The sequence below is a fragment of the Pithys albifrons genome, chromosome 4 (assembly GCF_047495875.1).
Source record: "Pithys albifrons albifrons isolate INPA30051 chromosome 4, PitAlb_v1, whole genome shotgun sequence".
In the NCBI taxonomy this organism is placed as follows: Eukaryota; Metazoa; Chordata; class Aves; order Passeriformes; family Thamnophilidae; genus Pithys; species Pithys albifrons.
The window spans coordinates 10,008,990-10,297,347 of record NC_092461.1 but is presented as its reverse complement, the minus strand read 5'-3'; the positions used below and the strand labels follow the sequence as shown (position 1 = coordinate 10,297,347).

At 38.8% G+C, this 288,358-nt stretch overlaps 1 protein-coding gene across 4 annotated transcripts; it reads right to left on the bottom strand.

Annotated features, from left to right (window-relative positions):
• Window positions 1-53,936: 53,936 nt before the first annotated feature.
• Window positions 53,937-255,565, bottom strand: TNS3 (tensin 3). 4 transcript variants are annotated; one of them, XM_071553418.1, is made up of 33 exons: window positions 255,110-255,564; window positions 211,460-211,504; window positions 198,937-199,048; window positions 185,532-185,569; window positions 169,610-169,648; window positions 161,588-161,629; window positions 152,436-152,488; window positions 151,467-151,638; window positions 147,411-147,461; window positions 145,735-145,857; window positions 144,290-144,354; window positions 140,931-141,014; window positions 137,571-137,683; window positions 135,949-136,009; window positions 135,721-135,793; window positions 131,656-131,785; window positions 130,611-130,676; window positions 127,306-127,410; window positions 108,126-109,385; window positions 98,187-98,365; window positions 97,738-97,855; window positions 97,555-97,638; window positions 74,802-74,973; window positions 71,869-72,512; window positions 71,152-71,238; window positions 68,321-68,449; window positions 65,899-65,994; window positions 62,799-62,876; window positions 61,416-61,493; window positions 59,509-59,677; window positions 58,427-58,495; window positions 58,177-58,203; window positions 53,937-57,260 (listed from the first exon to the last, which is right to left on the bottom strand). In XM_071553418.1, the coding sequence occupies exons 1-33, from the start codon at window positions 255,203-255,205 to the stop codon at window positions 57,116-57,118; spliced, it is 4,803 nt and encodes a 1,600-aa protein (XP_071409519.1). In that variant the 5' UTR covers window positions 255,206-255,564; the 3' UTR covers window positions 53,937-57,115. The 4 variants fall into 4 exon arrangements, with proteins under 4 accessions (XP_071409519.1, XP_071409522.1, XP_071409520.1 ...); XM_071553421.1 differs by lacking the exon at window positions 255,110-255,564 and adding an exon at window positions 225,194-225,329; XM_071553419.1 differs by lacking the exon at window positions 97,555-97,638 and having other exon boundaries at window positions 255,110-255,565.
• Between the last annotated feature and the right edge of the window lie 32,793 nt (window positions 255,566-288,358).

Sequence of the window (288,358 nt, the reverse complement as noted above, 5' to 3'; positions counted from 1 at the left end):
AACATTTCAAGAGACTCAGACAAGACAGATATCACCTCTGAAATAAAAACACCGAGTTTCTATTTGGTGCTGTTGCCACAGCTGACAGCATTCATTCAGAAATTCATTAAGTCTGACTAGTTTTATTGTATGCCAGGGTGCAGAAAACAGCAATAAACTCTAACAGACTTGGACACTTTGCTAAAAAAAATCTTCAAAATTTTTGAATACTCACAACAATTTTCTAGTGACACAAAAAGTAATTAACTTTAGAGTTGATGAGGTTTCTCAGTCATGCACAGCAGCATTTTAATTAAAAAATGAATTTAAAATCAAAAGGCTACAGAATAAACTGCGCTATAACCTGCTATCTCTAATCTACAGGAAGAAAACAGAATAAAAGAATGGGGAAGAAATGCAAAAAGTCTCTGTGTTCAGCACAGCTAGAGAGGTGCTGAGGAATGAAATTAAGACTTTTTCTGTCTTAAAATTCTAAACACTGAAAATGTGAAGTTAAACTGGTACTGTTTTGTCTCTTACACTGATGTCAAGAAGGAACGTAAAGCACAATGCTGCCTCTCAGTGGGAAAGCAACATTGATTCTGCACTGGCTGGTGAATTATAGCAGTGAACCAAAAATCTTACTCACTTCCTCTGTAGCCTTTCATCCCAATACAGCAGTGATATTTGCTAAAACATTTCAGAGCCTGAATATTTCCTTCTCTTTTCTCAAACTAGTGGCAGCACAGCTCCAGCTTGTTACTGTAGGGTACTTCTCCTTGACAAGGCTTTCATATGGAGTTAGTGTATTGAATTCTTTCTTCACCTATGCAAAAAATATTTTAAACCAGGACAAAACAGTACCATTTAAGTACTGCAAAAACAGTTGTCTGACAAATAACCATAGCATAACTGACTAGCAAACAAAATAACAGGCTGGAAATACTGCACTCATAAGAATCTTTTCCAATTCAAGCATCAATCTAAATGCCAGCTTACCTCTCTTCCATCCTCATTCTCTCCTGCTCAAAAAATAATCTGATTAAATACGGACTAGAAAATATAAATGTTTTATAGATGTACTGGGTCCATAACTGGTTTCTGCAGATAACTACGAAACCAGAAAATTGTTTCTGAAAACTTTTTGGCTGAACAACATAATCTTGAATCAAGAGTCATTTTATTTTTGTCTTATACTGGGTTAGTATCCAGTTTAGTCTTCTCCACAGCAAATGCTCATTTCCATGGTCATGCTAATACAGAATAAAAATACTAAGAACTTAGTGATGAGCCCTGCTGCATTGTCTGCTTAATACAAAATTATTTACTTCTCTTAATTTAAAAGGCCTTTTAGAAGAGGAACAACAAGCATACATGAAAGAAGGAATTAACAGTGTCTTTAGGAGATTATATAGAATCATAGAATAATTTAGGTTGAATAAGACCTTTAAGATCCTCAAGGACAACCACTAACCTGCCAAGTCTGACACTAAACCATGTCCCTTAGTGCCACATCTACACTTCCTTTAAATACCTCTAGTGATGGTAACTCAACAACTTCCCTGGGCAGTTTGTTCAAAGTTTGATAACCTGTTACATGAAGAATTTTTTTGTGTTATCCAATCTAAACCTCTTCTGGAGCAACTTGAGGCCTTTTCTTCTTGTCCTATCACTTGATATCTGTGAGGAGAGACAGATCCCCACATGTCTACAACCTGCTTCCCTGTAGTTGTAGAGAGCAATAAGGTCTTCTCTGAGCCTCCTTTACTCCAGGTGAAACAACCCCAAGGTTCCTCCTCCTAACACTTGTGCTCTAGACCCTTCACTAGCTTCAATTCTCTTCTATGGAGAATTTACAGCACCTCAACGTCTTTCTTGTAGTGAGGAGCCCCAAACTGAACACGGAATTCAAGGTGGGCACTCCCCAGTGCCAAATACAGACAGATAATCACTGCCCTGGTCCTGCTGCCCACTGTATTTCTGGTCCAGGCTGGGATGCCATTGGTCTTCTTGGCCTCCTGGGCACACACTGGCTCATGTTCTGCCAGTTGTCAAAGAATACCCATCAGTCCTTTTCTGACAGGAAGATTTCCAAACACTCTGTCCCCTAAGCCTGAAGCACTGCCTGGAGTTGTTGTGATCCAAATGCAGGTCCTGGATTTTTCCCTATACATAGGTCAAACCTTACTTCATACACTATACATTATACATACACAGCTTTTAGCTTGGACAGGTATACTCTAAAACCAGACCCATATCGTAGAATTTACACTCAAATGCCACATTTTCTAATTTGCATCCAGGGATTTGAGACTATCTTTACCCAGAAAACTGTGCCTTAATATGAAGCCACTTTTCAGATTAAATAAAAATCAAACACCCAAAAACAAAACAAAAAATTAATACAAACCAAACAAAAGGAAAGAAAAGAAAACAAAACAAAACTCCACCACCAACATTGCCACAGCAAGTCCAGATGATTTGCAACCAGTGACAGCCAAAAGAACCTTTGGGTCAGAAAATTGTTGCAAGCAGCCCCAAAGGCCAAGAGAAAGGTTCAAAACAGCTGAAAGAAATGGGAAGGTTAGCTGACAAGAGTTTTTTAAGAAATTCAGCAAGACCAAATTCTCAAAATACAAACAAAGTACTTTTGATTTAAAAGACAAATCTTGGAAGAAAACTGTATACAGACATTTGGGATCTACTATATCTTTTATAGTTCAATATATCATTCTGAAATTCTCCTAAAGGCAGAATTGATATTGCAGACTATACAAGATTTCCAACAGCATAACTAGCAAGACTCTCAAACTTTTCCTCCAGAAGCAAAAATGATCCGCACTATGCCCTGTGTTTTCATTAAATATAGGAAGAACATCAAAACTCTAAGACTAGTTCTTCCAGCCTCCTGAACTTAATCTTTTTTATTAGTATTATTTTTCTAAATGAATATTGTGAAGGAAAAAATCTTTATTCATCTTCTTCTGAAAGCAACAGTTTTGCAATGAGCTTTCATGTCACAGGATGAAACACCAGGAGGGCACCAGACAATTTTTATGTGTTGCTAGATAAAGTTTCACTCTCTCTCCATCTCTCCTCAATCCAGAATGGGCAATCAGTATATGGTCTGAGAAAAATGACAAACAGAAAAGCAGAGGCTGCAGGACAGGGCTGGTCCTTCTATTTTTCAACAAACTTTGAGTTTTGATATGTGTTCTCCACTGAAGCAGAAAAAAAGAAACTTTAGAATGTTTTCACAAAAGAGTATTGCATCAAATATTTATGTTATGACAAAATACAGTCTTTGATGAAAGTATATTTTGACAGAAATATTTCTATTGTCTCATATGAATTGGTATTGTCAGTAAGATAAAGTAAAAACATAAAGTGTTTCAGTTAAGGAAGGAGCAAGGAGCAGAGCAGAAACTATCACTATCTCAGATATTCAGTTCACCTCTCAGGGCTCCTTCTGGGAACTGTAACTAATAGAGGAAGTCAAGAATCAGTTTAATTCCACATGTGTACAACTTATACATTATCCAAATGAAAACAGCATCCCATCATTTGTGTCCTAAATGTTTACATTTGTAAGGTGTTGGTCTCACGGTCACCTACAACAAGACTTTCTTACATAAGTGAATCACTGAGTAAATTGAGGTTATTGAGGAGGTCAAAAATGTCAGCTGAATTTGCAGTTATCCCCTTAAAGTCTTTAAAAAATCTTTCTTTCAGTGTTGGAGCATACTATGATTTAATCCCCAAGTGTGAAAATATTCTTCACTTGAAAAACATGCCTTTACTTGAAAACAAAAATAAGAACTATTTAGTCTTGATGATCAGATTACATTGCCCACATGATGTTAAAGGACAAATGTGTTAAGCAATGTGATAGTATTTCATTAAAAAATATTTGTCCTTTCAACTTAAAATAAACAGGGTCAAACCTGGCACTTTATTACATACCTAAGTTTACTCAGCTTTCAGTGAGAAATGCACAGATAAACTGTCAGGCTCTCTAATATTCTCTATTTATTTCAATTTACACCTAAGAAAAGACAGAGAAATTACCCCACAGAAGGAAAAAGATGTATGAGAACTATCAAATAATTTGGGGAAAGTACATTCATTCAGAACTTAATAACATTTACATTAGAATAAGGAAAAAATTAACTCAAGTTTTCTATTATTTCCATTAATTCTATTCTATTCCATTACTTAATCTTCTACTTTGCCTTTGCTTCCATAAAATACAACAAATCCAAGTTATCTTTCTCATTCTACATTTCCAGCTTGAAATTGGGAGAATGCAGCCACAAAAAGAAAAGTTTACTAAACAAATTTCTGGCACCTTTGCAGTCATTTTAGTACTGATTTCATATGTCTCTGTTTAGGGTGCATACAATTTCTTTTTCCAGTTGAAAACTGTTCAGAGTCAACTATTTTTTTGTTGGTTTTCTCATTAGCTTTAACCTTCTTATGCAGAAGCAACACTCTCAAATAAGTTCTACTTTTAAATTTTTTTAATAGATATATGGTTTGGAAAAACATGCAGTTAATACTAAGCATTTCTTTACTTTATTTTCCAGTGCCATTAAACTAATTGTTACCACATTACAGAAATAGAAATATTTCTGCATCAAATGCTCAATTTTTTATCCCCCTAGAGCAATCAGCATGTATGTAGAAGAAAAAATAATGTTTACTTGTCATTTAGGTTGGATTGAGCTAAGTGTAACTACAATACAAGTGAGAGATAAGTCAGAGTTGAACCTTGCCATTGATCCAAGACAATCTAAGATCAGTACAGGCTGAAAAGAAGAAAAAAATATGAGAGAGATATCCAGAATGACTATTCCTGGAGCTTTGGGAGTGTTGCAGCAATGTCTCAAGTTGTGTTAAATATATTCACAATTTGATTTCAGTTAGCATGAGAGTAATTATTCTTATTCATAGACTGTTTATTGAACAGTGAGTAGATATGAAAATTTGTTACAGAAAGCCTTTCAGGTGAAGATCTTAATTTTTTGTTTGAAAGTGCTATCACAGTTCATTGAATCTCTCCAATTTACAGCACAGCCTACTCTGTAATTTAAACTTTATTTCATGAGTTCATTAAGAAATGCAACAACAAAACACAATAAACAGAGTCTCAATCCCCTCTTGCCCAGAGCAATCTATCATGTGAATCCACTTATTCAGCCTTCAGGTCATAGGGTTTCATAACTTATAACCTATAACTCTTAATTTCATGCATTTATGTGGAAAAAAATGAGTAATTACCTAGCCAAGGGTGAGAATGTTCATCCTTCCAGCTGGGTCACAGTGAAGATGTCCCCTGGGTCACATCAGGAAGAACAGAACCCTCAGCAGTCCAACTGCTTTTGGATCCACTTCCAAAGCTTTCTGAGCTAGATGGCATTTTATACCTTCCAGGTACCTTTAGAGGATTCACATTTACCATTTCTATGAGTTAGTGCATTGGAGGGGGAAGAGTAAGTCACCTAAAAATAACTTACAGACAGAGAGGAAACTTCTTACAAGGGGTAAAAGAAACCCACTTCTATAGTGGGGGGAGAAAGGGGTTAGAAGAGTATTTAATCTAGCTTTAGAGTCATTGCTTTTGTGAAACATAGAAGCTATAACTCTTCACAGAGTCCACAAAAGAACCTTTAGAAAGTACATTTACTTCCATATTTTCAGTTTTGCATTAGCAGTTTTAAAGTATAGATCAATAAGGTTTTCTTACAATTAAAAGTTGTAGTGGTTCTATTAAAAAAAAAAAAAAAGAAAGTTAAACTTTCCTAAAAAGTTAGTGTCTTTGTCTTTCACTTTCTCTGAAAGAGCAGGAATATTTTAGTCAGGCCTAGTAATTAGAGGAGAGTCAGGATGTCAAAATTAGAATGCTGTAACAGAGGAAATGAATTAAACACTATCTAGATATCTGGTGCAATACTTCTAAACAGAAACTAGAGTCAGTTGCTTCTGTGATAGCTATGGTTACTACTCTAATGGAATGTGATTCATTACAGCACCAAACAGAGAGTAAACCCCTTTTTTTGCTCTGTTCAAACCTACAAGAAATGTTTACCCAAACATCAAGTCCACTCGTAGACACGTACGTAGTAATTTGTCTAAGATGGGTGTACAGTAACCAGTTACAATCCTAATATCCCTGTCAAATATTGCACAGTAGTACATTTAAATTTGGGGCAATCCAGTTCAGCTGTAGCCAATTCTTGGCCATTCTACAGAAATACTCATAATTCAGTGAACTAATTCTCTTAGGCTTCCCTGAAGGTCAGGGTCTCAAACATGTTTTGATTATTTAAAAAAAAATAACAACAAATATGGTTTGTATTATTTTTTCATTAATGTCTGGTTTAAGTTAGAATCAACATCTTATGTATGGCAAAGTAATCAAGAAAATCTTTACATCTGCTGGGTTTTTTGCTTGTTTAAATATACTGTCCAAATAGCTCTAGCTTTGTCCACTTGGAATAACGCATTTGACCAAAGCTAATTTTTTCATGAATTGCAACTGCTCCAAACACAGATCTGTCTTTCAGTTATAAAATTAATTTGACATAAAACCAAACACCCAGAAAATATATAAACTGTTTGACCTCTATTCCCTGACTACTGTTCTACACACCCAGTATAGATACAGCTCCATGCTGTGGAGGCATTGGCCTTAACTACTTACACTTCATACAGCAATACAAGCAGTCACATGACATAACACTCTTAATGTAAAGGTTCAGTGCAGCAATTAAGCTGAAAACATGCTCAGTTAAATCTCTGGACATTGTGTGTGCAGTGTTTTCATTCACAGTATGAGAGAAAAACAGCACAGTAAAGCTTTAACTAAAAGTCAAAGCTAACTGGAGCCACAGAAAACCAACAACCACCAGAGCAGTTCTCCATTGAAGAGTGGTTATTAAACAATAGTGTTTTCTTGGCAAGTAAATGGAGCTGATGAGTGTATATGTGAAAGCATATTTGTTAATCTCTGTAGCAAAAAAAAATACATGAACACTTGTCAATTCTGCATATAGAGAGCATACATATCTTTGGCCCCTTTAAAAACAGAAGGAAAAACAAAAAGAAGGTGAATCAGGTAATGTGCTTGGAATAGTAAGTATTCAGGACAATACTGAAAATGAGTAAATTCCTTGTTCTTCCCCAGCTGCTCACTGTAACCTCCAAATGAGTTATCCAGATTATTACTACTTGTGAGATTAATAGTAGAACAAAGTACACTGCACATTGCATGAAAAGTTCATCTTCTGTCCATTCTGCTTGCTGTACTTTGCAAAAGCTGAGCTGAGCATGTCTGTGAGCACACAGCAGCACTACTGCCTCCACACTGCCCCTGCCCACCCTTTAGAGTGGGAGCAGGACTGCAAATATGTGCCTAAATTTGCAAAAGTACTCCTGAATGCAGTGCATGCCTGTGTGAGAATAAACCAAGGGACAGAACTGGCTGTCAAAATTTCTCATTTCATAGTTAATACTTGATAGGAAAATTCTTAGTGTGTAGAGAAGTCACAGACACAAATACCAGAAAAAAAAAAGAAAGAAAGAATAAATATGTCTTCAATAACTGGCATTTTCTTGAGAGCTGGAAGGTAATAGCATTATTAAGTCAGAAAATGAATATTATTAGCACCAGTATAGTCTAAAACTCAGCAATGTGGAGAAGAATCAATTCTTGTGAATCATTAAAAAGAATTATCTGAAATATTGGGCCATGATAACATTTTGATACATAAGTAAGGACAGTATATTTTGGCTTTGATTGATAAAATAATTCTCTCATGTCCAGACTAGAATAGACTGCAGTTCTTACAAGCTATTAAATTTTTCCTTAAGCTTGTCTATGCAGTAAGTTCTTGAATGTGATATTCAGAATATTTCTAACATGAGGAAGGTACAGCATGAGTATTCAGGAGCTCAGATTTATATTTCCTAGAATTCTTAAAGTCCAGCACAGAACAGTTATGCAATGACTCAGTGTGCTAGGAACTAAACCAGAGATAATACACAGCATTATACATCTGGGACTATATTTCAAACAGATGAAAGGCTAAGAAAATGTGCACATCCAGATACTAACATGGTAAGCAAGCAAACAGGGAGTAAATTGTGACATGGATAAAAATGCCCCTCCCCAGAATCTTGGCAGAATCTTGGATAATTTCCTTTTAGAATAATTCTGAGCATTAGAAGCCTCTTTCTATCACAAAGGATATCTACAACAGTGAATCAGACAAGTAAAGGAAGTCTCCTCAAAATTTTAACACTTTAAAAAAGAAATGTGCACATAATTAAAGTAATGTTGGTGAGATACTTTAGATGAGGTTATTTGCACATTTAAGTTTTACATGTATGGAAGATATCTCTATGATTCTAGGATTTTTAGAGTATTCAAATAATAATAATAATGTGAACTCTCTCATTTTGCAATGCAAAACTAAAGCACTAAAAGCTGTCAGCTGTGGTGTAATAAGTGACTTTCAATTCCATGCTGTCTCAATCAGTGGCTTTGAAAGTGTTCACAAATATGAAACCCAGGGATTAACTTCAATAAGTCACCTTTGCTTTGGTAAATCAAGTAAGGCAGCATTTTAAAAACTTCTTAAGGACACACAAATCCCTTAGATGCTTTTGAAATTCATACCTACAAGTCACCATACTCTTGTTTCTTCTGTCCTCCCTTCCCTTAGTGCATACAACAAAGCTAAAATTAACTTTTCCACAAAAGCTAAAATGAAGTTATAGCTAGTGTACTACAGGCTATTCCTGTATAAGCTTCCAGTTCAGTCATATCTAGGCTATACTGAGAAGCTCATGATAAACATTGTTCTTGATAAATTTCTTACCCAATTTCCATATTTAAAAAATTCTACTGGTTATGCTTTAACTTAGAAGTAATAACCCTACCTGTCTAAAGTGTATTTACCCTCCAGACAACTTGAAGGAACCAGAGTTTAAAGGTTAAACTTTCTATTTGCATTATCAGCTAATCAACAACTTTGCACACATCCTTGTTGGATGTTGCCTTCACAAATTAATACTTCTCTTTTTTTGTTGTTATTGGGGGGTGGAGGGGTGTGTGTGGGTTTTTTTTAATGGAAAGATTTCAGAAGTTAGCATTCTGTCTTATTTCCAAGTACCACTTTTGGGTGGTTTTCAAAGTAATGTGCTATTTGCTCTTTCTTTAAGTGTTTAACAAGGAGTTCCCCAACTGTCTCAGTAGCCAAACTTTCTGAACAGTGTAGTTTTAGCATTTTGCATTCCTGTGAGTAGAGCATAGAGGTGGACAGGGTTAAAAATCAAAAAATTGAAATAGCCAGTTAAATCTGAGGTGGATTAACAAAATTTTTAAAAGCTCTGCAGAAAGAATTGGTCAAATTACAGGAACAATAGAAATTATCTATTCCAAGTATAGAAAAAGTGTCCTGTAGAAGATTCAAACTGATTTGTTTAATAGGATTGATAGTGCTGGCAATTTATAGCACATAGCATATATTTCCTTATATTATGTATCACTTCTATGACATTTTCAATCACTGATAAAAGAACTAAGAAGGCAAAATGACAACAGATTGGAAAAGGAACCAGACATTTTACTGCCACTCAAAAAAAAGATCAGAAGGTTTTTAAAAGGTGTGTACCAATAGGCATATCCACTTTATTTTGCTGCCATTCTAGTTTAGAAAAAAAAGCTTGTTTCACAGTTTTATCAATTTGTCTCCTCTATTCAGAATGTAATTCTTGTAATTCTATAGCATCTAGTTATATGTGGCATGTGTTTATTAACTTTGCTGCTATACTATAAATTTGTTAGCTGGTCAGATTTTATTTTGTTTGGTGACTTTCACACCTCCAAGCTCTAATTCTAAAACATCCTATTGTCTAAACCCTCAAGATCACAATTTCTTTTGTTCCTGAAATAAAGAAAAATTTTAAAAACTTTAACAAAAGTCTAATTACCGAATCAGAAAGAAAATCTATATAAAAGTAGTGCAACTCCAACAAGTAGGACATAGTCATTCACTACAAAGAAATAAAAAAATATGACCAGCATCCTGAGAACAGAGGAGAGTACTGACAGGGGGAAGTGAGCAAGCAGCTGCTTGGTACTTATTTGCTAGCTGAGGTTGAACCACAACCCTGGATAGAGTTAATTTTTTCTTAGTAATTGGGACAGGGCTGTGCTTTTCAATTTAGTGTGAGAATAATGTTGAAATAGATGGGCACTTTAGATGTTGCTCAGCAGTGTTCACTCTAAATCAAGGAGTTTTCAGTTTCCCATGCTCTGTGAGTGAGGAGGTGCACAAGAATCTGGGAGGGAGCATGGCCAGGAAAACTGACCCAAACTGGTCCAAGGCATATTCTATCCCATCATCCAAGTCACTGATAAACAAGTTAAATAAGGTTGGACCCAGTACTGATCTCTGGGAAACACCACTCACTACAGGCCTCCAACTGTATTCTACTCCACTGATCATGACCATTTCGCTCTGCCATTCAGCCAGTTCTTGATTCACCTCACTGTCCATTCATCTTAGCCACATGTCCTGAGCTTACCTATGAGGATGTCATGGGAGACAGCATCAAAAGCCTTGCTGAAATCAAGGTACACACATCTAGTGCTGACTGCCCATTGACCCATCCTGACATGCCATCATAGAAGTCTATCAGGTTGGTCAAACAGGATTTCCCCTTGGTGAATCCATGCTGACTATTTCTGATGACCTGCTTTTCTTCTACATATTTGTTGATGACCTTCAGAATGACCTGTTCCATCACCCTTCCAAGGATGGAGGCGAGGCTCACTGGCCAGTCAGTTTCCTGGGTCCTCATTCTTCCCCTTTTTGAAGATGGGAGTAACATTGATCTTCCTCCAGCTGTCAGACACCTCTTCTCTTCTCCATGATTTTTCAAAGGTGATGGAGAATGGCAGAGCAACATCTGCCAGCACCCTTAGCTCCTGTGGGTGCCTTCTTCTCTTACCTCTGAGGTCTGGGACTCCTGAGGACCAACCTCAGGAGTAAAGACTGAGGCAAAGCAGGCATTCAGTAATTTTGTATTCTCTGTGCCTTTCATTACCAGGACACCCATCTGATTCTTATTTCTCATCTTAGTCTGATTGTTGGTAAATTAAATTAATCTCCCCAAGTGGATTCTGTTTTGTCCATGATGGTAATTTTAAAGTAATCTCCTAGTCCTTACCTCAACCCATGGGATTTTAATTGTATTTTCTGCCCCCGTCCTGTTGGAATGATAGAATGGCTTGGTGGGCTCATGGCAGCTAGCCAAGATCAGCCCCAAAAGAGCTTCCAGCCTGGTCCAACAAGCAGATTAAACACCAAACAAGGACTGCGAGCACATGCTTTTTACTGAACCTCTTAAAGCTGAATTTCTTAATTAGGTAAATTATATCCAGTAACTTTGTCTTCTACATCTCAGCCACACCTTTGATTTAGTAGGTGAACAAATAGGAGAAAACCAGCATGTTCTGCAAACCAATGGCAGTGAAGGAAAAATAGCAAAACATCAACTGAGAATCTCTACCTGGTATGAAGAGAGGCCAAGAGCTCTTACAATTTTGAATTTGGCAACAATGGCTGCATAAGGATTGCTGAGCTTCTGCATCAAATAGGTGTCATTACCAAATCACAATCTCTTATTGATAAATACTACTGAATATATTGTGACACTAGTTTTGAAGTATGAAATTAACCTCAGAGAAATGTATCGCCTCTCTTGAATTTATGGGAGTCAAATAAGCAGGGGTATTACTGCACTGGCACTATGTTGTGCCAGGAGTAACTTATTCATGAAGTGAATGGTAAAAGCCGGATGCTGCCATTTTGAGTGCAGATGGGCAATTACAAGAACTCACCCTTCATGAGGAAATCATAATACCTTCCTAATTACCAGTCAGAACATTTAATGAAAAACATTTTAAATGAGCTATTTATGCATAATTTGAGACATTCCTAGCAGTAAAAACCATGCTATATAAAGCATAATGAAAGTTCTCTCTACATATTTCAGGGGACACAAACTGAAAGCAACATTATTTCCTCCATCATTTTGGCCAATTAAAGTATATTATTCTAAGAAACAAGCCAAGTTCTCTCAAACTTTTATCTTTTAAGCATAAAAACATGAATAATTTTTTTCTTTTCTATTTTTTTTATCCTCTAAGTTTTAGTCTTCAAAAGGAAAAATCCTAACAAGTAATGAAAAGTCTTTCTCCTAAGGAAAAAAAATAAAGAAAGAATATAAAAGAGCATAACTTTGAAACACTTTTGCAGCCCTACTTGGTGATGCAGGAAACTGCTAAGATATGAGATATATATTTCCAATGTAGACCAATGACTTCTGTTCTTTTGACAGGTTCTTTTCAGTCTGTTTTCTGTACATCTCTGTCTGTACCATGGCAACAACAAAGTAGGTGTTCTCTGGTGCATGAAAGTCACACATGACAGTGCAGTATAAAATGTCCCAGCAGCCCCAGCTCAGAACATCTGCACAGGTCAATACAGGAAATTCAATCATTAAAGCTGGTTTACTGAGTTTGATTGTGCTGGAGTTAATATTCTTCACAGTAGCGCATATGATGCTATGTTTTGGATTTATGATCAAAACAGTGTTGATAAAACACCCATATTTTATTGCTAAGCAGTGGTTACACAGAGCTAAGGATAGAATTCTTTGTATTTAAAAGTATATTTAATTATTTAAAAGGATATTTAAACTTAAAAGAATAGAAATAAAACTGTCCCATCAACCAGCAGGCTGGAGATGCAGAAGGGGTTGGAAGGGGACACAGCTGGGACAACTGTCCCAAACTGACCAAAGGGATATTCCATATTATACAGTGTCAAGCTCTGCATATAAAGCAGGGGGGGAAAAAGGATGGAGGACTATTTGGAGTTATGAAGTCTGTCTTCTCATGTAACTGCTATGTGTGATGAAGTCCTGCTTTCCTAGCAATGATTTAATATCTACTGTTGTTGGAAAGTACTGAAATAACACCTTTTTTTTCTGTTCTGCTTGAGCACACAGCTTTTTCTTTACCTATTAAGATGTCTGTGATGGGTTTGATCTAGGTTTCCTAGAAAGCTGGGCTAAACCCAAGACAATGTCTTATTTTAAGCCATTAATTATCTTACTTTTACACTCCCGCTGTGGGGGAGGGAGGGAGTGCAAATTAGGGTTATCCCATAACAGCTGGGCTAGCAATGTGGCGCTCCTGAGCTAATGTATGTTGTGTCTCAGTCATGTGCTGTCACATGTATGTTATATACAGTCCTGAAACCACACACAATGTCTCTAGTTTTGATGTGCTAGGACTCCACTACCTTGCATAACTGTAAAAGTGCTTAAACAGATTAAACAAAACCATGAAGATGTAGATTTGCTCAGTCTCACAAGCTTAACACATTTTGACACTTAATTCTCATGCTTAACCCTCGGTGGGAGTTCCAAAGATCTAGATCTGGGCCTAGGGGATCATGAGCTATAAATTATGGCAAAACAGGTTTAACTCAGGTATGCTGGGGGAAAAGTACAAAATTAACGCTATATCTTTTACTGTATGGTAGTAAAGACTACTATAAAGTCTATAAATTAGCTTTCATGGTCACTGACTTCCTTAAAAATAAGCACATTAACATGTGCCTGTGAATAGATCATATTTCTCTGTTTCTATTCTTCTCAAATAATTAAAGCAGAGAAAAATCATGTGGAATCAGCATATAAACATTAATGACTAACTACCAAAAAGAATAACTGTAAGTTAAAAAGACCTGGATAAACTCTTTTCTTTCTGTTAGTTATTCTGCGGGAAGGCAAAGTCCTATTTCCTACCATATACCTCCCAAATACACAGTATACATAGTCTGAGTGAAAGGTACCTTGGCAGTGATGGCATTCTGTGAAATTCCAATGCAACACAAGGTTTTCCATTTCCAACTTAAGGCATCAGTTTTGTGCATTCCATTTTTGTGCATTTTGTGCTGTGCAATGAATCCTAATTTAATATATGTTCTCCTCTTCACTTTCTAAGAAATCTCATATAGTCTAAGGCTCTTACGGTCACATGGCATTAACATAACTTCACTACTCACCAAACCCTAGTAAAAGTGAAATGTCCAAAGGCAGGCAAAGTAGGAACAGAGGTCAGTAAATATGTTGTATAATTTCTCTTTTATTCTATATGTATCTTCTCTAATTGTTGAAGAAACCTGTGTACAATAACACTTCTCTTTCTGCTTCCTTCCTACTTGCCAGCTGACAGCTATCACACTCCTGTTCTGTGGGTCAGAATAAACAGATCAGCCAAGATTTATCCATTTTACCTTATCAGACACGCTACAGGATATCAAATATACAAAACTGTACTTGGTATAGACGGCAAGATGTTGGCAGCAGGAGTGCCTAGGTGCTGTCTTGAGCCAGTCATGGCAAGTTCCGGAAGACCCCTCACAGACCAGAGCTGAGTCCACCAGCAAAGCTTGAGGCACATTGGTAAAAATGTGTGTAAGAAAAGATAGAAAACACCATAAAGAGAGAGGAAGAGTGGACCAGAAAAAAAAAAAAGTGAGAAACAAGAGAGGGAATATCAGGGTCAGAGAAAGAAGAGAGGGAGGAGGAGGTGCTCCAGGTGCCAGAGAAGAGATTCCCTGCAGTCCATGGAGGACCTGTACCACATAGTCACTGCAATCCATGGACAACCTCATGCTGAAGGAGACTGATATTCCTGAAGGAATTGCAGCCAGTGCAGAGCTCACACCACAGTATATTTTCTTGACAGGAACTGCAGCCTAAAAGGGCCCTCACTATTGCAGAGGGAAAAGTGTGAGGAGGAAGGAGTAGCAGAGGTGGTACACACTGACTGCAGCACCCCATTCCCCATCTACCTGTGCCACCGTAGGTGAGGTCTTAGCAGGAAACTAGAGTGAGGGAATGATGTTGAGTCTGAGAAAGAGGTAAGGAAAGGTGTTATTTTAAAGTTTGTCTTTCTCTCCCACTGTTCAAACTCGTGATTACATTTTTATTTTAATTGGCAATCATTTAAATTGTTTTCCCTGGAGCAAGTCTTTCTTGTGCACAACAGTGACTGGTAAACAATATCCCTGTCTGCATCTCAACCCTCAAGCTTTCTCATTCCTGATCTTCCTATTTTCTGCTCCGCAACATGAAATCATAAGAATCCTTAACTTCCCTGCAATGTTTACAAAACATTTTCTTCTGTTTCTAGTAAGAGAAAGTCACACTGGGCTACTCTGTACATCAATTTTTTTCATCATTATAGTCATTTCTCTGAAATATAAAAAATATATATAATTAAATAGATACCACAACAAGAATGATCTATCCAGCCTGAACATGAGAGTCCTTTGCATGCTAATGTTGAAGAAACTTTCCTGTCTGACCATCCAGGAGCCACTCTAGCAGTCACAGTCACACCACCCAAGACCGTCACTCCTGGACCAAAGTCCCTTCTCAACAGGTGGCTCCAGTGATATAATGGGTGCCCCACCTGACTCCTTACACACCCCACTCACATGGCCAGAGAGGTTTCCCTCACTAGGTCTGCCCCAAGACTCATGTAGCAGAGTCACAGGTACCTGGTTTGCTGGAGCAACCACAGGCATCTGGTTTCCTTAAGTCAAGATCAAGCCTTTAATCGTGGTACAGCAACACAGCAACAGTAGCTCGAGCTGATGCCTCCAGGGAGAAACCCCAAACAAAGGAATCCTCTTAGGGATACAAAAGCCCATACAAAAATGGGCTTTTGTTCTCTTACAGTCTGTGTGCCTGTTCCAATGATGATTTTGGGTCTGGAGCCTTCTTGTCCTTCGCTGGCTGTTGCAGAGTTTCTCTGTGATCAGCCACTGGGCATCACAGGTCCACATGTACTCAGGGGTGCACAGGGTTGGAGCCTCAAGACACTTCCCTCCACACAGGGCACAACCTGCAGCTTGCACTGCAGCTGCTCACCAAGCTGCCTGCACTGGGTGTAGTTCTCAACACTGTGCAGATACAACAGGTCACAATCTTAAAGCTAAAAATTGTTAGCTAAAACAACTGAAAGATGCTTTCCCCCCTCTGTTTATCAGTTTAAAATCCAATACCTTTCCCACTCTGAACTGTATAAGTTGTAAAATTATTTTAGCCTAAATATTCTGTAATTCAACCCTGAGATTAAGTCAGTTGGTTAGACCATGGGGCAAATAACACCAGGGTTCCCTGGTTCAATCCTGTATGAGCCATTCACTTAAGAGCTGGACCAGGTGGCCCTTGTGGGTCCATTCCAACTCAGAATATTCTGTGAAACTCTATTTTTTCTCATGGCACCACAGTCATTGTCTTTATTAGGAAGCAATATAGCATGATAAGGGCAGGTTTGTACAGCACAGGAGTTAGTGCTGAGGACTGCATGTCCACAACACATGCATTTGGAAGCTTTGTTTTGGAGTAGCTTTAGTCTGTCCACTTAAAACTGAGCACCTGTTAGTCATTAAAGTGCATTAGGTGTACTTTTGGGGCACATTTTCTGATAGAACTTGGTGTGGAGGGTGGGGAGAGCAGAGAGAGAGAGGGAGAAAAGACAAGAGTTGTTCATACACTCCATGACTTTTGCAGGATATGAACCAAAATATTGTAAGTGGTAGCAATTGGGAGATAATGTGCATTCTTGATGCAGCCTGAAACGCTACTATGGATGTTAGTTATTCAAAGAAAGAAAAAGTAATTTCAAGGGGAAAAAAACTGAAGTAAAAGAGGAATGCTGTTCTATTTCTTTATATGCAATGCCACCAAAGTTAACTTCATTAATATGTCAGATAAGGTATATTAACAAATCCTTTCTCTTTTATTCTGTACCACATATGCTACATAATACCTGGTGCTTAAAGTTAGGAAACACAGTGTATTCTGTAGTTTGGATTCCTTCTATTTCCTGGCATATCCAAGTTCCCCATTAAAATTGGTATGCAGTTATTTGAGTGGCATTATGTCCAAAGTGAGATATTTTTCTCCAATAGGAAATTAAAGAAATTCCTACAACATAGTGTCTATTATTTAAATAATTATTATATATTCTAATAGAAATAAAAGTTTCTGGATAGCTTATTCCTACCATAACCTGGCATTACTGATTTCACCAAATATTTTCCAACCACAATCATTCAGGCAAAGAAAAAATAAATACCTATACTATGCAGTAAGCTGAAATAATGGACATTCTGTACTCAGAGTAAAGGGGACACTTAGGAGCATGGCTGTTTCTTCTTTCTTAAAAAATTACCACTTCATTGCTCACAGAAGTTGAGTATAGTCGTTGTACACCAAAATATACTATAGTATCCATAATTTGCATGTGTCAACAGATGTGTTACACAAAAGCCTGCTAAGATAATAACTCTATTTTCAAAAATATCTTACCTTGAATTCACTGGCAGGCCTGGGAACCATAGCTTTAAACAAACGTGAACTACATTTGTGGAGTTTAAAAAACAAATTGATTTATTTTTGGCTTTTGCAACATACCCACTAAGTAAAATTAGCATCTGTAAATGGCCTCTGTGTCCAAGTGAATGGACTCAAGTCTTAACTTGAGCAGAGCTTTATGGTTGGCCCCTCTCCAGAGTCTGAGGCTTCAGGCTACATTCCTGGGATTTGCTGTGCATGGACTCTTTTTTGCTGTGATTAGGTAGTTCTCTGTTAGAACTCATGGCAGCAAATCAATGTTCTTTTCATATTACTTGCTGTGCTTTCTTAACCTCTTAGAGTTCAAAACCAAGAGAGGCCATATTTCATTCCAGCTATATATCATACTGGCAATTTCCCGTTGATTAACAAATATGCTACTAATGTTTACTAGTGGTCTTACACTAATCCTTATATGCATTCACCACTTCCTGCCTGGCAGAGATAGTAGTGTGATCTGTCCAGGGAGTAGACAACACACGTGTTCCTGAGTCAGCTAACTTGGCAACTGTAAGACATAAATACAAGATGGTAAAAATAGCAGCATCATGTTGGGAGAACTCTAAGAAAAATGTTCTAACACACCTTCTTTAGAAACTGGTAGTAGAAAAGAAAAGATGAGGGCAGGGAACCTATGATCCTTTCTTCTTTTTCCTCCTCTGGTCTTTGAGTAGAAAATGAGATGTCCGCTACAAAGTCACTAAGAGGGTGATGCTGGTACCACCCCTGCTTTTCATCTTTTAAAATAACACATCATAAATTGATTGGACCCCCCAAACAACAAGCTGTATTACTGTTGGCAATGGTGCTTGATACTTGGTTAGGAAACTGCAGACTTTGAAAGTGTCCTGGCTGAATCCTAATGAGTTCTTTACAAATCCTCCACATCTTAGTCTAATAAGGGAGTGAGGTAGATATGATCCCTGCTAAAGAGGGCCACTCTGCAGGAGCTAATGTTTTTGTTTCAGAAAACCCAGTTCCTTGCAGATCAACCAAGGTGGCAGCCATGAACATTCATCTCTCTAAGCACCTATGTGCTGTTTCTTAGAACATAAAAATAGCTGAAGAATCAAGGGTTTAGGTGACCCGTAAGATTTAACCTCAGCTGGCAACTAAGTACCATGAAGCTACTCACTCACTCCTCACTGCAAACCCAACTGGGAGAAGAATCGAAGGGAAAAAGGTAACCCTCATGGGTTGAGATATGAACAGTTTAATGATTGAAATTAAATTAAATATAACAACAATAATTATAATTACAAATGAGGGGAATAAAAACCAAGAGAAACAAGTGATATTCCATACAATTGCTCACCACCTGCTCTCTGATACCCAGCCCATCCCTGAGAGGCAATCAGTGGCTTCCAGACATTTGCCCCCAGTTCATATGCTGAACATGATGTCCTATTGTATGAGATATCTCCTTGGCCAGTTTGGGGCAACTGCCCTGGTCTTGCTTCCAGCTTCTTGTGCACCTCCCCAGTGTCAGAGCATGGGAAACTGAAAAGTCCTTGAAAAAGGACTAAGCACTACTGAGCAACAACTAAAGCATAAGTGTGTTATGGTGCAAATAACACCAATGGCTGTGGGTTTAGAGCTGAACTCAATGATCCTTGTGGACCCCTTCCAAGTCTAATTAACTCCATCCCAGCCAAACCAGGACAGCTGCCTAAGCTGCTTGCAGAATTAGAAATATGAAGCCACAAAGGAACTTTTAAACATTTAAAACTAACTAAAAGCATGAATGGATAGCAGAGCAAAAAAACCAAAGCACCATTTAGATCATGATTCAGGATGGCTTCCTAAAAGTATGAGGTCAATCCAACTGAAATATTGATAGCTTCTGGTGGAAGACCAAAATCTGAAGCATGTAGTACCCAACTGTGATCTGCCATTCAGAGTAGCAATGTTTTGCCTAAAGGCACTTTCCAAAGCTAAAAAAAGGAATTTCAGGTATGTGCTGTTGTTCTAGTTATTTTGTCTTTCCCAAAACAATAAGCCATACGTTTGTATTGCTGTACTATGAAAATAGCTACAGGGAGAACAGATTGTTACCCCAATGGTTTTGTGAGGCCTTTGCAATCAGGTGCTCAATAAAGCTACAAGAAACAGAATGTCTTAAAGATTGCTTCCCTTTGACTCACTGAGGGTTTTTTTCTGTCCTGCCTAGCTGCTGTAGTGTGGTTTGCCAACATATGAAGTACAGTCACTTCTCCTGATTTCCTGGTTATTACTGAATGGGGGAGGGAGATGCACTTGGCACAGCTTCCAGATCAGAGCAAAAAGGCCTCCTTCTTCACTCTCTGCATTAGAAGTACAGACTTGGGCTCAGCCTGCAGAAAATTGCTGCTATTTATTCTGTTTAGCCACATATTCCTTACTCTCCAATGTAGGGATCAAAGTAGGAACTGAGAAGGTCTCTTGAGCACTTTCTAATTCCCAAAAGGCTGTGGGGGAAGAGAGACAAAGCAAGGAACTCTCATCACTATTACTTACTCTGCTGACAATCGTGACCAGCCAGGACAGGGCAAACAAGGTCTGAAAAGTTCCTGTATAGTGAAAACTGCTAAGGAATTGAGCATTATTTAACTCATTCTATCTAACATTATCTAGTCATTCTATCTATCCCATTTAACAAACAATCTATCTGTTTAGCTAGATAATTGCACAGTCCCATCTCTGTAGTAGCTGAGGACAACCAATATTTATAAGGAGAAATAACATGTTTTCTTTCTTCCCTTGCATTCCTGAGGTCTTCAAATCTTTTCTCTTCTGTAGGTAAGAGAAGCAGATTAATTCATAGGATATTAGTTCTTAAAAAAAAAAGTTAGTATATATATGAGCAACTACATGTGAGGAATAGGTATATACGGAACTGTATGTGAGAAACTCTATGTGTATTTTAAGTTTTATAACAATTAGTTCCACACTTGTTCTTGTTACTTTCCCTGTAATGATGGTGTTTTGTTTGTAATTAAAGTTGCATCTCTCATTAATCTGTCTTGGACATATTTATCCATAGACAACTACTAAGACAAGCACTGAAAGGGTGAGTGTGATTTTGGTCTGGAGGAAACAGAGCTCATTGCCCTCTACCTTCTCCATTGTCTCTACCCAATTTCTGCCCCTATACATCCCTATATTCCCCTAATGTTGAAGTGCTGAAAGCATAAGTTGTTTCAGATTCCAGATATGCAAATGATATTTGCACTGCAGTGATGTCCTACTTTGCTACCATCAGGGCATAGCAAGTCAACTCTTTCCAGGCACCCAGAAGCAAATGCTGAAGCATCACTGCACTGTGCTACCTGTGTTGTTATTGAAGACCTGTTATGGATTTGAGGATTCTTGAATCAAGCAGATCTAGGACAAGGAGATAAATGCTTCTTAATTACAAATAAAACATATTGCCCAAACATCACTATTCTTCCAGAAGTATTCCTAGAAACCACAGCTTCCTAGACTCTTTCCAGCTCAACAGAGTCATCATGGCATTTGTGGCTCATTCATGTTGTTTCAGTTCTTTTTCCTTCTCCTTGCACTTACAGTAAAAATGTAAAGCTTTTAACTTTTAAATTCTGAAAGAAAAAATAGTTGCAAAAGCAACAGAGTGCAATTAGCAAGCATGACTAATTCTTCCATCCTAAAAACATTAGTTTTTGACAGAAGCCCAGCTGTCAATAGCTAACCAAAGACACGGTGCTTCTGTTTCTTACACCATCAAGCATTCACCTGATTACTCCAACACCACCTGGACATGTTAAAGCTGGCTGAGGTAAAAGAAAGTTTTTCAATCAAGCCCTGAGCAGAAAAGGTTTTTGTTTTTAAAAAAAAAGAGGAAGTATATATTAAAAAAAAAAACAACCCAGCAACATTTTAAAAGGTGTTGTAGGTGACCATTCCTCAAAGAAGACTTCTCAAACCATGTCAAAATTACTTAATGGCTGTGAGTCACCATCATATCACTTCCAGGATAAAGAACTGCCTCTTTTTACTACAATGCTTTCCATTGTTTTTGTTCAGACTGAACTACAGTCAAAATGGGAGTTACTTCATCTGAAGTTTCCTTAACTTCAAAGTCCAGTAATATACGATATACTAATTTGTACTTTCTTCTAAATGGATGGGTGTAAGTGACAAGGCTTTGTCTTTCCTCATCTAAGAATTGGCAGTGGAAAATCCTTATAAGATTCTTTATGAATGAGTGACACCTGCTGGACAAAATAGGTTTTAAAATAAACATTTCCTCAGAGTTCTATAATCTTATTACTCCAAAATTATATTACTGTTTTCTATTAAATCATCAACGCTACAGTTAAAAACCATAAATCCAGCCATAGGGCCATTGTTCATACAACCAGACAACAACCCCTTTCTGAGATCTGCTGGTCTACAACCCTGAGAATTTACCACTGAAGACTATTTGCCAAAAACTGGACTGAACCAGAGCACTTGTTTTTAAAAAAAACCAAACTCCCCACATACTACATGAAGGAGGCAAGAACTTGTGAGGCAGAAGCTGAAGTGCCCTTTTGAGACCACCTACTTGGAGTGAGAACATATTCACTATACAGTGCAGAGAGAGAAGGCAAAAAACTTGCAATATTTTTGTGTTCAGGTCCAAAGTAAATAGGAAAGATACAGAAGGAACATCTGGAAAAATATAACATCCTACAGGCAGCATCTATTTTGATTAATCTATCTCCCATATGCAGTGCAGTCAAAAAATCTGTTCCTGAAATTATATATGATGTGGCAATAATCTAACTACGAGCTCTACCTCTGGAGCTGGAGCATCTTCGCCAAAGTACTATACAGGAGCAAATTCTTATTCAGATGTAAACCACAACTGATATTGAAGACATTGATTGTAACTATACTGTTAAAACAAATTAAATTATGCTCTAACTAATTGGAAATATAAAGCCTTCTCTCTGTACTTTGCATTTCTCAGTTGAGAGACATGCTGGAACTTACTTTGCCGCACTTTTCACCAACAAGACAGGTGGCCCTCAGGACAACTGGCCTTCAGAACTGATAGACAAAGACAGGAAGTTGAATAATCCCCCTAAATTCCAGGAGGATACAATTAGTGTCTTACTGCAACACTTGGATCCTCAGAAGTCAATGGGACGAGACAAGATCCATGCCAGGGTGATGAGGGAGCTGGCAGAAGAGCTTGCCAAGCCACTTTCCATCATCTACCAACAGTCCTGGCTCTCTGGGGAGGTCCCAGATGACTGGAAGTTGGCAAATGTCACACCAATCCACAAAAAGGGCTGCAAGGAGGATCCGGGCAATTACAGACCTGTCAGCCTGACCTCAGTGCCTGGCAGAGTTATGGAGTAGATCATCCTGAGTGCAATCACACAGCATCTACAGGATGGGCAAGGGCCCAGACCCAGCCAGCACAGATTTAGGAGGGGCAGGTCCTGTCTTACCAACATGATCTCCTTTTACAATCAGCTGACTCACCTGGTGGATGAGAGGCAGTCTGTGGATGTGGTCTATCTGGACCTCAGCAAAGACTTTGACACTGTCTCCCACAGCATACTGCTGGAAAAGCTGGCAGCCTGTGGCTTGTACAGGGGCACTCTGTGCTGGGGTTAGAGTTGGCTTGATGGCCAGGTCCAGAGAGTGCTGGTGAACGGGGCTGTATCCAGCTGGTGGTCAGTCACCAGTGGTGTCCCCCAGGGGTCAATGTTGGGTCTGGTTTTGTTCATCATTTTGTCTATCATTAGCAAAAATGCAGATTACACCAAGTTGGGAGGGAGTGTCGACCTGCTGGAAGGCAGGAGGGCTCTGCAGAGGGACCTTGATAGGCTGGAGAGATGGGCTGATTCCAATGGGATGAAGTTGAACAAAGCCAAGTGCCGGGTCCTGCACTTTGGCCACAACAACCCCATGCAGCACTACAGGCTGAGGACAGAGTGGCTGGAAAGCAGCCAGGTGGAAAGAGACCTGGGGGTGCTGATTGACAGGAGGCTGCACATGAACCACACTGTGCCCAGGTGTCCAAGAAGGCCAGTGGCATCCTGGCCTGTATCAGGAATAGTGTGGTCAGCAGGACCAGGGAAGTGATCCTTCCCCTGTACTCAGAACTGGTGAGGCCACAGTTTGAATATTGTGTTCAGTTCTGGGCTTCTCAGTTTAGGAAAGATATTGAGGTGCTGGAACAGGTCCAGAGAAGGGCAACAAGGCTGATGAAGGGACTTGAGCACAAGTCCTATGAGGGGAGGCTGAGGGAGCTGGGGTTGTTTAGCCTGGAGAAGAGGAGGCTCAGGGGAGATCTCATCACTCTCTACAACTACCTGAAACCCAGGTAGGGATTGGTCTCTTCTCTCAGGCAACCATCAGTAGAACAAGAGGGCACAGCCTTAAGCTCTGCCAGGGGAGGTTTAGGTTGGATATTAGAAAGAAATTCTTTACAGAGAAAGTAATCAGGCATTGGAATGGCCTGCCCAGAGAGGTGGTGGACTCACTATCCCTGAAGGTTTTAAGATGAGATTGGACATGGCACTTAGTGCCATGATCTAGTAATCAAAGTGGGGTTGGATCAAGGGTTGGACTTGATGATCTCAGAAGTCTCTTCCAACCCAGCTGACTCTACGATTCTATAAATCAGTTACAATCACAGAACAGTTCCCTTCTAGAGAGGATCAGTTCAGTTTTTCTCCTACCTTAAGGCAACTTGACATACTGCCATGTTACAGTGTTTGTTTCTTTGTCTTTTAGCAGAAAATAGTAATTTTAAAGTGTTTAAATTGTGTTGAGAGAATCTTTAATTCTAATGATATTATAGAAAGTAAAGGAGATACTTACATAAAAGTATTCTGTCTGTCCTTTGACATGGTCGCCCTTCTTTATAAATCAGAGGGAGATGGACTTGATGGGTGGACTCTGATGGATGAAGAATTGGTTGGATGGTCACCTTCAGAGGAAAAGCCTTGACACTGTTCAAGCACTACTCAACAGTGGCTGGTTTTGGCTGAGGTAGAGTTAATTTTCTTCACAGTGGATTTGTTTTGGATTTGTACTAAAACAATGTTGGTAATATAGAGATGTTTTTGTTATTACTGAACAGTGCTTACACAAGTCCAAGGCCTTTTCTTCTTCTCATACTGCCTCACCAGCAAGAGTGCTGGGACCTGGGAGGGAACACAGCCAGGACAGCTGACATCAACTGACCAAAGGGATATTCTATACCAGAACCTAACCATATGGTGTCATGCTCAGTATATAAAGTGATGGGAGAAGAAGGAGGAACTGGAAGGACATTTGGAGGGATAGTGTTTGTCTTCCCAGCTCCTTACTAGGTGTGATGGAGCCCCACTGTCCTGGAGAGGACTGAACACCTGCCTGCCCAAGGGGAGTGGTGAATGTATTCCGTGTTTTGCTTTGCTTGCGTGCACAGCTTTTGCTTTCCATGTTAAATTGGCTTTATCTCAATGCATGGAGTTTTCCACTTGGATTCTTCCAATTCCCTCCCCACTCCAATTTGTGGGGGAGTGAGAAAGCAGCTGTATGGCACTTAGTTTCCAACTGAGGTTGAACCATGACACTTACCAACACTGTCTTCAGCAGAAATCCAAAACACAGCCATATACAAAATACTACAAATAAAATTAACTCTATCCCAGCCAAAGCCAGGACATATGGTCAGTTCTTACTTCTCAGCCCTGGAGAATTCATTCTCAGAGATGAAAAGAGGAAATAAAGTTTGAGAATTACTGTCATCTGAAGTGTGTCCAACAGCATGAGGTAGCATACTGAAGCCAGTAAAAAGGCTTAAAAACACTTAAGATGTACTAACACAAATTTCTGAACAACTCAGTTTTTGAAGGCTGAAGCTTCCGAACTTGGCAGGGAGCAAATCTAACTCCCTGCTATTAAATGGGAGTGGGAAAGTCCTGTTCATAATATTCACTTTCAACTATCTCAATCATCAACACATTCCCAACTCCTTTCAATGCAACTCATTAGATCTCTCCCTACACTGATAACATAGCAAGGCTTTTCCCACCAATTACACAGGAAATTATCTGGTTAGATAGCAATATTGGAATCGAGACTTGTCAGCAGGAGAGAGCAATTAGATAGGCTTAGGATGTCTGAATCTGGATTCATAGTAGTAGCAGCAGCTTTGCATGCTGCTCTGGAAGCTATTTCTATTGCTACCCAGACTAACACAGGCTCACATAGCCCTGTCTACAAGGTTATTTCAAAGGGAAACAGAGGAAATGCCCCTAAGCATTTTTAAGAACCTTAAAAGATGAGCTGTATCTGGTAGAGAAATCAGAGATGAGAACTCCAAAAGGTAATAATTTCTACTCCCTAACTTTATTTGGATGAAGATGTGAGAGCCCAAGAGTTGTGTTCATCTCATCTCCACACTCTGCCTCAGAGGAACATGCTACAACCAACTGCCTGAGCAGCTTATGTTCCCTTCTTTCTCAAGCAAGCCACTGCCACCAGAATCAAAAATCTCCTTTCATTTACATTCACTTCAGATAAATTTCCCTAAATGTAAATGAAAAGAAGCTACATTGAAATAACTCTAGTTTGAGGTCAGAGCTAATACAAATGGTAAGAGCTACAAACAAAATAGAAAAAAAAAAGAGATTTCAGCTCCATAACATTTTACAACATGTCTGTAAGTCACAAAATATGTCCTGTGACTTGCTGTTCAGATTCCCTGCTTCAGTAGTACATTAAAGACAAGAACTGATGTTTTGGTGAAGATAAGTGATAAAGACTGAGAAGATGACTGTTTTCAAACCCTAAGTAAACTCTGGGCAAGTCATGTAACTTTGAAAAACTCCTACAGTAACAATTTTACATCAAGATATACTTACTGGAAAACAAAAATATTTTGTTCAGTGTTCTAATAAATCACTCATTTCAGTCTAATATTTCTTTATTGTGTACTTCTCAGAAACTCAGTCCTGTCCATGAATTTCAACCACATCAGAGGTCAGAACCCTAGACCGTGTGATCCTTCATATTAACTTTAAAAAATATCTTGTGTCAAACAGCATGTTCCAATGTCAAAACAATAACTATGTGAAAATCATTGGAAGTCCACTAGTGGCTATGTATAAGTAAACAACTTGTGAAGAAGAGAAGAAGAAAAGAAATGGAGGCACAGAGATTTTTCTTTGGCCAGAAAGTCAAACAAGGCCTGTATAGGAATGATGTGTGAATTTCCATCTGCTTTCATTCTGATTAAGATGCCTCTATCTGTCTCATGACTTGCAATTCAACTGAATGATACTGTTTCTCTGAAGAAAGCCCAAAGGAACATGCACAGAACAGAGCCAGAGGTCCAAAGCTTATTTTTCTGAATACTCCACACTAGTATGCAATTATTAACTTCCAAGATACTCTGAGATTAACTGTATCAATAGTTGCTTTGTAATACAACATCTGTTGGAGCTAGCACACACAAAATGACCTTGCAGTTTTAGGAATCTTTTTTATCTTTTCCACCTAACACTGGTGGCTTTCTAGGTTTATTTTGCACATTCCACAATAGGTTTCAACTAAGATTTGAAATGCAACTGGGAGAGGATATTTGCTCATCCTGATAGCTCAAATGAGATTTTCATGTACTAGATTTATCCCACCCCTCCATGCCATCTCTCTCCTGATGTGAGAAAATGGTTATTTTTTTTCAGCCATAGTTACTTTGCTTTGAAAACTTCCCATTCCTTGCTGCTCATCAGATTACCACCAAAAGATGGAAGCATCTCCATGTTTCATAATTGATTCCAGTCCTTGGTATTTCCATCCTTATCGACGCATTTGGTATTTCCATGTGTATTGTTACACTTAAAATCCAACAACACTGTATTGAGACTTCTGGACAAAGGCTCTAATTACTGACAGCCCTAAAATCATGGCAGACTCAATTCAGTGAAGTGAGACATTCTGAGAATTTAAACAAACAAACAAAAGAAAAAACCCAACAATCAACCAACCAAAAACTCAAAAAGAAACCCCACAAAATCAAAACAAAACAAACCCTCCATAAAAACAATCAAAAACTTGCAGTAGCATTTTTACATCTAACAATGACCTTAACTGCAATTCAGCATTTTCCCTGACCTTCACAGCCAATTAGTGACAACGTTTCTTTCTTCTGTCAGGTAGAGTTGGGCTTTTAAAACCTTGCAATAGAAAGTGTGCCACTGAAGAACAAGTTTTAAATATGTGGCATTGTTATGTCTACGAAGCTGTAATCACGAGGAAATACTCTTTTCTCCCCAGGAATACATAGTTTTTGGCAGTCATCAGTATGCCCTGGGGAAACAGAGGAGATATCAATCTGATGTAAGTAGGAACTTAAGCAGTGCTCTGGCATCACTAAAGCCATGTGCTGGTGTGTCTGTTCTTTATAAAAGAGATATTTACCCATGGGTAAAAGAAAACTACTAATAATGTAGCAAATCTTTTCAGTGGCAAGCAAGAAATATGTACTTCATTACTCTGTAGCTTCAGGAAGGAATACGTATTTCAAGCTACTTAACCCGGCCTTCTAATACAGCTGGATGCCTAGCTGCTCTTTAAATCAAGACAGAGCAATAAGACTCAGCTTTCTGTAACCTTTTTGTCTACACTAACCCTGCATGTCTCTTGTTTCAGCACCCTGCCAAGATTTCATAGTAAGAAAGAAAGCAGTCAGACACAATACAGTTATTCTGTCTCAGTGAGTCAAAAATAGGTCTGTACCTAAGACAATATGAATCAACTGACGTAACGTGAAACAAATCAGTGTGGGTACCAATACTAATTCACCCTCACATACAAGGTTATTTGCAACAGTCAGGCTTTTTTAATATTTAGAGTTAGCTTTAATTAAGCCAAATCAAATATATTTCTGCTAAGCTGTCATTTACATTACAACCATACACCCAGTTCTGCTTGGTGCTGGCACAAATCTGTCAGCAATACTTTCCCAGGTGCAAATGCCCAGGTGTGGTGCCTGGAGGAGGCTACCCCAGCCCAGGAATGACTGCTGTCAGCCCTAAGCCATGGATGCCACAGGGGAAGCACAACTGAGAATGGGCAGAGCACTGCCCAGAGGGGGTTGCTGAAGGGAAAACTGGAACAGCTCTTAAATTTACTTTCCCCAAGCCAAGTCTGTTTTGCCTGTAATGGTGATCAGTATGTGACCTTCTTGTCTTTGCCTTGACCCACAAGCTTTGTCATCATTTCATCCCCCTGTCCAGTTGAGGGGGGTGTGCAAAAAAGAGCAGCTGGATGAGAGTTTGGCAGCCAGCCAATGCCAACAAATATCTATTGGAAAGACTGAGCATCTAATAAAATGATTCTTTATTAAAAAGGCAGTGCTACATTAGTATGTACAAATAGAAGCAGATCACAAGTATAGATAATGCAATGACAGGGTTCCTAAAAGAACTATTTGGTTTTTAAATTATGGAGTTTTTAAAAAAATCAGTACTCAAAGAGTACCCAGAGAAAGAACCAAATGAAGTAAAAGGAAAGCAAAACACTTTATCAGATTTCAGATTAAGAAAAGGACTGACACCAACTAGTACCAAATCACAAGCCTACCTGGAGAATCAATATTAGAGAGGAAAGCCATTCTAGTCCACAAAGCCACATGTGCAATTATATTCACACTTAGTCAGAATAAAAGAAGAATGCCTCATGTGACACTAATGTCTTCCAGGTTTCTGACAACACAGTTATTAGGTCCATTCTTCAAGAGTTGTGATCAGCAAGAATATATGTATAAGACTGGAGAAAAGAGGTCATGTAACAAGGAATACTTGATTTCCTTTTAAAATTAAATATCAGAGGAAAGATCACATTGTGAAACTTGTATATCTAATTCAGATTGGCTTTGTTGTAAATATATAACTACCAAATACACTGCAAATAAACTGAAGCAAAAAAAAAAGAAAGCTCTCAATTTGAGGAATGAAGCACAATATACAGTTAGCTACCAGCAAGCCCTATTGCACTTGTTCTGTAATAAACAGGAGGAAGAATTAACTATTACATTCTTAAATGAAGCTGCTGTGCAGAAAGGCAAATGATGCAAAACTGGAATGAAAAAAAAATACCTGCAGCAAAAATGGACAAAATAATTTAAATATACAGAAGCATCAATTACTTCTTCTGGGAAGGGAAAATTAAACTGTTTGAATGGGAAAGAAGAACCATGGAAAGGCTTAAAAACCAAAACCACAACAAAAACAAAACAGAAGAACACAGATCTCAATTATGTGAGGAGCATTTCCTAAGCATCTGGTCAAAAGTGGCAAATGGAATGTCCTAGGCACCAGTGCAGATGAGTAGAGACACACAAATCCCAGCCTCAGGAGGTTTACAATTGCCTTGTCAGGCAGGCAGATGGGTTTAGGTTTAAAGAAGTGTGAGTTGGGTTAACAATAAAACAAGTGTTTAGCATAAAAGCAGCTGTATTCGATGTGTTTGGTAGAGAAGAAGTCAAGCACTAGCAATAGACAAACTATTCATTTTGACGATGCCCACTCTCCTTCAGGTCGAAGAGCAAGACAGCAGAGAGTCTCACTGTAATCTCAGCTGAAAATGTAATTTGTGGAACAATTGGAAAGGAAGAGTAAAACTCAATAGCTAAACTTTCATCTCCAAGTGTTGGGGAAGGAAACAATAAACATCCTCTTGCTTCAGACTTATAGCAAGACACTTCATACACTATTAAAAAAGAATTGTTATTCATTCTTTACTGAAAAACTGAAGAAATTTCTTCACAGTTCTGATCACTCTCAATGATTTATTTGGTCCTGATTTCACTAGGCCTGTTGGCACTTGCTGTTTTAATCTCTATAAATGAGGCTGCAAGGATTCTATACCAGAGATCATTAGCCTTTATATGTGCAGCTACTCACCCTTCAATGCAAGGTCAGGTCTCAGACTCATATATCGAAAACAAGCCAGTGTTGGCCTTGTCTCACCCCTATTTTTGCAACAGGAGATCACTGACTTCTGACTCATATATCAGCTGATGATGATTTGTTTGTTTGTTTTTTCCTTTTATTGTACCAAATGTTTCTTAGACGTCTCCAAACTTTGTTTTCCTTTTGTTTATGTTTTTTCTGGAAATTTGTACTCCTACAGAGGTTCCTGAAGCAGTCCTTATCTCTTCTTTCCCAGATCTTTGTGTTTTGAGACACAGAATTCAAGTAGCGACCTCTCTACTGCCAGATGTGGGATATCACATGTGTAGCACAAGGGAAAAATAGGCCCAGAACCACAGATTTCTAAGAACTTAAGTCACTTATTCCACGAATAATATTCCTGGTGTACACCATACTGAAGCCATGACTGCTGGGGTGCTGTGTTTGTTCACATATGTTCACAGCATGGACCAAAGTTCTTCAAGCTGTGCATTATTTGATCCAGCCAGTTTGTCCAGTTACTAAGTCATGTTTTATGGTTTGTGTCTGGCATAACTACTCCTTGAGAAGCCACTGACCTACATTTATTTCATGCCTGAAATCAATCAGACCCGTAGGCTGTTCGCTTTTGGTGACATCCATTATGCCGATCAGTACTAACAAAAGCTTAAGTCATTTCACCAGGCTTGTATAGGAGAAAAACAATGGTGGTTCAGTGGCAACAAAAAAGAGCTAAGTAGATAAAAAATAAAACACTCACCTGCTTAGTGTTACTAAAACAGTGTCTGAAAAACACGTCATTAACCCATGAGTCAACAATATCACTGTTCAAGATGAACTTGCTTGATAGATTAATTCAAAATGAATCTGATCCCAGAGATGAGGACAAGAAGAATCTCATCTTTCTAGCTTGTGAACACTCTTCCTCCCATCTATACCTTATACTCTGGGAACATCTGTATGATATAGCTATGTTTTTCCTAATTGCTAAATAATGTGATATCAATTTTACCTCCCTTAGGCTGAGCGCTGAAGTCAACCTCTTCAAAATTACATAGTCTCTGAAGTTACTGTATCTAATAACCACAGTCTTTTGAATAAAGCAGTAATCTTCTTTTTTATTTTAAAATAAACAAAATCTATTTATTTCTTACATACATGGTGAGGGAAAACAAACCCAAAGAGAGCACTGTGTTGCAGTGGAAGTTTATGGCAGACTTTAAAGCTTAAGCCCAGCTTTCTGCCAAGCAACTGTTGTGAGCCTGAACCTCTTAGACATTTTTTTCAGCTTCCCATTTATAGTCAAAAGGATAGTCTATTTACATACTTCACATTTATAATAGTTGAGCTTGATCCCAGCCACAGCTCTCCCCCTCGACCCCCTCCATGACCACACAAACAGAGACAAAATGTTTCTTTTAGATTAAATCAAAATAAGGAACACTTAAGCATAAGTGACTGTGCTTCTGACTTACTCCAGTAGACTGTCTATGTGGAAATGGGAAACCACATCTACTCTAAATTGCTTTGGCAAACAAACCCCTCCCCTTACCTGATTGGAGGGACCAAAAGGTGACACATCCTATTAGATATACTTTAGCTCTGGTGCCTTATTTTATTAGAGATTTCTTTAAAAATTGCCATGGTTCTTTTCCTGTCCTACTCATTTATTTACTCAGGATTGTAGATGATTCCTGCGGTAGAGCATTCTTCAAACACTAATTTAAAGTACCAGCATCCAGTTCTGTTCAGATATCTCATGTTTGAGTAAGAAAAAAGAAAGCATCAAGTAGTATTTTCTGAAGAAAATAAGGTTAAAAAGATAAGTGATTCAGGACTGGAATTTATACAACCAAAGCACAGCACTTCAGTAATCACAGCAATCTGCCACCAAGAACACACAACATGTAAGACCACATGGGAGTCAAAACTAAGCATTCCCATATGGTAGATTGGGAGCACCTAACCCTGACAAATATTTGAAGATTTCTACACTTTTGAACTTGCAGAATATCTCTGTAAAAGAGGACAAATGTAACCCACGTCTCAAAAGAATAAAATTGTCATTTCTCTGAAACTGGGAGCCTGCCCCCACATTGTATGAATAAACTTGAAAAGAAAAAACAATGAGAGAGAAAGTTTTCCGATATCAGGGGAAAAATCCCTCATTTCAAAATTGCCTTTCCCTTGTAATCAAATTCCACACAAAGGCTGTTATAGAAATAACATGACAACCAACTGCTCATATGAGAGAAGCCTTTGTAGGAGTTTTGCATGGACCCAAAAGCCCTCATGTGTCTCATGTTCTGCCATTGCTCTGATTACATGTTTCTTTAAATCCCAAATTCTGATGCTATCAAACTCCTGGAAGCAGGTAATAAAAAGGTATATAGGGGTTGCAAGGAGAGGGTTGTTCTCATGGGTTAATTTAAAATATTCTTTGTTGCTTTCATAATATTTTTATAATGGCAACTTGCTAGGGAATTGTCTGTGAAAAAACCCACTTCTGCTCTTCCAATTGCTTCAGACTGCTGACTGCCAAAAAAAGTAAGAGTGGAATGGAAGGAGTTCAGCTGGCAAAAATATGTCCCATGGAAAAACCTAATTTCAGTTAAACTCCTTTCTTTTTCTGTTTAGTTCCCTTTTAAACTTTTGGAAAAGCAGTTAGTGTCAATTTTCATTCTCTGGCTGTTATAATGTCTTAGAAGGATGTCTTCTGTGTGCTAGAGAATGAAGAAGTTGTTCCCTCAAATATCTGCCCCCAGTTGAGATTATTTATGTTCTAATATTACTTATATTCTAATAAAATACTTGGGATATTTTCAACCTATATGCAGGTAGCAGCCACATGCACAGCACAGGAGGGGTAGTCTAGAGCACAGTTCTGCACACACAGTCTAGAGGCAGTAAGTTTGTTTCCACCAAAACACTGTTACATAAAATTGGGAAAATTTAGGACTCAGTAACTGCTTGACCATAATGCCATGTGTGGATAACCACAGGTGTTTGACAGGTATTTGTCAGTGAATTAAAACGAGCTGGCTAAATCCCTTGCTGATGGCAGGTACCTGTCAGACCTGTTTGACTGTTGTCAAATCAGGGGGGAAAAAAAAGAATCAGCACAGATCATTAAGCTCAACCAGTAGCTAAAACATTAATCTGATATGCTACACTCTTCCAGTTCAGGAACTAGGCTGTGAAGGAGTTGGGTATCTGTGATTTTGAGGCAGTGAAGTATAGTGGAAGGTGGGACATGTGGGAGGTCATGAGCAGTGGCAACCTTCAGGGGAATAGCTACTTCATGCTGTTAGCTAATTAATTGATACTCTGACTTACTTCAGTAACTTTTCAGCACAGACAACAAAGACATTCAATTCCAGGTCCCACTTATGATAGAACTGAATCTGCTTCATGCCTCAGCTACCCCTCCATTAAACAGAGATTCTAACATTACCGGGATACTCCAAGGATAATTCCAGGAATGTTTCTCAGAGCTGTGATAAATTATCAAGAATCACTGGATAAATCTGGAAGGGACCTCAGGAAGTCATGCAGTTAAACTTAAGTGATGAGATAGACAATTTTGGTGCATAGTTAATGAATGACCTGACTTCCAGAGCAACTATGATCCTGAGCTGGCAATATGACAAACAACATCTCTAAATACTGAAACAGTCACTGAAAACTTCTCAAAACTCAGAAATATTTATTGCTTTCTAATTTTACACTTCATTTCAGCACCTGACAAAAGGCAGAGTGAAACACAGGCTATACACACAATAAAACTGGGAAATTCTTCTAACCTATTCGTAGTAAGCTTTAGGAAAGCATCTACAGATACCATATTTGAATAGAAAACTACATTCAAGACATACAGTTTTTAAGACCTATGGGAATACTCCAAGTCTCTGAAAGATCAAATGCCAAAAAAAAGATTCAGTGGAACTTGCTGGAGCAAGGTCAAAATAAAATACACACCTTCATCCTGTAACAACTGGATTTCAGTGACCTCAGTCAAGACCTTCTTTCTAAGGTTTTCCATTCAAGACCAGCTATACCACAAAGTCAAAAGTTACAGGTTTCATGCCATATATGCAATAACATAAGGTCTACATGAACCCATTATGTGGACACAGTAAGATATTTTATTGTACATAAGAATCTGAATTACTAGGGTCTTCTACATGCACCAGTGCAGGCTGCACTAAAAGAGAAACCTGTGAGCTGAAAAATAATTAAAAAAATAGATGGAAGAAAAAAAAAGGGAAGGTGAGGTCAACAGAACACAATGCATGAGAAAAAAAATTACATCAGATGGGAGAAAGACAACTATAGTCTGGTCTCATTGAAATAACATTAAAAGATACATTGTAAGGTTTTCGCATGAAACTGAAGCAGTTTTAACCCTATTTAATAATGGCAGATTGATTTTACATATGGAAGGACTGCTTTGCTTTTATGGTTTGTCAATATATGCAAGATCCGCAAATATTTAGATATCATTTGCAATTTTTACTACCGACTGGCTGATGAAGCTTAGCCAGAAACATCAAGATTTAAAATCTGTGTTCTTCCAAATACTCATCTGAATTATACAAAGCATAAAGACATAAACCAGCTGAAACATCTGAAGGGAGTTCAAGGTTCTCCAAAGGACACCTATTGCCTCCCATCAGCCTGCTGCTGAGAAGCATCAAATGTTTGACCTCATTCTAATGTTTTGTGGTAAAGATTTTATCTCTTTGACTCACTGACAGTATCTAGTTGGTGCTGTCATCTCCAGCCACAAGGGATTTAAATTAAAGAATAATTGTATGTATCTTACAACAGCTGTCTTGGATTTTTCTATAGGTTACAGATTTTTGTGTCTAGTCCTATGGTTTCATCTCTCTTATTTGGACAACTTGAACAGCTGTCTGGTCAGTTCAGTTTTGCATCTCTTCTTGGCTGTTCTCCATATTGCTCATCACAGCAGCTAAACAGTGAAATGTGCCATTTCACCCCTACCATATTTTGTTGAACATCACAGGTCATGAATTCAAGTGAAAGAAAAACACTGCTGACAGAAAGACAAAAGCTCAATTTTCTCACACTTCATGAAGGGATAGGTGAGGGTGAGTTCATTTTAGCCTTTTACAGCATACACAGGGTGCCAGTGATGAAATGTTTCTTTGGTTTGGCTTTGATGGAGTTCTTTTGCCCAGCTGAAGAAGCAAGCAGATGCACAAGATTTTGGTTACTGGTCTGGGAAAAACCAATACCTGCTGTGCCAAAATCACCTGAGGCAAGGAAAGAGTAGGCTGGTGGGATGGGGCTGAAAGCATCTTCACTAAGGACAGAGGCAGCCTTCTCCATCACAACAGAGAAATAATATCATTCTGCTCATGAGGGAAGGAGACTGGACAGGAAGGAGATTCAATTTTGATATCAGATCAGTTCAGCTTTCAGCACACATCAGACATGGGGATATGTAAACTTGGAAAAGATGCAGAAGGAAGTTCATGCCATTTTGTTTGAGCTGGACTACCTATCTTAAGAAACACTAGGGAGTCTTGTTTAGTATTTGTGTGTAAATCTAAAAGCATAGAAATGCTAACAAGGATGAGATTTTAAAAAGCCCAGGGCTACATGAGTGTCTCAAATAGGAAAGCTAATATTTCTATTGATATTGTAGAGCACTATCACTAAGATTTGATTCTCCTCCAGCAGTATTTAACTGTGCAACTGGAAACCTCCCCCATTACGCTTTAGCAAAGGGTGGTAAATACAGTGGTGCAAACTAGAGACATGGATGGAAGACAAAGGCAGGTATTAGGAAACTGGTGCATAAAAATGATAAACTGATTGGCTCACTGATTTGAAGCAAAACTTCAGAAATTAAGGCTCTTCTGAAAATCTAAAGCACAGCCCAAACCACATATCAGATTCCCACCTGGAGAGCTCTTGTTCAGCCTTTGATGTAAAAGCAAACCCACCAGTTCCACCATGACTGCAGCCAACCCTGAGAACTTAATGATTTCAGTTGGAAAATAATCACCATGTTTTGGAAGTGATCCTTGTCACAGACTTGTGCATGACACATAAGGAATCAGCAGTAGAATTTGTATCTGAGATGAAAGTTATTTGGGTCCTGGTATCCTTACTGGCTTTCAGGTCAACTCTCCATGAGTTCACCTCCTTCTTGATATTTACTTTGCAGTTTGAATGCAACTTTCAGACACTTGTTTGCTTTATTGTTTTCTTGTTTTAATATATATACAGGCCCTGCCAAAACCAAATATTTTTCAACATACAACAAAGAACAAATTTTATCTTTCTCAGGCCATTAAAGAAGAAACAATGAAAGGGACAATCTCCCCACTAGGAATTCTACTTAATTTATTATAATGACAAGAACCTTCTTCTTTAATTACAACATCCCATGTGCCATATCTGTCTCCTGTTTAATTCTTTCTTCCTGCAAATAATATGGAGAAGGAATATGATAAATTGTGAGAACAAGTACTTTCAAAAAGATTAAGTGGTTACTTTGCAACCAGGAAAAGAAAGGTGGTGATGGGAAATCCATCTTAAAAGTTTGTCAAGCAAAGGAAAAGCTCAGCAGCTTTAATTAAAATACCTTTTATCGACTTCCCTGTAGTAAGGCCTCAGATCCAAACTCATGGGCTGGTCTTCACCCTCCCTGAACTGCATTTGTTTCTAATGAGCTACTTACACACCAGAGTCCATGTTTTCACAGTTGCTTTCAAGGGAACGTAGAAAGAGGTGGAGAGTCACTATATTTTATATATATATATATATGTACATGTTTATATGGTCACTATACATAAAGCATCTGTTGCACATTATTCTTGCAAAAGCAAGGTTGTTTTATTAAAATAAATTATGGTAATGAAATTTTATTATTATGGTCAATCTAATCAGCTGCAAGATTATAAGGGCAGTAGAGGAGATTGGCATTGAAAAGGAATATAATAGGAAAAGGTGATTTGGTTGGGGGTGTTGTTTGTTTTCTTGTTTGTACTTTGGTTTTAGTACAAGCAGTTAATCTGTTATAATCCCACCAAATATGCAACCCTGGGGAAGGCCACCATTTGAGGAATGCATTTAGCACTACTTTAGCTTCATCTCATGCTCTAGGCCAAATCTGCATATTGGTAGATCTTCAGTGGACCTCAGCCAGTTTATATACAGCTGAATATTTGACTCATTGGAAAGTTTGATTAATACAATATTCAGTGTTCTCAATGCAAAGCACATTTGCATGGAATTATCTGGAGTAAAACAGTTTCTGAGGAAAAAAAAGGATATGAGTAAATTAATTTTAAGAATTTAGGGGCATTATACCTTCTGTTTACAAGTAAATAGCAAGATCAACTCTACTACTTACAATAAACATTTTACAATAATAATAATGGGCATAGACAAAGCTGACCCAGTTTATATTAAAAGATGAATGCTGCTATCCCCCAAAACTGCATTCTACTCACTGCTGTATAACTGAAAAATATTTTTACAGAATCATTAAATGTTTCTGTGAGTCCTCTAGATGCTTCACTTTATCACAGAGTTCTTCCCTTTGTATACAAGGGGATATTCAAGCATAAAAGCAAAAAATTATAAAGCATCACCTGTGCAATATTTTTTAAAATAAACCCACTCATTATTATTTAACCAAGTGAAGAGTGTTTATCTAAACCGTTACACTTTCCAAAATTTTTGTACAAATAAAGTCATTTTCTTATGACTTACACTCCCAATACATTTGCCTTCTATTCCCTTTTAAAAGAAAAAGTTTAATAAAAATTATACTCTCATGTTGATATCATTTATAAGCTGAAAAGGACAGTTGGTTTTGAGATTATTAAATCTCAGCTTTTAGGCAGAATAGGGAGAGAAACATACTTTATCCCCTATGAGGATCATTTCAGGCTGCTTTATGCAGCTTCTAATTTCAATCCTCACAAAGAAATGTCTCCATTGATGCAAAAACACTTAATAACTTTGAAGATATATTTTTTAAAAAAATATTTCTTTAGCTCTCAAGAAAAAGAACTATTAAGTTCAGTTTAGTCCAATTAGATTTTTTCATCCTTAAAACAAACTATAAATATACAACTCCTAAAAAGCAGTGCATCAGCTGTCACACCACTACCATATAGAAGAGTGAGCTACATAAAAGAATTTACTTAGTGCACCTGAAAGGAGAGAAGAGTGAAGTTCAGTAACAGTGTTAGAAATGTATCTATTGACGTAGCCTTTTCATTATTCTTTGTGGTCTGATCCACTGTTCCATGAAGTGAATGGAAATACTTTCACTACAGTCCTAACTGGAAAAAGCACCTGTAGCCACACTCGATGGGAAAAGCTGGAAAAGTCCCAGGAGCAATAATGTGCAGCCTGGTTGTCAAAGAAACATCCACTAATTCTACCAGTACCAGGCAAGTTTTCTGGGGCAGAAACAACAGGGCTATTTAATTAGGTGTACTTCTGCAGATATAGCTAGACAAGAAGAGATAAAAATCTCTGAGCTGCCAGCTTGCCAAATTGCCTTTTGGCTCCTAACACTTGTTCCTGTGTTTCTTCTGGAAGAAAAAGCAAAGGCATTTAGGGATGGGCCTATGCAGAATACAAAGATCTTTGGTTTCACTAAAGCAAGCATTACAATTGTACATTTTATCCTCAAAAGCACAAACATTAGCAAAGTTGGCCGTTGGTAGGTAAAAGTCTTTTTCTGGTCAGTAAGGCTGAACTGCATGTTGTGCAGGCAGCGATCGATGCAGTCTCCCAGAGGGCAAAGTATTTCCAGTGAAAGGCTCAACCCAGCACCCACAGACCTTTATCAAGCAGCAGAGCTGCTGCAGGCCAGAGGGTTCCAAACTCTACTGATCTCCATTCTAGAACAAAACCAACTCAGCCAAAATTTCCTGGTAGGAACACCAGCTGTAGGATGTCATCTAAACACACAGATGGGTATCTACAGCTTCATGTGGTCTTTTAGATAGTTTTGCTGGCATAAAAACTTCTAGTGACGGGTCTTTGGCCTGCCTAATTTTGCAAAATATTTATTAAAGTTACACAAAATACTATTTCTAACTCCTTGTAGCTAATGACATGATGTCACAACCCAGCTTCTATGCATGGCTGAGTGAGTGAGTAAGCACAGGAGAAAGTGATCTGGCTTCATGGAGCTTCCAGGCAGATGAATAACTCATCAAGCAAACAGCAATTCTCCTCCAACTAGAAGCAAAGTACAATACTAAGAAAACAAACTTTAAATCCAGGAGAGGATTAGGAAAATATTCTCTAACGACAGTGCCATGTATTTAATAGAAAAGAAGACCAAGATGAGGCAGCCTTGAAGTAGATCTCTAAGGGTCTATTACAAAGATTAATAGATGTTGAGTTATTTTAACCAAAAACATGTTTATGGCAGTGTAAAAGTATGAAAATCAATCCAGCTTATGAGGCACTCTTGGACAGCTGCAACCGAGGTTAGTTTTTTCATGTGAGGTGCGCAGTTATATTTTCAATAAACAGAGTAAATTCCCTCCCAGTGCAACTCCTCTGCTGTTTGGGCGAAGTGGAATCATGACTAAGCATCCTATACATTCTGATCTGCAGTGCATGAGTACAGGCAAAATTAAAGATGTGTAAGTACTGGCCTGCAAACAGGACTTTTGATAGTTTTTCAGCGACATTGATCATTCTGATTATCAAATCTGATTATCTTCTGGGTTTCATCATGGCCTTGCAGTATCTGCACAAGCAGTCTCTTGAAGCTTAGTAAAAAACCTTATATAGTAACTGCACTGGTTTTGATCTTATTATAAGCACAGACTTCTTCTGTGAGAGAAGCATAAAAATTGTAGGGACATGGCTCAGACTACATTGCTCTGCCAGAGTTTTTTAGATGTGACAAAGCTGGAAAAGCTCCACCTGTGGATCTACATTTACATTCTGAATCCATCTTCACAGATGAGAAGAGTCTCTGTTGAGAGAGCTCACCCTTTCCCTATTTCTTTTGAGAAAACCAACAAAAGGGAGATGTTGGATTCCTTACAGAGCAATTCTCTACTTTCCATAAGTTTGCTATATAGGGCATAGGTAAGGAAGAAAAATGTCTATGCTAGTCACAAGCAATTTTTTATATTTGTCACTCCACACTTAATATAAAGAAGCTCAAAATATTTTAAAAATCCAATTATTTACTCTAACCCATGTAAATAGCAAATACAAACATTAGAAGGGAGCAATCCAACCTAAAAAGCCTTTGACTGAATATCAGCTTCTCAAGTTTCCCACAGATCTCTATAATTGCCGCATTTGAATATCAATATACTCACTAGAACGAGTAACTGATAAAAATACAGATGTATACAAGCATACGCAAAGTTTTCAGTTTGAAGTGTAAGAACAGACAGCTCTAATACATGAGAGCTCAAATATGTGGTTAGAAAGGCCTTCCTGTACAATTAGGAGCAGGTGTTGCAGTTTCTTCATTTTGGTATCAATCTACTAAGAAGGTCTTCTATTTCTCTTCATAGTCCAAATGCCTTATAATTTCTGGATGCCCTCCTTAAAAAAAAAAAAAACAAAAAAAAAAAAAAAGAGAGAGAAAGAAAAACAACAAACTAAACCAAATAAATAAGCAAAAGAAAAACTCAAAACCACAAAATAATCCCAACAAATCATGCTACAAAATCTTTACCTGACTAAGCAAAAAAAGCTTGTCGTAGGGAACACTCATTAGGAGCATTTTTGACATATTTAATCTAAACCTTAGGATGCTTTTGTTTCAATCCTTCAAACAGCACTGAAAACCACATCATGCTTTTTTGGTGCTGACTACACATGGAATAGGCAGGTTCATAACAGGGACAACAGAATACAAGCATTATAAGTCATTTCAGAACAATACGATAGACAGATTTTGCTAGAAATTTACTTACAGGGTGTAATTTTTAAATAACTGTAAAATCCCTTTAGAAACGAGGTGTGCTAATGACTTAGAGGAACGAAACACCTGTGTGTCGGGCTCTACTGCTGCAGTCCAGAGTAGAGGTTAGTGACACAGCAGCAGAGTGTGATATCCTGTCTCACTCAAAAGTCTTTATATTTTCCTCTGGAAACTTCTAAGTTTAACCCTGAGCAGCTGGAAGGAGGTATAGTGAGCTAGCAGAGGGACCATGGTGGGGACATGGGGGTACAACTCCCAGGAGAGGGGCACTAAGAGCTCAGGGTTCACCTCAGTAGGTTTCTGGATCCCATTCAGATACTCCTCATTGCCCACATTCACCAAAACCACCTCCATCATTTCCTGCATTTTAGAAATGAAGTGGTACCATTCAGTTTAAACAGAATGGTTTCAACTTTATGCTGTTCCAAAGGACCACCTTCTCCTCCAAGGATACTGACAGATAAAACGTGCCCCCTGTTTGTGTGGGACAAAAAGCATACGTAGCACTGTGCAATCACTCTCTGTATTCCTAACAGGCTGAACAGCACTTAGGAAAGTTCAGCAGCAGAGAATTAGTTTTACATTCCCAAGCAGGTCTCACACGCTGTATTATCGTGCCATCTGCTGGGCAGAAACTTCCAGAGATCAGAAAAAATTCTGAGGAACCCAGAGATGAAAGGGTGACAGGAGGAAAAGGAAGCTAAGGGAACCCCAGTTAACCAGCTGGTCTCCACTGCGGAGACTTTCTTCATGTCTGCTTAATTTCACAGGCTAAGAGAGGGCCTTTAAGCAAGAATTGGTGTCTTTAAAATTCTTAAGTACAGTTCCAAACACAGTCAAACACAAATAGTAAATTAAATGAAGAAAAAAAAAGAACTCCCAAGAAAGTGTTCTGTTTCCATCCCAACCATTCTCTTCCAACTGTGTTCTCTCAAAAATAATAAAGGCAGATGCTCCCGAGGAAATGAGCCAAAATAAACTTAGGCACAGCAGTAATTCAATGGCAATTAGGAGTGTCAAGGGCTCTGCAATTAAGGTTTGCTGTTGGTTCTGTCATCACCTTGCATGGCCAGACTCCTTAAATTTTCCAGGCTTTCACTTTCCTCCATTTCATCGTATACAAAAATATAACGCAGTGCACATATACAAGTATATAAAAAATAGAACACACCAATCCCATGCATGACAACTTTGATTCTGGAAGTCTTTGATTAGCATCTTAGTTACATAAACAAAATCCAATTTTGCATACCAGTTAGGCAAAATGACTTCCACTTTCCTCACAGATCTAATTAAATGATGCCAAGATTTTATCCTTCTTTAGAAATCATCACATCAGTCAGCAAGAAACTAGTGGGAGGTAACAGCATCCAGTGTCTTTCCATTCTCCTGAACCACCTGGCCATTATTCCCCCTACCCAGACACTCTGCTGAACTCAAACACTCAGCACTTAACTCTCAGATCTCCATTTTCCTTGCTTTAAAATGCACTGCTTCTGAAACTTCAGTTCCTGTGAGGTAGTATCGATTCTGTAAGGGCAGGATCCTTCTCAGATAGGATAAATTCTAAAGAAAAGGAAGAAGAAAGTATGTAAAAATTCACAAACTGAGCTGGACTATCAGATACAGATGTGTTTTTGTCTTGTCTATGAGAATGCAGAACAAATTAATCATGTCCTCTAAGACCCCTTCTTTATAAAAAAGAGTTTAATGTCTGTCACGTGTCCCTGAAACAGTAGTCCTCTGTTCTCACCTCTTTTCTACCACCAAGTTGTAAAGAAAAATTCTCCATTCCTCTGGGTAACTTACAGCAGTCTCCCAACAGCTGTGTTGTCAGTGTCACATTGTTAATTACTGATGAGCACGCCACAATGGAGGATCTGAAACACAATCAACTGCTAATTACAGTAAGGAAGACCTTCAGTTTTAAGTGTAGTTTGGAATGAGACATTGGAATCCATGTCCACAGCAGAATTATGTACCCGTGCAAAGTCTAGTTAGCAGAACGGGTAAACATACAGACATACATATATGGATTTAATACTATTATGTGCATATAAGATTGCTGGCATGGCAGCAAAATAACATATTACAATTAATTCACTTGTGAAATTTATATAAAAGATATATACACATACATACACATATACATATAAACAAGGCATATGTTAATGTATATGCACATGTATTAAAGGTGTTCAGATGACTTAAAGTAAGTCATCAGTTAAGCCAACAATTATACCTTACCTCAAATTCTCCCTTTAGGATTATGTGCATCCCTCATCCCCTGGCAGCAGGTGGCTCTGGTGAGACAGTGGGTGCCCTACTGGACTCCCTGCACACAGCTCTCGCACATGGTCAGACAGGTTTCCCTGACCTCTGATGCCTGAGACCTTGTGACTGTATGCCCACATCACCATTGGTCTGTTTGCTGCACACACAACTTCACGATACCCCTTGCCTTCCACTTGCCAGGCAATGGCAAGACCCATTATCCTCACTGCCTCCTCATATACTGACCTAATGGGTGTGGGAAGACAGAGAAGGTCCTCTCACATTCTGCACAGTGGCTCCTTGGTGCACTGCTTGTATTTTACAGTGGCTGAGCCTGCAGTACCATCTGGCATACATGGATAATGATCTTGCTGTTTGTTGGACACCACCATAACCCTCTCCAAAAATGATCTGTCTTCCTGGCTAAGCTTTGCCTTCAAACAAGCACTGAAATGTTTATGATGCAAGGTTCTGCTTTGGGGGCTGCTTCCTGCTCAGCTGTTGCCCAGCATGCCTCACCATCACTGTCATTTGGTCAAGTGCTTGCATGATTCCTGCTGTTGAGGGACACCTGTCCAGTCCTCCCTTCCCCTTTGGTGCCAACACTAGTGCTGTGGGGTCCTTCCCTGAAATGCAAAGGTAAATGCTAGTAAACCTCCAAGGACAGAGCCCACAGCCCCCAGACGATCTCAGAAACACATGGTGTCACACACAGATCCCAGACTGATTCAAACACCATATTTATCCAAAGTATCCAAAACTGCATTGCAAAAAACCATGTGGACATCCCACAAATACATTTGCATTCAGTCAGACAAGAATGTCACATTGTGCTATGTTATCAGAACTACAATGATTGATCTATCTGGTATAATTAATTTTCTGCATACTTCCAAATATGTTCCATATAGATGTGCATTTGCCACTGACAATTTTTCCTGAGGGTAAAACACAGATTATTTTTTCAGTCATATCTAATACAGATATAAAACCTGACTCAGAGCAAAGCAATTAAGTTTGCTTATTATCTATGATTCTCTCTCCATATGGCAAAGCACTGAATCAGAAACTTCACAGCATTACCACTCCATACATGTGTCTTAACATGGAATAAGTGGTAGAATAGACTGTATTTTAGTGGAAAGCCCAGTCATGCATTTATGAAGAACTTCACTGGTTTAATTTTTACCCACCTAAGTGTATTTTCAGATTTCATAATGCTAATATTCAGAAGGCAAATGCATTTTTTTCACAGTATGAATATGTCATTGATCCTGTAGGGATTCTTTATGCCTCGTTGGTGCTGTGTGTTGTAGGGACGCAGCTGGCAACGATATGGTGATTCTCCTGGCCCTGGGGTTTAGCGCATAACCTAGGAGAAAATGTGCACCCTGTCCTCCCTTACCACATGGTCACTGAGAGCCCCAGAGAAAGGACACACAGAGACCACCAGAGAGGGAGAGGAACAAAGAGGAAGTTTATTCGTGGTCAAGGGTTTATATGGACTTTGGAGGAATTCAAACCCACCAATAAGAGACAAGAGTGGAGTCTGGCTTTGGGCCAATAAAAGTAAGGGGATTTACATTTAGTGGGAGTGGGTTTCAGGTAGCATGATGTCACAATCTTCCCCCAGCCCCCTGAGCTTGCAGGGTATTCTGGGAAGAAGGAACAGTGAATTGGCAAAAAAGACACTTCACCAGACCTCCTGTGCATTCAAACAACATTAAAAACATGAGTTGTTAAAGCATTGTCAGTGGCTGGTTGATTCTCTTCACCAGCGCATTTCTGGCAGGACTTGTTGTTATCAAGACTCAAATACTGATTAGTCTAAAAAAAATTCTATACAGAATACATTTAGATATGTTTTATGTATATACTATTGCTGGATCATGTAGTGTTTATAGTGAGAGGCTTTTCAATGAAAATTAGAAGGCTATAAGCTTTCTTTTGAACAAGAAAGAAAAGTAAATCACTCACTTGATACCAGGTCTTGAAGCCTTAACAAACCCACAACCAACAAATGATGGCCAGGTCCTCAGAGAAGTCCAAGAGGTTCAGCAGTACCGATGCTTCACTGTGAAGAAACTCGAGTTTTCAGTAGTGAAATATCATCTGTATTATTACCTGTGATAAACAGAGTCTAGTCCATTCTGACATTATATAGGTGGCAAAGTATTTAACAAGATAGACTGGATGTTTCACTAGCACTTAGGGTTTTGAGGGATTGGCATGGGGGAACGGTTGAGTCCTTTTTTTTGTTTGTGAGTTACACTGTGAAAAATAAAACAGTTTAATGGATAGTGAGTACAATACTGGTCCGATTCAAACTACACTAAACCCTCAAGTGTACAACTCAGGAACCAGCTACATGCTGTATTACAGGCTCACCAACAGATGGAAGTGAAGTTCACCTTTAGGATCTTTGCTTGCAGTGAAACTCCAAAGAGAACTGAAAGGTCTTTTATGCTGTTCTAGCAAAGTGAAGAGAAAAAAGAAATTCTTCCCATCATGATGGGAAATGCTCTGAATGAAGAAGTAAAATTTTCTCAGGGAAAATATGTACAAATATGAACCGTGAGGCCATCAAAATACTGCAAGCTCTAGTCACAGTGTTATGAGGATCACTAAGACAGTATTTAAGCCTGATAAGGCAAAATCTGATCGTGTTCTAGTTTGTTATTTGCATATATGGGAATAGAATGGAAGGGACCAACAATGATCATCCAATCCAACTGCCTGACTACTTTAGGGGTGACCAAAGGTTAAGGCATGCTATCAAGGACAGTGTCCAAATGACTCTTAATGCTGACAGGCAGGTCAGGCATGACCACCTGTAAAGTCCCGAAGCCTCAAGCTTTACCAGGAATTTTACTTTTATTTAGGCTCCAAGAGTTTACCCATGGAACTTTTGTAGAACCTTTAAGTTCCTTAATACCTTGACTTCACATAAAGAGAAAAAGTCACAGACCTTTTCCCAAGAGATGTCTTTTAATTTAGTGAGAAAATAAGTGTTTTGGCAAAAGGCTTTACAGGAGTAAAGTACAACCAAGGAGAAGTACTTAACCAAAGCACCTAGCACATGACAACCACAATTTTTAGTAAAACACAATCCATCGGTTTGAAGTTACCTACAAGACATTATAAAAGAAAAGAGTAAAGAAAGAGAGATTAAGAGAAGAAGGAGGTAAAGAAAGGTTAGAATAAGAAACTCATAGAGCTGCCAGGTGACACAGGTCATATGGTGGCAGGTCACAGGAGAGAAGGCAGATGTACCCAGAGGCCATGTCACCTCTATTGATGTGCCCCAGCCATGTAGCCACCCTTCCCAGGTGGGACATCTGGCTCACTGACCACTCACTGACCTCCTGGCTGGAGTGAGGGGTGGTGCAGCCACTCAGAGGCTCCTGGGATTGGTGTGGGTGAGCTCCCAGCCACATGTGCTCCATGAACTCATGTTGGCTGCCAGGCTTTCCATGTGGACATCAATACTGGAGGCCTGGCCACAACCCTGCCCCCACCCCAAGAATCAAATAAGCCAGTGAGATACAAATCCAGGCTCTACACCACCTGTCCAGGAAGCGTGTTCCAGGGTTTGACCACCCTCTTGGTAAAGAAATACTTCCTCGTGTCAAATCTGAACCTCCACTGACAGATGCAGCGCTCAGCCATCCCCAGAGTCCTGGCACTGGTTACCAGGTAGAACCGATCAGCACCTGCCTCTTCACTTCTCCTCCTGAAGAAGCTGTATAGAGCAGTGTAGTCACACCTTAGCCTCCTTTCCTCCAAACTACACAAGCCCAGTGTCCTTATCTGCTCCTCAGAGGAAATGCCTGCCAGTCCCTTTGCCAGCTTTGGTGCCCACCTCTGGATGCGTTCAAGAACCTTCACACCATTCTTAAATGGTGAATGTCAGACGATACTCAAGGTGAGGGTATAACAACACTGAATATAGAATGATAATCAAGTCTTTGGACAGATTGGTAAAGGTGTGTTCGATGTGCCCCAGAACACTGTTTGCCCTCTGGGCTGCCCAGACACACTCTGCTGAATGATATCGAGCCAGCTGCCAACCAGCACCCTCAGGCCCCTTTCTGCCAGCCACTCTCCACCTAATTTAGACTTCTACCTGGTGATACTCTGTTGCAGATGTCTTTGAACTCGTTAAATTGAGTCCCATTAGTAATTGCCCAATGGTTCAAGATATCCAGATCCCTCTACAAGACATCTCATGCCTCAAAAGAGTCAGCAGCACCTCCAAGTTTGGTATCATCAGAATATTTGGTGCATTCAACTCCTACATCCAGATCACTGAGAAATATATTGAACAGAACCGGCCCCAGAACTGATCCCTGAGGAAAGCCACTGATGACCTGTCACCAGCCAGATGTCCATTCACTGCAACACTTGAGCTCTGCCCTTCGGCCATTTCCTCACCCAGTGTACCATGAACCCACTCATCCCATGGCTGGACAACTTGTCCTGAAGGATGCTGGAAAGGACAATACCTAAAGCCTTACTAAAATCCAGAAAAAGTACATCCACCACCTTCCCTTCATCCACTAAGCAGGTGACCTCATCATAGTGAGCAAATTAAGCAGGACTTTCATTTTGTGGACAAATGTGAACCTGAGCATTTGTTAGTCTGCATTATTATCTGCAATAGATCCTTGTTTCCAAATGTCCATCTTCCTCTCATGGCCTTTGTTCACTGGAGTATATCAAGGTTAACTTTAACAAAACTTCCAGTTTTAGTACTCTTCCCGAGCCGTGTTCCCACAGAAGTTGCTTATGACAACTTTTTGCTGTATTCTGGCTAAAAGTTATTTAAGGCCTAACACACAACCTATGATTAATTAAAACAACTAATTAAAAGGTTAACTAGAACCATTTAAAAAAATTAGAAAAGTTGTATCATTTCCAACAGTGGGACTCCACCATCAAGAAGCATCCTGGGGAACTGACAGGTTCATGGTGCACCACTCGATCCACGTTGGTGACCGTCTTCTGTTTGCACTTGTTCTCTCCTTCCTCTCTCCCTCACTTCTCCTCTCTTCTCTTTCCCCTTTAAACTTCATGTTAGAAATAAAGTAGATGTTGAACTGGTATCTGGTCTCATTTCCACCTTAATTTGGGGAGAGGACTTTAACAGTGGATCGTAACAGGCTCTCACACAAGCCCAGCTTTAAATTTTAAAAATAACATGTTTCTAACCCTGAAATACTCCTGAAGGTCTAGAGCCCAAGAACCCCTAAAACCACAAAGCAACTCCTCATGATTTCTAGAGTATTCTTTGTAATTTTTCACTTCTCAAGCTTAGCATTTTTTGTCAACAATAAAAGTACTTTACATTTTCCTTAATGACCTGTTTATATCTGGATTTTCCACTTTTCAGTTTTTTCCTGTTATTGCTCTTATGTTAATCTAAATATAAGGCAAATCCAAGTCTTAACCACCTATACTTTTACTAGAGTGGAAATAAGAAAAAGCTATGTTGATGGTATTAAATAAAAAACTAAATCACCACGTAGTCTCCCTATTTACCACATCCCACTTTCCAAAAACCCTATGCTTAGCTCTGTAGTCTGCTTTCCAAGGCTCAAGCTTACATATTTTTTCACAGCATAACATGATGCTAGCTCCCTCTTTAGACATGCTGGTTTTTCTCTCTTAGTACAGCCTTGTGGATAGCAGGCAAGATTTTACACGAGTTTAAGGGCACATGGGTTTAAGGACACAAAGACTTTAAAAAAATCATCCTTAAACATTTCTGGAATCCACAAACAGAGATATAACCGGCTCCAGAAGGACTAGGTCACCCTCAGCTACTGCAATTAAATGTAGCAGGAATGTGTAAAGATAGGCCAAAGTCCTGATTATTTAGATGCACATCCCTACAACTTCCACCTCAGAATCACAATTCATAGATTTACCAGAGTATTAATGTTCAAATACACTTTCCAGCAACAACTTGTCTAGTTTAAAGACAAGAACTTCAGACCGGATTTTTCCATGCAAGCATCTACCATTTTATAAAAGATTAATCATTTCCCCAACAAAAAACCAACCAACCAAACAAAAAACCCAAATCAAGTCTTGCGAGTCATTTTACATTGTTTCACTTCCTCAATCATTCTATGATTTCAAATTCACATGGGGTTTTTTATCTCTCCAGTGCTTTGTAAAAATCTTAGATAACCTTCCTGAGAAAGCACTACTTTAGAAAAGCCTTTGTGTGACTACACACCCAGGAAAATGTATACTCAGGCTGGATGTCACTCACTGAATTGAACTGAGGTTCAGGCATGAATGTATTCCATATCTAACAAATGTATCAGAGGTGACAGTAAGGGAAATTGAGCTCTTCAACATGTCATTCCTATGAAATGAGACATACAAGTCCTAAGTTATAATGAAAGATGACTAAATATGACCACTGCAGAGATTCAAACCATGTTTGTGTCACTTTTTCTAAAGAGTAAGTATGAGTTGGTCCAAGAAATAACACAAAACAGTAAGTGTCACATCTGGACGTTCTCCAGTTAACTAGACGGTGTGAGATCATGTATACATTTGACAGGGACAAACTCATATACACATCTCAATGCATGTATACACCATATATTGCTTTGCTGCTACATGATCAGTATCATCTTTGGGGATTTTTTCTTTACTGCCTTCTGAGAAAACACATTGATGCAAGTTAAGCTAGATTTCCTAATAAAAATCATCAACAGCCTTCTATGTGCTATTTCAAATACCTGGTACTTATTACAGAAAGAGACCGAAGTGGTCAAGAGTTATTTGAATACTCTGACAAGGACAATGGTTTCATCTAGCAGTTACTTCCACGGGTTGCTCTTTTCTGTCACTTGCAGCAGAGCATGCTTGTATGTTAGAATATGACTGAGCTTGCTATAGCACTAAGTTATATGAATGCATTTTAACTATTTTTATATGCAGGGAGAAGTTTGCATGCTGAAGTTTCTTGCTCAAGTCTGAGGGCCCCCTCTCATCACTTGCATATCCAAGGTATAAACAGCTATCATGCATTTCACATTAGCTTGTGAACAAAAATGCTCTAAACTAGTACTTAATGTACAAATCAACATAGTTCTGTTTATTTTTAAAGCTGTATTTTTCTACTGCAGTAAGCACAAGAATGCAAGTTTCCTGGACCAATTCCATCCCACATTTTGGTATCACATAGTGCATCTCATTCAAGTTTGTTTTCCTGAATTTTCTTTCACACCTGCCACCTGCTTTACAAACAAACAATGGCTATATATAATACACACAGATTCAGGAGAAAGTCTGAAAGTCAGATTTAATTAGACTGGCTAAGAACAACTGTAGGTATTTTAAAAAATTTTGAGGAGAGTATATGTACAATACCAGGAAAAAATCATTGCCACATAAAAAGCTAATTTTGCTTTTTAAACAACTCTTAGAAACAACCCTACCAAAGACATTAGAAGATTTTTGCAGTTATGAAAATGTACTTTAATGATTTTAAAGACTTAAGTTTTTTTTAAAGGTCACATAGGAATTTGAGGTGAATCCATTTTAAAGACTGCTCTACTGTACTGAAGGGCACAAGCAGTTGCAACCTTGAACAACTTCCATAAAACACTACCAAAAGTGTGTACCTAAGAAGAAATCTTCACAGGGCAAAGCAGCAGCTGTGTTTGTGGGTCACAGAATCAGAGATCATAGAATGGTTTGAGTTGGAAGATCTTCCTAAGGGGAGAGAGATGTTTCACTAGATCAGCCCATCCAACCTGGCCTTGAACACTCCTAGGGATGGGGCATCCACAGCTTCTCTGAGCAGCCTGTTCCAGAGCCTCACCATCCTTCCTCCTCTAAACTTACCCTCTTTATGTTTAAAGCCATTACTCCTCTACACCCCACCCTATCACTACACTGCCTCATAAAGATTCCCTTCTCATCTTTGCTGTAGGTCTCCTTTAAGTCCTGGAAAGCTGCCATCTCCCTGGAGCCTTTGCTTCTCTGGGCTAAGCAGTCCAAACTCCCTCAGCTTCTCACAGGATCAGTGCTCCAGCACTCTTGCCACCTTCATGTAGTCAGCGTGGCTTCATCAAGGGGAAGTCATCCCAGATCAACCCAATAATCTCCTGTAATAAAATGACTGGCTTGGTTGAAGGTAAAGCAGTAGATACTGTCTTCCTGGACTTCAGTATGGCCTTTAGCACCGTCCTCTGTAACACCCTCCTAGACAAGCTGTTGATGTAGGGACTAGAAGAACAGAGAGTAAAGTGGATTGGAAACCACCTGAATAGCTGGGTATTGAGTGCTGATGAGCAGGAGGCCAGGAACTAGTGGGGTCCATACCAGGTTCAGCCCTGCTTAACATGATAATCAGTGCCATGGATGATGGGGCAGAATGTACCCTCACCAAGTCTGTCAATGATAAAAACTGAGGCTGAGAGTTGGGACTGAGCAGCCTGGAGAAGAGAAGGCTCAGGGGGCAGCTCATCAATAAATACAGGGAAGGTGCAAAGAGGACAGAGCCAGGTCTTTTCAGTGGTGCCCCGTGAGAGGACAAGAGGTGATCTGCAAAACTGCAACACAGGAAGGAGGTTACCTCCAAATATTAGGAAACAGTTTTTTACTGTGAGGGTGATTGAGAACTACCACAGGTTGACCAGGGAGACTGTGGAGACTCCATTCCTGAAGATATTCAAGCTGTCTGGGCACAGTCCTGGGCAAATGGCTGTCGAAGGCCCTCTTTGAACAGGGGAGGTGGATTAGATGACCTCCTTAGGTCACTTCCAATCTCAACCCCTCTACAATTCTGCAAATACTGGAAACGTTAAAATTGGACCAAACATTTCTGCTTTATGAGACATTAAATGTTTTCCAGGGAAGGGAATAGTTCTTGTTTGATATCCCCTGTAGTAGCATGTAATGCAAATCCCCTCTCAGTTAATCAGTAAGATCCCCACATTCTCTAAAAAGCTCCCCTTTGCACTCTTGGTAGTCTGCCAGACTTGCTAAGTCTCCTGCAAGGCTTCCTGTTTCTGACTTACACTTTTAAGAACTTCTTTAGCTATTTGCCCTTTTAATTCCTTTGTGCACACTGCCTGATGCAGTTTACACTATTGCAACCTTTGTGCTAGGTGTAAAAAGCAGAAGCAGATGAGGGATTTACTCTGCCTGTCTTGGTGGGCTAAGTTTTCTTGTTCTGAGTTTTCTGCTACAAATATTTGATAAATCACGAGGTAGCAGCTTGTGTCCATTTTTTAAGGAGTCTGGCTGTTCACTTAAGGATCCCTCCAAAGACATTTTTTACAGACCCTTTCAAAGACAAAAACACTTAAGGGCAGAGTGATGACTTGTTCAGTTTTGCCAAAGGAAGACTGAGGGACTTAAGGGAGGTCAGAACTCTTGGTATAAATACCTCAGGGAGAAAACAGTTATTCATGCTAAGAGACAATGCTGGCGTAAGAACAACTGCATATAAACTAGTTGTGAATACATCTATGATGAATACTGAAAGCACATTTTCATCCACTGGAGCAAACAGAGCCCAGAGCAAATGCACCCAATAGCAGCACAAATGTGCACAATGGTATGAAAGTTCAAGAGCAAGAGTTTATGAGGACAGACTGGACGCCTGACACAGAACATCCATTTTACTGTTGCATCCTTGTCATCTGTTCCACACCATAAACCATTCCAGTAAAAGACTAATACTTTCCATTAATAACTCTGTTGCATTACGCCCATGCATGAACCTCAAAACAGCCTTTAGTGATGAAAGACAATTATGCACACTGAATAAGAAATTCCTGCCAGCCCATCCCTCATAGAAAAGGCATCAGCATGACATACCAGAGCTTATCAGTCTCCAAACCCATCCTGATAAAGCATGTATATAATGCAGTCTTCAATGTGTGGCCGATGCACTGAATTTGCACCTATATCAGCTAGGGATGAGACTCCTCACCCCACCTCTTGGTCCTCTGTAAGGTTTTCCAGTATAGTCACTTTGGAGGCACAATTAAATGGGTACAGCATCTCAGAAGATGACATCATAGTCTTCCTTCTTACACAGAGATACGCAATGCAGGCAAAAGGTATTTTTACATCATTATAATGAGATAACCACTAACACAGAGTTATGTGAAGTCCTTAAAAGAAATCTCAAATGTTTCTTAAAATTAAACCCCAGCACACAACCTATTTTTAAGTCATGAAGAACATTTTGCTCATTAGCAGCTAGTTTTGAATACCAGAAGGGAACTTTCATTCAGAACAGACTGCTGTGTAACACTGTGCTGTGGAATTTCACATTTGTGATTTTATTATAATCTGACAAAGGTGGTATCTGAAGAGCAGAGAAAATGACTATACAAAGAATTTATAGAACATTCATTTTTATACTGCAGACCTTCAGATGCTTCTTTACAGTTTCAAGAAAAAAGTAAAACTTTTCACTAGTAGGAAAAGCCAAGAGGAAAACATTAAATTTTTAATGATACCATTGGATACACTGAAACCATTTAATTAAAAACATGGCTTTTAGCATTTTTGTAGTTTAACACTGTATGATTATAGTAGTATATTTACTAACTACATTAACAGGAGTCTGGCTAAATACATGTGACAACTTGCTGCCATTAGTTATGAAACTGCACATACACATCTACCAAAAATCTTGAAAGTGCTGTATTAAAGATTTAGTCTTGTATTTGCCATGAACGTATAAGTTCCATGAACATCTTTCTACATACACTACATAATGGTACATACTGGACTATTTTGCTTTGTGCATTTTTTAATTCATTAAAAAGCAAAAGCACATGGCACTATACCATCCAAAGGAATGCATAATAGAAAACCTCCCTTAGAAACAGGGTAACTTCTTTTTTCCCACTTACCAAGTAGAGCTAAACTCCCAGGAAATACCACCAGGAGTGTCAGCATTCAATCCCTTATGCTTTTAAATTTAGCAGACCTTGAAAAAGCACAAGGAATAAAAAATAAGGCCTGAATGGAAATGACAATACATGAGAAAAAAGACATTTTATTTTCAGCCCAAAGGCCAACACTTGGTGTCTAAGAAGACACACTAAAATTTAAGTATTATCTACAGAAGTGAAAAAATATAGTAAAAAATTCTTCCTTACTTCAATGCTCACAGCACATCAGATTTAAATCTAATTGAGACTTAAATCTAATTGAGATGTCAGCTGAAGATATTCTCTGGGCTCTGACTGGCTGACTACATTAGGCAACTGGAATCTTTGTACACCAAAAGCATATTAAAAGAAAACTTGTCCTCACATTTTTTAAAAGGAGCAAAGCTCCTGGAAAGTAAGAACTGCATTCTCTTTTTGGATGGTACATAAACACTCTTTAGGTAGTTATACCTTTGTGCCAGAAGAACAGAATTACTTGTTACAAATCAGAGGTACTGGCCTTTGTTGCTTCAATGGTAGCTGCTGCTCTCTGCATTGCTTCACCCTCCTACAGACATCCAATGCCCACTGTTACTAATGCACAACTTTCTGGTCCAAACACATTGAACTTCAAATCTTCCTTCTCTTTCTCTTCCCTACTCCGTTCCTTTTAAAAGGCATAAACTCATTCACACAAAACTCGCTGTTACACAAATAATTTGTTAACACTTTGGCTACAATCACTGAATAAGGTTTCCATGATCCTAATACTTCAGGAAATAGAGAGCTGTTAAAAAAACCCATCATATTTTATGCAGGACAAAAGTAGTTCAAATTGGTGGAACCCTCTTAGAATACAGACCAACCAGAGATTCTCATTCCATTTAACCATTACTTAGTAACAGTGGATAAAAGGATTAAAATCTACAAGTGGGATAGTTACTAGTCAATCCAGTGGCTCGTGTATCAGCATGTAGAATTCAGCATGTCATTTTATTCCTCAGGTTATTAATATAATGTCAACTGCCACCTACGAAAGAAATAGAGGCAATTAAACTTTTCAGCACTTGCCACACTAAAGCTCCTTTATTACCATCAGTTCTCATACAGAGGTCTAGTACTGCTCTTTTTGAGTGAATGGGAATTAGACAGTAGACTTGGGAAGCTCACTCTCCTTGTGCAGGCTTCCACTGTAACCTACTGCATCCATTTCCTGTAAAGCTAACCAGCACTTTCTTATGCATTTCAAGTATCAATGTGTTCAGAAAGATACAGAGATATGTACAAGTGTGATGGCTGTAGAAATCATGATATAGATACTCTCAAGAAATTGGACAGAGTAGCAAAATAAATTCAGATTTCCTGATTCAAGGAATTATAAATCAAAAATAGTTCCTACTGATAAAAAAGCCAAAAAATCCTCAAAAATCCACTAAAAATGGGGCAAAAGAATCTACAAATAATAATTAAGTATTAGGTAGGGGAACAAACGTGACTACCAAATCAGGATTGCAGAAATAGAAAATGGGATGTATCTTGTCACTGTAACACAAAAGTGGAAATACCAGACTCTATTGCCTCTAAGCAAGGTATGGGCTATACACACTTTTACTTACACAAAATAGCTAAGGAGGCAAAGCTCAGCAATGGTCTAGTTTCAGAATTGTCTGTATGACATATCAAGACCTGATACCTACTATAAATAATCTAGAACAGGTAAAAATATATAAATTATACAATTTTCCACTTTGCTTTCCCCTTTTTTTTATCCTGTAATTATTAAAATGCAGAAGCTTCCCTGCTTAGTTCTTTGTATAAAAATAATACAAAACCCCCTAATTACAGAACAAATTTCCACACAAACATTTTTCTTGTTCTGCCACTTCTCTCTTATTTAAAAATTTTCAAAGTAAAACAACCCAGCCTTCTCAACTCTAAATGCAGAGCTATCTCCCTGAATATTCCAAGTGACACTCCTTTCCTACCAGAAATCAACCTGCACAAACCTTCTCTTCACATACATCTTCCCCTTTCTCCATTCAGTTCCCATGACTGATCACAAAGACGCAGGGAAGAGCAAATGCTCTTTCTTGGATGATCATTCTCTTAAGAGCATGTTTGCAAGACCTACAGCTACCATTGATGCAACCATGGCAAGTGTGTTTGTGGAGGTTAGACACTTTCTGAACAAAAAAGTAGTACAATCAAATGCTCCAATAAAGGATGAGAAACAGCATGTGAAGATGTATTAGAAACTCTTCAGGAGAAAAGTTTTTCATTTATGCTTCATTCATGTATGGGCTACATGGGTTTGGGTGGCACTCAGCTTCTTTTGTTTTGTCCTCTGATATAAAAACAAAGAAAGAATGCTTTGTGAATTCAGATGCAACTTCAAATAGAAGTCTGAACTCTCGCAAACACAGTACATAGACCATCCTCTGTTTTCCTTATTGGGAATGACAAGGTTCAGACATTGTTGCTGAATAGTCTTTCTCCCTCTCACAGTGATTTCCTTCAGTGAAGTCAGCGAAGAGCTCTGAATCAAGGATGAAAAGATATCAGATCTTCTTCTGGGATCCAATCATGACCTTTGATACAAAGTTCACAATGGCACTGGCGGGTTGCTCTGGATCGTGCTCTGCAAAGAGGTGGCACACGTTGTCCGTGGCACTGCCTTGCTTCCTGGCAACGAACCCGAACACTCTGCAAGAGCAGCAATCACAGTATGTCAGAGAACAGACAGGCAGGCATCACCTCTCTTCATAAAGATACTGCAGAAACCAAGCACAGAAACCAAACTTGCTCTGTTCCAATGGACAAGGTTCCACGTGACTGCTAAACACAGTGGTCCAGATGGACCAGAAGTCTCAGGAGAGACTCAAGGAAGGAGACTGCCCCCTTTCTTCTACTCCTGTTTGTTGTCAAAGATGTGCTGCTGATCCTTGGGATTATTTAATCTGATTCAGTACTGCTGTTCTTACCTACCTTGGGGAGTGTGGTGTGGTGTCTCATGGATTGCCTAAAGAGAGATTTTTGAGGGACGCACATCTCAGTGGACAGAGTATTGGAAAAAGGATTTGGGCTATCTATTTCTTTCTTCTTTTTCACTTCCCAGAAACAAGTGCCTGAACCTCTCTGTTTAGGTTATTTCTTTTGGTTAAAGGGTGAAAATAACATTTACCTTCAACATAAAACACTTTGCAATCCACTGGTAATTACATATTTATGCCACACACTAATATTACTAGGAGTATTTTCACCTATATATCACAGGGGGATTTTTTAAAAAAAATACATCAGTCAAAGTGAGACAAGTAAGCTTGTGTTAGAGTACAAACAGCTCTGTTTTAACTTCTGAAATCTTAGTCAAATCACAGATCTGCAATCTAAATTAACCATGCTAGCTCTGGCTCTAGACATCCCACCATCATCCATCACATAATAAGGCCTCAACCTGCAGAGGTGTAGATGAAGCAATCAAAGAGAGACTTTTGTCTCTGAACAGCAGCTTTCCCTTCTACATCTCTGACAATGGCAATGTAGAAAACCAAGAAACTGATGAGCTTAGTGATATTCTTAAAACATTCAGTTAAAAGACACTCAACAAGTATCCACTTACTTTGCAGAAAGGCCATCTTTCATCCATCTTGTCCGTTAAGAAAGCATTAAAAAAAATAGAATGGAGAAATAAAAATAAAAACTGTGTTAGTTTCTGGTTTGGCTTTTGGGTTGGGTTTTAGTGGGTGTTTTTTGGTTTTTGGGGTTTGGTTGTTTGGAGTTTTTTCTTTTTTGGGGGGCTGGTGATGTTGGGGTTTTTTGTGGATCAACAATAAAAACAACATATTAAAATTACTGCTTATCTTCCTTACTTTCTGTCCTGTGGATCCAAAGCACAGAAAATAACAGTATTGACTGAATAGTGTCGCCGAAAAAAGAGTCTGGATAGGAAGAAACAGAACAAATATCAGACACGTTTAAGATGCTTAAAATTTAAAAAAATAAATAGATCTGAAAGATAAATTATTTTTAGTCTTAACAATGGCAATATATACTTTTTGCTATCTCTGAGTGACTTTGAAAGCCACCTGAACTGCTCCAAGCAAATAAATCCATATTTAAAATACTGACTTCAGCTTTCTGAACCAAAGGAAAGCTAATCCTCAACCTAAGAAAAAAGACCGGGAGTATCAAATCTACTTATTTCTAAAACGTGGCCATTTAGATACCAGGTTAGTAGGACATGCAACTTATTGGAACTGGTGAACACTTTGGTTATGTTATGTTTCAAAATATACACACTCCTAGGTGTTACAGTTTAAGGTTCTGTCCTTGATCTGCTACAAACACTTTTGCAGACCCCATGGAATTAAGAAGTCTGGCACTTTCTTTTTAACTTATAATGAATTCCTGTTGTCCCTCCTTTGTTACCGTCATTTTTCAAATTAAAAGAGTTTGTGGTAGCCTAGACAGCATTTAGTACAGAGTAAATATAAATTAACTTTTCATCATAGTTTTTTATAGGGTATCTAAAGCACTGTTTCAAATAGTGGAGATATACAGCATCTGCTTAAGTTAGCTCTGTTCAGTGATACTGGTGAAGGGCACTGTGAAGATAAAATTTTTCACTGAACAGGTTTAGTATCAAAGACTAGCAAAGCCATTACCTTCCCCTTTTTTAAGAAATAACAAAAACACGCCATGGCAAATTGACCTTCCAGAGGTAAAATACGCCATGTGGAAGTCATATCCACATTAGTACATGTGGAAGTACTAATGTCCATAGCCCCAGTACTACAGCCAGCTTACATTGTCACCATAACCCCTTAGGCAATCCTACTATCCCCTGAGAATGCAGAATTCGCAGAATGTAGCTAGGAATATCAAATCAGCAGTAGACAACACTTGCTGGGGATAGGGCCAGATATTCTCTTCCCATCCCTCTTTTGCTTACTTTCTTTGATTATCTGTCAGTGTGATTCCCTGTGCAGACACCTTGAAATGGACCACGGTTGAGACAGGAGCAGGATCTTGCAGCAGCGTCAGGCTCAAGGCTTTCTGCACTGCCTGGTAGCCAGTGAGGGACTCCATCTCCACTGAATTCAGGTACCACACATTACACGCTGCAGTGAAAGAGGACTTTGAGAGGTCACAGGTCTTTTGCTCTCCCTATCTTTTTAATAACATTATATTAAAGCTAATGACTATATTTATCTATTACCCATAGATCCTGAAATTTAAATAAATACAGGACAGCATCAGAGAGTACACTTGTAGGCACTATTGGAGCAAAGGGGTTCCTGAGGGAAAAGAAGGGATTATTTTGCTTTTAAGTTGAAGCATATCAGCCAATTAGAAAATACATAATTGCAGCACACATTCAAACATTTTTCGGTTTCCAATGGTATGTAAACCATTCACTTCTTTAGCAAGACAAGAATGTTTTCACCACACAAAGAACTGAGGGTTGTTGCAAAGCTCACTTCTCAATTCCATAGTGTTTTGTAGGATTAGTGATTTCAGGGCAAACAAAAAAACTACCACACTGACAAAAATTACTGACATACATTTTTAGGCCTATTCTTTGCTTCAGCATGTGCTTATTAGATTCTAAAAGCACTATCCTTCTCCTAGAGTTATTAGTAACTTCTGACATATCCCTATAGATGCTCACTGGTTTCTAAGGCTACCAAACAGTTACTTTACCTGGTTTTGTATCAAATATGCAGCTAGCACTAGGAAAAGAGTTACTAATATTATACCCTGTTAAACAGTAGTACTGTAGAATACTCCATAGAACAGTGCCATCTAACACTGTGCAGTGTAACTTGCTATTATGTAGTATTAATAAAATTATTCACTCAAACTAGAGTGGCAAATGTAGTGTACTCCGTGCTCTGACAGCACTAGTTGGGTGGATAGACAGATCCTGGAGAGAATTCACAGCAGCCTGAAAACCAGGGACCATGGGATGACATGGACAGCATCCCCTGGGCACGCATGTGGCTGCATTTCTACTAAGGACAACACTAACATTACTAAGAGGTACTCAGAGCAATGTCCAATAGAGTGAGTTAGATGCCACCACCCTTTTTCAGACAGGATGTTTAACTAGCTTTCTCTGGCTCAGCTGTACACAGAGCAGGTAAGAAGCAGAGCCAACTCTACACAGCTCCTACAAATACCTTCATTTGAGAGTGATGGATATGGTACCAATGCACAGCATCACACTGTTTGGAGGTAGTCTGGCCAGTGTTCTTCTGTCACACCAATAATCTCATGGTACAACAACTTAACTTCCCAGAATGAGTGCCGCAGTATGCATGAAAATCCATAAACCAACATCCAGTGGGAAAGACACAGGACGTTTCCTAACAAAATGCAGCACCAAGTGAAGTTGAATACTTTTATTTTTTTTCAGACTGCTGTGACAGAAAGCATTTTCCAGTGGTATTGTTGACCCCTATGATGAGAACTTAACCCTACTGTACACCTTCCTTAGTTGGCTTTTGCAGACCTGAGACATAGTTCATGAACCTGTGCAACCACTCTCTAAGCTCATCAGTTATGAAAGCAGTGTCACTGCTTAAAAATTTCTGTTCTTGAAGAAAACTATGTATAACTCATACTCTCATGAGATATGTGACTGTAAAGCAAAGACAGGGTCATGGAACTTAGGAGGTGGTTGCAGAAAACAGAAAAAAACTGGTAAATATCCTCACTGTGCCCTTTGCACTTCTATATGGCACTCTAAGTTTGACTCCTTCCTTTGAACATCCTTCAGTCTAAGATTCAGCTTCTCCCATCCTGTAAGATACAAACTTTGGTGACAGTCAAATGCAAGCAAAAAATTTAACAGACCTGCACCCTGCTTAAGAAGCTCCGCAGCTGAGTTTGCAGCAGTTTGTGGAGAAGTTGCTGCCATCTCCTCCAAGGGATCTGCAAAAAGAAAACACTGGCCATGTCTTGTATGGACTCAAATCAACAAATCAAAGCACATGGTCAAGTAGGAGTTTAGTATAAGGAGCATTTTGTTGTCATCTTCTGAATAAAAATATAATAATTGACTTCATCGTAGTAACACAAAATCTTTATGTATAAATTAGTGTAAGCTAGACAAATCAAATGAGATAGTTAAAATTGCACTATTTAAAATATTTTCAGGTTGTAGTGAGGGAATATAGCTGTAAGTACTGTTTTTACGTGGCCTTGTGTGTGCCCCTGCAGCATAGACCTATGTAGTTATGTCTTTTATTGTCAGGAAGTAAAGATTGAACATCTTGCAGTGCTTGAAGCAAAAAACTCTGATGCAGCACAAAAAAAATCCACAGGAATTATTATAATTGCAGGTACAAGATTGTTCCATGTTTCTAGCCAAGAGTTGTCCAGTAGATGAGGTTTACTCAAGGCCAGGAAAACGTTTCAGTCCTGCACCTCTGGCAGACAGAAGTTTGCATTTTAGGTGAGGAGGATAAGGAGAACAAGCCCACCTGCTACCCTGTTTTGCCATATAAAGAGATCTCTTGTCACATTTACCACAGCATATTTTTGTGCTAGAATGGTTTCATTAATATATCTGCATAAATCAAATGCTATTTTTGAACACTGACATACAGTCTTTAACCAAAGTTTAATGAGTTCAGTCAGAAACTATTAGAATGTTTAACATTTTGATAATGCATCTGGGGTTAACTTCATGTGGGACAGTATCACACAACTGTATTATGGGACAGGCATTAGCATCATTTTGCTGTTGTCTAAAAGTGGTTATGAAATCATCATAATGAAAGTTAGAATTATAATCCCACAAAGCAACACGGGCTTTTTGATCATTCACTTACATTTGAATCATTTACTTACAGTTCTTCCTGCTGGTGTCACACTCAGGGCACCTTCTGCTCTTTATTTACTTGCCCTTTTGCACTCAGACCTGAGTGAGTGGTTAAACCTAACCATACATGGGCATAGTATCATGTTTAAGAGGTACATTTGTCTTCCTACATGCTAGATTACTGTGTGGATTTCCATGAGGCATACATGTTTATGACTGGAATATCACAGTACTAGTATGTTCACAACTACACCTTGGATACCAGTACTGAAGAACCACATTTAAAATACAGATTCCTTCACAGTGCATTTTTGCCTAGGTCTTGATTTCTGAAACATTCACCTGCCCTCAGACACTGATGCTTTGAAGCAGAGCTTACATGGTATATCTCTTTTGTACTTCAACAAGCATACCTCTGTCTGGGATGAGGAGCTTGCAAGGCAATGCCAGTGGAGTGATGGAATGCTGATACACCAGAGCTGTCAAACTCCCTGTGGTCACAAAAGTAACAACACATGCACAGTTAACTTGGTGGACAAAAAGAGGTTAGGTTTACTTTCAAGTATTTTATGGACCAAGGGTCCCTTCTCCTTCCCTTTAAAAAAAATATCTCTTGGCACCAAGAGACCAAGAAGAATCCAAGATCTTCTTGGGCCAACTTCAGTATATTCATGTTTCCCAACACTATCCTAGTTGGATGATCCTGAACTCATTCATCACAATCATATGCTCCCTTTCCCTGCTTAAACACACTAAATCCTAACCTAAATGTCTTTGCTTCAAATGGAGAAACCACAAAAATGACAAAACCAGTGGCATACAGTTAGTAGATTCTTTTCAACAATCTTAACTTCTGCTATGTCAAATGTAGTAAAATCTTACAAAGATGGTAAGAGCACAAGAGGTCACTGCTCCATTATGAGGCAGAGAAAGAGTGAGGAGTTCTACCTCTTAGCTATCTCATCTTCACTGTCTTAGTGTCCTGTCTACACACACCTTCATTTTGTACTTCTAAAAGTATAAAAGATAGACTAGGTAAAACCTCTTTCATTCAATGCAGCAGTGAGGTACACAGCATTCTCTATTAAATTACACTTTTCTATTCAAAGACATTTTTGTCATTTGGATTTGGCTTAATTAAAATAATTAAACATTAATCATTGACATTAGCATGTGAAACTGTACTCTAAGCAGTGAGGGGAAGGCACAATATTCATCAGTTTGTACAAAAAGCCATCTTTCAATCCCATTTACTAACAAGCATCAAGCATTATAACCCTGTGCTGCAGAAAAATCCCAGTTCAACCAAAACAAACCTCATTTTTAACAGTCCATCAAAAATTTCTTTGAAATGTAAAGATGACCCAGTTCTGCCAGGGTCTTACAGAAATGCAAAGACCAATGATTCCAAACTATTATTACTTCACTATCTTACACAAGTGTGTGATGGCGCTGTCCACCTCCTTTGTGAAGCATTTTTGAGGCTGTATACATTGAAAGATTAGGACTAATCTTCAAACTAATTAGTTCAAACTAATGCCTGGTGCCATAAACAGGTACTGCAAGATCAAGGTAGGAATGGACTAAAAATTCTGATTTGAAGTGTCTCATGCCAAACACTGAGGAACTTGACTACACCTTGACTTTGAATAGGATTTGTCATTTTACACTGTTAATTTTATGGTAGATGGCCCTTTTTCATGGATGTATTGGGTGTATGTGACAAGCCTTGTAGCCAGGGGCAGGGGGGTTAGGGTTAGGTTACATCCAAGCTGGCATCTCCCACCCACAGCCTCTGGACACCCTCACACTGGCACTTTCTGAACGACATATGGAACAGATTTTTTTTTCTAAAGTGTGGCAGTCCCTGGGGAAAGCCCATGTCTCAGCAGGTTAAAACTGGGAGAGGGATGAAGAAGCAGAGGAACTGTTCTGTTATGACCACACATCACCCACCTCCCTGCAGTGGGAATGAGGAGTCTTGAGGAAGCAATGAAATTGAGCTTGGAAAAGGGGAAGGATAAGTGTTATTTTCATACTTGTCTTTTGTTTCTCATGTTAAGGGAACTTTCTTGTACAATCATCCAGGAGCCCTCTGGCAGTCACTCTCTTACCACCTGAGCTAGGACTGAGGCCCCTTTGCAGCCACACACTCCAAACTCACAGTCAGACCAGTTTTCCTTACTGGCTCAACCCAGGTTTTAGCAAAGTCTCAGACATCCCAATGTTTAAAACAATTTAATCTTGGTGCATTAACAAAATAACAACTCCAGCTGTGTGACTTCAAAAGGGGCCCCAAATAAAGGAATCCCTGGGTTTTATACCCTCACCGCCTGTAAGCACTGGAAAGTCTAGGGTTGGTCAGCTGGTGTCCTGGCTGAGTCACAGGTCCACAGGCCCTTTGTTATGTAAAGGCACAGCATCTTGCCTGGAGCTTCCACCTGGGGCTTCCACGACCCAAAGCTCAACCTACAGCTCACATTGCACCTGCACTGAATGTATTGCTCAAAATCTCTCTACCTGAATATTGATTTTTGTTGGAGAAACATTAATTTTCCTCAAGTTGATTTTCTTTTGCCCAGTAACTGGTTAGCATCACCCCGTTTTCATCTTCACCCATGACCTTTCTCATCCTACTTTCCCCTTCTGCCCCACTGAGGAAAGCAAATGAGTGAGCAGCTGGGTGGGTGTTTGGCTCTTGATCATTACAGGTAATGTGCTTCCATCATATTACAGTAGGTAGGCTGACACAGCATAATGTACTTTGTGAATGTATCACTCTGGTGTCATTTTAGCCAGCTTATACACAGCATAAATATGTATGTATGTATGGCCAAACTTTGCAAACAAAGATTTAGGAAGGGCTCTCCCCATGTAGGTGTGCCCTTCCAGCCTGTGCAGTGGATTTTTTAGGTGAGGCACAGTATGTGCCAAACTGGCCCCACCGTTTAAGTCCTAAGGTCCACCTGCCACGGCCGAGCGAGCTTGGACAGTGACAGTGAAGTCCTCGGGACTGTCACAGCACCCGGTACTAACTGGGGCTGACCCTCCTTGGCATGCGAGATCTGACGGGGATCGGATGGCAGGGAGGCTTTGAACTGCCAGCGGACGGTCCCTACTGAGACTCAAACTCACAACCTTGGGATTTGGAGTCCGGTGTGTTCTCCATTACACCACAGGACCACTGCCTACAGCATAAATATAACACAGGACAAGATAAGGCAAAGCTCCTGAATCTATAAGGACCGTAACAGTGATCTAGCTGAGCTATCTGCAGCAACATTGGTAGTGGCAGACAAGCTTGACTGCTGGAAGCTTGGTCATGTGCATCTATGCTAGAGCACCCTGCACATCTACTTAAGGGAAATGAAGGCTCTGCAACCTTACAGTGGGTTCCTACAGAAGTCATCAGGGCTCGAGCAAAGTATTCTCTCATTTGCACTCCACCCAAGTCAGCACTGGCAAACACAAACTGTTTCCATTCTCTCTGTCCCTGGGATGCACAGTACTTACCAAAATATGGTTCATTCGGGCATCCTTTCAAGCGTACCCCCTTCTGAGTACATTCAATCAGAAAATGCCTTACGAGTTCATTTGACAAGTCTCCAACTGTGTTGAAAAAGAAAGCTCATGAAAAGAAGCAATGAACAGACAAGTCTCAAAAATTAGCAGGTCTTTATGAAGAAGTTTTTCCACATTATCACCAAACATTTTATATACAGCATGGAAAGAATACATTAGATTTACTCTGCTGTAAAATTACAAGCTGTAGGAAAAAAGCCATTTTGCAACAAACAAATAAGCAAATAGCTCGTTTTAGACAATCAGAGGAAATGGGTTTATATTCCTAAGTGTCTGCCATCCAAATATACACTGGTGTCCAAAATAACCAAACACAGACAGACAGGAACAGAAATTTGGAAAATGAATGGTTAGAAATTTTGATGCACTTGCCATTAAAAGAACTTGTATCCAATGTCAAAAGAAAGTAAAAGTATAAAAAAATACTTCAATTTCCAGTGACAGTTCTGTTGCAGAACTTTTCGAGATTAAAGCAATAGAAGATTTAGCCAAACAAAGGTAACAATGCCAAGTCTCTCAGTGAATTTTTATATTTCAAAGTATTTGCAGTTTTATGCTAAGTTTCTGTTCCTGAAAATAAACAATTAAATTAAATACTCAGGTTTCACTACATTTTTAAAGACAGTTTTCATCTCTGGAATGCAGGACAAACCAAAATTGCTATGTTGGAAATAATGAAGAGATTCAAAGTCCAAAAGACATATAAAATTCCCTTGAGATTTAGCATTCTTTCAAACATATACATACATATGTAGACATATAATTAAGACAACTTAATTATTTCTTGAAAGGTGGATTCACAAGATTTCACGCCTAACTACAAACTGAATCCCTCTCCAAATAACTACAGGGCAGCTTCATAGCAGGGGATCAAAGCCATGCCATCATTCAAACCTTAACAAAAGTCACAAACACAAATGCTCCCTTTGACTCTGATCCGGCAGGAAACGCATCAAGGGTTGACTTTCAGGCTAATACAGTTGAACACATTAACACGGACAGCAGAAACTTCTATGCAAGCAAATATTGCAAAGAACACTTTTTCAAACAGTTTACTGTTTGCTGTTAAGCTCTCACAAAATGACTCACATAAATGACTACAAGTTATGTAGGAAGGGGAAGCCTAGACGAAGAAATCCAGCAGGAATTTGTGCCTTCTAGGATGAAACAGTGGAAATCAAAATAGCTAAGTATCACAAAGTGAGAAGTGGAAGAATGCTACCATCTCACTACCACTTGCCTGGGGTACTACTAACATAAACTGTCTCTTAAAGGCTACTAGAGTTTGGACTTCCATATCTTCCTGGACTTCACTGGTCTGATTTTATGAAAAAATTACTAAGAGCACCTACAGCCACTTCTAATTTGCCTCCTTGTTGCTATCACCACTCCAGTACACCTCTGTTGTCTTTGTGACATTAAATTGGTTCTGCTGATGTTTACTGACAATAAAAAGGACTATATGGCAAATTGTTATTAAAAGTTGTTTCAAGACACCAGATTGAATCAGAATTTGAAAGCGCTACTGTAATAGAGGTGGACTGCTAACCTTGCCCTCCAGAGTAAGTAAATCCAAACCCAAGAAACTCAAACCAACAGCCAAACAAACAAACCAACCAAAACAGACAAAACCACACAATCCTAAGAATCATTGTTTTCCTGTGATCTCAGTTGCTTAGCTCACCAACCAGCACTAATGAAACATAGTAAGCTTTGTTAAAGAAAAACAGCAGCAATAGAAATAACCCCACTACCCATGTGGTAGCACAAATGGAACCAAGAACACTACACATATTGGATGCTGAGTTTCCATACATCGATTAATGATTTCTGTATGTTTTTCTCATTTTACCTTTCACAGCCATCAGACACAATGTATACAGGGGGGCACTGAAGCTAGCAGAATGATTGTATTTCACCACTTCTGTTAAACAATTACCATCTTTCCTTAGGGAACCTCCTCAGATTTATATCTGAAGTAGAACTGTCTGAAACCAAAACTTTGGGGTCAAAAATATTCAACCCTCCAGCCAAGCAAAAGCCTTATCCATGGAGGTCTGTGAATCAAATACAGACTTCTGATTACTAGGGAGGACTGAGATGATACTGACTTTTATTAAGTTGAGAAGGTACAAATGCACAGCCACAATGCACAGACATTTCCAAATCATGGTAAAACCGTATAGTGCAACAGGCATCATATCCAATCTCACTTAACAAGGCACCAAACGTAGCCTGCAATTCAAGTTGCACTTACAAGAAGAGGGGAAGATTACAACATATTATTACTCTGTAATAAGGACTGCCTACTAATGTATGGCTTGTTTAATAATATACAGAAGCCTTAAAATACCTTTCTTTAACTGCAGCACTGAAGGAGGTGGTGTAGCAACTTTCATTGCTAGCCCATAGGCTCCCCGGAAAGAATGGCTGTCTCGAACGATGAATGACCCGGGTTCCTTGTCCTTGAGAACAGCAATGGCTACAAGGGATTCCAGGAAAGAGAGAGAAAAACAGCTCAAGAACAATGCACACACTCAAAAAGCACAGAAGTGCAAATCTGTAATTAATACAAGATTAAAAGAAATAAGGTTCTTTTCTCTGTCTCCAGTGCTGTAGAAGAGAATACAACCAAGCATATTTGGGGGACTTGGGTGGAAAAACCTTGTCCAAATTTCACAGATACTTATTTCAAGAGAAGCCTGATGTACAGATCCCTACTTATTTTTAAACTGAGAAGAAGATGCTCAGGTCGCACCAGGATTCCTACAATCAGTGCAAGAGCAAGCTTTATTTCTGTTTAGATTCTGTCAACTTGTTAAAAGCATTACAGACTGCACAGCTCTCTGCAATTCCCATGCCAACCAGACAGCACTGGTTTTCCCTTCCTATTCAGCTTCAACAGGCAGAACAGATTCGTTTTTATCCACCATCAAGTTTCTTCCATGCAAAGCAGGCTCACTCCTTTAGTAAATTTCAAGCAAAGGAAGGGATGTAAGGGAATATTCTGCTCTTTGTCCAAGCACTGAAATATTTCACGTCTATATTCTGGGATCTCTTCTGCAAGTGTGATATGAAGATCTCCCCAGGAGGAACCACTTGCAGGGAAATCGCTGTTCTTTTGCACCGATCTGCTGCAGACTTTAAAATCTAGTAGCCCAAAATTTGAAATTTGTTTTGAAAACAGACAAAAAGTGAAAGACTGATCTTAATAAAACCTTTGTACTTTGCTTCCCCCTTTTCTAACAACCAGCAATCCTCCAGAGAAAACCTAGAAAAAGCCCAAATTTGACCATAAACTCCGTAATTGCCTGTTTACACACAACATGGATATTATGCATATGGGGCATGGAGACATGTTTTGTAAGGCCTGAGTAATGATTACATCAAAACCACAATTTTTTTTAACGCGAAAAAAGGGGAAGTAACAAAAAAAAATCAGGAAAATGCAGAGATAATTATCTCTTCTGTTAAAGTAAAACAAACTTATATATTCTGTTCTGTTCATGTGTCAGATGGCAAAGGAAAAATCTTTTTTCACAACATCTTGTGTTTTTGAGAGGATGAGGGTGAATAGGCATAAACCTCCAATTCAGCAGTACTCATGTAACGCTTCTAAACACACAGGAAGACACAAATAATTTGTCACAGGAGCATTCCATTAAACACATTAAAAAATAACAAATGCTCCCCCTCCTCAGCAACAGTATCTTAAAACACTTTTTAAAAGGAATTTTACTTCAAGAATGTAAAGAGGCACGTTAAAAGGTTGGGAAGTTTTCCATCTCATTTGTTCAAGCAGTTAGGTTTAAAATTCCTTTCTGATCTACTCCCCTCCCTGGACATGCATCAAGTTAGAAAATATTTTTCAGTACATTTAAAGGGTCATTTCTCATTATGGGTGGCGAGCAGACAAGGCGAAGGGGATTGGAGTGAAAAGACCAGTAACACATATCCAAAAATGAATTAATGTTCTGTTTTCTATGATCTATATTCACCTGAGGGCGTATTTACCACTACACAACAACATCTTCACCCTCTGAGAACCTAATAACTAGACAGACACAGCAATTCATTGTTTGCCAATAGCTGAAGTTCACTCTATTTTGGTTTAGTATGAATATCCTTCTCAATGCAGAACTACTTAGTATTTTTTGCTTTCTGACAATCCCATTTTAAAAATCACGGTTTAAAATCCTGCCATAACTCAATCACAATTCAGCACAGCTTAACATTACAATATAAACACAAGCAGTCAGAACAACTGCACTTGCTTCCTTAGGCACTGCTGCAGGGACAAGAAGGAAGTTCACAGAATCACAGACTCACAGAATGGCCTGGGTTGGAATGGACCTTAAAGATCATCTACTTCCAACACTCCTGCTGCGGACAGGGACACCTCTTATCAGATCAGAGCCCCATCCAACCTGGCCTTAAACACTTCCATGGATGGGGCATCCACAACTTCTCTGGGTAGCTTGTTCCACTGCCTCAACACCATCACAGTAAAGATTTTTTTCTAATATCTAATCTAAACCTACTTCCCTTCAGTTTGAAGCCATTCACCCTGTCCTGTCACTACATGCTCTTGTAAAAAGTCCTTCTCCACCTTTCTTGTAGGCTCCTTTCAGGCATTGGAAGACTGCAATTAGGTCACTCCAAAACCTTCCCTTTTCCAGGCTGAACAAAAATTCCCTTAGCCTTTCCTCAGAGGAAAGGTGCTCCCTGCCTCTAATTAACTTGGTGGCCCTCCTCTGGATTCACTCCAACAAGACCCTGTCCTTCCTGTGCTGGATGCAGTACTCAATGTAAGCACACACTTTCACACAAGTAATGAAAGTTTTCTTCAGTTCATTCAAGAATAGACCTACATACAAATGTACTGTATCTGCACTGTACCCCATAAAGATGTTGTTCCATAGAAGGGTTATTTCATTACCTTTAAGAAATTATTTATCTCACTTGCAGCTGACAATTGAAATTCAGGCTACAGAAGGACTCCGAGATGAGGATACTTTTGTGATGACTTCTAGCTAATACATATTTTGAGGTCATGTCAGAACAGCACACATACTATTAGGTTTTATATTTCTTTTAGACATCAGGTATGTATCAAAAAAATGAGACTTCACCAACTAGGTTTTCAGTGAATAGATATGCCAGAATATATGTCAGTTGATATACCTTGTTCTCGTGAAATATCTGGCTTATACCAGAATTTGGATGTGTCCTGAACAAATTTTACAGTCACATTTGTATCAGTTGGGTTTTCTGAAAAACAAAAGGGAAAAAATTTTTTTTTAAATATGAAAGCATTTTTCATTTTTTTCTAACTTCCAATCACCTTAATTAATCAAAAATCTCATCATTAGAACAATTTAGAGACACTGAGCTGTTTCAGAACCATATAGTAAGATACAAGATACACTACATGTTTCAAGTTTCATTTTGCAAAATCAAAAAATATTAAAAACTCTTACAGGTATAAAGCTGTATTAAATACACACTTCTCCAACAGGGTCCAGCAAACACACATCTACATTTTTAACTATTCTTGGCACAAGTCTAAAGGGCGCAGAGAGAAGCCAGTCCTTTTTAAAAGAAATTGGATTCCACAACTTTCACTTGTACTTTTGCACTTGAAAAGGTAGGCTGCTCTTGGCTGCCATCTAAGAAGTGCAGAGAGAACTCTGCAGCCTCATTTTCTGAATAACACATCCAAAGACAGTGAACTGGCACCACTTACTGCAAACATTCAAGTCCTCTGTGCCATTTTCATTCTACTGCTTCTTTTTTCTCCCTCTCTTTTTTTTTCTCCTCCACTTCTAAAATCCCCTAAATGTTTTTTATAATCTCATATAAAGTCTAATGCATTTTGCATTTCTCTGATGCAGAACCTACCTGGCACTGGGGAAGGGCTTAACGTTTTTGAGAAATCTGGGAGGACATTTGGGAAGGGAATGCTGACTGTGCTTCCACTGTGAGGGCTGGAGAAGCCACTTGAAGAAGGTGACACAGAGGCAAAGGAACGTTCTCCTTCAGACGACCTCTTCTTCTCTGGAAGAGGCGGTTGAGCATGTAGGTTCCCTTCGTGGTGCTGCTGAACTGCACTGTTTTGGCTGTTGCGTCCAGAGGTCACTGTAAGAAAGTTTTGTGTCAAAAAACCATTGTCCTCAGCACGTGTCACTGGTGAGCTCAGGATTTTAGGAGAGGAGCTAGCATTGGCTATGCAAGTAGCTTGTGCCTCCTCTCGAGGGGAGCTACTGCCCCTGATAGCCCCACTGTAGCTCAGGTAGGCATGGGCACCACTGCTGACAGCCTGTACTTGCTGCGGTTCTGCTGGTGAATTCTCCAGGTTGTTCAGGGTGACAACTTGCAGTCCTGGACTTTGGAAATGAGACAAGAGAGGGACATCTTGCACAGTGTTGGAAAATTCAGAGGGCACGAGATAACCTCCTGGCTGCCTGGTGTTTCCCATTGAAAACTGGTGTGATGGGGAAGCTTTAGGGCTGCTTTCAAGCCAAGGACGTTCTGCTGCAGAAGAGCTGTCAAAACAAAAAGACAAAAATTGAAAACAAAAATAAAACAACGGCCAAATCATTCCCTTAAAATGTCACTGCACAACCCATACTTCAGCAATCACAGAAAGCAATGAAACACTACATCCAGGACAATACCTCAGGGTGCTCTTTGAAAACATGCTGGACCAGGTAATGCAGCTGGATCAAAGGATTCCAATCTCACCCTGACCACTCATTTCTTCAGTGTAGGTTATTACATTCTGCCTTATCTCACCCTAAACCTAGCCATGCTGATGGGATAGTTTCTGAGTCTCCACTGTGAACCAGTCCACCAAATCAACGACAGTTAAAAATATTTCTCCTTCTCCCTGTTTACTACAAATCAATTCACTGAGGCATTACTTCACATACAGTGGTCCTGGTGAGCTGAAGTTCTACGTGTAAAAGAGCAGCAGGAGCCAAGAATTTCTTATGCAAAAGCTTCCATCAGAGGTAGAGGTTTGTAGAAGGAACCTGACACAGCCACACCAGTTCTTACATGCAGAGTGTCTTATGCTCACCAAAAAAAATAGAAATAAAAAATGGGCTAAGGGGGTAGTTGTGCACCATCACACAATAAATTAACAGCTATGATAGAAACACAGTTCACAAGGCCCATCTTGCAGACCAGGTTCCTTTTATATTAAAAGAATGAGGCAGGTCCAGCCATGGATTTATTTGACAGTGGAATAAATTTGATATATAGAATTAAATATTTCAACAGTAAACATTAAATTTTTCTGGAGCAATTTTACCTATTCAAATGAAAATAAATAAAAATTCGTTCTAAACAAGAGAAAGTAAGCTGCTGATTAAATCATCTGATAAAAATTTAAGTTGTCTCCTTGCTTCTAAAAATGAATGTCCTTAGACTGTAGCTGGAAAATATTACCAATATTATAAAATCTAGAGTGAACAAACTCATTGTGACATGCAAGGGGAAAAGAGCTGACATTAAGATATATATCAAAAAAGAAAAGACTTTTAATTAAAAGGGAACTGTGGACATGGATGCCAGTATATTTGAATAGCTAAAAGTAGAAGGGCCACAAAGAAATTAAAGGGAAGCAAATGGAAGAAAACATTGCTGCAAGAAAAAAAATCCTACAGCTGTAGCTATCTGCCAGATGAAATGAAAAATGACAGAAAAAATATTTAGAAAGAAGGGAACAAAATTTTCTAGATAAAGTCTGCAGTAGGAATGTAAACTTGATAATAACTGCATTGCCTGATAAGCTTTTAATACATATCCACTTAGTTGTTACATCTCCTCCTCTGCAGCAAATACCAACATACTTTTTTCAGTCTTATGATTCACATTTGTAATCAAAAAACCAAAACATTCTTTCACAGTCTCAGTACTGACTGAAAATGACACCAACTAGATTGGAAGATAAATAAAAGATAAAGAGGTAACAACATACTTGAAGTACTCACTGAGAGTCTGACACACCAACGAACAGCATTCGCAAATACTTACTGCGGAAAAGGAGCCAAATAGCCAAGAACAGGAATAGCATAATTAGCCACAAAGGAATGTTGTTGCAGAGTGACAGACAAGGTAACCTCACCAGGCATAAGGTACCACCTTGTTTATTAAGTAAATATAGGGCACAACTAATGACTTACGATGCATTGTTATAGTGTTCTAAACCTTTAAACAGTAACCAGGGGCTCCTTGTTTGTTTGTTGTTTCTTACCGTTTCTCAGCTTATGCCGTAAGCTCCTTTGTCTGAGGACTACTTTGGAAATTTATACTACCCAAGCTCTGGCCCAGAGCCCTACATGTTTACCACAATACAATTATTAAATAATGAAATCTTTAAGCCTGCTGAGCAGTGGAATGGGAATCAGTTATATACCACCAAAACAAACCTGCTGACATTTTACTGATTAAAAGTGCATGGGCTGCAGCAAGAAGAGTGTTCCCTTTCTCTCGCATAAGACTTATTCCAACGTGAAATTTCATGAAATGGTTTTCAGTAAAACATTAGAGATGCTGATTAAGGACATGGAAAAAAATGTATGAGTTTGTGCTAGCACATAACAACTGACCCATAAAATCTGATTTATTTTTGTCTTCCTCTTTATCTTCAAAGCTAATTGTGTCCCTGGCACGTAAGTAACACCTGTGGTAAATTCCAGCTGGTGGGCAACATCAACATTAAATGCCACAACCAAAGTTCTTGGACAAACACTCTGCAATGAAGATGCAAGCACAATGTCTTGGCTGGGAACTATAGTAGAACTAAACAATAAAGTAACTTTTCCTACCTTTCTGCCCCTGGGATAGGACTGTTACTTGAAACAGTACATGAAGATGCAAAACAGCGCTGAAAGGAGAGATCCATCTGCATGTTGGCCCTCAGCAAAGAAGGATTAGTTCCCACAGTGCTGTCAGACATCACCATAGAGTGGTTAATGGCTTCTGCGTAACTTTGAGATTCTGTGGCAAAGAAAACAAAGTAAACCCAAATTTTAAAACAATACGCATTTTTATAGACCTCATACTGAAATAACTGTTTATAAAACATTCTGGTTTTCTCTTTATAAGATTAAAAAGAAGAGTTTTTGTTTGTTTGAGCGCTAACATGTTATTTCACAAATGGAATATGGAATAGATTACAGAATTGCAACACTCAAACTGTTTGATCAGTCCTTCAGTATACATTCTCCAGATGAGAACGGACCTGCCTGTTCCAAGCTGTTTTGCATTCCACAGTCCACAGTTTGAATCAGGTACATCCAGTCAAGTATCCTGTGTGACAGTACACACCATTTGCACTTAACAGCAGAGTGATAGAAAATGTGGCATCCTGGTTCTGGCCAGGAGAGTTAGTTTTTGCAGCAGCCAAGAGGGGCCATGACATGGACCTGGAAGTTATTCTACACCACCTCAGTTCATTCCCAGGGGCAGGGCAAAGGAAGTCTTTTCCAGCAGAAGGGGCTCCTTCCAGTCAAGTAAGCATGGTGGAGGGAGTGGTAGGATGGCACCAGTTCCAAGACAATAGAAAAATGTGAGGAGTGTCTGGCAAACCAGATGGCTGAGCTGCCATTTAGAAGTGGGAAAAATGGGCCAAGAGAAATCTTAAGTTCAACAAGCTGAAATCCTAGGCACCAGAACATGCTGGGGGCTGACTGGTTGGAGACAGCTCTGTGGAGAAGGACCTGGGGGTCCTCATGGACTGTAAGCTGAGCATGAGTCAGCAATACAACCTCATGGCAAATGTGGTCAACAGCACCTTGGGCTGCCTCACAAAGCGTTGCCAGCAGGTCAAGGGAGATTATCCTTCCTCCCTGCTTAGCATTATTAATGAGGCCACATATGAAGCTCAGTGCCCACTTATGGGCTCCTCAGCACGAGAGAGACAGGGACTTGGGTGAGCAAGTCCAGCAAAAGGTCACAAAGACACCAGAACCATCACTTGGACTGGAGCATCTATTAAAGAAGCAGGTGCTAAGAGAGCTGAAGCCTTGAGAAGAGAAGGCTCAAGGGTATATTATCACTGAGCATAAAAACCTGATGGAAAGAAACGTGTTTGAGCCAGGCTTCTCACTCTTCTGCTCATGTGAGGAGAAAAGGACAGAACTGAGGCTGAAAGGCAGTTTAGCAGCACAGGGTTTAGTTACCTGTTGTGCTCATTTTGGCTGGGCTTACATAGAGTCAAGGCCTTTTCTGCTTTCCATACTGCCAAACTGGCAGGGGACTTTAGGGTACATGGGAAGGTTGGAAGGAGACAAAGCTGGGACAGGTGACCCAAAATGACCAGAAAGATATTCCAGACCACATGACATCATGGTCAGTATATGAAGTAGAGGGAAGAAGGAGGAAGGGGGCACGTCTGGAGTGATGGAGTTTGTCTTCCCAAGTAACCATTACACATGATGGAGCCCTGCTCTCCTGGAGATGAACACCTGCCTGCCTATGGGAAGCACCAAATTAATTCCTTGTTCTGCTTTGCCTGCATGTGCAGCTCTTGCTTTCCCAACAAATTGCCTTTACTCAACACATGAGTTTTCTGGCTTTTACCCTTCCAATTCTCTTCCCAGTCCTACCAGTGGGGGAGTGAGTGAGTAACCAGCTGCATGGGGCTTGGCTATTGGCTGGGCTGAAACCATGACTCCTCTGCAGGAGGAGTCAAACACCTTTCAGGTGTTTATCAACACCACAGAGGACACAAACTTAAAGCAATTGTAAACTATTTTCTAATAGCTTGCAAACAGCTCCAGAGTAACTGGTTTCTAAATTGACTGGAATCTGAACTACATTCAACTTAATTATACTGGATATAAATACTGTAAGATATAGTTAAACAGTTGTGTTTGGATGAGGAATAATATGGATGCTATTACTGAAGAGCTTTATATGGCAAGTTTCATCCCCTTCTTTACAGGTACATTTAAATAACCAGTCAGGCTCTAATGAGGATCATATTTAATTATTTTGGATTAGTGTAAAAAAAGGTCACCACCTATACACATAAGCCCAGGCTCAACAGCACAGTTTTCCACAACAGAAAGGGCCATACACTGTCATACTACAAATGCCCATTCATCTAAATAGCTTCATAAACCTGAAGGGTCCCATTGATCTCAACACCTTGCAGGACTGGAATCCAGTAAGCCAATCACAGATGAAACAATCTCTAATTACTGTCTCTTAAGTTAATACACTTCCAAAGCCTGAGGAAGAAGGGGGGAGGAATAAAAAACAAAACAGAAAAAAACAAACACAAACAGCCAAAACTAAACAAAACCAACAACAATATACAACAAAACCCCAAACAACCAAAAAAACACAACACAAGAAAGTTACTGAAAAATTCCACTCCTAAAAAGAGCAAAGATCACACTAGTGCATCTTTTCCATAAGGAAAACTTTCTAACCTAGAAACGAGGAAGACCATTGAAAGAAGTCAACATAAATCTTGTTTTCCCTTCGATTCATGGCAGAGCCTGGTTCTGCTATTATTTGAATGAGGAGTATGTAAGGTACTTAAAAGAAATGTCTGAGATAAGAAAATCTGCAACTCAGTGCCCTGACTTTAAACCATCTGAATTCCTCACATAGCACACATATTGTACAGAGCAAAGATTGAACTGAATCAGGGAAACAGAAAAGTGCAACACAGTCTTTTTACCACCCATTAGTTCAACTATATTCACAACAGCCATAAAAGTGAACTTTAAGAAGACTGAAGAAATGTGTGTGGTATGGAAAAGCTGGAGAAATCTGAATGCCTGTCTACCTACTACATCAGCTATATTACAGTCATCCTTGTATTGATGCAAACAGTGAGAACAGTTGGCAGCATAAACCCATGATCTAGGCCATATTCCTACTGATATCAGTAGTGCTTGTTTACACATGTATTACAAAAACTGCCTACCCAAATATTATAAAAACTGATGTTAAGCTCTAACCAATGATTTCAATAGAAAAAGCTAGTTAGTTCAAGGTAGGCTGGTCAAATTGATGCTGTATGTCTGAAGACTACTGGAATCTCCCCAGAAACACAACTCTGACTAGGCTAAAAGCAGACAAAACTCCAGAGGTCAGCATCTGTAAGACAAAGTATTCTAAGTGAACTGACATTGCATCTCTGCAAATGAACATGCAGATGCTTCCCAATTATATAGCAGGTTAAAATGACTCTGCTACTGTATGGGAGAGGTTAATGAAAGCATAGCAATTATAATCACAAGCTTAACTCCATATGCTTGCTTGGTTTTGGTGCCTCTCTGTCTGTTCCTCTGTTACCAGACTACCGGAATCCAGTTACCAAGAGCCTGGGGCAGGAAGGGGAGTGGCACTACTTCTGAAATAGCTTAAAACCTTCTCCCACTCCAATGCCATCTCAACTATGTGTGTAAGAGTTAACCTCAAGGATTCATACAGCAAATTCTACTCCTTCTTCCACAGCACTTTCTTGAAGAAATGGACTGAGACATGATTCTTCCTTCTTTCAGGCCTTGGACCTTTAGAGCACATTACGCTGCAGGAGAGAAGGACTGCGGCCACAGCTCACAGATGCAGCATTTCTTTTCACTCCCCATTTTCACAGGTGTAAAATACTAAACAAATAATGAAAAGCCACTGGCAGCCTGATATGTCGTCTGCAGAAAGAACACAAACTCGATACAACTCTTCCCAGGCTAGAAACAAGTATATCTGAAAGGCATTTCCCAAGAAAGTGGCTTTGTTTATATTTCAATTAAAAACAAGCCTGCTGGATATTTCAGCTATGTCCTCTCCATTGTCTGGTGCAGAGTCCACACTAACTGGTCAGCTTTTAACCCTTTATCTCATGGAATTAATAACTGTGCAAACTCTTTGCTTCTACAGGATTTCTACATGCATGGTATAAACTATCCTGGCACGTTTGATGCAAAGCATTGGTGCTCCTTGGTTCAGGTACCTACCATGCCATTTACAGCTGTGGAAACAGTGACGATGCCAAACTGCAGCTCTCTGCTTCAAGAAGTGACATGCCAAAGCCAGATCATTCATGTTTGTGTCTTTTCATGCAGCCAAGTCAGACCTACATTTACTATCACTGCTCACCAACTTTACAGCAGAACCTGAGAGAGGAATTGGATTCTTTACACCATACACTACTGAAAAGTGACATTCAGGAAGAAAATGAATACTGTTGTGCCAACATGCAAGGCAGAAAAATATGCAGCTCTCTCATTTACTTGGCAGCAAAGGGCAAATACTTATAAAAGTTGCAGTTTTCTTTCAGCTGTAAGAAGAAACTCCCAGATATGCCTCGGACACAGCCATAAAAAGTAAGATGCTACAGATTAACTTGTATTTTAACCCATTAAATATGTTAAAATAAGAAAGTAAAAGGAAACTCCCCCTCAAAAAATCTACCAAAAAACCCCATAGTGGCCTAACCACACCATAGTCCAGATAAAAGATAGGTAGAAATACTCCTTGTTCTTTCTTGTAGCAGCTGAAGGTCAAAATCACCTCGCACCTTTGGTGACAATGGTCCAACAATGGCAGAGAAATCAAAGTAGTCATTCCACTATCATACCTTGTATTTCAGTAGCTTCTCATATGTTTCCAACCTTTTGTAAGGAGGTCATAATAACATGCATCACATGAGCTTGAAAACTCCAGTGAAGACCCTCCGCTACATCTTTTGGGGAAAGGGAGCTTTAAGTCAGTGTTCTGCTGCCAAAACCCTTGGCTGAACACCCCACAACCACCTCAGGCTACACTGAAAACTGAATGGACACAGACAACCATATTGCTCTCAAGTGAGCCAAGTAACCAAGTCACTGTCAGCCCTAAACAGTAGCAGAAGGATAAGAAGCTTTATGCAATAATTTCAAAAATTTACTAGTCTATTTCTTGGTCCATGCTTTGATGACTTCAGCAATGGTGAAAAAATCCAGCTGGACTAGAACACTTAGATGAAGCCATATCAGTCAGACGTGGCTGTGAAACATTCCTCATATCAATACACTCGGAGATCACTCCACTTCACTCACTGTTCACACCAACAGCCAATGAGCCAATTCCTTTACACAGATTTCCTGACAAACTTGTTTACAAACACAGAACCAAAGGCATCTAGGAATGTAATAGAAGAGGTTTTATCGTCTCTATACAGCAGAAGAATTTTTTTTTGGGGGGGAGGGGGGCGGGGGGGTTGGATGGTTGCATTTCTCCCCTTTGAAATGCATTAGAAAAAAGCACACAGTACTCTCTAGCATTCATCAAAAACTCCATGGCACTTTGCAGCTTGGCATTCAGTTGGCTCCAACTGCTGCTAACGTAAACTCCATCTCAGTGCTGAAGCTCTTCATTTCTCCCTCTCACATCTATGGAACTGTAAAAGTTTCTGTGTTAATAGTCTCTGCTGATGCATCAAAAGATGACCTCTTCCCAACATTAATTTTTATTACTCATTAGGCATGTTTAGTCTGGCATTAACCTGGATGCCATGCAGAAGATTTAGGCTCCAGTCAAAGTTGAGATGTTAGACATGTAAGGAAAGGTAGAGCAAGAATTGAATAAAACCCTAAACTTTAGTATTAAGCATCAAAACAACCTCTCTAGAGACACAGTGGATGGCTCCATGGCTTGAACCATACCAGTAGGACAAAAAGTAGTGGATGAAGATCGTAAGCACATTTTATGAAAGCAGTTTGTTTAGATATGTTCCTTTCCAAACCTTAAAATCTAAGAAAGGAAACAGTCAATGAAAGCAAAATACAGACCTAATAATACTGAGTAGGCACAATTTTAGTTATTTTAGGACATTCTGCCAGTATTTCATGAGCTGAAATTCTGATGGAAACCTTAACTGGAAAAATCACAGTTTGAAACAAAAAAATGAAGCACAAGAGCATCAGTGGAAGAGAGGTATTAACATCTAACAGTCAGTGATAATGAACTGGACTGACCAAACTGAAAAGAACAATCCAACTGCATAGTGTGAGCATGGAGTAGCTCTAGTGGCTTAAGCTGTAATGCAAAGCCAGAATCCCTGGCAACAGTGAATCATTACAAAAAGATAGGTCTCCCTTGGAAAAGAATGATTACAGGAGCTGACAGAGTGCTAACAATAGAACTGGCACTGGTGAAGCTACAGAGCTCCTTAGCAACCTCTAAGGACCTAATTGCAAGGACAGAACTAAAAATCCTACATGTGAAGAAAGGAGGCTGCAAGATGACCCACCTGAACCAGTTTACAAACTAACACCTTTCCAAGTCTATTAGCATTGTAAGGTTCTTATGGGTTATCTTCTCTTGCTTTTCCAAATGCAAAGGTGCCAAAATTAGTAAAAGAGACTGAAACTCTTGCTTTCAGTCAGTCTGAAAACTACTAACTTTACTGAAACTTTGACCTTTTATATTTGTTATATTCTGCTTTGAATTTCACAAAAATACAGTGAACCGAATTATTCCCTTACATGAAATCCATCAATTTTGGTCACACTCTCCTTCCTTTTCACAGAATATGTGGAAATCATGAAAGATGCAACCAGTCTTGTTTCAGATGCCAGGGAAGGGAGTAACTTTCTTGTCTCTTTTGCACAGTATATGCTATCCTAACCAATGTAAGTCATTCAACCTCTCATTTAGAAGTACATGTCATGAGCCGAAATCATGTACCAACACAGATACACCTGTGGCTGCCACACTTGTCAAAAACCTGTCAACAGTAAACAGATAAAATGTAATGGGATTTTTCACGCTTGTGAAGGAAAAGTCAAAGTCACTATTGCTTGGAGATGCTGCTAATGCCCCTCTGAGTGGATTAACTCTCCCTGCAAGCAACCCATCAGTCAGGCTGAACCTGGAGAAGCTATGAAGACAGTGGCTCGAGCATCCAATTATTAACCTCTTTGAGAGAAAGGTCAGCTTCAATTGCTTCATCTACGAAGGATCTCAAAGGAATGTGTATATGCTTGGATATTGAAGAAAATGCATCAATCAGGTGGCTGACAACCTGGGGAAAAAACCAACAAATCTGGAGAGGGAATAAAGTATTTCTCAAAGGCATTTATTTTGTGGAAGAAATAATACACACAACAGTTAGAACCCGAACTGCTAATAATTTAAGGTAATCTACACTGCAGTACTGGAGGCTTTTAATTTCATGCAATTATTCATTGTGTGCATTTAGAAAGTGTTCAGTATTTTGGGAACCTTTCAAATATATTTAGAAATTAAAAAATCATTCTTGCCTTATACCTAAAGAGGGCTCTAAATCATCCATGTAGCCCCTTGAGGAAATAATCCTTGGCACAGAAGCCCTCCCCAGTAAGCACTGGGTGAGGAAGGCTGGCACTCTGCCACCTTCAAGGGAGATTCTGGCCTGCTGGAAAGATGCATAACAAGAGTGGGAGTGCATCGGGACATTCCTGTGTTCCATAGTGGCCCACAGAGGCTCCTGCCAGTAACAACCAAGTGCAGCCTCTGAAGCTATGCCAGGGGTCAGCTTATCTCCGGGCAACCACAGGATGACAGAATTAACTGCACTTACCCTCTGCCCCTTCTGCAGAGGGATAAGAATCAAAAGGATGATTTACCAGACCCCACTCTGCCCCACCCACAGTCCCTGCCCTACAGATTGTACGATCTGGCTTCTTTTCTACTGAGAAAATACCCAGACTGTTTTACAGATAATTTCACATCACACATTCATTCAAAATACAAAATACAAAAAACTCCTGTTTGCTGAACAGAATTTGCAATACAGTATCTTCAAAGCAGTAAAACCCTTATCACACCTTTCTGAAGGACTTATATTAATGCATTTGATTTTCCCAAGTAGTACCAGAAAAAAATAAAACAACTTCCCCAGAGACTAAAGCTGGCAGTTGTGCATGTCTTCTCATGTATTTTAAAAGATCTTACAGATGCTCTGCTATTCACTGTACGCATAACTCTGATGTTTTAGGAATGCAAATCAGCTGCAGAGGCATGTCCTCAAGTCATCCGGGTCACATGCAATGTGACATTTATTAAAACATTGCTTTAGGAGAGAGTCACTATCAGTACATAATACATAAACAAGAGCATTACTATTCTGTCTTTAAGTACAGCAGATCATTCAGTGACTAAAAAAACCAAATCCAACAAAATGATTGGAATATAATTATTAACATGCCCACACTAAGTCTTCACAGCAAACTAGTGAAGTGGCTTTAGAGCCAGATGACTCTATTCTTATCATGGTTTATCTCATAATGGCATTTCAGATATTCGCATTGCTGAATATGTCACTTTTCATCAATCAAATTGTAAAATTAAATTGGAATAGTTTTAGAGCAGAAAAAAAAAGAACCTAGGAATTAGAAGTATGCAAATTGATACCTTCACAATGAATAGCAATACCTTTTTGTGTACAACGCACGAAAAACCAAGCCCTTTCAAGAAAAGAGAATAAAATGTCTGCCCTGTGCTCCAAAGTTCGTTAGCTATTAAAATTGCTTCAGATGTTGGAGATACAGGTCTGGGTGGCCTATGCTGAACTGAAAAGTGCAACTCATATCTTCTGACTGATACACTGCAAAGCCAAGCATAGGGTGCAAGGGTGAATGAAGGCAGAGGGGACAAACTGGAGCAAATATTGAATGAAAGAAGGGACAAAGCTTGAGCGTGACTTTCTGACATTTCTGAAAAGCAAGCACAAGCCTCATCTGTGGATCTTCTGATTTTGTATTCCAATCCTATCTACTTTTCCTAAGGAGAAAAAGATGGAAAGGAATCTGCACTCTCCTTTTCCTGTCTTAGTCCAGTTCCCTGGTGCCAGCAGGTACCAGAGTGGTCCCATTATTCATCTTTTGATGCCTGCAGCACACTTACCTAGCAGAGGGAATGGAAGCAATTAAATCAATATTTGTACTTTCTACCAAAAGTCTCACTTTGGTCCTGCTCTTCTGCTGTCAGAAAAATTCTGCCTAAAAGTAATCCTCTTCAATCTGTTCACTCTTCTAAGTCACTTGCCTGTAAGAAAAGGCTGAGCCCAGCTCAATGCAGCCTTAAAAACATAAGTGAGGGATGCTTTTTGGTTTACAAGTAGTATACATAAACCATTTGCATTTTAAAAACAAAAAAAAAAATGAATTTTCAGAAGGTGCTTTTAATAACCTGGAATTGAAATAGCTAAAAACAAAGTCATTTCAGTTTATCTTCAGTGTTGCTCAGTATCACAAAACAGGGTAGATCTTTGCTTTTTTCTAGATTTGTCTCTTGAGAACTGCGATTCAGTAACTCTCCTTTTAGGGCTGCAGTTCTTACACAAGCATGTGCTGCTACTGCCTGAATCACAAAATTGTCTGCACTGAGGATGTAAGAATTAGGCTCTTTATTCTGGTGCACTGTACCACGCAATAGTTGGCTGCTCTAAGACTCTATTATATGTTGATGGAAAATTCAGATCTGGAGTAAGAAAGTATTTTACATGTACTGCCAGAATTAAAGGCGCTATTCTGTCACTGCTAATAAACAATAAACTGGTTTTCTCATTAAGAAGAAAGGAGGAAAACTATGCGATACTCTTCGTTCGGGAAAGAAGTTTACAAAGTCTGTACATTTTTCATGCTTTTGGAAAAGAAATTCAATGCTGCTACAACATTACTAAGAACTCCTTGGGGGAGGAGAAAGACTCGGCCTGGACAAAGCTTTTGTACATAGACAGAAATTACATATGTTTCCGGCAGTCCCCATTTCTTCTACTTTGAGAAAACCCCACCACGACACACAAAAAATGAGAAGCCTCCCTCGGCAGAGAAGCGACTGCACAAAGCTCTCGGGCGCTGCCTCGCCCTCGATCCCTCCATCAGCGCTCGCAGAAAACCCTCGTACTGACAGAACTTGTTTGCAAATCTCAGTTTCTCCGCAGACTCCAACGTTACATGGCCACAAAAGGCACAGCTCCCACCCCCGCCGCGCTCCCCTCCCCGCCCCGCAGACGGAGCGGCCCCGCGGGCGCTGCCCGAGCCCCGCTCGCTTTATTTCGCTCCCGCCGCTCCCCACCCGCGGTCCCCCTTCGCCAAATCCAAGAGCCACAATCCAGGAATCGACTTTCCAGGCTCAGGGAAACGCACAGCACAGAGAAACCAGGCACCCACCTATAGAAGCCATGGCCAATGCAGCTGTGCCCGGGACACGGAGCTCTCCCCTCAGCTCCAGCACGCCGCTGGGTCACCGCGGCGCGCCGACCGCCCCGCCACGCACAGCCTCGGGAAAAGCCATTCCCTACATTTGCCAGCACCCTCCGCTCTCCCCTGCGTCTTGGAATTTCACCGCAAAGAGTGTCTGCAGCGAGAGAAACCCAGACTCCCGGTCTAGATGAAAACAGCCGGAGTTCACTTCATCCAGGAGGAAGTAAATTCCCCAATCGCTCTTGGGTTAGGTTTGCCGCTCGCCCCGCAACTCGACTGCCCATTCAGTGCGTGCTTGCCCTGCTGGCTCCACCTCATTTGGATGCGAGTCCTTCCTCCGCCCCCTCCCCGTGCAGCGCCGCTCCCGGCGGGTCCTGACTGGCGCTGCTTTTGCAGGGGAATTTTGTTGGTTAGTTTTGGGTTTGTTTGTTTGGTTTCTTTTTTTTTTTATTGGGGGGGGGGGGAGGGATGTTCTGAATTTTTTGTTGTTGTTGTTCTTCCACCACCACTTCCTTTGAACTCACAGATTTGTTTCTTTCAGAGAGATACAGAACTAGGAACCGAGCAGTGAAAAATCAGTGCTTTTTAATGTGGACCAAAGCCCAGCTGCTCTATTACACCAAACTGGCTCAACACTCTAGGATAAATTTAGCATCCAGAGCTCTGAATAAAGTTTGACTCCCTTCCCAAGATCTGTTTCACAAAACACCACGTGTAACCTTACTGTGTTGCATTCAACATACCCCGTCATTGTTCGGAGCAGATTTTATTTACGGGTCAGGAAGATGAGTGGAAATGCTGCAGCTCCACATGAGCAGCACATTTCCTCCTCAGATTGTTCTTCAGTGCCCCGGGTTTTCTGAAAGGCTGACTGTAGGAAATTACTAGGTATAGACAGAAACAAATATGACCATTTAAAACTTTCCCATAATGAATTACTCTAGTGCTTTCAAATTTCTACCAGCAACATATTTTGAATGCGTCACCAAACCTTTTTAATAATTTTAAAATATACAAGTTGGCTTGATTTAGCAATGAGTAAATTAACTAGAATTTGCTTTTTCCACAGACCAAAATACAAATCAAATTATTCCTTTATAAGAATATTCATTCCTACTGCTGTTTTTCTTCATACTAGTTGCTCCTATTGAACAAGTCTCAGAATGGTTGCACTAAGGAGATCCAAACAGCAAAGGTTAGTTGTGATATACACCATACAATGAGGTAAAGAGAAGAGAAAATCCTTGCTGCAGGGACACAACCGGTTATTAATGCAGAAGTCCAGAACTGCCATCAGTTGCTTCAATTAATTTATTATACAACTACACTTTGATGCTTCCTGGCAGAGACAGATGCAGTCAAACACACTCTTCAAACTCCTATAAACAATAATTATTAGAGAAAATTGCTCTCCATAGAAAGCATTCCTGGCTCTGCATAAAAAGCACTGTAATCACAGGAATCTTTGGATATCTCATTTCCTTCCTGATTTTCAAGCCTTGAAAGCTTTCCTTGTTTGGCTATTTACACTTGCTGAATTAGAAGAGAACAAAGAAGATACATTTATTTAACAAAGAAGCTATCAGTGTTCTGACATACTAGATGAAGAAACTGCAATAAGAAAACATTTTGCAAAGTAATGTAGGTATGTAAACAGAAATCACATATTTAAAATTATTAATACACTTGACATCTGTCAACATTTTTCAGATTCGCTCTTTCTTAAGATTTTTTTGCATAGATCCTACTAACAGAATCAGACTCATTTATACTTAGGGGACTGTTCATCAAGGAAGTCTCTCTGATGTGAACAGTCAAACAAAACCAACAGACAAAAAAAGGCACATGACAGAAAATCTCACCTTTTGTTTGTACTGCTACAAATTCAAAGTTTCAACCAGATGAGATGAATGTCAGGGAAGAAAAAACCTTGAAACTCTAAAGCTAGGATATATAAAAGGGCAAGGCTGGTTGTATACAAAAGCATAGAAGACTCAGGAAGGGAAGAGCAGGGTTGGATATCTCAGGTGAAGAACTGGTTTGGTTTAGGTGAGCACAGTTTGTAAGATAATGCCATCTCAAAAGGAGTCTGTTACTTGGCAAGGCAAATTGATTTCATGGCTGTTCCAGGCACAGTACAGCACAACAAGGATCTCCTCCAGCCTCTGCCAGGTGATAGTATTTATTCACATAGCAAGGCCTGTGTACAGTTTTCCCAGACAAAGTGCACAAGACTCCTGGTTTGAACAGAACCCATCACACTCTCTATCCAAAGCAGCTTAAAATGCAGGACTCGAATTGTAACACGCACCTTTCTCCAACAGGAACCCGTGCAGGAGGGTGGCTATGCCGTGGCCCTCATGCAAATTCAGCAAACTCCACAATTTATGAAGGAATGGAATGCATTTCCCTGCTGCTCCCATGACTGAGGGAAGTGTGGGAGTCAATGTCAAGAGGTTGCGCATTTCAGATTTTGTCTACAAGGTGCCTCAGTATAAATGGCTTTGTGAAATAACATGCCTAACTCAGGCGTGGAAAAAACCAGATTAGTTTTCTCCTCCTCTGCAAGAGGGAATAAATATGAAGAGAATTAACATGGGGGAGAACAGCATCTTAAAAAACGTAGAGCAATATGACCTTTGGACTATAAACAATTAAGTGCAGAAGGTCTTTGGCTTGGTAATGCAACAGACAGACCTTCTCAGACACTCAAACACAGGGTCACTTTAAAACATTTTTTTTTTGAAGTATGCTCAAGCTGTACTTCAGTTTTTGGACTGTCTTCTTCAGCCTTCCCTCAAACTACATGGTTTACTCTGGCACATCACAGTCATGGAGTACCACATCACATAGTAGGAGGCCTCACCCTGGAAAAGTTGAAAAAATTTCATGGGATCATAGCAAGAGAGGTAGTCGTTCCCATGGGTTTTTGTTAATTTAACCTTTTCCAGACAAAGTGACTGGTGACATCTCTAAAATGCACGTTGCACACATGCACTGCTAATAAGCACAGCCGTGTATGTGTGAACACAAACCAATCTGCCAGGCTGCCTGCCTGTTCAATCCTGTATTTTTGATGAACTGTCGATAAGTTTCTGCCAGTGCTTATCTCTTGCATCTTCAGAAGAAGCCAAAATTAGTGGTGGCTTTCTCAGATTCTTCTGTTTCTTATATAGATGTAAGATATTACTCCTCTGTATTTCAATGAACACTTTCACAAGGAGTTATTTGTCAAATTACAGATTTGTGTGGGGAAATGCATGACTTTTTCCCACTGAAAGGGAAAAAAACAGAACCCAAACTCTCTAAAACACAGGGCTTTAGCAATCCCTCAAGTAATCAACTATTCAGTGGTAAGGAGAAAAAGGGGGGGATAAAACCTCAGAACCAAATCAAATCACCACCACCCACCAGTGCATTATCAGAGTGTATTTCAAACTTAACTGAAGAGGCACATCTGCTTTGAGACCATGATCAAGTTACAACACTGAAGGATTGTATAAACACATTTTTCCCATGTAATATTTGATTATGTAAACAACATTTGTCAGCATTTATAACTTCAAAATTACGCAGTTTATTTTACTGCCTGAATTTTAGAATTTTTGAGCTCTTAGAGATAATAACAAAAAACCTATGTTCAGCACCCTTGGAAGTGCCATCATCTTTTCAGCTAATAAGTGCATATTCTAAGTACAGTCTTATTATCTTGGATGGCAAAGACAAAAAAACCCCACATAAATAAATACCAGATAATGCTACTGCATTCTCTCAAGAGAAAAAGCCTTTGGACTAGAGATCCAGGAAGGATGTAAGCTGCAGGCTGCACAATTGAACTTTCGGTTATATTGTTGCTGAATGCAATTCAAAGCCCCGGGCACAGCCCTGTATTTGCCATGAAATACATGGGAAATACAAACCTTGGAATAATCATGTTCATTTATTTGGTCACCTAAGGCTGGGTAATAAACACTGCACAAGGGAGATTTTATGCTGTTGTAGAAATTGTAGAATTCCAGGAACAGTTTTACATAAATGTCACATTTACAGACTTTAAGTAGTCTAATGGAGTTAGCCCTTCATCCTCCATCCTATTCAGAGGACTTCCTTTAAATTAGGCCACAGATCTGAATAGAAGTTTTCCTCCTGAGAGAAGTCTGTCCTATTCTAACTTTTATTAAATAGTAATACGTATGAAGCCAGAAATAGAAATTTGGCTCAAAAGCATCCTAGTTTTCAGACTTTGCATAGGAAAATCCTGTTCAAGTTCTGCTGATAGTCATGCAGAACAGGAAGATGACCTTGGATGTCCTCCAAGACATATGAATTCTCTAACTGACCATTAGATTTTAAAGGAGAAGGTTCCTTCTCCTCTTAAACATGGTACAGGAAATGTCTAGTATTTAGGTTCAGCTGGTGGAAAACAGACAAGACAATCATACTTGTAAATGCTACTGGCTTTTACAGCATGACTGTGCAGACCTGTCAAGACCTAAGTGGCCGTTCCATTGAAGTCACAATATTTGCATTACTGTTTGCAATGCTGATGCCCATGATACTCACAGCCCTCAGCAATGGGTGGTGAGAGAAGTAAGAGGATACCTCAGACTGTAAAGTTCCAGAGCTATGGCCATATCAGTGCAAACACTCCCTTGCTTTGATATTATTTTCTGGTGACCTGTGGGCCTTTTCTGACCAACTCTTCCTCTCAGAGTAACTCAACCTGACGTTTCCAAAATGCACCAATTTCCTGAATGACATCAGAAAACAGTTATTTGACAGGCATGTATTTATGAGTCTCACAGTGTATCTATTTGCTAAGCTGGTGCTTAGCAATGATATAGGTAGACTGCTTGTATAGTATTGCTCCCTGACAGAGCAAATACAAATTGAAATGAGATTTGTAGAACAAATACTGCATAGATATGACATGTTTTGAACATATTCTACATTCTCTATTTTGTTTTCTAATGTTTTCTTCAGCTTTATCTTCTCTTTGAAACATCCTTTTTCATTCCATTACCAAAATATTTGTGACAATTGAAGGTAGGCAGGAAGAGTTCTTAAATTGCTGGGCTGCCACAGAGACACAGAAATAAACAGCAAAATAAAAGAAACATAATCAAAGCACAGAAGAAACATTAACATTACACTTTGCTGTTTCACACAGTATTTGAGCTTCATCTTATAATTTCAAGGGATGTGAGAACAGTATGAGGTTCCTCTCACTAAGGTCTCAGCTTTCATTAAAACACTTACTAAGATACCTTAGCATTAGGCAGTTTTATCAGCTCTCCGAGTGTGTCATTTCTCAACTGGACATCAAATCAGTTTGCAGAGAATTACAGCCAACAGGGACCCTTCATATCGTTTAACCAGATATGAAAATATCTAAGTGAAAACAATAAAAAAAGAAAGCCACAACTGATGTGTAATCTCAAGCTGTTTTTTTAAATACACCCACTTTTTTCCAGAACAAAAACTATTTTGCTCATCCTCAGGTAACATTTTGTTGTGCTCAATAGTACACTGGATTTATAATCTAATTCATCCTGTCTTAGGGAACGAGGAGCTTCATCTATTCTCTGCCCTCAACAGAGAGCAGTTCTTGAGTGCTCAAGAAAAATGAACAGTTTCTTGATGTAATTTATTCCAATTTGTGCATTAAACTGTTTTAACAAAATAAACACAATATAAACTTCCCTATCATTTATATCACTCAACTTTCCAGTATTGGTGGGTAAATTCATACAAATGAAAGCTCTGTCTGGCTCCAGTAATTAAATATATCTGAATGAATGCTCCCTTAACCCTTTTATACTCTTCATTAACTTGTTCTTCATTTATCTTCAAATTTAAAAAAGTAAACAAAAATCTGAATACTATAAAATACAATAACGAGAAATAACAAATGTTTTCAGAATTTTGAAAGCAGTAGAATTCATATGGGACAACTTAATCTTCTTAGAAAGATTATAGACTTCTCTATATTAAAATTGTTATTTTTAGAATTTATCTGGTGAACAGATCAATTCAAGGATCCCAATGACTATCCCATAGATTCAAAACATTTCTCATGTAGTACTGCATTATCTTCATTGCTGTTTTATAAACTCCCCGCAAAGAAGTTCATTTACCATCCATTGAAAATGTAAATTTAATTTAATTTCATTTTCATTTCTTGAATCTTTCTGGTCAATTTCTTAAAACATTGTAGAGCACTGACACAAACTGAGAATATTCAGGAAATCCAAATACACTAGTGGGCACAATGTAGAGTGTGATGGAAATAATGATATTGCCTTCACGTTGTTTTTCTTGAAATGCTATAAATGCACTACTATCTAGACTCTAATTTTATTTGTACCCCATTTAGAAATTTTAATAGTGCTTGATGAGGGATTGAAAAAAAACAAGAATCTACCCTTCTTTCTACGCTAGTTTTTAACATACCATCATTACATCTCTCAGCCCCAGCTATAGTGACTGCTCCTCCCCAGTTTCCTTCCTGCTGTTTCTCCCCCAAAACACATACACTCACACACAGGTTTTAACTCTCCACCTCTTTTTTTCTGCTCCACTTTTGCCATGCTAAGTACTAAGTCAATTCCAAACCTTCTGGGAATGGAGGAAAAAAAATTCAATGTACCTGTAGCCCCTCAGGGATCCTAAAGTCACTAGAAGGAAAAAATGTTTATATACATATTAGAGAAATTTCATGTATCAGGTTTTTAGAGCAGGGGGCAGTAGGAGATGGCAGGAGGTGATAAAAAAATGAAAGCAAACTGACAGTTCGAAATACTATTAAAAGAATTGTGTGATTTTTCAAGGCTTTTTGACACAACTAGTTTTCCAAAGAGAGAAAGGGAGAAAGCATCCAAGGGAGTGCTCACCATATAATCTTGGTGCAATTTGCCAACCATAATTACAAGTGTCCTATGCAAAACCTCATCCAGGTTTTTCTCAGTTACTAACTCCTTTTGAAAAATGGCAGTTGTTTCATTTTCAATTCACAGTGTTAGGAAAAGTTAGTCAAGACCGAACAACCAGCAGACAGAATGGATTAAAGTGAAGTGCCTCACATAAGGGATGAAGTCTACAGGGTCTATCTTCTTGCTGATCATTTCCCTGTCAGGAAAGTTAATTTACATTTGCTGTTTTAGGCAGAAGACTCCATGTAACTTCCAGCAGTGTGTTGGTTCGAAGGGATAACACCAACAGTGCCAACTGGCCCCTGAGAGGGCCCTTTTTAGGGCAACAGTCTCAGTTCTCTGATTTACTTGTCAATCAGCACATTCCTCGTGTGGAATGAATAGTCATCCATTCAAACCAAGAAAAAAAAAAGCAATGTGAATGCTTGCACAGACAATGAAACACAGTATAAAATGGCGTATAAAACCAAGCCTTTCCAAATCAGTATCTTTCTCCAAAGCAGTTTAAACAGGGAAGGACAGAATGTAATACTTATTCTGATCTATGATCACAGTTTTTCTGTCCAGATAAAAATCCTGCTACAGAAGAGAGGGGCTAAGCAAAGAAGAGAGTGAACAGCTTCAAAACATCTCTTCAATGTAATGTCTAAAGCACCTAAGAGAATCTTCTCTTTTTTTGTTTTCTTTTTTAATTTAGCAGGACTATAGAGAAGCTGCATATGGAATTATGTACATGGCACTAGATTATGTATTCTGCTAGCACAGTATTTTCCATGACCGTCTGTAGCACATGACTTTTTCCCAGTTCAACATGATATTCAACATGTAGGTTGCAACAGACCCTGTCCCTTTGCAGAAGTTTAGCTCACAGGGCTGTAAGAACATTTTAGCATGAAACACCTTTGTCTTGACATAAGCATCAGATTTAAAGAATTTTTGAGTCTGTGATCAGATACAACATTGGCCACAAACCAAAATGCATTCGTGTTTCAGAATATTTTATCAAACTACAGTATCCAAAACCAGTGAAAGACAGCGTATACTTTGAAAAATGAGCTTTCTTGTGAAAATCCAGTAACAAGAATGGCATATTTTGTCAAATGTAACATATCAGCCAAAGAAAACATACATTTATATTGCCCCACTGCTTTATCATCACATACTGTCTTCTATGGATTTGGCACTTGTTGTACTCCCTGGCTTTTTATATTCAGTTATGTATAATTGTATTCCTTTCTCTGAATCAGTGACGTGTTAGAATGTGTGCTGTGGCTAAAATACATACAGATTCTATAAAGTTTTATTTAGAAACACGTAACAGCTGTAAACAAAACCTGTCCGTATTTAGGTAGCTAAATGGATTCATCTCTAAATCATTTCATCTTGAAGCCAGAGAATGAAGCTTTGGGAAGTTAAGCAGTGTGGACTGGGCGAGTACCTCCCATAAAAATCTTACCCAAAGTGAGTGTGGGGAGGGGGCAGGGAGGTGGGGAGCTAAATTAAAGCTGATTACCAAACAGCTCAGCTGTAGACATTTAAACTGTAAATATTTTGGCTATTAGCACTCACTAAAAGCATGCATAGGCTACAAGTATTTTAAGTTATTTTCAGTTTCAGTTTGGTTTTCTGTTACAAGGTATTTTCCACCATTCCAATTGATATAAATGAAATTAAATGGTCAAGTTCTTCAGCAAACGTAATATTCTTACCTTTGCTGAGAACTTGGGAGTACCAGATTGAAATCACCGATAATAAGCATTGCTTATTTCTCCATAGGTCAAATAAATACAAACTGTCCATGTTTGTATTTGACAGATATGTTAAGAACTGTATTATAATCAGTGGCACAAAGGGAAGGAGGTCTGTGACAATGAAGACTTGAAAATGCACCAAGTCATCTTCAAACTTCATGTAATAAAAATTTTGTCTAAAGGTTAGTTTTATTGAGATGAATGGAAGTAATGTCTCAATGGAAGTAATCCAGGGACAAAAAGTGTGACACAGATCATAGCACATGACACTGACTTCAGTGCTTAGAAGAGTCAAGAAATGGTCTCTGAACATTCATGATTATGTTTAACAGTATTCCACACGCTCTTTCTGAAGGACCTTACTAAGTTCATGCTAGTAGAATCCAAACAGGAAAACTGAGTCCTTTCCTGCTTGCTCCTGAAACCTATGGAGGCTTTTTATGCACCAGTAAATGGTGCATTTTATAATAATTAAGAAATATTAGGTGTTTAATTAGTGTAGATGAACACTATTCAGCCATGAAATAAACAAGTCAAGGTCCATTGCAGGACGATTAAAAACACCAACTCTGTATTAAATATCATAAATTTCCTGTCCTTACTTGTATTTTTTATTTCTGATTAAAGCCTCAACAAACAAATGAAAAACCACAAGGATAATAAAAAAAAAACCAACCCAACATCCCAAAACCCACAACCCCAAAATCACAATAGCAAAAACCAAAATTCACTTTTCTTTCCAGGAGGACAGAGCTTATGATAACCATCTACATAAGAAGATCACTGTTTTCTAAGCAAATGAACTCAGATATCTGGAAAAGTTCCATACCTATTACTTGCTTTGGCCATATATATCTTATATAAAGAGGTAAGAGGAGAAGAGAAAGGCACGTATAAATCAATATTATATGAAAGCTTTCCACACTGTGAAGAAAGTTTTTGCCCACCATAAACAGGGAATTTTTCCCTTTCACAAGTTACTTTCACTTTTATTCCCAATGCTACTGACTCCCCTGGCACACAGAAAACATTTTCAGCCTAGAAGCCTGACGGTTTTTTAACCAAACAAGTAAGCACTATGTTTCATTTCCCTTGCAACTCAGTGACTGGAAGAAATTACAATCTGGAATAACAGTATGAAACTACAACAGTATAAAATTCTAATCAGTAATACAATTATGAAGTAATGAGAATATCTGCTAGGTTGTAGCTCTGCCTTCCAAGAGACTTATGAAACATTCATCAAGCTACTGGATGATGTAACAGAGTAAGTCTATGATAGTCAATGGAGGAATTGAGAGTTAGAGTGTCTCTGTCAGATAAAAGCAGCCTGTATGAGGAAAACCATGGAAATACTCCAGTGTCTCATTCCATGACAGCATGAGGAAAAAAGATTACATTTTTATAATTTTTAGAACAGATCAGCTCATACACAAACTTTGAGTACAGCACCTAGGCTAAGCTCCATGGAGAGGATGAAGAGGCAAGGCCTTACATGTTTGAAGGGTCCATGATTCCTCCCCCCAGCAGCAACGTTATCATTCCATCAAATGCACTGCTTGAACTACACAAGTTTACTTAGGTTGTTTAAAAAGACAGAAAACCAAAACACTGTGTCTTCTCCTTGTCAGAACACTGATAAAGGATTATAGACAACCTTGCATTGTTCCACAGATCCCTGCCTTCTGTTGCAAGACAGTGCCTGTGTGTGAATGGAGGTTTTCTGCAGAGTTCTCTGTCTGTGCTTTGGCAGGGCTGCAGCAGGGGCAGCTCCTCACATCCAGCTGGAGGGGTGGAGTGGCAGGGCAGTGAGCCAGAGTTCAGTCCTCTGCCAAAGACCTTGCTATGCTTTTACTCATTACTTCTATGTACAAAGGGATTTCAATTAGCTGTATGCTCTCCGAGACACAAGAGCCTTTATAAGCTTCAAAATGGCCTACAAGTAGCATTTCTGTTCCTCCACTAATGTGTGGGACTCTCCTTCCCATGGGATATACAACAGCCATTGTAATATTCAAGAGAGCTATATGTGAATTCTATCTAGAGCACTGCTTTTATACAGGCTATTTATGAAACTAGCCCATTTATAGACCACTCAAGTTTGTTTCAAGAAACAAGGTAAGGTATCTTTCAAAAGATAATTCAGAATGAGCTCTGTGGGTGCTGTATTACTTTTGAGCTATGTAAAAGTAAGGGAAAAGGCAGTGAAACCATAGCAGCAACTGCTCACTGGGGCAGCAGTGCTGACACAGAATGACTACATGCACACACACTGAGGGAGGTTAAACTTGCTTTTGTCTGGGAAAGAACAAGACTCTGGAAAGGAATCCTGCAGACAGGACATTTCCCACCAATATATGGGGAGAAAGAAGAATCATAGAATCAATTGGGTTGGAAAGGACCTCTGAGATCAAGTCCAACCTTTGACCCAACATCACCCTGCCTACCAGACCATGGCACTGAGTGCCACATCCAGTCTCTTCTTAAATATCATCAGGGATGGCAAATCTACTACCTTCCTGGGCAGCCCATACCAATGCCTGATCACCCTCTCTGTAAAGAACTTCCTATTGTCTAACCTAAACCTCCCCTGGCATGGTTTGTGCCCTCTTGTTCCACTGGGAAAACAGACCAATATCCACCTGGATACAATCTCCTTTCAGGTAGTGGTAGAGAGAGATGTCTCCCCTGCGACTCCTCTTCTCCAGGCTGGACACCCCCAGCTCTCTCAGCTGCTTCTCACAGGACTTTTTTTTAATGTGCCTAAGTAATGAAACTATATATACATGTAAATTTTCATTTTAACATCTTCTAAGGCATAAAATTTAAATCAATGTCTGTGATTTTTATTCAGGTTTTAAACAAATTAGTTGGCTTCCTTTTATGTCCAGCACTTTCTGATACAGTCTCTGGAAATACTTTTTTTCTTTTAAATCTTAGTATTTTCAAATAACTTTACACAAAAAAAAGGTGACAGGTAACAGTATCTTAGCTGCTATTTTTAGCAGCAAAGAGTTAAGGTCTCAAAAAACAACCCTTTATTAATGCAATTCATAGCTATTAAATCTTTAACCATATAATCATCTACTAGCAAGCACGTTTCCACGCTTGCACATTTACAAACTGTATTGTGGCAAAAAAAACATCCGGAAGAATCATTCCTTTGATTAAGGATCTCCTTGAGTTGAGCAGGCCAAGCTTTATTGTCAGCTTCATTTGCCTGAAGAGATGTCAAGAAAGATATCACCCCTCTTTCCTCAGAGGGAGACAAAATCTGCTTAAAACTCACAAGGAATTCACGTCTTCTGGCAGTTCTACTTCAACATTATCAAATATCAGCACAGAGACAGCGGAACATTGAAACCACACAGATAAAGAGAAGAGCAGGCCAGCCTCAAACACTGAGCTGCATTTCCTCTTATTCCTGTGATGCAGCTGCCTAATTGCTTCACACTGGTTTTGGGCACTGAATGTGAACATGGGACTCCCTGTTGCCAATTAAAATCTGGATGGCATGAAATCCTTTTTGGATAATTCTTCATTATTTACTTCTTTTCACTGTGATTAAAATCGGACTGCTCAAATCTGTTCCTCTGACTTACAGATCTAAATTCACCATTTATGTGTTCTATTTATAAACCACTGTTGTGTTAGTTGCCTACATAAACAGTCCATTTTCACATTATTTAGGAAGTAGGAGTATCTTACCAGGAATGGTTTTGTACAGCTCAGATGGGCTGCTGACCTTTTGACTGGAGAGAATCCGCTGATGGTATAGAGGAGGTGTTGTCACTAAGGGAGAAGGAAAAGGGCAATTCCTCTTCAATAACAGCTAAAATGTTAATAGTGATATTAAAATAAACAAATAAATACAGACAGACATTTTCTTACCATATGTAATCTCTGGTGACAGGGAAGTAACTGGCGTGGATGTGACAGCTTCATTTCCATTTTTTGTTGGGGAGAAGATTCCTCCACCTATTTCATCTTGACAACGGACAACAACCATCTAAGAAAAGGCACAAAACCCCAAAATTATGGTGCGAAAATTCCCACTTAACCCTACAACACTGGGGCATTCTTTGTCAAATTACAGAAGGTTTCTGTAATCAAATATAATATGATCTACTGTTTCAGCAGAGAGATCTCAGAACACTGAAAACATGCAAACACAGAGAATAGACAAGAGCAGGACATTCTTAAACACTGAATTGCATTTTTGAGGTAACTGCAGGCACTTGTTCTTCTTGCCGTAATGCAACTGCCCAATTGCTTCACATTGATTTTGGACACTGAATGTGAAGACGGGACTATTTCTTGGAAAATTCTTCATTATTTACCTCCTTGGTCTCCCCTACAGCAACTGGTGATCCTGGAATTACAGCCTGGTCAGCAGCAGGAGATGTCACCCATCCACACCTGTTACACAACGGCTGCCCAGGGACATCATTGTCATACTGCCCAACACTTAACTTCCTGATCCTTTTCCCTGGTGCACCATCATCTTGCATACCTGTTGCTGAAAACAAATAGGCAAGCTGATTAAGAAACTTTTCCAGTTAAGAGCTGTTAAAACAAACTTCACTATTGTACCTGTAGTGATTCTATTCAAGAATGCTCATGAAATAACTGTTTTACAAAAACCATATAGGTGGGGAAAAAATACCAGTTGTAGTTAGCATTGCTGACACCAGTAGGAACATATGTGCAGTACCCCCGATTCTGGAGCAGTCAGTCAAGCTGCATGTTTCCGCTGATGCTCGTTTTGGAAGCCACATCCCCAGTGCCATGGGAAGAACTTTGCCAGCAGGGGCCGCTACGGGCGCTCCGATGGGAAACCATTGCTGCAGTCCAAGAATGCGTTTTTCCCGGTAAAAAAGGGCTTCTTTTCAGCCAAAAAAGACCTCGGCCTTTATAAATCAGCTCACTGCACCCCTTTTGTGACTCACACAGCAATCACACAATCACAAATATTAGGAGTTAGACCCACGTAGACGCTTTAACTCTTCTGAGGAACAGCACAGAAGAGTAAGCTGAGCCAGAAGAACAAACCAGGATATTCAAGGGCATAAAGCAGTATTTGTTTCCAAAGTCGCTATTAAGAGAATGTTGTTAGATACAGCTTTATGATTAGCAGGACTTTATACTTCGTCATCCACTCCAAACAGCAGGCACTTGGAGAACATTTCTGCAGCAGCTGCTTATTCTACCCTTCTTTGTAAGAGTAAGTCAACAATAAGGATCCCACAATAGTCCTTAGTGTGTAGTCACAGCATAGAACAAAAATAACCATATGCATAGCAACTTTTCAAATATTCCTCTGAGAGCTTCTATTGTCTATATATGCAAAAAGATCTTTGAGAATGAGCTGTTTCTCATAAAAGAGCTGAATACTTCTAAAAGAACTTCCTTCAGTGGCTTGGTGTCATTCAAACCCTTACAATCATTCCCAACTGCAAGTATGTGCTGATGAAGCAAATCTTCTACACACCCTGATGGTGGTGCCATAACAGTAGGAGCCCAAAGTGTGCCTTTCATCTAAACCAGCAGGAGGGCTGAACTGGACTTTGGCAGGGAAAGATCATAACTCCACCTTACACACACATCCATTCCTTACAGAAGCCAAGGTTAAAGTCTGGCATGCAGCATAAGTCTGTATTACAGACATTTCACCTTGATTACACAGCCAGTTATAGAGCATCAATGCACAAATATGTTTCTGTAGAGAACAGTTTTTATTCAAGATGACTCAGAGAAAGGGTTTTCAGACTAAAACTTTACTTACGTGATTCTGCATTGACAGACATACGAATCAAACTGAGTAACTTGCTGGCAAGTAGTGGCTTATCCTAAACATAATAACAAATCATTTGCAAAACTATAGGATTAGATACTTCCAAAAAATCCAGCTCTTTTAGCATCAAAACCAGTATGATAGTACCTACTATTAAAGCAGCTAACTAACTAGATGAAACCCTGTTAGTCACTTTTGAGAATTCCAGCAATAGCGTTACATTTCAGGGTTCAAATTTAGCTATTTATTTTGTTGAGTCAGTATTTATACACCTAACACATTTTGGAAAGGACATAGCTGAGATTCAGTTTTTATGGTGCAACTTTGAAAACTAAAATACTTTTTAAGCATCCATATTGTAAATTTGTAATTTTGTTTTTCCTGAAGAACACATAACAACATTCCAAAAGATCTGCATCAAAACCACACTGGGCATTGATCTTGTCAATGATCTTGTCATTGATCACTATACTAATGCTACAGCTAACAGAAGCATGGCATGGGGTTAAAGGTTAATCATTGTTTGGCTTCTTTAGCTGCTTTGTTTTCCTGAACTACTGCTGAGAGGTATTTATAACTATTAGAAAGAAAGAAACACTAAGTTTAAAATCTTGTCTATGGTGGCATGTCAATAACATGTCTCATGTACTAGCAGTTGTCCCAGCTACACTATAAAACCAATTCTGTTAACTGGTCATGTGTTATACATGCTTGTATTCACTGGGTAGTATGAGGCACACCACTAAAACACATTTACTTTCTGTTACAACAATCATCAAGATGATGCCTACATGTTTCCACTTTACTCACACGACCTGTGGACTTAGCCTCAAAACCAGCTTTATGTGAGAGCAGAGAAAGCACAGCATATGTGATAGCCTCTCTGTGAAGAACTTTTCTTGTGGAGGTATAAAAAGAAACTTGGCTGAGAGTCCTTCTACCCATCATGAAGTCCTTATCATTTGTAAAACAACTATCCGTCTTCTCCAAAGCCTGGCATGGTCCATTGAAGTTTTTCACTTCTACCTAGTGTGTATCACAGCCAACCGTGAAATTAAAATCAAACTGGAGATTCCTTACAGCAGATAATTAGAAAACAAAGTCCAAAAGAAATATAAGTTTCAGCATCTTGTCATTTACCCCTCTCTAAGGGGCTCTAAATCACATTAGGACTTTGTGGATGAAGAAGTGCAGTTTTAATGATCTGTGAATACTTCTGCAGGACACTCAACTGCCCTTCTGTTCCTCCACATTGTTTGTCTTGGTAGAAGTTTGGGGCTTTTTTTGCTTTTAAAATGGATCAATATATTACAGAAAAAAGTTTGCAAACCCTATAAATAAATGCATTCAAACTGCTTGGGGTGGAAGGGTGTGTCAGCCTCCTTCTCTCTGAACTAGACACAGCCAGCATCCTCAGCCACTCCTCGCAGGATGTGCCTTCCAGCCCCTCCCCAGCTTTGGACACATTCACCTAATTTTTAAATGGCACACAGTACTCAAGGTGAGGCCACATCAACACTAAATACACCTTATAAAGCAGGTTTATTTGGCAATACTTCCTTCAATCAATGGCACAGCAGTATAGACAATACCGATGATATCAAATCACCAAGAATTAACTTCAAACTGGGGTCATTAATTCTAAATTTTTGCATTTAAATGTAAGACCAAGTACACTTTCACTTATAATACTGCTTGGAAATTTGCAAATATTTACATCATCTTCAATGTTTAAAGAAAATAGGTTAGATTGCTAGATTTCATTTGTAGTTTTATAACTAAATGAGGGAACAAAGCTTGCTTATGGGTTATGTTTTGTTTTTTCAGTCACAAGGTGCTATCAAACTTTGAACCTAATACTATTAACTGAAATTTCACATGGGCCTTAACACGTACTGAAAATCTGGAAAGCAAGAATTGCTGCCATCAAAAGGAAAGAAATTGATTCTTCAGTTTTTTACAAGACACTTATCTTAAAAGTTCTCTACTGAAGTTGTCCAACTGGTTGCAAACACGGGGAATTGTTATAGAATTGAAATATAAATGTCTGAACTCTTAAAATTGATTTTAACCTTTTCAATCATCAGTACTTAATTAACAATAAGGTCATTTTCTCTGGATAGAGCTTAAGCAGTGTTAACTATTATTTCACAGACAGCTTCTGACTTACTTAACTTCATTTATTCCCCAGAAGGATTGTTGGAATATGCAATTTATTTCAACACTATCCCTTTCACAAGAGACAAAAGGTAGCATCTATACATTCAGGAAAATCTGCCAAACTTCTGGTGGTTTCAGAAAATTACATGCTGTATATTTAATTAATCAACCAATTAATACAACTTAACACAACAGACTGTGCAGACAGTCAAGTTAAAAATCATTGCTGTGTAAAAGCAAGTCACAGAGGGGCACTGGGAGGAACAGCCAAAGCACTTGCACAGCAAGTGAGCCTCTCACCACAGCTCCAACTGTGTGAAAAGTTAGCATGACATGAGAGGCTCTACTTCAACCCACAGATCAATGAAGTGCAGTGTTCTCTTGAGAAAGGTACAGTGAAAACTCCCATAAGGCTGTATTTCCAATGCTGCTTTCACAGACCTCAGCAACAGTCTCGGAGGCTGCAATAACACTCTGGGGAGGATTATGTTAGCATTGCAGGAATTCCAGAGGCCTATACAGCAGTTTAAAAAGAGCTATCAATTACTGTGAAACAAGGGGATTCAATCCAACATGAGGCTTAAGAATTTATCAAGGGAAAAAGAAGTCCATAAGATAACTTCTAACAGAGGAGCATTCAGGGACTATCCTACATACTAAGAAAATGTTACCAAAATTAAAAGTGATTTCCTTCTCTGGCACTGCTACAAAGCTTAAGATTTTTGAAGAAGGCTTGTAACAACTGAGCTTTCAAGATGACTTTATGCTTAAACCATAGCAAATCTATTCTAAAAATTTAGAATCAGCTTTACAATCACTATTATACATTTAAAGGAAAAATACCATCTTCAAGGACAGCAAGACAAAACTCGAGCTCAACACTGCTGTGGTGGAAAAAAAATGATAAGCAAATATATACCCAATTGCAATAAAATCACAGAATCACAGAATATTCTGAGTTGAAAGGGACCCACAAGGATCATCAACTCCAAGTCTTAAGTGAATGGCCTGAACAGGGATTGAACCCATGACCTTAGTGGATCTCTGATGCAAGTACTAAAAGAGTATCATGATATGCTCAAATTTTCGGATTCACAGATCTACAGGAACACTGTTTCAAAGGGATTAATTAGAACAAAAGTCAACTAAGCTGGGTCTGTGATATCTTCAGTACTTTAATCTTTCTAAAATGTTGTACCAAGTGCTGTTGCAGTTGGAAAAAATCCCTTTATTCTTGAAAAAATACCCCATATTTAGCAATGATTCACAAGCAAACTATTCTTTTTTACCCCTATGCAGAGCAGCTGGTAGACTAGGAGTGTAAACTTCTTATAACCCATTAGTCTAACAAGCAAATGAAAAGGTCTCAACTCTACCCTAAATCCAAGCAGACCATCAAACGTGTCCATGCAGGACAGAGAGCAGCTTTGCAGGTCTGGTCACTTCAGTTTCTTAGTCCTTTTACACTATGCCAAAATGGGCAGCAACCTGTTGCAAAATTCAAAACGGTATTTCCAAACCATTAGAGAGAGTTCATAATGATGCTACACTCAAGCCTACATTGAAAACTACAGGATTGATAAAAATTTGTGGTGTAACTACACGACATAAATTCATAAAAATTACTGTGCTGCTAAATGTAACTAAAATTCAATTTTTAACTGTAGCTTAAAAATTAACTATTTATTTTAGTTTAAAAGCTGAACTTAGTTAAAAGCCCATTTTTAACCTTAAAAATTAATTTTTACCTTTAACTTAGCTAAAAACTTAGCTTAAATTGACTGTAAAATTAACTCCCAAGTCAGGCACCAAAATTTTCCTGTGCTATGGAAACTACAACAGGTTTTGTAGTGTACTGTGCATACAAATAAGGCAGGTGAGGATTTGGACAAGCTTTGTTCTTCTCTCACTTCACAAATTATTTCAGATAGACCGAGTCTGCTTTCCCACAGAACAGTACAGTGAATGGGAACATCTGGAACAGTTCAATGCTTTAAAAAAATTATTAATAAAGTATGCAAAAAGGATTTCTTCCCCTTTCTATTGTCTGCAGATACACTGTAATATGATTTATGATACTGTATTTTGGACTATCTCCAAATATTTACTTTTAATAGAGGAAAGATCTCTGAAGATATTCCAGACATCTGTAATCAGATGTATAGTTACCTTGTTTTTATTCATTTTGCATTACTTTTTTGAGGGAGGGAGGCTTTGTTTAATGCACAGTTCTTTACTGAACTGATAAGCTATCTACACAATGTAAGGCTGCATGAATTGTCTATCTCTGTTGTCCCTACAACATTAGGTGACCTAGGCATGTTTTAACATAGTAATTTCAAACACAGTAACTCATGCATGAAGAGGAATTAGAATTAACTAAGAGCAACAATATAATTTCAAACTTATAGAAAATACAGTTCCTCCCAGGCTCATGCTGGCCAATTTAGGCAGAAATGCATTTCTTGGTCTCAGCAATTGAAACAGGCTGCCCCAAATGCTGAATGATTGTGCTCTCCTATGTTCTGTCTAAGCCTGATTACATAACTCCTCCACTGCATTTAATATTTTTCTAAAGATGCAAATTGCAACATTCTAACAGTGACAAGGTGGGAGGCACAGATGAGACACGGGTGACAGTAATAGTAGGTTTTAATGAAAATGAATAAAAAACTGTCTGTTTTCTACATTATTAACAGATTCTTGCTTTTACAGTTTTCTAGGTGGAAGGAGAACATTGATTTAGCTTTCCTTCTCTACCAAATAAGCATAAGCCTTGCACTAAAAGATGGCTGGTTTGAGAAAATAAGTCTTACAAATATCTTTAACAGTAGACTGAAGTCACGCGTCACTAGGCATGAAAAATATACAGAGAGTGAAGGAAAGGGGCAACATAAAGTTGCAGAGAAAAGCTTATATACACATCAAAATTTCTTCATGCTACAAACTTCCTGTCATTTAAAATTAAGCACTATTGCAGCACTGTATTATTAGTAAACAGAACTCCATTTACTACCAGAAACTCACCTCTACGTGAGTCAGCTCACATAAAAGGCAAAAACTGGACAAATCTTAATATACAGTGCAGTGATTCGCCTCTGATAAGTGACACACACAACAATGAAGGAGAAAAGCAGTCATCACTCACTGTTCTACATGGTTCATAAAGATACCTCCTAGGAAAAAGAAATTCAACAATCACTGCCTGCTTCTTCCTATTTTCAAAAACACTGAGCATTTAACCCAAGACATCATTTCAGACAGAACCCAGAACTCTGCAGTCAGCAGTTTGTGCCATGTTGACCTATGCTAAGGGAATACATGCATAAAAACATCTAGGAAGAAGCATGGAAAGAGAGGTAGCTGCCTATCTGTCAATCAGTGCACAATCACATGAGCAGAGGCAAGAATGCACCATAATGTAAATCCCAGATGACACACACACATATGTCATTCTTAAGCTTACTCTTCCAGCTTTGCAGGGCGGTGGAAACATGCACATGCCTTCTAAGGCACACATTTTTCTGTAAGTTCATGCAGAAAACCAAGTAACTCCACCATCCTCTCGGAATTCAACCCTCAAGTGAGGCACACTCACACCATGCATCCCACTGATCCCATCCACCTCCAGCACTGCTCGCTCCCACTCATCTAGAGTATCTCAATCATCCATTCAACCTCACTCAGATCATTCCCTCTCAGTTTGCCAACTCCCCCCATCACGGCCAATTAATTCTCTTGATACACTCCTTAGGTCATGGAGTTTAAGTCACAGGGTATAGAGTTCCCCCTAAAACCTGACTGTGTGACATCAGCCACTGTGAGCAAGTGCTGTTTTGGCTGTCCTTTATTTGTGGCTATTTCCTCAGCCCCGTGGCAGTCAGCATTTCTTTGTGCTATCAGTTACAGCTCCTGTGCCACAGTAGTTTCAACAGGTAATTAAGTGCTTTGGATATTCTTCTTCTTATCTTTACTCTGTAAATTCCATGAGGCTACTCCAAGGTAAGATAAATCACATCCAACACATTCAGGATTATGGCCACTCTTCCCAGCTTTATGCCATCAGCAAACTTGCTGAGGAGGCACTCCAGGCCTTCATCCAAGTCATCCACAAATTAAACAAGACTAGACTCAGTACTGACCCCTGGCCTTCCGGCATCCAACTAGACCATGTCAATGACCACAACCCTCTGAGACCTGATATGCAGCCAGTTCTCAATCCAGTGATTCAGATCAATGGTGTATCAAGGGAAAAATGCCCCAGTGTTCCCAGTTCTTAACATTCCTTCAGTGAAATTGCATTTTCCCCTTGCTGCTTTGTGCACACCATACACAAAAGATTCTGTGTATATCAATGGGGCAAGTGCAGATATGTAAATAAATATATCCTATGGCATTTGGAAGATCCATATGTGCTTGGGACCTCCTTGTCTCGGGCAAAGATGACAGCACCCCACATATATGTGTTGTTTTTACCTTTGGAACCATAAGCAGGTTTAAAATCAAACTCTTGCTAGTCTAAACTGAATGCTACTTGCAGAAATCAGAAATAGAACCTTTTGGCACTTGACATAAAGACAAACTTAAAAAAATATTATTATTGTGGTAAAGCTACACAAGTGAATTTATTTTTTTAAATCTTGTTTAATTAAGGGCTGCTCTTATGTTACTTCCTGACTACTAAAGTCTTTCCTCTTTCATACTATGCCCTGTTATCTTCCCTCAAATTACCCAGGACTCTAAATGCTGTCTTTATATTTATAATTGATTGCATTAAATATGGAAATTCCATAATTTAATTCCTTAAAACAAATCCTCTTCCAGAACATGCCCCAAGGACACTGGTCTTTATTTACCTGACTTTAAAAATGGAAAGGAAATTACAGTGACTCCTATTTCCTCTGGCAGATGACCAGAATCTGTGAGAAAAATTCAAATATCTCCTTTTAGCTTCATGTATTTAAACACAGAACTGTAAAAGGTGGCCTAATCTAAGTGACCTTCGTATCTCTTTCACTAGATTCACTGTATATAAGAGTGCTCTGCTGGAAAAATCTCAATTTGTCCACCAGCCAATAACTCAGAAAGACTCAAGAGAATTACAAACTAATTAATGCCACAAAATGCAAATCATGTATTAAAAATAAGCAGTGAAGTACCTCACATATATTCACCATGGATTTCTGGACTTCTTTAGTCCTCAGTTACCTTCCTAAACACAAAATTGTGATTTAATCTTCTCTACAAGTATCCCATCCTTAATCATGTTAAGGCGTGCACATTAACAGGAACCACACACTGGTCAGGCTCATTCATCATTGAATGGTTCAGCACATCCTACTGGGCTTGAGCTGAAGCAACTCATTTGAGTCCAGTGAGGCCATAGGCACATATTCTGTCACACTGGCTACTACTGAATCAAATCCTGGAGACACAACCTATTCTTTCATTGCACCATGACTGGAGACAGGAAGAGGGAGAAGAGCAAGATGGAAGGGGAGGAAGGCAGATAAGGAAATATGTCCTGCCAGAGGAATTGGACCATACAGAATTTTCAAACATGGCTGTAAGACCAGCAAGAGCTTGTCATACATTTTGGCTACACCATTAGTACCAAGTTTCAGTAAACTCAGACAGAGGCAGACCACTCATCCTTTTGCAAATCTGCTAGTCCTAGTAGCATTACTTAGGCAATATGGTCAGCAACTTTTGCATATTTAATTCCACCAGTTGATTTCTGCAATCATTTCAAAGCCAGAGATAACAAGCAAGCACTGTGGACTTGTGAATTTTTAAACAGAAAAAAGTTTCAGAAAGAGCATATTTTAAAATACTTCACTGGCAAATATTACATTATTTCTAAAAATTTTGCATAAAAAATTTAATGTCAGCAGCATTTACACTAAACTTGAAGATAAAGTTGTTGGAACGTTTTTCTACTACTTTAAATGGAAATAATAAAAAACCCATAATAATGAAAAACATGCACTACAGATGCCTTCAAAAAATGCTTCAAAGTACAAATTCTGCCCCATTATAACTTAAGCTCATAGCAGCAAAAATACCCAACTGATGATCTAACAGGTAAGAACTTGCTGAACAGTACTTTTTTCAAGCTAAAAACCAAGTAACCCACAAAACTCATTTATTTCACATCAATTTGATTCCATAATATCTTGGATGGTTATGTAAAGAGGGTATTAGAAATAATCCCTTGATAATCACTCTCAAAATTTTAAGTCATGACTTGAGGGTCCTGCTGTACCATATCATGAACACACAGGTGCTAGAAAAAGCATTATGCTCAGAAAGTATTACAGCTTACCATGCCGGGAGTGATTCCTGTTTGTGACCTCTAATTTGTCATGGACTACAGGACTATTCTCAAGCCCTTCCACATTTACATCAAGGCTGGCAAAGCCATTTACTTGATTTCTGTCACTGGTGACAGTGTTAATGCGGGTTGGGATAGGTTCAAATGTAGGGTCTAACTCCAGGATCAGCCTGTTCAGTTGTTCAATGGACTGATCAATATCCAAAGTTGGAGAAGCTGGCAAGTCCCCAGCATTTTGTCCTAAATTCAGGCCATGTGTGTTCCTCTGAGGCACTGGCCTTGACTTAAAACTGTCAGCACTTGCATGTTCTTCAGCTTCTGCAGCACCCACTGTGCTTCCTAGCCCTCTCTGCACAGCATCTCTGCTGCTGGAGCTACGTGTTGGGGTGTCTGGGATTCGAGATTGGCTCTGGACACTGCCCAGATTCTCCACAGTGTTATGAATGCCAACCCTAATTTCATTCTCTGGAGCAAAACCATATTGGTGAGCAGTGACCATCTGCTGCTGGCGCACCCAGGTCTGAGTAGAGTAGTTACTGGGGCCATAGGCTTGAGGACAGGGTGACACGGAAGGGTTCCGTTGCAGCTGCTGAGCTGACTTTGGCTCAACGCTTCCAAATGATCTCTCATAGAGGTGATCCACACCAATGCCCAGGTCTGCAGCAAAAGCATTGTGATGCTCTTCCCCAGCATTACTTCCAAAGCCATCTGAAAGCAGTGAGTTCTGACTGCTCTTGTGGCAGTTGAAGTTCCCTAGGTGGGTGGAGTGCTGCCCTTCTGAGGAAGACAAGGTCCCAATGCTGTCCACACTGTGAAGGTCATGATTAGGCATTTCGTCATCCAGAATATCAGTCTCCCTGTCCTTCACTTTGGTGAGTCCATTCATGTGAACTTGAGCTGGCACTATGTGGTGAGTCCCACTGTACTTGCTTTGAGCATCAGTCATATCCTTGGTGGTGGTGACAGAATCCTCCAGACCAAAGCCACTAAGTAGCTGGTCCAGCTCTGCCTTCTCTTGTGGGCTCAGCCCCCGTTTGACTCCTGGCACACGGTGTTCCTCAGTCTTGTCTGTCCTGATGGAAGCTGTGGAGTGTCCTGAATCGCTACCCACAGACAGGGTATGATCACTGTGATCAGGACTGCCGGTCACAGGGACACTCTGACCAACACCGGGAATGTTGGTGTCTGAAGAGCTCTTCTTTCTCACTTTTGCATACAGGCTGCCATCAATGGGACCTTGAGTATGCAGCACTGTGGAGAGAGGGAGAGATAAGGACAAGGCGTTATGTAAGGGTTTTGACTGGTGTCATAGCACATGACAGAAGTATTGCTAACTCTAATGGTATTGTTTACTCTACAACTACAGCAACCATCAATAGCATTATCTTCTTTCATTTTACAACTTCTAACAGTTTTCTAGAAGAAAACACAACATGCCATTTATAGCTCAAGATCAAATACGATTCACTCTTTTTATGTTGTTTTGAATGCATATTTATGGCTTCACAAATTCTTTATATTAGCATGAAAAATCACACTGTTACAGTGCTAGAGAAGTAGCTACGATGCATTCAATTCAGAGCAAGAATAGGAACCTACCAGCAATACCTGCCTTCAATATATATATTCTACTAGTTCATCCATTTCTACTTGACAGTCTAACTACACTATGAAGAATCATTTTCTCCCTTTCTGAGTGATGCAAGGGAAAAACAAGCTTTTCATCAGAGCTGCAGTCCTTGGAATGTACATAAGGCCTCTTCACAAAGGCATGCACAAATAAAAGTGTGGAGGATCAAGTATGCATTTCAGGGTTTTGTTTCAAGGACTAATGAACTCAAGTGGAGGGCTCCACTGAAGTAACCATACTGCTTTTGATCCCAGCATTGTTACTGCCATCTGTGAACCCTGCTGCTTCTTGCTATCTCAAGATATGCATCCTGTATTTTTATTCTGATTTATTGTTTTTCATGCTGCAGCCATCAGCCCATCTTCATTTATTTCTGTTCAATAAGCAAAAAAAAAGAATGTAAAACATATAGCAGAAAGTCAAGAGAATCAACAGTTAAAGATTCAAATCTCAGCCTCAGAATTATCTCCTATATGTTTCATCACACATGTAATATTTTAGATATTATGCTTTACTGCAAATAGAAATCACATAAAATATATACCCAACAATAACAAATACAAAATACCTCTGTCTGTCAGGGCTTTTTAAAGCTTTCCTTGACCTTACAGACCAAGATGAAGAAACAAAGCCATGAGAGGCACATTCTTATGATCCTTTATTGGATTTATTTGTCTAACTCCCATCCATCTAACTCACATCTAACACATCACACAGGTTAGACCAACACGAGGTTAGAGTATGGCTAGTGGGCTTTTACCCAGTGCTGAAAATGAGCAGAATTATGGTTTGTGTGAAAAGCTTTAGGAATACATTTTTCTAATGTCCACCAAGCCAAGAAAGTAGAGTAGTTCTACTTTCAAAGGATTTCATGCTCATTTACCAAAACATTTATATTAAGCAAAAGTTTCGGAATAACTTTTCTTACCCATACTTTGAGAGTAAAAAAATTAAACCATTATGATTTAGGAACAGGCCTTTCTCAAAGGTAATCATCCCCTTAGTCTACATCTGTGGTAGTTCCAGAATCAAGAGAGCCATGGAGAGTCCAATGCATTTCAACATGAACTCTACCACACATTTACAAAATATACTTAAGATGGCACCATGATCACAAAGCTTCCAAACAAGGAAACTTTTCTAGGCAACACCCATTTAGAAAAAGCATTATTCAGAAATTGTATTCAAAATGGCAATGAATTCATTGGTTTATAATGGCAAGAAAGTGGTCTGGTTGGAAACAGTTTTCATTGTGGGACACACTGACCAGATTCCATCAGCTAAAATACTCATACACTGAATAACAGCTTTAGTAGATTTTAGATTAAAACTAAAGGACAACTTTTTACTTCTTAAGGGCTAGGAACTTGTCTGATGTTGATTCTAAAAATAGCACATGCAAAAGAACAAAATACTCCTTTTCACAAGTTATCAGACTGAGCAAAAAGGAAAGCTACTCCTCTTGCTATAAAATTTCTCAGTGGATCAAGTTTATGACATGTAAATCCCATGGAGAAAAGAGCTGCTGCTCTGCATGAGCAGATATTTAAAAGCAGCATTTATGAAAAATATGTATCAAAAAATACAAACAATTGACAGTGTCTCAGGCTTTTTCATGCTGTGATTTCTCATAAGATCTCACTACTTAAGGGTTGGACTCGATGATCTTGGAGGTCTTTTCCAACCCAATCGATTCTATGATTCTACTTCTAGAACAATGAATCACACTTGGTGCTTCATGTGGAAGCATTTAAGAGTTACCACAATAAAATGCAAAACTTAAAAAAAAATATATAAAAAAAACACAACCAGAACTAAGAGTAACTATTAGGTGATGTTTTTCTGTGTGCTTAGCTTTGAGTTTAAAAACTAAGAAGGAATCAATAAAAAACCTGCTGCATTTGGAGCAGTTAAATATCCTTACACAACACAGACTTGAAGAGGTTACAGATCTGAACTGGAACGCCGCTAAGTAAATACAGAACTAGTATACTTGAATTATTACAAAATCTGTCTGACTCTTCTGTTACCCCAAACTAGGCACAGTGCTGTAAACCCTTCAAAGGCAAACCCTTCAAACCCTGCACATGCAGGTCAGCCATAAACACCTCACCCCAGATCAAACATGTATTTGGTTCTCCTCGAAGAAACGTTAAGGACAAAAAACCTGTCAAATTCTTAAGTACTGCCATGGAAGCAATGGGAAACCTTCGTGTAATTCCCTCTGTTAGGTTCCCCTGTGCCATCACACACTGCCTTCCAATCACAGTGACTGCAGTACACACAAGGAGATGGACAGACTGCCAGACTACGGACCTGAGGGTCTTGCACATGTGTGCTCTGTAAGAGTAACAGAAAACCCTATCCAGTACTTCCACTAATATAAAATTATCCAATTTATTCTGCATGTTGCCTGGAATGCCAAGCAACCACAAACTATTTGGGGGTCTTCCAGCTGTGAACTCTACAGCTTCCATTCTGCAGAAGAGACGTAAGTTCAAGTTACTTAAAAATTCATTCAGGAAAATAAAAAAGGCAAAAACCACAAACAGAAAATGAAATACAAACAACAAACCTACATTCACATAACTGGATTAAAAATATCAAGAATTATTCATCCCCTCTCTTAATGTTTCCATTTGAAACAAAGAAAGCTTTTTTTAGAAAGCTGGTGTTTTATTCCCCTCAATCTGTACAGTAATACTACACACAAACTGGCAAATGTACAAAAATAGTCTCTCAATTTATTTTAATGGTGTTAAGAATTGGACCCATTGGGTATAAATATGAACACAGCTTTCAGAGGATAGGGGTTTAGTTGCTTATGATCATTGTTTGCTGTTTACCTATTAAGTATGCAAACTAAAGCATTCAGGTGCTTCTGTTCATCAGATTTAGAATTGGATACAACAACTTTACAAAATTCAGGATTTTGCTGGGATTTTTTTCCAAATTCTAAATATTTTACTTTTTTTAAGAGACTGTTCTTCTTCATCTTGCATTAGTATAAAGTATATAATGTATTAGTATAAAGCTTAGCCTTAAACTACTTCAGTATTCTGAACTATCTTTTAAGTAAGTTTAAAAGTATCTTTTTCTGACAAATAGCTGGGTTTGAACTCTCAAATGATCCCATTGCTGAGACAGTTAACTAATGACTACTCAAATCCCAGTTTTAATCTGAGTTATAGTTTGTAGTGAACACTACAACGAGATTGTAAAAGGTTTCCTACTTGTCTGAATGGTTAGCATTAACTATTAAGCATCAAGTAAGGGAGTGGGAATGCTTTGGTCAAGTAAATCAGATGAAAGGAAGAAAAATTCTGCTAGAGGAATTTCTCCCTCCCCTAATCTGTCATGTAGATGAATGAAAATGTCTTTTTTGCAAACAGGTTTTCAAAACTACTTAAAAGCATAGATCTCTACTACGTTGAAGAACATTTGGACCCATTAGAAGCCTGATTGATGAAGAGATACTGGTGGGAACAAGAGTCTTTCTGGGACTTCTCAAAGGGTTTGGATCAAGATGGTCCTCCAAAAAAATTGGTTAGAACAGAGAAAGCAAACTTAAAAGACTGAAAGGCTTCTTGGCCAGGAGGGAAAAGCTTACACACATGAGTCTATATGTGTTCATGAGTCTGCATATGGAAACAACTGGTCTGAAGTTTCAGCAGTAACCATGTTTTTGGCAGAATATGGTCATTGTTAAAAACAAAATCTCTGAAATTAGAAATTATTCTAAGATGACTAGAGCCCTTTATATAAGTAACTGACAACTATGAGCTGTCTGGGCTTCCCAATTACTATATATGCAAATGAATCGCACAAACCTGTCAGAACTGAACACTGTGGCAGAAGGGATTATGACTGCACACTAACATCTCTGTGAAATATTTTGGCACCATAAAACTGGCAATTAGGATTTGTGGCATTCAGTGTCTCACCCTGTTACCTCAAGATTGCGAGTATGTGGAATGTCGGATTAAAAAGCCTGAACATCTGTGGACATGAGTACTGTCTTACTCAGTGCCAGCCTAACACTGTCCATAACCAAGACAACAACCACTTATTAAGAACAACTTCACAATGAAAGAACCCAACAGCTTATATTTTATGCACCCTGCATTGCTATCTGATACATTTATTTAGATTATTTAAAGTGGAAGGAAATGTGTATACATGAGAGGAGAACCAAGAACTCAACATGACTAAATACACAACCAACTTACCAGGACCTCCAGTCCTGCATGACCCATTTAAAGTGAGAATTCAGAGATATAAAAAAGAAATTTAAGCTGCATAAGAAAAATGCAATCAGTAAAGTGTGGGAACTGGATGTCTTAAGTATCCATATCTGAAAGTCTGGTCCACTGCCAAGTTTCAGAAATCCCTAAGGCAATTTCTTAAAGCAGTAGCTCCCCGAACAGACATCTCACTGATCACAAGTAGGATGGTAAGCCTCACAGACATTACTTTTGATATTTATGCTAGAACTCAAGGAGTCATGTTATGTTATGTTATGGGTCTACAAGTGAAGCCAGAAACAGAAAAGTTTGGGACCTGCTGATTTTTGGCTCTGAATTTAAATATCAATGCAATATTGTTAGACCTGACAAGGAAACACCTGTGATTGTGGATCAAAACAAATTACTTGCTAGATATTTTGCTCTAGTAGACAGCTGCCTTTTTAGCAACCAAAAATTATCACTCTGCATTATAAACAGATGAGAAAAAATGAGACTTGAAGCTGAAAAAAATCCTGCTGTTCTGACGATTCCAGATATTTAAACTTGCAGCTCCTAATCATCAAAATACAATAGATATGGCACATAAAAAATTTAAATAATTTTCAAATTTGCACAGTTGTAGGAAAAATTCTTAGATTAACCTGGGGGTTTTAATTTTAATTATCATCGTAGACTGTATCATAGAATGTTTGGTTTGGAATGGACCTTAAAGATCATCTATTCCAACCCCTGTGCCATGGGCAGGGACACCTTCCACTAGACCACATTGCTCAGATCCCCATCCAACTGTGGCCTTGAACACACTCCCATGGATGTGGCATCTACAGCTTCTCTAGGCAGCCTGTTCCACTGTCTCTCCACTCTCACAGTAAAGAATTTATTCTTTATATCGCATCTAAATCTCTCCTCTTTCAGTTTAAAGTCATTCCCCCTGTCCTGTCACTACATGCCCTTGTAAAAAGTCCCTCTCCAGACTCCTAATAGGCTCCCTTCAGGTACTTGAAGGCTGCAATAAGGTCACCTCCAAAGCCTTTTCTTCTCCAGGCTGAACAAACCCAATTCTCCCAGCCTTTCCTCACAGGAAAGGTGCTCCATCCCTCTAATCATCCTGGTAAACCCTCCTCTGGACTCACTACAACAGGGTGATGTCCCTCCTGTGCTGGTGACCCCAGAGCTGGATGCAGCACTCCAGGTAGGGTCTCGCCAGGGTGGAGAAGAGGGGCAGACTCACCTCCCTCACCCTGCTGGCCACACTGCTTTGGATGCAGCCCAGGATACACTGGCTTTCTGTGCTGCGAGCACACACTGCCAGCTCATGTGCAGCCTCTCATCCAACAGCACTCACTATTCCTTCTTGGCAGAGCGGCTCTCCACTTGTTAATCCACCCAGCCTGTACTGATATCAGGGGATGTCCTATCCAGGTGCAGCACCTTGCATTCAGTCTTATTAAAGTATAAACTATGAAATTAAAAACTGTATATATACATATAAACCATATATATAAAAACTATATATGTATCATTCATTTCTTCATAAAACTAGAACAAAGGAACGATTCAAACACTATAAACCTACAAAATACAAGGTTTTGAAGTTGTACCTCATATTGTTTTCATATTCTTGTTTTCATATTCTACCATTTTCATAAGCATAATTTTAGAATACCTGTGCACTAGGACTTTTGAACTTCACTTTACCCTGGTCTTCATCCATATTTTTCCAAAAAAAAGTTATAACCAACTTGATTGCAAAATGAAGCTGTGCATATGCACAGAGAACATTTCTGACCAAAGAAAATGAGATACATAATAGCAGTGCAACACTTTACTCTGTGCACCTTGCTAAGCAATGGTACTACAGAGGACTTACACATTCAAGACCTTATCTCCATGCACAACTCACTCCCTGCTCTCATTTTTTTCCAAGGAAGCAACACTCCGTAAAATGCAGGAGTAACACAGCTGTCAAAAAAACAAGAAAAGACCACAACAGAGGAGACCTAAGTAATGTTGGAATTTAATTAACCAAACCGAAGGGGACCACTTTCTTTCAACCTGACTGCTTTTCCTGGGAGCTGTTCGAGCTCTCTGAACTGGCCATGCTCAAGCCCAACTACATTCCCACACCGAGTCTGAATTACACACACACACACCCCAATATCAGGGAATAAATGAAAACCTCAGAGCAATGTGTGTATATTCACTCCTCTACCTAATACACAAAGAGCAAATTATTTAAAAATTAGGACCTGAAATACTAACACATTCCAAGTTCAGTGGCATCATTCCAAGCCTCTGTTTTCCTGGCCCTTCCCTCCTTGAAATCCAAAATATGCAAATTTTTTAATTCAAAAGCTTTCAATCTTTGAGCATTTTGACTTGGCCCCACAGCTACTCCCTGTCCATTCACCACTTGGGAAAACACATACAAATGAAAGCCAGTTAGGTAAACTTGTAAACCACAAATTCAGCAAGAGCTGTTCAATCCAGCCCACCTGAACAAAAATAAGATGGTTGCAAACACACAAACCTTTGCAAACTGTACCCTTGTTCATGTTGCAGCAGGAAACATTACAGAAGATCTGAATTACTTTTTTCAACCTCATAAATAAATATTTTTACCTTCAGGCAAACCTGGACAAGTCCACAGCTGCATTCCTTTAAAGTTAAATCTTTCTATGTGTGCTTGTCTTTTCCTTTCTCCCTCCCTAACAAAGACAGGCCTTCATTCCTTGCAAGCTCTTCCTGTATAATTCCTATAAAATCCATACAGAAATACCTGGGGTTTGTATTTCCAGCTCTTGAACCACAACAAAACTTCTTACCTTTTTATTAGGCACGATCAGGAACTTTCTGCAACAGTCAATCTGGCTCATTTAAATCAATATTCTCTAAGCAAAATTATGTACAGAGGAAAGCCAAAGGTAGGGTAAACTCCCCAGCTTAAAAAGGCCAGACATGTCTCTGCTCCTGCTGTTTGAGCTGCAGCTGCTGTTTCTGCTCCTGGAGGTAAATGGTCTTGCTGAAGAAGCATGAGACTTGTATCAGCCAGAAAAAGCAAATGAAAATGTAAACACGAGGGAGGAGCCTGAGGGGACAATCAGGTTCAATGAAATCTGAACTGCGGCAGCCAAGGAGGAATGGAAATGTGTTGGCTGAAAAGGTAATTCAGCCCACAAACTATTTCTGTACAGTGGTTCTTTTCACAGACTGTTTCAATATCCAAATGAAGCTGAGTGAGTTTTAGTTTCCAGATCATTGGCATCTTTTTTCCTAAAACAAACAGCTGCTAGGAAAACTAGTTCTCCTGCACTGACCAATCAGGTCAGACACTTGTCCACATCTTTAAGAATTTGAGTGTTACTGCAGTTGTCAGGCAAGAAAAGCTTTCTGGAAGCCCTTTAGCAATAACACTTACTTTTATGTAGCAGCTACTGCTTTCAAGCTCCCAGATCCCAGCAGGCTTTGCCTGCTCTGTCTTTGGAATGAATCACTTCAAATGAGGGGGAGTGAAGCTGTTAGTTCCTCCTTTAATAACAGCTGTATCTCACCACAGCAGCTCACAAACTTTTCCTCTGAACATTGTTCCAAATATACACGTGCATCACCACCAGACAGCTGGGCCCCTGGACAACACTCATTTTCTATTTCAGGGACTGTCAGCACTTTAATGACTTCTCAGTTGAACAAAGGATAAAAGTGGCTCTTGAATCTTCAAAATAAATGTACCTGTTCATTGTGTACACAGAAGTTAGAAGATCAGTTCAAAACTAGTTCAGAAAGCACACAAGTTTTGGTTCAAATGTTGCTATTCTTGCAAATCAGTAAATGGCTGCACATGAAACAAATCAGGACTCTGATAAAAAACACAACCACACAACATGAGCTATGCTGGCAGTACTTTCCCAGAACCAGAGAACTAGCTCTGCCCTTTGGGATGATGCAGAATTGCTTTTAAGCTGGGAACTTCCTGCATTTGCCTTGAAGACATAAAAAGAAACAAAAAAGTGTATTAAAAATCCTTGATGCAAAACAATGAGTCTCACTTAAGATGCAAGTTTAGTTTTAGTGCTACTGCATCTTGATTCGCCGTGTGGAAAAATCCCAGCTTTTTCCTTGTTTCAATTACAGGCCTGTTTTGCTCCTGAATTGCATGTACATGCTGATGATTTTTAGACCATTAGCATTATACATGCTTGAATACAGGCTGAGGCTCAACACTGACACCTGCAGTTAGCCAGACTGCCAGAAGGAACATAATAGCATCTTTGTCTAAATTAACTTACCCTATGGATAGTTCACCTGCAACAGATCCCTTCAGAAAAATCACCATGTTGCTCAAATTCTGTTGTTTTAGATATGGAACAATATTGGTGCTCTTAGTGGTGCTTCACACAAGGACACTTTGGAATAACCACTGGTTAAACCTATCTGTGGATGTGTTTAGCAAGGTGTTCTCAAGCCACATCACTCAACTGGTTTGGCCTTCTGGGACACATCACCCTTTGCAGTACTGGGTATTTCTGGTTGTACATTCCCACATCTGAGGGCCATCAGGTTACTGGGTGTGCCAGTCTAGGCCAGTTCAGGTACAGAAGATTTGAATTCTCTAAGCCAGGCTACAAAACATACCTCTTCAAAGTTTTTATGCTGAATGTTGCAAGTACAGATGGTATCTGGACTGGTGCAGACTGGTAGAGAAGGGTGATGCAAATGAACCAATCACAATGAACTGATCTAAAGTTTTGGAAGAAGATATGGATTGTGAATCTATATCATCTTGGAACTTGGTACTGCCCAGTCATGGTGCCTTCTACAATTTGGAGACCTAAACCTACATTTAGTGCAACTCTCAAACTGAGATATAAAAAACAGGTATTGATTTGGCAAATTGGTACAAGACATTGAGATCAGTTCCCAGTTCATAAACATTTATCTGGCAATCCTTTAACACCTTTTAAAAGAGTTTTTAGAAAATTCTAATTTGTGGATAACAGAATTGACTGGAAAGTAAGGAAAAATGTATGAAGCCATCTTCTATCTGCTTTTCCTTTGTCTGACTACCCAAGACATTCAACCAAATGCTGATGTTCATATATGAATTACATTTTAAAAAAAAACAGTTATCCAATATAAAACAGTAGTAGCTAACTCATCATGAAGATGTTTGGTTTACTGGGCTCCTCAAGTCCCTGACTGTAATAGAAAATAAAGGAGGCTGAAGAAAACAACTTATGTATCACAAAAACAAAAAGTGAAAAATACTCTGACAGGAAACAAACTGAGGGGAGTTGTTCTTAGCAAACAAGCAGGACACACAGGCTCACATGAGGTCCTTAAACTTCGAGTGTTTTGAGAAGCAAAAAAAAGGGCATCCAAAACCCACCAGAATATTTATGCTGTGCAAAGGTTAATGTGTATTTCCCAAACATTCAAAAGGATCGCATTTGCACTTTAATGGTTTTACAAGTACACTGGAGCAAGAAAATCTGCTTCACAAAGCACAGGCTTCTAGAGCAGAGGCTGGCTGCTGTCCAGCCAGCAAGGAAAAAAGGCAGAGCCAGCCAGCATAGACTCACACTAATACAACATCCCACTTTTGCCCACCTTGGATCAAAAGAAAATAAAACTTGTTCCATGATCCAAAGTACAGAGAATGGACTGCTACATTTACTAGTGCAACCCAATACACAGAAGCTATTGTCATTTTGATTCTACTTCTGCAAACTTTTTTCAATCCTTTTAAGCAAAGACTTAACTTGAAGTACCTTTTGCTTGGAAAACCAGCAAAAGAACAAAACATCATGGCACAGAAACATTGCCACAAGTACAAAACTCTAAGGAAAGGGCATTTCAAAGTCACTCAACTACATGAAACTATTTCCTTTCATTCATACCAAAACCAAAGCCCATCTTCAGGAACACTTCATTAATTTGCAAGTGTATACTCCAAAAGCTGAGGATCAGATCCACAATTATTCTTCCTTACAGCTGGGACAGCACACACATGGAGAATGGTGGCATTTCTCTTGCTACACTGCTAGGCTTTCAGCAAGAATTAGTTATGGTCACTAAATATAAAGCAGTGGAAAAACAACGATGACTCTACAAGGTTGGTGGAAACAGTACAGGAGCACAGCAAAACCCAGAAAGGTTTAAAGGGACCATCTAAAAGGTCAACATAATTAAATTACTCTTTCTGTTAAGTATGGAACACGTATTTTCACAGTATTGCTATTATTAATAAAATTGCTCCAGCACTCTATGGCACCTTCAATAAATTGATATTCAGGTGTTTCTAAACAAGTTCACATATCAAAAAGGGAAGTTAAGACACAGATACATTTAGCAGAGCTCTTTGATTTCCTAATTTGCTAGTTGAACTTAAAGGGTTTTTCACTGGGCCTCAAGACTTGTGACTTATTTTCAAGTATTAGAGCAATAGTAGAAGCAATATATAGTAACCTTGTATGATGATAATTATAATATTTACTTTACTCAAAAAAAGTATTTGAAGATGATCTAGACATGCTCAATACAAGCAAATAGTAACATAATAAATTATGCCTATTTGGTGGGAAATTTATATTATACCTTAATTACTTAGAAACAAAAGTTCCTCATACGAAGAATATTTTTATGTGTATTTACTGAAATAAACACACAGAATAGCTTGACACCAGAAACCTTAGATGAGCTTCAGAAGTTTAGCAAGTCTCTCAAAGAGGTAACAGATTAGGAAATATTCTTCAAGGTCCAGAGTAAGATGAAGAAATAGGTGCAAGGAAGTGAAACATCTCTGGCAGAGGCTTGCCTTTCAGAACTTTTTATTCAACCTGCTTCATTAAGTAGGTTGTAAGAGTGGGCAAAGAGGCTTCTCCTGTGGTATCTGCACATAAAAGGAGACATTGATGTGGACATTAGTGTTCAAATTAACAATATTATCAACCACAGATTGTAGTTGACATGTCTAAGAAACAGGCACATGCTAAAAGGTAAATGCAGGCCTCCTCAAAACCCCATATAAACTGGGCAAAGATAAAAGCAGCATTATATAATCCCTAAGATAATGCTAGTCACTGTTACATGTGTTACCTCCCTTCTAGTTTCTATTGTCTGAATCCTCCTGTGCTGAAGAGAGGAGTCTTTTGCATAGTCTTACAAGAATAGAACAGCAAAAGATGTTTGAATGCATCATAAACTACCTTAAACATCTATGAAACTACTCAAATTTCACCCTGTTGTCTTTGAGTCTTTAAGTGCAATGAAAGCTTTTGACAAAGGGCTAGTGAATAAATCCTTGGGATAACAGCACTGCCTTTTACTGAGGCAGGACAGAAATAAATAAGGACATTAAAGTGCTTATTTTTTAATGCAAATAATTGGCTCTGTAGTAGCTTTGAAAGTATTTGACAGGTGCAACCTGTGCTTCAAATAAACCTATGCACTGTTGAAGACACTGATATCAGGAGGTGTGGAGGCAAAGGCACTCAGACATGGAAGCACAAGCAGGAGGCTCACAGAAAAAAACAGGGGTCTCAGAGACCCTGCTTCTGTTCTTGTCTTCAAACAGAAGACTTTCAATGTTTAGGTTAGTTATAGCTGTCTCTCTCTGGCTCTGAGCATTTTCAGAGGGATTCTCTTTTTATTTGAGGTAAGTTTAAACTCAGCGGCACCGACAAATGGTACCGGGCAAAATCAATGTCCCTTAAGTGAAATGCACATAATTCCTCACTTCAGACACTGCCCTGTCAGTACAGTACACTCAAATGTTTGGGTAAAAGGTAAAAAATATTTTTCCACAGAACTGACCAGGCCAAGTTCTGGAGCTCAGCTTAGCATTTAAGCAAATGCTCAAGAGCCAAAAAAGTCACTTTGGATCAGTACATTCTTTGAAAGTCTGGCCCCTGGCTGCACTTAACTGTTGGTTCCTATATGATCCATCCAAAGTATTAGAATAGTTTTCTTTTTGGAAAAAAAAACACAAAACAAACAAAACCAAACAAACAAAAGAACCACCACAAAAAACAACCAACCCCCACCCCTTCCACACCCCCCCCAAAAAAACCTAAACAAATAAAACCTCCACAAAGAAACAAAAACAAAGCCCAAACACAACCAAAAATCCCAAATCTTGAAAACACCTGCATGAAGTTATATTTAGTCCCTAATACGTTGAGCTAACAAAAAATTTAAGCCATAGTACTATTACAATTAATGTTGTATTAATGGAGGGGTGAAAAAGAGAATTGCCTATTGCTGCACACTTAGAAATGAAACCTTGTAATTCTGTGTTTGCATTTGATATTGTTAACATACAAAAGAAACCATTTTATATTATTTTTTTCTCCACTTCATTGTGTCCTCCATGATTAAGTGGACTAACCAGATTTACATCTGTTAAAAAAAAAAGAACACAGAGCTTCAAGAAATAAAAGACTTAAGTTTCCTCAAGAGAAAAATCAGTTAAAGGCAGACACTCCAAAGCATTTCAGATACTATTTCAAGCTGGCAGCATTTTACAGTGTAAGTGAATTTATCTTCTATAGGGGTGTCTGTTTTCACTGTCACATAGATAGAGGGGAATTGTTGGAGGCCACCTTTTCATCGTTACCTTCTATCAAATCTCTTTCTCTCAAAGAATATGGCAGCCAACTGGTGACTAAAACCTGCAATTACCATTTATTCAGCACCAATTTATCCTTCAGCTTTACTCACCAGAATGGCATCAAGGCTGCTGTTTTCTTAGGTAGTCTGCATTCCTGTTAAGGTACCAAAGCCAAGCAATTTTGCCTCAGCCCTTGAGTTTTGCAATACTGAAGGGGCCCTCTGGGAAAACCAAGTGTTTAACTACATGTGAGGGCACCTCCCTACTGAATAGCTATTTATTTAGAGTTGAAGAGGAGAAGAAAATTTCAATAAAAGTCAAACATCCTTTCTCATCACATGACATGGGTGCATTCCAGAATGCTGGCTATGGAGACACTTCTCAGGTACTTTCCCTTATGAAAAGAAAAAGAGCAGGAACAAACCAGTTTATATGTAATTGACAATTTTTGACTGACTGTTGCTGATTACAATTACAGAAGGCTAGAGAATTTGTACAGCAACATTCTTGAGATACAGGAGTTTGGATTCACTCAGTTTGGCTTAAATTAAAACCATCTTTTTGTTGGCAAAGCTGTTTCTTTTTAATTATCAAACACTATTAAGCTATCAAACATACTATGCTAGGAGACAAATAGCAAGGTTTTGTTGAGAAAACTACTTAAGTTCCTGCCTAGTAAAGACTTAAAATTAATTCTCTTGTCATTTTAAGCAATTTCTAACTGCACATGTGCTTTTCTTTCCACAGACTGAAGAGCTGGAAAATAGAAAGAGTGCAGGGGGATTCAGTCATTGTTAAAATAAGCAAAATGTCTTAAAATAGAACACCGAACAAGAACCAGATGCATTTCTGTTGCTAATCCACTGAATTCAGTCAAACTAAAACAACCACTATTTTGGCCAACAGTAAACTTTGGGCTTACCAGTATTCTTTATTTTAAAAAACAATAAAAAAAATCCTGTATGTCAACCAACTGAATACTGCACATGCAAATGGCATGCTCTCTCTACAGTAATTTCAGCATGCCAGCATGATTACTATTAAATAATTAAATAATTCACAGGTCTGTCCTTTGGCAATACATTTAATTATTATTTTAATATCTTTTAATTTTTTTTAAAATCTGATTTTATTTGTAGAACACCTCAGGCTTGTACAAGGATCCACTGGTGAACTCCCCACAAATTGATGGTTTCCATCTGAAAAAAGACTTGCATTTTCAGCAGAAGTGTTTAACAACAGTATCTCTTATGCACTATGCTAAGTAATAATCCTGAAAATGATCACTGAGAACTAAAAAGAACCCTCAACAAAAAAGAAATCCAATCTTTACCATTTACCTCATCCCTCTGGTTGAGAAGGAACTTTTTTCAAAACTATTTGTCATTGTTATTAGAAATTTTAGTCTTAGAACAGACTACACATTTGTGACTACAGGTATTATGTCCTTGTGACTAACTTGCTATTTTGTAGCAAATGAGCAACATTTTGTAAATCCATACACACCTATGGTATGGTAAGTGATGCTTTAACAAAAAAAGTACGAGCACTCAGCAAGACCAAAGTAATTTCTGTTCCTTCCTATCACAAAAGTGCTTCCTGATGTTGAAACCACAGAAAAAGCAACGGCAACCATGTTAGACTTCTACACAGTGCAGTAGGAAGACCTGATTCTGGGGGTTCCAAATCCTACATGTGACTGCATATTTTTAAATCAGTGTAACCAAAGTCTCTGTCAAGGAGGAGGAAAACTGATACAAGCTGAGAATTATAAACTTAATATAGTTTTCAGTCTATTATGGAGGACCACTTCCCAAGGGATCTGAAAAGAAACACTGTTTATGAGAAGAAACCCAAATCATTTCATGCTTTCCAATTGTCAAAATTCCTTAAGAACATTAAGGATGAAGGATAATAAACTACATTCAAAAATCAAACTGCCCATAGCCTGGCTATATCCAACACGGGTGCATAACCTTATTAACACAGGGTTCAAGATCATTTAAAAGGCAATTGTTTCTGTCTGGAATACTGTATCATGCCACTAAACCAAGAGACTTTGCGTAGATTTTTCTTTTATTGTGTCCTTGCATCTTTTGTTCTTTTTGGTAATAAGGCCAAATAGTTGTATGATTTCAAAAGACACATACTGCTTTCTTGTTAATTTCTAAATTTTCTGGTTTAGCACATCGGCTTGGACATAGCCATTCCACACACAATATACCAACAAAGCAAATCCTGTTCACTTCACAAGGCTCTATTGTAGCCTTTCTGAGCTCCTGGGTAAGAAATTTCATAGGCCCACATTTTTTAACATGTCTAACTGTAATGAAGGAATCATCTGTCACATTAACATCTCATACTATTCCTACTGAAATTCCTGTGGGAAAACAGGTCCAAGAAAAACTACGAAGACCAGTTCCTACATAAAGCTAGGAGTTTAACTTAATGTGAAGTAGATCTGAAACAGGTACTCTGTATGAGACTTTTCTGCACCTTAAACATACATCCACTGTTATGCACTTTCAAATGTACCACATCTTGCACCTTGATCTTTTCAGAAGGACAGAAAAGATTCTCTTTCAGCCTTCAGGATTGTAGCTAAAGGCTTCAGATTTGAAAGCTTTTGACTTTGATCACTTTCTGGATGTGAGGTCAGCCTCTTCTCTTAGTGGTCTCTGTAGTGAAAACTACAACTCAATATGTCTTTTTAACGCACAAGCAAGATACTGAACATCTATACAAACCATAAGGAGAAGCCTGCCATGGTATTTAGAAAGCTCACATAGAAGATTAGATAGAAGATGACATAACTGCACTATGTTTACCTCAAGCAGCAGCCTAAACTTAAATTTGTGTTAAGTACAGACCTTATCCTTAAGAGAAAAATAGAGTTGTCCCCTGTGTATGTGCTTTAGCCCCTCAGGATCTTTTGCCTAGTTTATGCAGCGACAAATGCTCTGCCTGCAATTCCATTGCTGAGTATCACAGGCTAACAGCCTGCTTCCTAAATGTTTCCTTGAGAAAAGAGTAACTGGATACATCTCGTGTTCTTATGGTATATTTTCTACCACAACTCGAGGGATTTCTATGTAGATGCACAATGAACTTAGTAACTATGCTAACATATTGTATTTATGTTCTATCTCAGGTAATTAGAAATGTATCATGCACACGAATCAGATATAAAAGTGTATTAAGTGGCACATATGACTTCTGAACATGAGGCAAACAAGCTAACAGTACTTATGAATGGGCTCTGATCAACTTTTCTAGAAGACACGTGCAGCATAAAGCCCTGTATTTCCCAAGAGAGTGCTGCCAGCACATTTACCTATGCTTTCAGTTCCCCGTACTGATGTGGTTACCTACAACGCAATGAGGATGGGAAGGTCAAATCCATCTAGCCAATCAATACTTAACATCAACGCATTGCTTGCTGAGGGATATGTATATAGAAAGGAAAGGGAAAAGGATGGCAGGTGGAGGGAGGAAAAGGAATGACGAATTATATGAAAATATATTGGGTAGAAATTGAGACACCTCTCCAGTCAAGACTCAGTCTCTCTGATGTTACGCCTTTTAAAAGACACTGCACAGTCTTACCCAACTATAAAAGCTCTGATGACTCGTTATGGAGTGCTCTACCTGACCCATGTAATAGCACTAAATAACTGTTCTCTTTTCATTCTCTGTATTCCCCTAGTTTTCTGCACATTGGAGTCGGCTGTGCATCAGGAAATACTCCTGTTTAGGAGTTAGGCAGTAAAAAAAAAGTCAAGTTCTCAGTATGACTCTGTCCCTAAAACCTTCACTGATGTGGTCATTAGATGGTCAATGCTGAATTCAGATTATAAAACCCAACTGAAACTGAGCCTAGAGATCAGCTAATTGAGTACCCTAGCTTTGTCTGTCTCTCATTTCATAAGAGGAGTGTTGTAAAAACAAGCACTTCAGCATTCATTCAATACTTTGCCTCATGTTTTTACTTGCAACAATGTCGGACTTGCACGTGCAGTAAGGTGTGGAGACACAGGTGTGACATTCTGAGTCCTTACACGAAAACTATATCCATGAAAAGCCCAGCATTCACTCAAGCAAAACACCCAAAATGCATCCACACTGGAGTCAGAATCTGAAGCCAAACTGGAGGTTTTCATCTTCTGTGTGTCAGCAGATTACAGGAATAAAACCCCCCAATAAATAAAAAGGCAATTTAGAAATAGGTAAGTTTACAAGGGGTGATATGCAAATAGGCACATCCTTTGCTGTTTGTTTATCCATAACAGTCTAATGAATCTTCTGCAATACTCCAGATGACATAGTAAGCAAAATCTACAAACTCACCATATCATTTTGCTGTTCTTAAAATTCTATGTTAGGATTCCAATTATAAGCTTTATAACAAAAAAAGTCTTTAGGCAAATTCATAAGTAAAAAAGTAACTTGTATCAATAAGTTGTTTCTCAGTTCAATTCAGTGCATTGACAAGACTCTGTCTTTACTACTATTGCTTTCTTTCCAAAATTAGAAAGCAATCCAAGATTTGACCCAGCTTAGACAGCTGCTTCACACATCAGTGAAGTGGCATTAACTTCAAGCAAATGCAAGTTACCCTTCTCCTTCCAAACACTGGAACAGATGCAAAAGGTTTCTGCCTTAGTCTCATGTGACCAGATTACTCACCTTCCCCATCAGGGCTCATATTTTCATAGGAATCCCAGCGTATTAGTGGGTCTGAGGTGTTGTAATCCACCATTACTCCATGATCATTCTGAAGGTGTTCACATCCTGAAAAATAAACATGCGCTTGAGAGCAAAAATTATCAGTGACATTTATAATGATATACACACACAGATATATGTATGTGGCCTTATGACATGTTTCCTCCCAAAATGGCAATATCATATTCTGAAATGTAAGAAGCAGCAACAATAGGGGAAGAAAGGTTAAACAAAACAGGTTTTAAAAAAATTATGGTTCAAGCAGAGAACTTTATCTTGAGCTTCTTGACAACGATGCTCTGATAACCTGGATCAACCCCTAAACACAACTAACACAGATGATCCACCCAGCCCTGCACAATAGAACAAACAGCTTTTGAGAAGGAAATCACAAGTATCTATAAAGAGATGGTCCTAAAGAAAAGATAAAATTAGACTTTGTTACAGGTTATTAACTTATCATTAAAGATGAATAGGGGGAGCTGGAAACTGTGACTCTGTGTCCCTTTCAGTTCTCCCAAGATGCCAGTTCTGCAGAACCTGAAACTGGGCAGCTTGCCCTCAATATGTTTTGCTGCATTTTAGTGTGCTCCGCCAAATGTACCTGGAATTTTCAGCAGTATTACATGTTTTTATGCCCTTAACAATGCATAAAATAATATTCAGGTTTTAAATGGATACAGTGAGGAATTTAGGTGTGGTCCAGTGATTCAAAAGCAAAACACAGGCATCAAGAACTCATGACCTTGAACTCAGCTTTGATACTGATATAAATCAACGAGGCTCTGTGTCTTTTCTCCTTTATCTAAATCAGGAAACAAAAAAATCCTGTTATCAACTCTTCAGCTGTGTCTGCAGAGGCAGGTCCTACTGTAAATTGTTCTAAAGCAACAGTTATGCACATGTTGTGACTTTTAAGAAAAGATGGTTAAAATTAGAAGGGCAAGAATGCACTTTCACATAAAGGCTGGAAAAGCTGTCTGTAGAGTTTCTGTGATGGCATTTGTCATTAGGCAGATTCATGAACTTCATTATTAAATATTTAGTGGTATTACATTCTTTGCAACAGCTTCCTTTCTTCAAAACTGTATCACAGTCAGTTATGTTCTAGAGTACCATGTCCAGTTTGATGCTACGGAATACAAGAAACATGTGAATAAAGTGAAGCAAGTTCAGGGGAGCATGACCAGGTTGGTCAGGACCAAAAGACTTTCCCTGTGAGGAAAGGCTCAGGGGTCAGGGTTTCTTCAGTGCTTAAGGCATAAGGACAATAAGGAACAGGCAAAATTTGAATCCAGGTAAGTTTAGAGTCGATATTAGGAAAAATAAATCCACTGTTAGGACAGTTGGACACTGGAATAGCCCACCCATTGAGGGCTGTGATGTCTCCATCCTTTGACGGTTTTCATGAATTGACTGGACAAAGCTCTGGACAAGCTGGTCTAATCTCATGAATGACCCTGCTTTCAGCAGAGGGATGGACTAGAGATACCCTGTAGTTATTCTATAATCCTCTAATATTTCCAGATGTGGAAAAGTAATTTTGCAGAAATTCTAAATAAATATTTCAAGGTGAACTCTTCTTCCTACCCAGTTAATCCCTTAGACAGCAATTGAATACAAATATCCAATTACTTAAACCTTACTTTCCAACAACTTGAAGACTACTAAAGAGATCACACCTCTTATTTGCCATCTAAGGAAGGGAAACTTGAAAAAATTTTGGTCCTTTTTTAGACATGTCAAGCTGGCCTCTCTTCAAGCATTTACTATCCAGAAATGTTTAGAATAAGCTAGAAAAAATTATTTATAAAAGTGGTTTTCTTACATGGCTTTCCAACAGGCTAAGTGAGATCTTTATGTTCAGTTGGATAGAATCCAACTTCTTACTGGCTGCTGCTGTAAGTTTCTAAATTATCAAACTCATGTGGAGGAAAAAGAAAAAAAGGAAAACAAACATGCAATTCACAGGACACTGAGGACACTGAATAGGAATATGTATGAGACAGACTGAAAGAGCAAAGAGACAAAAAAACCCTAGTTTTGTGAAATTTCTAATACTGCTTTGCAAAGTGTTGTTTGCATGGCAGGGCCACTAACCAGCATGAAGTGCTGAATCGCTTTGTTCTGGCACAATTTGTCTACTAATTATAGAAACGAGTTTACCATGGGTTAGAAGTCATCCATTAAACTAAGCTAGACATTTCGATAGGAAGAAATGGTAAAGATCCAAGATTTTGTAGCATTAGAGCCAAGGTTTTACAAGTTTGACAGGTCATGTCACCAAACAAAGAAAAGGCAGAAGTCCAACAGTGATGAAGACGCTTCAAGACCACCCGAGGGATGAAGTCAAGAGATCGTTACCCAAATTCAAAACCAAAAGGAAAGCTCCATTCAAGATTTCACCCAGTCATTAATATGGAAATTAGAAGGTGTTAACTATGAAATTAAGACTATAAATTACTGATTTTACACAAACAAGCTAAGCAAGTTTTTGCCCAGTATGAACTGGCTTGCCTCCAACATTGTCAATACCAACCTTACTGCTATTAGAATACAAAACTTTCTCTTAGCAGTTATTTTTTTGTGGCGCTTTCGCTTATCACAGACAATTAGGAGTATTGAGTTTTCATTCTCAGGAAGAATCCATACTTTTTGGGACACTATCAAATGACTAAGAACACATTTATCAACAGAATCAAAGAGCAATATAGAGCAAGATCTTAAGTTCTTACTGCAGGTCATAATTATCAAATAACCTCGGATATAACAGAATTCTGGAAGCATACAGAATATATCCTACAAGCCAACTTCAAAGAAGAAGCATTTCCATGGAAACTATAGCTGTATCTCTTTATTCTAAACTGAAGACATTCCAAGCTTCAATACTACAGACATAATAAGTTATGGCAACATCCAATAAAGGTTATGGGGTAGGCCACTGCTGTCGCTTATGCTGGGCCCTGGGCCAAGCTACCTATACTATCCTATACTATACTATGTTTTACACAGATATACTAATGTTTTCTACCAGTTGTCAGCAACTGTTCTAGGATAGCTTTAAAACAAAATCTGATCATTCCTAGGCTGATGCTAATGCAGTCTTCATTATTGTTTTCAAATTTAAAACAGAAACTATATTGTGTATTTTAACAACAAAATCAAATTTCAGATTTTCTACAAGAGAATTGGAATAATTTTTTAAAGTACATATTTCAGTATGATTTATTTTCAAACTAAGCATATTTTTAGTTCTGTATACTCACCTTGAATTTTTTCTGGAGTTTCTGAAAACACTAATTCCACTTTGCTGTAATCAGGGAAACGGTCATCTGAAAACAAAGGACAGGATTTCAGCAGGCTGTCTCCCAGGAGAGCAGTTCCAGAACATTCAACAACCAGGATTCTCTATAGCCATCTATACACTTAGCCTCATCACTCCTCCCTTCTTACTTCCAGTTTGGTGATTTGCTTTCTAAAACCACATTCTTTGTGCCACACATTGTCCAGAAAAGACTATTTAAGTGCCAGCTGGAGTTTTGTTTACTTTCAAGAACAGTTAAAAGAAGAAAAGATGTACAGTTCCTAACCCTCTCTCTAGACAGACATGGCTGGGTTTGGCTTTTGTACAAAACACATCCATGAAAATTAAAATTGTTCCCTATGTTGGCTGAACTGCAGTACTTGACCACAAAACTTCTGTGTAGCCATATGTTTGTTGAATGTTGTGGGAAAACAGCTTGCTGGTAACATAGCGTGAGAGAATTACAATCCTTCATACAAACATAAAAATAAAACTGAAGTTATAATTCTGGAATATAAGAGGAATAGCACAACACATTTTCAAGTGTGTCTGAAAACTCTGTCTCCATTTTTGGATATTCTGAAGCATATTGAAAGATCTCCATACTCTAGCAGACTATGTCACAAACACAGTACCAGATGTTTTTTCATCAGCCAGAGAGGAGATCATTGGCTTAGCTCATCTTATTTCCTTCAATGGTGACTAACAGAGTCACCATTTAAACAAATGTCTATTGTTTTTATAAATGTAAGAGAAGGTGATAAAGCCTATGTAGGAGTATCTGAATTATTTTGACAAGTTAACTCACTTGAAGAGCTTTCCTTGTTTGTAGGTGTTTACCTGTGTTATGTACTATAAGTTAACTAACACAAAAATAAGGAAGGGAAAAAAAAAACAGAAATTAAGAATCCTTTTTAAAATGGGTGCTGAAGATGATCATCACAAGCAAGGCATATACTTGCACCCCCGCACACATACACATCCACCCAACTACAGAAGACAAGTACCTTTGTTGGCATTGTCCAAGTCTTCTTTGCCAAACACCAGCCCATGTCCTTGAATAGCTCCAGTGTGAAACTGAAGGCGAAAAACCACATCCCGAGTAGCTGACCTGTATTTTTTGTGATAACACTTCACCTAGAAAGAAAAAGAAACATGTATTTTCTTACAAATCTGAACAAACAAGTGCATATGCATTAGTTGCTAATTAAAACAGCCACAATGCAATTTACTGTAGACATTTCTGATGTTGAAACAAGCAGGGTATGCATTATTCAATCCTTTAAAATTAGATAGGCCCAAGGCAGGATATTTCTAGATGTGTAAGAAATAATAATCACTGTTTTCATCACTGTCTGTCACTGATCAGTAAGTTATGATTCGGAATCACAGCACTTGGCAGTACAATACTGAAATGCTGACCTGTATCCAGACTTGTTCACAGTATTAAATTAATGAATTTTAGCACACCCATTTCAAAATAACTGAAGAATACAAGGAACTTTTAGAAGCAAGCCTGCAAGCTGATAACATGTATTTTAGGACTTTTAAAAAACCTACTCTAGTGAAGACAGGATCCTGTTTCCTGTTACTGCGGAAAGTTGGTAGTAGTTTTGGCATCTTGGCAAGACCACAGAACTCTATAAAAACATCTAGTATGAATTTCAGTAGCTAAAAGCAAAAACAATATACCTAATCTGTACCATCTTCCCTAAAACTAAATCTATGGATATTTTACCTACTAATTTTCTGAGACAACTGTAATACAAAACCACCCAGCATTCTTAAAATAATTCATAAAAATTTTGGCAACCTTAGTCACAGGACTGAAAATTTTATTATATTATCCTGATTATATCAGGACTTTATGATAAGGCAGATTAATGAAATACATTAAAAAGAGAACAAAAATCACTTTTATTAAAGGCAGATTATGAAAAGTGTCCTAGATAGCAAATATCAAACAACTGAAGAGAAGTTATTCAAATTGAATTCACAGAAGAAAGATGTAGGAATTTATGGGGGTTGCTTCTGGAAGCTGGATTAAAACTTAAATTATGACATTCTTCTCACTCTAGGATTTGGAAAAATCTAACAAAAGCTGTTGTTCTCTGACCTTCATATAGTAACCTAATGATGTCTTAAATTCCAGAAGTTAATTAGTACTGAGCACATGCATGGCACATAGGATAACTTCTGAAATATTTCAGCCCATATATCAGAGATGATTTGTGGTATTTGCTACACAAATTACATATTCCTAATGCTTTGTAAGGGCTGGGAGACTCTCTGTGCAAGTAATCATTCTTTTATCTGAAAGTAAGGAGATTGTTTGTTCTTAGGGTTTTTTTCTTAAAGAGAATCCCCTACAGCATATTGACAATATGAGGGAAAACAGTATTTTCTTCTTTAGACAGTGCTTTACATGCACCAAAAGAAACATTGTGTATATTGTGAACACTGTGATCTCTACCTATTGAATGGATCTACTTCCTTTTAGTCCAACACAACTCCCATCACCACATCACTACTTAAATTACCAAAATATAAGGTAAAAGTTCAACTGTTTGATTCAAAAATAAATAAATGTTCATTCTTCACTATACTGAGCAACTCTATGTAACAGCAAAACACCATCACAAAGGATGAAAACTTTAAGTTTGCCCAGAAGTGAAAAATAGGCAGAAATGGAATTAAGATGCTCCAATGAGAGGTATTAGAATTAACCTGCTCCAAAATGTAGAATCAGTGTGAAAGTATCTGTGATAATTCCATTTAACTACATGTGAGCAAAAAAAAGCTTGAAAATAGCTTCTTTAAGGTTCTATACATTCCTCCACAATTTAATTTTTAAATTAAGACATTAACTTCTTCAGCTGCCCAAACAATCATATTATTTTTATATGAGGATCACATATGAGAGTTCCTGAAGATACAGAAGACTAAATACCTAAACAATAGATTTTATGCTTAAGCTTGTCAAGAGTTTTGGCTTTACACAGTTGTTGGATTTACTCTTATGTAATCTTATGCATAATCTTGTTTATTAAAATACTGACTCAGAGAATGAGTTCCTCCTTCTTTCTAGTTACTAATTCAAAGTAACAGCCTCAGATAATTTTAACTTAGATTAATTTAAATTTAATTAAAAATTAAAATTAACTTAGTTTAGCTTAAAATGAATTGTTTATGAAGATGTGGCCTCTCTTACAATCACTAATACTGTACATCTAAACCCAGATACTCAAAATATCTTTTAGTGCTCAGTACATATAGCAAGCTTTCAGTGACATCTAAGCATAACACTGAATTCTGACTTCACTACCTTCTGATGACATAATCCAGAATTAATGCAAGCCACTGTAATATGCTGGAAAATACCTACATGTATTTACAGATGTCAGTGCAGCTTTTCAACAGCTGCGTCTGTGCTGTATCACCACATGCTATTTACATTGTGTTAAATTCTCCAAAGCAAGGATAGTTTTTCCTTTTTGTTTTTTGGTGTTCTTTTTTAAACCATGCACTTCAAGTAGTTAAGCCTTTTGGAATTGGAGTTGAAGCATCCTGGAGATTATTATTTTCATCTGATACCACTGACGATTTCGCTTAGATATAATAAAAAATATTCAAAACTTAAGTGAAGCCTTTTGTTTAGGAAATACTATGCTGAACAAGACAGTGACTTGCTCAGAATTATCTCAAATAATAGCATGTGATTAATGAAGATGATCTCTTTTAAAACGAAGCAAGCATTACTGAAAAACTGTGCTCTTTTTTCATTCTAAAATCTCAGTTGAGTGATACTGAATTAATCTCAGACTGACTTTTGTTGTGATATATTCCACTTCCTTAGGCACTAACAGTCCACTAATGAGTTTGAAACTGTCTGAAATCCCCGAAGTATGTCCATTTATAAAAGTATATTCAAAAATTGTTTCTTGATTTTTCAGCAAAAGAAAGAATGAACAATATTCCAAGATGAATGGGGGAGGGAAGATAAAAAAATAATCTGATACTAAGGACCCCGTGGTGGTTTAAGAATGGTATTCCCCACTTTAGTGTTCCCACTTCAACACTCCAAACCACACATGGCTCAATCACTACCCATCTCCCTGTGACAGACTGGAAAGCAGAACTGCAGGCACAGAAGGCAAAGATCATGGGCTGAGATAAGAACAATTTACTGTAAACAGCAACGAGATAAAAAAACAACCCCCAAAAAATGAGGTTAGGTGGTAAGGAATAACCTCCAGATCGAACCCATGCCCCTCTTGGCTACTGTAGAGATTAACCCTGTCCTGGCTGGAATCAGGAGAGCCCACTTACAAAGAGGTGTAGCATTTGTCCAAGTAGGTAACATAAAAAAAAATTCTGAAATCTATTAGCAATTGCCCAGGAATGCTTTCTGACAATGCTTTCTCCTGTCATTCATTCTACATGTTATTCTGCTGGTTTAGTTTAACAACCTGAAAGACACAGCAACTATCTTTCTTTGCTTTCTCTGGGCTTAGCTGTATATGACAATCAAAAAAGAAAGCAGAGAGATTTAAAATTATAGTGCTGCAATGCATGATATTAGCATATATAAATTGCTTTCCAAATACTGCATGTTCTTGTAGAATCAGAAAGCTTTTGTTTTGTATCACATCTTTGTGAGTCCCAGAACTATTTAAAATTATTTAGGTCTTTTCTTTACAGCATATAGTGTTACAACTGTGCACACTGTCTGCCAAATTATAGGACAAAGGTATTTTAATGCCAAGCTACAAATACTTCCCAACGTAATCTTTATAAAGGAAATAGCAATACAGGTCTGACTGGAGTTGGTGATGCTATGAAATGGGAATGCTGAGAGTAGTTGTTTCCACTCAAAAAAATCCTCCAGTTTGACTTTTACAAGAATTTTGATTCCTGTGGAACTCAAAGATGATGACTGAATTAACTTAATAACATATTTTTGTAGTATCTCCAAGCATTTCCTCTATTTTTTTTACAAGGACACAAAACAGGTCAGAGACTGTAAACTAAATAGCACATGAATAGATTTTCATTCTATACAATTAACTTACCATAATATCTCCCTTCAGAAGCTGGGCAGGGTCTATAGCAATGCAGATTCGGTTTTGATTTTCTGACCCTATGCTGCTCAATAGGAGAAAAAAGAAAAATAAAATACGTGGTTTAAAGAGACAAACACACAAAACAAACAACGTCAGCAACAAAAAAGACTTCATAATTCTGCAGTTATGAAAATTAAAATCTAAATTCAAACATATTGGTAAATGCTCACAACTTACTATATTCCAGATGTATAAACTGGTTGCATAGCCTGGTATAACTTCAGAAAAGGCCGACAAGCTGCAAAGAAGTCAAGAGAAAGACTGTTTTGTAATATTTAGATAAACAATTACAACTAGGAAACTTCATGCACATCCAGAGCAAAGAGACACACAAGTGGTGCAATGCTGACTGACATAATATCCTTCAAAGCAAAATTGGCCTGATAGACACATTTCACCCTAAAAAAGTATTTTATTTTGTGAAAAAGAGACTTTTTCCTGATCTCTAGACTATGTCTGAATTTGGTAAGAGGAGCTTTTAAAGGATTCTGGTGAGGATGGAAACAAATTCTGCAAGAAAATAAAATTATTAAGGGAACAAAGAGAATGGCCAAAACAAATGCAAATCCTCCACAAAAAAATAAAAAGAATTTGCAAAATCTGACTTTATAGAAATAGTTCTTTTAGAAATAAAACCAGACTAAACAACATTGACAATAGATCATTGCAAATTTATGCTGATTATATTTCAAGAGACCAGTGTTATTTAACACTCAGATAACAAAAATACAGATCCATAGAATTGTTATAGAATCATAAATTGTTAGGTTAGAAAAAACCTTTAAGTTCATCAAGTCCAACTGCTAGAGCTGGATTTCCTTACTGTGCTCTAGCACAGTATCTTGTTTTACCATTTTAATTTTAAAGCCACTTAGTATGGCAAGCCACCTTAGAAGTACTGATGAGGTTGCACCTCAGGTACTGGGCCCAGCTCTGGGTCTCTTGCTTTAAGAAAGATACTGAGTTGCTGGAGCGTGTCCAGAGAAGGGCAATGGAGCTGGAGAAGGGTCTGGAGAGTAAGTCCTATGAGGAGAGGCTGAGGCACCTGGGGCTGTTTAGCCTGGAGAAGTGGAGGGGAGACCTTATTGCTCTATACAGCTACCTGAAAGGAGGTTGTAACCAAGTGAGGATTGGCCTGTTCTTCCAGGCAACTTGTGACAGGGCAAGATCCTCGAGCTGCGCCAGGGGAGGTTCAGCTTGGACATTAGGGAGAATCTCTTTATGGAAAGGGTTGTTAAGCACTGGAACAGACTTATCCAAGAAGGTGGTGGAGCCACTGTCCGTGGGGGTGTTCAAGAAACTAAACGTGGCACTTGGTGCCATGGTCTAGTTGACAAGGTGATGATCAGTCAAAGGCTGGACTCAATGATCTTGGAGGCCTTTTCCAACCTAAATGATTCTGTAATTCTCTAAGCACACCATATCCAAAAGACTTTTCCACAGAAAATCCAATCTCAAAAGAGAAAAGAGATTATATTTAAAATTATTTCCTAAACAAAGAGGAAACGACTATGAAACCTGACCAGGTTCTCAGATCTTTTGCAGTAACAAGGGCTCACAACTGTTCAGAAACTACATAGACATGAATAGCACCAATTTAAGAGAGAACAAGAAACTCATTTGACCTGCTCCAATTTTTACTCTTAGGATGTTTCTCTTCTGGTTTCTTTATTGGGGATATTTGGATGAATATCCAAGAAGGTATTAACTCTACTTTGGGATTCACGCAGGCTTTCTAGAAAGCTCCAAAATGAAACAAGTCAAACGTATACCCGAATAGGAAAAGTTAGGCAATTTACCTCCCCCAGCATCTAAGCTTGGGATGCCATGAAGGATAACATAGTGCAGGAAAAGAGGGGTTGCATTCATTTTCACAGATCCAGACAGAAGGCCACTTAAGAATTGCACGTATCTAAAAATACAAAATTTATCTGAATTAAATAAAATCAGTAATATCAGGGAAATATTATTTACACATTGATGTTTCTAGATCATGGGTAATGAATAGCATCATGAACAGCACTGTAACTCCAAAATAATAATCTTCACAGAACAGCATTAAAAGACACTTTAATTCAGCACTTTATGAAATGCATTGCTGTTGTTGATATCTTCAGTTTAGTTATTTACATCACTACTCTAAATAAGAACTAGAAGATGCAGTAAAGTCAATTGTTTTGGTACACATTCTTAGTTGCAACTGTAGGTCTTAAATGGCTTTCACAGCACCATGATATGGGTCCCACTTCATTTAATAAAGTTCACTTCATTAAAACAAGAGCAAGAAGTGTCCTGTCAGGAATCTTAGCACTAACAGCAATGCAGTCAAGTAACACCTTCATAATGAGAAGTGATCTTCAGCACAAAACAGAGGACAATTACCATAGCAATGTGAAAATCATTCTATCTCTGCTATTTAATGCCCAGTTTAGTCACAAGTTCCCAAGCAAATACATGCAAGTGAACATCACCAAAGTAATACATGCAAGTGAACATCACCAAAGTAAATGTATGTTAAAAAAATTCCTCTTATTTCCTTAAATAAGCAAGGCAAATCAGTCTCCTTTAATTTTTCTACTGGATTGGAGTCCCTTTTTCTCCAATGCCTATGAGATGATCATCATTTAACTTTATTCTCAGGAATGTACAGCAGAAAGAAAAATCACTTCCTTCCCCCTTTATGCACAGATCTCTTTAACTGAACTCATACTGCACAACTGAAGATATTCTCCCAATATCAACAGCTTTACTACCCCAGAATGGAGGTTGTGGTTGTTTAAAACAGGTTTCATTTTACAGAGAGCTAGCAAAGTTCAATTTATTTTGAAATGTTAAGAAAAGGCAAATTTTCCTTTTGGTTTCCTCCTATTCTGAAAGTATTCGGTACATCAAAAGCACAAATTTACAAATTGTCACACCTCAACAAAAAACAATGTGGTAAAACATTTTGTCAGTGACCTCTTAGTCTGAACATTTTCTCTCCACCTGCTTTTAATTATTCAAAAAATTTGACTGTATTTTTGAAAGCCTCAAGGCAGTGCATTTAAGAGGCCTATAGGCAGTTGGTTTATCGTTGAGAAGAGTGTTCACAGATTTATCCTGAAAGTCTATGAGAAATTTTTTTCATATGAAGGGTCTGTATCTGCATTTCTCATTCAGGCAAGTCCTCAACTGCATATCCGAGAGTAAGTGTTCATTTTGTCAGAATGGATTCACAATAGGAGCTGTGGTCTACAGTTACTTTTCTTGCCCCTTTTACAGTACCCAACTAGCAGTGGGGAAAAGCTAAGTGACATTTTTCGGACTGATGCACTTAATGGCCACAATTTATCTTTATCTGGACAAAACTTAGTGGATAAATGTTTCGAAAAACAATTAATGGATTTATTTTCATATTTTTTCATATGGAGATCACCTAAGTTACATCTAAGCTACATTTATACGCCAGCTGGATTTTAACAAGGACATCACTAATTATTTTTTCCCTATTTTTTTCAGAGAAAAGGCATATTAAAAAGGTAGGTCAGGCCACTGACTGATCAGAATGGGAACAAAAAAGGATTTAAATTTATCCACAAATATTAGAGTTAAGTTTTCTCTGCAATAGGATTAGTAACCACTGGCAGGCCAGGAAAAGGCAGGAGAATAGAATGGTTCTGACAAATGGTTTGGAGAACCTCCTCTGTTCTCATGGGAAATAACAGCCCAAAGTACCTGTAAGTGTGTACGCCCGGAGGATGGTAAGGGCAGCTCAAGTTCAGTACAGTGAGCAAATATGTTAATAATGAGTCAAGACATGAACTAAGTTATTTCTAAGACCCTCCTCCTAGGCACCTCCAGGACAATTAAGCAAGTGTCCTTGAAGAGGGTAGGAAAAGATAGATATAACTACCCACAATTATTTATTCTCTAGCTTTAGGGCTCACATACAGATCACCTAAGTTAGTGGCTATTGAAGCTTCCTTTCTACATGGTTGTAAAAACAATTTACAGGCTGCTGTAAGGGTTGGGGGCTCTCACTGAAATATGTCTGCTGCATAAGGCTTCTTGATGGAAAGATTAACAACATCTATTCCCTTTTGCTGCTTTGGTTTGCACTTCTTATGTGGTAGGCAGCATTCTCAAATCCTTATTATTAAAATGCAGTACACATATACGCAAACATAAAAATTAAACAAACCAAAAAAAAAGGCCAGTAAACTTCTAGCTATGAAAAGTTTATTTGAAATCTAATGGAATGCTGTGTTACTATTTTTCAACTTAAGAGCTATGCACGCCACCAAATGGGTTCAAAAAGTAACAGAAAAGGTTTTCTTATTTATAGATTAACAAAACCCAATGCCTTATGCTAGTTGTTATTACTAATTTTTCTGCTTTAATTATTAGCAAAGTCTTCTACTTTAAACAACTTCTAAAATGCCCACTGCATACATGTGGATTAAGACATAAATGAACAGCAATTACCAAATTAAACCCAGCTGATATTTCATATTTCTAAAAGAAGATTCACCTATATCACAATTAGTCTGAAGGATATCACTCTCTTCGGGTACTGAATCCTTCACTACCTCTCATCAAAACAAGGTAAATAGCAAACCCCAAAACTATTCACTTTCCAAAACGCTTTGAGTCCTAACTCAACTTTGTTCATGCAGACTGGAAAGGCAACACATCCAAACAGACATAATGAATAACACATGCTTTGACAAACATTTCCCAGCATGGAGATGGAGCAAATGCATAATCTGCAGATCCTTTAAACAAGTAGTACTAAGATCTTTACTGCACACTAACCAGCACACACTCCATACACATTGTTTGTGCCACCATGAGTTCATTATTACCTTGGAAGAATCAAGAAATACATTGTGACATCTCTTTAGTAACAAACAACTCACTAAGAACCCGTTTAGACAACTGTGTGGCACAAAAGATCTGTCTTGGACTACGTGGAGGAACTGAAGGAGAGATCTCATCAATCAAAGAATATTAATATAATATAGAGAGCGCTAATATATAATATAGAGTGCTGAGAGCTCAGGAAGCATTGGAGGATCTTATGGAAATAGTCTTCACATACCAGGAGAGGGAGTAAGGAATGACAGCAGAAGATAATGATGACATTTCTTACTGGTATGAATTAGAAACAAACTGAATACCTTCTTTGGGATGGCTGCATTAAAGCTGAAACTTTATCATCAAAGAACTTCTTCATAGCAAATCTGTCTAGAGCCTGGTCAGCACTGTCAAAAGAGAAAAACAGATGCCATGTTATTCTGCCTTTTCCTGGCAATTCATCAGGTCACTGCTTGAAATATGCAAAAATATCTGAAAGGAAAGGAAAGAAAAAGAGGGAAGCAAGGGGAAAAAAAACCAGAAAGAAGCACCTAACTAGCAACTTTAGCACTCTGGACATCGGGAACAACAATGTATTTTCCACTGAGACCTTCTCATTTGGCACCTTAAGGCAGTTTCCTTCCTGAAACAGAGCAGCTACACCATTGCTCAATTAACCAGATTGCATACTTCCAACATGAGTATGTTAAAGGCATAATGCAGCAAACTTTGGCAAAGCCAAGCAGCTCAGGCTGCCAAAGAAGGATACTCGCCATCGTTTCCTGAGAGTGCCACTGGGGAGTTCTCTCTACAAAATACAAATTAACTCCCTTTTTCAAAAAGAACTATACTACCAGGCTAGAGATCATTTAAGCAGTCAACAATTCATTTAGTCTTTGTTTCCTGTGCCCTGAGCCACCAAGGAAGAGACTATTTAAAACACAGTTGGCAGTCTTTGAAAAGGAACTGTTTTACATTAGACAACCACAAACTCTTCAAATGCACTACTAAGGAGCAACATATTTCAAAAAATTCATTTTTTCTACTCTCTATCCAGAATGGCTCTGATGGGGGTCTTCTGCATCTGTGTGAAAGAAGGCAAGAGGATATAGAAAAACTAAACAGAAGTCCCAAAAATCAGTAGGAATGCTGTTAATCATATATCCTGAGTAATGTACTATGCTGATACTTTTGTACTGATTTCAGATAAAAGTATTGTGTCTCATAATAGATGTAGCTGACAGTGTTAATGTACATCAGGACATAGAATAACTCAAAATTTCAAAATATAAGTACACACAAAACCCTCAACTTTTTAATTCCACATCTAGTTCAACCTAAATGAGTTGAGAGAAAAAAAATCTGTGCAAAGTATATATACATGTATCAGGATAAAAATGGAATTTATGCCTTTTCCAAAAACGATGTAGAAGCTGCCAACTGTCTTTACAGGTTACTATATCAGGCTGTAAAGTAAAACCTTTTCTTCAAGGTTGTTAAAGATTACACACTGTGAATTTAGAATATTCTTGAACTAAAACCCTTTTTTTCACCCAATCCATCATATATCTTTATACATCTTCACCCACACTACCATCCAGAATTTAGGCAACCCAATCCGAAGTGGCCAAAGACTGCTAGTACTTTGCTTGTTGAAACAGAGTATACCGACAATTACAAAGAGCTCTGTTTGACCTTATTAAATTTGATGGCATATTATTCCTTCCTAAATGAGAAAAATTAGATATTATAACACATAACCAAAGTGGACTCACATCATTAAGGATTTTTCACAGAATCATAGAATGGTTTGGCTTCAAAGGGACCATAAAGATCACTTTGTTCCAATCCTTCTTTCACTTGACCAGGATCCTCAAAGCCCCATCCAGCCTGGCCTTGAACATTTCTAAGGATGGGGCATCCATACCTTCTCTGGACAGCCTGTTCCAGTGTCTCACCACCCTCACAGTAAAGAATTTCTTTGTTATATCCAATATTTAATCTAAATCTGCCTTCCTTCAGTCTATAGCCATCTCCCTTGTCCTAACACTTCATTACCTCGAAAAAGTTCCACTCCATCCTTCTTGTAGGCTCCCTTTAGGTACTGGAAGACTGCCAGAAGATCTCCCTGGAGCCTCCTCTTCTTCAGGCTGAACCCCAGCCCTAACCCTCTCAGTCTGTCTTCATAGGAGCAGTGCTAACCCTAAATTCACGATACTTCACTAAGCCTAGATTTTTTGGCATGTTGCCATGGTTTAGGAATGGTATTCTCCAATTTAGAGCTCCCACTGTGACTCTAAACCACATTCTCCATCCCCAGCAGCGAGATGGAGAGAATTGAATTGGAGGCACAAAAGGCAAAGATCATGGGTTTTCCTTTTTAGCATAAGAACAATTTACTGGAAACAGCAATGAGAAAAGAAAATCAACAGTAACAGCAACAATGATACCTTTCATTGCTGGGCTTAACAGAACAACACGTGGATGTGATTGCAATGGCATTACTAAAGTGTATTTATAGCCAGGAACCACCTTTAAGAACGACAACTTTAAGGATTGTAACACTGAGATCACACCACAGCACTGTACTAACCTCACCTGACAGATTGTGTCATTCACAATACTTCTCAACAAAATATTATGAAACTGGGGCAAACACTGCTGAAATTACTACTTGAACAAATTCAAGCAGTAATTCAAGGGTTTTTTTCAGCACATATTGGTGTACACAATGCCCCCAGTTTCTTGGTCTATAATAACCTCTTGATGGGGCTTACCTTGGCCAACACAGATTACTTTCTGAGATTCTCATTTTACTGAAATCCATCAGTAATTTGCCATCAACCTCTAGTGATTTAAGACTCCATCAACTACAGTAGTGGATCAAATGTATTACTGACAGGCTGGTGTCAATTCAGAACCAAATTTGATTTAACCATAGCATTTAGAAGGAATTTTTATTTTTATACATTTATGTATGTATATATAAATCAAGGGAAAATGATATGGTTAAAAGCCAAGAAAACTCCCAAGAACACATTTTATCCTTTCTGAGACCATTTGTTAAATTTTATCTTTGTTGACATAAATTATCAATTGTCATTTCATAATTTGAGCATTTCAAAGAAACCAAATAAAATCAAGTAATCAAACATCTACTGTTTGCATTGACTACAAAACAAAGATTGGATTATGTCTTAAACTGCATTCTTCACTTTGATCAACGTCTAGGAATTTTCTAGTCAAATACTGTTTCCAGTTCTTTTTCCTTAAGTACTTTAAAAATAATTTCTCACTGACTCAAAAGCAGCTACTTGATGGATGTGGCAAATAGAGAGGTTTAATAGAATGAAGATGTTATCATTATATAAAAATGGTTTCCTGCACGTTTCACCATTCATCTTGAAACATCCTTTAGAAAAATTTCCTGCAAAACATTAAAAATCTCAGTTTCAAAGAGATGTTGGAGTGTCACCTAGTCCAACCTCCTGCTGAAAACAGGACTACAAGAAAAGTCTGTCATGAAAGCAGCTCCATTAAAGACATGCTGCAAGACTCTTTGAGAAGAAAATCTGACAAACCAGAATTGACAAACAACAAACTGAAAGACAGCACTCAACTAAAAGGCATTTTCCCTGATGGTCATTGTAAAAAACACACAACATGCATTATTTCCACTTACCTTGCAGAAACATTGATGAAGTGCATATACGATGATATGACTACGCCTATCCTTCCTTTTCCTCCCTGTATTAGGAAAAAGGGAATGATAATGCCCAATAATTTAATAAATAAGTTATTTTTATTTAAGACCCATAGCATATACAATTTTAAGACATGAGATTCAGACAGTCCTTTTACTCATGCATCCCCTGTGTTGATGGAAGGGTGGAAATAATGGGCAGCAGCTTATCTGTCAATGCAAGCTGGCTTAAAAATGACAACAAAATCCACTAAATAGGATTTCTATGTGCATGCCTGTCAAGTCTTACCGATTTAAAGGAATTATCTGGGGGGAAAAAAGAAGAAAAATTGTATCAACTGTTCTAATATTTTATTTTTTTTCCAGAAACCATTCACAAGTTTAGACAGTGCTGCATTTTATAGCATCAAATGCTACAAAGTATCTATTTTGAAAAGGACATGACTTTCCAACAGGTTTACGTATTTTTACCTCCCCAACACCTGAGATTTACAACTGACTTTCCATGGATAATTTTAAAAAATGTTCCAAAATGGTTTAAAATAAATTTACATGACAAATTCAGTACAATTTACCAAGCAGTAATTCTCATGGATTTCAAAACATTTTCAGTCTCTCAGCTGATACACGTATGTGGCTGTATCTATTTTTGCAGCTGGAAACCAAAATTACCAAAAAGCTTTAAGCAACAACATGCATTATCAATTTGTATGTAACTGTATATCTAGAAATACTTTCCCTTTTCTTTTGCCCAGTGGATGGGCTGTTCTCCTGGTTGCAGTCCTGCAACTAGAAAGACTTCAAGTGTTTCATATGATAATGGTATTCTGTCTAAGAAAGTCAGGACTAGGGACTATACAACCTGACTTGAAGAGAAGTTTTGGTCCCATTATCACTGTCCTTTTGTTTAGAATAACATCTACCAGTGATACAGAAAGAGTTTTGCCTCAGGTGTCACCAGCATAGCTACCAACTCAGACAAAGGTTTTTCTTTATTTCTCTTCATTGTGACCAAGCAAGGGAAAGTAACAGGGCACTCTGGTAGCTCTGCTATGAGGCACTGCAGTTAAAACCTTGTCCTGCAACAAAATTCCTGAATGTCACAGAATATGAAGAGTGTCTAAAGAGTTTCCTATCAAGCTGGAAAAACCTCAAGCTTCTAAATACACCTAGAAAAGTAACAGTGATCTTTGCATGATGTGAGTTAACATCACTGCATGCCATACCTGCCGTCATCATAAAGAGCAATCTATAACAATCACTCAAGATCAGTGGATTTCAGCTTACTTTTATCAACTGAAGATCTGGCACACTGTTTCCAACACTGAAAACAGATCATACTTATTATTTTTTAAAATGAGTAAGAATAAAGGATAATGTTTTTGAAACTGAATAGGCAATGTGTATACACAAAGCTCACTTACCCTGCAATGTATCACCACCACGTGTTGAGGATCACTGTTCAGCCATGACTCCATAGCCTTGCAGATGGTGCACACCTTATCAAGAAGTGGAGCATGGAGATCAGGCCACCCCACATCCATAATCTGCAGTTAAACAAGGAACATTTACAAGAGAGACCATGACCACAGTGTCACACATTATAATCTGTATTCAAATAACTGGTGCTCCAAAGTCTCCATAGTTTTTCCAATGACAGATAACCGTGCCATTCAAATGCCATGATGCTTAGAGGTTTCTTAAGGGGAAGAAAGAAATTCATTTGTTTTTAAGATTCTGGTATTTTTATAGAAGTAAATAAACAAAAATTCCACCCCTCGTTCCCTAATCTCACCAACCACTTGACAATATTTCTGAAGACCACAAGTTCTTACAGATATTTCAATCAGAAATTCAGGTACTTTGTAACAGTAAAGAGGGTCAGAATTAGAACAAAGAATGTATTTTTCATTGGTTTCAAATGATTTGAAATTTATTTCCTTCATGAGCAACAGCTACAGCATCTCAGAATTTTGTTCATATCTTCTACTCAGCTTTATTCACTACATAATACTGTTTATTCAACCTATATGCATGTTTAACAGTAACAAAATCAGTAACCATGAACAATTTAAACCCTTCATGACCAATACAGCACTCAAAAGGTTAAAATTAAGAGTTCTTTTACTACTTTACTCAGGTAACATATATCCATGTAGATCTACTGGGTAAATACACACCTGTGCTACTCTGACCTTATAATAGACGCTGAAGAGTACCTACACACCATTTTTTTACAACAAACAAATACAACAATTAGTGAGGAACAACAAGAGACAAATCATTCTGACATTCCTTATGTCTCTATTGTGCAGAGATGGGCGGTCCCGTGGTGTAATGGTGAGCACTCCAGACTCTGGATCCCAAGGTCCTGAGTTCGAGTCTCAGTGGAGACCGTATCGGGCAGTTCAAGCCTCCCTGCCATCCAATCCCGTCAGATCTCGGATGCTCAGCAGGGTCAGCCCCGGTTAGTATCGGCTGCTGCAGACAGTCCTGAGGACTCACTGTCACTGTCCAAGCTCGCTCAGCCGTGGCAGATGGACCTCAGGACTGAAACGGTGGGGCCAGTTCTGCGCATGCTGTGCCTCACCTAAAAAATCCACTGCGCAGGCTCGAAGGGCACACCCCCACCTGGGGAGAGCCCTTCCCAAGTCTTCGTTCACGAAGTTTGGCCATACATACATTGTGCAGAGAACCACGTAAAGGGCGTACAAAAGGGAAACCCTTTATGAACCAAATTCACTGCCTTCAGCTATCTGAATGTACATTACAGGGAACAATCCCAGTACCCTGTGAATGCACGAAGACATTAAGATACTTAAAGGAAAATTCATAGCACTCAATAAGCGTTTTTCACAAGTCACAACAGGCTTCAGGTCCTGTGTGTAAAATCTAAGAAAGCAACAGCTATGTAAAACACAGACCTAAGAAACACAAAACAGGCCTTGGGAAAAAATAAAATGGGGTGCACATGGGGCTTTTTATCATCTTTCAAAACTTGTTCTCTTACTCTGTATACCAACACTTGAATAGCTTCAGGGCTTATTAGGCCATTTAAGTTGTATTTACCACTAGAATGAGATGTTATGGAAGACAATACCTTTGGGTTAAGCTTGGCGAGGTCATATCTCTTTTCAGAGAGGTTTAATACCTGTTCAGAGAAAAAAAAAGAAAAAATATCAACCATCAAGACTCTATAATTTATGTAGTAAACAGCTGTATTTTAAACATGAAAATTACAAGAAATAACAGTGATATGGCTTCAGGTTTACCCACTGTTCTACTAAACTGAATTAATATTTGAAGTCAGGTAGCACTAGCAAATATATTTTAGGTATTTAGTTGTTATATGATGAAGCTGAAACTAAATGCACATTTCAAAAAAGGACAATTAAAATTCTACTACCTCTTAATGATTTTGCATGGATTTGAGTTAGAGGTATATTGAGAGACCTGGGCATCATGCAAAAAAACTGCACAGTATAAGAATTAACTATGAAAAGTCTGTGAGGTTAGTATAGCATTAAATATTCAAATTTGCTGGCTGACAAGAAAATCTGTAAAATTTTGCAGGGACAATATGACATAGCTATTTAATTACAGCTTAGCCTATGTGATCTTCCAACTCTTCTGTTAACTCCTCAGATAACAAGTTACCAAACACTTAGTGCTAAATAAGGAACAGTTACAGAAACAGACTGTAAAATGAACAAAAAGAAAGCAGTCTATACAAGTATAACTGACTCTTTCATAAGAAAGTACAATCAAGATCAATCAATAACAAAAAGCTGAAATACAAATACTGAAGAACTGAAACAATGCAACTGAGGTAGATTTTCATACACAGTGTGGCTATTTCACACCACAAATTAAGTACAGGTGACATAATCATTGGAAAAGGTCTCATTACACTGTTAGAATGGGATAAACAGATCATAAATTTGAGAAAGAGTAAATATGAGATGTGTCCATTGTGATGTTTAATATTACCCAAGGACAATTTAAGAACCCTTTTTTAAAGTGCAACATTTTTCTGAAATGTTACCTTTTGGCATTAACCTCTGCTGGCTCAGCAAAGCAGCCAAAAGCCAAACAGGTTAAAGAACTATATAATTTCCCTTCTAGAAACTGGTGCCTGCTGCTCACTGATGTGGTACCTAAAAATGTGCAATCCCATCATGGACATAGATGGAAACCAAAAGTGTCTTCTACAAATGAGAAAAACTTTTTTCTAGTTTCCTGTTAGCTTTAGTATTTGCAAACAAATTAAGAGTTGCAGTTCTCAGTACAGAATACTTAAAATCAGTGATAAAGCTATGTTAAGAAATCAGTTAACTAAAATTTTCCATAGGAAACAAAAGGGTTATGTATAATAACTTTTTTATTCATTTTTCTTGTTGTTTTATTTAAGATCAATGTAAAATTCATGTGTGTCAGAATACAGTCCTGTTCATGATGGATATTTGTCACTGCTGGATCAAACTCAAAAACACCATTGTCCCCAAGTCTCTGTCAAGTTATAGTGAGATATAACTGAGATACTCCAGGACTTCTCTCAGTATTAGAATAAAGTCCAGAAGATACAAGAACCAACATTTCTCATGTAACAACAAAACAAGACATCACAGAAGTCTTTGAAGAGAACATATGCTATAAATAGATGCCAGTGTGTGGGGGTTTTATCTGGGGTAGACTTAATTTTCTTCACAGTAGCTCACAGTAGTTTGGATTTATGTTGAAAATGGTGTTGGTAACATGGGGGGATGTCTCCATTATTGCTGGGCAGCACTTACACAGTGCCATGGGCTTTTCTGTCTCTCACACCACCCCCCCAACGAGTGGGCTGGTGGTGCACAAGAAGTTGGAAGAGGACACAGCCAGGGCAGCTGACCCCAACTGGCCAAAGAGATTGTCCATATTATATGACATGCTCAGCATATTAAGCCTGGGAAGAAAGAAGTGGAGGCATTCAGGGTAATGATGTTTGTCTCCCCAGGTCACCACTATGCAAAGACCTGCTTTCCTGGAGATGGGTGGATACCTGCCTGCTGTGGGAAGCAGTGAATGAGCTCCTTGCTTTGCGTGGCTTCTATTTTACCTATTAAACTGTCTATCTCAAGCTGTGCCTTTTCTCACTTTTACTCTTCCGGCTCTCTCCCCCATCCCACTATCGGGAAGTGAGTGAGCGGCTGTGTGGGATCAAGTTACTGGCTGGAGTAAAGCCTTAACACAGTGGAAGGTTAAATGCATTCTTTTTTAATCCCTTTTTGGCTTATCCTAGGTCTACTTACTTGTATTTTGGTACAAGAAAGAGGAGCCATAGCATCCGTTTCTACATTGTTACCTGTTGGAGAAGTCACATTTCTTCCAGGTACCAAAGTCTGCATTGAAGATTTTTTTTTATTTAGGACAACTAAGCAGAGAAAAATTTACTGTAAGCTATGGCCAGGCTTTCATAAGGAGTCTGGTCTCAGACTGTCAAAGTATAATCCTCTACTCTTAAGAGAAATTAGATATTTGTGATTTTTTGTTCATACTCTTCATAACAAACAGACTCAAACAGGAAACAATGCACTCACCCAATTCTTTGGGTGTATCATTCCCTTCTCTGTTCTCACTATCAACTATAGTGAAAAGAGAACAACTTGACAAAATTGACAAACGCTGATTTGTAGTATATGTTCCGCTAGCTGAGACTGACCCAGCAAAAGAGTAGAACTGTCCTTATCAACCTCAGCAGAACTGCTGACTTGCACACCATTTCATGGAGATTTTGGGGGCTTTTTCCTTTGCTGATACATATGTGCCTCTTGAGCAGGCTGAAGAGGTGTTCAAAACATAAGAAACAAAAGATAGTTTAAAAACAAACAAGCTCTCTGAATCTACAACCTGGCTGTGGTTTGTCAAGTTATCTTGTGAATTCACAGAAACATACTTGGAGCAGAAGGCATCAAGCTTTCTTTTGACCAAGACAGCTGATTTCCAAAATACAAATTAGAAAATAAATTAATAAATAGAACAAAACTAAAGCACAATGAAAAAACATCCAGCTTTGCAAGAGAAACTGACTACAATTCCTCTCAGAGAGAGGACATACTGAACATGAATTACCATTTATCAGAGTTTTGTACTACAAACAGTGACATGTAACTGGATTGAGACAACAGGCTTATACTGCTGTCCCATAGAAAAGGCCACTGAGAATAGCTGAATTTGCATCTCTAAAGCTTTATGTATAGGTCACCTTCAAACTATTACTATTTTGAGCCTCCTTAGGTACCAGTGTCTCATGAAAGAGAAGTCAAGAGCACCAAAGCTGAATGCTGGGGACATCAGACCATGTCACAATTATTACACATGCATCTTGAGGACAATCTGGTTCATAATGCACCTATGACATCTCCGCTTGAGAGGAAAAAATAACTTATTTAAATCATATTTGACTTTAATAGTTTATACACACTAACTAAAAAGCTAGTAGTAGAAAAAAAGCAACTAAAATACTGGCTTTGTTTTAAATTCACTTTCATAGAACAAGCTGAGACAATATATGCCATGGCACTAGCCAGGAAAAAAAAAAGAAAACATTTAAAAATCTGCACATGGAGATCACTACAGATTTGCTCACAACCTAATTTCCTACAGGAAACTAAACAGCAAGAAACAAAATGCATCTAGAACAAGTTAATGAGAAAGATCTGGACAGAACACACAAACAGCAACCCTGCTTTTACATGTTGTTTCACAATATATACTATAGACAGACATAGTGAAGACACAATGGCAAGAAACTATCAGATACCCACCTGAGGGACCAGAGATAGCTGACTGCAGAAAAAAAGAGCACATTCCACATTGCATGGTGTGTATCTTTGAAAAGCTTGCCTTGGATAATGAAAACAGTCAGTGCGATTATTCTACAGCATTTGACTATGTGTTATTACAACAGAGACAGCAGTGCACCAGCAAAAATGTGCTTTCAGTATCTGCCCTTGCCCAGCAGCTTAAAGAACCACTGAAAATGTTGCACTTGCTTGCAAGGCTGTAAAAGTGGACCAAAGAATGACTTTTAGTTCATAATGGTATATGTGGAGTATCAGTAGTCTTCCTGTAGGACAAAAGAAGATGTATCACAAAAGACTCATCTTACACGTACCAAGTAATTATCGCCATGTTTGGACTTGAGCATTCGGGTGACATCCTGGAGATTGTGGAGGTAAGTGTCCTCAGAACAGCTAGCAGGGAAAGACACAGCAATAATCCGCTCTGTGATGTAAGTCAGGTCAAGTTCATAGCCTTCCTCCATAATGTGATCAAAGTCTGCACTTCTGTGAAGAAATCAGATATGGCAGTTCACAGCAAAGCAGCCAAGAACAAACACAGCATATTAATGGGAAGACACTGCAACTTGCATTTCCTACAGTCAAGCATCGGATGTTTCCAATAATTTCATTACAATAATAACTCATTAAATGTCTACAGAGCTCATATTATTCCATTCAGGACACAAATGGAGTTAGCCAAACTGATATCAGAGTTCTTCACATCAAAATCATAGTGAAAAAATCCTGCAACCAGTAATGTGGAAAAGCAGTAAAATGAATACAAGCACTCTTGGCAAATAGTAGCACAAGAAATTTGGGAGTTAAATAGAAAACTTGTAGGGACTCATGTCTGCACACATCTCTCTGTAGAATTCTGCAAATGGTTTACAAGTTGGTAGATTCACCACTGCTCTGTAAAACACTGCAGGTCTTCAAATCTGCTCTGAGTATCACTGCAGTGAATCTAAAACCAGTCCCCAAACTGCAATAGACACGAATGTGATTCAATAATTTCACAGGTTAATCTATGGATACTGTTTACTCTAACTTTTCTTTCTTTTCCAGGTTAAGGGCATAACCAGACCCCTTACCTTGTCCTTCTTAATGGAACAATCAGAATATTAGAGTCATTAAATGAAAAGTAAGCTCAGCAAATATGCCCAGTTGTTTTCTCAGACAGACTGTAAAAATGGTTCTTGCAGAAGACTGAACTCACCAAAATCACAACCACAAATAACAAAACCTAAACCTACCACAGCCAGACTTGACACAGCTACACAAAATACCAAAGAAATACTTACCGTGATACTTTGTCACAAGTGAAAGCAGGGTTCTTTGAAGCACTGCTGGAATTCTGCAACAAAGAAAGCAGAACACTCAATCCAGGAGCTTGTTGGCGCGAAGGTCAATGTTTCTGCCTTTTTTCCTCATTTATTATGCTAACTATAACAAGAGGATACCAGAGGATCATTGCCCTGTGTTTTGAATGCAAACACTGTGGTTTGTGGCCAGGTTATGTCTAACTCTCTATTACCTCTTCCAACTCACTACTGGAGGGAAGTCTTTTGTGCTCTTGGTAACTGCATTAAGATTAGAGACAACATAGTGGACTTTGAGATGAAACTTGGATTTTTGTACAAACCTGCAAATGCAAGTTCCTCTCAACTGATTTCCTTATGACAATATTGAAATATATACTCAATATATTCCTGTGTAAGACTCCTGAGAATTTACTGTGTAGTAGTTTATTTTTGTAGCTCCATTTGTTCAATAATAGCAATAGAAAATATTCTCTTTCATGAAGCTTAATAAAAGGGGGGAAAAGGACACCTACTACTATACTAATATTGAATAAAAAATAAAAACAAATCACTTCACACTTAGCTATATCTATATATATTTTTTTAGCTTTCTATATATATTATTTTATATATTTTTACTTTATACACTGTGGGTTTTTAGCATTTAAATATGTGTAAGACATTTTCATACAGAAAATATGAAGTTCAAATTAATAACATGCATCACTAACTCCACAGGTGAAAGACTATTCACTCCTCTCCCCATCCTGAATTTATAGTTAATATACATAAAAAATGCACATCAAAGTTTATTTAGATTAAGAGAAAGAGCTAGAAAGCGAATAAACCCTATCTATTTTGGCACACACCTGACAAGTATTCCCAAACCAAATAAACTATGTTTGAATGGAGAGGCCTTGAAACTTTCCAAGAAGTGATGCTGTACATCAGAATCTGGGAGTAGCTAAGACACATACAAGCATGAAAGTGGCACATTTCCTTCCAGAATTTCGGAAATTGAACTGTTCTGGCAAATTTTAAAGCACAACTGATAGCATAAGATGCACCTCACCGAAGTCCCAGTTTCTCTAGTTCCTGTCTTTACTTAGACAACAGAAAATGAGGAAACTTCATAGTGTTTCCAAGCTCCTTTTACACAATCCTTTCTTAGAATTTTAAAGGCTTCAGGTAATATACCACAGGTACCACCACAAATAAATTTCTATAACTGAAATTCAAGACATAGCTTTTGGCATATTTTGGTTTGTTTTGGTAATTAGAAAGCAGTCAGCATCATGAGTCTGCCTCCACTTCCTTGGTCTCTGTTGGTTAAACAGATGTATCCACTGCTTAAAAGTACTTCCACCTTTAATTAAAATTACATGACTAAGCCTCCATGCAACCTGAATAATCAGTTATTTAACAGATTCCTCTGGTAGGAAAATAAGGGATAAAATCATTCTCTATCGCACACTGCTGTGCCATATAAACTAGCACGTAACCTAACAGCATGCAGCATATAAGCACATGAACAAAAACATAATTCAAACCACTAGCAAAAAAATAAAACCTGTATGCATGCCATGTCACTTACTGAAATACACAGCACTGTAGAGTCTTTCCTGCTCTGTATACAAAAATGGATAGTCCTGTCAACTTACATAACTCAACAACGGGTACAACTTAAAAATTTTAACTGATATATTTTTATACTTATAAGCAATCAGTTAGTGTTTTAAACTGTATTATAGACACTTGAAGGAAACTTCTTTTCAAACAACACTGGTAATTAAAAAGAATTCTTACAATATCTTATCTCTGTATCATGTTGCATTGTATGGTCTCAAATAGCTGCAATATTCCGTCTGTCATTGTGGGTACACTGCTATACAGATTCTGGACAGCTACCAAAATCAATAGAACTCTACCATCTTCAAAGATACTTTGATCCAGACCATGAAACTTTCCATGCCTATCTATGGTGCACAAAACTTACCTAACACATTTTATTTAAATCTTCCTAAGGTCATGATCACCTCAGCTACAGTGAATGACTTACTGGCAAATCGACAATCAAGAACACGGACCCATTCTTCTGCAGGCCCTCTAGATTATAGCCCCTTCCTCCTCTCTTCTGCAGCTTAATTCTCTAGTACCTAGCAATGCAATCTTTTTTCTTCAGTTTTTCTTTTTTCCAATTCTCAATGACTATGCCACTAACTTTTCCCTTCACAGCTAAAACATTTAGCAAAACCCAACAAAGATATAATACATGAGTTACTACAGAGGCAAAATGGTTACTGGAAAAGCTTTTTAAAGATTTGATGAAACACATAACATATATACACACACCCCTACAACATGCTCTTAATATGAATAAGTGTTCCAGCATTTCTCACAACAGGTAATGTGAAAACATGAGCTATATCTTATCATGCTTCTGCCTGAATTCTGGTTTTGATTGACTATTAAACCTACTTCAAACTTCTGTGACTGCCTCTTTGTGGTTTTTCCTAACATTTCTGTGTGATTTCAAGGTCATTTCACCGATAAGAAGGAATTTTTTCATTCTGGACTAAGTCATAAACACCTACCATCAGAACACAAGTTTAACCAAGGAGAGGATTCACTGGCACAGGGCAGACCACCCATAAAGATAAATCATCTCCATCCAAGTAAACTAAAAAACACCCAACCAAACACTGTTTTCTGCCTTGCTGCCCACTGGAGGAATAATGGCAAAACATTTGGCTAATCTTCCAAGACATCAAATGCCATCTGGCATCTCCCAGGATGGACAATTACACAGAAAATTTCGCAAAACTAGGTATTATTTTCATTTCCTGCCTACCAAGAGCAGTAGAGAAGATGAAGGGGAATGAAAAACAGTGGTTCAAAATGGGGTGTTTAAACACAGCTGGCTAAAAATTTGGAGTTGTAACTAGTAGAGATTCAGTGAAACTGGTGATTCACATGCTGCCAGTACGACAGATCTGTGCTTATTCTTCTGTGAGCTTCTCCCCATGACTCTTGTTCCCCTGATTCTCTGCGGCTTCTCTGTGGCTGCCTGGCAATGCAGACAGCATAAACAGTCATAGGACACACAGTTTTCAAAATAGAAAACACCTTCTATTCACCTATTCATTCAGTTCTAAGGGATTTTTGTGTTCCACACAAACACCACCACGTGGAATTTATCCCTATATAAACAACTGCAAGGAGCCTTTTGGTCAAATTTAGCTGCAGTTGTGCGGAAGCCAGCAGGGGGAAGCAACTGCTTCTCTAAAGACAACCATCCTCTCACCACTCACAGAATTGCATTAACAAGCAAATTCATTGCATCCAAGGTGCAGTGTCATTGCCCTTTTCCAGTAAAAACTCAAGCCATGCAACTCTTTCCTTTGACATACTCCTTTCTGCTTCTTTTACCACCGTTTGCTCCTGTATCTAGTCCTGGGCTCATCACAGAGCTTGTTACCCCAACTTTCTCAAAAATTCAGTCCTCAGACAAAACCATCCCAAAACCCAGTACAGCCTGGGCATGATACAGAAGCTAAGAAACAGTCCCATACTTAATTCTACATAACTTTCACCAGGCTACAACAGTCACTAGACATAAGTTACCTAGCACAGCCTGATGTTAATGGAAGCATAGAAAGTGGGCCAAACAACCCAATTAAACTAAAGCATAGCTTGAACAAAACAGGCTTTTCAGATCAGCCCTGTTTATTCACCTTCTTCTGGCACCAAAGATAGTGAAGTTGCTCGTGTATTACCTGGCCTGCCTCAAATAGTAAGCTTGTGCTTGTCCCATCCAGCATTCTGCATTTCATACCTTTACAATCTTACTTTGAGTTGCTCCACAGCAGCAGAGCAAACACATGACAAAGGTACAGTACAGGCCATCTCACACTGCACAGCACAGAGGTGGCATTGAGACAACTTCTCCACAAGTCTAGAAACAGAAGGAATAAGACATAACCTTTCTGCTAAATCTGCCGTGATCAAAGGCTGATTCTCAAGGAGTGAAATGAGGACTACCAAGTAAAAAATAATGCCTGACAAAAAAAAAATAAAATCTGTAAAAAAAAAAACCATGTATCTCAGCAAGATGATGATCCACAACTTTTCCAAGAACTGCATAAGGAAACTTAGGTTACAACCAGCAGGCTTACACACTTCACAGGCTAAAGTCCCCTGTGGTAGGGCGTCAGACACCACAAAGATTATGAAAAGGACAAAGGGTAAAGGGAGATCAGTTTTTCTGCAGATAAATTCCTTTGCATTTCAGAAGTACACTGAGTTATGACGTTTTATCTGACAGCTCTAGAAAAATAAATAAGTCAAAAATCTAGTAGGTAAACCACTAGTTTCCAATACTAAAGTAAAATTAGACATGTGGGCCATGCATGAGGTCAGAAATACCAGGTCAGATAATGACTTGCCCCTTTTGGGACTATAGTCAAAGACAGGCTAAGGAAGTCAAATATAAAATCACTCAGTTACCTTTCCCAAGGCCTTGTTCCTGGCATTGAACTATAATATAATAATACAGTATCTGCTTTTAAAAGCTATCTCAGCAGAATATAAGAAACACTGGTTTCAAGGACTGGGTTGCCTTTAACAGCTGGGACAGCTGAACATGAACTATATATTATGTTCCTGCAAGGAACAGCACTGCTGGAAACTCAGGGCTCCAGGATCTGCCATGCATTCATGCAGCTCATCTGCTTCTCTCCTGGGTTTCTTCTTGAATCAGAGTATTAACAGGTACAAGGATCAACGAGTAGAAACTACAACTATCTGAAATGTAAATCAATGACTAATTGGTGAGTTAAAGGTATCAGGATATATTTTGAAAGAATGACATGGATCGATTTGGGATGTAAGTATTTTATTTGTGCCTATTTTGACTGTTGTTATAAGCATCAGAAAATTTGATTAGCTAATCTGCGTTTTGCACAGCTTTTAATTAGCTGATGAAACCTTTTTCCATGCAATTTCTCATCATCCAATCACCATAAATAAGAATACAAATAGAGAGACTGATTAACAGACATGAATACACTTGAATCAAATTTTTAATGTATTTTCATTCCCCAAGCCATGGACAGGAATCAGAACAAATTCTGCAACCTGCTCTAAGGCACAGTGTAACATCTCTACGTACTCCAGGATACTGCAGAAAAACACAGGACAGTGAACTACACTGATAGCTGGACTCCACCATGATAATTCCTACTGAATTACAGTGAAGTAAGTTTGGATGTTTTGAATGAGAATCAGATTTTGTATACCAGACCCAGAATTTGGTCTCTGGCTTTAGAATGATTCCTAGTGTAGAAAAGATTCAGGCATTGTGAATACAAATGTCTCTATGCTAACATGTATCCACTGCTTAGTAAAAATTATTTAAAAATATTTTTTGAAGTTCACTCTGCAGAAGAGATTTATCATTTCTATGGCAAACAGCTATTATTTGTCTGAGTGCAGATTTTAGTTGTGCGTGCTGTGTTCTATAAAAACCATGATCTGTTCCCCTGTATAGTGTACAGCAAGAGTCCAGACTGATGTGTCCCTTGCAGTGTCTGCCAGCTTGCCTTCTCTCTGGCAAAACCTATCTTACCTGCTGGCAAAGCTGCTCCCATGGTTCTTTCCTATCACACTTCAGCCAAAACAGGCCAGGCTCCCCTAAACAAGTTCACTGTAGGGCTTTGTAATCCAGCTCATTTTTATCAAGTTTGTGGGGCACTTGGATACAGAGTTCTATGTACCAACCTGCCAGGGCAACAAGGCACCAATCAGGGCAGAAAGATCATCTTTCAACTCAGACTGAAGAAAGCAGCCCTGCTCACAGCTCCTGGTATAGTTGGGCTGTCTAGCCATCCTTTGCTCTTTTCTTAGAAACTGAAATTCATAACAAGGAGAAAGCAAGTAGCACATTTTGGCTACTTAAGGACTCTTTAGAAGAAAATACTGAATAAAGGCATTATTCAAGTGAGAATGAGGCATAACTAGTGTTTTAATTAATGTAAAATTTCACAGGTATACATACTCACACTTGTAAAACCATATTTTTGAAGCCTTAACTCTGCAACGTCTCAAGACAAGGAGTTTACACAAAGCTTTGTGAGGGCAGCACCGAGCCCTACCAGTGCTTGTCCCTCACACATAGAACAGGAGCACACCTACTCAGGTGAGTTAGTTATGTCAACACTGAAAGGACTGTGTTCTACTACAACTCTATGGAGAAACTTCCTATATCCATATTTAAGCATTACTACATTAACTATTAGGTAAGGAGTTTACTTCAACTGACTAAAATATTACATGTGCTTCAGTTCTGGTTGTAGCATAGTTTCAAAACTACACTAGAGCTTTGAAACAGCTTCCTGAATGAATGCTATTCACAGGCTATGTAATAAAGCACAAAAGACAGAGCAGAGTGTAAAGGTTTCTGTATTAATTCACACCTATCTCATGGTGAGGCTCTGTAGAAGTACTGCATGGCATGACCCAGTAGCACCTAAACACAAAGTGCCTGTATGTGTGCCCTATAATTCCTAACTCAGTAAATAGTGCACAGTGGAAAGAAAATGTGGTGATGGAGGGAAAGACTTCAGAGTAAATCTGCATTTCTGTCTGACCTAGTTAAGATGCAAGAGATGAAAACTGAAGTGAACTTTCATCACAAATTCAGGACCCTGTTAACTAACAGAAAATTGTGTGCACACAATTCTTGGATAGAAAGTGACAGAAACACTTCTGCCAGCCTTTAGCTGAAACTAGAAGCTTATTTGTTTTAAATATATTAAGAATAAAATATATTCCAGTCCATAGGGGCATGAGGAACCCTCTAAATGTAAGAAAATGCAACTCTGATTTCCCAAGTAAGAATGTGCCATCCACACTTCAGAGCTATCACAAACATTAGAATTAAGGTAACAAATTTTTTGAATTCTAGGTAGTGTCAGAACCAAGACAAACTCTCTCAGCTGATGTTTACACAGCTTTCCTATGAAGCAGTAAGAGCTGATGTCAAAAATATTCCATTAGCCGTCACACTGCCAGGTAAAAGCAATAGGGCTTGTCTTTCCTGGTTCAGATGCCATGAAATAAGATGCAAAGGAAAGAGAGGAAGAGAGAAGAAAACCCAGAGACAAAAAAGTCAGGCAGGTTAAAGCAGTCTCTTCTAATTTAGCTAATAAACAAAAAGGAGAACAAACATGGCACAAATTTAGAAGGAAAAGAAGGCAGGAAGACAAGGTATGCACCTCCCACTAGCACCACACAGACAAAACCAGAGTTGCAAAAAAGCCTGACCAAGGCAATGGTTGCATCTACCCCCCCTGTCTGAAGGCAGCATTTTATAAATTCCCCAAGCCTTGCAGCTTTACACCTCTCTTTTCCAAATACCAATAGGTGTTCCTATCACTGTGTTTCAGATTGGATCTTTCTTCTGTGCCTCATTCATGTCACCCTTTGCTCCTGGAGTATACTGGTTCATAGAAAGTAACTACCAACAATTTCAGGAAACTTGCTAGTGGTCACATAATAATCAATGCAAAATGCAGTAAGACAAAACACACAGATGAAAAAACTCTGCTTGCCATTAAGGCTGTGCACAAGATACTGTATGTACAGAAAAAAACCAAAGAAGTATGATCTTTGCTTTTGCAGCAAGCAACCAGTAGAAACAAAAAAACCCTCTGAAATATTCAGATATAACACAATGATGGTAAAAACTCCCAACTAGCAACAGAAAATGACCTGCAATTATTTTCCTCACAACCTATCTCATTATTTTGCTTCATGTTTGTTACACCAGAAGCAGCTGTCAAAACCAATTATTCACATACAGATAACAAAGCACTTTGCTCTTTTCTGACTTTTCAATTTTAGATACTTTGTCTAAATAAAGTGAACAGTGAACTGAGAGGTGAAACAATGACATCACTAGTCATTTTAGTTGGTTTCATTATCAAATATATTCTAACAATTAGAAATAAGTCTGATTTTACTAGAACAGCATGGATGATAGCATAGATCCAGCCACAGAGGTATTCTTGGTTGTAGAAAAATATTAATTGCCAGCCCAAGCAAACAAACTATACTGCTAATAACCTCTGTGAATGTCCTGTGTCCATGGGCAGCCAAGGATGAGAACTCTTTACAGCCTGCCCAGAGTGGTGCCAGCAGAAGCCTGCAGCACTGAGGCAGGGGTGGGATCACAAAGAAATGCAGTGCACAAAGACCAACACTGTGCAACACACGCTCATTTGTTGCAATAGGCAGCTGTGCTGGAACTGAAAAATGAATCGGGGAAGATCATGTGCATCTTGCAAGTCCTCTCCTCTGCCTCTTTTTAAATTTTAACCTCATTTTCACAGCAGTGAATCAAATACCTGCATCACAGTTGCCTACTATCAGATAATTTGCTATAGGCATCTCCCATGATTATTTAGAAATGTACAAACTTGACATCTTTGTTAAAAGGTAACCCTAAAGGACTTCAGAAAGTTGTCTGGTCTTACTTATTTCACAGAAATTGTGCTAAAAGTATACTTATACATGCTATCATGGTCAAAATGGGCTATATTTCCCATTTGCAAAAATTTCTACATCAATCAGACAGCTGAGTTCTATTGCACTTCAACAAATGTATTTAATACTACTTGTACCTGTAGTACTACAGCCATAGTAAAAAAGGATTGGGAAGAGGCATTTAATTTGTTTTGTAAATAACTCAGAATACGAACTGGAACAAATAAAAGCTAAAAGATCAACTGCATATTGACCACAATACATGACCTAATATTCTTCTTGCTGAAAAACAATTTCTTGACTTTCTGTACTCTTCTAAATACAACTCAGTCTATTAATATTTTTAATATTTCTCTTTACTCCTCCCCTACTTAATTTAAAAATAAGAAATGCAAAGTTCATTTCATTGTTCTTGGATAAACTTGAGGGTGATAAAAACATTAATTAGCCCATTTAGAGGCTAATTTCACACAACACAGAAACAAAATTATGTACTTGGAAAATGGTTAGCAATGGGTGCTTTGTGAAGATGCAATAAAAATAAGCAGCCATAAACAGAAAATTAAATCAGGTTAAGTAAAAGGAATAAATGAAATGGAATTACTTACACTTCTGGTTACATGATTTTTAACCACTTCAGAGTTATTAGCCTGCAAAAGAAGAAAAGTTAACAAAACTGACTTTAATTTTCCACATAGTTTAACTACATTCTTAAGAAATCCCCTCCTAACATATACACGCAACAATAACAAAATCACTCAGAAATACATATTCATTCTACAGTACTAAAAAGCAAACTATCTTTCCAACAGATGAGAAAAACTAATTGATTTTGCATTATTATCCTGCATATTCAGGTCGTATAAGACAGCACTGAGCTACTGAGAGTTCATATTCCAAGTTACAATACACATGGAGATGCACATTTAACCACATATGCCCTTTTGCATTTTTCCCAATTCTCATTTTATGCTTTTTTATGAAAACAGAGACTTGCATGGGTATGAATGAAGTGAACTGCCAAGAATTTTCTGTAAGTACTGTGCCAGAAAAATCTGTTCAAGGCTTTAAAACATGCTAAATTGTATCAACTGAGGCTTAAAACAAACCTTTTAAAAGAAATGAGCCAAGCCATTACTACAAAAATCTAACATGAATCACCAGAAGCACAGCATTCCAACAGTACACTCTTTTTTATTGATGACTACAATCAGCATAAAATCAAGGCAATATAACAGGGATGTACAGTAGTAAAACTGTATTTAAAAAAAAGTCAAAATGTTTGCTTAGACTTCAACAAAGCCAAGATTTGGTATTTCACAAGACACGATATCCCAGACTAAGGATTTTATCATTTGGCTTTAGAATGGGAGAATAACATAAATATTTCATCTTGAAAAACACTGAAAATGAGAAAATGAAGTAACACTAGAACTAAATGCTGTAGGTTAGGTAAGACTGCATTAACTTCAGTGGGATTGAGTGCAGCCTCAGCAAGTTTGCCAACAACACCAAGCACTGTGGTGTGATGGGCACGCTGCAGGGAAGGGATGCCATCCAGGGGGACCTTGATGGGCTTGAGAGGTGGGACATTGCAAAACTCACAACGTTCAACAAGACCAAATCCAAGGTCATGCCCCTGGGTTGGGGCAATCCCAAGGACAACTACAGGCTGGGCAGAGAACAGATAAACAGCAGCCCTGGGGAGAAAGACTTGGAGGCGTTGGTGTACAAGAAGCTCAATGTATCTCAACATGTGCCTGCAGCCCAGAAAGCCAACCATATTGTTGGCTGCATCACAAGCAGCACGGCCAGCAGGTCAAGGCAGATGATTCCGCCCCTCTGCTCTGGTGAGACCCCACCTGGAGAGCTGCATCCAGCTCTGGGGGCCCCAACACAAGAAAGACCTGCTATAGCAACTCCAGAGAAGGGCTATGAAGGTGATCAGAGGGCTGGGGCACCTCTGCTATGAAAACAGGCTGAGACAGTTGGGGTTGCTCATCCCAAAGAAGAGAAGGCTCCAGGGAGACCTTACAGCAGCCTTCCAGTACCTAAAAGGGAATGTACAAGAATCTGCAGAGGGACTTTTGACAGGAGTATGCAGTGACAGGACAAAGGGGCATGACTTTAAATTGAAGGAGGGTAGATTTAGATTGGATATTAGGAAGAAATTGTTTACTGGGAGGGTAGTGAGACACTGGAACGGGTTGCCCAGATAAGCTGTGGATGCCCCATCCCTGCAAGTGTTCAAGGTCAGGTTGGATGGGGCTTTGAGCAACCTGCTTAAGTGGAAGGTGTCCCTGCCCATGGCAGGGGAGTTGGAACTAGAGGATCTTTAAGGTCCCTTCGAATCCAAACCATTCTGTGATTCTACTTGTGCACCAATTATAGCATTTCATTATCAAACATAACAAAACATTCTTGTCCTCACCCTCCAACAAAGACAGTTCAAAGGAAATTAGATTGAGATGGTTAGAAAATAAAAATTACTTTTCTACAGAACAAAATAAAGTCACTCCAAAACAGATTATCCCACCTCCCTCTCCTAGCATCAGAGAAGAAAACCATCACAGATTCCTGCCAATGGCTGCCTAAAAACAGCTTCTCTGAAGGAAAAACAAAGTCATTAAAGGAAAAGATAAAATGACACTACTACTACTTCAAAATAAAGTTACATTCCTTCTAGTAATTCCAAAAAAGGAACATACATCAGCCCCTAAATGAATGGCACAGGAGATGCCCTGTCCTCCTCCCTCACTGAAGACAGCCTCTTCATCTTTGTTAACTTTTTTTGCTAGTCAGTAGAGCGATCTTGTCCTGAAAGCTTCTCATTTGGATTCCACTTTAAAGATATCCAAACCCCAATTAACTCCCCCTTTCCCCCAAAAACCTATCTAGGTGGTGCTGTGACATTTCTCCAAGAAACAGGCTTGAGCTTTGACTGCAGCATCTAATGACATTAAATGAGAGGAATCAAAAGCAAGTTCATATGTAACACTCCTGCCACACACTTTGTTACTTATATGCAAGTACTAACCTTTCTGAGCCAATGTGAAAAATCTAAAGCAAATTAAACCAGCATGATTTCTGACATGACGGTGCACTAAACTTGAATAGGATGCTAGAGACTGTAGTTAAGCAATGAGCAAGAAGAATTGACCATTATATAAGTCACACCAAACATCAGAATTTAATCCCAGGATTTGCTTCATAGTTCTGTCTGAAGAGAGGGGTCCACATGGATACATGATTCAGTGTCTTTATTGCAATGAATCCTGACTATAAGAAAAGCTGGTTTTTAAATTAACATTAAAAGATTTGTCTTTTCCTTTTCAAAGACAGGTGGCAGTCCTTCATGACACTGTAATAACTAATGCTACAGTCATTTATTATTTTAATGTTTGGCTGGCATTCACTTTATGGTCATGGGATTAGTATTGTTCTTTCTTTTTACCCATGCCATGGTTCAGAAAATATTTTCAAAGAATAATAAAAGCATATTCACAAAGGACATAAGATCTGTCACTCTCAGGATAAGCTATGAAAGAATAGAAAATTATGCAGATAAGCTATGAAAAAACACATCTTGGAGTGCGTGTTTCCTTTTTCCAGGGTGAGTTGTCAAGCAGAATCTGTGCAAGTCCATTTGCTGTTTAGTGAAGTCAAACATTTATGAAAAGTTTCTATGCCAACTGAAAACTAATCATACTGAGGAGTCTGGTAAGCACCTGAAATGTAAAACCAAAACCCAAACTCCACAGAAATGTATTACAGAGAGGTCAACACCAGCCACCTTCTGGGGATCTGCAAATCCAAGAAAAGTTTGAAAAATATTCACATCAAGTGTTTCAAATCAGGCATCAGCTCACAAGTTTTGTTAAGAAGGTGTCTCATCAGTCTGTGCTTCTGCCTGTCTATGACACTAAACAAATCACAAAAAGTAGATTGGGGTATTTTTATGAAGCTGGAAAAAAAAAGGGAAAGGAAGAAAAAAAGCACAAGTCAAAATGTAGTAAAGTCAAACTGAACAGCAAGACAAAGCTTTAAAAAAATAAAAAAGGTTTCAAGGCACCTTTCCTTCCCCATGAGTTCAGGAAAGCTGTATGGACCAGAAGCGAAGAAACATCACCTTCGTAAGTTTCTGCAAAGCCCACAGTTTTCTTCATGGAGACATGGGCACTATGGTTCTGGATGGTGACAGAGCAGGAACTGCACAGGCAACTACAAACCTCCACTGGATATTCCCACCCTTTGCAAACAAACCAGAGAACAGAGCAGGCCTGTTGCGTTTCCCTTCCCATGACATGCAGGCACGTGCACAGAGCAGGCAGCTACAACCTGCAGCACATAGGAAAAAAACTAAGCCCCTCTAAATAACAGACCTGGGCATTTTCCCAGTTTTCTGTAAGGTTTCCATGCTATTGGTTTGAAAGCAGAAAGGCAGGAAAACCTGGAAACTAATCAGCCATTAGTCACAGACATTTATTACAAATCAAACCCACCGGACACATTTTCCAGAAATTTTCACTGATTTAAGATGGAAACCAAAGTTACGGCCAGCAGAGCAAAACCATTGCATATGTCAGTTTGTAACTTGGTTTACTCACTGTCATCGTGCTCCAGGGTATGTGGAGGTCATGCCTGATTGACCCAAGTTAACATCTTATGTCTGCTAATACTGGGGCCCCACTTAGAGTGAAATTAGAGAATGCAATCCTTCATCTACATGCACAGCCCTCCCCAGCAGAACACAGTTATTCAGTCTCAGATTTCTCACAAAACCACTTGCAGGTTCAAATTAAAACCAGATGGACAGAGTTCCATGGGAACGACAGATCATCTCACAATGTTCTTCTGAAAAGATGTGTTTGAAAATGAAGGCAGGAAGGATAAAAATTCACGTCGTCATATCCACTGATCTTGGTCATACAAAGCATCTGGGGAGGATTGCATTCAACAAACAGCATGAAAAAAAAGGAATGGGAGGGTTTTTTTGTCACAGGGAACACACATTCTTTCAAACACTGTTAGTTTTCTTAAATTTTTTTGTTATCTTCCTCAGTTTCCCCATAAATACCTAGGGTGTTGGTTGTATTTTTCTTCATATCAACATGTATTTTCAGCTTTTAAATTTTTTTGAGAAAATGCTGGCACTAGGTTGAATATATGCAGGTATATGTTAACCACCATAGATTTCAAGTAACAAATGAGGCATGCAATTAGAATGAGGCCTTTGTGACTTCACCACTCACTTCTTCAGCAATTTTTTAAGGTAATCTCCTGCTTTTAAAAATCAAATGAAAGACAAAAAAAAAACAAAAACAAAAAAACCAACAAATCTCTTTCTCCCACAATTGCTTTTATTCTATTCTCCTCCTATTTTGAAACGGACTAGAGCACAGTTTGACTCAGTGGTCAAACTCAGGTTTTCAGTTTGTTGGGAAGGGGCCTGAACGTTCAAGTGTTTGATTTTTGTCTTCAGAAAAGAGGCTTGCATAATTAAGGAGATGGGAGAGAAGGCAAAATTACTGGCATCCTTTCCCAGTTTCTGTCAAAATGATCAAACTTACGCTGGAGACATAGCAAAAATAGCTAAACAAACTTCAGTTTGAAGTGATTGTTACAATAAAATATACGTTGCAAATAAGCGTCCACTTACGCTTTCCACATTAGAACAGCTGGTTATGAAAAGGAATGTTTAAATGGAAGACTAGAAGTATGCAGAATTCCTTGGTAACCATTTAGGGCAGGGAGGGGAGAAAAGGAAAAAAAAGAGAGGGGAAAAGGAAGAAAGGTTAAGGAAAGGTTATAAAGATTAAATCAGAAATTTCTCTGTTAAAGATCACTATTTAACCATGTCTTAGAACTGACAAGTCATCCAGTGATAAGGACCATTCATCAATGAAGTTATTTTAGGATAGGAATCCATGTATGTCAGAATTTTGGGCCTTCACACCACATTTCATTACTGGAAGACATTTGTCAGGAGAGGTGATAGGCCTCCGAGGAATTAAGATTTAGTCTCCTTTATTGTTTTCAAAGATACACTAAAAAAATTCAGGGAAGAAAAGAAACTTACAGCTCTCTTGAAGATCTCAAACTATCCTAGAATATTTCCTAGAACCTACGAATTACCTCAAAAATAATATCCTTCCATTACCTTTCCTTTAATTTTTATCTTTTTTTTAAGTAATAGATGAAACAAAAAGTATTTAGAGCTTTAAGGTTAGGGTCTAAACCTTCTCATTTTGGCAGCACTAGAGAAAGAGACTTATCTAAGAAAAAAGTGTGTAGTTGTTAGCAACTTTTTAAATTAAAAATACCGATTTTAAGAAAGTACTATCAACTGAGTAACTAACAATCTTTTAGAATAAGATCCAAAAATTCCAATAAAGGCTATTGAAACAAACTTTGTGCCAAACTATACATCTCTGCAATGAAAGACCATTTCCACAAATAGCCCATTGCCTCTTCATGAAATAAAATTAAGTGCAGCAGAAGAGGCCATCTTTGCTAACCATTTGACTTGAATTAACAGAGCTGGACTAACATTATCCCCTTTTTCTCCCATCTGAGGAATGTGCATGACAACATAAAGTAGCATTAGAACACTTAAGAGCAGCTGTTTATATTTTAGCACCTGAAACTCCTGACAGCTGCACTGAGTTGATATATGAGGCTCCTGATGTCATTACAAAGCTTCAGGATACATGGCTTATGAGAAATGGGAAGAAAAGGCCTCTTTGGAAACCTGCATCCAGGCCAAAAATAATCAATAAATGCCACATTCTGAAGAAAAAGAACATCTGTGCATTTCATGAGGCTTCAGCAGTCTTCCAACAAACATGTCACAGAGAGTTTAGCTCCAGTTCTGGCTATAAACCACCTGAAGGAGAGCAATACAGGGAATCTTTTCATTGGCTAAATATATGCAACACTGATTTAAAGCAGGCATAGGTACTCTTTATTCATGTGGAAACTAAAAGGCTGGAATTCCTTGCTGGAATAAATGGAGATAAATCCATGGCTCCAAAGCAAAATGTGATGCCACAACATTTTGGTTAATTTGAATAGATGTTGCCCTGTGTATTATTTAAAAATCTTAAGCACTTATACTTGATCTTCAAAATTTATGCACTCAAAGCAGTTGCAAAAGAAACTGTTTACAGCTAATGCCATCACAGATCATCCTCCTTCAGACCAACAGAACTCTGCTCTAAACAGATAAAATTTACTTGTGCACAACAAAGACCACTAATCTAAAAATGTCACCACATTTCACATCAAAAGCAACACACACTGTTCAATCTCACTCTCAATAATAAGAACATATTACACACTACATAGTGAAAATACTTCACCTGCAGCAAGAAATTTAAATAGAATTCGACTTCTTCTGCCTAAAACCAGGAAACGTTTTATTTGGAGACTGACTATACCTCTGCCTACAGCCCTGCTAATGAACTAGAACCAGTTAAGGCACTTTTGCCATCTATGCTCTTCACCTGTCAGCAGGTCACACTTGGGCCCAGATTATCAGCATTGCCCAATGTACATAAACCAAATTCAATCAGAATTATTAATGACTGGGAATATATCCCAAAGGTTGCTATACATTTAAAATTGCTCCTGAATCACAACGACAAATTTTCCATGTCAAAATAAATACTCAGTCTGTGTGCACAACAAAAGAAACAGCAACTGCAGTTGCCAGTGTGCACCTAATACTGTGTGTTGGAGACAAAAGAAAGAGTTTCTTTTCTATTTATAATTTTAGCAGTAATGCCATACTAGATTCTCAGATTTTGATGTACGTTAATTCATAAAATTACTTGGTCAAATTTAGGAGACATTCACATTCCTCATAATACCAGAAATTACTGATTTAGGTTTCCAGGCTTTCTTTTATAGGATAATAAATTTTAAAAGCACATTTTTACTTCAGTGGTTTCGTAACAGGCAAGTATCGCTACCTGTATTTTTTCAGCAGGGAAATCAAGACACAAAAATATGCCAAAGTGACAGCCAATTCACAAAGCAAGGCAGAATGACATGTAATTGCCAGTGGTTGCATCACATCCCTATAATACACAGAGTTCTTGGCTGACACTTGGGCATCAGCTGGTGGCTGATTAGTCCTAGTAATGACACTAACAGGTGCCAGTGCTGGTTCAGTGAGTAACTGTTACAGCCCATCCTCCAGGTATCACTCACGTTACCCCTGGAGCTGAAATAACCAAATTCAGTCATGCAAGCCTGAAAAGGCTTTTAATTTTGCCATACTGACCCGGTGTGGGGTTACTTCCTGTCTCCCATCTTCAACAAAAAATAGCAGGTCCCAACCAAATCTTACACTACTTGTACTTTCAAATTTACGAATGTTGAAACAAATAATTATGCGCTTTTTTAAATTTCAAATTCACAAATAAAAGCATAAAACATCTGGTTTCCTGCATAGGATAATACACAGTAATAAGCTTCAAGAATAGACTCTTAATTTGTCAAGCCTTCAGAGAAGAACAGTGATGGCACAGTACTGAAATAACAAGGGATTATAGGAGACTGCAACAATAACCTAACCTATAACCTAATAAAACTTGATAGATATCAGTAGTGCCGAAAATACTTACCAGCTCGTAGTTGCCTGGATAAAAGCAGGGTGTCACCACCTAGAATAAAAAATGATAATAAAATAAGAAAAAAAGATACTTTCTTTGGATATGTGTCAATTACATTGAGTTCCCTTCAGGCAGAGTCAAAGGGACACCTGTCAGACCCTCAGCTGCATTACTTACTTTCAGCTCCCTGAAAAGTTAACATTAGCTCAAAACAAACTCAGTGCCCTGCTCACATCCTGTAATCACTGAAACAGGTTGAAGAGTAATGCCTTTTCTCAGGTCACATACACAGGGAAACGTGGAGGGCTTTCTCCCTTCCTCCATCCTTAGCAGCATTCTTCTACCATCATTTCAGTCTTAGTTAATAAATAACTTTTCTGCTTTCCAAGAAATGCAGAACTTCAGCAGTTCCCAACACCCTACCCTTGTTCTGGAACTTTTACAGGGCATGGGCTGGGCGAAGCAAGCAGAACAGATACTGTCTGGATTCACATAATGCCAGAAGTTTGGCTCCAAGTTAAAACACTTCCTTATTAAGAACAGATTCTGTATCCTTCACTCTGGGGGCGGGGGGGGGGAGGGGAAGAAAGAAGAAAAAAAAGAAACCACCACCAAACCACCTTGTTTGAATATTCAGAAACCAAAACAGAAATCAATCCAGGAAAAGAATTACTAATAGGGATAACATGATGATCTAAGGCAAAGCAAGTGTGAGATTATTTCTACAATCCCATACATCAGGCACACTCAAATTTCACACAGTCAGAAAACTGTAGGTTCATCTATTTATACCACTCAGCTGAGCTTCAGTGATAAATATCATGCATGCTCACTTTAACGAGCACCTTGAGGTTAACCCCAGTGAAAGCTCTTTCATTTAACATGTTCACCTTCAAAATTATGGTTCTCCAGGACAAACTCACCACTCAACCAGCAGAGTGGAGCCAGAAACTCTGTGGTAACACCTGGACAACAAAGGTGGAGTTTTCTTTGAGGAACTGCTGGTGAGCTGCCCCACGAGATCTCAAGGCATAGCATACAGAGTGGTTTACTGTGCAGAAAGGGCCTCATGTCATTTATAATCCTTAGAATAATAAAAAGAGGATGCAGCCCACACAACAGAGCAAACTCCAAGAACACAAAGTAGCATCAGTCCTGTATGTAGCACAGACAAAAAGAGAGAGACCTGACTACACAAGGACAGCCCACTCCAGCTTTAACACTCAGTAACAGATTTAACCACTAGCATGGAAGGGACAGCATTTCCTTCCATAAGTGGTCCTGAAAAAGATCTATCACCAATTATCATCAATGCTTCTCAAATCATAAAGTACTTATTAAAAAGGGGGGGGGGGGGGGGATGTAGGACACTGATTTCTCAAATACCAGGCTGCTCGTGATCTCAACATTACCCCCATAGAAACAGGACACACTGAACCCTTGAAGTTTGCCTGCTGTACCCTCTGACTCCTCAGTGGGCTTGCAAGTCCAAGGTCTTATTAAGCTACGTCTCTGCAGCTCATTTCATGACTAATGATTTACTAGTCTATCACCACCCACACTGGACAGATGGAAGATGTTAACTAAGCTGTCATGATAGCATTCTTGTTGCTGAAAGCAAAGACATCATCTGCCTCTGTGATCCCTTGCCTGACACAGCATGTAAAACTTCACATGCCACCTTCAATTACAACTGCCAATTCTCCGTTCGAGCCAAAGTGACAAACCACCAGGCAGAGCAATCCACAGCTAAAGAATCAAAGCCACATGCACCCTGCACCACCACTAATAGCAAACATCTCTATCTACAGAGGACAGGCTGTGCCCAGTCCTGACCATGTGATCATCTAAGTACTTATAAACAGGTTTTGCTACTGTTCTCGTTAGCAACACCTGAGGTTAAAGTAGGTAAACACGTGAAATTTCAATTACTTTCACTGCCTATACTAGGAAGAGAGAATTAATGAAAATCCCCAAGGAATTAGCAGGTTGGCTGGGTAGTGCAGAGGACAAGCAGAGAGGAACTGACATTATGTGCTTATGTAATTAGTAACTGGAAGCACTGCGGAATAAAACTGTCATCACTGGCACACATAAATATCATCTCTGCTCTCTCCCTTCCCTCCACTGACCAAAACCCTTGAGAAATCAAGCCATGTATTTATCCTTTGGCTGACTAAAACACAACTCTGCTGTAAGCTGCTTGATAATTACAGCTGACTTATTGCCCAAGAAAAATCCCCTTGATTCTGACACAAGAACACTGGAGACATCCAGTAGAAAAGAACTTCAGGAAAAAAGTGCAGATCCCTGCAGATTTGTGGCATCTCAGCCAGGCAACTCCGGGCTGTAAGAAAATCACAGAATCACAGAAGATTCTGAGTTGGAAGGGACACACAAAGATCAAGTTCAGCTCTTAACTGAACTTACAGGGATCTAACCTTCCAGAACCTTGGCATTATTACCACAGTGCTCTAATCAACTGAGCTAACCTCACGGTTCTGTGTCTTCTGAACTTTCCCGTGTTAGATGGTATTGTTCTAGGACTATGAGAGGCACAAAGTATCCTTTCTTGTGTATACAATCCCTTTACACTTGCATACTGCCACTTACCACTATGTTGAACTGTCACTAAACTGCAAAGCACTCAAAAAGCATCATTCAGACAACAAAGACTTTGATGCTCTGCTACTGTTTTTCAGCTACAAAATTCAATATGAGACACACTGAAATACCCAGCACACGCTGGTTTTTTTTCCTCTGACTCCATATACACAAATAGCATACTTCTTCCCATATGAAGCAAAACAGTCAAGACTTGCTGTATCTCAACTTCACTTCTCATGAGCAGTTGCAGCAAATTCTTCCACTGTTAATCCAGACGCAGTTTAAAAGTAGAAGTTTTTAACCCCTTAAAAGATAAGAGAGGCTATTATGAGGTCCAAACAACATAGGTTGAGGCTATGTGAGTGTCTCCAACTCTTTTCCTGGTTTCCAAAGACCTGAGACAGTCTAAAATATTAGCATTTAAAGAAAAAGTATAGAGCTGAAAAGCACAACTGCAAGACTTCAATCTGGTAAAAATGCAGAGACAGAAAAATGAGTGCATCTCATTCATTGGTTTTAAAAAGTTACATGTTCTGTACCAACTGCATAAAACAATAAACTTCAGAAAGACATTTCGGGTCCCCCGACTGAAGCTCCAGCTACTCTTACAGACGTTTACAACAGCCTGGTTAGCTTTCAATAGTTCTTTATTCTTGTAAGAAATGTACTGGACATGCATTAGTGTAATATTTCACGGTGACACACAACCAAGGTGCATTTAGCTTCTGTATTTGGTACATTCACATCTTAACAAGCAGTATCAGAATACAGGAATACCTTGCTTATTTTCAAAAATAGTTACTTCTTCAGTGCCCAGCACACACACACATTATTAGGAACATTATATAGACACATTATTAGTCAATCACAAATAATCAAGCACATATTTGAAAGACAAACTACCTGTTCTGGCATACCCAGTTAATATGAAAACATTTTATTGGCGTGATCCTTCCTGAATTAGGCCTTAGTTTAAAAATGCCCCATACTGATGGAAAAAGATTTTAAAAATTTCTTTAATGAAGAATTTGATTCCAATGAATCTGCAGGTAATTTTTATTCATATGACTGTAACACCAGTCACATCAGTTAATGAATAACTGACTCACAGGAGATAAATGTTAACTCAAATGAAAAAAAAAGTCAACAAATGGCAGGATGGTGCTAAGGAAATAAAATCTGTCCCCACTTGCTATAGCTGAGACACAACAGTGCTCCCCATTGCAACAGGTCATTTCCTGGGATATTCAGTAATGATATTTCAGTGCTTTTTTGCACTTATAGATGTATATTTAACTTTTATCTTCCTTCCTTCCTTTGTATTTTATTTTTCAAGAAGTAGGTGATTTTTCATAGGAAGAACAATCTTCAAAGACTGAGCCAGTTATTACCAAAGGCACATTTCAAAGTCCAGATCTCAGACACTATTATATGGCTTTTGCAAAAGCAATTTAACCACTTGGTTATAATGCATCACTTTCTTCCAAGCTACAGTTTTATCAAGTAAGAAAGGCTGGCATGCCTGCCATAGGTTAGGCATAACACAAAGGTTGTGCAGGTGAAAGAATTTTCACCAAATATATAAAGTGATCTACTAAAAAATCTGCTCACTCAAATTCACTATTAATTGTGCTACAAAACTGATGGGAAAGGGTGAAAAGAGCAGCAAAATGAAACCACTGAGGCCTGCAAATAACATAAAGTTACAGTCATGTTAGGAGGCCTTCTGAATGTTGCATAGATGACTGTCAGGATTCCAAATGGTAAGCTCATGGACATATTTAATATGATTTTTTATATATATACAGACATACACACACACACACACACACTTTTTCTCTTTTTTCTTTTTTTTTTTAACACACACTTAGCTATTTGTTTCAATTTTTATGTTTAGTTTTCTTCTTCTGGGATGTCTGTCACTTATTGTTTCCCTTCTCCAATCCACCCCTCTAAACACCCAAGACATAAATTGCCTTACTCACTTAGAAAACAAATGAAAGGATATTGAGTGCAGTCTATCTTCAAATAACTCTGTGCTCTCAAAGATACAACTTGCGGCATGAGAAAATGAAAAATGTAAATTCAGATTCTAGGATAAAAAGGGACACAATGCCAGTATTAACCTGAGAAACAAAACTACAACAGTTCTTTTGGTTGGTTGGTTGGTTTTGGTTTTTTTAATAGACCATCTCCAATTGTGTGATATTAGTATCTAGCTCAGACCTTTGTCCTGGCGATATCAACTAGTCTCAGCACTTCATGCCAGACAGAATAGCTCTGATGCATGCCTAAAACTCACAAAGTTTTCCTCTTCAAATTAAGCACACATTGAAAACAGCAGCCTTAAAGGAAGACTTGGCAAACACAGCAGAAACAGAAGAAGCACTTTGCAGACACTACAGTATTTTTAATAAACACAATACAATTGTTTCCCCAAAAGAAAAAAAGACAAGAGATACAGTAAAATCAGCTCAGATTCAATGCAGCTATACACTTGGGATTATGCCTTATGAAATAATGTCTGAAATTAGCACCTGAAATTAAAAGTTATGTACCTTCAGGAGGATTTTAAAAATTTAACCTATTTATATACATAAAAACTCACATTTTCCTAGACAAAGTGACAAAGCTGTTTCAAACTAATTCATTAAAGGGAAAGGAATCTTTTTAAGTAACTAGCAACGCAGTATCCCAAGATACAGAAATGTATTGTTCACATATCTTTGGCACCTAAAAGTCGGGCTTTCTTCCATGCTGTGATATTTGATCTTGCAATGTCCCATTCCTGACCTAGATCACGAAAGTTGTTTAACTCTTCAAAGGACACATACAGTTGTTTGAGAGGTTATTTGGGAAAAAGGACTAAAAAAAAAAAAAAAGACACAACCACCAAACTCCATTGAAATAGAAGGTTCAAAAAATGGGTAAGATTCTTTTCATTACTGTAAGCAAATAAATGGATAACAAGTCTCTTTCTTTATCAGCTCACTGGATTTGCTCGGGAAGAGCTCAGAAGCAAAGGCAAGAAACTCAGCCAGACCTTGGGTGTAGCTAACAGGGGTTAAACCATCCAGCAGGAGCCAGGATCCTAAAACTAGATTTTACTGGACTCTGCGCCAGCCCTCTGCAATGTGGTTTACTTTGCCAGTTTGAACTGTCAGTGCCAGCTGCTATCCCTCCTGAGTTAATCTGTGTAACAGACTGAAGAGGTTTATAAAGTAGGTTGAACTTATTTGACACAAATGAGAGTAAAAAACATAGTATCTTTGCTCAAAATGTCTTGTTTTGCTGTTTCTTCAGCTACAAAAAAAAAATCCTAATTTTGACAACAGTATATATCCTTGAAAGACTTGACTTCTGCTTTCTCTGTACGAGATCTGACCTCTCCAAGTTTAATGAAGTGTACATTCCTATGTTACCCTTTCAGGAGACCGGGACTATTTTGGTATAATAATCCCCACAAGAAAACATTCTTCATTTGCAAAGTCAAACAACAGTTGCAACATTACCAGACAGGGAGGATCCCAGGAAGCAAAGGGGATACAGTTCTGCCAACATTTTCCTCTCCTAAACGAAAAAGCTACCACCATGGACTGGATTTTCTTCAACGGAAAGAAACTGTGCACTAGAACTGGTACCTCAGAATTTTGGACCTACAACATATTTATTGGTCTGATTTCTCACAATTTCATTCTGCTTCCAACATCTGAGCCATAGTGATAAGAGCTACAGGCATTAAGGTCCTATCCTCACAAACAGCACCACAGAGTAACAGTATCAGAAGTTTTAGGAGACTGGAGCTTTGTCACAACAAACTGCAGAGGTCACTGCTCAAGCCCACAGGTTCCACTGCATCCTGATGTGGGACAGATGGATACCCATGAAATGAAAGAATTAAAGATATTAAATCAATATTTAAACTATAAACATAGGTTAAAATGGGGAGGGGGGGAGGGGTGATTTTTTTCTTTATACATATTACAGGGAAGAAGGGAATGTGGTAGAGAAGAACACCGGAAGGCAGCAACGTTGGTCTTTTCCACTTAACATCACAGGAAGATATGAAAGCAGAAGTCACGTGTCAAACTTGTTTGTAAAGTAATGAGTTTGGGGGTGGTTTCAGTTTTCTGCTTTATTTCCTTACAGTTGAAAACCATCCATCTGTAGGATGACACTCTGCATCTCCCTAAAGCCAGTTTAATGCTTAAATGTATTAAATCAGAAAAAGGAATTTCATCAGGCAATACTAAGATACGTACAGCAATTTAGCACAGGCCTTGTTTCAATCCATGACAGAAGGTCTGCAAGAGTAATGCCAAAGAGGCAGTGACCTCTCCAGCAAGAAGTTATAGAAACCCTCTGCAAAAACTGCTGGGAGTGCACTGCTCAGCAAGCCAAGGGAGACTAAAGCAGCACACAAAGGGTTGTGAACCAAACAGGAACTTTTCACTTTCCCACCAAAATGTATTCTCCGGTTGTAATGACACGGTCCCCTCTACAAAGCCCCAGTTTGCCCATTTTTGAGATTGAGAGCACTGTATTGGAGACTGACATGAAAACACAGGAAGTGTCTGAATTTTATGGCATTATTTCTGACTTTCTTATATCACAATCCTGACTTTAATAGCTCTCCAGACATTTTAACAAATTTGCTTCCTCTTAAAATACATTAAAACAAAGCCTTTAACATTTATGTTCCAAATATATCTTCAATCTTCCAGTTATTCAGAAAAGATATAATGCAAGAATAGGGTACAGAATGACACATTTAAATACCTATTTTTTTACCATCACAACTATCCCTCCCAGGTGGCTTTCACTAAGACTGAGTTTGCTTTATTATGCTTTAACTGTGGGAGGTATTTAAAATGCTTCCTTCAGCAAGACAGAACAAGACAAGGGAAGCAGCCTTTTAGAAATCATTTCTAGTAAAATCCTATGAAATGCTGTATTATCACACCAAATGAGTAAAAGAAAATTGTAATGAAGCTTGCTGATACAAAACAGAACTTCTGGGATGGAGCTCCTAATGTTCTAAATGGGTAATAATCACTCTCATTCCGTTTCCACAAAATTGTGTTTATTCATAATAATGTCTATACCTGAGTTTCTAATCTCTTATTAAGACAGTAAGGTAACTTGTAGAAAAGCAATGCTGAGGTGGCTTAAGCTTTTCGAGATGCAATATTGCTAGAAGGAATTCAACCAGTTTCTATGAGTATGCACACTTCAACAAAATACCCAGCAAAAGCAACACAGTACCACACAGCAATATAATATGGGACAGCAATGGTGCAAAATGCTAAACATAACTGGGGCCCAGTGCATTTTGCCTTCTATACAATTACAGACACTGCTGATGTTCAGAGTATCCTTCACAATGTTGCTACTGCCTTTAGCTGTAAGAGTGGATGAAAAGGCAGTGCCTCTTGAGCAGACACTAAGAGTCTAATCATAGAATAGAATCATAGAATCTATGTATAATGTAATCTAATGTATAGTAAGGGTAAAGAACTTTTTATAAGAGAAATTCAAGAAGAAAGGAATGGTATATTCTTGTAAGCTACTTGATTCCCATTTCCCAGAGACAAAAATGGCATGACATATGTAACATGATCTAAGGGAGCATTCCAAGCAGCAGCAATGTAAAAATGCATCAGTTCCAGGTTCTTTGATCCTACTTTCAAAGACTAAAAAATGTCTACTTCTCCTAAAACAATTGTGATAATAAATAAATAAATAAATAAAGTTACATGGCAAGTCTGTATGAGATGTCCTGTATCTATACAAAAATGAACTAATCAGCAAATAACCAGACTAGCCCTTCCCAAAATTAGCCACAACAGGACAGGGCATGAGAGGAAAAACAAGATTTATTATTTTCTTTCTCTCTCTCTTCCTCCCTCTCTTTCCTTTCTTTCCTTTCTTCCTTTTCTTCCCTCCCTTCTTCCTTCTTTCCTTTCTTCCCTCCCTTCTTCCTTCTTTCCTTTCTTCCCTCCCTTCTTCCTTCTTTCCTTTCTTCCCTCCCTTCTTCCTTCTTTCCTTTCTTCCCTCCCTTCTTCCTTCTTTCCTTTCTTCCCTCCCTTCTTCCTTCTTTCCTTTCTTCCCTCCCTTCTTCCTTCTTTCCTTTCTTCCCTCCCTTCTTCCTTCCCTTCTTCCTTCCTTTCATTCTCTCACTGATATCTTATCTTCTTTTCCCCTTGCCAACAGATTTTTTTATTTTTAATGAAAATCAGCAAGGAAACAAACTGACCTCAAAGAATACATGTACCATCTAGGTCTTGCACAACACAGCCAGCTATCTGAAACTGCAAGTCTAAATAAGAGTTCTTATCTAAAAACATTAGCATACTTTAAAATACTTTTGCATTTTTGGAAAGTCCCAGCAATTTAACTACCAAACACTTCAGGACAGCACTTCTGCTACTTACAACGTTTATGCCCACAAAAAGCAATTTCAAGTTCTCATGTTCCTCAATACCTTACAGTTCTGGTAGAATACAAAGATTTCTTCCCTTACACAGTTCATCACAGTGGAAGCATATCTAACACAGGGTAAAATATTTTGCAGACAGGAAGATCTGCAAAATACTGGTTCTGGGTACAATCAGGAACAATCTGTAGACCTTTGAGCTGCAAATGTCAGTTACAAAACTCACACAGCAATCCCTTGGACTTAACTACAAATATTTTCACTTCAGCTCAATGCCAGGCAGCACTAGTAGGGCTGCATGCACGGTAATATAAATGAGAAACAGTGCCTCCAAACAAAAAAAATCTTTGAAGTCTTCAGCCTTACTGGATGTATTAGGATTTATGGATTGCCAGAGAAATGTGTCAATCACAGACGGTCATTCACACAGTTCTCGCCTGAAAACAACAAAACAGAAGTTTTCATTTAAGTCCTTAATTCCCCTTGCCCAAAATGTGAGAAGGTTAAGGAGAATTCATAAGGAAACAAAAGAAAACCCAACAAAATAAACAGAAACAAACTCACATGAACCCGTTTGAGAAGCAACATCAAGAGAAGCAGACCAGTTTGGTCCACCACTGACAGGACAGTTTTAATTTCCACTTTCAACAGTGCCATATCAACTTAAGGTGTAAAAGTTGACAGTATTTTGCTGATCTCAGTAAATAAAACCTTTTCCAGGTTACTCAATTATTTTTAAAATCTGAAGAGCTTTACTTCAAAATCATTTAAAAATAACAATGTGTTTATTGATAAATCCTAGCCATTCAGGTGAAAAGTTTGTTGTATTCCATTTGTGTTTCTTCCCCCAAAACTGCCTTTATTTTTCTGAGAAAGTCTGACACATTATCTGCAGTGCTTGAAATGCAGCTGAGTCTAAAGAAGTACCAAAGAAGTTTAGAAAGTTCAGGAGAAACACTATGTCTACGGTGTCACTACCAAAGCAGCAGCCATCTCTTTAAAAATAATACACTACTTGACATCCTGCAAATCTTGTTTCTGCTCTAATGGTGCCCTGTTCTCAAAATTCAAAGAGGAATCCTTTCCACACTTTTGAAAACATACGCTGAATTCTCTCAGTGGCAATCTGACGTAGCATGAAAATTTAGACAGAAAAGTAAGATTACCTTCAAAATGAGAGAACATTAGCAACAGTTTCAGAAACAGTGCCACACAAGATATAGTTGCTTCCCTTTTCCAAACTGATCAAGTATCATCGTCAACATACTGGACCAAACTTCCAACGATTTCATTGTAGAAATCAATGAAGTAGAGATCAGACACCAGCAGAAACACAGTAACCTTGGAAACATCAGCAACTTTTATTTTTCGTTTGAACTCAGAGCACCACACCACCACTCTGAAGAGTCCAGCCCACTGTATACTGACTTCTATTATCAGTCTCTTCCCTGCTCCCACCTTCTTAACAGAACTTCTAATATAACAAGATAGACCAGGGTGCACTTACATTAAATTCAGTTAATTTTTTTTTTGGTCACCTGGGCTAAGACTAAAGTTGAAATTCTTTCCCACTGTGCTAACAGAGTCTAGAGAAGTGCCCCTTTACACTCCTCAGCAATGAACAGTAAGTAGTGTCCTGCAATCAGGACATACAATGCACTGCACAGAGTGGAAGTCTGCTGCACATATCACTTGAGGCAATACAGAGGATCTAGAAATTTAGAACTTTTGAACAGAAGTCTTCTTTCAAATCTTTCTTTAAAAAAAAAATCAAAGAAAGCCAAGCATGCACACTTGAGATTAGGATTTAAACTAAACTCCTGATACAGGAGGCATAAAAGCAGAAGCAGAAGGGGAAATGTGCAAAACAAACATTAGATTCAGTATTCCCACGGTTAAAGAGAAGTAAAGGTAAGGTATTTGGCCCGGGGAGTGTCAGAGGGAAGGGGTGTTATGTTTTTTTAATTTGAACATTATTAAACAAGCAGTAGGAAATCATGAAACATGCACAGTCACAAATGAAATACAATTTTGGTTATTATATGACTAATAAGAATGCATTTTTCATAACTCAATTCTGAGTTAATTGAGCTGTTTAAAAGATGGACCAGGATGCATTAATGTTAAATTCAGGTAAGATGAGTTTCTGAGGAAGCTCAGGGGATGTTCCAGTTAGAATTAATGACAATGCATTACATTAGACCTTTGTTTGTAAAGAAGCCAGACTGGGGGAAAAGATTTAAAAAGGGTATCTCACATAGTTGCCTTGTTTGTCTGTGTTCCAAAGACAAACATACATGAGAGAGGGAATGTGCTCATGTATTCCTGCCAGCCCTTTGGAGGGAACTATTACATCAGGCAACATTTCAAGTATAACCTACATTTCAGTAAGGTAAATGAAATAATTATCCACGTGACTTTCCTTGGAACTCTTGGCAAGGAGGACAAAAAATATACCATCTCTTTTCCTAAACTTGACACAGAAGGATCTTTCTTTCCTTCTTGCTCCAAAAACGCACAAGAGAAATTGTCATATGGCACTGCACCATATGATTGTCTTAATTATCTGTCCTGCTGGACTGCCAAGGGCCACCCTTCACAGGGTGTAATTACCTACCCTCGTGCCCATCCACAGCAAGAGCCAGAGCCCAGATACAGGACCTTACAAACCTGCCCCAAGAAAGAACAGGGTTTATTCACAAACCTGTCCAAGAAGGACCCAAGTGACAAAAGCCAAGACACGTTTGAGAGCCAAGACAGCTTGTGCTTTAAATCTCCAGACTAAAAATACGTGACCAATATTAGCATGTCTATATATGCAGATATATATAGAAAGGTGGACAGAAGTTCTTTATTTTCAGAATACAAGTTGAACAACCCAATGAGCAAAACCAACTATCACTGCTTGCTGACTTTTATGTCTGCGATTACTGTCACTCTCCCTTCTATACTGCTGCTGGTCATGTTTTCTACATTAATTCAAGTTAAGTTTTAGTTTATTTTCCTGCATTTATCTCCAATCATGTTCATATTTCCTAGACTGTTAAAGAAACTAAGTAAAAGTTAGGGTATCACAAGGAACTCTGGGCATAGTGGGGAGCTTCCTTTCAATCCTCTCCATCATCAACAACTTAATCAGTTTAAGGAAAAAGAAAGAACCGTGTCAAGGGAAGAATTATATTTTCTCAAACAGAAATGCCTAGAAAAGAAAGAAGTAGAAAAACACAGCCTTTGAGAAAAACAGCAAGACAAAGTGCCAAGTCAGAGTTTGTATCTTTTATAATTAATGATTAATGTTTCATTTATGTTTATAAATGAAAAAAATGCTAAAAACAAATTATAAATCTGTCATTCCAGTATTTAAAAAAAAAAAGACAAACAAAAAATCCCAAACCAACAAAAAAGCCCCTACAGAAACTGAAAGTAATAAATTGTTTGGTCTAGCTTTACCAGCATTCAAGTGGCACACTACAGCACAGGAAAATAGTCCAAATAAGTATTTTACACTAATAATATAAAATTCTGAAGCTTTGATTAAATTTGCACTCAACTAAGATGTCAAAGACAGCTTATTGAAAGCTGAAGGAGGAAGTGTGCTCAATCAAACTCACATATAAATAAATTAATCTTAGTGGAACTAGGAAAAAACATAGAGCCATCTGTCTAGGATATTAATTTCCTTGAAACATAATTTCAGACTTGCAAAGAATCAATGCTGTTATGTAAAGAATCATTTTGGCTTGAGCACAGCAACACTATCTTCCAGGTTAAATTAAGGATAACTTAAGGAACTAAGGAATAAAGAAATTAATAATTAATCTGCATAAATGAAAGAATTTATGCAAAGGTATAAAGGTGCATCACATCATATTTAACCAAAGACTCCAGTAAACACTTAAGCTGACTGATTCTAAGAGAATTTAAGCATTTGCTTACAAACTTAATAAACTTATTAAAATCAGCCACTTCTCAAGAGGGAGAATTAACATACAAGAAACAAGTCAAAAAAATATGGTCAAGAGGTTCCCACTCCAGCCTTCAGTCTTCCCACAAGACAGCAGAAACAAACTGATTTTCAAGTTCCCAGACTTCAAAGGATAAAATTTGGCTACGGTCATAGGATAACAACTCTCAATGACTCAGCTCTATACCACATACCTAACAGACAGAAAAAAGCAAAAGATGGGGAAAAAATGGTATCCCAGGATAGAGAGCTAAATGAAAGCTTTGTGGTGGAACAATAAAATATTCCTACATCAGACACAGAGAGATGTGTCCCAAGAAAAAGCTACAAAACAAAGGGGACTCAAGTTCCCAGAAAAAAAATCCAGAGCAAAGCCCTGGGGCATCAGACATGCTGCAGCTTCAGAAACAGCAGAGAACACTAACTAGGTACATCCATCTGAACAAATAGCAATACAGAAACATTTCCAAGTTAAACATGCATTGACTGAGGCCATACAACATAGTTTTAAAAAATGAACTGGGTTTTGTACAGCACAACAAAATTCTTTCAGAATTCATTCTTATGATGTTACTCAGTGTAGAACAAAAACACTGCCTTTTAAAGAGCATTCTAAAATACAATACATATGTGCACAGAGAAACTATTTTCCTCTAGAGTGGCTTTCTGTCCCCATCACTTGAAAGTAGCACAGATGACTAAGGCACAAAGTATTTTTCATAGCAAAATGAGATAGTATTAATTTTAGTATAAATTTCAAAAAATTGGCTTTAGTTCTAAATAAGCCTGCTGCAAAACCAAATACATTACAACAGCTTAATCTATGCAAGATCAATGACAAGTTTATGAGAGCTTCCCATGACCAGAAGAAGCATCTCTATGGTCCAGCAACTTAACATTTTCAGGCCCTCTTGTCCATCAACATGCAGGAAAGTGTGGTCCATCAGGCCTCCTTGATGAGGACACACATGAGTCAGGTGGACAACACCTCACTAAGAGTATGTACAGCCAAAATACTGGAAAAGTCACATTACAGATACAATCCAGTTAACACAGAGAAAGTTTCTGAGGCTAGAGCAACAGGGCTGTCCTAGCTCAGCATTGCCAGTGCACACCACACTGGTGGGTGCAGACGTTGTGAGCCTTATACAAGCAGGCAGAAGAGACTCATAGATACTGAATTTAACCTACTTGTGGCCTACTACTTCTCTGAAGATCAGAAAACGAGCCTCTTGTAAGAGATAATCAATTATTCAACTTGGTTTTGTTTCCAGAATTCATTTTTTTATATTCTGTAATACATGTTAGTAATTTCATTGCAATAATTCAAAACTCATAAAGCACGCCAGTATCTTGATAACAGGTTATTACATACTTTTGGCACTCCTTATATTAAGCCTCTTCAACACTCAACACCCAAATGCCTGAGAGCATAAATACTAACTGAAAGACAGTTTCCTGTTTTTAACATATGGCACACATAGGAAATTATCTGTCTCCAAAACAAGTTTAGAGAATTACTTAAAACAGTCTCCAGCATTATTTAAGTATGATCATTGTAGGAAACTCTAGTTCTATCTAGTACCTACCCAAGCAACTCTCTGAGCTACCAATGCTATCAACAAACCAGACTCTTTGTCATGGAAACAGTAAATTCCACACTGCAAGTACTATTTGGAGAACAAAAGCTACAATGCAAAGAGGGATCAATAACATCATCTGGTCTAACAAAAAAAATACTTCTACTAAATTGTTATGCTTCTACTTCTAGAACACCATTACTATAGTATTATTACTAATCATTAATGAATGTATATAGGTGATAAGACTCTTTAAAAGGTAATACCTTACTTGCAAACTTAATTACCATTGTATTTTATCATCTTATTTCATTAAAAATCCAGAATTCTGCATTTACTCAGCATACCACATAACACAGTGGTTTTCAAATATACATGTACCATTTTTAATCAAAACCAACTGACAATTGTATTTACTAGAGTTTCCCCAAGTGGCCTGAAAAAATCTCCAAGTCCATCACCAAGCAGAAGTTCTTCTCTTCAATTTAGTTCTATTTCTTGGAAGCATTGAAGCAAAAAAATCCTTGCATAAGGCCAAACATCAAGTCAACAACACAGGTAATAAGACTCAGTATCTGTGGTGTGCAGAACCTCAGTGCCCTCTAACTACAAAAAACACTGTCTTTCTAGATAGCAAGTACCAATCAAAAGTTTAAGTTAAGAGAATATCACCCCATGAAAGTGCCTCTGGTAAAATAAGGCCCTCCCAGATGGTGACACTCTGTAAAAGCCTCTGATTTACACAAATCTAGCAATGGGGAATCTTCAAGTCACCTGAGACCATGGACACTGACCTTAACTTGTGTGAGAGAAACTTGGAGATACTTAAAATAACAAAAGTCCACTAATGAAACTCACCTGGGGAAAATTGACAGCAATTACTGAAAATTAATAATGTGCCTCTTATAATCCAATGTGAAAAGTTTGCCTTTAAATCCCTGTTGCTGTACAAATTTTAATCTACATAGATAGGTGTGTGTATACACCTGGTGAGGGGTGAGGGATGCTGTACAAATACACAGGTGTGCATTATACCTACATACACCTGATTCACTCAAATGAATTACTTTCTTTTCTGGCAGAACTGTGTGGTTTGTATTTCACCCATTTAACTTGCTGTTTTAACTGCAAACACATCCTGCCATGGGAGGAATGAGAAATTCAACCACCGGTGCAAACGTTTTGCCTACATAGGGACCTTTTTTTATTAATGGCAAGAACAATAACCCAGCTAGGTGTCTGATTTACTAATCATCTTATTCTTAATGAGTTGATACAGCTTTTGTAGTCTCACCTTTCAATACATGGGGATCAACAGCAAGAAGGGAGGCCAGTAAGTACACTTACCTTTTCTTCACATTTCTTGTGGCAGGCATACTTGCACACTAAAAAAAAATAATAGAATATATGAGTTAAACAGTAGGTGGATTGTCTCCTCCTTTTCTTTATATTAGCTTTTTACAAGAAATGAGGCCAAACTCAAGTCTGTATATATAAAAGTATTTACATACTTCAAAATAAAACTAAACTAAAAAAAGAAACCTATTTAGTTTTCACCCATTCCCAAAAGATTAGTTAATTCCAGCAGTGTTATCAGATTTGTGCATTCTATCAGCCTATGATAATGTGTGTCTGGTTACACGTCATGGGCTGATTATCTTGACACTGTTACAGCTTCACGTGTGGCAGAAATATTACCACTTAAACCACAGATAGTAAGATCAAATTGTTCCCTCAGTAACCTGTGAATCCCACTCATATCAGCAGTTGGAGAACTAAGAAAAGCAGGTTAACTTCAAACTCACAGGCAACCATGAGTGGCCAGACTGTAATTTCAGATTGTGAAATTCAGGTTATATAGCGTTGTAAACATTATTTCCAAGAGGTAAGCACTTGATGTCCTTTAAATTCCTGCTCCCTCAGTGCAGGAAGGGATGAATTGTAACGAGCAAATTTAGATTCTGAAAACAGCACTTAGCTTAAAAAGTAGCCACAGGAGCATCAATGTAATTGTGATGCAGCAGCACAATAGCTCGAATCTGACATGGGCTGGTTTTAATTGATTTTCCATTTCTATGCACTTCCTTCTTTACTCTGAAATTTGCTTTATTTCCATGCAATGTCTATTCTCTGGGTTACAATGAGCTAAACTTATTAAATTTTAAATTCAGGAAAAAATTAGTTATTCGATCTCCAAGATTGGTAAACTACAGAATACCAGAGGTTTAACTCGTAGATTCACTGGGACCTAATCTTAGACCACTGTAGCTGCAAGCCAGGCTTGTTTCTTGATGCTTCTACCAAGGGGAAGGTATTATACAGCCTCACCCATCAGGAAAGATACAACTACCAAGGTGTGAGGCCAGCAGAAACTCATAATCATTTCAGATTCAAGTACATCAACTGCTGAATGAAAACTCCGCTGCAGTCACTTCTTGGGGGGGGGGGGGGGGGGGGGGGAGGGGCGAGAGGGGTGTGAAATAAAAAAATCAGGCTTGCTGACCCATCTACTACTCAATCTTGCACATGCTATGTTCACTTATTTTCTCCATGGGTAAGTTAGGAACAAGTTCTTTGTTCAGAGTCCTTCACACAATCAAGTTTCTTTATTCTAAAAATTTATCAGCTTTCACCCAAATACACTACTCTTAACTATTAGCACTGATAATGATCTACGTCATACCACTTACAAACACTATCACCTTAAAGCAAATGGAAGATGGCTTTTAATCCACAATGCAAAACTTCATTTTCTTGTGTGACAGCATTGGGAATAAATCACTAAATTCATTAAGCGATCAACATACCAAAACTGTCTATTTAGTAGAATCCATACTTTAAATCAGCATGATTAGCTTTGGCTTTTCAAAAGGCTAACAGATGCTCTAAAAATACATACACTATCTGTTTATTCTATCTCCCACAAAAACAGAGTGTCACAAAAAAAAATAAAGTATAAAACAGTAAATCTGTCAGAAAACCCAAATATTACAGAAAAGGTTTTCATCTTTTTTACTGATGCTTAAACCCAGAATTCTGGGGGGCAAGATGAAATGCAAAACAAAAATAGATTTCATTCCATGACAAATTCCATAATAATTGCTACTGGTTCATGCGAAACCAAATCAACAAGTGTCACCAACAAAACACAAAATCTCCATTAGCAGATAACAGTAAAAGTGAGCATTGGGTTTCTTCTGTTTCCATGTAAAAAAAAAAGTCAGTGTTTTCTGCTCTTGTAAAAATACTTATTGTCTTTTCTGGAAAGAAATCACTCAAGTCAGATGTGAGCTTAGCCTGGATGGCAACATCAGGACTGAGTCTTCCAGATGCACATCATTCAAACTCATAAGCAACACAGAAATACAGCACACAAACTCCATACAAAATTAAAGGGGGAACACTTCCCAAACAAAGCTGTATTTATGAGATTCAAATGAAACAAAGACTAAAGCCTCAGGAGGTAATTGGTCAAATAACATCAGGCAAAGCTCTCTGACTGAAACAGCCGTTTAAATCTAGAATGTTCTGAACATAGAGATCTGATCCATTCACAGAGACTGCTTTACTCCTCCTCAGCATACAGAAATATCCTATTTATATTTAAATCCAGCACTTGCAAGGATTAGACTAAGTCATTACCTTTTCTCCTTCTCTACCTAATAAGGCTGATTATGATAATAAAACTGGATAGAAATAAGCACTCCAAAATGAGATCACTGGGCAGGGTTGAGGGGAGAAGTATCTGCAGCACTTGAAGGAGAAGGAGATATTAAGAAAATAATATGAACTGGCTAAGAGGAAGCATACAGGCACCCTGAGAAAGAGTGAATGGAGAACGGGCCATGCTGCAGCAGCCCAGTATCTGAGTACTGGAGAGAAGCACCATAGCCTTTCCAAGCACATCCTTTCACAAAGCAACTCAGATGGGTTTCTCCACTACAGCTGCTACCATCAAGAACAGTGAGAGATCCCTTCAGCAACACCGGTAAATTCAACACTCACTCACAGAGAGAAATGAATTTGCTTGATATTTCATTATTTAGAATTCATTGTGCTGCAGAATGCAGGGATAATTGCAATCCTTCAGTCCACAGCTGGTTTTGCCTCAGCCCAGGCATTTACAGTACTTGCAAAGAGATAGATTACTTCAATCATTATTAAATTGCCAGAGAGACTGAATCATGCTTCAATATGTCAGCCTTTTTTTAATGAAAAGCCTTGAATAGTAGAAATGCACTTTCAGAAAATGCCTAAGGCCAAAAAAGCAGTATTATACTGTTATTCATCATGCAACCCATGTCCTTTCAGTACAACAAACATGCAATGCAAAAGCACATTAAGAACTGAAATATTGATGTGCTGTTAGTATAGTAAGGAAACTACGTACAACTTACATTTAAAAGATCTCAACAAGCAGCTTCTACGGAAAGCTGGCATTCTTCAGGCAGAGCTTACAAGTGAAATAGCACACAGCTCTTCCCAGGACTACAACCTAAGGGTATTCAATTCTAAAATGTGCCTGGAACAGTCCAGAGGACTTAATGTCACACTCTACAAGGATACTTCAGTTCTTCATCTGAACAGCTGAATGTCTGCATCCCACACATCAGCTCTTGTCAAATACCAGACTTTCCAAATTTGTGTTCCAGGATTCTGGCATCAGTTCCAAGAACAACTGTCCCAAGCTGGCTGGTAATAAACTGGAGACTAAGCCATATTTAGTCAATTTACTACACTTCAAAACAGTTCCTAAACAATAGATCCAAGAGTCCATTTTCTTAAGAGGAGAAAGGAGGAGGACTGGGGGTAGGAAAAATTTCCTTGCATCAAAATGAAGATGTGCTAACTCCTGCAAGTTACCAATACTGCTGCCAGGGTAGAGAGAGAAGGACAAATACAATGAATCACATTTTTCAGACTTAAGTTCCAACATTTCTGTGAAATCAAAGTTGTGCTTCTTACATTCTTGCACTTAAGATGCTCTTCGAAAATCCACAGCAATGTATTTACAAAGGAAGGAACTGCTTCACTAACCACAGGATGATTTATTGGTGTGTCACTCCAGCCCTGGAGCTGTGGGCTCACAAGCTCTGCTAGGAGTCCTGCTTTAATCGTTATATATATATAGGGTTCTTTAATACCTTATGAGAACATCCAGAGAATAAGCCATGGACTTGTTCCCAAGAAGTTTCTTTATTAATTTAGGGGAGAAAATAAGGGAACTTGGCAAAGGTTCAAAACGGGCACTACACAAGCTAGACAAAATGTTCCACCACAATCTTACTTAGCACATATTAATCCACAACACCCAAGACAGTATTTAATCAATCCACAACACTTAACTCAAATCCAATCCCTCCAGCTCCAAGCCACCCTAACCATCAAGAAAGGAGCAAAGGTGTGGTGTGCTATAGTTTTTCCAGGCTGTTTGTGACTGGTAGCCACTCCAGGTTCTCACCATGCGGGCTCCATGGCCTGCCATGAGGGATATGGGGCAACCTCCTCTCCATGAGGTTCAACCCATCCATTCCCCCTGCACACACATCCACCACAAGGTGCTTCTGACCCAAGAATCACTGGTCTGGTGCCCAAAAATGGTTTACCAGAACAAGAAGGTTAGTTTTTCCATTGTTAATTTTTCCTTTGTGTGGGAAATTCTATGCACCTTGACAAATTTTAGCATTTAATGGACATATGGCATGGCAGTATATTTCATATATTCCATACAAACAGTCTGTCACACTGCACATGCAGCGAGTATTAAAACATGGTTGGTTTATAAGGACAACCTTGCAATTAACCACAGCTTTTGTCAAGTGATTCTCCATGGTGGAGTTTTGTGTGTTTGTTTTGAACAACAGTGTATGGCAAGGGTAGAAACTAGGTAATTCAGGAATCCTCTTGGGGCTGAAACTTGCATATAAATAGAGAATCTAAGAGATGTAACCCAGTTTAACACCTTTCTAATCCCTAAGAAAAATCACTTGCCCCAAAAGCATACACTTTACAGGCCTTGATATTAATTTTTTAATTCCTGGTGACAAAATAAGTCGGGATACCGAATCACAGGCTCAGATATTTGAAAAATGCTTTCTTTCCCTCGGCATCTCCAACGCAACTTCCCCAAAACAAACACATGCTATTATAGCTATTTTTCGACAGTAATAGAAGTCCTTGAAGATCCCCAACAAAACGTAATCTACACCAAGCATATAAAAAGACTTGTGTAATCAAGACTTAGTTTTTATAGTTCCCAATTCCACTCTTCTCTCTTAGTACCAGGAACGATGGGGGTCAGAGTGTCGCAGCAGTGGTAAAGCCCAGCACTTTTAGTACCCAGGCTAGTGCCACCACTGCTGAGCAACATCTCACACCTGCAGGAAATCTTTTCCCCAAAATACCAGGTCTGTCATTGGCTCTGAAGAAAAGATGTTTTCATTTTTGATAAAACATCTTAATTTGGTTTCTGAAAATACATAGTAAGACCATCACAACAGGGTCTCCTCCAGGCAGAGCTTGGTACAGAAAACCATGACCAAAATCTCCCAAAGAGCTGCTGACTAGAGTAAACCACAGTCTGGTTGAAATGGTTTTGTGGCTGAAATGTTGCAATATATGCAGATTGCTGGCTATTTCTATATAATATTGTGATCAGATTGTTTGGAAAAAATTTGCACCAACACACACTTTTCTGCTGAACTGTTCCTACCAGCTTTGCAACAATTCAACTTCAGAGAAAAGTCCAAAGGAAAGCAGTATTAAAACCAGACACACAGAAATGAATTGCAGCATTAAAAATAAGTTGGCATGCAATTTTGTGTGGGACAGTTTTGTGTGACTCTTCCCCCATCCCTTTGTGTAGGGGATGAGGGAGGAGTACCCTAGCTGGAAATACTGAGCTTTAGATGCAAAAGTAAACACTTCTATTTTTAAGAAGTTATCAAAATCACATGCCAAAGATGTCACAAGTCTAGCAGACACACTCCAGCAACATCTGCTAGTGCATTTCCTATGCTTCAAACATTTTCCTAGATCTCCTTTTGTTCATTTTTTATATTCAGCCAACCATTGTCTCTTGATCTGAACATTGCTTCCAGTACTTCGTGACAGTGACTGCAAACATCGTTTTTGAAGATGGAGGTTAACAGACAGTTATGAGAAAATTGTGCAAAGCTTCAGCATTTTTTTACTTACTCAGAGTAGCTATACACTGAAGTGTGTTGTGAATGAGCCTTCACAGAGATGAAATATTCCACTAGCTGTTGCTGACAACAGCAGTGGAAAAATCTTTATTAAAACAGAGAAAAATATTTTGGCACTACTGCTGCAATAGCATGTCTCCTCTTTTCCTCTACTCCCACTTTCTTCCTGCCTTGTAAAAAAATCTTGACCCTCAAAGGGTGGAGGTTTGGGTGGGGGTTATTTCTGCATTTTGCTTTTTTTTTTTCCTCTGTGGAATTTATAGTGTAACTTTATCATTTTAACTGCATCCTGGAAAGTCCTGGCTGGGGAGCTTTTCTTGTTTGTGTTGTTTGGTTTTGGGTTTTAATTTCCCATAGATGCTGCTACAAAGGCAGAACATTACCAACAACAAAAATGTTTTAACATTTTTAAAAATAAAGTATTAGTACGACAAATTTCTCCCATTTTTTTAAGATACACCTGCAGTTAGGTAGGAAATTATTAAACCTTGATCCAGTTTGGAACCAAAGATTATTTTTAGACCTCCTCCCTCCAGCTAAACAGATAACCCCACATTGCAACATTTAATACACAAAACCATTTCAACCAGACTATGTTTTACTGTAGCCAGCAACCCACATGAAAACAAAAAAATGGCTGGATTGTCTCCAGGTTTTTCTCTTGTCTTCAGCTGCAGACAGTGCAAGAATTGTAAGATCTCAAGAGCTTGCACATCTGTGATGGATCTTGAAAAGATAACCTGCATAAATTATGCTGAGAGCAAGGATCAAAGAAAAAGAGGAGATCAGCTTAAAATGGGTGATCTCCAAAATAAATAAGAAATCTGATGTTGCTAGGAAACTTCTTATGTGGATAAGTCCTAATGGGCCTGAAGTTCTGATTTGCAGATGTTCCTAACCTCCTACAGAAAATGTAAGTGACAAAGACCACCACCAGAAGAGAAAACCATATAGGCCATGCAAAGGAGATCATCAATATGATCCTTAAGTACTACAAGGGTATTTTTAATATACTATATATATATGTAGTATATATTTTTACATACTATAAGGGTATTTTTTTATATTTCATTAATGACAATAGATGGGAATGCTGCAAAAAATCAATTAACAACTCTCCCTCTTACTTATTTACAGGGTTCAAATTCAGAATGTGCCTGAACAGAGTTATGCTTGTAGCCTGGCTTAGTTTCTTGAAGCTTTCCTCATGTACTGGAACAAACTCTCCAGTGTTACAATAGTTTTCTTCACCCATCTTTTCTTTATTTAAACTTTATCTTCCTATTCATTATTCCTGTCCCCCATTGTAGTTGTTCCTCCAGCCCCACCCCTTGTTTTGAAGCCAATTAGAAGGGTGAAGTTTTAGCCAAATGCATCAAGACTTACATTGAGGTTACTCTCCCCACACAGCATATCAAGCTCATCACATTCAAATTATATACTCTAATGATGGTAGCATTTAATTTCAGATTTTCACATTAGAGCAGGTAATTCTAACATATTTACCATTAGGAATTTTAGGTTCTCTTCAACAGGGCTAAGCTTATAAAATTGTACAAATACCAGATCAAATAGCAGTCACTGGCTTTCCTGTCAAAACTGCAGGGCAGAAAGCACTTGGGATCACATCGATCTTTTATTATTATTATTATTATTATTATTATTATTATTATTATTATTATTAATAATAATAATAATAATAATAATAATTATTATTATTATTATTATTGTTGTTGTTGTTGTTGTTATTATTATTATTATTATTAGCTATAATGAACAAAAGTTGCAGGCTTTTAGAAACCGTAGACATTTAAATATTAACTTTAAAATAAATTTTATAACTATAAATCAAATTCTGGCATGATTAAGTTGGTCCTTCTGAGCTAAACAAAGAGGGAACTCAGATTTTCACTACAGACCATTTTCTGATACATCACAAAGCAGCTGTCAACATTAAACATTCCACTAGAGGTCTTTGCCTTGTGTAGTTCTTTATTTTTAAGTTAGCAGGAACTTACCTTAGTGATTTCTGCCAAAACTCCTTCTCCAGTTCCCAGTGAGGTTGTCAATTCTACTGTCTCTCTTAGCTCCAGAGAGGGCTGTGTTACCTACCACTTGGGTACTGCTTACTAATTACAGTGGCTTCTTTTGTATCTCTGTATGCTCCAGTAAATCTTTATTCATCCTTCCCTTTCAAGTCTTTGCTGTTGTTATGCACAAAACTTCCATGATGCAGACAGCTTCCATATTTCACATCTAAGCTCTAAGCTCTGCACTGAAACATGAATGCATACCTTGTACAGCTGTGTTAATTAGAGTACATTTTACTAATCTCGTGGAACTTGCTATTTACTGCGTACACCTTTTGTCTAGAGAAGAGGAGCTGATCTTCCCAAGTTTCTGGTGCCACAGGTGGGCTGAAGTTCACATTTCTTTTTCAGTCTCCTTCCCAGAACAGTACAATCTGTGTATCATGTCCAGGTCAACATCCACCCATTTGTGAGGGGTTAGTAAAAAGACTTCTCTACTCTAACTCCATCAATTCAGGCAGTGTTCTTTGGACATCCTTCCAGATGACTTTCACAAACAAGGTGACAGTCAAATGAAATTTTAAAGCAAGAGCACAGGTCCCTACCTAACTCAGCCTTGCTTGGACAACCCGTAATCTCTCTTCCTTGGAGCTCACAGTAGCTGTGAGCTATTAATCTGCTGTACTAATAAAACAGACCATGCACTTCAGTCCTACAGCTTGCATATCCTGGGTTAAATTTGGAGGTAATTAGCAGTTACCTACTTAGAAAAATAGTATGGTTTTCTGGTTTGTTTTCTGCTGTTCCTTGAGTCTGAACCACACATTAAAGGAGTCATCACTGGAAATCTTTAAAGTATTAAATGAAGCAATTATTTTAAAGCTGTCTTAGAACAGTCCCACAGAAGACAGTATGATGTGCTGGATCATTGCTCAAGAAAACATACAAGTGTACCTATAAACACCACTCAGAAAGCAAAGAGTGGGTGACAAGCATTTCATCCTCTCAAAGATGTCCCACATTATAACATTAACATGATTGGACAAGTATGCCTGTGGTCATAATTAATGATGCCTAACCAATGCCTATTCCTTAATTAACTATAAGTTGGTTTAGTTCTGTCAAAATTACAGGGGTTTTATATATATAATGTATTATAAAATCAACAGATGGGTAGATCTCATAACATACCCATGTAAGTGCCTAGTAATACAGGATCCTATTTCATAAGGATCACTCCATGGAAACCAGAGTGACACAAACACCCCTACCTCACTACATGCTTTGCTATTTAAAGTCAACTGTAATGCCACTGGCCCAAGCACAATACAAATTCCTTTGACATTTCTTGCTTTTTAGTTTGTCTGCCAGAACTGTAACAAGAGACATGCTTTGCACATTATTAAGATGCTCATATTACTGAACTTAGCACTTACTGAAAAACAGAGTATATAAAGCCACCTGCAATATAATAAGATTAAATATGCATATGCTTACACACATAATATGCCCAAACAATTTGCCAGTCTTCATATAAAAATGTATTTTGACTTGCCAGAAGCAGTAAATATTTGATTAAATACAGAGGACTCATTGTATTGGGTAACTCCAACTAATTCAAAATGAGATTTTAAGTGGATCACGAGCCAATCACAGGCCCAGTCACAAACAAGCAGGTGAATTTCAAAGGAAAATATCAAACCTCTTATTGAAAAATGGCTTCAATTGTCTTCAAATGCTGATCTATGCTCTTTAAGCATCTGGAAGCTCTTGATTATACACAGATATTGTAATTTGATGACAAAAATATAATTTCTACTATCACTTCATGCTACATGCTCAATGAAACAGTCCAGGACTTATTGTTAACTGTAAGCCAGTTAACAACTGTATGAAACCATGTCATAACAGAACTTACAACCCAGACATTATTATGTAGATGTATATTAACTTAGAATACTTATTCATAAGTAAAGAAGGTGAATTGTATTCTTTATTACACTCAGCTTGCACATAATAGTGTGAGAAGCATTTCTCTGCTCTCAGTATAGCTAACAGTCTATGCCAACCTAATTTAACACCTCTTTGGCTAACATGGTCCAAAGTAAGAAAGGTTCATATAAATACATACATATACATGATTTCAAAGGAAAAAAGCTAAACTCATACGTACTCAAACCATTAAGGGAAAAAAAATTCAGGAAAACAAAAAAAAAAATTAGAAACTAAAATTCTGTTAAGAACTCCTACTGGGATCATTCCAACATATATTTCCACAACCAACACATTCATAGCTAATGTTAGATTAACAAAAAGATACTCAGTTCATTCAAACGACTATTAACTTCTTTAAGTTCAAAATTTAGTTTAGGGAATACTTTGTATTCCATGTAAAGCCTCATTAGCAGCACCTAAACTTAATTATCAACTAGAGGTGAGAGGAGTTTTCATCAAAATATATCTGTACAGTGTTCCAATTTTTCATACTTAATTCACCCATCACAGCAATGCTCTAAGGGCTACAAAATAATACTGTATTATTTAAAAGTACTCAAGTTTCCCAAATCTGTTCTCCACATTTTTAGATTGCCAGAAAAGTACTTTCTAAAGATTCAGAGAACCTAAAAAGCTCTCAGTTCTATACTAACAATCATTTGATCACAACACAACAAAGATAAATAATAATTTTTAAAAACAAAGGAAAATAAAGTAAAATATAATTTTTAAACATCTATTTTACATATATAAAATAAATTTAAAAATAAAACCAAAATACCTCTGTAACATTGCAGGCCTTTCACTAACTATATAAATATGCATGATTAGTACGCTTAGTCCTGAATTAAATTCAACTGCACTTCAGGGAAGATCAAACCAGAGCTCAAAAGCATTCCAATTTGAGTAGTGCTGAAGAGATATGGGGAGTCATGTGGTCCTCGGTTTGCTGCAAAATATGCAGGTACTGTAGAAATCAATCAACAGCTGATTGCCCTTCCTACATAATGAGAATCTGCATCAATGACTGCCCAGCTACAAACATGCTTCCCAGGCAGGGAAACAGCCAAGAGCTTCCCCTTCTTCAAATCTATCTTTCCTTTTTGCCACTGATTTTGTAGAAAAACTGTAACTGAGTATGCTTTACTGAGGGGGACTGAAGTAGGCAAGGACAAAGGCACATCACCATTCAAGGGTACCTTTCATTCTGTTGTTCATTCACTGCATGTAGACCTTGCTACTAGCAAAGGACACATTCTGCAAGACAGGGACAACACACCCCCAAAACGACTGTCAGATACTAATGAAAGCTTATCTAACCAACACAACACCCAGTTATGGCTTTTTTTTTTCCCTTACAACAAGTCAATGATTCATTGCTAGATAAACAGCAAATTCTACATACTGACCAATCTGGAGTTTTCCCCTCCCCTCAATTCTCTTATATGTAACGTTCCTTTAACTGATAAGACAGCCTGAAAGGAACCTGCAGTCTGTACAAAGAGCTGTTATTTTCTGAGATGAAAATGCTAAAAAGCAAGATTTTTCTCATTAATAGACAAAGAAACTTAACTGAAGGCTTTTCTTCTCCCTTCCAAGCCCCCTTCTCCTGCAACACCAACTTGCACACTTTCATTCAGCAACATCAGGGAGAATTTACCAAAAGCAGCAGCACAAGGATGTGACTCCAAAGCAGCTAGTTTATTTTTCTCCATATTAACAGTTTCACACTACTAGCATACATTGCAAAGAAGGAGACTACTTTTAGTTCTAGCTTTTCCAAAACTCTGCTTTATGAAGTCTGTGCTGTAAGTTAAAATACAAATGGGTTCTTATTAAATTGAAACTACTTGGAATCATCACTTTATGGTGCAGTTCCTGTTTGCTCCCATCCCACAGGTAAGTTTCAAGCAATCAACAACCAGAATGTAACAACGGCAAAGAACTGTGGGTCTGCCTGGTGATCACATCAACAAAAGGGGCTATGTGACAGTACCAAGGGGCTCCTTCTGAACATTGCATCCAGAAACCTAGAGAAAATTATTTCAGGCTGACTTAGACACAGACGCAGATGTATCGTAGATATGAATGTATATGAATGGGGAGTGCGTTGGAGAGAAGTGGTTGATCCACCAACCCCAGAGGGGATTTAAAAGACACGTAGATGTGGCACTTAGGGACATGGTTTAGTGGTGTACTTGGAAGAGATGGGTTAGGGATTGGACTCAGTGATCTTACAGGTCTTCTGCAGCCTAAATGCTTCTATGATTCAAAGTACTGATTCTCTTCTGGTACAGTGCTTTTTACACTGAACTTGATCAAGTTCTTTAGGCAGTTTCTTCACTAAGTCGGCTTCCTTCCAAAAATAGTATTTCTGCTACACTGACAACAAGTAAATCCTAAGAACTTTGGAACCAACTCAGACAAAAAAAATATGTTAAGGAAATGCATACGTAACTACCACTCGTACGATGACAGCTACAATGCTGAATATATAGCTGTTCATCTGCAAAGTTTACACCACAGCTCAGGAAACAGCCACATTTTTTCCACATCTAAATTTCTCACCTCTCTCTCAAACCCTCAGAGGGATCCTAGGGAGTCTGAAGAATACGGGAGGGAAGAGGGGCGGGAGAGGGAGATCCAACTAGAACTGGAAGTTGGTGCAAACAACTCTCAGTAAAAACATCCATTGTGTTTTAGATAAAGAGACAATAGCATTCTCATTCTAGGAAGTAAACCATGCACACAGCAAGTAAAGAAGCTGTTTCATTAACATGGAATAACTGGAGTTAAACATTAACCAGGCAGAACCAGCACAGAGGATCAAAAGCCTTAACCCTGAACGACTTGCAGAAAGTACCTATTGAGCTTTCTCAAGATTTAATTTCATCACAGGTATCCCATGGAGAGAAGTATGCTCAATTCTACACAGCAATGGAGAAGAGTGAGGGAAACCAGCAGCAAGGAGCAGACAGCAATGCCAGAGGCACAGTCTCTATTCTGTTTATCCAGGACTTTATTCTTTTTGTCAGTGGTTAGACTGAAGGACTAAGGATCAGACAGATCACAATGCAACTGGAAAAACTGAAGTAAATAAACAGCTGCTCTTGAGATTTTTTGCAAGTTAATGTAGATATAACCTTCATGCCTCAGGGAAAGAGGGTTACACACTTCCTCATTTGGAGACCGAATTCCAGAGGCATCTGTCATCCACTGTGCACACATCACCCACATGCTCCTCACAGAGCCTCCACAGCCACTGCTGTATTCTGGAATCTCTCTGAATAGCACAGCACTAAAAGCTCATGATTGTACAAGTCTAATTACCTACTACAGCAACCTATTCCCTGACAAAAGCAAGGAACATTGTTGTACAAAGGACAGAAATAAACTAAGGTAACACTTATACTTAATCCAGGGGGAATTCCAGAAACATGGATTCCCAGAAATGTTATCATCAATATAAAACTAATTTTCTTTACACAGCAAGAAAGCAGCACCACATCATACATTACTCACCCCTGCAGGAAATTCCTTGGCTGTCAATTACTTGCTTGCAGATTCCACAGATTTTGGATTTTTTAAAAGACTTGGTTTTGAAGGTATGAGACGTCGAAGCTGTTTCTTGAGGCTGGAAGCAAAAATAACATCAGACCTTCACTCAGGTTTCAGTCATACTTTTAAGTGAAATATAAATAATTTTTAAAATAAATATTAACAGTAGTGTTATATAGAATAGTAAATATAACAGTCATGTTATATTTAGCAATATATTTAGTAGTACATCAAAGCACTCACACTCTGTCTCTCATGTCTCTCTTGCTCAATAATAAGAGCTTTTTACTTTCAAGTGTAGGAAACAACAGAATATGATGAACCCCTTGCATAGACACTGCAATATATTTTTATCATGATTTCAGATTGCTAACTTTAGCACAGATTGCTAACTTTAAAATCCCTTTTGTTTCTGTCCTGTATAAGAAATACACCCTAGCTTAAACTAACATTACTTCCACAGTGTTACAGCAGCTGAAATATCATGTTAAAATACCATGCAATAATGAAATTTCTAACTGGGGACAGAACTAAAAAAAAGTATTATACAAGCAGAGGGTTCTATAACTCAGAAACATTTAGGTAAAATGTTTACTGTCCTCAAACAAAACTACAACACAGCTCCACAACAGGCACAAGAACAGCCCATAAAAATCAGTATCACCTTCCAAATACTATCTCCACATGGGCCTACCCAAAATTCCAGAGAAGCCTCAAGGAACACAGATGGCAGAGCCTGACCACACTGAGCAGGTTAGAGGCTCAGTGGGGATGCACACTCATAGGTCTCACCCACAGTGTAAAACCAAGATAATTCACATACTTTTATAAATAATGTGGTAGAAATTACATGGGCTGAAGGAATAAACCTTAGTCTGGGCTCTCAGGATCTTTCCACTACTAAAGTGTATCAATCAGCATAAATGAGTAAGAGAAATAATGTAATAGCCCACATCCTTGAAAGGCTGAAGCAGCGGATAAAGCACATGAGAAATAAAACTGAATTGTAATTATTATGTTTCATTAGACACTTCAATCTCTCACAGTAGAAATCAAAGTCACAAATTTCCCTATATCCCCAACTGCTGACATTTACAATATGTTACTTCAGATTAAATTGAAAGATGCTGTCAGAAGTATGATTAATATTAAGAATAAACCATAAAGAAAAAGAACAGTCAAACTCCAGAATCAGGTATGAACATACTTGATGGCAAACAGATCAAATTCATTAGTTTTGAAAGATCTCTATCATGATTGTTTGGGTTTTTTCCTTTGAAAATACAGGACAAGCTTCTAAAGAGACAGAGGTCTAGAAGGAAGAAAAAGTATCATTACATCCAAGTAACTTCACTAATCCAACACAAGGAGGTTCTGTGCCATACTGGGTTCAGGCATTGAGCCCAAAGAGCAGAGAGTCCCTCATGTTCACAGCCTCTTCTATGTAAAAAAAATCAGCAATGCCATCATCTCCACAGGTTGCTGCAGATTCTCTGCCTTGTAGATTCACAAAACACAGAACTCTCATTTTGGAGTTTATTCTTTCTTCTCCCCTTCAGAGTTCTACTTTTGGGACATATCTGTGACTCTCTTCAAAAATAAGTTTTGCAGAGCTTGCACTTTTGAAGAAATTAATGGATAAACTTGACTGTAAGTTTATTCTGTATTTAGGGCTGCTTCCCCTTATTTCCCACCTCCCAAACAATTATTTGCAAACTTTGATGCTTGCACTGTTCCAAAGAACGACAGCTGTTGTGAGAAGTGACAGTCTGGATCATTGGAGCTTAGTTTAAGTAGGTCTTAACATTAGTTGAGCAACTAGTCAATCTGTCCATTTAATTTGTAATGTAAATATCAAATGCAATTTTCCTCCATGGCATTTAGGACATATTCTGCAATGCAACCTTTGCATTTGCATTTTAAAATGTGCATTTCTTTGTTCCCTTTTGTTCATTTGAGGTACATTCCACTATGGGCTCCCCAAGAAATTCAGTTGAACAGTTCATTTAAGAGATTCTGTTATACAAGCTGATTCACAGCTGGTTATACAAGAACTCAGCATAATCTGCTATGAAACCTACAGAAGCCTAAACCAAGCTGTCTTTTTTGTTACCTGGTGCAGCTTTTGTGGTTCTCCACTAAGGAAGATGCCAAAAAAAAAAAAAAGGAAAGAAAGGAAAAAATATAAAAAAGAAAAAGAAAGGGGCTGGAGTGTAAAAAAAGAGGGGAGAGGAAAAAAGAGAAAAGAAAGAGAAAAGCAAACATAGCAAGCAATGATACTTTCATGAGGCTCAAGACTGAAATCTAAAGTGCATATAACTGTTAGGAGCAAACACTACAAACACTAGAAGAAAATAGTGCAGAATCACAGCTACAGACTCAGTTACTGCCCAAGATAAAGCTGTAATTACTTGTGGTCTCAGCTGCTAGTATTATGAAAATACACAGGAAACATTTAGCCATGCTGTGCTCAGAAATCTAATGAAGTTTCTCCCAGACTTGCATCAATGTAGCACTGCAGACTGTGTAATGACTTCTGTGGGCATTCTTGGTTATGATTAATTTCAAATACTACTCATCATTGAGCATTTTCATTAGGTAGCAACAGGCAAACAGATGAAAAATTCACAACAACTCAATCAAAGACTCTTGAGACACAACACTTGGAGAAGAGAAAAGCAGTTTACATAAAAAACATTCTCCACATTTAAAGGAAACTAATACAGAGTAAAGCACTCAAGATGCACAACTTTGTTTTTGGCAATACTGATACAGCAATTCCTCCTTGACAGAGACTTAACAGTGGTTCATTACACCTATGGAACAGGCATTCACAATGTTATCCCCAAATACCATATCACATCAAAACAGTCAATAATTTAATGAATAACAGACCCAAGCAATATCTGTTTATTTTAACTCCATGTTTCTAACATGTAAATTGCAATTGTGATAGTACTTCATTCTTTAAAGAGGTAATCAGAGGGCTTAGATATTTTATCAAGGAATCAAGAAAATATTTTAAAATCAAACCTTGTCAATTAATCCTCAAGAAAAGCATATAACTATATTCACACATATATATGACCATTAAAAACAAACCCAACAAAAAAAAGGCTCTGAAGTGATTATTTATTATTTCCACAGGATTGGTTCCCTACAAAGTCATCCAGGCAGTGACTAAGTTATATTTTTGCGGAAATACAAATCTGAACAAAAATTACTAGACTTTTAAAATTAAATCATTCATTTCAGGTGTTTCTCTAAGTTGGGGGAGGGGAGGAAGAGGAAAGCCAAAACCTGTTTGCACATTATTTCTCCATCTCCCAAACTTCTAACAATCCATCTCATCTTCCAGCTAAAAGAAAATTATAAACGTACATACAAAGCCTCATTAACTTTCCCTATGTCAGGCCCAACTCCTGCTGAACTTTACGCAGCCTTTTACCACAGCAGCAAAATCATATACAGCAAAATATCTTTTGTTCACTTCCCATCTGTGGTCACAGAAATAAAATCCCTTTTCCCTATCCTTTCTCTAGCTCACCAACCAATACTGCAATTTCCTAGGATTCTCTTTGTGTATTCTACTCTCCAAGGTAGCTTTAAATCTACTGGATGATATAATGCTTACAACAACTATTTTAAATACATGGAGGGAGAGGTCAGCAGTGTAATTAACAGAATAGGTATTTCACTACCTCTTACAGACTAGAGAAATGTCTAAAGGTGATGTCCAAAAGAAAGTCCAAATAAGGGATGACTGAAAAAAAGTCTTCATGAAAGGGCTGAGTCCCAACTACAAAAAGAAAAAGAAAGAAACCTTTGCAAAACTAAGCCATATATCTATTTCTGTAAGATTGCTCACTTCTTTGTATCTTTAAAAAATCATTATGTCAAATCTTTCACAAGTATAATATGAATATACACTGAAGAACCTTCCAGAAATACCGAAGACCGTAGCACACGAGATTGTCTGCAGCTCTCATGAGAATTTCTTGGGAAACATACTATTGCTTCAAAAGTTGCACTGTACTTTAGCCAAATGACATTAACTGAACATATCATACACATTAAAGTACATCCAGAATTACCAACAGTGAATATATGAATTTTGCAGAGCCCACGCTACACGACAAGAATACAGGATGGTGGCAAAAGAATTAAAACCAACAAATGATTTTTACACAGATTGAAATAAGGCATTTCTGGCTGTTCCACTCACAAAGATTATTTCTACAGTGACACACATAGCACATAGATATATATGTTTATACTTACACACCCATACTAAAATGTACACAAATAGCTAGTTATACTATAAACACTAACACTTAATTCTACCATACTTCAGAGGAATTGCAAAGACAATAGAGTATTTGTCAAACACTCCATTTCCTCCCCATTCATTCAAGGCATTTCGCAGATGAGCAGACCAAGCTAGAGAAGAGAGATATGACCTAGGATCATGCAGCCTGAACTGGGAGGATGTTTCCAAGTGGAGTCTGCTCCTGACTCATGATTCAAGTGAGAGGACATGGAGATGTTGGTGAGGAAAAAAAAGTCTCACCAAAACACCTGCCTAAGTTTACGACAAGAAATAAAAAACCCCACACAATTTGGTAGTACAAAATCACACAAGCAAAAGGGGCCAAAAAAGTAACACAAAATGATTGTCGAAAATATTTGGTACTATAATTTTAAGTAGCAGAAGTCTTTGTAGTTTCTCACACTGAAGAGATCAGGGTCTTCATTACTTTAATAAGAAACTCTGCCTAGGTAGAGGGTTTCAAAGCTATTCACTTTTCCAAAGTAAAAAACTGAAAAGAAAATTTATATCCAAATGACCTTACAGGACTTACACAGATGTACAGAAAGAGGTCAGAGATGTGCAAAGCACTTCCATTCAAGGTTTATTCAGTGTATCAAGAGTCCACTGTAAAAAACACGGCTCAAAACATAAGCTATGCTTTACTTGGTCAGCACAACATCCATCTCATTCACTCAAGCGCTTCGTTGTTGTTTCAAAGAGAGACATTACTCAAGCAGAGCAAACCACCCCTTCCATGTCCCACTCCTGCTGCACCAGGCCTGCTGGAAGGTCCAGCACTGACCACTCTGCCAGTACACTCTCTGTTTTCCCCTAGTTTTCTCCAACACTGCTTTGAACATGCTGGTCCTGTCTGCCCCACAACCTTCCAGAGCAGTAAGTTCTCAAAAGTCATACTCCCCTTGGTTTCAAATACCTTCAATTATTCATTTTAAAGTCAATTCCCACCACTTCTGACATTTACTAGTTTCTGCACAGTGGGACTGCACGACTAGCTCTGTCTACATTAACAGAGAAGCAGCAGCACAAACCTAGTTTAACACAGGGTTCTGGAATGGGGGTTTGCAGACTCAGTCATCCTATCCAGCAACCTGTCCAGAGGAAGCCACGACTAAACAGCAACTTCAGTGCTCCCCACTAATAAGACCTATATCTCATGTACTATTCTTTCATGCTACACACATTTGCATTTGTCCTTCGCAGACAGTTCACCTTGGGGGAGGTCCTTCATCTAGACTGTCAACTGCATGTGCTCTTCTCAAGGTTTTAAATTCTTGAGACAGGGTTCTGTCAGCTTTCTTTGAAAAATGGTTTCAACAGGATGCAGAGGTAATATTTAGAAGATTAAAGTCATTCAAAAAGACTGATAATTAGATAAATTTCTCTTCTCTTTTTAAAGTTTGAAGCTGACCACCTCATAATATTAACAATAAAAAGTTGGTCATATTTGCAATTTTCCCAGAAAGTTGAAAGTCCTTCCCCTTATGAAGTGGCTGCAATTTCAGTCCAGAAAACAACAGGTTGAGATCTGCACAGAGGTGGGTGTGACATTGCTGAAGAAAAACAGCACCCAAAGGGATCTTAATGCATGCCCATGAGCAGTCCAGCACTCCTTCCAGCAGGATGCAGGCAGAGCAGCACACCTGTTGCAGAAAGGCCAGGAGGCTGCCTTTCTCCAGCCAAATCCTCACTGCCCTCTTTCTTCCTAATACTGCTAGAAATCAGTCACCTCTTGACAGCAGCAGTTCATTCCTTCTCCACCCAACAGGAACAGAGGAGCCTGTAAGACACTCTTCACTCATAAAATAGCAGCAAATCTCACACTTTTCCATTTCATCACTTCTTTGCATTTTTGTTTCAACACCTTAATTTCTCCACTACACATGCATCTGCATCGATGGGAAAGCAATTAGAAGACAGATGGACAGTCCATTAAGACCATCATTACTCCAGAAACTGGAAAAAATGTGTCTTTTTCATCCTCATCTCATTGGCAAACCAGCACTTTGTTCTGTGTGGGAAAATGCCATACAAAGGAAATGTCTGAAAGCAGCAAAGGACTATGTGCATCATGAAAGCTCAGTGTTTGTCAAAGGCTATTTTTCTTTGTTGAATGAACTGGCCTTGACTTCTCTGTGGCTACAACACTGCTTTTATTACACAAAGATTGGAACTCCCACATATTCAGAGCTAGACAGCCAAATACTAGAATTCCCATCCTTACATAACAGGGGGGAAAAGGCTATTTCTGAACATACTTGGTTTACTCTTGGTTCACAGAAAATATTGAAGGGCATAACAAAAAAGTTAAAATTCAGAGATATCAGATCTACCCTTGAAATGCTGCCAGCTAAAGTTATTTTTTTTTCCAAAAATCATCTTCTGCTTAGAATCTCTAATCAAATCTCTTCCTACCACAGATGAATCTTGCAGGTATACAAACACACTGAGCAAAGTACACTCTTGAATTCATCTTTTCTCTCTCTGTCTCAACACTTCCTAATGAACCTGTTCACAAAACCAACAAAAAGACTGCAGCAACGTACAACCTAACCCTTCTGTGACATGATGCAGCTACTTACAACCCCAAATACCAAAGAAGTACCAAGAGTTTTGTCTTGTAGCAACTTCTGATGTGGTAAGAACCAGATATTAAAAAGAAACAAAAAACCCAATAATTAAAATAAAAAAAGAAAACCAAAACAACTGACTAGGAAATCTACTGAGGAAACAACCAGGAACCACATAACAAGGAAGAACCAGGAAATTTACCAAAATCTGCAAAGAAAGAGGAGAAACAGAAGCAAAAAGAAGAGGTCAAACCAGGGCTAGAAAAAGGACAGAGCAGCAACTGTGTGCCAGAACACTGGCCATTAAAAAAGAGCTGAGAGGGATGAAGATGCATGTCACTAAATCAGTCACTAAGAAACAGAGGAAATAGTACTAATGCAGTGAATAATTTTACCCATAGCTTGAGTTTTCTTTCTTACCCTCACAATCCTGCTTGAGGCAGATGTGCTACACTAATGCATAACTCAATTTAACACTTTAAGTTCATGCAGGTACTGTGTGCAGCACAGAAGTGTAACCTTTCAGATACATCTTTCCCCACATTATCTCACAGAGAAAGTCAGCACCCAGGCTAGAAAAACAGAGGTAAGGAATCTGACATTTGCACAGTTTATATGCATATGTATATGTGCATTTAGCAGCTACCGTACTAAGGAAGCATGAACACTGAAAGTGCATTTATCAGGCAAGTCACCAGTCAGGATATTACATCTTCAAAAAGTAGAAAATAACAACAAGCTTTCCAAGCAGCATGAAAACCTCATTAAAGGTATTCAGAAGGATGAAAAATGGTATCATCTTCAGTTCAGTTTCCTCCTGTCCCTACACAAATCCTTATTTAACTACTTTATTAAACCCAGGCTATCTATGTAGCTCATAGGACCTACTGACAAAGACAGTATTAATGACTGCATCAAGTCTATCTGGCCATTGCACTTAGAGAGGCATGAGTTACACTAAGCAAGGAACAGAGTGCAGACCTGCATCTGTGGCCAGAACACCTTCATTCAATACCTATGCTCTCCACACCAAAGTACTTCAATTTATTCCTCTAGGCCAGAAGAAAGGGTATTCCAAACAATTCTGTTTCAGTATAGAAACAGCACTAGTTAAACAAGTAATCCCATATAGATACCATCTACACTAATACTAGTAACTCATATCGCTCTGCAGAGGGATCTGGATAGACTGGAGAGATGGGCTGATTCCAATGGGATGAAGTTCAACAAAGCCAAGTGCCGGGTCCTGCACTTTGGCCACAACAACCCCCTGCAGCGCTACAGGCTGGGGACAGAGTGGCTGGAGAGCAGCCAGGCAGAAAGGGACCTGGGGAGACTAATTGACAGGAAGCTCAACAAGAGCCAACAGTGTGCCCAGGTGGCCAAGAAGGCCAATGGGATCCTGGCCTGGATCAAGAATAGCGTGGCCAGCAGGACCAGGGCAGTGACCCTTCCCCTGTACTTTGTGTTGGTGAGGCCACACCTTGCGTGTTGTGTTCAGTTCTGGGTCCCTCAGTTCAGAAAGGATATTGAGGGGCTGGACAAGGTCCAGAGAAGAGCAACAAGGCTGGTGAAGGGACTAGAGCACAAGTTCTACGGGGAGAGGCTGAGAGAGATGGGGTTGTTTAGCCTGGAGAAGAGGAGGCTCAGAGGTGACCTCATCACTGTCTAGAACTACCTGAAGAGAAGTTCTAGCCAGCTGGGTGGGGGTTGGTCTCTTCTCCCAGGCACTCAGCAATAGGACAAGGGAGCACGGGCTCAAGCTTTGCCGGGGAAATTTAACTTGGAGATCAGAAAAAAATTCTTTACAGAGAGAGGAATCAGGCATTGGAACGGGCTGCCCAGAGAGATAGTGGATTCACCATCCCTGGCGGCTTTTAAACTGAGATTGGCCGTGGCACTGAGTGCCATGATCTGGTAAAGGGACTGGAGTTGGACCAAGGGTTGGACTTGATGATCTCGGAGGTCTTTTCCAACCCAATCGATTCTATCATTCTGTGATTTGAAAACAACACTCTGTGTTTATGCCTAAAGTTATGTCTTTATCTACTTCCTCTTTTTATAAATTTATCTTACCTTATGTAGTTAAGACTGTTCCAAACAGCAACCTAAAGCAACGCATTTTATATAACAACGTAAAATAGGCATTTTTTGCATTTCATTAATTCTTTAATTCAAAACTTTTGACTTACAAAATTTTGTCTTCAGTAATTTAAGAAGCAGGAGAGAAGCTTATGTGGAACATAAAAACCTTTATTGTGCATTTTTAGGTAGAACTTGATTTTTTCATAACATCTAGTTTTACTTTTTGCTGCTACTTTACTGAAGCCTTGCCAATTTTTTCCATCAAGCAATAATCAACCATTTTCAGGAAACAGAACCAAACGAGTAGTACACAGACTTCTACAAAATTTTTTATAGGATAATACAAGTGCCACTCCAAAAATCAGAAATGTTTACTCAACAATCCTGCTGGAGAATGCAATTTCTTTACTTTCATCGGAGAGCAGACAACTTGTGGTTAGCCATTTATTTTGTATTTTTTCCTAGTGTTCCTGTGTGGTCTTGTCAGATGAGTCTTTGAAAACACAAGCTGATGAAAAACACTATACTTGAAACTTTGGATTTTGCATACCTTCCATTTATTTTCCTTTGATATTAAAAGATTAGTGGTACCAACCACTCTGAACACATCTCTCAAAGTGTTTCATGTTATAACAGTATACTGAACCAGAGAGTGTCAAGCCTATTCCCTTATTGCTACTAACCACAGATATTATACAGAGCCACACTCAGCTAAGTCCTAACAGACAAAACAGAGGAAACAGAGTTAAGGCCAGCACTAGGTAGGTTTGTATTTTTACTGAAGAATATGAACCACACTCACAAAAAAATACCCCAAATAAACAAAAACAAAGAAGCAATGGTGTCAACACTTCACGATTAAAACTATCGTACCTATTACACCACTTTTGTGATGCACAACTGTTTTAAAAAACACTAAGTAGGCATCAAGGTTAGCCTGATGGCAACAAACACACTGGACTGTGGCAAACAGCAAAATAAGGCTCCTCTTCTGACTCTCACACTGGTTCTAGCTCTAACCATCCTTCATTCTGGTACCTAAACCAGTACTGTGGAGAGTAGGCTATTCAGGCTCTGGAAGAAATGCCAAGCATAAGATGCAGTTACACTTTGCCACAAAAAAAAGATTCAAGCTTTACCTTTTATTTGAGAGAGTAAATGCATTAAATGATATGATGTTCAGTATACATATACATTCTGATGTTTGGCCTGCAACTCTGAGAATAAGAAAAATTTATCCACAAAGCATACCATGTTATGGTAAAAGAATGCACCAATAGCAATCTAATAATCAAAACTGTATCTACTGCTGCAGAACCTCAGACTTTTATACCTAAAAAAATAATAAAGTTAACGTTAACTCCAACTTATTATTGTAACCACATTCACAATCACTTTAATCACAGACTGGAACAAGGATAACACCCTTGCCTGCCTGTCCGAATGGTCTCCACTTTTTCCATTAGCTATTCCCATTCAAGTACTAAACTCTAGCAGGAACACAAGAAAATAACCATCTTGACAAATGCCATAAATCTGGGTCACAGGCTGCAACCAACTGGGAGCACTGTGTGCTCCCACCCAGCCAGGAAAACATTTGTTGCTACTGGCCTGAGGCTTGGAACTTTAATTCCTCTCCTCTGCCATGCAAATGTACCAGGATAATGTAAAACAGCATAAGCACAAGGACCACATTCAGCTAGAAGACCTCAAGCACTTGTGGAAATGGAAATCAAACACAACAGACATTTATACAGTTACTATACAGTGCCTGCTCTGTAGCTGATTAACTTGGTCACTCACCCAAGGACAAATAGTTAAACTATTATATAGAGAAAAACAATTACATTAAACACAACTGTTACTTAACTCAACTGACCTGCTCCTTCCTTTTGGCTCAAAAAAACTATGCACTTTAAATTTCCAAAGAACTATCCTAGTTATTTCCCTGGAACTAAAATCAGAATCTCTTATCACAGCAAGTAAAGAAAAACTCATTAAAACATACACTTTAACTTGATTTTCATCATCGTTTCTAAAGGACCAGTGAATCCACTTGAAGCATTAAATTCTTCCTTCTAACAACCACAAGGCTCCACAAAACCTTACACTTCTCATCTCCAATCTCATCAGTATCACTTCATCAGGGTTCTTCAGTTTCCATTCACATCTGTTGCACCAAGAGTACTTTCATACTGTCACACTGGGAAAGTACTCCGTTTTTTCACCCTTCTCTCAGAACAACAGTGTTCTTTACAGCCTTACAGTCTTTTCTTAAAGTTTTAGAAGATTTCATTCATTATCACATCAGTGATTCCTTCTGCCTGACAGAAAAAAAAGAAAGCATTCCTAGAACAGATTCCTCAAATAAAGTAATTTTCTAGATCACAGCAATTTACAAAAGCAACAGTCCCATGATACACTTGCCAAAAGCTGAAATAATTTCATGGAAATGTGTAACAAAAAACATGTGAGACTGGAGAATGCTTATTTCAAAGCCTTAGCTAGTTTCAGTTGTTCCAGCATCTTCTTCATTATTACTGAGTACATCGTAGTGTATCAATATTGCTGTTCAAATCAAAAGAAACTTTTGAAGAATCTTCACTGCCTGGACATGTTTGTTTGCAGGTCTTTGACAAGGCAGATCTCCAAGCAGGTATTTTTATAAATGTTGTGAAGACAAAGCACAAATACTGGTTTTTTAAGTCTTAAGGTGTGTCTGTGAACACCTATTAATGAAGAGTAATCTTTCAAAGAAAGCTACTAAGTCTCAGTCTAGCCAAAAGTAATAGTCAGCAGGTATTCATCACTCAGCAGATTTCACTCAAAATACCAGGATGGCCAGAAGTTTTTCTCTTTCAGGATCTTCAATCTGGCAAAGTAGGCTTCTTAACAAGCAGTAACATTGCAGCATTGGGAAAACATCACCTGCAAGTGTACAGTTAGCTACTCAAGATTAGTATCTTGATTTTTTAGTATTATGTGGCTTCCTTTGGATGCAGTTTAGGGCAGAAAAATCTGTAAAATTTTTCAACTGTCACTGTATGTCAGTGTAGCCCTTGCCCTTTCCTTTTCAGCAAATGTACAATTTCCAGACAAGAACCCACTTTTCTGCAAACACACAAAACCTTATTGACCAAACCATAGTCAGAGTACACACTGTTCTCCCAAGCAGGAGTGTACACAAGAGAAAGGGAAAATGAGAGAAAAGAACTGTCTCCTGCAAGTGTTCTTTCAGCAAAGATTTATAATCCCTTAATGTTGCCAAACAAACCTGGTATCTCCAGCCAAAGAGAGCTTAGTGACTGTATGCTTGTTGTATTTGTTAATTTTCACTACACACAAGGCTTTAAGGCAGTAAAATTTTTTTATAAGCTGCAACCCTCAGCAGCAGAGAAACCACAAGGAATTCACAGATGTGATTACCTTCTTCCAAGTTTAAAGCATTACTTCAGAAACATCAGCATATAAAATAGGTTGAATTGCTGAGGAATGAACATACCTCAGTTTGTCCAACAGCCAACTCTCCAGACGACCTGTTGTCAGCCTGTTTTAAACAAAGGGTTGCTTTAATTAGTGAAATATTACTAACTGACAGGGCAAATTCCAAAAATACTTCACTACAATTAGAAACCTTTTTCTCCCCCCATTAAAACAATTTTTAAACACCACTTAACCCCTACACAGCCACATGGGTAAGCTCTTGGTATATCCATTTCTTTCCTGTACATCAAAAAAAAAAAAAGTGAGCAATAAAAATGTTTACCAAAGCATGTGGAAAAGCTTCCTGATATTATTACCAGAGGATTAAGGAAACATTTCATTTCAGACCTCTATCAGATCTTGCTAAGACATTAGTTCTTTATGGGGGCAGAGGGGAGGGCTGAGGCACAGGGAAAAAGCACAAAGGAAAGAAAAATGCCAGACAACTGTTCAAACCAGTTTTCAGTTCACATTAAGTTGAATTCACAGCCTACTATACTGACTGTAGTGTCACCTTCCCCTAGCTGCAATTAATTTTCCACTTTTCTGCTTTCCAGTTATTCTTTTACCATCTTGAGCAACTTAACAGGCCACGGTTCACCACATGCCCCCAGGACTCCAACCTGTCCCCACAAAATCCCTCACACAGCCACCAGCATATTGTGCTTATACATCATAGCAACTTGAACTGCGGAAATCAAATTTACTGCTGATAGAACAGGTAGCAAGATATCAATACCAGAGCATGTATTTTTAAATGAAGAAATACCATTTTGCAACCAAATGACGGATGGAGGGTTTTTTTCTTATTTATGTGATAAAATCCTTTAAAGTTAAGCCAAACCAAACTCTACAGTTTAGTAACCTGAACTACTGTACTCTATACACTCAACCATGACAAATGAATCTTTTCCATGCAAAACATGCACATATACACAGGCTATTAATGGTATAATACCTATACCACAACATACAGATGCCCTTTTTGTTCTTACTGCTTGCATGTACTGCAAGTACAGACAGATGCCTTCAGACTAAATGAAATGTCATAATGACACTTTGCAGAAAATTTATTATCTTTCTATTACTCTGCCTCTTGAGGGAGAGCTCTGTTTAACTGTCTTACTGTGATTGAATGTAGTCAAATGAGTGTGCTCTGTGAAAAGGAGAGAACTCCTTACAGACATCTTGGTTTATGTGAGGTATTCTCCAAACATCAGGCTCCCTGAACTGAGATTAAGATTTCAGTCATGCAACTCAGTGCTTCAGTGAGCTCAGTCTCAGGAAAGCAAGGTGATCCTGCAAGGCCATCTAACTGAAAATTTCTAGTGGAATCAGACTACTTGGAATTTAGTCTTACAGCTGTCCAATTCATGCCATCATTTCTAAGCTGTACAGCCAACATGATCTTGTACAGCTCACAATCTACTGCAGTGATTACTTACATTATGACCTGTGCTAAGACTTCCTCTTCACCATTGACTGATCTAAATCTACAAGCAAATACTTCCAGAGACAGCAACACAGTCTTCATATAAGTCCCAATATCTAACACAATTCTCAAAAAAAAAAACCAAGAATTTTTTTGCAAGTATTGCACAGTTAATTTTCTTTAACCTACTCACCTTTCTTTAGTCATCAGCTTCTTTTCTTCAAGAATATTTAAGAAAGACATTTAATTACTAGAAATCACTTACAGCACCTGCAAAATGGTAGGCTCTGCCGATTTTTTAATTATTTTTTTCATACTACCCTATCACCCAAGATCTCCCAACATAAAAAACACCCCATGTTTTACTTGGTTTACTCAAATTTAACCTCAAATACACAATCTCCTGCTAGCAAAGGCCCAGCTACCAGTACATGACAAAGAGTCTCCATGAGTTCAGGAGGATTCAATTGCTCCCAGTTTCCTTTAAAAAGGTCTCTGTGATGTGGGTCCTTATATTGTTTCTTTAGGACCCCAAAGCAGCCCTAATGAGCCATCAACTACAAAGGCATCACGGCAAGCCATCTAATCAAACTGCAATTATTCATCCTAGAACGTGGCCTTTGTCAAACACATTTCTGAAAAAAATTCTGGGAGACCTTAAAATAATCAAAGAGAGATCTGCAACAGTTCCAATCCCAAGCAAACTCCTAAAATCCTTAAAAGAAGCAACACAGTGGAAAAAATGCCACTAAGTAAATACTACAAGACTATGCCAGCACTGACTATTGTGTGCTGCTAGTTTCTATTTTAATCAAGATATAAATCCCAGAGATTAAAAGTTCCTAATTACACATATGCACGTACAAACTTTTCCAAAGTGTCTTCTGGGGTGGAAAGAGGTAGATTAAATATCTCTGTAACCCGACAAGCGCTATCTTACCCACAGGATAAGCACCCAGGTAGAATTCTGAGAAAATACAGTGTCAAGAAAAACCTGGTATTTTCAGAAAATCTTGACTTAAAAGAGCAACTTGAGAGGTGGCAGGACAATATGAGTTCAACAGAAAACAAGTACAATGATCTTCAAGAAGTTTGGTCGAGAAATAGGTATTTGATATCACCAAACCTTTGCCTACTTTCAGGTCACTTGAATATATATAATCATTCCTACCCATACTTAAAATCTCTGAAGTTGAAAGAAACCATAAAAACTGATTATGTTTGTAAGAGTGAACTACTGCAGACTGTCAGTGAAGAAAATTTTCCTAAATTCGCTGACATTTCCACGTAGTACCCACTTCCTACAGACAACCACAACATTACACATTGAGACACATGGGAGGCTTTGAGTGCTACTGAGCAATTTTACTTCTCTCACTCAGCAGAATCCATGATGTTGTTCAGAATGCAAACTCAGATGGATTAGTCTCAATTTCTTCAAGAATCACAGATGAGGAGTTGTGCAGCCCTGCTTCCCAACTATTTCTTCTTCCCTCTATCTAGTCTGGAACTCCATCTCAGCAGACAGAGAAATGTCTTCCTGCAGGCAAGAATGAACAATCTCTCTCCAATTACAGAGTCATGTGTGGGCTATGAGCAATTTTGCAAACATAAAAGGAAGGAGGGAATTTGCTACCCATACATTAACAAGCTAAAACAAGCCAACCTGCAGATGGAAAGGATCAAAGCGTCTGTTTAAGTCACCTCAAAATTAATCCCCTCCAGGAATGTTCAGCACCTCCCCCCATCCACACACACTCTGTCCCCCCAGTCCCTTCCAGAGCAAAAAGTCAAACTCTTTTAAATTCATACAATACTCCCCAGAATACACACTCCCTTCATTTCTCTTTGAAGGACTATGTTCCTCCCCACTCCCTCTCTATCCCCAGACATGCACATACAGATAGCTGAGAGACAATTTTTTCTCCATTGTCTATCCAACATCCTATTATGCTTTATCAAAATTATTCAGTGCAGGTTCGGGTTGGAAATGGCACCTGAATCACACAAGTGTCATTTTCGTATGTCTGTCCTTTCCAAATGCTAAAATAGCAAAAGCAATATTTAACATCTGTAACACAGATTCTTTGAAGCAAATTTGCTTCATAAAAAGGAAAGTGAGAAGCTAAATATATCAAGGAAAGGAAATACATACATTAAGGGAGGGAGTTCTTCTAGTATTTCCACAATTTTATTCACATTTGAGCTGCCACTGCCCAAGTGCATTTTACACATTACTCTACATGTCAAACCCTTCTACATCTTTCTCTTAGGCAAGCTGAAAACTATCATGATTTAGAGAAGGCCTGAAAAAAGATTCTTGGTCTATGGACAAAAAAGCTACATTAAAAAAAAAGTCTAATGAAGCTCAGTGTTAACATAAACAACCCAGTTTCATTCCTACACAAGCCTCAAAAATCCATTTTTCACAAAAAGTGTTAGAAATGGGGTACTAGCTGGTGTGGTTGGTTAGAGCTAGAGGAGTAACACACATACAGCAACTTCTCACAACATCAGGGCACTGGTTGGATTAAGGAAGCAATGGCTCCTGTGAGTTTACAGGCAAATCTATCCTGCCATCACCCATGTTACATCCATCAGCTCCACTAGACTGAAGAGTATGTAATTCAGCAAATTGCCACATTTCTTCAATAACTAAGAGATCCAGCTACACCTGAAATACTACATTATGGCTGCCATATCACACTGAATTTGCACTCAGTCTTCATGTGAACATAATACTGTTTCAGAAACTGCAGGAGAACTTCAGTTCTGAATACAGTGAGTCAGTTACTTGAACTGAAACTCGCAAATCTATTACCATGTACTGCAAATATCATGGCCAGAGTAAACAAACAGAACCGGTGCCCAATTTGGTGTCCTTAAGAAATAAATGGAGCAAGCTCACCACTGTTGAGAACTATCAAAACACAGTTCACAACTCACAGGAAAACCTTGATTTGCTCAGCATAGATGCTTCATCTCTCTCACCACAAGTACATTAAAGTGAAAAATCATGCCTGCTTGAACATTCTAAACTGTTTTGAAATGTTTTTTCCTTCTCAGCTCTATGGGTCTTTGAAGCACTACAACTAACTCTAACAGCACTCACATGGGTAAGCCAAAGCAAGTAAACTGAACTACCCAAAAACGTTATTACAGCCAATGCTCCCTCTACACACACTGTAAAAGAAACATGCATTTCCTTGAAAGACTCCTCAAGCACCAACATCCACACTCCACTCTAAGCACAGAATGCACAATTCCACACGGTTAAGCAACATCAGGCATCACCACGAAATGACATCTGAGAAACTGAAGTTGCTTTGCAAGAGGGATCACATCCCAAAAGACAGAAAAATGGATTCAAGGAGGCAAAGTGACAAACTCGCTCCCTGCATCCAGCTGGCGGCCGGTCACTAGTGGTGTCCCCCAGGGATCAGTGTTGGGTCCAGTCCTGTTGCAACATCTTTATTGATGATTTAGATGAGGGAATTGAGTCCATCATCAACAAATTTGCTGATGACACCAAGTTGGGAGGGAGTGTCGACCTGCTGGAAGGCAGGAGGGCTCTGCAGAGGGATCTGGATAGACTGGAGAGATGGGCTGATTCCAATGGGATGAAGTTCAATAAGGCCAAGCGTCAGGTCCTGCACTTTGGCCACAACAATCCCATGCAGCGCTACAGGCTGGGCACAGAGTGGCTGGAGAGCAGCCAGGCAGAAAGGGACCTGAGGGGACTAATTGACAGGAAGCTCAACAGGAGCCAACAGTGTGCCCAGGTGGCCAAGAAGGCCAATGGGATCCTGGCCTGGATCAAAAATAGCGTGGCCAGCAGGCCCAGGGCAGTGACCCTTCCCCTGTACTCTGTGTTGGTGAGGCCACACCTCGAGTATTGTGTTCAATTCTGGGTCCCTCAGTTCAGGAACAATATTGAGGGGCTGGAGCAACAAGGCAGGTGAAGGGACTGGAGCACAAGTCCTATAGGGAGAGGCTGAGAAAGTTGGGGTTGTTTAGCCTGGAGAAGAGGAGGCTCAGAGGCGACCTTATCACTGTCTAGAACTACCTGAAGGGAAGTTCTAGCCAGCTGGGGGTTGGTCTCTTCTTTCCAGAAAGAGTAATCAGGCATTGGAATGGGCTGCTCAGAGAGGGGGTGGATTCCCCATCCCTGGCGGTTTTTAAACTGAGACTGGACGTGGCACTGAGTGCCATGATCTGGTAAATGGACTGGAGTTGGACCAAGGGTTGGACTTGATGATCTTGGAGGTCTTTTCCAACCCAATCGATTCTATCATTCTATGATTTTACATTTCAAGCTATGTTAGTATCAGTAGGAGTCAGAAACAGTGAGAAGATGTGACAATAAAGTCTGCTGTGCTTGAACTTCAGTTCTGTACTCCACCCAGTAGTCACCATTCTTTAAAAACAAAATAAAACCCAATCAAAAAATCTACTAAAAGGAAGGAAAGTCGTTACTCACATATCATTCCAGCTCAGCCTAACCATGTTTTCTGTATTAAGCAAAATAACTATGTTTTCACAAAATCTCACACCTGCAGAGAATGCCGTTTCACTTAAAAACACACAGATAAAGCACTAACCAATGCAACTGACTGTTTATATAAAGCATTAATTCATTAGAGGCCTTCCTCCTCAAAAAGGAGCACTAGCCATCAGAAAACAATTCTCAAAGATGCTTCTGATTATTCACCAGTTCCTTCTAGCAACATGTGATCTTGCACCACATGAACACTGACCATTTTGATACTATTATCTTAAACCAGACTATGAATCAACGTGTCAGTTCTGGGTTTTCCCAGAAGTACTGTTCTGTACTTGAGATATCACAGCTGAACACAGTCACTCTTTCCCAATTAGCCCCCAAATCTTTCTCTCTTGGGAGGTGTTACACCATCTCCTGCAGGGTATAATGAAAGCCGGAATGCCTCATTAAGTAGTCTCTAGCTTTCAGGAAAGGTCAGCTTGTTGATAAACTTTATGAGCCTAAAAGTACAAAAAGAAGGGCTATTATCTTTTCAAGACACAATGAGCATCTGCATTTCAAAATAAAACTGTGAGTAATAGCATGTATACACACAGGAAACGGTCGAAGTGTTTCAGTTACACAGAAATAAAAAGTTAAAACTGTATTTTTTAAAATTAATGTACTTCACAGTACCTTCGCATAGCAGAGAAAGCAGGTATTTAACAAAAGAATACTCCCAGCTTAAGCCATAAGATTTTGACATGGTGCTCTTGCCCTTCCTGAACAATAGAGTGTTAGCTGGCTTCTGGAATAACTCATCTAGAGCATCATTTCTTAGACAGGACTACAAATCCCTTGATGCGCTTCATCAACCCTAATCATAAAACCATTGTGCTTCAGCAAAGCCACGGGGCAAGAGCAGCTAAGACAGAATAGCAGGGGCTATTTAGATGCTTATAACCTTACAGCTCGAAAAAAATCCAGTATTTGGGTTAGGCAGGAGAAAGCAGAGAGGAATTTTAAGAAACAGGCTAATAATCTCAGTTCAGCCGAAATCTACTAATCTAAACATTACTTAAAATCCAGTCTACTACTATAAACACATCCTCCTCCAGAGTTTGATCTTAAACACACTAACCTATTGAAACTGCCACTGGAAATGCCAGGTTTCCAAGAAACTGCAGCAATAGCTCACAAATTGTATTTGACTTTTCATCTTCTAAATCAAATCCACCTCAGCTGAAAACAAAAACATTCCTAAAGGCGGAGTGTGGCTGAAAGTTGCAAGAATAAATGAATGACCACAAAAACAGATAGTACACCTCAGAAAATACTTATATTTTAATTAATTAAATACTTCATGATCATATGGAAGTGTTTTCAAACTCAAATTGATTACATGCTAAAATCAACATCAATTAATTTAATCATAGACTTAGGCTCTCCTTGACCACTACAACAGACCATGTGCTTATAAGCTAAGATCAGGTAACAACTCCTTCAGCAAACCAAAGGGAACACTTTGTTACCAAAATCCAGGCAGCTGAAGTTTCTTCATGTACATATAATAGATAAAAAACTGGCAAATTACTCATAACCTGGCAAACGTACAACGTCAACAATTTGTTAAATATTACATTTCGACTGCAAACACTACAGAAAGGCTCAGATCCACCAGGTAAACAAAACCTAACGCATATGTTCAGGAAATCAGGTGTTCCCAGAAGCACAAATACACAATACCCACAAAGCTATCCTTTGCTCTCTCAGCTATTTCCAGGACACTGACTGCTAGGAAAGTATCCTGTAACAAGTCACTATCATCTATCAATCTTTAGAGATAAGACAAAACAAAACCTTGCATGCACATAAGCTGCATTTCAAAACAAAAGCCTGGATGCAGACAAGCTGTGTTTCCTTGATTAACTCATTTACAATTAGGGGGAAAGTCATGCAAGGCTGTGGGACACAGATTCATGAAAGGCAGAAAACAACGATGCCCACCATGTGGTACAGAACCTAACACTGCCAAAGGGAGGGGTTATGAACCACTCCACCTCTGGAAAAAACCTCTTAGGGAAGTAATCCCCATTAACTTGTGGTTGGTATCAAGCAGCCAGAAACGCTTGAGCTACCCATGGCCAGAGCTCATCAGTCTCTCCTGGTATAGCAATTCCCTTTCATACTAAAGCACTGAAGTAGGAAGGGGAGAGTGCACGCAGAGCATACAAAGAGGTAAGACCACAGGACCTCTAAACCAGTACATTCTGCTCTGATGTGGACGATTCTGCTTTAAACTCCTTCTCTCCTTCGCTTCCAGACTGTAGGTGAGCACCCCAAACACAGTGCTACAGCATCTCTCTTCCTGGCTCTGTGAACACTGGATTATTTACCACAATGGTCTAGTCTCAGACTCCAACACCAATTTCTTCCCCTTCCCAGTGGGTTGCCCTCAATCCACCCACCCTACTAACTACCAACTTGTCTGCCTGATAGCAATGAGCCATCTCCACTGGCCACCACAGACCCACTGCTGCCCTGAAACAGGAAAAACTAAGCTTAGCTATGTCAGAGGACTGAGCTACCAACACTATAGCTGCCAGAGGACTGGAGAAAGGGTATATAGCCACTTCTGCCCTTGCAGGCAGCAACCTGACACTGACTAGCAGGCTGAAAGGAGGTGCAGAACACAGCACACAGCTGTCTGGAACCTCATTATCCCCTACCGAGAAAAAATGGCAAGCCAGATGGAAGCATCCCCCCAGGTCACTTCCAACTGCAGCAACCTGCTGAATCATTAAAACAGAGATACAGAAACCTGAGGGCAAAGAAAAAAAGAAGCCTCAAAGTACATTGAGATTCATAAGGATGATCAGGACACATGAGTGCCCTACATTGGCAACTAAGAAGCCTTGCGATAACCTGAAGTTTTTGTCTGAGATACTTTCATGCTGAAAGACAGTACGTGCAACTTCTCTGATAGAGAAAATATTTCAGCAGAGATGCCGGTATACAACAGGACAATATTACACAAATATAAGTAGTCCTTGTAGCTTCTTTTTACTTTATCTCAAAAAACTTTTAGTAGTACTAGCTGCAGAAAAAGAACAAGTATAGGAACACCTATTGAAGAAGGAAACCAAACCATTTTACTTCAATTAAAAAGACAGTTGTGAATACACATCTTCTATGTGCTTACAAAACACAAACTCTGAGAAATGGTATGCAAGAGACAAGAAGGCAGGATGGTACACTGAAAGTTTTATATATGGTCTAATGTACATTCTTCCTTGAAAAGGATCAAATTCGCATCACATGATTCCAGTTTCCCCAATTAAAATTACCTCCTTCAAGAAAAACAATAACACAGCATTTTAATTGGATGTACAATCACAAATCTGCAAGTTAAAGTCAAAATCACTCACTTTTCCCCTCTGTCTGCAAGCACGCAGCTTTGAACAGAGAGAAAAACAGATCACCTCTACTCCAGGATTTTGTTTGTTTCTGTGGTTAAGGCTTAAAAGAGATCACCACCAAAGCTTTTGGGTTTTTTTCAGTAAATTAATGCAAGACTAAAAGGTTAAATTAAAAAAAAAAGTGAACTCTAGAGGTTTTCTCTGAATACCTAAAACCTACTAGACTGCTCTCTAAACATTACCATTCTTATTCTCATTCTCTAAAATAGCAAATACATTCCTAAATGGATTAACATCCTTTTTCTGCCATCCCCAAAGCTAAGGGAGTGTCTATGCAACTTAAGGAACTACAAAGAGGTAACAGCATTGTTCTGTCCACTGTCTCTGAGGCTGCTTAATTTTCTCAGATCTTTTTCAGTGGAGGTACACTGAAAGCAGGCTGCATCAACACCTCTGTCCATTAGGTTACTGCAAATCAATCTGCCACTTTATGCCCCAAGCAATGCATTACCTCAATTCTGTTATCACACAGGTCTGTACCCACAGGGTAATTAGACAGGAGCACGCTGGGGGGACAAAAAGAAAAAAAGAAGAGCGAACACCTAGTCCCTGTGAAGCAAGGCAATGCTCATTTCCTATCACTGGCAGATCATGACAACAGACCCTGCAGGCTATGAAAATTCTGCCTTAACATATTAAGCACAGAACAGCTACACCCTTTTTCTGAACTTAGCAAGTCATGAGTATGCAAGTCCAGTTGTACTCTTAAGATGTGCAAAAAATAGCAACTTTAAAAGCAGAGTTACACGGTGAAATACATCAATACAGAAGTCCAACAAAGCAAGAGGGGGAAAAGGGAGAGAGGGCATTTCCATGCATTAAGTGCATTACCATTACCACAGCAGACTCCCTCACACTGCCATAAAGATAAATATAAGAATACCTCAATCTTTCATTTATCAAAAGTAGCTTATTACGTTTAATTCCACCAGCCCAAGCATTGCACTAAAGGATTAATTGAAAAAGCCAAAATTAATGCAATGAAGTACACTCCTGTCACTGCTAAGGCTGTTGCAGGAGCAGGACAGCAGACTGGTCTATATCCAGGTGCATAATATCATCTTTCAGGCTGCTTTTCCAAAACTTAGTTTTTATTCATCAAATGGCAGGTCTGACTCTGGGGACATTGGCCTGCCAAAACTTTAATAGCTCTGACATTTTCTGGATGCTTGCTTTCCCACCCCTCACTAAAATAATTTGCTGCTAAACACCACAAGTATTTACATACAAACCCCTGTTACAGCCCTGCTGTGTAAGAAAAAAAATAAGCAGGGCCCAAAACGAGTGTCAGAGAAGTTATACATGGCTTGCTTCGTGCCTTCCAGCTACAAAGGTACTAAGCCCAGGAAAAACACCAACACAGTAAAAAATCCAAACCCCAGCCCAACCAAAACAAACAAACCCACAACAAAACAAACAAAAAAGGCTGAACCACTAAGTCATTCCCTGTCCCCCGCTTCTCTTATCATGCACATTTTCCTTCATAGCTGAAGAATCTTCATCAAGAGGGATTTTCCAGGAGAAAGTTCTTCAGCAATAGCTCAGGTGTGCAGCTGACACATAACGACTCTCATAAGGATATGGTAACTTCTGTTTACTTTCAGTCTTGTATTTGAGCCCTCTGTATTGAGGCACAGGATCTAAGGTTAACTTGACCTGCAAAGGTTCTCATTTTCTAGGCTTCACCTGGTTTTTGCAGGTCAGACAGCCTATTCTAGTGCTAAAAAGGTCTGACATTTCTGCATCATAAACAAAAGGAGCTGCTCCACAGCGACATTTCACTCAAGCAACACATTTTAATTCTTAAATCAGCATGAGGTTAATGCGTACCTTACTTAATGTCAGTTCCACTGTGATGTTTTCAACTTTGCCCAATGACTCCATGTCAGAACTAGGACTCAGACTACCTATGCAATATTTTAAGTTGCAAAATTGTGACAAAAATAGAGCTGTAAAGTTCTGACAATTTTTGTGAAGCTGATGGATAAGACACATTCAGCATTTGTTAATATGGTAGGAATTGTACATTCTCAATAGCTACTCAGTAAGGATCAGAAGATTATTCCAGCATGCAAATGAACTAACAATCTGATTCTCCAACTGGCAGCCATAAAAACACCACTAGAAATTCTCACTAGGAACAAAACTGAACTCTAAGCCTTAAAATTAAATGCCTTACCAGCCATTAAGTTTCTATATTATTTGAGTGACCTGTAAATTAATTTCCTCACATTGGTTTTCCTTTACTACAGCTGTTTTGCAATTTTAGCACTGCTTGCTGTTTTGGTTGCCAGCTCTGTTTTTGTTAAAGAGCATGTTTAGGAGGCAGACAGGTAATTACTAAAGTTTTACCCAAATAAGACACATATGTGTTAAAAATACCAACTTGTTCTCTGTCGTTTTGGTCACTGACAGAGAAGGAAGGTCAGACACAAAGACATGAAGAAAGCTCAATCAGCTTTGTCTGATGAAAAATAAATTGCTGTATTCTTCCAACATTCTGCACTATTATATCACTATCTCAGTGGTATCTTCCAATCTTCTGCTAGCCATAGAGCTTATTGTCAAAGAGACAGATGAGTGTGGACGATGGACTCGCATGCCATCTGCAAGTGGCACAGAGAGAAAGAAAAAGATCCCTGTTGTGGGTTCTGTGTTCCAGATATAAATATTTTCTCAATGACCAGGAAACAAGAGCAGGTCAAAGAAGGTAATGCCAATGGTAATGATATCCCAAAATATCAGTTGTTCAGTAAAACAAAGTGTGACCTGCCAAAGGGTACTTTGGATTAAACCAGACATGGTAAGAAACACTGATTAAACCACTTGTGGCCACTGCCTTCTCTAAATAATCATATACACATCTATGCTGAAGTGTACTTCTTTTAATTTAACTCATAGAAAACTCTCGGCAATGCAGCACTGATTCATGAGCACCTGTACTTCCAACAAATTAAATGACTAAGCAAGCCTTCCAATAAACATTATTTATTAGAAGTAATCAATTTAATTACTACAAACAGAAAGCTAATTTTGACTATATAGGATGAAAACCCCACTACTTCCAATACTTCAGAGATTCTATCTCACAGCTTCAAAGTCATCAAGAGTCTCATTAGTTTCTGCAGAAGTCCTGCTTGGCTGTCTATACAATAAACTCGACTAACTAACTACAGCAGTTTCTTTTAAAAATCAGGCAGCTTAAGACATCTGTAATCAGTCCTGAAGTTGAGCAGTATACACAAGTTTCCTATCAAATATCACATAAACTAGACCCAAAGCCTCATTCAGACAGTCAGAGCCCTTACAACTCTTGCCACTGTTTCATTTCATACCTAGTAAAATGTAAACACGGCTCTTACAAATGTAATGAGTACCACCAGGCACTCCTCAACACAAAAAAAAGGTTAAAAAACGCTGTTTAACATGTAAACAGCATTCCAAAATAAATTTTAAAAACATTCAAATTACACAAAATGCTGTAATTATCACCTAATCCCACGATTGGAAATGTGACTCTTGGTTAATGTGCAGCTCCTTACAGTTCAGGAGACCATCTCGACTCGGAGGATCACGGCTCTGGAGCCTGAGCCATCCAGCCTGCGCTCCTGGCCAGCACCGATGCCAAAAGTTGTTTATGACCTGGACAGTTGTCAAAAGACACACAAAGATCCTGAACCTCGATCCTCGGTAAGAATCATTTATTTAACAAAGGCACCAGGAAGCAACTAGAGATTTTGACCTTTCTTCAAGCAGCTGGCAGTTTTCGCTGCCAATAGTTCAGAAGCTGGGCACTGGGAGCGATCTGGGTGGGTACCGAAGACAACTCCATTTATCACACCCCCCAAGAGATGCGCTGCACGGTCCGCGCAGCCCCTGCAGGGGACGGCGAGCCCAGGAGCGGAGCGTGACTTGGTCCCACGCCGGGGGTGCCCCTGCCTGACAAGCCCACAGATTTCAGTAACTTCCCAGGAGACAAGAGCGTTCCTGGCCACCGAGCCGCCCAGCACGGAGAGCCCCGGCTTGCCTATAAAGCTCCGACCGCTCCTCCCCGGCCCTCAGCCCCGGCGCCATCCTGCCCTCCCCGCGGCGGCGCCCCCGCCACCTCTGCCTTCCCGGGAGTGCCGATTCTTGCCGGCTGTGCCAGCGCACGGCGCTCCCGATCCCTCTGCACGGCTCCCGCCCCGCTGCTGCATCCGCGCCCAGCCCGCGCCGCAGACCCGGCAGCACCCCCAGCACAGACCCCTCCTCGGTCCCGAACGCGAGAGGCCTCCCTGCCCTGCGCTGCCCGAGCTCCTCCGCCCCCCGAGGAACAAAGCCCCGCACGCCCGGGCTGCCCCGGCTCTCGGCAGAGCTTACCGCGCTGTCCCGGCTCCGCCACGGGGCGAGGCGGCGCGGCCGAAGAGCGGGAGCGGCGATCCCCCTCCCCCAGCGCCGCGCTCGCTTGTTTGTATTTCCTGCGCTCCCTGCTGCCGGGACAAGCCTCCAGCGCCTCGTTCAAGGCTGAGGAGGAGGAGGAGGCGGGGAAGAGGCGCGTAGCGCGGCTCCCGCTTGGGGCCGGGGCGGGCTGGGTTGCCCTCACCCCGCGGCGACAACACCCGCGCCGTCCCCCCGGCGGCAGGACCGCCCCGTCCGGCAGCGGAGCGGGGCCGGGGCGGGGGGTCCTGGCGATGAGAGCCGCCGCTCCCGGAGCTTGCATGGCTGCGCTTTCCTAGCCTGTGTTCCGGCGGCTGTGAGCGGCCAGAGCTGCGGCCCCAGGGTGGGACACGAGCACTTGGCGCTCCCCGGCCGGCACAGGATGAGCCCTGGGCAGACACGTGCGGAGCGGCCGCGGGAACGGGGCCGAAGTTTGGTGGTGCCCAGAGGTCTGCACTGCCTAAACTCAGCATGGCACCAGAGGTGCCAGGGTGATACTCAAAATCACTGCTTAGACGCTGCCTAACACTGTGCATTCCCTGTGTCCACAGGTTCATGCAAGTACAGTTCTTCACTGGACTGATATTCATGCTATTTACACAAGCAAGAATTACGCCTCCCTTGAGGTAGCTCCAGAAAGGGCAGCTCCACACCTGGAGTTGCTGCAGGATCCACAAACTAGGCACTGTACTCTGTCTGATGATTCACAGCTGCTGACATTTGAATAAAGGGGTAAATTGCAAAAGCAGGGCAGGGCAAATACAGAGGTATTACTGTCCTTTTACTTTACATTTCAGAAAGCAGAGTTTTCACTCAAGATGCAAGAAGAGTGTCTTTCCATTGGTGTCGGTACCTATAGGTACCCTGAAACGTAGCTGAAACAGGTATAACCTGAGGCCCATTCCTTGCCATAGAACACATATATGTATAATCACATATTCAGCTAAGCAAAGAAGAACTTCAGTAATAGTATTGAGATATAGACCACACTATCAGCTGACAACTGGGGCATCACTTGAGAGGTGAATGCCTATCACTAGCAACAAAGGATTTGAACACGCCTCTTATGACCAGGACCGCATGTAAATGGGGTGTCTTTGTTTGTGTGACCTCTTTGTAGCTTGATCCAGAAACAAGCTCACAGATGAGATAAGTAAGAATAGATACCTTACTTTACTATCCTTACAGACTAGATTAACAGCCAGGCCCATTCTATCACTAGACATTTCCCCCAGACGATTTAAGCACTACAATGCCTAATATTTGCAATTCCATTACATTGAAGATGAAGGACCACCAAAAACAGAGATCTCTAGAGATCCCAGAGCTGGGTTTCAAAGTTCCAAGCTAAGTCTGTTCTTTGCAATGCTTCATATTATGGGAATAGGCAGACAGCTGACCATATGGAAGGCAATGACAAAGATATGTTACTTACTGAGACATAGCAAATAATGAACACTGAGCAAACAAAAGACAAACTAGTTCCCAAGCATGGTTAGGGCCTCACTTGGACAAGACTATATTGTATTGCTAGAAAAGCTCCAACACGTTTAGAAGCCAGACAATCAAAATCCTTTATTCATCATCATATTTTAAATCTCTTCCTTTGTGCCAAGGAGAAAACATCTGTTACAAATCTTTTAGACATGTGCATCTCACTGTTTTCTGAGATACAGTTTCTCTTAAACTTCCTGCTGGATCAATGCCATCTGCATAAGCCCACTGTATAGCTCATATTTAAATAATACCTAATGTGTCCCTAAAGTAAGCCAAGAGACTCTTGGAATGGGATCAAGCTCTTAATCAGCAGTGTGCAGATAATCAGCACCTTCAAAGTCTCACAACATTTGAAGTTTCTCTTAAAGCCCCATCACAGAGATCACCTGAAAAATTCACCAAACGAAACAAAAACAGAATTACAGTAATTTTCGAGCTTTCAAGCAAACGTTTCAAAACTTGACCTCCATGGAAAGAGGCAGAAATTTTATTTTTAAAAATTTAAACTATCATGTAATTTTGCCCAACACCTTGCACAGCACAATGTGAAGGTTCAGTGTCAGGAAGTTCAGTATGTGGGGTTAATGTCACAGTCTTAGCTTAGCATAACTGCATATGTGCTTTACATTTGATAATATATTTATAATAAATAATAGATTATTATATGCTTATATCTGTAATTATCATCTCTATATTCTGAATTCCACCACCAACCCCCATTTTTCCTAGGAATGAGGAACAGAAAGGGAAAGAGAAAATCTCTGTGTTTTAAAGTTTCAGTGTGCTTGAACCTGCCTAGAGGTGTAGTCAATGACCAAGTTAAGCATTTATCTCAGACACTAATCTGATAATCAGAACAGTCTTGCCTTCTAATTTAATGACACCACAAACACTTTTTAAAATTCTGAATAATGGAGTAAGAGGAGTTATTGTAGTGTCCTTGTTACAGCGACCAGGACCAGCTTGTCACTGTGTGGGTGTATCCAAAACTGTGTATCCTACACCCTCTGTTTCATTTCTGATGGACTGTTAATAATGGATCATTTGCAGCAGCTGCCCAGGGCACACCCGACACCTCAGGCTACAAGCTGGGTGTTAAAGAACCCTGTGAGGCACAGGAATGTTTTTGTCTTCACACCAATGACTCAGCTGTGATAACTCCCCTCAGGGTAGGCATCAGCACCTTCACTCCAAGCCTGAGGGTCATATCTGCTAATTGGCTATTAGGGACTGGCACAATAGGCAGTTGCAATGACCTAGGCCATCAAAGATTCCAAAAATATCCCATGATTCACAGAGTTAAATCACCCATTGTGAAATTCCCTGCCCTGAGGTAGGTCCTGGGCATTCCCACCTGAACCTGAGCATACATAATTTTCAGGTTGTGGAATGTGGGGTGCCACTTGTTGGCTCCAGAGGAGGATCAGAATCTCAACAGGACTGTGACTGCCACTCTCGACCAGACTATAACCATCATCCTCACCAACAGGTTTTCTTTCCTTTTTGGACTCAAGGGAACCATGAGGTGCTCAGCACAGGGGCTAATGAATGCCATTCTGTTCATGCCCCCGAGTGCTGGGTTATGCATCTCTTTTTAGGGGTTAAAACCAATGTCTTTCTCTGTATCACTGTATTTATTGTAATCTTTTTAGTAAATTGCAACTCTGACTTGTAAAGTCTCTTGAGTCGTGTTCATTTCTCCTGCTAGTTTATCTCTAAACCAGCACATATCTTTTACACACTGGGAGTCGCTGATTTTGCAATGTGCTTTATTCTTACTAATTTCTAAGTTTTTAAATCAGAATGAAGGGGGATTGCTTAGTCAATCATCACTGCATTGAAACTAACAATCCACACTTATCAGCAACTAAAAACTTGGAGAGCAAGCTATGCAGAAATGACGGCACAGAGAAATGGTTTCAGTCCTATTGCTAATTTCCTTAAATAACACAAACAGAAGCCAAAACACTATTCTTTTATGTGCATAAAATATATATGATGATGACACATGCTATATTTGTAAACACTCATAAGACATACAAACACACATCACATTTGCATCAAGAGGAGTTGACAGATACCAAGTTTCCATGGAGCAAGTCTCCTGAAACTTGGTACACTCTCTCAAACTAGGCCACTTAATACAAATCTGTAATCTGACTTCAGTGTCAGAGATCACAAAGTAATAGCTTTAAGTAGCTCCAAAGAAACTATGTAACACAAACAGTAGCATAAGAATTTACAGTGTTTGGTAAATGTCTCCCCAGCACTTCTGTATTCTAGGATGAATAACCACATTTTTATTTGCACAAAGAAAAAAGCAGAGTTCTCTGGTAACTGGTTTTATTGTTTCCTTTCATTTTCAACAGAACAAATCCTTATAGCTTAGCTACAGTGCTGTACAAGTAATAATCATCTCATTCACGTACTGTTCACAGAACCAATGATTTTTAAGGTCCCTTCCAACCCAAAGCATTCTGTGATTCTATGGACTGCCCCTGCATATATCAACTTTGGGCCCTAAGTCACAATTTCATACATTTTCAAGTTACTAACTGACTGTATTTAATCCCATGTTTATGTTACAGGAATGAACCCACGGGACTTGTTTTCCATCTCTGACTTACTGGTACGATGATACGTGGTATCTGTGGTGGTCCAAAACTCATGTTAAATTTGCTAACCGATCAAACACACCAGTGTTTGTGCTACAAGTGTGACAATGAAACATAAATCTACATTAACCTTCTGGAACATTCTACTTGTACAAAAACAAAAGAGAAATATAAAATCTCTCTAAACTATGAATAACTTCAGTTCATATCTATAGTGTGCTGCAGAAAAACCATTAATCTGATTCTCTTTGGGTACTCTGATTCCTTATGAAAAAATGGACATGGACAAAAACCTTGCACAGTATTTACAACATTTTCTCCTTGTATTGATTTATTATGTTCCTAATAAATTATTACATTCTTGCAGGTTATCAGCTTGTAAGGCAAGCCCTTGTAAGGACCTGTCTACATTGTCCACTACAAGATAGTATAGGCATGTTGGAAATAACTATAAAAAGCAGGACTATGCAGTTTTAAGGTTGGTTCATTTATATTATGACACAATGAGCACTGTGTGTGTAACTATTCATGCAATCCAGTATTTGATGCCCTGTGGTGTAACAAAAATGCCTGGTACTTTACATTACCCACTATCCTGCAGTTTCCTAGAACTGTTCCCCCTTTTTTAATTTTTTCCCCTTGAAAGAATAAAAGAGCATTAAGAAGAAACTAGTGAGACACATTGCAATTGGCAAGTTTAAAAGTAAAATTGTGAAGGCTGCAGAAAAGCCTCTAATGTATTGCATAATTGCTGCTTTGTGTAACATATACCAGCACAACAGTAGTCCAGAAAAATCTCCAAGTCCAGAAGGTGCTTTCAACACAAGTCTGGTGGTACTGAGTGAGGGAAGTCAAGTGTCACTTGATACAGAGAAAACTGATAGGAGAGAACTAAATGAAAAGTAAAACAGTTGTTGCTTCATACTCTTCTCAGAACTCAATCAGTCCCTCTCATAGGGCTCAGATAGAAGTTCCACACACAGGGATCAATTGCACAATTCAATTCTTGTGTTGGGAGGCAACGATGAATCAAATGCCATGTATCATATACTTAGTGCAGCATGACTGGAAATTTAGTGCAGATGAGACAAAAATTGCTGCAACTGCCTACACAAAGTTCAAGAAAACAGAGAAGGAAGAGCAGAATGTTGCAACATACCTTCTCAAATCTCAGTGCATTGCTCCATATGTACTCTAAGCATTGGTGACTGCCTTTTGGTTTCTTTCTTTTTTCTTTTTTACTCTTTTTTTTTTTTGGTGGCATGGGAACTTGAAAATAATATGTATTTGTCTTCCTCTACCTCCCTTCTTCATACAGTGAAACAAGGCCCAACTCAGAATAGTGTGTAGAGGACTTTTTATTTTTCAGATAACAGCTCTGAAACAGAATCTGCTGTACATGTTGTGTGTCTATGTATTAATATTAGTATGTGTGTTAGTTATTAGTGGACATGGGAGGATTCCTTAAACTAAAATTTAAGGTATGTTGAAGCCTGTGTATATCCTTCCAGTTACAGTCCAGTAGTATCAGCTACCAGTTATCAGTAAAGTCATACAATACCTTAGTAGCCATGAGTTTACATGTCCATTTAGACCTTTTCATGGACTGCAGGTTAGCTACCGCTGTTTTCTAGAATATGGAGCCAGAAAGCTTGGGATTTAGCCATTAATTTCAAATTAAGTTTCTTTAGATAAGGGTAGATAGAGCCACCTCTTTAAACACTTGTCCTGGTTTGGGAATGGTATTCCCCAATTTAGTATTCCCACTGAAACCCATGCACCAGTCACTCACTTCCTCATCCCCTCCCTCTTATCTTGTGACTGGCTGGAGGCACAAAAGGTGAAGACCATGGGTCGAGATAAGAACAATTTACTTCAAACAGCAATGAGATAAGAAAACAAACAGTAACAGCAACAATACTAATAACAAAAGTGTACAAAGAAGAGAGTGATTTGCATGCAAAATGCTCGAGGGGAGTCCAAGCAACCCAACCACAGCCATGCTACCCCCACCAGAGGAGACTCCTTGCCTCTGCTCCCCAGCAATGGTCTGAGGTGGTACAGAATAACCTCCTGGCCCCTCCTGGCTAATGCAAAAATTAACCCTGTCCTGAACAGAACCAGGACAATACCATAAACAGGAAATTTATTTAATGACATAGAAAAATAATTGCCCCTTCTTAAGCACAGTATGCTATGTGTCTGTAATACATAAAACCAATGGCTATACCCCCAAGGAGTTTACATCTTTGTCCAGTGACTCCACTATTGCCTGGCTGCTTTTTACAGCCCCACATACCATCTCCAGTTTAAGGAATTTTCCTCAACTTTCATTATAATGTCAGCTGTACAGAAAACATAAAGATTTGAATGGCTCATCTACAATTCACTTGGATTTTAAGTCTTGTAGTTACTATGATTCACTTAGATTATAGGTTTGGTAGTTACTCTTCTCAGGGAATATGATGTCTTCTTTTTAATTCACAATGACATGATTCAAAGAATAGGCCCTAAAGAGTGGAATCTAACCTATACATTATGAAAGGAGAATGCAACAAAACCAATTTTTTGTATAAAGTATCCTCCTGTGAGTTGAGACATGTCTGCTTCCAGGCTCCAGGTACCAAATCCTGTTTGAAACTCCTGTATCCTTTCCCCTCCACTCCACAGTTTATGAATGAAAATAATCCTTTTCTCCCCAGTTTGAATCATATGGGAAGACACCAATTTCAGGTTCGTGAGCTTATGTTGTCCAGTGACTTCAAGAGAGTTGCAGGAACATAACTGTAGCCACATGAATTAGGAAAATACCTCCAATTAGCTATAATAAAATAGAACAGTGGAACAGCATTAATCTGAGTGAACAAGGAACACAAATAAGTCTGTTGTATCTTCCCAGAACTTACATTCAACTCTGCAAGACAAACCAAAACTATAAAAGTTGAATGAGAAGGAGGAAAAGCTTTAGCATAACAGCAATTATAAAGCACAGGGGAATCACATTAAAATCTCAGCATAGTACTCAGTCAGGAAAAATGTAGGATAGGAAACAATAAAACTATTGCAGTGATGGAGAATGTTTTAACAATTTCATTGCACCTCTGGTGCTCATATTTTCTCATTGTACTCAATGAAGACAATAAAAATACCTTCTTACAATTCAGCATTCCTCATACAAGTTTCTGAAAAGTTGCTTTCTGCCTACCCATTATATTATGCCACTCTTACACAAATAGAGACAATCATGTTGGAAGCACTGGCATGAGCTGTTTCTCTGTCCACTCAGGCATCTGTGAAAGCCTTTAACTTCTCGAGCAGAGCTTAAGGACCACTAATTGGTGCTGTCCCACACTTCTGGCCCACTTATGCTGACACAGCTTCCTAGCACAGACTTACATTACACTTACACCCTGGCCTGCAGGAGGATCTCTTGCCACTACAGCCATCTCATCTATTCAAACAATATGAGCCACACACAGAACTACTCTTCTGCCAGGAGGCCTCCATCTGCACTGAGGCTTCGTCAGCAGTGCTCCATCAGTTTAGAAAAAGATTTTCCCCACAAGAACTACCAGCTGACATGGCTGTGCAGTCAGCTTTCCAACTTTACAAAGCAGAGCAAGACAAAATTCTGAGACACAGTCTCCCTTCATCCATAATAACCTTCATTTTAGTTCTCCTTCTTTGCCATTTGTTTTGTAAGGCTGGAGAGTTCACATTTCCAAGCTTTATCCAGAAGCAGGAACTTTACTCATAATAAAGAAAACTGAAATCAATATATTATTTACTTAGCTTCAGAACATGGACTTTATAAATAACACCAAATGATTGCAAGACTCTGGATAAAATGAACAGTACAGGCAAATATATCCATTTTCTCAAAGCCACAGGCAGAAGATGTTTCGTATGGAGAACAGAACTGAGCCTAGAATAAGGGATGTTATCTCACACTCACACCCCCCTCCCTCCCCCCCAGTAAGGGAGTTTCTCTTTCAAGCTCTGTCAAGTTCATAGCTATTTTGGATCATCCCTATGCCTACTGCAATAGCAGCCAAATGTACAGTGGTAGCCTAACTGTGTGATTCAGATTTTTGTGACTGCTTTTCCCTTTTTCTTCCAACACTCACTGCAGCAATGCTTAATGCATTAGTGGAGGAGAGAGGGTCTAGAAAAAGAAATTTGGTGAGCTTCTAAGGTTCTATTTTAAACAACCCCCACAAAAAGGTACAACAAAACCTCAAACAACCTGAAACACATCAGAGGCTGTGTTTCTGAGATCTCAGTGTTTTTCACAGAGTCACAGAATATTCTGAGTTGGAAGGGACCTGAAAGGATCATCAAGTCCAACTCTGATCCCTGTACAGGGGTCAAACCTGCAATCTTGGCATTATTAGCACCCTGCTATAACCAGTGTCATGTTTATAGTTCCACAGAATATCTGAAGGCAAGTTATCAGGCCACCATGATGCAATCTAGGAATAAGTTACAATATGAGCAGCAACCATGTCTTTAAGATGTGTTATGTAGCACCTTAACTTCCAGAGAACTCTTCCATCACATTCAGCTAACTTATCTCATTGAACATAACTAAGATACCATAATTCTTTGGCTCATCAACAGAGAGCCTCTTGTCAGCAACAAGACAACTGTTGACCTTTAACAATTTATTTGTATTTCTGCCTGGGGATAAATTGTGGGTATGTATACACATACAGGCACACATTTATAATCCATGTACCATTTAACCAAATTACACAAAATATATTCCCCAAGGGAAATAAGATAAAAACACAACATTTATTGTTTGCAAATGTGGCCACAGAAACCTCAGGCATGCACATCATGCAGCCTTAACTCCTGTGCCCTGAGGAATTCTACTAACTGCTGCTTTGTAATTTATAGGTATAGGAGTGGAGGGGAGATCTCATGTTAGACATTTGGTAACAACATATCTGAAACTAAACTCAATTAAAGAAAGGGAATGCCCTCGCTTAAAGGAAGGCTACTTTCTTTTTGTTGCCTTAGATCCCAGGGCCAAGTTTAATCAGCAGTGCAAATGCAAGTACCCTACTACTGTTCTGCTCAGATAATTCCAACAGAAGAGATTACCAAATAGAGACTCAGCCAACTGAGCCTCATCTGTACATTTCAATGAAATACATGAAGTACCAAAATAGCTGAATAAGCAGCATTTCAGTTTGAATTTTCAATAATCACTCAAACCAGACACCTGTTCAGCAAGAGCTGTGTTAAAGTCACAGCTTACTTTGCATAGATCACAGAATAGTACTTATAACAGCATTCACTCACAACTAATCCCCAACTGCATTAGAAGGAGGAGTGGGGGGGGGGGTGGTGTAACAGTTTCTTTATTCTTATGTCCAAAGCATCTTGCCATTTTTTTAGTGAGTTATCACTGAAAGTCATATACAGTGAAGCTGACTGTCTTTACAAGGCAGTTACGTATAACAATTTTTCCTAGCATATTAACTCATGGCCAGGTTTTATAAGCCCCATGCTGTCAGCCACTCCCTTCTCCACACTAAAAGTAAGAGGAACTTCTCTATATATTCATTTTACCATTAAAATACTTCCACGAATTTTGGAGGTAGGAATTTTTGTCCATATTTAGAACAATCTTCACAGAGACATCAGGGAATCATGTAAATAACTACTTTGGAACAACTGAGTAATTGATCAATTCTGAAGAGTGCTATAGTTTGGAATTAAGAGCAACTCTTTCATTTCTAGTGGAATTTCCTGTTATATCTTCTGTCCTTTCCACCATGAATACGATTGGGATCAAATTGGTTCTTATTTCTTCTGTATTTACTTTGTTCCTTTACTGCACCTTTTGATCATCTCATATGTAGTTGCTAATAAAGCTGATGTATACAGTGCCTGCTTTTCTTTACTTTTGCTGGTGTTAAGGCCCATAGCCCTCAGAACCTGGAGTACCTTCCTGCCACCAGAGTATTTGCATATAAATTCTAGGTAGAATAAAGCAGAATTACATTAGTTTCTATCCATTTTCTGCCCTTTTACTTGGCTCAAGCCTTTCTATTTCCATAAATGCCTGTACCTGCACAGTCATTTTAAATCATCCCTTCTCTGCTAAGTTTGTAATTTTCTTCTCTCTATTCCACTTTTACACTATCTCCAGATTATCAGATTTCGTATTTAATTTAGATTTATTTAAATTCCTATTAAATGTCAATTACTTTGATTTTAGCATTAAGGCTAACTCCAGTTTAGTTTAAGGGGTAGGATTATAGTAATACCTTACAAAACCTTTTTGTTAGTGTTGAAAGAATCTAGCAAAAGTAACTAACTGACAGATTAGAAACTAGAACACTAGTTCTAGAAATCAGAATTAGAAATTAGAACACTAACTTTCTTCAGTACAAGTTTTGACAATGGTTTAAATAATTTGCATGCATTTTGATGACATCTTGGACTTGATTTATGCCACCTCTCTTTGGACTCCAGCTTTCACAATGCTGCAGGCAGACAGCTAGGACACTGACTTCAGGGTCTGTGCATCTCACAGATAGTTTGCACCTTCTTCTGCAGCTCAGTAGGTGGCTATTAAATGTATGTGACTTGTGCATCCTAAGACACACCACTGAATATTTCAAACCACTTCCTTCCATTCAACTCATGCTATAGCCTGACATACATCATACCTCCTTTCATTTCAATCACCAGGGAAAGACACGGTCAAGACCAGTTCCAAGTGTTTCACTGTGCTATAGGCAACAAAATCAGTGCAAATAAAGGCTGATAAGAAGGAAAATAATTTAAAATTACACAGAAAGACAAAATATTGATCACTTTTCTTATTTTTTCTCACCAAGAAACTTGGAGATATAAATAACAAGGACCTGTGAAACTTGTAGAGTTGTACAAAAATACAGCAGAGATGTACAGAAACCAGTAGGTGGAGACTAACTTGTGTAGGGTCAAGCAATAGCCATGGTAGCCCAAGAAGGGGGATGGCAGGGCCTCTGGGATTAATGGCAGTGTGCAACAGGTCCTCCAGACTGCAGAACAGAGGCTTGGAAATCGTCACACAACATATAACAAAATCAGCTTGTCAGATGACACAACTTATTTTATGGAGGTAACTTGCTTACAAGTTAAATATTAGCAGGAATATCAAGCTGGAAAGAGTAGTAAAGCAGCCATGTAATGCTGAGTATCTCTGTGCTTGCAATCCATTCAGAGTCACTTCCCCTGACTTTCAACAGTGTCACAGTACAGTTTTAAATGGCTCCAAGTTTGATAAGAATTAAAAGGCAGGTTCTTTGGCATGTGGCACTTGATCCAAGGAGATGTCTCTCTCCAGTGCAGACAGGTTTTATCATATATGAAGAAAAGAATAGTTGGTATACGCAAAATCAGGGTATATTACAAAAGCAGTAATTCTCACAAATATTTCTGTTTCTGCAAATATTGATAAAATTTCTTTTCAGGTTGTAGTCTGATAGATTCCAGACCTTCTCTTTTAAGCATTTCCATTTTCAGCAGAGAAATCATCAAGGTTAACAAATACTTACTTTTCCTGTTACAAATTTATTTAGGACAGCTACAGGTCACAGAGAAGCTATTTACAGGCCTTAGAAAAAGATATTTACATTTGTTGTTAGTGATGAGTTTGGGTTTTGGTTTTGCTTTCCTTTTGGTTCTTCTCCTAGGCATCCTTAACACTGCCTTCTGATTTGTCTAAGATTGCGTTATGGTTTTATTCTTTTGTTTTGGTTACAATAATTAAAATAATACACAGTAGCCCTGAAAAATAAGCATAAAGAGGAGTGTAAAAGTATATGCAGGGAAACAAGAGCCAGTGACGGTTAATCAGGCAGAGGGGAAAGGATGGAATAATAGTGAAAGAAGATTAAGTCACAAGTTGTTCATGGAAACCACTACAGAACCTTGTAAACAAGTACATACCAGAATACAACTAGAACGAGAGGCTACTTTATTAGTCCTAGAATGAGGATTATTTGATATGTAAAAAAAAAAAAAAAAAAAAAGGTAAAAATTACAAACCTTCTCCTGAAACTAAAATCTTTCCCAGCAGTGAGGCCCTGCCTGGGGAGTGCTGATGGAGGGGAGGATCGCAGTGCCCTCCCGTGGCTGCGGTTGCTGCTGCGCTTCCCAGAACCTGCCCTGCCACAGCACACACTAACCTGCAAAATACTTCTGCTCTTTTCTAAACGCGCATGTTGGACAGAGCTGCTGATAGTTAATCACTAATTCACATAATTAATTACTATTTTGTATGAAAATAAATGAAATTAACTGAATAATAACAAACTTTTGACTTTTACTCCCTCCAGGATCAGGTCAGAATCGGCACCCTGACAGATGCTCATACAAAAGCTGGTGCTGCTCTGAGCAACAGAAACCACAGGCAGAGGTTCAGCCAGCTGGAGGGTGCTGGCTGTGCACACAGGACACACAGCACAGGCAGGACAAGGGCAGGAGTGTCCAGGGAAAGGGTTCCAGAAAGCTGCAGTGTGGAGGATGCAGCACACACACACATAGCACTTTTTGCAGACCTCATAATAAAAATCACCAGGCACAGGCCTGGAATCACACAGGAAACACAGAAAAGACTTTTGGCTAATCTGTGTCAGGATGTACTGGGCTAATTTTATTTGCATGATTCAGTCCTCAGAGATGTAGAGAGGAACATGAAACATTTAATCCCAAGGCCATTTCCACTAAGTAGTTCTTCTTTCCTATGTGAAGTTTTGCTTTCCTTCCAAATCCTTTAATTTTCCATGGAAATATTCTGTATCTCTCTTCTTTTTTTGTCTGTTTTAATCTTTCACATACACACAATACCCGCATTGCTTTTTTTGTCTTAACACAGCTGAGGCAAACATCACCATATACTTCTGACTTTCCAAGTAAGAAAGTACATAGAGTTGATTGAACCTAAATCCTGTGATGGTCCTAAGTGCCCAGCACTACTTGCAGCATTTTAGAAAAAATATTTATACTCATTTTCTATTGGGTCCCTACTCAAGACGTTTTCAGGAAAGCAAAAAGAAAAGTTCCTAATATTTTACTTGGAAATAACAAGGACTGAGAAACACCTGCACTTAAAGACAGACATTTAAACATGGCAAAAGTGTGTAAAAAATTGTCCATTTCTCCCCTCAAAAAAAAATTAGCAATGTTTCTTTCCAAAAGTATCCCAGATTAAAAAATTGAACTCAAAGCAATATATTCCCCTTCTCAACTGGGAAACAAGCCCATAGCTTTCAGTACTGTAAGGTAAGTAATTAAAGTCAGAAGACAAAGAAAGAAATTAAGATCCTTTAATTCATATTGAATAACACTAACTCAGGTTTATATTTTCAATTATGGGAACTGAAGTTTGAGGGGATGACAATGAAGACTGGGACAGCTTATTAACAGAATTAAGTTAATAATTAAGTTAATAATTAAGAATTAAGTTAACAATCACAATTTTTATTCTTTTAATCTCCATCCTGAGGTGCTGTGCTCAGAGACCTTTCCTGTACTTGTATTTACACCCTCACAATTCAGTGAGATCTCTAGAAAGCTATTAGAGTTGATCCTTTAGTGATATACAAGGCACACACACAAACCAAACACTGTTATATTCTTTACACAAGTGAAAAAAAAAAGTATATGCACCAAGCTAGACTATTTTGATCTAAAGAGTTTTTCTTTCCCACCAATGGAAGTTTGCTGGCCTACAGTTCCATCTTGATCCTACAAGAATATCAAGACATCTCTAAGAAAGCCATATTTTTTACAGTTTTAAAAAACAAAAGTATCCAACTCTAATACAGTAAGTAGAAATAATTTTGCCAAATTTGAGCCAGGTAAAAGCTGGCCTTTGAGTTTAAACTGTCTGAGCTCCCTCTGTAGGCAGCAAACAGCAGCAGCCAATAATATGAGTTGAATCTTCTGGGACACTTCAATAGGAAGCCTGGATTCTTAATGGCCTACATGCATAACTACAGGGTAAATATCAATGTAAGCCAATACATACATATTACAAAAATTTATGCAGCTCATGTAGTTATTTTTCTTGTTTTTTCATCTTCTGCTCCCTCTCCCTGTCTCTTCCTCACCATATCTTTAATTTCCTCAGATATTTTTGTTTCACTTCTCATCCACTTTTCTTTGCAGGTCTTGCTTTCATATCCAACTTCTGGTCCTTTCTGTTCAGGATCTCCTTTGCTCTCTGCCTTCTCCTTTGAATCTCCACATACAAACAATTCACTTCATGCCTCTTCTGAGTCCTCACAGCTCTACCCTCTCTCCTTATTCCTCTCTCCCAGTTGCCGAAGGTTTAAGGTTAAGTAATTTAATCAGTAAAACATGTTGCTTGACAAAAGGGTGATCCTTAACCAAATCTGATTTAGGGGCAATTAAAAAAGGCATGTGGCTTTGAATGTGTTAAGTTTGTTCTCTGATTCCTGAGGACAGAAGACCCTGAGTATACAGAAAACATCTGTTTCTCTGGTATCGTTAGTTATATAAAACTTCTTTATATAAATTTAGCATGGCTGGGTGGACCAGCAACCAAAATTGTGCCTTTCAGGAGGGCACCAGATTGCACCAGATCCTTGCAGGCAGATCAGGCAGTCAGAAATAAGACACCCTTCCTCTAGTAAACCACAGAGTAGAGTTACAACTCTAAAGGAAGGAAATTATTAATTTTTTTTTGTTGAAATTTCAAGTCTTCTGGAACAGGATGTAATTTTAAAGAGGGAAAAAAGTTATAATAAAAATGAGTTAGAAACAGAACAACTTATTTATTTCTCCTGGTTTATGAATACATTGTACTTCAGGGTTCTTTTTTTTTTCTCCTTCTCTCAACAGAATGTAAACTCTTAAAACAGGAATGGGCAACCTTTGCATAAATGGTCACAGTTTCAGTGAAACTTTTGTCATGACCTCCAGTATCAGGTTCCCAGGGATAAATTCTAACTTCCCAAAGTAACTCCTTTGTACATCACAACAAGCAATCATGCATGCATTGCAGGGGGAGAGAAAGGCTGAACAGTAGGAAGAAGGCAGCAATGGGACTCATTTTCCTTTTTCTTCCCTGACAAAAGTGTCATGCCAGATATTAAACCTAATTAAAACTATATAAAACTTTCAGATTTGTTTCCATGGCTATTTCGCTTCACCTACAATTTCCACAGGGTTTGGTTAGAGCAGATCACATCCACCAAACACCGGGAAAACAATACTGTCTTGAGTGGCCCTATACCAGCATAACTCTGATGTTCCCTTTTCTTCTTTTGATACTTAGTCTTAATTATCATAGACTAATCATGAGATGAAATGTTGGAAAATATATTGTGTTAACTCATCTTTTAGGATTTATTTGCCTTCACCCACTTGTCAGGAGCAGGCCTTTTTCATACTTAATTTGCTTTGTTTTCAACTGGTGCTTTCTAGTACAACTAGATGGGTGGCCATTGAATTGGCTCTCAACTCATCAACCCCCACTGTTACATCTGTGTAAAATTTGAAGGAGAAATGGGAGCAAACAAATAAAAAATATAGTTTCCGTATCATGCAGTAAGAGGCCTCAGCATATATAAAAGAGTGTCCTAGGTGCAAGTATGCATGGCAATTCCAAATGGCTGTTCCATCTGGCTGTTGTTTGGTTGTGGGGCTTCCACTTTGGCCCTAGTGCTGGACCCAGGTTGGTCAGAATCTCTGGCTGCTGCTACTACCACACCCCTCTGGTTTCACAAGGAAAACACAACTTTCCCAACCCACATCCCCTTCCCAACAGTGGGAAACTTTCACCACCAGCAATGCCTGCTGCAAAAAGATACCACAAATATTCAGGGATGTCCAGATCAGTGACAGTGGTAACAGTCAGAAGGGTAAGGACCAATTATAGAGGCCTTTCCTAATGAAAGGTCTAGGGTTGATGTTCTGGCTCAGGGAGAAGTCAGGATTTCCTGCCCTTGATCTTTGTACTTGTCTTCTACATAGTTTTGCCAGAGGCTAAAAAAAATAATTATCATCTCCTTGAAAATTATTTTTGCACCTTTATAAACACGTATCCTTTCAGATGGTCACAGCACTAGAATGTATGCAACATTCACCAAGGCAGAAAAAGCCAGGGGGGCAAAGCCAGAGCACTTCTTTGCTAACATCAATTATTCAGTTTCCAAGGACAGTGTTTCAAGAACATATAGGTAAATATAGAAAACACCAAACTGGTCCACCAAATTTTGCCTGAAAGAGAGACATGATGTTGCCTTTTGCATTTTTTGCCATTGACAGCACTATATGATCTCAAAAGCCTGAACTGTCCTCTTGGTTAGCACTGCAGCCAACCCAGTCAGCCTCACGTTGTTTGCACAGAATGAAAATATGTCCCTGTGAACTTGTCAGAGAGCAACCAGAAGTATGTTTGGAACCTATGATTTCTGCTATGTCCTGAGAGCTGTTTGCATCTGAAACTGTAATCATGAACTCTTTCCTCCTCTTGCACATTAATCTGGTCTCAGATGTCATCCACTTGGCTTAGAAGAAGCCTCTCTCTATAGCAAAGCTTCTGTTTTTCCCACACTCTGCATGGTATTTAACTGTGAGAACTGGGTTCACATATTCCACAGCTCATGGTGTTATGTCCCAGTTACATATTTAAAAGGGAAAAAAAGCATGTATGTAGTTCTGTACATCATCCTAATGTCATTTGCTTCACTAGTCTAGGTTTTTGCATGATATCTTTCCAGTTGAGAAAAGAGGTCAGTCAATGGAAGTCAGAATGAATGTGCTTCAAAATATAGTCTAGTAGCTCATGAGATGATATTATACTTTGGGGTGCTCTTCCAGTCACCCGGCTACCATTTTTTTTTTCTCAATCCCCCAATCTCTGTGTGCCTCTGAGGAATGTTCAGCATAAATTCATTTAAAGGAAGAAAGCTCTTCCTTAGGCAAAAAGATCCTGCAAGAATTTCTCATCCATGTAAGCAAAGAAACTGTACCCCAGAGTCATTACACTAATGATATGGACAGTACCTGGTCTATTTGATCCAGCCACTGCTAAGACTGGATAGAGAAAACACAATGTCCCCAGTGGTTTTGGGCAACATAGTTTTGGATGTTGACATCCTAGCTCCTTAAGTTATATCCCTGAAGTTCAAAAATTATTTGAAAAGTCTCTCAAAAAGAGTAGGCTATAAGCTGAGCAAGGTGGACAGATGAAGCAGTAATTGGTGTGGCAAGCAGCTTTTCAGCCTGCAGGTCACACACATACAGAAAGTTTTTCTTACCTGGTAGGACTAGAAGATAGATAGATGGGTTTCAAAATTATTGGTATTATCACCAACAGCAGCAACAACAACTTACCATGTAAAAGATAATTAGATTTCTAAACCATTGTGTCCCCAGCACCAAAACACAGAATCAGAATAGGGTTTTCCTGTAGTTTCATTTAAGAATAAGATAAAATATCCAACATCCTGATGATGGATGTTGATGCTGAGGTTTCTGATTTTTAAGTCTGATATTCTGGTGTATAGGCTATTTGGGATATAATTTAGAAAACAAAAAGCTGAGCTAAAACTAGGATATATGTAAGAAGGCACATGAGCTCAATGTAAAGATCTTCCTTCAGCACTGAGTGATACAGCCCTTGTCACTACCAAAAACTACAATCACTACTGCTACATTAGTCAGTCAACCTCTGCCTTTTCTCATGCAAGGGACTGAGAAAACACAAAAAAAGAACAAAATATGGAGGTAAATCAGGGCCCTACAAGGATTCTCTTATACTTCAATTGTTCTTCTCTGAACACCCTAAACATTTCTGCAGTTAGTAAGCTTAATATTTAGCCTACAAGAAAGTGCATACATGAAAAATAGCTTACACAGAGCAAACAAAAGTCATGGGGAGGGTGAAAATGCAGTATTTAAAAAGTATTAGAATTATTTATATAGTAAATATTTTCATCTTGATTTTTTGTGTTTTCTTTTTAAAAATGTAGCTTACAGCAAGTTATCCCACCTCAAAGAAGAAAAGAGTATTAATATTTAAATCAGGTGAGATTTAACTATTAGTTCCTCTGCACTCACAGAATCCAAGTATTCCTTTACCTAAAATGACAGTATAAGGGGTGGAATGAGGGTTAAAAAGCACCATGTGGTATGATTCCTCAATTTTACCATGGATACTGAGGACAGTCAGATTTCTTAGCATCTACTGGATTATCATCCACAGCTCAGTGTCCAAGCTTTTTTTAAACCTGCAAGTACTTTGAGAAGAATGCTTTCAATGTACTCTGATTTTTCACAGCATTTAAAGCCACAATGATGAAAGCAATTAGAAGTGTAAATCTTCCAAGTGACACCAGTAATATTTTTCATCTTTCTATTTTCAGGATTTCTTGGCAAGGTTTCCCCTCTTGTCCTGGTTCCCAGTTTCTCTATAATGGCCAAACTTCCAACAGGATTTGAGAGGACGAATGCCTTGTGACAAGTTTTTTTCTGAATTATTACAGGAAAAATAAAATGTGATTCTCCACCTACCATTAGCCAAAAATGGAGGTTCAAAGAATCCTCAAGGATCCAGAAGCCAGCAGTCCATTCATCTGTGTCAAACCCCTGTGGATTGATGCTTGGATCCCAGCTTCATATGGCAAACTCCAAACTCCAACCTTTCTTCTCAGTAAACAGATTGAAAACACATTTTTCGTATTTGCCCTGACAGTGTTTGATAGGTATAAGCCAGGTTTTAGTTTGCAGTCACATCTGAGATACAAAAGTGTTGATGACAATAACTCAGTTAATTATACCTTTAGCTTTAAAAAGCTGTGGTGATAATTGATCAAAACACTGAAGACAGAACTGAAATGCAACTGCAGTATTAACAAGTATAAATATATTATTTTTTATTTATGTATGTATGTATGTTTGTGTTCCTTGTTTTTAATTCTTGTAACAAGGCATAATACATAAAATTCTAAATCGAAATTTCCACAATATGTGGGAGCAACAGTGAGAATATGAAAATTTATAAGAAAATCATCGAATCCACAGTATGTGTAACAGCTACCACTTTGAAGTGCACAAATCTGTATCAAGGTTCATCATTCTCATTCCTGTTTCTCATTCTCACCATGTTTCAGCAAAAAGTTAAGATTATATTTTTAAATCCTGTGAGCCAGGCCTTTGCAACTAATTGTCAGAGTTAGATTAAAAAGAGTTTAAAACAATTTAAACTGAAAGTGCTGTTCTCTGATGAGTTCCACATAATTCATTTTCCATCGAATGTCCTCCAACATTGCTGAAACCTATTCAGGTTTCCTAAATTTTTGAATGATATTCCAATGCTGTTACACTGACAACTTCAACAGAGCTGCAAAACCCAAGAGGCAACACTGCTGGAATGTCAGTCAGAGCCGCCCATGGCTCATCTTCCACACTTCTAGAAAAGCCTCTGTCTCTCAAGATGGGAGCCAGGCACCATAAAATAAAGCACTTGGTTCTGGTCAATTAGTTCTACATTTTAATGAACATATAGCAACAATTCCTTTCAAAATGGATTGCAAGGGAGAAGTAAGATTAGTAAGGAAAACATCTTTTTGCTTTCAGTATTATTCCATTTCTCTTTTTATGGATATTCAGTGATCCCAGCTTAAAACTATACTTCTTTATCTGTCTGATATATGCTCCTTTTTCTGGGGGGGAAAACAGCGAAGTCTCAAGGTTTGGTGACCCAGAGGCTACTCCATCACTCTTTTGGAGGGTTCTGTCAGTGTTCTTTTTGTTTTGGCTCTCACATCTTAAGAGTCTTCTTCCTACATGTGTAAATGCATCCCTAAATACAAATTCTTTACAAATGAGGGCTCAGGAAACAAAAGCCATCCCCATAGTGGCCTGACATGGTTCCACAGCAAAGAACACTACAGCTTTTGCCTTCAGATCACTGCTTTTAAAACACCACAACCTAGAAAGCCTAAAATCCTTAAAGGTTTGTTCAGTTGGAGCCAACAGATTCTCTTCTTTTTCCAGGTGGGGATAGTCTTCATGCAACTAAAGCTACCCAGAAATCAATGGGAAATAAATCAGGACTGACTTAGGGAAAAGTTACATGTCAGATGTCTCATAAGAGGGTAACAGAAAACACACTTTGGTATCAAAGTGACTGGGATTCTGAGCTTTCTCCTACTTAGAAAAGTTACAACCATGGGCAACAGATCAGCCACCAGACTTTCCTCCGCATGACTTCAGCCCTCCTCCTGTTATTGGTGTCATGGCACTGCAAGAGCTGAGTGAAGTAGTTCTTACAGTGCCCATCAAAAACTCTCATGCACAAAGCAGCACTTTCCCCTGCTCAAGCACAAAGGCAAGAAAAAAACTCTCCAAATACCTTAAAGATAGGCTAAAAATACAACCCTTTGTTTAAGTGCCCAACAAAATTACAGCCTTATGAAAGCCAGGTCAAAAGCCCCAGGTTGAACTCCAGGTCCTGGTGCCACTGTGCATCTGCTGAAGTGCCCACTGCATTCAAGACCACATGATCAGCCTGTTTTTGAAAAACCATGATAAATACATGCATGCACTGAAAACTCATGAGCTGATATTGCAATAAATCTACAGAGAGCCTTCTTAAATTGTCTGGAGAGACTTCAAGGACAAAGATGCATATGGTTTTAATTTTCCTCTAAGTGATAGCCATAGTTAATACCTGATTTGGCAGGAAGCAGGCATTACATGCCTGTTGGGCTTACGTGGACATAAAAAAGAGTTTATGTTTGACATTTGCTTTAAAAGCATAATGAAAAGCTTTTGCTCTTACAAGGCTGAAAGTTGCCTTACTTTTTGAGAGTCTATTACTTTAAAAAAATTATTTGTTGGCTATGATTGCTTGGATAACTGACAAAGAAAGCATTAGGAGTAGGCTCTTTGTTAGTGTTTGTAGCTGGATGACAGAGAACTGAGAGCAACAGAAACAAGATGCTGAATAGCACATTCGCTTTTTGTCTGCCTTAAAACTGTTTTTTTCTAAATAAGTGGCTTATGACATCAGGCTCTGGTTCACCACTGGCACCTTTCCATTAACACAAAGCATATATAATATTCTCACATACTGCCACAATCCCCTCCACTTGTTTTGTCCCTGAACGTCACATAACACTACCTGCCTGGTGCTCTGGTGAAAGAGCCACAGAGCATGACAAGTATTGCTAACAGTGGAGATCCCACAAGCAACAGCCCATTTTCCATCAGTTGTGTTGCACATTCCTGCCAGACATGGAATGGAAGGCCAATGCCTGCCCAGTTAGATGCATTTGGGCTAGGTCGGAGCTGGGAAGGTTTGTGGACAACAGTCTTCTCAGGGCAAAAGGTATCAAAAAGCCAAAGCCAGGTGGCTGTGAAACAGGAAGGGCCAGTTTAATGCAGCTCTATTGACCATCCCACAGGAAAACATCAAAAACCTCGTCCTTCCACCCGAAATCTATATGGGAATGAAAAACATACATCTTGCTCTGTGTGACAGCTCCTAAAAATGGGCTGGCTTCAGACAATGTGTAAGGAAGCATATAAAATGGCATAACTGAACTCTTAAAAATCATGACATAAGGAGAGGAACAGCACCGTGACATGTCCTAGATCCATCATCATTATGATTTATTGCTTAATGTTGCATTATTTAAAATTAATACACCACCAGTTTAGCTAGGTGGTCAAATACATTTTGGGGTTCACAACTACCTTAAAATATAAATAACTACCAGTGTAGACATGTGAATACACTCATACTTGTACTCTCACATGCAGATTATGTGATCTATTTTGTAAAAATATATGTATTAATTTTTTAAAAAAACATAAACTCTTGCTACAGAAACTGCTTATATTCAACCCAAGGAGTAAAGGTGCCATTGGGATTAGCACTATAACTTAAGTGTCCAAGAAGTGACAGAGGAGTCCTAGCTTTGATGACTTTGAAAGGAATCTAGGACATAAGTAACTTTTCTTGAAGTCCACAGGGTCCAAAAGGGGTGTAGAAAACAGTAAGTCATCTCAAGGTGACTCATATAATCAGCTCTCCTTATATTGCCAGCTGGCTCAAGTTGGAAACCAGAAAAGAGTGGGGTGAAAAAAGTGTTGACCCTTCCCCAGGGAAGGAATCCATGCCCAGCTGGATGAGGGCCAGTGGGAAGATCTACAAACCAAGTATGGCAGCATGACAAATCTGTGGATTAACAGCAGCATTGTCAGGGAGCAAGTCATGCTCAAAGCTGGTCATCACACAGGATTTGGGAATGAACTCTGCTTTCAAAAGCCTATCACACATACCAGACAACCACCTCCTGACCATCATGATTCAAAGTGGTCATCCTTGCCCATTGCAAACTCTTGAGGCTTGACAAGAGACCTTACAAGGAAATGCACCGGTTGCCTAATAATAAGGAGGAATCTCAAAGACTTTGAGACAAACTTCACTTTACCCTATCAACCTAAAGACGTCTTCATTTAGTTTTATGTATGTGCTAGAAAATTAAACAGGTCAGGAATTAATGAAAATGTGTGTTCACTTCAGTTAGTGAATTTCAGTTAGCTCTGGCTTAATTCACTTTTTTTAACCCAGATGTAAAATATCTCATAAACGATTGTGGCAGTTGACTCTCTAAAACACTTCACATCCATGTTACTTGGGATAGCTGAAGAAGGCAAGACCCACAAAGAACTGATATTTCACTGTAGTTGCAAAGAACTAAGAATAAAACATTAGTGCAGAAAGCATTGACTGATAGTTAAAACACAGATAAAGTGAGCTAAGAAGGTCTGTTACAGGTTGTGCTACCAACATTTTTCAGTTGAGTGTCTTTTCACCATTCCATCTATTTCATTACAGTCATGACTAAAAAACTGCTGTACTTTGATAAGACAATGAAAAATCTGTGAAGCTGGAATCAAAATGATGACTTAAAAATTCCTACACTCCTTACAAGTGGCATCTGAGATTGTAATTTGTTCCATTTGAAAAAGAATCTCTACAACTTTACATATGCGTTTCATTTTGGATGTGCTACTCATTTTTAAGGAACTCGCAATCATCATCTGAACAGATTTCAAACAGAACTTTCAACTAAAGTATTTGTTTCAGACATAAAGCATAAAGGTGTACACAGACATTTCAGGTGAATCTCATACTTTTTCTTGTTCTTCTACAGTGATAAAATTTGCATTGTGCCTCTAGGTCAAACTGCCTTTCCCACTGAGGAAAAAACCCCAGCATTTCATAAACACACCTGAGAGTAATTCTCCAAGAAAAATAAGCTACCAGTTAAGCAGAATAAAAAATTCCAACTCAGAAATTGGTGAGATACTAAGGCAGAGACCGCACAGAATGCTAGACAATAATTGCAAGAAATTGTGTACTACATTAATGTTTTTCTTCTAAGGATAAAAACCATCATTCAAATGCTAAATCTAGTTGCCCCAAAGAAGAGTCAAACTCCTCACCATCTTACAAGGAACAAATCGAGACAAAAATAATCTCAACCCCTCACTCAGAGAAACACTCAGCATACACTCAGCACTGGGCACATGCTTAGTTTTTACACTCCCACTGTGTTTGCTTGAGTTGGCACAGCAAAACCCCAACTAGCTGAAAAACCTAATCCTGCTTATTTTGGCTCTTTATGTATTAAAAACAGAGCAGGTTTGAAGGAGAAAAGAAAGAAAAGGAGTGTGCTTGCTGTCTTCCCTTCATCTGTTTTTAAGAGAAACATTTAAGGTGGTTTTTTTGCACAATGGAAGGGAATGTTTTTTTGCATAAGTGATCAATTACAGAAAGTGAGAGGTCACACAAAATGAATTCACAACATGAAGACATCTGCAACATCCAGCCACTGGACTCAGTCTCATCCTATGCTTTGTACCATAGCCTTTTTTCTAACAGTCAAACTAGACAGCAGGAATTCACAGAAATACAGCAGGAGTACTACACACCAACTTATGGAGTTTCTTGCAAGCTGTTAGTAGCTTCTACCTTTCCTCCCTTGGCCTCTCCCTTGTATGCCTCCCCAACCCAATCTATACATAAGAAGATCAACTTGAAGAATATTAACTATCACCCATGCTAAAAATGGAAAAGCCCTCTGAAATCTTTCATTTTCTGCATGGTATTTGTATTTTAACTCCCAGGGAACTATATCCTGTATAAGTTATTTCCTGGGGAAGAAGTATCTTCACATGCCTGGAATATTTAAGCAGTCATTACCAGCTTTGTATGAGAATGAATCGGGATTCTTAAACTTTACTTACGTGTTTTATGTTGGCCCAGAAGTCTCTTAAACACTTTAAGAGGGCCACAAAGAGCTGAGTTCAGGACTGAAAGTTTTGTTGCTTTAATAGCCATAGAACCAGACCCCAGTTCAGCCCCAAACAAGGGCCTAATTATAGACAAATAAGTGAGCATGGTAAAGTAGGAAATATTAGGGTTAAATAAGTGAAAATCTATACCAGGATACATCACAGATACAATGTCACATCTAAACATCCTGTGATTGATCTGCACACCCACACTAGGGAAAAGAGAGCATAATAATTATAAGTGTTGTTATATTTGGGGGAGAGGGAGTAATTTATCATGACCAGCATCATACATGGCTCACTAGGGCATTTATCACACCTTAACTTAATTCAGTAAAACATCTTAAGTCATCTTTAAATTTCAATTTCTAAGCCTGTAAGTATTTTACTGTGTAGGAAGAGGCTTAAGTAATTGCTTAATGTTCAAGTGCTCTGCTGAATGAACAACCCTGCTGCTGGAGCTAAGTACACATTCAACCATGGCAGACTCATGATGATTCTTACAAAAGTAGAGCAGAGTAAACGAGGAAGGGAAAGGATGTTAACATTTTACTTTTTAATGAAAGAAGCCAAGACTACTCAGCACCAATGCTACCCAAACAGCAGGAACTCTCTCTGCTGTTGAAGGGTCAAGAGATCTGCATCATCCCCACAGTCAGGAAGAAGGACCAGCTAGAATGAAGGAGAAATAGGAAAAGGACTATCATTCTATATATCATAAAAAACTCACATTTTGAATAACAATTATGACCATTTATTTATGGGTTTGGATGATTAAACACTGTGTATCAGTGATCTATCTGTGTTCTGAGCCAGCTGTGCAAAGAAACAGCTTTATAAATTTGTGGGATGCCTGCAACTAACCTCCTTGCTTTTAAGCAGCTAGATTTGAAGCAGATTGTGCCTCCTTATTCTTCTGTTCAACACATTCATTTCTCCCTCACTGTTCTCCAAGACTTTTATTCTAGCACTTTTCTGGATAACCAAAGATGGTCCAAGATTCAGGAAACTTTCCTATTTAGACTTAAAAAAAAATAAAAAGAAAAAAAAAGAAAAAATGAACAATGAATTTTCTTTTAGAATAATACAATTTACTATAAATAAGTAAATGCTGTGGGAAGAAACAATTCTGAAATTATAAAGCAACAGCAAAGCTCAAAGTAAACCACAAACTCTAGAACAAAAAAGAATTGTTTTCTATTGTAAGTTGCATGGGAAAGTTCTTCATCTTACCAGATCTCTCTTGAGAGCAGTAACCCAGCCATTCTTCATGTATCAGTTTCTCTAAGAAATTATTTTTGTTAAATTTTGAGGCTGCATTTATTTTCCTAAAATAAAATGTTTATTTCCCTCTTGCCAAAATCCACTATAAAACTGGGTTAAAATGACTGCAAACTATCCAGTGGATTTTGCAGATGCCAGACAGGAGGCAGGATACTGAAGTAAAGATCTATGTAATTCTTTCAAGTAATAGGCATTATGTTTTAATGTACTTCACTTGTCTGAGACTACTTGGAAACTTAACTGGCAAAGCAGCTAAAGTTACCTGAGATTTTTTAAAAGCTTTTTCCTCTCCTTGGTCATTAAAAATATGATAGACAACTTCCATTTAAGGAACCAGACATTGTGCTGAAGACCTTGAAAAGAACCCTAGTTACATACTGCTTTGTAGTCTGTATCAGGCTAACTTCCATTTTCCCCAAGATTCTCATATACTAAATAACATTAATAACAGGGACACCATTACATGAATTAACCTGACTGGTCAAGTAATAATAATGGAGAGAGAACAAGGTACACAGTCTAAGGGATTTTCTAGCTACATAAAATAATAAAACTTATGCCACTTTCCTCCAGGATGTATTCATTACATGAAAGATCACATTTAATAACTAAAGGGTGATTAGCCCACAGGATTCATCTACATCTTGAATAGGATTTGACTAATAATGCCCCCATTGGCTGGGTCTTCTACAGTTGTCATCATTTCCCGCAGGGAGATTATGGACTATGTAATATTGGTGACTGCATCCTCACATTTGCACATTTTCAGACAGTCAGAGATACCCAGGTGTAATAGGGAAGCAAGAGATACACTTGGACTCTTCTCTTCTCCTGCCTTGCACAAGTGATAACTTATCACTTCCAAAGTAACATACTTCAATGCAAAAGCATTAAAATGAGGATCAGGAAACCTAAAGCCTTTTATGGATCTGCTAAGCAACTCTGAAAAAGTTACTTTATTTACTTTGTACTTCAGTTTTCAATCTTGTTTTTTCTGCTGATGTAAGACAACAGTATTTATTTGCCTTTGTCTTCTTTCGAGAGATTATCAGCAATACAAAATGCATGTGGTTATTATCATAAAATGTTGTGAGCTGTCAAAACACCAGTCCTTGAATGAAATTACCAGAAATTATAGACAAACAAGTTCCTGTCTCCCGCATTCAATTTCCAAGGGGGAAAAAACAAATATCCAAAACAAAAAACAAAAGCAATCACAAGCATTACTCCTTTAAAAAGTCTGACCTCACTAAAGACTGGTCAGAGAGTTTGACCTCCCTTCTATATTATATATTATACATGAAGAAATAACAGTCTGAAAAGGTGGTTAAAAAGTAAATATTAAGACAATGAGTTTTCAGGTAACATTGGGATCTGCTAAGGCAGAATTGCCTACAGAAACTGAGCCAGGGCTGGTGCATTCAGTCCCAACTCCAGCCCAGACTGAACAGGAATTCAACAGTCAGGGTCACAGTAGCCCCTCCCAGAAAGCTATTAAATCATCCAAGGATGAGGCCTAACCAAATATTATAACTGCAAACCTGTGGCATTAGTGGCAATTCTAACTTAATTCCATTGATTCCAAGAGGAAAACACTTGCCTTGTGTAATCATGCTAGAAAAACGTCTACCACTCCCCTTGAAAACACAAAACAAACCTCCTCAGTCTTTAGAACGCTTTCCTAGAGTCAAATTCATACTATTTTCCCTTCAACTTTGTGTTAAGTCCTTTTGGCATATTCTGAGGGAAAACATCTAATATTACAATTATTTCAACCACCCAGTGGTAGATATTTGAATGGTCTATTGTATAACCATATACCTTACTGCTGCAAAAGAAAGACCAATGGCAATATAGAAAGCTCATTTTTAAGCTATTGTGTGTCGCCTCCTTTTTCATTTTCCAGATTTAAATAAAGCCACTGTTATTAAAACATCCTGCCCACATGTTCTATTCCATAACATCAGCATAAATTGGAGTCTATGCCAGCTTTTTGGACTACTCCACCATTTGAACGCATAACTAGTATTTTGAGAATTACTGGCCCTGCTTCCCCTATCACTCATGCTAATTTAAAACTGATGAAATGCAACCGGTTTCAGAGAAGAAATTCTTGATTTAAAGCAACATATAACAAGAGAAGAATGCAGACGATCTATTTCATGTAACTTCCGATGAGCATGGTGAAGCTCTGCTTAGCCACAGCAGCCCCTGCTACAATCCCTATAGATTGGTGGTAGGGAAACTACCAGATTTCATTATCCTCTTGTTTGGTGTTACTTTCCCCCTGTCCTTTTAAGTGTCACATAAAGAGAACTTGTTCTCGTGGACTTGTCATTCTGTTTGTTCTTTTGCCCCTGGATTCAATGTTCAGGTTCACTTGACCCTTCAGTGTATCTTAACAAGAAAAGGAAGAATCAAGAACTAAATTGGAAGTAAAATTTAGCTTAAAAGGAGTTACTCCTAAGCAATATTAATGACATTGATTACCTGGAAAGCCATCTGAGCAGCAGACTCTGAATTAGCATCTCCAGGCAGCCACAAAGAAAAGCAGGGAACAAAGTAGAGTGGACAAAACTGTCATGGTGAACAGGTACCTCAGCATTGACACTGCTTCTGAGAAATAGGATTACCCATCCCTAACTAAGTTCTAGCAATATAAATGCTGGCATGAAGAAGAGAACAAGACTTTTGCTCCCAAAAGTCATATAGTGTGATACATTTTCTTAAGGCATTTAAAGACCATCCAGCAAAATCCGGGCCCTGGTGCAAACTGAGTGACTGCACAATGATTAATAGTAATTTTCCCTCTAACAAAATATGTATCATTAAGATTCTAAAATCAGACTCACAGTGCTGGAGCTAAGACTTACTAAGAGCTAAGTTGATATTTCACGATCCCTGAAAATAAAGTTCGTTACATCGATTTCTTTTTTCAAATGTAACATTATGATTTTCAGGTTTAATATTGTGCCTATGGTCACAAACTGATGTTTCTTTGGCAAGACATTACTTGAGATCATTGCAAATGCTTTCAAATAGAATAACACTCCTTATTCTGAGAGATGGCAAAAAAACCAGCTCTTTAAACGAGTCACTTGTCTAACAGAACACTGGCTGCCTTACACCTCAGAGGAAGGCAACTCTGGAAGGAAAACACACTCAGCTATTTCCTTGGCAGTTTTTTTAATAATAAAATGGCTATTTGAAGCTGCTTGGTTGAAGTGTTAGGCACAGAAATGATGGAGATAGTTTCACAGAGAGAGTGCACATGAGACGATCAAAGGCAGCTTGAAATCAGTAAAGATTACTTAGTGCATATACCCACAAGTGGTATATTATTTATGAATTTCTGGGAACCTAACCCTAAAAGTTACAGAAATGGGATGTCTTCAGAAAGAATCTGAAATGAAAGGGGTTGCTTACTTAAGCGTTCAAGAGGAGAGGAAGACTGCTATAGCTGAACGCAAGTAAGCAAACGCATTTAAACATATGCTTACAATTAATTTAAATCCTCTGAAACAAGGAACTTCAAAGGTCCAGAACTCTGCTTAGCAAACCAGAAATAGATGCTTGAATGAGCCTCTGGAATGAGCTGTGTGGCGCTGGGGCTCTCAGCTAACGCTCTGCAGAGTTCTGGTAGTTCCTATTTGCAGTTGCTCGGAGAAGTTGCTCTTTTGTCAGTTCGTCTGGTTTTGTCCCAAAGGGAACCCATCATTGAGATCAACAAATGGGTTTAAAACCAGAATTATTTGAAGTTGAGCTAACTTCCATACCCGTGAAAAGTTGGTATGCGTACTTTAGGACTGTCAACCCTTCCTCATTTCCGAACAACAGAGAAAAAAAAATTAGAAAAATATATTGAGGTTCGTATTAAAAGGTAACCAGGCACATTTGCGCAGGCGAACGCGTGCTGTGGCATGTGCCAGCTCGGCCGGGCTGGCAGCGGGAGGTGGCCGAGCCGCCGCCCGCAACCCGCACCGTGCCTTTCCCTCGTCGCCGCCGCTCCGCGGGAGGAGGCGGCGCTGCCCCGCACACCCCGCGCCCCGCAGGGCGTGACCGCGGCCCCGGCAGCGCCAAAACCCGCCCCGCCGCCCCCTCCGCGCCCGCGTACCTGCAGCATTGTCTCGGCCTCTTCTTGCGCCACGCGGCGACGGGGCGAGGGGCGCAGCCTCCTGCCGCGGCACGCCAGGCTCGCCCAGCCGCCCATCGGGCGCTCCCGGCCGCTCCCCGCCTCCAGAGCGGCCCCTGCTCCGCTCCTCACCCCTCGCCGGCGGGCATGGGCCCTCCGCCCCTCCGCGGCCGATGCTGCGCTCCCCTGGCCGATGCCGCGCTCCCCCGGTCGATGCCGCGCTCCCCCGGTCGATGCCGCGCTCCCCCGGTCGATGCCGCGCTCCCCCGGTCGATGCCGAGCTCCCCCGGCCGATGCCGAGCTCCCCCGGCCGATGCTGAGCTCCCCCGGCTGTCACCCGCTCGGCTGCGCTCCGAGCCCCTTCCTTCTCCGTTTCGCCTTTTGTTATCGGTCTCCCGAGCTGACCACAGTGTGCCCCCTCCGTGGCCGGGACGACAAATCAGAGAGCCGGTGCTGAAAGCTGTCTCCAGCTGGAGAAATTTAGCCTTCCCTACCCTGGTGGGAGGGCTTTTGGATCACTGAGTGGTATGGATACAATAACAACGAAACTAATAACTTGCAAAACAGTCTGCTTCGGAGGGCGCGCTGCTTTTGTGCAAAGAGAAAGCAAACTTTCCAGCGGTCTGTCACTAAAGCAGGCAGCTAGTACCCAAGTAATTTGAGAGAGAAAAATGGGTAAAGTTGACACCAAGAATGACTTTGAAAACAGTTTCAGAAGGGGAGAACCTACAGGAATTTCCTGCCTCTTTGTGTAATCTGCCTGCCTGTGTACATTATTTCCCTTAAGTTTTTAAGGGAACTATTTTTCCCTGCCCGCAAAAGGATGTATACTGCTAAGAGGCAGTGCTTCCATGTGATGGAAGCACGGCACTGTAAGCTTAGCCACGGAGACTGTTTCCTTCTTTGCAAAAAGTGTTTGTTGTCCTGTGCAATTTAAGTTAGCAGAAGTGTGCTGTAATTTGGCATGTTTCAATTCTTTTATTTCCAGCTTTAGGAAGCGCACAGCTGCTTTGCTCATGGTGCTGAGAATCTGTTCCTCCCACCGGGACCTAAGGCCATAAGGCTGGATAACTTTTGCTACTATAATGAAAAGATTGTGGGCAAAGCCTTTTAGCTGTTTTCTCTTTGAGTTCCCAAGTTCGCTCCAGTGCAAAGGACACAGTGTAAACCAGTGCTTCCCTGACTCTGATTCCTCCTGAGAAGTTCAACACACATTTATTTGCCTGTCATGCTGTAAAAGATATCTGTAACTGAACAGCAGAGTTCATCACCTATTTCCAAACATTTGAATTTCAGTGTTTCAGGAGAGGCATCTTAAAATAGAGGAACTGAGTCGAACAGTTTAGTTTTTCCTCAAGAAACACAAGAGATGAGAAATAATTTCTGAACATTTGTACTGAGATAGCATTTAGCATATTATGATTTAGGTCAAAAGAACATGTCTTTTATACAGCAAAAAAAAAAAAAAAAAGGAAAATATAAGTGTTTTTAACACTTATATTGTTTATTTGTACCATGTGGATGTTCTCATTGAGTGCTTGGCCCCCATTATGCCAGGCACTCAACTTCAAGAGACTGAAGTTATTTTACTTTATCAAATGAGTTGATCTTGTGCATGAATGAGTTCAGGAATCCATTGAGTAGCTTAAAAGGGGTCATTATTGGACTTTTAATTTCATTTCATTGCATAAATCTTCCCATGTTTCTCCCCCTGCCCTCCATTGCCTGAACTCTGTGTTCAAAGAGTCTGAATGCACAAGTGAGTTATTTCTGTAGGGTGACAAATTGATTAAGGGAGAAAGGGTCATTGTACAGGAAGAGCTAGTCTTAGATAACTTGAAGTTCTGATATTGTCATGTAAGCTTTTCCTCGAGAAGTCACAAATTATGACTAATGAGCTGTATTTGAAATATCCCAAACTATCTGGAGTCATGATATGTGAAGGTGAGTGATTCTTAGGAACTAGTGAAAAACAACCTCTCCAGCTGGCACTGTACTGGCTCATCCACTTTAAGGGGAGTTCATCTGCTCGCTGTTGACTGATGCACAAATAAATGGCAGGAAGAGGAGAGAACTTAACTCAGTATTGTTACTTTGACAGAAGAGGAATGGCTATTGACACGTTTGAAATACCTGAAATGAAATGGTATAAATATGGAAACGTCAACACCTTCTGAAAGACTGCACAATACTGCCTTAGTGGGTTCATCATTTCCATTGCTTTAGTGCTTTCACCCTACTTTTAATTACTGTCATCTTCTAAATATGGTTTGGTATATATGCAAGGGTTTATAAAGCTTAATTAAACAAGCCAGTGTTTCATGTGATGATGCTGCTTGTTCTGGTATTTAAAAAACAAACAACCAGTATTTGTTCTCTGAAACCAACGTAGAATCAGGAATTAAAAGGGGATGTAGCATCAACCTACTGGTAGATAACTAAGGTTAGAGCTTTGTTTTACATGCTAACCCTTGGTTTTATCAATTCTTCAAATGCAGCTGGGCAGCTTGTCAACTATGCAAAAATATGCAGTGGTTATTTGTTCATAATTAGAAGGGAATTTTAACCATGGGCTCCAGAAGTTGGTGACCACATCCCTGGCATGTCAAACACTCTCAATTTCCATTAACTGTTCACTCAGGGAGCTCATTACAACAAACCTGATCTACTGCAGTACCTGCAATGAAAAGGATATATTTTTAAAGAAAGTTGTAAACATGGTTTTACTTATAGGAGAGGCAGGCAGGCACTAATGACCCATCATTATTTAAGTAAATAGGAATGGAAGAGTTTCATTCAGTTCCCCTCCTACTTCCTCCACCATTGTTAGCATTTAGAAAAGATGGGGTTTAGCATTTTAACAAGCAGAAACAGAGGAAGATTGAGGAGGACAAAGGAGTGTGGGCAAAAGAGGAACAAAAAATGCACAGATGTGTAGTGATTTAAAATTAACTAATTGTCACTAAGACATAGATCACTTCTAGAGGATGATGACCACAACCAGAGGCAAAGCTGTATTAGCATCAAATCTGCCATTAACATTCCAGGAAATGCACCAGTGTGAGTCATTAATGAAATTATAGCCAGTTATTTGGTGGGAATGAAATTAGTCAGGCAAGAGGAACATTTTCCTTGTGGTACCATTATTTTTACTGAGCAACACAAAAATTATTTTTGTTTCATGACTCTGCGTCTGTGTCTGAACATCTACAGAGAAAGATGCACAGAAGGTACTTGAAATTCTTTCAAAGCTCTAGGAATTTTTAGCATTATTGCAGCAGGAACAGGAGCAGGTCCTAAATTTTACACATATTATCAGGGTTCTATTTGTCAGTCTTCTGTTCTTCAAATACATAACTGCTCACTCTGTACTGAGCAGTCCTGTTATTCCGGTATATGACTGCCAAAAGACTCTCACTAGCCTTAGCAGTATGGGTTAACAAGCTGTTTCTTATTATTCAGATTATCTGGACGTAATAATTAGAAAAAAGTACAGCCAGTTCATTCTACTTGGGCTGACAAAAATAAGTATTAAATACGACAGATAAATCTACACTAGTGTCCTGGGTTTGGCTGGGATAGAGTTGATGTTCATCTTAGTAGCTGGTACAGTGCTGTGGTTTGAATTTACTATAAGAATAATGTGGATAACTCACTGCTGGTTTAGTTGTTGCTTAGTAATGCTTACCCTAAGCCAAGAACTTAGCAGTGTCTCATGCTCTGTCATTGAGCAGGTGCACAAGAAGCTGGAAGGTCATGCTCAGTATATACGCTGGGGGGAGGGGGGGGGGGAGGGGGTTGGCCAGGAAGGCTGATCGCTGCTTGGGGACTGGCTGGGCATCAGTCAGCAAGTGGTCAGCAGCTGTATTGTGCATGACTTGGGGTGGGGGTTTTTTAGTTTTATTTGTCTCTTTCTGTTATCTCCTTTTTCATTATAGCTAATAGTAGTAGTAGTAGTATATTTTACTTTATTTCAATGATTAAAGCGTTCTTTGCTGAACCCACAAGTTTTACCTTTTTCTGACTCTCCTCCCCCACCCCTCTGGGACAGGGAGGGGACAACTGTTGCATGGTACTTGGTTGCTGGCTGGGGTTAGACCATGAGAGCCAGTTTGGAACAGCTCAATCAACAATGTTCCGTGAGAGTAATAATATATTACTTTTAATGCATTGTGCTTTAAATGGTACAACCTAAGAGCCAAGCAAAACCAAGAAGGAATGTGCTCTTCTGTAATACTTCACATTTTTCAGTCTGCACAAGCAGTACTGCTCTTTGGTAAGGAGTTTAGAGGTAGCATCCAGTTCTAAGGACTGAAGAAACTAAGTATTGTCCCCTGGGGAAGGTGAAATGGTACCTTGGCTGTGCAGTGAAGTATCTGACCCTTTGATACTGGTGGAATGGCAGATTGATATACACTGGTGTCAGTCACAAGCCCTAAGTCTAATAGCTATGCAAGAGCAGCACTGCTGTTAATAATTGTTCCAAAACACTTTTTTCCTGAGAGGCAATGTGAGTATGTAGAGTTGAGGGTAAATTGGGTTTATCAGGTTTAATACTTCCAGAGTATATTACAGACTCAGTATAATAATCAAAAAATATTAACATCACAGAATCACAGAGTGGTTGAGGTTTCAAAGGACCTCTGGTCCAACTTCTTTCATCAAGCTGGGCCACCAATTGCCCAGGACCACATCCAGAAAGCTTTTGAGTATCAGCAAGGATGGAAAGTCCAGCACTTCTCTAAGGAACCTGTGGTAGTTCTCAGTCACCCTTACATTAAAATAGTGTGTCCTGATGTTCAGAGGGAACCTCCTGTTTCACTTTGTGCTTTTGCCTCTGATCCTGTGTGGTGGTTTAACACCAGCTGGAAATTAAACTCCAAATAAGCCACTCCTCTTCCCCCACCCCCTCTGGCAAAAGATGGACTATGGGTTGAGATAATTTAATGAAAGCAGACAGCAATGGAGTAAGAAATGCACCATAACAACAGCAATATTAGTAGCAAAAGTATTCAAAAAGAGAAGGTGCTTTACACACAGAAGCTGTTCACCACCTCAGCTTAGTCCCCCATGGCAGCCAGAACAAGGACAAGGTGGCAGGTGCTCCCCAGAGGTCACATCCATGTGGCCCCCTGGGACAACAACAAGATTGCAACCACTCCTGCACCCAGCGGCATGTGGTTTCCCAGAAGTTCCTTGTGGCCACCAGGACAAAGACAAGATGCTGGGCACCCCACATGGCTTTCCCCAGGCAAAGGCAAGGTGGAAGACACTTTCCATTCCTGAGCCCAAGGCCATGAAAAACCATGATGGACAAAGCCCTGGCAGCTCAGTTGTCAGCACCAGCCTGAAGAGCTGTGAGGCTGCTATGGGACACAGTGTCAGAGACCTTCCTGAAGGCCTGGCAGACACCAGCCACTGCTCTCCCCTCATCTACCAGACACATTGATCAGCTCACTGTAGAATGTTATCAGGTTGGCCAAGCATAACTTCCCCATAGTGAAGCCATGCTGACTATGTTTCTTGTCCTTCATGTGCCTGCAAACGGTTTCCAGGATGATAATGATTCCCAGTATCACCTTCCCAGGATGAAAGTGAGGCTGACTGGCCTATAGTTCCTTAGTTCCTCCTTCTTGCCTGTCTTGAAGGTAGGCATGAGGTTTCTCTCCTCCAGGCTTTGGGCACTTCTCCCAGCTGCTGCAAATGGACAAAGATGATTGAGAGTGGCCTTGCAATGATGTCTGCCAGCTGCTTTAGCACTCATGGGTGCTTTCCATCAGGGACCATGTATCTGTCTCAACAAAAGCTACTACACATCACACTGGTTGGCTCTGGTACCAGCAAGACTTTAGACCAATAGCAGTAAAGAGTTCTGAAAGGATGGGAGTGATCCCCTGGCTATCGCAATCAGTTCTAGATATGAATACTGCATAAGTAAGAGGGAGGTGAAACAAAATAAGCCTGACTCTCATCCTGATACACATATGGGTGAGTGTACATTTGTGCTATTTTTGGCTGGAGTAGAGTTCATTTGTTCATGGTAGCTGTGTTTTGGATTTGTGCTGAAAGCAGTGTTGATAATGCAGAGATGTTTTCATTATTGCTGAGCAGTGCTTGCACAGCACCAGGGCCCTTTCTGCCACTCACACCACTGCACCAGAGAGTGGGATGGGAGAGCACAAGAAGCTGATAGAGGGCACAACTGAGACAGCTGGCCCCAGCTGACCAAAGGCATATGATGTCATGCTTAGTATATAAAGCTGGGGGAAGAAGAAGGAAGGGGAAATGTTCATGATGATGGTGCTTGTCTTCCCAAATAACCACTAGGTGTGATGGAGCCCTGCTGTTCTGCAGATGCCCATGGGACATGGTGAATTCATTCCTTGTTTTGCTTTGCTTGTGCACATGGGTTTTCCTTAACCTATTAAACTGTCTTTATCTCAACCCACACCCATGAGTTTTCTCACTTTTACTCTTCTGATTCTCTCCCCCATCTCGCTGGTGAGAGAGTGAGCAAGTGGTTGTGTGGTGCTTAGTTGCAGGCTAGGATTAAACTACAACATTAAAACTAGTAATGAAAAGTTCCCTAAGACAAGCATGGCCTCTTTATATTGCCAGAATTCTTCTAATTCCTCTAATAAGTAACATTATTATTGAGATTCATTAAAGAACTGTTTTTAACTTTGTTTAGGAAAAACCTGTGTGAATGTAATTCCCATCAAGAACTAAGAACTGAATCTTCATGACCCACTTATCCAAGGTATGTAACTACCCTGGGACACAAACTGAGCCCAGTACATACAAATAAACGAATTCCTGTGGATTGTTTTGGAGTGAAAACAGAACAAAGTTCATGTATCAAAACCCCACTCTGGACGTTCTCTTATGTCTATCCACTACCTCCTTTGACCTCTCCTTTTGATACCCCCAAAATAAAGCCTAATCAAACAAATTTCCCCTCCAAGGAGCCAATGTTAAAAGGCTTCAGAAAAGATGTCATTTAGCTGTGCTCTGCAGCTGCAAGAATGCCCCATTTCCTGCTCTGCCATCCGATTATGGGGGAAACATTGCTCTTTCACCCCAAGCCAAAAATGTGGGAGGTTGAGAAAGGACAGACAGATGTGGCAGACTTAACAACTTCACTGTGTCTGGGAAACCTAATGAAAAGACATGTGTTTTATAATCCTAGTATATGTGCCTGGAAAGACTAGAAAGAAAAGGGTGTTATGCTAAACCATTTAAACTGCTCCCCACATAGTTATGTCCTTAACTCTCCCACCACAAATAAAGCCTCACCCTGAAAGTAAATAAGCTAAAAGTATTGTCTTTTGTCAAAAGCTGCCTTACAGTGGGTTTTACACAGCAGAAAGAGAAAAGCAAACCACTGCATAAATGCAGATCTGAATGAGAATTTTTCAGGTTTTACGTCTGTTCTTAAATCAGCTTAGCCATTGATGAAAAGAACATATACCTAAAACTTGCTTTGTTATAATGATGAAAACATTAGCCAAAAGCTCTGGTGGCACCTCAGAAAGAAAAAAAATGTTTAAAAAGCTGAAACATGTTACATAACTGTGCTGGATTTCAAACACACAGCCATGAAACAGACAGTTAATGTCTGCAAAATTCCACCTTTTTTTTAAAGTGCTCTTTGGAGCCAATTTAATATTTTCCAGACCCTTCCCCCTCCCCTCCCCACTTGCTAAAAAATAGCAGTGAAATACCAGGAAATGGTCCTCAGATGTGGTAATGTTTTCATTTTCCCAGTGTCTGAGCTTTTGAACTGTTCCACATCCCCTCTGCCCCATTCCAGGAGCAGATAGGTGACTTGAGCTTGATCTCTGCCAGACTTTTGTTACTCACAACCAAACTTGTTTCTGCAGGCTGCCTTCAGAACAAAACGCATGCAAAGAGTGGCTCTGCAGAGCTGGGAAGAGTTTATACAAGCTGCTCCCTCCAATAAACTTTCCCCTTGCAAGGCTGTCTCCCAATTCCTAAACTTATCATCAAAACCACTCTTTCTTCTAAGCATATAATCAAAAACACCCTTTCCAAACACATTTGCTTGCTTATACCAAAGGAAAAAGAAAAGCTGTCTTTGATATGTGTATCCTTATTTTTAAAGAAAAAATATTTGGTTCTACCCAAGGCTATTTAGTTTGTATGGTCTCCCACAGGTTGCCAAATAGGTGAAAATATATGCAGATCCAGCTAATTAGCACAGCTAATTAAGTCTTACAAATGTATGAGGATAAATGCACAAGACAAGGAAGGAGAGGAAAGTGAGATTTCAAAGTAAAACAGTAGTTTTTGGAGGTTTAATGCAGTTTGGGGCCAGCAGTGTATTAATTATACTTCAGGTCCCAAACTGCAAATGCTTACACATGTGCATAATGCTGCTCTTGGAAGCAGGTTCTATTGTAAGCCATCTGGTAATTTAATTTTTGTGTATATTCATGTGTCTTCTGCAAAGCTGTCAGGAGGCTCCTTGATGTAGACAGCAGAAAAGCCACAAACAAAGGATTATCTGTGAGGGCTGCAACCTTTGAAAGTCACTATTGCTCTGCTTTCGGTTACCTTGGAGTGTAGAAAATTGTCTGTGTTGCTCTTCCCTGCCACCAATCCCTTTTCAAGAGTGTCAGTTAAAGAGGCTGGGAGGGCCCTTGCCTTCATATTTTGCCATCTTCAAGTGAATCCCAGCTTGATGCCAAGTTTTCACCTCTCTGCTTCACTTCCATGTAAGAGATGGAGGAAAGACAGCCTGATCTCTGCCAGAGAAAAGGGTGCACACTCATTACCTTGGTCAGCTGGTTTTGGAGCCTTGAGCTGCACAACAGTACCTGGGCAAAATAACTGGGGTTTATGTGAATTCATGTGTGCTGCTTCAAGGGAAAACTTCCACCTACAGTTCTACCCTTGTCTTTTACATCTTCATGGTTTTGTTTCTAAGTCTCTCAACTTTTGCAAACCAATGTGGTTGTATTGTCTGTTCCTATAATCCATATGCTCCTGAATTCTCCCAGATCACTTGCTTGCTAAATGCAAGGTCCAAAACCTTCCATTGCAGACTCAGAAACTTGAAGTCCTTTGACATAAGAATATAAAGAGAGTTACAGTTAGAGTAAACACGTATGCAGTGAGCTGAAGGCAGACAATATGTTTTAGTTGCTTCAACTTTAATTCCAAGTGCAGGTAGTATGTTTAAAAACAAGTTTTTTTCAGAAAAACAAGGAAAATAAATAGGGATATGCTTTGAAGACATATAAATAAGCTCCCTATCCCCCATGATTCTGTCACAGCAAAAGTCTCAGAACTGATCTGACAGTGTAACTGCAGCCTGGGGCATTTACTCACCACTACTAGAGCAGCAATGCCAACATTCCTTTAGTTACTTTATTCCCAATTATCCTATTGCAGTTTCTAGGATATATTCAAATTTCCATTGGATAAAAATGAAGTAATTATTTCCTCTACTTGGACACTGACAAATAGCAAAATGTTTGGGCTTTTTGCACTTGTTAAAAGTATATGAATAATCATCAGGTTATGTGAAGAATGAATTTCCTATCTCATACAGGATATCCATAATTTCTAAAATCATCTGAACTCCAAATAAAATCCTCCCTTGTTCAACAATCTCCACACATATTTTTATTGTACATTTTGGGGATAGATCTCAGAGTATGGGGTTTTTTTAACAGAAGGAAACACTGTCTTTTGGGTTTGATATTTTTTAATACCCAATGATGAATTGAAAAGTCTTTCAAAAAAAAAAAAAGTTCAAATGTTGAACTAAAGAAATTGGAAGTCAAAAGCATTCAAATACATGTAACCATGTAATCTTACACAGTAGGACTTTGTCCACATTTTATCTTCCAACAGCTCATAGAATATTTTAAATAATAGTTTTCAGGGCAAAATGACGGATTAAAAAACATTGATTATAGGTAAGCTAAGTTCTTGCCACCCAACCATGTTTAGCTCTAAAACAAAGAAATAATTAAGATTTTGAAAGATTTAAACTTTCATTTCCCCAAGATGACATAAGACATAGAGACTAATTTTGTTGTATCTCGCTGTTATATGAGAAGAAATATTTAGTTCCAAGTGTCCATAAACATTCCTTAATGCATCTCATTTTAATTAGACAGTTACATCCTGAGTCCTTTGTAACCCCAAAAGCTCACTGAAGTTTTCCTGCAATGTGAATGTCCAGATTCTCAGAATGTTAGGTAACTGATTGAGTGTGAATAGTGAGAAACATATGGAGGTGAGTTTGTATGTCTTTGTTCAGTTGTCATCAAAGATAGATTGGGGTCAACCACTCAAGATTTATGTTCATTCCAATGGTTAATACAGACTATGTTTTCCCCTGCATGCCTGTATTTAAACAAGTAAAAAGAATTAAAGAAGGTAATAAAGAAATAGCCTCTGAAGAAATAGCCTTGCTTCCTCTCTTCTCACAGTATCTTCTCAACATGTGTTTGAAAAGTAGTATAACAACTACAATAAACAAAAAGATTAACTGTGAAAGGTAAGAAAAAATACTTAAGTATTCTGTTTCCTCTTCAAGAGTTGACTAATTCAGTTTTATTAGTGACCATAAGTAGATACTTGCAAAAGTTGCACTAGTAAGACCTTTTGAAAATTGGACCCCTTGTTAAGATGTCTAGTTTTAACTATGTCCAATTTTAGTTTGAACCTGTGTAGTCTCATTTCCTATTTTTAAGTTGTCATAACACTGCAGTATCTTTCACACAGTAGAAGCAGTTAAATTGAATTAACCAGTGTTTTTGCAACACTTTGAAAATTCTAAATGAAAAAGCAGTCTGTAGAAACAAGAGTCAGTCATTCTTGCAAATCCATTAAGATGCATTCTTATGGATATGAAAGATGTTTTTAAATGTGTGTGGTCCAAGTGAGGTGTAGAGGTGATGAGTGGAAGGAAGTTCAAAGGGTTTCTTTTTTGCTAGTTTCTTATTCCTTACTCAGTCCTTCTACTATTAGTATGTGTAAACATTAGTATATATACTTATGAGCTAAAGCTTCTATGAACTCATCAAACAGAAGAGGACAGTATACTGTTCGGTGCTGTAAAGAGAACTCTGCTTTGCATAGTTACACACCTTAGATGGCTGAAAAAACACAGGTTCTGCTGGTTTTCATGTCTGCAGTTTACATTTGGGGTGGCACATGCATTTTTTAACTCATACACAGCTGATGACAAATGAGAAGGATAATTTGTTTTACATATTCCTAGTGCTTGACAACAAGGAATAAATGGGTTTAAGCAGCAGCAGTAAAATTGATGTCAGTTATTAGGAAAAATTTTCAACTGATAAGGATATCCTAGACCATACTAGATTGGCAATGAAAGTGAGGATAATGAAAGTCTTTAGAAACACATCAGATCAACATCTGTCAGAAGCAAGACCCAGGTATTTCTGCTTGGAGTCAGATGCTGACCCACAGACGTGAGCTCAGTCTTTACCACCTTGTTTCATATTGTAGGCTACAAAAATATTCTTTCAGGGAGTAGTAGAAAGATGGGAAATACAGAATATTCTGTTCCTACAGAATTATCCTTGACTTTGTAAGGAGAACATGGTCCAGTCCTCCCACTTTGGGTCTGGACATATGAGGACAGTTTTGTTCTCTATAAAATATAAGCCTGAAACATGCAAATAAATTATGAGCATTTCTTGTCATCACAAGACAGACTGAGCATCATTCATTATGCAGAGATTGTTTATGGTGTAGTTTGGCTGAGCAATCCACTTAACCCTCATCCCAAACTACTGAACCAAAAAGCAGAAGGTGAATGTCTTGTAGACAAAATATAGTCCTATTAGAGCTTGTGAATCCAGATTTACCCCACTGGAAAAGTAATATATTACTGGTGAATTTTTCATCTCAGTACCTGTCCTACAAGATGATCTGAATAGCCCGCAGTATTCAATGTACTTTTCTGTCTTGGTGGCTTTAGAATCAGAAAAGAGTTTTTAAACATCAGAACGGAAGGTATGTAAATATCATGGGATTGAATAACACTTTGGGCATTTTGGGACAACTATGTAAAGGATGATACAGCACCTCAGGGAAAGAATGGTAGATGAAACCAAAGGGCACAGGGAGAGAAAAACCCAAAGGAAGAGAATATAACTTGTGTGATCTTCTTCCTTCCTGTCCACTTGGTTTTCAGTGTGTGCTGGAGTGCAATGGAGGATTCTAACTACCTGTGGAAAGACACCATTATATATGTGCAATAATAAAGGTTTTCTTGGAGTCCAGGTAATAGCAATTTTTTACAGTGTAAAACATAATAATAAGGCCTCTCTTGCAGCATCTTCAGCTGGGGCTAAATTAATCTCAGGGCAAAGGGTAAAGAGCAGACAGCAGAGGTTTGAGGACCCCACCTGCCAACACCTGAGATACACCTATATAAGATATGAAACATTCTGGTTTATAAAAATGTCCATGTCATCTGGTCTTCAGTTGGAATGCCATTTCCAGGAGGTCACAGGAAGAATTTTTCAGATGCATTGCCATACCAGATTGATGTTGCAACACTATCAGTAAAATTTACTGAGAGACCCTTTTTTCTTCATAAGGAACTCAGATGTGTGACTATGTGCTCCAGACCACACACATGAAGTACCACCAGAGAGATTCCCTTTTTGCATCCAGAACCAGAATGAGCAAAAACAAGTTATGAAGAATTCATGTGGTGAAACATGGCAATGATGTCAGAGAGAAAAAAATAGATGAGCTCATAATAACTCACAAAAGAATGATGCACTTCTTCAAGAATACCTTGAAGCCCCATGGAAGAACAAAGAATTTTGTTGGATTCTTCAGGTCAGACTAAAGCTGTCACTTTTGCCTTTTTAGTACACGAACACACAGATATTCCAAATGCCTGAATCTTAACTGTAGAAAGTTTTCATAATAAATGACATACTGATGTTCATCTGTATAAATGCTCTTTGAGGTTACATCTCAAAGGAAACAAAGAATATGTACTGTAATAAAAACCCACTGTGTAAGAACAATGGTCATTAAACTACGTGAAAATTCATTGTTGTCTTTCAAATAACTTGCAGAAGGGGAGTTAGGACTAGGACAGGCCCTCATGCATATAAGCAGCTGTTCTTAATTTGAAAGAAACTGTAAACAGTTTTTAGCCTTCTAAGCAAAACAAGAAGCAGTGAAGTTTTGAGTACTCAGAGCAACGTCTGTTCTTGCCTTTCTCCTCACATTTAAATATTATTTTTCCTTAGTGAAACCATCAACCTTTTCTATCCTAAGTGGAAAGGCCATGAGATTCTCTGTCAGTGAGAACAAGATCACTGAGTTCTGCCACACTGCCTCTTGAATGGGAGACCATTCAGCTGAACTTCCTTCTGGGCAGCCTCTGCAGTCAAACTTGAGATTAGGGGTAGAAGATAGAAGCAAATAGGGAGTGGCAAGAAGATGTAGTTCCCTTACTTTACCATGTAGAAGTTAAGGATGGGAAAATACAGCATTCCGTGGCTTAAATGGAAGACAAGGGACTGTGGTCATAGGAAATGGCTGAAAGACTTTCTTCTTCTACATGATAAGGAGAAAAGAACCAAAGTTCCCACAGGCAATACCATATCAGACTCGGTGCAGCAAACCAAACCCTGTCATGTTGGGAAAATATACTTCTGTACTTCTGGAAGCTTTTTTTGGACACTTTTTTTTTCTGCTTTGGGAAGGGCAGAGGGATAAGACAAACCTGCATTTAAAAAGAGATTCCCATTGAATGTTCTTTGATGTGAACTACCAGGCACATATAACTGGCCTGGGCCCATTTACCTAGCCTGTCCCTGAAGCAGATCAACACTTCCACCCCACCTGGTATCATCTGAAAATTAACTGGGGGTGCATTTGATCCCCTTGTCCAGATCATTGATAGAGGTCTGGGAAGAGCCCTTGTGACTGGCTGCCAGCTGGAGGGAACTCCATTCACAACCACCAGCCACCTACCCAGGTGTTAAGCAGTAAAATCACATCTAAAAATGAAATAATTTTGTTACTTTCATCACCTTTATGAATCAACCAGTTTCTTGTTTTCAGTAAATGCTTTGGGTTTTTTAAACTTGATTAGTAATATATCCCAGCTTAATGATTTACTGCTGGCAGAAACCTGAACCCATGACTGAGCTTTCAGGCCTCTAGACACTGAGACTTAGATTAAAGTGTAATTTTTTTAATATGTTATACATTGTCATTGATCAAAAAACATGCAAAGTGAATTATCCCAGCTCAGCCAAAAGGCAATGCTTTTGCTTCAACTGCCGTATTGCCATTGCATATCTGTCTTACATAAATGCACAGAAGGCAGTATGAGCCTGACCTGGGTAATGAAGGCTGCCAGGCAGTGCAATTTCTTATGCAAAGAACACACAAATTACTGCTGAAATGTTCAGAACAAACTCCAGGCCTGAGAGCCAGCCAAGGAACAAAAGGACTGCAAGTTTCAGTTTTATGTTCACCCATGGCTAAGGTAACAGGTTATACAAGATGAATCAGATCATTAGAGATAGATTTGTAACAGGAAATACAAATATAAATACATACATAAGAAGGGCATATTTAGGACCTTATGCTAAGGCTTTAGTGCTTGCAATAAGAATTCTGGCAGGAAGCTCCCTGAAAACCAGAACAAAATACATCTGCACTGGAGTCTCCAATCAGCTACTAATTCTGTGCAAGTGCGAACAGTCCTTCCCTGTGTACCTGAAGGGTGGAAAAGGCAAGGGGCACATCCTTTCTCTCATTTTAAAATGAAAGGTCTGCTTTTACATTTTCTGTGTGTGTGCACGTGTATATGTTAACCTGTGCTAGACATCTGTGCTTATGTACATTAATTCCTTCCCTAGAAGCTGTCACAGTCCCATGCCAACATCCTCAGGTTCCACTGTGGAGCTGAACTGTAGCTTTATTTTCCACATGTCACTTCACAATGACCACAGTTCCTGAAGGTTACAGTGCACTATTGTGATGCTTTTTCATATTCTGATTTACTTAAAAAGTACATCCGTTTAATTGATGTACCAAATTAAAAATTAGTTTAAAAGATTTTAAATATTTGTATGTGCATACAGGTTTAGAATCTAATGTTTATGGAAAAGTACTGTCATTTCCTTACATGTAAATAAGTTGCATAGCACAGTGATCTTTCACTGGAGCCTTGAAGTCTTTTTAAGAGCTAAGTTAAAAAAAAAGGAAGAGATACTGTTTCAAATTAGTCCAGTTATTCATTTGCATTGGGGTCTTTGGTATAACACTGATTCTGCATCTGTGTGCAGCTAATTATTTCCACTGGTTCAGAGCATTCTGCATTGTTCTTGATGGCAGCAGAATCGTATCCTTACATTTCCTGTTCAGTATTCTGCACATCAAAGGTTTATATATATGTTGAATTGTTTATTCACTGAATTTATATAATTAGTTGCTAATTACAGCCTTTTCATACAGAATATCTCCTTTTATCACTGAAGACCTGTGCAGTAAACTATATCTTTTCAGTAATTTGGTTTTCTGCCTAAGATGATTTGACTTCTTTTACTTAAACAAATGGGAAAATACTGAAAAAAAAATCCTAGAAATTACAGCTAAATGTCATCCAATTGTCTCCAGAAAGAAATAATTTCAGGGAGGGTAATGTAAGTCCCATATAATTAGGGTCTGCTTTATAAACCAAATTGAAATTTTTTTTAAGCTCTAAAGGCTACACTAAATGACAATCTGACATTTATTATGAAGCCATAAATAGATAAATAACATCAGTACATGATGGTTTTTTTCAACATTTTTGTCTTTTAAGAAGAATAAGACCACCCATCCACACAGCACTTAGGCACTTGAAAGAATAGTTGTAGTTTCTTTAGTACAAATAAATAGGAAGAACATTAAAGTTAATTCAGAAAAGGATAATTAAATGATTAAAAGCAGGCCTAAGCTTCTAGACAACAGAACTGAAAAGGCTTAGGGCCAGGAATTTTACCCAAAGAAATGGGTAGTAAAACCACCAGTGACTGCATTAAAAACAGGATCATGCTCCCAATCTCTCACAATTTTCTATTTATTTACTAATTTCAGTGATAAAGCAGAAATCTGGTCAGAACTCCTAATATCCCACTTCCCCTTCTTGCATGTTAATTAGGAACAAAGTCCACTTGCTGTTATATATTTCATGGTATTTGCATTATTTTAATTTTTCTTGCCCTGTAAACCAGGCAGTTTTTCAGAAACCTGTAAAATCCATCACACAGAGATTAAGATTTAGCCAAGCTGAATGGAGTCAGATGAATCTAAGCTTTTGCATCCTGCTTCCTATGTTTGCTTAACAAACAATAGCCTACAGAAAACAGGGCAAACTCGGGAGTGGTGCCATCTGTCTCATCCTGGAAAAAAACTTCCTTCAGTGGCCATGTATCCTTGTGTGTTATCAGAGTCCTGATTCAGGGCTGGGAAAGCAGAGGTGAGGGGAACTGACTTCTCTGTCACAATTGCTGCTGGACAAGGGGTCTGTTGAAAGCAGGATTTCTTTAACTTCTTCAAAGCACAAGGCTGGCTTTTAAACCACCCCCAGCTCATGCATCCATTCCTAAACCCCCCACCCTGAGGTGATTACCAATTCCCCTGTAAGTTCTCAGTATCCCAGCATATTCAAAACAGGTTTTGTATAGGGTAGGAATAATGCTACAAGAGAGAGGCAGGTCAGAAATTTTCTACCAGATTATTTCCTGATAGAAAAAGTGTATTTCACTTTTACTAATTTCACCCAGTACTATGTAGCTTAGAATAAAGTATTTTAGCTTTAGAGTGATTTGGCATAAAGGGAAATATTTCTGTTGAACAACAGAATTTCGGTTTTATTTTATGCTGTATCAGTGTGAAACTGCATTACTTTCCAGTGGGGCAGTGGCACACAGAATTGTGCTCCTGCTGGCCATTGCTTAAATCCTCTTCTAGCCTGAGTACTGGTGTCCAGTAAAAATCTGTGAGCTGCAAGAACTCAGCAGTAAGTTCATTCCCTTCCAGCCAGTTTTACTGCTTAGATTTTTGCAAAACTGAAGATCATATCTAACTTCTCACTTTTATCCAAAATTCTGCACTGAGGATTTTGTAGCTGGAAATACACACTCTAAAGCCAGCTGAGAATTCAAGATACAAATACGTAACCTCTTTAAACCAGTCAACTATTATTTTTTCCAATTTTTTTCTAGTTGATCATGTAGCAACACTAATAAACTTCTTATGGTAAAAACATGTGCTCAAACTTCTCTAATGTCATCTATTTTTCACTAACAATAGTTTAAAGACATTCTTTCCACAAGCATTTAATACTGCTCTACCTCTGGTCCAGATGAAGTCAATTGGAGTTATTACTCCTGATTATCACAACAGCAGAGTTATGCCAACAATCAATATATTTGATCACTCATCTGTTACAAAACAAACTATTCATTTTTAAGATTCAGTGCCTAAAGATTAGGAAGAGTTGAAAGCACTGAATTATATAAATAGGCTAGCTAGCTTCAAGCATTTAATCTGGTTTTATTTTCTTCTTGCAATGCCAGTTCAAACCAGTCTTCTCTCTTTCCAAGCTCCTGCTCATTTAGAATAATCCTCTCAGCACCATCACTGCTTGGTTACTCTGTGCTCTAACCTGGTTGACTTTGGATTGAACGAACCTATAGGCAGAGCAATCAAGAAAGGGGGAGAATCTCTAAAAACACCAAAGGCAAGTTGGTAAAGCAGAAATAGTGCTGCAATCATTCAAAGGGAATTTAACTGCTTTCACATGCATTTTAGCCATTCAGCAGACTCAGGATACAAGCCTAGACACGTAAAGAAAGCCCTTGGTATGCTAGATAGATGCACAGATTTCAGTAAATTTGATTTGAACTAAATCACAGTCTGCAACATTTTTTCTCTGTTTACTCCAATTGTTGAGCAACCAATTCTCACTGTATGGCATCCATACACCATTAATATCTACCAATTATACTCCTTCCTGATGGGTCATTCAATAAAACCATCTTTACAATGTATAATGTATAGTTCAGGCTATGAGATGCCATTTCTTCTTAATCATCAATGTATTTAGAGAGTGGAATGTATACCATACAAGGTACCATTGCTGGAGTTGATATCTGTCCACTTAGAGAGATATAAACTGGAAGAATAAATCTTTTAATCAATGTTACAGCTATTTATAAATTCCACTGGAGACTGTCAGACCTGTAGGCGAAAGAGAGGTCTGAATGCTCAGCAGAATAGCCTGAGATATCAAAGAGCTGGGTTCAGATCAATCCTTTCAACTTCTTCTTGTAGCTCATGACTAAGTAGGACAAGCAACTTGTCATTAAAATATGTTTCATAAAGCAGGACAAGGCACAGGGTCTTACCCTGTACTGTAAGCAGTTTAAAATATCTATAAAATGTGGCAGGTCTCTTCTGGAGAGTTGCTGCCTTGTGTATGCATGTTAAAGGATCATGTGCTATTGTGCCATTTGCACATTTTAAAAAAAAGTTTTTCCCGTGGCTTTTACAGACAGAAAATTCTAGTCTGTTTGAATCAAATATTACTAATGTATGAAAGCTATTATTATTCAGTTATTCTAAAAAAGGGTAGGTAGCGCTCCTTGAGGAGGAAGCATTTCTAACAGAAAAATTAAACCAATTGTTCAAACCACTGAAATCCTGATTGAATCTAGAGTTAAGTGAAATTTTGCCTTTTCTTTGGGCTTAAGGGATGATTTTTTGGATTTGGACGTTGTTTTGGTGGGTTTTTTCTGCAAATAAACTCCCCAGTACTAATTTATTTCGGTACAACTCACCCAAATACTCTTAAAAGATTTCTTAATTTTCTCCAGTCATAAACATGGGGGGTGTGGGGGGGTGCATTTTAAATTAGGAAATAATTTACTTCTTTCAGTGTGTTTAGTGGCATTTCCTGCAGAAATCTCTGATCTACTTCCTGACCATAGAGTCATAGAACATGTTGGCAGAGACCTTAAATATCATCTCATTCCAAACTCCATCTGCAAGTGCTCTTCTTAAGAACTACTGTTCTCTTCAAAAGAGTTATTTCAAAAACTGGACTGGTGCATACCTGTAGTGCTGACTTTCTACACTGGGTGCATTTCTCCAGTGTTATGACAGGACAAGGTTCATGAGCGTTGTCACAACTCCATTGAAGTCAGTGACTAAACCTCTACTTGATGTCAACAGAGCCAGGATTTTGCTCCTGGTAAATATTAATACAATGTCTGATGGTATCTAATGTCAAATCTTCCATGAATTATAGGTGCCTTTATGTTTATTCCTCTATCACTGATATATTGTGCCTGTGTTTTGGGCATGTTTTGAACATGTGGGTTTGAATTACAGATGTAAGAGCTGGCACACTTTCACTTGCTACTCTGAAGGATGGTTTGGACACAAAAGACACATTGCCCAGGCCACTGCTGCTTGTCCATGAGCTTCTGCTCCTCACAAAGTTTTCCAGCATCCCACACCATGTTGCTGCATAGAGCAGGTTAATGTTCATTCATGCTTTTTTGTTATCATCTTACTAATTCTGTATAGGAAAAGCTAAGAAAAAAAAGCTGTTCTCACATGCATATGGGGTATGCATACAGGATTTGCATCTTATATTTCATTTCCCATACTAGAAGCACTTTCATCAGTACATACCATTGGAGAAGTTACATATGATTATTCTATTATGTGGGTTCTTAACACAAGTTTTAAAACATTAGGTTCATGCTGCAGACTGCTGGTTTAACTGATACTTATACAGAGAGCCAGGCTGAGTCACAGGACACTGCTCAAACAGACAGGGTCACCTCAAAAACCCCACAGCAGGAAATTTCTTGGTTTCTTGGATTTGCATTTCATAGGAAATAGGGTTTTTTATTATAAAACTGAAGTAGATCAGTAGTCCACTAAACAATAAATCCAAAGTACTTCCCACACCCAGTTCTACTGAGCAATGAGTGTTGTAAATAACGACAGCAGTACCTCAATGTATAACAGGAGCCAGATGTTCAGATCCTTTGGAGAAAGCCATTGTGCTGTGGTTTCCAGAGAAACCAATACTATGAAAGAGAGTTTTCTCACCTGATCAAGTGCAGTGAAGGAATTTACATAGAAATGCTGGTTTTGTGCTTCAAAGGTTAGCTGATGTCAGTAAGTAACAGGTTCCTCTTAAGATAATAAGAGGGCAAAACCTTATGTATTCTCCCCAGGATACTTCCATTTTCACTCAGTTTGCCTCAAATCTTGACATCTTTTGGTATCTGTTACCAGTTTTGCCAGTTTACAAATCATCAGTTCCATCTCTTTGGGAAAAAAAAAAAAGGGGAGTGTTTTTGCTAATGCCTGTCACTGTTGAGAAACACAACCTTTTGGCAAAGAGGTTTTGCTCTGCCCATTCACCTGTGATCCTCCTCCTCAGTGAGTCTGGTATCACAGCCTGCCTCTGAAAAGACAGACAGCATCTTCACAAGATAAATCTCATCTGTGTGTGCTCAAGTGAGCGCACACACCACAGTGAACCACCTCTTAGAGCAAACCAGACTCAGCAGAAATACCATATCCAGTTTAGCAAGGCCCAGCTGCATACATTAATTAAATATAAAGCCAAATCTCATGTACTCCCTGACCCTAAAGATACTATAGTTGAGTACAAGAAGAAAAGGGATTTTGTGAAGACAAAAATAAAATTTCTCAAAGGAGTAAATTTTATTTATTTGGATTAAAGTTTCTGAAAGAGAGCTGTGAAGATATTTGGCAGTAAAAAACAAAGAACTCTGCCAAATACATGAAGCATGACTGGAAAGTAAAAGCCTACAGAAAGCAACAGAAATCAGAATATGAAGGGAAGTGTACCAAGAAAAGAGTAGGGAACAAGAGGAAGTCTAAGGGAAAAAAAGTGGGTCTGAAAGATGAAGTATTACATTTGTGCCCTTTTTACAACACCACTTTGTAGGAAGAAAGTGGTATTTAACCACATCAGAAACAAGAAAGGATTTAATGGTGGCATACAATAGAGAAATAGGTCAATTGTGGACAAACAAGAACTGAACAGAAACCTGGCTCTGGGCTACACAGAAATGACTGTGCTCTCCCTGGGGCCTTTGTGAGCAGTGTCATACAATCCCCAGCACTGGCAAGAGGCTTTTCTGTTCAGGCAGAACTGGCCCTGGGCCCCTCTGTTTGAAAACACAGCTTGGCAGTATTGGCTGCACCACAATTAACACCCTGCCTGTGAAAGTACCACATTTTTTACTTATTGGATAGTCAAGTTGTGATAATTATTCCTTGTTTATACAGGGAAAAGAAGAACTCTTTTGCTGTAATTGCAGAAGTTACTAATAAGATAGTTGCAATTCAGGTGTTTATAAGAAAGATAAACTAATTTTTCTTTGATAGAACATGTTTTAGTATCTGTATTTTCTGGAACTTGCTATTATTGAGCAAACAGGATCTTGGGGGAAAAGAAAGGGCAAATATTGTACAAAATCCTCCTCTCCACACCAAGTGTCAGGCTCATAGGAAAAGTTGTTTAGGGTCCTATCATGCAGTGAAGAAGCCTGTCCTGGCTGGCCTTCTGCTGGCAGATTCAGACTCCATGCATCAGTTTCCTTTCCTTCTGATAAGAAGATCCAGAGCATTTTGCCAATTAAAAATGATAAAACACAGCAGGGAATCATTAGAGCAAGACACTGGAGCAGCTAATTTTGATGGAGATTATCCAGTTCTATGAGTTAAAATGGCAGTAACAAGTGACAAGATTAATCAAATATGCTGGATTTAGAAAGGGCAAGAATGCACAGTGAAATGAGTAAAATTTAGGAAGAGGAGAAGACTGGGCACTCTACTCCTGGTCCCATCTTTCCAAATACAGCTATTTTATGTGCCTGCGGGCACTGACTGAGGAAGCCCTCACTGGTACTGTCAGTGAATAGTGCAAGTCTAAAGCCAACCTGATGCCTTATTTATCTTCCAGAACTCTGGAAGGACTTGTGGCTAAACTAATCCAAATGGTCGAGATTAATCCCTCAATCACCATTTTCTCTTCATTCTGCAGAGTTTGTGTAAAGGTAACCTGATTACTTGGTTTCATAAAATATTTTTTTCATTTTGGTTCTAAAACCTTTGACAGCTTTGTGAATTCTCATTTCTTAATTAGTTTGTTATCTCTCTGTAACAAAATCAAAACAGAGAGAGAAATTATCCATATGCTTATGGATAACGATCTTTGCTTTTAGCAGTACATTGTCTTTTATTGCCTCTGTTTTAAAGCTGTGTTATTTTCTCTAGCCTTGTTGCTGAACATTTACAAAGTGTCACAGTAATAAGGCTTAAACAGACTTTAGAGATATAAATCTGTATATATACCACCATCTAAATAACAGGGAATCCTCTGTCTTCTTTTGTGTATTCATGTAAGGCCCATGAAAGGCCTTGTAAAGAAGCTGTTCCAGGAGGTATTTTAACCATGGGAAGAAAACTGAGAAAGCTGAGACCCCTGAGGCTATAAGTTGTAGGTCTTTTTCCTGAAGTCATGTGCAGTTCTGGACAATGCAGTCTTTCCTTGAGAGGAACTTGTACAGATCCTGAAAACAACTGATTCTGTGCTTGTTTTATGAAGAGTTATTTAAACGGAGATGTCCCTGAATTTCATTGAATTGCCTTACACTGCTCGGTGCCTGACTCACAGAATCCCCAAAGACTTTTCAAACACACTCAAAAAGAGGTCTCTGAAAAACATCCCACAGATTTGTAGTCCTGACTCTCTGGAGTTGTGATGAACCAGTTAAGAAAACAAAAGCAAGCAGATATTTCGATTTTGTTATAGATATGCATGTGAAATACCTTATCCAGGTTGATGTCAATGCAAAAGCAGCTTTTCCTTGGAAGGCAGAAGGTGGACAAGCATGTGTGGGCAGGAGTAGAAAAGGGGGAGAAAGGGAAGGTGTCCTGCTTCAAAACAGCTGAGAATGATGATCCTACAAGAGGTCCTGGCACTCTGAAGGGATGTGTTTGAACTGGCAGAAAGACGCCTCGTAAGTTACGCACAAAGCAAAAATTACATTTGACTTAATCACCTTAGAAATCAGATTTTTTCATTGTGTTTTCCTTCCTCTAGTGCATTAGGATTTAATTTCTAATATCCTTTCCAGAGTTATATTTTTATGAAGTCTTCTGATACAAACTCATCCCTCCTTCATTGTATTTTCATTGTCTGTAAGTTGTCCATATGTACTTACACCTTCCTCATATAATCCAATAATTAAGAAGGTCTCGAACTCAAGAGTGTAGGCCTGCAAGGCTTTAAAGAAGATGCCTCATTGCTGCAAAGTCACTGATTTATTACAATGCTACTTCATTTTGTCATATCTCTTCTGCTTCTGGTTTGTTGCTTCCTTTTCTTGGACTGAGGGGAGACTGGTTTTGGGGTGGTTTGCTTTTTAGTTGGGTTTCTGCCTGTCTGATTGATCACCATAAAAGGAGACCCATGAGAAGCATTTAGACAGCTTTGCCTGCTCAGCTGGGTAACACTGCCAGAACTCTGGATTTCCTGAAATCCAATTCTTTCCAGGTTGCATAACTGCATTATTTAAGCTTAACATAAGAGAAGCCCTGAAAAGGAAGTCGTTGAGCACACAGTTCTCTCTTCCCTCCTCTCAAGATGTTGTTCATAGCAATTGGGGAGGAATATTTTCATATATAAGCATTCAATTTAACTTCTTTTTTTTTAATGTGATAATAGCCAGTAAAAGCATTCAACCAACAAATTACAAATATCAGAGAAATTATGTGTAACTTTGCAATTATATTAGTTATTGCAGCCAGAGAGTCTTCTATGGCAAATTTTCCATCTAGAGATAACTAGTCAGAGACCAACCAGACTGTACAATAGCAGGTCCTTTTCACTTTTTCTCTAATATTCATGTTTCACATAATATTCAGCAACATTTTCCTGAACTTGATTTCCTAAAGGAAAAATCAAACCAGTACTCCTTAATTTAATAAAAATTATATCATCCTCTTATATTGGAACATGTAGAGAATAACCAGCAACTTGTTCTTTTTAATCCATTCCCCTTTTACAATGTTAACATTGTTTTTGCATTCTCCTTCATCTATCTGTGTCATTATCCAGCATCAGCTGCCCTTCCCTGTTTTCTCCAAATTCCTTCCATGGTAAATGAAACAGGAAGCATTTTTCAACCCTGAAAACTGGACCTCTTTTTATTAGCTGGGGCTTCTATTTTATGTATTTGAGCCATTACCTGTGAGCTCCAGTGTGCTAACTATATATCTTTACATGAGCAACCAGTTGAAAAGCTGACATTGTCCCAATGTCTCTGCACACATTTATTGATCAAGTCTTGCTATGCATTCAAGTGTTCTTATTCTATTATTATCTATCCTGGTATTGTTTAGGGCCTTCTCAATAAATAAACTATTGTATGGGATGTTTGCCCAGGAAAACAAGCATGTGATTTTCTACAAGTTATAAAAAGTTATTTTCCCCTGTGTGTCTTTTGCCATGCAAACTAAAGCCTGTGGAAAGGATTTAAATGTGTCTGTGCTGAAAAGAAAGGTACTGAAAAAAGGACAAACACAGTGGAACTTTTGGGTTAAAGCATTCCTTTGCACTACATATATTCAGAGATACTATTTAAGTGTTAGGAAATACATTTTTCCCCACTGTTTTTCCCTGACCTTTGGAAATGTAAAGCACATAACTAAACTTGAAAGGAATTCCCTGTAGTTGAGAAAATGTACAAGGAATTATTTTTTGAATGCTTTCTAATGATGAAAAGTATTTCTGCTTTACTGACTCTTCTTTCTAGTCCAATTTCACTTTAATCAGCCTGCAGTGAAATCAAACCCATGAATACAGACACTGGTTTTTAGTTCCTGGGCAAAGTGTTTATTTAGACTGGTTGTTTACTTAGGCTTAGTTAAATGTGAGAGAGGAAAATACAGTCCTTTAGCAGGACTTGTTTAAATAGGCGACACAGGTCAATAGTAACTTAGTAACTGTGGTCTAAACTCTAATTGCTAACTTAATTAGGAAAACAAAAAAAGGCCAATCACAGCCAAACATTCCTGCTTCCACTGGTTGTGCATTTCCTTCTTACTCCTCAGTTTAAGAAGGGAATCCTTGTTCAGCCTTGCTGGTTTTCAGTACATCAGTATTGATTTCCTGTGCATCAGGATGGAGAACTCCTGCAGTCTGAGAAAACTGGCCCTAAAAAAATTGCCAGCTCTGGTCAGCTCCTGTCTCCCTAAAGACAGTTTCCCAGGGCATCTCATCCAATAATTCTTTACACAACTGGAAGTTTAGTCTTCTAAAGTTCACAGTCCTTAACTTTAGACCCACCCCAGGCCCAGACTCATTCCAGGTGTGGTCACTACAGCTCAGACTGGCTCCAGTTTTAACCTCTCTAATGAGCTCCTCCGTGTGTGTGAGCAGAACTTCTGTAGTTGGTTTGTCTAAAACCTGACTAGATGAGACAACAGAATAAACAAATATTCTTACCCCAAAATCCCCCAGGAAGACACAGATACTAAAATACACACAGCTGATGTCTCCAGGATAGAACTCCCTCCTCTGAGAATCATCCAATCAGTGCAATGTAAGGTAGGGAAAGAGATGGATGCTCAATTTTTCATGGCTTGATGCAGTCAAGATTTTCAGTGCAAACATTTCCCTTACCTCTCTGGCCTCTGCATTTAGAGCCAAGGAGAATTACAGATGGAGAGGATGGTAAGATGCCACATGGTCTCATGCCCAGTGGTCTGCCTTGCAGGCAATTCCTATTGGGAGCTCATGCATTGAGAGATGTCCTCAGGGGCACCAAATTATCTTCTCCACTGCCCCTCCTCCTGCTGCATCTTTCCATTTTAGCCTGCACTTAGAGAGGGGATTGACATCTGCATCTTTCTCTAGCCCCAGCCTTTCTGAAATGTGAGGCTGGAAATGGTATCAAGCAGTGGCTGCCACTTCTCACCTGTTCACAGGTATGGTGGAAACTCTAATGAGATATTAAAGTAGATTTTAAAAAAATGAATAGAAATCAGCCAAATCAGTGCTTGCTGAAATCATAAAATAAACACATCTATAAAGGAAATAAAAGAGCAGCTAAAACAGACAGTTTTCCATTTCCTAAGAGAAAGATTACACAGAGAGGTCTCTATGTACACTTGTATTACTTGTTGTGTGGCCCAGCATACCAATGGCTACAATATTTTATCTTTGCACATCGTGTGCAACATGAAACTTTAAAAGAATTAAAGATACCAGACATAACAGTAACAAGAAAAAAAATGCAAAAAAATTTAGGAAATCATTTAATTTCAGAACACTATTAAATATAATTAGCCACTTACTATTGCAATAACATCTTAAATTTGCCAGTGAACAGTTGAATTACTCACTATATATAAACAAACTGGAAAACAGACCTTGCTCTTTGCAATGTGCCATCTAAACAGATTTTTTAAAAAAACCCAACACAGAGAGTGGCACAAACAAGCAGATTATTGAAAAGACAGATATGGAACAAGATGGATGACAGGTGCTGATTTTTGCTGTGTTGCAGACATTTTCCACCAGTCATGCTGAAACAAAATTGTGTCAGCATTGTGTTTATTGAAGCAGTCACCAAACAATGCAGGAATTATGTAGTTTATTCCATAAGCAAAAAAAAAGTTACTTGACATTAAGTCAGCATAAGAATATTTTTCTGCCTTCTGCAGAAATATTTCTCAAGACTTTCAATTCTTTTTTTTTTACTTTGCTTTTCTTATAAATCCTCTGATAACTAGTTCCTCATTTTCCTTTTTGTAAAAAATTCAGAATTTAATAAAAAGTGGTATCTTTGGTAGATTTTTATTTACATGTCTAGAATTTAATAAAAAATTTGATCCCTGCTCTCAAATTCAATATGCTGGTTCAAAAAATCCCAACACAGAAGACACAGCACAGTCGTTATCCTTAGGTTTATAAAACTCTACTGGTTCTATCACTATGACATTCTGTAGACTTTGTTCATATATTCTGCATTAAGTTCTTCCAAAACCTCAGAATACATCTGGAAAAGGAATGTAATGAAACTTTCCAGGCTTAATTGGTACTTTGCTTTCATTGTTCTGAATTCAATATAAAATCACATAAAAATGTATAACTGATGAGATTGAAAACCAACTTTCTTTAATGTACTGTCATTGTACTGTGATTGGAAAATATTAACCAATTGCACAAGAATTTATGGGAGTTTTTAATGGACATCAGTCACATAACTGTGATTTATTATAAAACAAATTGGAAAATACTAAAATCAACAGTAACAAAAGAGTATGGATTGTCCCTTGCAGTACAGAACTGATATTATAGACTGACAGTAATTGCTCTCATTTGCAATTACACACAAAAGCCTGGAGTATAGTATAAAACAAAACCAAAATGCTAGGGGTTCAAATCCACACATCAGACACAGACCAAATGGAAATGGGATAAAGAAAATGCCAAGCACATTCAAATGAGGTGTACTGAACATCTCCACTGTGATGGCCCAATGGACAGTGCCCAAGAGACAATTCCCAAAATGAAACAACCAAAAAAGTCTATATTCTGAGCATAAGATCATTACAGCAGAAAGGAAAAAAATATTTATCTAATTAAGGCATGATAACATATTCATTAAAAACCCACAGAAGTTTCAGGGAATCACAGTGGCAGAAACAAGAAGCCAAACTTTGAAAACGCCGTGAGAAACAGGCTAGGAAGAGAAACACTTTCCAAGTAAAGCAGGAAGATAGAAAGTGAGGCTGTGGAAACAATGGTACTGAGCATGGAAAATGGTGAAAAACACACTTTTACTAGCGACCATAAGCATAATTCAAGTGCTGCTCCTAGGTTTGTTGCACAAAGCTAGTTTTGTCCGTGCAGAAACATCCTGGAATGACTATGCAACCAGTGCAAGAACTGATACTGCAGCCTTTCTTAAATCTTGAGAAGGCCTTTAGTATCATTTTAAAATTTAAGGCAGCCTTCACCATATCCATCTGGCTGCATAGTGGTAGATGAGACTAATATGTAGGAATCTGAGCTCCAGATCTGTAACACCCACTGTTCCCAATCACCTAAGCCCTCCTTGCAGCACTGTTGCACTTATCCTGGATAGGGTTGTGCTGACACGAGAGGCAGCAATCTCCTTAAAGCCCTCCATTAAAGGAATGTATTTACTAGACCAAGTGCTACTGTTTCCTGCCTTAGGCTCCTTCTGCAGTAGGTCCCTGTCAGTCAACATGGGGTCATGGAGCCACTTAGAATATTCATGGGGATGTGAAAATCCCATTTGGAATGGTATTGGGAGATGTACAGATTACAGCAACACCTATAAACATAGACCAAGCCAAGCTGTATGTCATGCCAACTGCAGGGCCTCCAACAGCAATGGAAATAAGGAACCTGAGGTTTGCTCCTGGCTGAGCCCCACTGGGGAGTGACTCTGTTTGCTGACATCAGTGTGGGCTCCTTGCACAGAGCAAGATAGCAAGGCTGCAGTTCAGCTGAATGTGGGATCTCAGAGAGAAAAAGAAGTTCCATCATCTCCAAACACAGTCTGGTCAGGACAGATCCCATCTAAAAGCCTCCCAGAGACACTGGTATGAGGAACACCCAGGCCCTCAACAGCAGAACCTGGGCCCCACTGGCTAAAGGGTCACACAGCATCATGGTGTTTGATGGATTATGACTTTGAGGAAGAAGAGGCACAAAAAGGAAAAGCTTTTTTGAGTAAGTCTTAAACAATCCTAATGGCATCTCTATCCTTATCAAAGAGGCAGCCTGTAAATAAATTATTTTTTTCCCCACATCTTATCTTGTGGGGCAGATAACCAAAACTAAAATCTTGATAAAAACTCTTTGCTTTAATTTTCATTACCTTCAAAGATTTGAACAATTGCTGTATAGTTATGATACTCTTTTTTTTCTGAATCCAGAAAATTTGACTAATCTTAGCATTCACTGTTCTACTCCTTAAAATGTCTCAGTCCTGTGAGAAACACCCAGCAATCAAAACAAACCAGAAATAACTAACAACAAGTAACTAAACCAAACTACTGAAGACCAGCACATCTTCTAAATCAGTTATCTGAGTCAGGTCATCACCAAACCCTAAGAAGAGAGATCTCTGTCTGCAGATCAAGGGGGTGTTTGAAGCCAATCATTTTAGGAGAGAAGCTCAGTCATATGGCTGAAACACTACTGTCTATAGTAGAAACATTCTGCTACTGGTACCATGCAACATGGCTATACCACACAGTATGTCAGTACCATATAGTGTGGCCACCTTAAAAATTTGCTGTATGAGTATCTCAGAAGACTATTTATTGCACTACAACTGTACACATGACTGCTCTTACCTGAAGGTGACTGCACAACAGCTTAACCTTTAATGAAAATTACCAAGCTCCAATGTGTTTGTGATGAGATAATGTCTCTAGTAACTATATTTAGAATTTGGTAAATCTATGCCACTGCTTCATTTACAATCTTTTGCATGTACTGTAACCAGAATCAGATAGATGCTTGAAGTCTTGAAACTATTTTACCCTGGGAATGATAAAGTATGTGCAGAATAACCAAAGCACAGCAAAAATGAAGCAAAAATAAGGCAAAACTTGGAACTGCAGCAATTCTTGAAGTGTACTGTTCTTTTGGAAAATCTTTGTCATATGAGTTGTTGCAGTTGACATGTAGTAGCATTGTTTTTCCAAAAGTTTTATACTACGCAGATCTGTTAAACACAGCCTTGGATCTAGCAGAAATGTTACTCATGAAGTTGTTATAGAGCTGGAAGTGGTAATCATAGCAGGAATTGCCAAGCTAATGCCTTGAAAGAAAAGGATATCAGATATAGCCTATGTTTTCTGAGGCACTGCTTTTTCTAACCTCTTTCAATTAGAATCTGATTTTCCCCAAGGGAAAGAGGGAAATGTGAGCTAGAAAAGATAGATGTTATCACCAGGGGAAACCTGCAGCTCAACGCACCCATCTCAACAAGCTGGCTCCATATTGCATGGCACAGAAATGCTTCAGTACAGGCACTGAGAAAGGATGAGAGCACCAACTCAGCATATTCTGTGATTCTGTGGAAACTCAAGCCATTCCCACATACTCAGCATATCATCTCAGTCAGGGTCCTGGGTTCAGGCCAAATACCTTTCCCAATTTACTAAAACCTTCATTGGTTTTCAAACCCCATATCCTTTCTTCCACTTCTCTGACCACTTGACCACTTATACCTTCTTCCCCTACAGTTGGACAAAACTTTCCAGCTGCTGCCTCAGCTCCTCTGTCAGACCCTTTCTCCTTCCCTCCAGGGGCCCCTAACAGTTCAACATCCCCTTCTTCTGTAATTCCTTCAGTATCAACTACACTTCTTTCTCAAGCCCTTAGTTCAAAATCATTTTATACTTTGCTCTGAGGAGGTATGAAATCATATGAAATCCTGTATGAGCTCCCAAGGTAAATTCAGGGAAGAATCTTTTCCACCCACTGTGGCAACCAGAGAGGAGACACAATCAGCCCAAAACATTGTTTGTGGCAAGCTTACATACATGCTGGAAAACTACTGACACAAAACTTACAAATATAAATATCACAAAACTATCAAGACAGAAATGTATGCAAAAAATCAGTGTACTGAAGAACAGGGTAACTCTTAAGTCCTATTGCCACTTCACCCTCTCATAGAATACCTGTAGAAGGAGAGAGGAAATAAAACTCAGTACTGTTTGGACAAGTTTTAAAAAGAAGGAACTACCCATCTGGTGTTAATTTTTGTTCTCTGCTATGAAATCTGTGGCTACCCATGTGTGCATATTCAGGGGGATCTTTAAGACCAGTGGGCCTCCCCCAGTATTTGGCAGGCCTACCAATACTGGCCGACCTGGAAAATGTATGGGGTTCCAGGGATTGTTAGTCCTTTTCCTACTGGAAGGGGTAGGAGATGCCTTGGGACAAAATGCCCTAAGTCTCAGACATCCATTTATTCCCCAGTGGTCATTTTGTTCACAGCATTCCATGGTCAGTCAGTTCATTGTGGGTCCTGAGGTCTCTAAAACCTTTTTAGGAGACGATTTGTCCTTTCTGCTATCCCACTGGCTTTTGGGTAATAGGAAGTGTGAAACACCCCCAGTATCCCTTCAATTTTTGCCCATTCCTGGACTATTCCTGCTGTGACCCCCCCCCCCCCCCCCCCTTCAGATGGGCTGCTGTCATGTGAAAAGGAGGGGCAGAATTTCAAAGACTTCTTATCCCACTCCTGTATTAATATAAAATTATTGGCTATAAGCACCCTTGGAACAATCAAATCTTTATGAACCCAGTACTGCCTATCAACCCATGGACAGAACACAGGCTGGAAAGATTTTTGACCTTCCTATGAGGACCACACTTTAGCCAGGGAGAACTTATTAACTATATGTGTCCCAGAACATCAAAGCTTTTTATAACTCAGATCAGCCTGTCTGAGTCTTACCTGAAGAGACAACACTGGACAGCATGCTGTCTGGAAAGTTCTTTGATACTCAGTTTATGAACCACACTTAATAGCAAGAAAAATAACTTTCTCTGTATCAGCTCCAAAATAACTTTTATTAATACAAGTATGTGACAATGACTATATGGGTTGCTTAGTCGATGACAACATCTAGCTGTGTTTAATTGATGACAAAAAAACCCAAAAGACACCGGCACAAAACACTTTCTACAGGCAACTCCAGCAATATACCCCCCACAACAAGCTTAACTAACAGAGGATTACTAACCAGAAACACAACAGCTCAACACCACATTTAAACACACTCAGTAACCCAAAGCAAAAGCAACAGGAAGAATATAGCCACTTCCCTCTAACACATATACACCTGGTAAGTTATAGCAAATTATAATTAGTAAGGCATAGGAAAACAGAGTAAGAATTGATTACTCACACCTGCAATGTCCAGTGGGGTGGAGGGAGACAGGATAGCTCGCAGGTTGACCTCCCAGAGACAGAGAGAGTTTTCTCTCCAATTTTTGTTGATATCCAATCTCTTTTTATACCCTTTTTTCCTTTAGGTAGGTTGAGTGATTATAGCCAATATTTTGGGGGTGATAGATGCCTAAGGGGTGGCTCCTTGGTTCTCCACAGGGTGCCACAGGGTGCAGCAAAGGAGGGCCCTGTCATTTCCATAACACTTCATTCTTCAGTAACCCTATCAATATGACTTTAGCACTTTCAGGGAGACACTGGAGTCTCTTTGTTGCCTGAGAGCATCCCTCCAGAGGCTGAGGTGTTCCCTTTAAACCATCAAGAGGTTATCAGGGCTATCAGCCTACAGCTGCTACCCGTTCAACTAATACCATTTGGGATCTTGCACTTTTCAGAATTTCTTCCCAGTTCTGTTTTTGTCATACCAGCACTCTATTTACCTCCCATTGATTTTGTTCCCAAAAAGGGAGCCTTCAGTACACCCCCTAAATACTGCAAAGGAGTCTGTGTAAACAGAGATGTATGGGCTCATAGTCATTCACATCCCTCACCATTACACTCCAGAGTGCTGTTAACTCTCCCACGTGGGCACTGCCCTCCCTCTCTGTTGTAATCTGATCTCCAGTGTCAACATGCAAGGCTACTGCTCTGTATTTAGAGAAGGCATCAGTAAATCAGGCATTCTGTAACTCAGAGGTATCAGGAGGTGCAGGTTTAATGGGGGAAGGGGAAGTGGCCTCTTGTGGCTCAGTCTGAGTCGGTTCTGCTCAGAGAGGATTTTGGCAGTCCTTCCTCCACCCTGTAAATGTGGAAATAAGGCAATAATGCTTGATCTGTGCATACCACATCCTGACAGTCCCCTTTGTGCCATCCTGACAGGATGGGGTGGGGAGCTGTGTACTTGAAATTATTGTCCTAAGGATAAAGACCTTAAAGGGGCCTCTCAGTAGAATCTTCTGCTCTCTCACAATTTTGTCTGCTTGCTGCAGGGTCAAGTTCACCATAAACAAATCCTTTTCCCATAGGGAGTGTTGCTTTTCAGTGAAATTTGATTAGACAAGTAAGACCCTCTGGTCCACTCTGCCACACTTGAATTGACAGTCCATGGATGGCAAGACCCCACTCA

Excerpts from the sequence above, each read along its gene's own strand:
- TNS3 (XM_071553418.1), bottom strand. The coding sequence starts at position 255,205 with ATGGGCGGCTGGGCGAGCCTGGCGTGCCGCGGCAGGAGGCTGCGCCCC. Across the intron at positions 199,049-211,459 it reads TGGCTGTTGGACAAACTGAG|CCTCAAGAAACAGCTTCGAC; the intron begins GTATGTTCATTC and ends TTTTGCTTCCAG. Across the intron at positions 130,677-131,655 it reads CTTGGACAATGCCAACAAAG|ATGACCGTTTCCCTGATTAC; the intron begins GTACTTGTCTTC and ends CTTTGTTTTCAG.